This window comes from Kogia breviceps, chromosome 3, assembly GCF_026419965.1.
Source record: "Kogia breviceps isolate mKogBre1 chromosome 3, mKogBre1 haplotype 1, whole genome shotgun sequence".
In the NCBI taxonomy this organism is placed as follows: Eukaryota; Metazoa; Chordata; class Mammalia; order Artiodactyla; family Physeteridae; genus Kogia; species Kogia breviceps.
The window spans coordinates 68,220,480-68,508,837 of NC_081312.1; the positions used below are offsets into that span (position 1 = coordinate 68,220,480).

The 288,358-nt window shown below is 36.1% G+C and overlaps 2 protein-coding genes, 1 non-coding gene and 1 pseudogene across 18 annotated transcripts; 2 read left to right on the top strand and 2 right to left on the bottom strand.

Annotated features, from left to right (window-relative positions):
* Positions 1–8,178: 8,178 nt before the first annotated feature.
* On the bottom strand, positions 8,179–138,539 carry SCFD1 (sec1 family domain containing 1). The gene is made up of 25 exons (XM_059057225.2): positions 138,426–138,539; positions 135,343–135,413; positions 125,846–125,934; positions 122,865–122,955; positions 112,197–112,319; positions 110,842–110,929; positions 105,467–105,556; positions 103,302–103,357; positions 102,070–102,155; positions 99,416–99,515; positions 88,543–88,682; positions 84,612–84,702; positions 83,368–83,441; positions 82,600–82,681; positions 63,870–63,966; positions 52,964–53,034; positions 49,906–49,985; positions 40,716–40,778; positions 38,375–38,450; positions 30,663–30,716; positions 26,820–26,872; positions 24,354–24,387; positions 23,783–23,848; positions 15,570–15,638; positions 8,179–9,798 (listed from the first exon to the last, which is right to left on the bottom strand). Exons 1-25 carry the CDS (start codon positions 138,514–138,516, stop codon positions 9,775–9,777), a joined length of 1,959 nt encoding a protein of 652 aa, XP_058913208.2. The 5' UTR covers positions 138,517–138,539; the 3' UTR covers positions 8,179–9,774.
* Positions 138,540–140,866: 2,327 nt separating this feature from the next.
* On the bottom strand, positions 140,867–200,927 carry G2E3 (G2/M-phase specific E3 ubiquitin protein ligase). 16 transcript variants are annotated; one of them, XM_067028620.1, is made up of 16 exons: positions 200,799–200,910; positions 186,135–186,243; positions 181,768–181,808; positions 176,587–176,684; positions 173,795–173,896; positions 171,043–171,167; positions 169,843–170,008; positions 165,849–165,955; positions 165,053–165,169; positions 161,804–161,928; positions 161,568–161,697; positions 160,329–160,636; positions 157,843–158,024; positions 154,146–154,318; positions 145,345–145,535; positions 142,451–144,470 (listed from the first exon to the last, which is right to left on the bottom strand). In XM_067028620.1, exons 3-16 carry the CDS (start codon positions 181,802–181,804, stop codon positions 144,214–144,216), a joined length of 2,118 nt encoding a protein of 705 aa, XP_066884721.1. In that variant the 5' UTR covers positions 181,805–181,808; positions 186,135–186,243; positions 200,799–200,910; the 3' UTR covers positions 142,451–144,213. The 16 variants fall into 16 exon arrangements, with proteins under 16 accessions (XP_058913200.1, XP_066884730.1, XP_066884721.1 ...); XM_067028626.1 differs by lacking the exons at positions 176,587–176,684; positions 186,135–186,243 and adding exons at positions 175,716–175,772; positions 176,408–176,558 and having other exon boundaries at positions 200,799–200,909; XM_059057219.2 differs by lacking the exon at positions 186,135–186,243 and adding an exon at positions 162,596–162,691 and having other exon boundaries at positions 142,961–144,470; positions 169,843–169,897; positions 200,799–200,927.
* A 12,279-nt stretch (positions 200,928–213,206) lies between these two features.
* On the top strand, positions 213,207–213,279 carry TRNAR-UCU (transfer RNA arginine (anticodon UCU)). The gene has a single exon. It is a non-coding gene; the product is annotated as a tRNA-Arg (tRNA).
* A 27,027-nt stretch (positions 213,280–240,306) lies between these two features.
* Positions 240,307–241,155, top strand: LOC131752826 (small ribosomal subunit protein uS2 pseudogene; annotated as a pseudogene).
* Positions 241,156–288,358: the final 47,203 nt, after the last annotated feature.

Below are 288,358 nucleotides of genomic sequence, written 5' to 3' on the forward strand. Positions count from 1 at the left end.
GTCTGTGAGTCTGTTTTGTAGATAAGTTCATTTGTGTCTTATTTTAGATTCCACATATAAGTGATATCATATGGTATTTGTCTTTCTCTGTCTGACTTACTTTGCTTGGTATGATAATCTCTAGGTTCATCCATGTTGCTGCAAATGGCATTATTTCTTCTTTTTTATGGCTGCGTAGTAAGCCATTGTATATATGCACTACATCTTCTTTATTCATTCATCTGTCGATGGACATTTAGGCTGTTTCCATGTCTTGGCTATTGTAATAGTGCTGCTATGAACATTGGGGTGCATGTATCTTTTCAAGTTAGAGTGTTCTTCAGATATATACCCAGGAGTGGGATTGCTGGGTCATATGGCAGTTCTATTTTTAGTTTTTTTTTTGTGTGTGTGGTACGCGGGCCTCTCACTGTTGTGGCCTCTCCCATTGCGGAGCACAGGCTCGGGAAATGCAGGCTCAGCGGCCATGGCTCACGGGCCCAGCCGCTCCGCAGCATGTGGGATCTTCCCAGACCGGGGCACAAACCCGCGTCCCCTGCATCAGCAAGCGGACTCTCAACCACTGCGCCACCAGGGAAGCCCTATTTTTAGTTTTTTGAGGAACCTCCACACTGTTCTCCATAGTGTCTGCACCATTTTACATTCTCACCAACAGTGTAGGAGGATTCCCTTTTCTCCTCACCCTCTCCAGCATTTATTATTTATAGACTCTTTAATAATGGCCGTTCTGACAGGTGTTAGGTGATACCTCACTGTAGTTTTGATTTGCATTTCTCTAATAATTAGTGATGTTGAGCATCTTTTCATATTCCTGTTGGCCATCTGTATGTCTTCTTTGGAGAAATGTCTATTTAGGTCTTCTGCCCATTTTTTGATTGGGTTGTTTGTTTTTTGTTGTTGAGTTGTATGAGGTGTTGGTATAGTTTGGAAATTAACTCCTTATTGGTCACATCATTTGCAAATATTTTCTCCCAGTCCGTACGTTCTTTTCATTTTTTGATGCTTTCCTTTGCTGTGCAAAAGCTTATAAGTTTGATTAGGTCCCATTTGTTTATTTTTGCTTTTATTTCTATTGCTTTGGTAGACTGACCTAAGAAAACATTAGTATGATTTATTAGATGCTGTAACTTTTATCTTGTTGCTGGCTTAGATATGTTTGTATTTCTCTATTCTTGAGCTTTTTTGCACAAGGTTAAGTTACTTAGAAACAATCCTTTTGAATTTTGCTTTTAAGGTTTGTTAGATGGGACCACAATAGCATTTAGTCAGGCTAATTTTCCCCACTACTGAGGCAAAACCCTTTTGAGTACTTTGCCAATCCCTGCATGATTTATGAGGTAATTGGTTGATGGGAACAGATACTATTTCTGACCCCACATGAGCAAAGACAATTAATTGTTCCTGCTCCCTGTATAACTCTTTTACGTAGTTCTTTCCCTACCTTGGGTAGTTTCTTCACACACAGGTACTGATCAGTATTCATCTGACCCTCTGAAGATCTCTAGAACTCTCTACCTGTGTAGCTTTCTTCTTTCCATTATTCTACCCTATGACCTCAAGCTGCCTCAGCCTTCCCAGATGTCCAACTCTGTCTCCTCAGGACCAGCCCTGCCTGTGCTGCACCCTGAAAAAAATCTCTCCAGGAAGTAAGCTGATGCAATTGTAGGGCTCATCTTGTTTGTTTTCTTCTCTTAGGGATCCCTGTCCTGTGCTTCCTGACATCCATTGTTTGAAAAATCACTGTTTCTTATGTTTTGTCTGGTTTACATTTCTTTGGCTTTCAAAGGATGTTGCAATCATCCGTTGCATTTTACTGTGTCTGTCTCTGGCTCCAACACTCAGATTTGAACCCAGCGGGTTCAAATGATGTCATTAGGACATCTCTGGGCTCTGCATTGGTTTCATTCTCATGCATCTTGTGGCAATATCGACAACCTCATATTTAAGACCCTCCAGTTTAAGTCCAGCAGAAGAGAGTGGCCCTGCTTTGTCTCAGCAGGAATCTAATTGCCTCTCCGTGGCTGGATTTATTTACTTATCTATCCCTTAACCATTTACTTGTCAGGAATGGTGTCAGCTCCACCTGAGTCACATGGTGAAAGAAGAGGAAGAAAAGGTTGGGGTGACAAAAATCAGGGAAAAGCATACTGGCAGAAAAGTCAACATGTTACTACAGCCACTTAGCCATGGTCCTTCAGGAGAGTCCTGGAGCTGATGTAGCTGTCTCTGGATTCTTAGGATACCATGTCATGTTCGTACATAGAGCTTGCTTTTAGCAAAATCTGCTGTTCCTCTTGAAACTGAGCCACATTGATGGGGTTGATGATTGATAATTTAGAATCATCCTGAGGTTTCCATGATAAAAGCAGCTACAAACATTTAAAGGCTGGTACACACTCAACAACATCCAGAAACTTCTTTGGATATAAACTTTTAAAAACTTTTTAAAATTGAAGTATAGTTGATGTATAATATTATACGTTATAGGTGTACAGTATAGTGATTCACAATTTCTGAAGGTTATACTCCATTATAGTTATTATAAAATATTTGCTATATTCCCTGCATTGTATAATATATCCATGTAGCTTATTTTATGCATAATAGTTTAATAGTTTGTACCTCTTAATCCTCTACCCGTATATTGCCCCTCTCCCCTTCACTCTCCCCACTGGTAACCACTGGTTCTCTATATTTGTGAATCTGTTACTTTTTTGTTATATTCACTAGTTTGTTGTATTTTTAGATTCCACATATAAGTGATATCATACTGTATTGTTTTTCTCTGTCTGACTTATTTCACTTAGCATAATAACCTACAAGTCCATCCTTGTTGCTGCAAATGGCAAAATTTCATTCTTTTTTATGGCTGAGTAATATTCCATTGTATATATGTACCACATCTTCTTTGTCCATTCTCCTGTTGATGGACACTTGGGTTGCTTCCTTGTCTTGGCTATTGTAAATAACGCTAGATATAAACTTTTGAGATTTATGATTCTGTTGAACCCAGGGCAATTCAACAAAGCGAAGTTGAATAGTCCCTAGTTCTCTCTGCTAAGTCTATGTCTATTTTGATGTGGTCACTATAACAAATCAGAAATTCAGTTTCCAGTTTTCTTTAGTCACATGTCACCTCAGTACAGTCTCATCAGCCCCTGGAGTCAGGTTGCTCTGTGCCTTGCAATATTAAAAAATCGTGAAAAAATTTCTCCAAATGTCTATGGTGCAATGATCTGGGTCTATTTAAGTAAGTTAAAAAGTCTTCACACAACTTCTATTCACCTTCTTTTGAATATTACCTAAAAATTGTGAATTTTAAGAGCATGAGTTGAAAATTCAGTTTAGATCACACTGCGATGGGGTCTGTCTTGCAGTTTGTCACAGCACAAAAGTACCCAATGGTGAGGAAACAGGAGCTTCCGTTTCAGGGCAAACTTCCATCTTGACTTGAATTTCCTCTCAGTCCTTTTTAATTTTGCCTTTCCCTTTCATTGTAGAGCCCCATCTGACCTTTCCCATGTTTATGCCAAACTACTCAAATTCTTTCAGACAGGCGGCTGAGCCTGCCAGTTCCTGTGTGTGAGCTCATCGGTAAGGTGTTTGTTTTGTTGAACATCCTGAGCTGGCTGGTTCAGGTGAGCTGCATTGCCTGGATGGCTCCATGTTAGATGCCCCTGCTCTGTACCACTCATTATGGACAGGAGGGATAAGAGGGGTAAAGTGACTGACTCAGGTTGATCGGTGAGGAGTGGCTTGGCAAGACTCCAAGCTTCCTGCTTCCTCAGCCAGGAGATTTTCAGCAGTGGGACTTGGAGCAGACAGATGTGCAATGCTGTCTTTGGCTCCACCATGTACCAGCCATGACTTTGAGCAGGGTATTTAACCCTCCGATTTTTGTTTCCATCTATAAAATTGCAGCTGTACCACCTACTTGACAGTGCTGTTGTGAGGATTAATTGATGCATGCAACTTTTGTAAATCACCTGGCAGAGCAGTTCCCTTTTCTATTGATCTTTGCCTCTCATCTTTCTCTGGGCAGGAATCAATTCCTCTGAAGAGAATAACCCTTGTGGAGACAGATGAAACTGGTTTCTGAATCAGTCAAGCTCTGGCCTTGCTGGTTCAGACTTGCTGAGATCCCTAGCCCAAGATAGCAGCAACTGTGACCCTGGAAATATTGTGGATGACCATGCTAGGTAATGCACACCAGGACAGATGGGACTAAGCTTGGATAGTTTGAGAAAGGCCAAAGTTTCCCCAGAGATTTCTTCAAAGGGACCAAAACCTTTATAGTCCCACAAAAAGGTTTCTGTATCAGAATATTTTATATGAACTTAAGGCAAGCTTGAAAGAAATTATTGTACATTCATTGACAAGACTATGTTTCTAACTCATTTTTTTTCTTCAATTTTTAAAATTGAAGTAGAGTTGATTTACAGTGTTGTGGTAATCTCTGCTGTAGAGCAAAGTGACTCAGTTATACACATACATACATACAAACATACATACATATATATATATTTTTTCTTTATGGTATGCGGGCCTCTCACTGTTGTGGCCTCTCTCGTTGCAAAGCACAGGATCTGGACGTGCAGGCTCAGCGGCCATGGCTCACGGGCTCAGCCGCTCCGCGGCATGTGGGATCTTCCCAGACCGGGGCACGAACCCATGTCCCCTGCATCAGCAGGCGGACTCCCAACCACTGTGCCACCAAGGAAGCCCCATATATATATTTTTAATATTCTTTTCCATTATGGTTTGTCATAGGATATTGAATATAGTTCCCTGTGCTATACAGTAGGACCTTGTTGTTTATCCATTCTAAATGTAATAGTTTACATCTACTAACATCAAACTCCCAGTCCATCCCTCTCGCTTCCCCACACCCGCTTGGCAACCACAAGTCTGTTCTCTATGTCTGTGAGTCTGTTTGTTTTGTAGATAGATTCATTGTGCCATATTTTAGATTCCACATATAAGTGATATCGTATGGTATTTGTCTTTATCTTTCTGACTTACTTCACTTAGTATGATAATCCCTAGCTGCATCCATGTTGCTGCAAATAGCATTATTTCATTCTTTTTAAATGGCCATTGTGTATATGTACATCTTCTTTATCCATTCATCAGTTGATGGACATTTAGGTTGTTTCCATGTTTTGGCTATTGTGACTAGTGCTACTATGAACACAGGGGTGCATGTATCTTTTTTTTTTTTTTAATATACTGTTTTATATTTGCTTCAAACAGTGGATTTTTTTTTTGTTGTTGTTGTTTTCATCTTTATGGGAGTACAATTGCTTTACAATGTTGTGTTAGTTTCTGCCACACAACAAAGTGAATCAGCTATATGTATACATATATCCCCATATCCCCTCCCTCTTGAGCCTCCCTCCCACCCTTCCTATCCCACACATCTAGGTGGTCACAAAGCACTGAGCTGATCTCCCGGTGCTATGCAACAGCTTTCCACTGGCCATCCATATTATATTTGGTAGCATATATATGTCAATGCTACTCTCTCACTTTGTCCCAGCTTCCCCTTCCCCGTGTCCTCAAGCCCCTTCTCTACGTCTGTGTCTTTATTCCTGCCCTGCCAGTAGGTTCATCAGTACCATTTTTTTAGATTCCATATATGTGTATTAGCATATGGTATTTTTTTCTTTGACTTACTTCACTCTGTATGACAGACTCTAGGTCCATCCACCTCATTACAGATAACTCAATTTCATTCCTTTCTATGGATGGGTAATATTCCATTGTATATATGTGCGACATCTTCTTTATCCATTCATCTGTCAATGGACATCTAGGTTGCTTCCATGTCTTAGCTATTGTAAATAGTGCTGCAGTGAACATTGTGGTACATATATCTTTTTGAATTATGTTTTTCTCAGGGTATATGCCCAGTAGTAGGATTGCTGGGTCATATGGTAGTTGTATTTTTAGTATTTTTAGTTTTTGAAGGAACCTCCATACTGTTCTCCATAATGGCTGTATCATTTTACATTCCCACCAACAGTGCATGAGGGTTCCCTTTTCTCCACACCCTCTCCAGCATTTATTGTTTCTAGAGTTTTTGATGATGGCCAATCTGACTGCTGTGAGGGATCCCTCATTGTAGTTTTGATTTGCATTTCTCTAATGATTAGTGATGCTGAGCATCTTTTCATTTGTTTGTTGGCAATCTTTATGTCTTCTTTGGAGAAATGTCTATTTAGGTCTTCCACCCATTTTTAGATTGGGTTGTTTTTTTGATATTGCGCTGCATGTATATTTTGGAGATTAATCCTTTGTCAGTTGCTTCATTTGTAAATATTTTCTCCCATTCTGAGGGTTCTTTTCGTCTTGTTTATGGTTTCCTTTGCAAAAGCTTTTTTTTTTGTGTGTGTGTGGTACGCGGGTCTCTCACTGTTGTGGCCTCTCCCATTGCAGAGCACAGGCTCCGGACGCGCAGGCTCAGTGGCCATGGCTCACGGGCTCAGCTGCTCCGTGGCATGTGGGATCTTCCCGGACCAGGGCACGAACCCGTGTCCCCTGCATTGGCAGGCAGACTCTCAACCACTATGCCACCAGGAAAGTCCTGCAAAAGCTTTTAAGTTTCATTAGGTCCCATTCATTTATTTTTTATTTCCATTACTCTAGGAGGTAGGTCAAAAAAGATCTTGCTGTGATTTGTTATATAGTGTTGTGCCTCTGTTTTCCTCTAAGAGTTTTATGGTGTCTGGCCTTACATTTAGGTCTGTAATCCATTTTGAGTTTATTTTTGTGTATGCTGTTAGGAAGTGTTCTAATTTCATTCTTTTACATGTAGCTTAGAGTTTTTTCTGGGTGGGAGTGGGATTGCTGGATCATATGGTAATTGTATTCAATGTTTTTAGCTTTCTGAGGAACCTCCATAATGTTTTTCATAATGGTTTTACCAATTTACGTTCCCACCAACAGTGTAGGACGGTTCCCTTTTCTCCACACCCTCTCCAGCATTCAATTGTAGACTTTTAAATGATGGCCATTCTGACCCTAACTCATTTAAAAATGCAAAGGTAACAAGAAAAGAGCATTCTGAACATTTATTTAGAGTCTGACTTCTCCATTTCTAAGGAGACAGGGACATTGCTTTTTCTCCTCTGTAGCTTATCACCTTGATTAGCCTTGTTGTCTTTGCATAATGGTCTCCCCTGAAGCCCTGAGTGCCAGCCACTTTGACAGATGTAGTGCTATGGACTGAATGTGTCTCCCACAAGTTCAAATGCTGAAGCCTTAATCACCAATGTAATGGTATTTACCTTTATTTTGTATTGGAGTACAGTTGATTTACAATGTTATGTTAGTTTCAGGTGTACAGCAAAGTGATTCTGTTATACATATACACGTATCTATTATTTTTCAAATTCCTTTCCCATTTAGGTTGTTACAGAATATTGAGCAGAGTTCCCTGTGCTATACAGTCCTTGCTTGTTGTCTATTTTAAATGTAGTAGTGTGTATATGTCAATCCCAAACTCCCAATTTATCCGTCCCCCCACCTTTCCCCTTTGGTAACCATAAGTTTGTTGAGTCTGTTTCTGTTTTGTAAATAAGTTCATTTGTATAATTTTTTTTTTAGCTTTCCCATATAAGCGATATCATATGATATTTGTCTTTCTCTGATTTACTTCACCTGTTATGATAACCTCCAGGTCTATTCATGTTGCTGTGAATGGCAGTATGGCATTATTTCATTATTTTTAATGGCTGAATAATATTCCATTGTATGTATGTACCACATCTTCCTTATCCATTCCTCTGTTGATGGACATTTAGGTTGCACTTAGGGACATTTATGTTCCCTTTCCTCCACACCCACTCCAGCATTTATTGTCTGTAGACTTTTTGATGATGGCCATTCTGACTGGTGTGAGGTGATTTCTCAATTGTAGTTTTGGTTTGCATTTCTTTAATAATCAGCAATGTTGAGCATCTTCTCACGTGCCTGTTGGCCATCTGTATGTTTTCTTTGGAGAAATATCTATTCAGGTCTTCTGTCCACTTTCTGATTGGGTTGTTTGTTTTTTTGATATTGAGCTGCATGAGCTGTTTGTAAATTTTGGAAATGAATCCCTTCTCAGTAACATTGTTTGCGAATATTTTCTCCCATTCTGTGGGTTGTCTTTTCATTTTTTTTGTGGTTTCCTTTGTGTGCAAAAAAGCTTTTGAGTTTAATTAGGTCCCGTTTGTTTATTTTTGTCTTTATCTCCCTTGCTCTAGGAGATGGATCAAAAAAGATACTGCATCATTTATGTCAAAAATTGTTCTATGTTTTCCTCTAACAGCTTTATAGTATTAGGTCTTACATTTAGGTCTTTAAGCCATTTTGAGTTTGTTTTTGTGTATGGTGTTAAAGAATGTTCTAATTTCATTCTTTTATATGTAGCTGTCTAGTTTTCCCAGCACCATTTATTGAAGAGACTGTTTTCCCCAATGTAATGGTATTTGGAGGTAGTGTTTTTGGGAGGTAACTGGATTTGGACGAGGTCATGGGGGTGGAGTCCCCACAATGGGATTAATGCCTTTAAACAGGGATGGAGGGGCCAGAGCTTGCTCTGTACTCTCCACCATGTTAGGACACATGGCTGTCTGCAAATCAGGAAGAAGGTTCTCACCAGACAGTGGATCTGCTGGTACCTTGATCTTAGAATTCCCAGCATCCAGAATTGTGAGAAATACATGTTTGTTGTATAAGCCACCCAGCCTATGGTAATTTGTTATAGCAGTCCAAACATGCTTTAAATTTCATCCCAGGAATAAGTCAGATTAGCCAACCACTACCCACCTAGAATTAGTTTTATTGACCTGTGCTTTGGTACGACAGCGTTGACTCATGGTAGGTGGGGTTGTGGAAAGAAGCAGTTCTGTTAATTAATCTGTTGTTTTATCTATTATCAGGATGTTGTCTGTAACACTACAGATTTCTCTTGATGAGGCTCGTTAGGAGGAAAAGCTCCCTGGCCTTTATAATAGGAACAGTTTTTTTCTCTGGCCTTTATAATAGGAACAGTTTTTTTCTCTGGAGCAACTGGTTTGCTTTTACCTTATGACTGCCTTGAGATATATGACTGATCAACACTCCTTTTTAGTGCTGTGTGCCTGGCAGATAGGAAGGTTAGAATCAAATTTAACACTTACATATTATTTAGAACTTTACAGGATGAATGTTTTCTATTTGTCTGTTCCAGATGTTGTTAATGTTTGACTTGACATTATATAAAGGAGGGATTTTATGTGGTAAAATGTATGTAGGTGTGCCAGACAGAGAAAAGACATTAAAGTGGCTATAAAATCTAGAGGCAACATGGTAAACAAACCATGGGAAGGTAATTTTACAATTAAAAAGCATACAATTTAGGAGATGTAGGAGATTCATGAACCAATCAAATAACACTTGTATATTACATTCTTAAACTTTTACTAGCTTCAATCATAACATATTGGTTATTATATTATATTTTAACATTATATTCAGACAGAGCTTTCCTTCCTTCCAAAGTACTTTCTTTCTCATTTGTCAAACATAACAGGAGAGATAATATACAATGTTAAAATTTATTTCTGAAATGTTTTATTGTTTTAATCAGTACACATTATATTAAGTATAGAATTTCCTTAAAAATTAACAAATAACTCTAAGTTTCATTGTTAGGACATTGATATGAAGAAAGGAAACATCTGGCTCTTTTGACTTTTTACATTTATCCAAGTTCTAAATATATTCTCATGTTAAGGTTCTTCTGTGTTATTTTTGTCCAAGTTGTGACAGCTAAAACAAAACAAAACATAAAATCATAAATACTACTGTTTTTAATCATAAAAGAAACTTGGGCTTGAATTATATTTGTAAACACCTTAAATGCACACTTATCATGGTAAAATACAGGCTTTCTGTTTCATGCACTGCATTTCTAGAATATTTTCATTCAATATTGACCACTAACTCAAATGTTTAAAATTCGTAGCTATTTAAAAACTGTCATGGCAAAAAGATGTGTAAACATTATATAGGAGTAAATTCAAGTAATGGAAAACCTGAGAATAAAAAAATTAATATTAACTCAGTATGAAAATGTGACAAAAAACAACATCATGTGTGACTTTACTGCTGACAGTTCACTTTTCTATATATTTTATTTCAAAAAGAAATTAGAAATATATTTAATATATTTCTAAAGATCATTAAAAGGAAGGGAAAAGGCTTTCAATTCTGGAAGGCTGGGTAAACTATTGCACCAAGTCTATGAGAGAGTGATAGAAATTATAAACTTTAAACAAATACAAAAACCAACTACCTGTAGGCAATGGGAGCAACTGAAAGCAGGTGGCTTCTGGAACAGAATCAACACTTGGAAGGAGGGAATAGCACGGACTGAGTTCTCTGGTTCTGTGGTTCCTAGCCTGAAGGCAGGCCACAGTTGGTGCTATACTGGCAGCTAAAACTGACAGAAAAACCTGCAGTCTTTCTGGCCTGAAAAACCAGAGGAAAGAGTTTGGGGGCAACTAAAGCTACTGGAAAGTGAGGGGGAAATCCTGGAGAGGGCCAATGTGAGGGAGCCCTACATTCTGTATTTAGACTTTTCCTAAATCTATGGTGAAACCCTGAACCACTCATGAATGAGAGAGACTAACAAACAGGTGAGATTTGAACTGCTGCCCAAGAGACCGAGTTTGAACTTTGGGTCTGACCAACACTCTTCAGAGAAATAGAATTCAGTTTCCAAAATATAACATTCACAATGTAAGGGATACAATCTAAAATTAGTAAATATATGAAGAAACAGGAAAATGAAGCCATTCTCTAGGGGGAAAGACAATGGAAACCAACAGTGTGAGACCAGGGTTTTTTTTTTTGGCCATGCTGCATGGCATATGGGATCCTACTTCCCCAACCAAGGATCGAACCTGTGCCCCTTGAATTGGAAGTGCAGTGTCTTAACCACTGGACCCCAAGGGTGGGCCCATGGTAGACCACGTTTTAAAAGCAGCTAGGACAATATCCTCAATGAAATAATGAAAAATAGGCTCACAATGAATGAAAAAAGGAAATCTCAACATAAAAATATAAACTACATTTAAAAAAAATCCAGGGGAAAATGAAAGAACTGGTAAATACATCAAACAGCAGAATGGAGATAGCAGAAGAAAGACACTGAATCTGAAGACAGAGCAACTTATAGACATTAAAGAACAGAATCCTCAGGGATTTGTGGGACACTATAAAAAGTTAAACATAAATGTAAATGGAGTCCCAAAAAGAGAGACAAAAGTGGGCATAAAAATTCTTGAAGAACTAACAGCTGAAAATTCCCTAAATTTGGTGAAGGTATAAATTTATAGATTCAGGAAGCTCAGTGATCCCCAAGCAAGATACACAGAAGTCATGCATAGATACATTATAATTAAATTGCTGAAAACCAAAGATAATGATAAAATCTTGAAAGCACCAGAGAGAGATTACACATTACATATAAATTTACACTGATCTGACCCTGAGAAAACCATAATTCAAAAAGAGTCATGCACCAAAATGTTCATTGCAGCTCTATTTACAATAGCCAGGACATGGAAGCAACCTAAGTGTCTATCAACAGATGAATGGATAAAGAAGATGTGGCCCATATATACAATGGAATATTACTCAGCCATAAAAAGAAACGAAATTGAGTTATCTGCAGTGAGTTGGATGGACCTAGAGTCTGTCATACAGAATGAAGTAAGTCAGAAAGAGAAAAACAAATACTGTATGCTAACACATTTATGGAATCTAAAAAAAAAGTCATGAAGAACCTAGGGGCAAGATTGGAATAAAGACGCAGACCTACTAGAGAATGGACTCGAGGATACGGGAAGGGGGAAGAGTAATCTGGGACAAAGAGAGTGGCATGGACATATATACACTACCAAACGTAAAATAGCTAGCTAGTGGGAAGCAGCCTCATAGCACAGGGAGATCAGCTCGATGGTTTGTGACCACCTAGAGGGGTGGGATAGGAAGGGTGGGAGGGAAGGAGATGCAAGAGGGAAGAGATATGGGGATATATGTATATGTATAATTGATTCACTTTGTTATAAAGCAGAAACTAATACACCACTGTAAAGCAATTATACTCCAATAAAGATGTTAGAAAAAATTTACACTGATCTGAATGGCTGCTGACTTCCTATAAGAAACAATGAAGGACAGGAGACAGCAGACTGACATCTTTAAAGTGCTGAAAAACTGTCTATCAGAACTTTGTATCCAGAAAAAATATTTATATATGTGTATATATGTACAGATGTGTGTGGGTATATATATATATATATATATATATATATATATATATATATATATATATATAATTATTTAAGAATAAAGGTGAAATAAAGACATTTTCATCTAATAAAAAATTAAGAGAACTCACTGCTAGCATACCAGAGCTACAGTGAATGCTAAAAGTTTTTCAGTCAACAGATGGAAATCAAAATCTATAAGTAGGGGGACTTCCCTGGTGGCACAGTGGTTAAGAATCCGCCTGCCAATGGAGGGGACACAGGTTTGAGCCCTGGTCTGGGAAGATCCTACATGCCGCAGAGCAACTAAGCCCGTGGACCACAACTACTGAGCCTGTGCACTAGAGCCTGTGTGCCACAACTACTGAAGCCCACGCACCTAGACCCCATGCTCCGCAACAAAAGAAGCCACCGCAATGAGAATTTCCGTGCACCGCAACAATGAGTAGACCCCGCTTATGGCAACTAGAGAAAGCTCACATGTAGCAATGCAGACCCAATGCAGCCAAAAAGAACAAAAAACAAAAAAAGCTATAAGTAGGGATGAAGAGCACTGGAATTTATATCCATATAAATGCAAAGATTTATGTCTTTATTATAAACATGACTGAAGCACAAATGGTAACACTGTCCACTGTCTTGTGAGGTTAATGATGTATGTAGATGTAAAATATGACAATCACAGCATAAATGTTGAGGGTATGTATGGTTGCAAGGTTTCTACATTTAACTCAAGTGGCATAACAGAGCAACACTAAATTTGTAATGCAGAGATATAGCTAAAAAAAAATCTGTGGATGAATTAAAGTAGAATTCTAAAAAGTGTTCAAATAATACAAAGAAAGGTAGGAAAGAGGAACAGAGGAAATAGTAAAGTGCTAGACCTAAATCTAATCATATTAATTATTACATTAGGTGTTAACAGACCAATAGACTCCAATTAAAAGAGACTGTATAATGGTTTAAAAACAACAACACAAGATCCAATTATATTCTACCTACAAGATATATGATTTAAATATAAATTCATAGACAAGTTGAAAGTAAACAGATGGAAAAGTTATAAAATGCAAACTAAGTGTAAGAATGCTAGGGTGGCTATATTAATGTCAGATAAAGCAGACCACAAGACAAAGAGCATTACCAGATATGTAGAGGAATACTGCATATAAAAGAATCCATTCATCAGGAATATACAATAATCATAAGTCTGTATGTACCTAATAAAAGAACTTAAAAACACAAAAAGCAGAAATTGACAGAACTAAAGGAAGAGACAATTCCACAATCACAGTCAGAGATTTTAATACCAATCTTTCAATACCTGATAGAACTAGACCAAAAAATAAAAATAAATAAAGACACAGATGATCTAAGTAATGCTATCAACTACCTTGACCAAATTAATGTTTATAGAACCCTTCCTTCAACTTCTGCATAATGCATGTTCTTTTTTAAGTGCATATGCAGTGCTTAACAAGATAGACCATATGTTGGGCCAGAAAAGGAATTTAAATAGATTCTGAAATAATGAACTTATGTATAGAATGTTCTATGATAAACAGAGAATTAAATTAGAAATCAGTAAGATATCTAGAAACCCACAAATACTTGAAACAACAGTAGATCTCTATACATGGGCTAAAGAATAAACTACCAGGTAAATTAAAAATATTTCCAACAATGGTAATAAAAACATAACATCAACATTTGTAGAATGTGGCTAAAGCAGTGTTTGGCAATAGTTTAAATTTTATGATTTTCAATGCTTATTTTAGAAAAGAAAAACTAAAGTTAATGACTTAATGATTATCCGATATCAGAAGCTAGTAAAAGAAGAACAAAGTAAACCCAAAGGAACTAATAAAAAGTAGAAACCAATGAACAGAAAACAAATAGAGTATAAAATAGATAAGTAATAAGAACCTCCAGTGTAAAAAAAAATTAAGTAAAATTCAAAAAAAAAAATTTCAAGGGTTAAAAAAAATAGAAAACAAATAGAGAAAATTAGCATTAACACCATCTGCTTCATTAAAAGGATTAAAAAAATTGAGAATCTTCTAGTTAACCTAATGAAGAAAAATTCCATTTACATGATGTTCTAAAATAGGCAAGACTCATCTATAGTGGGAAAACATTAAGACTGTTTTGGGAGCAGGCTGTGACTAGGAGCAAGGATTGACTGGCAAAGGCCATAAAGGAACTCTGTGGTGTAATGGTTCTGTATCTTGATAGGGGTTTGGGTTATACTCAGGTGCACAAAACATCTGACAAAGTTAGGAATGTACACTTAAGATATGTGTATTTCACTATTGTAAATTTTATCTCCAAAGGTAAAACAACAACAACAAACTAAACAAATAATGAAATCTAGTTAATGATATTGGCAATGAAGTATTAAGGGGGAAGTGTACTGATAGCTACAATTTACTCTGAAATTAATACAGGTGGAGCAAGGAATAGAATGAAGACTGGAAAGATGGACAGGTATCTTATAAAGCAAGTACAATGAAATGTTAATGGGGAGGATGCACGTGTTCAATGCAAATTCGCTTCAGTTTTTCTGTATGTCTGAAATTCTCATGATACCACTGGGCCACCACATTAAGGTTAAAAATACAAGAACCATATAATGTGGGTAAGAAACTTGTGCTAGAAAAAGATGCTAGGAAGAGCTGCTAAAAACGAGCACAGGGTACAGTTATGATTTTTATGGCAGCCAAGGCAAAGGTGAATGGATATTATTGGTCAGTCTATTGAGCATCTCAGGTAGTTTAAGCTTTAAAAAGTTGAAGTTAATGTAATTACTGAGAACAGGAGTGGGAACAATAGTAAAAGAATGTAGACTCTGTACACCTCAGCTACTGCTCTCATTAACTTTCAAGGTGAATGTAATTCTGCTGTATCAACTGAGTACATACAACCCCTTAAAAAGGTTACTTAATTTCTCAGCTTGGCAAAGTCAGAAATGTGGACAGTATGTCAAGGAAATGCTGAAATGAATTTAGCCTAGGTGAGTAACACTACTCCAATTAAAAATTTTCTGAATTAAATTTACCTTTTCATAGATTTGGGATAATGGAAATAATGTTACTTATAAGAGTTTCCTTTATAGTTGTCCATGGTAAAACCTTACATTCTTTTAGCTCTATGGCTTTTAGTTTCAGCTGGTTCAGGTGAACATGATTATCTTGCTCTCTTCTGAAAAATATCAACAGCAACTTAGGGTATGTTAACAGAAACAAACTAAAAAGTACACTTTACCTGTTTTATGAACTGTGTAGCATTAAAAAGTTCACTGCAGCCATATAAGATGTGTTTGCCTTGTTTCCCCTGTAAAAAATCAGATACAGAACTCAGATACAAGTAATAAGTAATAATTTCAATATTCCCAAGAAGAGGGGTTAAACCTAATAAGACTTTTTGTTATTCTTAAAAGTTTTAATTTTTTTGGGGGGGTATTGGATTTTAGTGTACTCATGTCTATCCTAAAATTACATGGAATAAAGGAGTGAAATGGGCATAGTTTTTTTTTTACTTCATAATATAGGTGGGTAGGTACACTTCTAGTGCCATTACACTGAAAATAGAAGGAATGTGATTACTGACACATTTCATGGGAGCCATAATTATTTATAAAATCTTAGGCCAACATTCTTCCAATGTAAGATATGTAACTACGTGAAGAAAACATTCTTCAAGTTTTGTTACGCTGAAAGTAGGATATGGTGTGAGTAGCATGGACTGTCATTTCAGACTCATTTGTGATAATACAGTATTTATGTCTTAATATACCCTATTCCATTCTGTAACTCTATGAATTTCATTCTGAATTTTGACAGAATGTTGGAACCCAATTATAAGCAGTCAAAACTTTTTGACTGGAGAATTTTGGTAAGTTCTTAATGCTGAAATTCTTACATGTATTGTGAACTTGAAGGTAATTTGTAAGATTTCTTTTGTAAAGTAAAAAGTTTATTCCATAACAAAGCAAGTATGATTAATTAATCAGGAACAAAAAGAATTACAGCTTTGTAATACAAGATAAGGACATTTCTCTGTGATGTATTAGCCGAATAACATCGCTGGCTGAATAAATGTTCTAGCTGACCTTCTCTGAGGACAAGTAAAACGAAAGTCACACCTCACCCTCCTTTTCTTCAAAATGAGATGGTACGTGCAGCCATTAAATAGGGTCATATAATTGGGATTCTTGAGTCTATACTCACAAAAAGGTAGAGGTCACAGTACATGGGAAACATTAGAGGGGTCCAAAACTTCTAGGCACAGCTCCCAGGACCCTATTCTCCGTAATATGACACATTTCATTTTCAGTTGTGAACCACCAAGATACAGTGGAGATACCCTGGTCTCAGTGGAGCCCCAGTCTTGTCCAAGGAAGGGTCTTTTATACCTCTCTGATCACATAGCCAGAATCAGGCTGCGTGAATAGGCTTAACAGCAGAAACAAGAAAACATGACAGAAACCAGGTGCAAATCAATCTTTACATTGTCCATTAAAGAATGTTGACAAGCTAGTGCAAGTTGCCCCCTAGTCTATCTTGGACCCTAGCACAGGCCTATTTTAAACACTAGTTAATACATTTCATTCAGTGTTGGCCAAACATTAGCACAGGGTATGTTAACTAGCTGAGATTAATCTTGTGCTTATGTAAGTATATTCCTGCTCCACCCTTGACAAGCTTTCTTAATTCTAATTATTTTATAGCACTTATAGAATATAAAAACAAACACAAAAATTCTAATCTTTTGTATCATCCAGTAAGGTAGGTATAGCTTTAATTTTTTATTTTTATTTTTTCAGTACGTGGGCCTCCCACTGTTGTGGCCTCTCCTGTTGCGGAGCACAGGCTCCGGACGCGCAGGCTCAGTGGCCATGGCTCACAGGCCCAGCCGCTCTGCGCCATGTGGGATCTTCCCGGACTGGGGCACGAACCCGTGTCCCCTGCAACAACAGGCAGACTCCCAACCACTGCGCCACCAGGGAAGCCCAGCTTTAATTTTTAACACTGCAGTTTAGTATATTTCAGTGTAAATTTATTCTTAATTATGCACAAATTTGATATTTCTTCCTTCCATTAAAAGCTGAACTAATGTACTAATACCTTGATTCAATGTAACAATTAATTAACTAAATCTAGTTAATTCTCTAGTCAATCACCTTCCATCAAAAGAACAACTTGTGGTGGCTTTAAGTAAAATTCCCAATACATTTGGTCATTGATATCAGTATGATCAAATGTCTTGTTAAAAATCAATCCAATTAATTTTTATCAAATACATCAGTGTTATACCAAATAGCAGTTACATAGTAAGTTAGACTAACATCATTACTAAATAAATCACCTAGAATCATTATAGTATTTTCTTTGACTTCCCAACAAAAATGGCACTTGCCTGTTGTTTTGTGAACTGGTATAAATCAAGTGCCATGTTAGATAAATTCTCATTTACAAGTCTCTTGTAGGCATAAGCCATAAGTTTTGTTTCATACTACAAGATTGCACTAACATGGGTTTCCGATGTCATGAGGGAGGCTGTCATAGACCTACTAGCTCAGTTTCCCCTGAATGGGGCTGAATGATAGGAAGAAGATGAAGATGAAGATTACTCAGAACAAAGGAAACAGTAAGACCAAACGGGATTAAAAAACAAAGAATTCTCAGGATAATTAAACTACATGGCTTAGCAGCTACTAAACATTAATGGCTCTATTAAAAGCCCATAGGTAACAGCAAACTTAATGGTGAAGGATTGAATGCTTTGTCCCTAAGATCAGGAAGAAGATAAAGAGGTCTGCTCTGGACTCTTCTATTAAATATTGTACTGGAGGTTCTAGCCAGGGTGGTTAGGCAAGAAAAACATTCCAGATAGGTTAAGGAAGAAGTTAAACTAATTCTATTCAGAGATAACATGATCTTGTATATAGAAAATCCTAAAAATCCCACCCCCCCGCAAAAGAAAACTATCAGAACTAATAAATGAGTTCAATAGAGTTGCCAGACACAAGATCAATATATAACAATCAGATTTCTATACAGTTGCAAAAATGAAATGAAAACAATTCCATCCATAATAGCATAAAAAATACATAGGAGTAAACCTCAAAGAAATACAAAGCTTAAACTCTGAAAATAACAACAAACTGCAAAGGAACCAGAAAATGTTGAAAGAAAAAGATCTAAATAAACAGAAAAACATTCCACATCATGGAATAGAAGACTTAATAGTGTTAAGTTTTGGGGAGTATTTTCATCTTATCAACAGGTTCAACGCAATCCCTATCAGAATCCAACTGCCATTAACAGCTGATCCTCAAATTCATATGGAATTGCAAGGAACCCAGAAAATCCAAAACAATCTTGAAAAAGGATAAAGTAGGAGGACTCATATATCCTGATTTCAAAACTTACTACAGTCTAGTACCGGCTCAAGGATAGACCTGTGGATCAATGGGATAGAGTTGAGAGTCCAGAAATAAACCCATACATGTATGGTCAACTGATTTTCAACAAGCCTGCCAAGACTGTTACCAAAACACAAGTCCATGTGCCTGACGCACAGTGAGGCCAAACAATACTAAAACGTTGAAGTTTGGAACAGAGAAAGGTTTATTGCAGGGCCATGCAAGGAGATGGGTGGATCATGCCTTAAAAACCCCAAACTCCCCGAAAGCTTTCAGCAAAAACCTTTTTATAGGAGAAGTGAGGGAGGGCTTGGTTAGTTGTTGGAAATTTCTTGGTGTCAGATCCTTTGTTCTTGAGGTCAGGTCATGGTCAGGTAACAATGTTCCTGTAAATCTCCACCAAACAAATGTTCTCTGTTCTGACAAGAAAGGGCAAGTTCCCAAGGCACAACTTTCACCTTCCAAGGTCCAGGTCCTGGCTAAGAGGAGGCAGATCTCAGTTGGTGGCTCCCTCAGGGCCAGGTCCCTGGACCCTGCCCAGCTGTCATCGCTGAGGGAGCAAGGCACCCAGGACCCAACTGGCCCTCAGTCTCCTCAGGCCACCCAAATGGCAGGGGCCAGGTCCCGCAGACTGTGTCCCAAGCAGACTGCCGCCGCCATCAGGTCATGGAGGTAGGGCTGGGAGAGAGGTTCACCGCCACCTCAAGGCCTGTGCCTGGCCAGTGGGTGGCCTTGGCGAGGGCTCTAGAGCCCTGTAGGACACAGCCCCCAGCCTGTTCCCTGGGGCCCTCCAGCTCATCCGCTGGCCTAAGGCTGGGTGAGCTGGAGGGCCCCAGGGAGGAGGCCAGGATCCACCTCTTACCTCGCTCCGCCTGATGACCACCACTCTGCTGACCAATGACTGAACGGGACCTCCTAAGCCCGGATCTAGTGAGTGGTCTCTCAGTAATCATTGCCTGGTAATGGGTCGCCCAGTAATGGCACACCCAGCACAGGCTGCGTGCTAAGGGCTGCACACTGCCTCCCTCTATTATAAGACCACTCAGTGGGGAAAAATAGTTTTTTCAATAAATGGTACTAGGACAACCTGGATAGCCATATGTAAAAGAATGAAGCTGGACTTCATTCTATATACAAAAATTAACTCAAAATGGATCAGAGACCTAAATGTAAGAGCAAAAACTATAAAACCTATAGAAGAAAACACAGGAGTAAATTTTCATGACCTTGGCTTTGGCAAATAATTCTTAGATATGACACCAAAAGCACACACAACAAAAGAAAAAAATAAAGGTTTGTACTTTAAAGGACACCAGGTTGAAGGTGAAAAGATCAAAGAATGGGAGAAAAGATTTGCAATCATATATCAAGATAAGGGACTTGTATCTAGATTATATAAAGAACTCTTACAAGTCAGTAGTAAAAAGGCAAAATAACCCAATAAAAAAATGGACAAAGGATCTCAATAGACATTTCTCCAAAGAAGATATACAAATGGCCAATAAGCACATGAAAAGATGCTTGACATCATTTAAGTCATCATGGAAATGCAATCAAAACCAAAATGAGACACCACTTCACACCCACTACTACAGCCGAAATCAAAAAGTCAGATAAGTCCTGGCAATGATGTGGAGAAATCAGAACCCTCATACACTGCTGGTGGGAATGTAAAATGGTGCATTTTACATTGTTTTTGGAAACAATCTGGCAGTTCCTCACATGGTTAAACACAGTTATTATGACCCAGCAATTCCAAATACACGTTTACACAGAATTACACTGGCCTATTACCTATGGTTCCAGGTGGACAGCAATAGGTTTTACCCAGAATAAACACTCATTTTGGATTTGGACTTATAAACCTGGTGACTAAAGCAAATACCTTTAACACCTTTAACATCACAGCAGAAACTGTTTCAATTTGGACTTCCTTTACGTACATCACTTGACAAAGAAACCCATTTTGCTGCAGGTGCAGTTCAACAGCATGCTAAGAAGCATACACAATAGACTGACATTATATACCTTACCAAACACAAAGTAGTGGACTGACTGAAAACTGAAACTGACATTTGAAACATCTACTTTCTAAATTAGGCACATCTCTTTCTAATAAGAGACAGAAAGAGTGGCTTGCATGACAGAATGTGTGTTAAAACATAACAGGCATTTAATTAAAGGGGGGAATCAACAGCAAAGAGATTGTTGAGATACTCTAGGAAAAATGGGAAGGAGGAAGTGGGGTAGTAACACAGAAACCACTAAAAATTTCTCCTGCATTTCTAAAAATGTTTCTCTTTCTCTGCCTGATCCTGTAGTACAGGGACATGAATCACATTTACAAGGTCTGAAGAAAGGATTAACTGCAAGCAAGACATCAAGACAATACCTCTAAATCTGTCTAAGGAATGATGGAATGAGATGTTTCTTCTTTTCATCTGTGTAAACTGGGATTAATAGTTTCTGCATCTGTACTAACCAGTGGATAACACAGCTCTATAAACTCACACTTATCCAACCTGCCTCCTATGACTGGGAATGAAGAAAGGGGAAGTACTAGCCAATCTCATACTGTTGCCAGCTCTATGGATCGGGCGTCTTGCTGAATCTGATTGTCTTCTAAACCAAAGGCCAAATTCTGGATAAGAATTAATGACACATGGACGATGGAGAAGTCTTGATTCTCAGGAATGTAACCAATAAGTAAATAATACCAAAAAAAGAAAAAAAAAAGCTAATATTATCTTGGTACCTTGCAAGAGGCTGAGAGCAAGAGAATAATACTCTTACCTATATTTACAGATGCCCATAACACCTGCAGAAATAGCCTCCTTTATTTGAATCTGAAGGTCCAAGATGGGTTCTGGGAGGTTTATGAAGGATTTAATCTGAGTTTATTCACGTGCTATGTTTTGATGATGCCAATAACATCTAGGGGATAAACACCTAGAAAAATTCTAATGCTTCCTTTTGTTTTATGTATTCTCATTTTACAGGTTTTAGATATTCCAGAGGACCCCTTTTGGGAGGCAAAATTAGGATATTGTTGCTGCTCAGATGTGTAGAAAAGTATCTGTTCGACAAAAGAGCCAAAGACCATTGTGTAAATATGAACCTGAGTGATGATCTGTTAAGAAAGGTGCCTGGATACAGGGACATAAAATACTTGTTACCTGCCTGATGAGTCATAGTATCATGTGCCCTACTACCTATACACCATGTTTTTGTGGGTGGAGGGTAATATGGTAAAAAAAATATTTTGTAACCTGAAACCAAGTAAAGAATATCTTGGTGGGCTTACATATCTACCACTAATAACCCTGATGTTGTTCTGATGGAGGTGATTGATCAGAGAAAGAACTAGACTTATTTAATAAACAATTAATTGTTACACTGATTCAACTTATTAATACATTTCACAAAATTAAAATTTCTGTGGTGGAGAGAGGTGAGAGTTGTGAGGCCTATACATGATTAAAAACAAGTCTGCACTGGAATATCTGGTAAACTGCAATGTTTCTTTAAAGTTATACCTGCATTTCAGTCACTACACTATACAAATGGTTAGTATTTTGGTTTTTATCCTTCCTGTTTTTCTGTCCTATAATGTAAAAAAAAAAAAAGCGGAAAGAATGCTGACAAATGTAATTATGAAAGCTTAACCAAGGATGGGGTATAAGTACAGGATTAATTTCAGCCGGTCTATTGTAACCCTGTTTATCCTTGGGAACACACCTGGAACCAATCATGTTGTTACCCCTGGCCAAATCTGACTGAAGTAGATTAATATAGTCCTGCCCAGGGTTCACAGATACACCAAGGGACAACTTGCACTAGCTTATCAGCACTGTTTAAAAATTGTACAGGGCTTCCCTGGTGGCACAGTGGTTGAGAGTCCACCTGCCTATGCAGGGGACACGGGTTTGTGCCCCGGTCCGGGAAGATCCCACAAGCCGCGGAGCGGCTGGGCCCGTGAGCCATGGCCGCTGAGCCTGCGCGTCCGGAGCCTGTGCTCCGCAATGGGAGAGGCCACAACAGTGAGAGGCCCGCGTACTGCAAAAAAAATAAAATAAAAATTGTACAGATTGATGGTTTACACCTGGTTTCTGTTATGTTCCCTTGGTTTTTGCCTTTGAGTCTAATCATGCAGGCTGATTCTGGCTATATGAACAGAGAGGGGTATAAAAGACCTCTCCTAGTATAAGATGGATGCTCCCCTGAAACCAAGGTGTAGATCTTAGTGGTGGTTCACATTCTGAAGCATGTTATGTGCAACTGAGCTAGGATCCTTGGAGGTACCTGGTGGTTTTGAAGCTCTGTGACATCTGCCTATGTATTTTTTTCTCCTGCTGTACCAAAACCTCTACTTTTATTGAAGTCTTATGTAATACAGGACATAAGGAATAATCATTATTGAATATTAAGTGAATAAATGAAGATTACAAAATGTCATTGGAACAATCACTAGTTCTGTTGCCTCTACATTTTAAGTGGTGTTTTTGCTCTTCAAGCTACACCCTTCCCTTCATATTCTTTTGCTTAGTTGTCTGTCATTCCCTGCTGCTGTCAGTTTTGAATAGCACACCACTTCTAACATGCTACCTCTAAAGCACCTGTTTGCTGAACAAGCAGACATTCCAAGTTTGTTCGAAGTATGTTGCTAACTTAGGTCAATAAGATGAGAGAAAAGTGCTTATTATTCAGGTAAATGGGGTTCAGTAAATCATCTCACCAAGGGAGACATTTTTGGAACAGGGGCTTACTTGAGGTATCTAAACATTTAAAGTCAAAATTAGATAGCTGCAAAGTACATTACATCAATAAGATACATTATTTTCCAAATCAAGTAAAATTTTAGGCCAGAAATGAATGTGACAGGAAAACAATGAACATATGGGCATTTTTCCCTACCTGCTGGATTTTTAAACTACCTCTAGAAAACGGGTTATGTAAGAATCAGGGGAGCCACCAGAGAATGTTAGTATGTTAAAGACATGGAACAACTGTGAAACCTCAAAAGATAAAAGAATATAAAGGTTAAATGTACCTTTATGTAATCAACAAGATTTTGATATTCAATGTAGTTGCCTCCTCCCACCACAAAAACAATTGCCTAAAAATGCAAACAGAAAAAAAATAGGTAAGTTAAAAGAAATAGTTAAAACAGTATTTTAACTCTCAAACATGGGGTTTAGGCTGGAGCCCATTCCACAACTTAGGATGTGATCCCTTGCTAGCTAGCATTTTTTTTACCTAAGTGCCTGATGCTACTTCAATTATAAAGAAATTTATTTCTTAAAAACGTCTATAAATTTATAAATTTCTAATTTCTATTGAGTAGTAAAATGAAGAAGTAGAGATTTTTCAGAAATAATTCTGAGGAAAAATAACTTCATCCTTCAATTAAACAATACCAAATAAATCCAAAGGGCTTTTCCCAAAAGTTATTTTTGAATTTGTCATTTATAAAGAATCTTAGGTACATAGAATTGGATTTACCAAGACTGCCATACAGTAACCATCATAAAGCTATGTTTAGGACAAAGATAGTCTTCAAAACTGCTTGGTTACCTTTCATCCTTCCATTTCAGGGACAGAGGATTTTTATATGAACTTACCTCTTGGAATGGATTTTTGTTCCTTGGAACTGAGCTGTAAGAACAACAAAAAACACACACGAAAATTTCACCCAAAGCTTTACTTAAGGATAAAATAGGCATGAGAAACACAGACACACACACACACACACACACAATTAGCTATGTATTTACAATTCTTCTTCCTTCACCTTCTTTGAGCCAGGTAGTGAAGTGGGATTCAGAAGAACAGCTAGATGAAGTACATATCTCAGTGTCTAAAAGGGAATGGGGCAACTTGTTGACTTCAAATAAAATTCTAGGAGAAGACTGAGAGGGAAAAGGAAAGACTGAGCAACAGTTCCCACGAGGAGTGGAAATCTGGGTATAAGGTGAATTAATTAAATATATACTTTAGTGGTAAATTATGTAAAATTTTTACCATACTCAACAGATTACAGTTTGTGGGTATCTACATTTGTGAAAAAACTATGCAAACACATGTATGGGAAGGATAACAATTTAGGAAGCAAAGAGGGGATGGAAGAAGGGATGTGTATTTTGCTATAGCTTTTTAATATTTATATATTAATTATTTATATATTTGTAATATATTTCAGAAATACTTTCTTGGTGTCAAAGAGATCTTTTAATAAACACAATTTTCAAAGCTTCTGTGAGTCAAATATATATTTGTTTTGAGTGCTAAAATAGGCTTTAGAAAGATAACTTAGGTTTTCCTCACAAGCCATTTTTGAAAATCTCAACCAAGGGGAGAGAGCTCTTATAACCTCTCAATTATTCACAGGCTGATTCCACAGTTCTATCTTTTCCTCATTTCTGTGGCCTGTGTCAATATTCCATAGAAGGAGCCAGTAGCTGCCCTGACAGAAATGCCTCACAAACTTCCTTCTAGAGTGCTTTAAGTTCCTCTAAGAGTAGACATGAGATGAGAAATGAGACTTAAATAGCATAGCATTACTAGTTATTAAAAACCAAGATCTAATTGTGATGAGACAGCTCAAGAGAAGGCTGAGTCTATTAAAAAATGAAACTGTGTTTCACTGTCTTATCAATGCTAATATTCCTCCTCCTCATCATGCATAAACTATAGGGAAGATTAAAAGAATTTCTCAGAAGTTTCTAAAAAGCAAAATTTATCTACTGATGCAAATACAAGGAAGGAAAAATTGTAAGCTAGAGAACATCAAGAGTTGCAAATCCACCATTTTAAAGTGTACAATCAGTGGTTTTTAGAATATTTGCGAAGTTGTACAACCATCACCACTGTCTAATTTCAGAACATTTTAATCACCCGCCAAAGAAGCCCCATACCCATTAGTTGTCACTCCTCATTCTCTCCCTTCTATAATTTATTCTTTGTCAAATTCTTTCTTGCCAGCTGCAGTTGCTACCAGCAGCTTCTTTTGTAACTTTGGTAGTGTTTCGGATAAGTTCAGAAAAAAGAATAATCTTTTAGATTACCAAAACAATCTAATAATCAACTTTCTAGTGACTAGATTATCTGTTCTGACTACCTACAAAGATGTGAAAGCTTGGGATAGAGCAAAGACAAAGTTCTAAAGATCCCAAACACAGGGTATAGGCAAGAAGTTTCACCCAAGTTTTGGTGGTAAAGACCATCCCTCCAGGAAGGTTTTTCCCTCCTAATTCTGCCTATTCTTTTTCTGTATCTTGTAGGCTATTTTACATAACACCATGGATTAAATCTTAAAAAATAATATCCAGAATAAAGTTAACAAATACCTTACCATACCATGTTTGTCATAAAGTATATAAATTATTTGCAGAATGTTTCATTGCTATAAAGAAGTATTCACAGCAGTGATTCCCAGGGGTTTAGATTTTATGGACCAGTTAAATAAAAAGCCAACAACTGGTATCCAACATAAAGCTCCCATCTTTTCATTTGGTCCAATAAGAATATTCATTTAAAAACACACAGATTGGGCTTCCCTGGTGGCGCAGTGGTTGAGAATCTGCCTGCCGATGCAGGGGACACGGGTTCGTGCCCCGGTCTGGGAAGATCCCACATGCCGCGAAGCGGCTGGGCCCGTGAGCCATGGCCGCTGAGCCTGCGAGTCAGGAGCCTGTGGTCCGCAACGGGAGAGGCCACAACAGTGAGAGGCCCGCGTACCACAAAAAAACCCAAAAACCCCAAAAAAACAAAACACAGATTATCCAAATTGTCTTCACCCACACAGTTTGTAATACCCTCATCATTTCATTAAAAACAACAAATATCTAAATGTAGTTTTTTGCATGTATACACTTGGAAGGAAAAGCATCAAAGTGTTAAGTATAATATCAGTGATTACTTCTGGGTAAAGAGATTATACATACTGTTTACTTACCAGTTTTCTATATAGTTTGAATTTTTAATAATAATCAGTTACTGATTTATAACAAAAAATCAGTAAAGTTATTTCCATTCTTGGTGGGGGTGGGGAAACCTACAACAAATTACACAAGACAAGAGCTGCTTACCTGTCATTGCCCCGCAGCATTTTGGGATCAAAGTATCTATAGTCATCAGTTTCCTATTAAAAAAAAAAAGAGAACTTTACCAAGACTATGGAATTTTTCTTTAGAAAGTTCAAGTTTGGCTTATTTTAAGAATATTTGATGAATCTACTAATGAATCTATTAATTTGGTAGAGTGGGTAACCACCATCAACATTTACCGAGCACTTACTATGTGTTAAACATTGTTCTAAGTAAAATTACATAATCCTGTATCACCTGTGAGGTAGTTATTATTATCCTTATTTTTCAGATGGGCAAGTTGGGGTACAGAGAAGTTATTTTAACTTTCCTAAAGTCACATGACAAGTAAGTGTGGGAACTCCAGGATTTGAACCCAGGTAGTCTAGTTTCAATGCCCCAGCTCTTAACCACTATGCATATTGCTTCTCAAAAATATACCTGTTTTGACACAGAAAGCAAATTTATGGTTACCAAGGAGGGGAAGGGGCGGAGGGATAAATTAGGAGTTTAGGATTAACATAAGAATACTACTATATATAAAATAGATAATCAACAAGGACCTACTCTATAGCACAGGGAACTATATTCAATATTCTGTAATAATCTATAAGGGAAAAGAATCTGAAAAAGAATATATATATATAACTGAATCACTTTGCCATATACCTGAAACTAACACACTATAAAATCAACTATACTTCAAAAAAAAGTAACTAAGAAAAATAAATATACCTGTTTTATAACCTAATGTACTTAAATATTTTTGCTTTTAGAATTTATTATATTATTATATGTCTATGATTTTACTGAATGTCCAGAATACCTAATACAGGTTCACAATCTCTCATAATTGAAACCTCTGCAGTTAGATGTATTTTGGAATTCTGAATTTAAAAAATTACACATAGATAATATCATGCATAAACTATATATAATATAATATTCCTAGCGGGTAACACGTTAATATTTCTGGAGCTAAATAGATGAATATTAACATAAAGTAGGATAAATCAAAAGTACAAAGAACCTCAACTTGAGTTAAGGTTAGGTTTTGCCACCAAATGAGTTATATAAAATCTCTTAGTTTTCAGAACTCTTTGGACTTCAGAAGTTGTGGATAAGGGGTTGCTGACCTCCATACTACATTGGAAACTAGCTTCTTGATATTAAAGGAGCTGGAAAGTACTGCTTTACTGTTTATAATGTAGTCACTTCCTAATCTCTGCCTCCTTTGGCCTCCATGGTACAATCAATCAGCCAAAGGAACTCATTCTTTTCTGAGATGTTTTCTGGTTCTTTTCTGGATGAACCTACCCAAACGTGATCAATGACAAACCATACATTGTTGCCACTACCTAGTCCTGCATTCAATGGTGGGCGATGCTAATCAATCACAGAACTCTCCCTGAACCCAAAGGCAGCGCCATAATCCTTCACCACTTGCTCCAGGAAACCAATACTAGCCAGATGTACAAGGGAAGATGAAACTTACCTGATATCTTGCCTAATCCCTTTCTTTCATTATATTCAATCAAGACAAATCAAAGAACACTTAATAAACGTTAGTGATAAGAATTCATCTAGAATTAGGTTATAGCATTTTAAAGCCTTTGAGATACGATATATTCAAGATGACTAGTCAGGTCTAACTTAGTACACTTTGTTAATCTCTTCAAAGCCTCCAAATCAATTTGTCAATATGGGAACAAGACAGGGATAAGAGAGGGAGCAGGCATCTGTCTCATCTAGCAGATGGATGAAAAAATGCTTTCAAAGCTGAAAAATTTTACTTTTTCTAATTAATTAAAAAATATCTGTCTGTAGTAATGTGCCTTCTGTTATAAAGTCAAAGTCAATAGAACTGATAAATGAACTTACAGAACTTGGAGAAACATCTGAATAAGACCCATAATTTAGCCATCTGTATGTCTATGACAGAAATGTGGAAAGTGTGTATATGTTGGAATGAGTAGTAGGCAGGAATTCAGAAGTAGTGGGTTTTTGATTCCAATTCTGTTATTAAAAATAGTGTGCCTTGGGAAAAGTCACTTAATATCTCTTGGTTTCCTCTCCTTCACAGTTAAGATTCTACAGTTTCATTAAACTCTAAAGTTCTATGATTCTATGAAGGGCATGGCTCTTGCCCTAATCAATATAGCACAATGGTGAAAAAATGTGGCCTGTCCAGCTCTGCCATTTATTAGCTGTGTGTCCTTGGGCAAGTTAATTGTGCCAACAGTTTCTTCATCTATAAAATGAGAATAATTTAAAAAAATAGTATTTTTCTTAGAAGGTTCGAATGAGCTATATGAAAAATGTTTTGACTGGTTCCTGGCTAAAGAAATGCACAATAAATGTTAGCTATTATCATTATTATTGTCCTTATCCATCATCTCAACTTCCAGATTAGGGACAGCAACAAAATATCCTGAACTTGCCTAAACCCTTGTGGATATGGTGTCTAAAATTTTGCATTTGTTTATATTTTAAATCTTTATTATTGTTTGCGATAATATCTTCCAGAAATTTACTGCCTATTATGAAGTAGTAGTCTATAAGACAATTAATCATAAATCATACTTCTTTCAGGATTTCCAAGAAGCATTCCTTCTTCATATATTCTAGGATGTAGTAATAAATCTATTTTTACTACATTGTCTACCACTTTCTCTATATTGATTCCCAGATAGAAGAATCCAATCCTTTTTAGCTTCTCATTATAGACAATTCTCTCATTCCTTTCATAACTGTAATTGCCCCTTTTTGGGCTTTTTTATAACACTATATCTTTTTTAAAAAATTTATTTTATTTATTTATTTTTTGCAGTACGCGGGCCTCTCACTGTTGTGGCCTCTCCCGTTGCGAAGCACAGGCTCCGGACGCGCAGGCTCAGCGGCCATGGCTCACGGGCCTAGCCACTCTGTGGCACGTGGGATCCTCCCGGACCGGGGCACGAACCCGTATCCCCTGCATCGGCAGGCGGACTCCCAACCACTGCGCCACCAGGGAAGCCCATAACACTATATCTTTGTTTTCACATGGACAGATTTTAAAATTTGTTTTTGCTAATTTCCTTTAATGTTATAATAATGTTTTAACAATTACAAAATAATGACATATTTAACTGAAGATTCTGTTCTCACTCTCTCTCTCATCCTGGTATCCTAAGTCTTGATGCCAAGTCTATAGTGATTCAGATCAACCCAAACGAGGGTTTTGATCATGTGGCTTTTCTCTATTCCAGATAACCACTCTCTTTCTAGTTGCCACAGTAACAGGATGGGCTCTTTTATGAAACAGATTGTGATGATTTTTACATTCCTTCTTGAATTATAAACAGATAGCTTGAAAACCCATGCTTTAAGTAAATGCTCATATTTATTTACCCATTTATCTCTTCATCAAACAATTTATCTCTCTCAATTTACTTTTCAGCCCCAAAGAACTTAGTGCCACCTGAATACATGCACTTAAAATTTTTACTATGCACTCCTCTCCTAATTTAATTTCATATAATTAAACTGATCTGGTACTCTTTATAGTACACCAACTGATGCTCACTAGTTCTTTTTTATTTATAGAAACTTGCTCCTTAGGACATATATAGGATATAATCTACATTTACTTTGGATGAAAGCTGGCCAGAGTGATGTAGCAGCCGAGAAACCAATTCCCATTATCTGTGATAATGGCTAAAAAAGGCTGTTTGAGAACATGGACTCTTTCCTTTCCATCATGTAGTCTGCTGTGATTAACCCCACAACAGACTCTGAGTTTATCACTTTTTGTATATAGTCTGGCATGTTCAAGAATTTACAAGTACAGTGTTATATGCTACTCACAGGGTTTGACTTCATCTCCATGAGATTGTCTAAAATACGAGTAACAGGTAGATTCTGTGGAAGAGATCAGTGAGTATTTCGTTAAATATTAGAAGAAATAACAAACCAAAATTCTTCTCTAGTAGCAAAACCACCTAATCATTCGATAGTTCAGTATGCTTACCTTTCAATTAAACACATTCTAAGATTAAGTATTCTGGGAATGGTGTCACAGTTGTAAATACCCTTGGCATTACTCAAGGTTCCATAGAAAAAGCGTAATTTTTAAAAAAGCGTAGGTGTATCCAGGTTTTAGTACAAATACATATTTGGGCTTTTTACTTTGTTGGATGTCTGCTTTTTAACGCCAGTAATTGTAAGCTTTTGTTTTAATTGAGTAAGAATCCCCACACCCTTTTTTTCATTTCCTTTCTGCAGATTTGTTTATTTAAAAAATAGTACTTTAAGTTTGCAGAAATATATGAGATTAAATGACCTAACAGAGTTTTTTCATTTCTAATGTATATTCTTCTAGCCAAAAAGATACTTGTGTTCTTTGAAAAAATGGGGAAATGGATGCATGCACAACTTTACTGACCACTTTAATTTTGCCTGGGATAAATTCCAAATTTTCAATGACATACTACATTATCTTCTTATAAAACACACTCCACTTTGAACATAAAATGTATAACACTGGTGTTGACAGAAGATTGCCCCTTGACATGCTCACATGCATGGGGATATGAAATACCATTGCTATGTTTCAATCTGACCATTTTAACCATTATTTTGAACGTAACAACACATTAGGTACAGAAAATTTACTAAGTGACTATTATGCCTATTCAATGTACCTTCCTACTGGGATGGTATTCTGCCCACTTTGAACTGATATTTCCTTTGTGAACTGTACAGAATATTCTGGAAAGAATAGTTTTGTATCTTAGAGATTTCATACAACAGAGGCAACATTAAATCTCATTATTCAAGTAACTGTAGATAACACATTACTATTTTACAAGTTTTACTTTCTTTAGGTCATAAAACATTTTATTGTTACTAAAATGGATCATCACTAAGGAAAATGCTGCTTTGCCCAGACAGAAAATATGCATTTCTTTTTCCTTTTTCTTTCTCTAGGTCGGCAAGTAAAAATCTTTCAAGATAATCTTAGGCAAGTAAAATTAAAGCTATTTCATTATTCTCTGATATTTTTGTTGGCCAGGAACTTCTTAATATAAACACAAGCACCAAATGTTCAAGCTGACTGAATGTACTTCCTGAATTCTATTTAGAATTTGAAAAACAGAGCTCAAAATTTTACCTTTTAAGTTTTGTTTCAAATAAACTTGAGTTTGTTAACTTAAGAATGTAAGTCTAAACCATAACTTTCTCTAAAGAATAACTGGGTACAGATGTAAATCTATAAAAATGCTTTATTCAAAAGAAAAAACTACAGTTACAAATTTCTTCTAAGTAACACCAACAAAAGATGAAGTACTTTGCAACATAACAGGAACAATAAAAAGAATTCTGGAGCAAGGCAACATTGTAAATTATAACATTTTACTAAAATTAATTTTATATACATTTCTCTATTTACTTTTAATTCTCCGTTTAGCTCTCTGAATTGTACTATGGTATTAGATATGTGCAATGGAGGACAGTTCAGAAAAGATTTTATATAATTGATAAAGCCATATGAGTCATATTACTTTTATTGTATTTGTGAAAATAACTGGAAATTTGAATATTTCATTTACTATAAAAATAAGATTTTTCTAAAAGGTACAGTTAAATTTTACTTTGCATTTCATATCTCTGCTATATCTGAAGATAAACGTGCTAGTGAATAGGTCATTAAATAACACAAGAAAAATTTCTTTCTAGCAGTACAGTTCAGCAGTTTAAGAGCCCAGAGACAATTCTTTATGTTTTTGTTTGGTCTTTACAACCAGATAACACCAAAAGAGTCATCTACCACTGCCACACCACACAATAATTCACACATTGTCACACATTAAGGAAAACTTGCATGTAGAGAACAATAAAGGAAATACATAATGTCTTTAAAGGCCTAAGAAAGAGTACTTCAGGAAACAACTTCTGAGAGCTCTGTCATCAACTAATGCTCTATCTGGCCTACATGAAGACTTAAGTTAATCATTTTAAAATGAATTTTATATTGATGATAATTTACAAGATAACTAAGTTCTACTAATTGAAAAAACTGAACTGTGGCAGCTAACAGAGAAAACAGCAGAACAAAACCATACAATTTTCTTCACTCAATAAATGGACTGTTCACTCATCTTTAAAGACACAAAAAAATTGTATGTAAAATTGTGTACCTCAATAAGCCCATTATTTAAAAAATTCCCGAGCATATTTTTCATTGTTTTTAGAAACTGTTTCAGAAATAAAATGAAAAATGTTATTGTCTAGGTTACTAACTAAATTTTTATTAGTAGAAAGCCTCTATATCTATTTAGATTTGAGAGACAGAGTCCCATACATGTGAATATTCTAAATTAAGGATCCCTATTTCCAAGATGTTCAAATTTCAAATACATGAACTAGAAATATTACAGTGAGAAATTAATTTCTAAAAATCCTTAATAGTTTTATGACCATAGTCACATTTTATGATTTTAGTCACTGGAAAAGTTAAAATAAAAACAATGGTAATTTCGTCTCTGATGGCATAATTGCTTAAAAACAAAATAAAAATAAAATATGTAAAGAAATTTAAAAAACAGACAATCTAAAAAACGTAATACAGCCCTATATCCGAAACAGTTAAAAACATTTTTCCCCTCTAACTCTCCTAAGATTAGCCACTTGTTGCCCTGTATTGCCATCTGGTCTATGGTGACTATTTCCAACTCCCCCCCCACCCCGCCCCCCATCCCGGGTAGCCTTGGATTTGGGATGATATTCTGATGATGAACTAGGCAGTGAAGTTGGGACAAGAGTTGCTGCTGTCTTGATTATCAAAGTCCTGAAGAATGAAAAGCAGTATGTATACCTTCTTGAAGAGAATACTTATCTGAAAGACTGTATTAGCCAAGTAAAGAATAAGATGGAGTATGAGGATATTGGAAAGTTGTCAGTGAAGTAGGTAGGAGGAAGGGGAATAGGATGGATCATCTATTTCCAAAACTGAAAAATTATAAATCAGAAGGGATCTACAAAGTGAATCCAACATCCACATCTTACAGATGAGGAAAGAATAAAATATATAAAGTGGTATTTTTTCCAAAACCATAGCATATTAATGGCAATGAAATCAAGAAACAGGATTACCTGGATCCAATAAAACACATCAATTTCCATCATTCCGGTTCAACAATTATCAACTCATGGCAAATTCGTATTTTATCTATACTCTCACTCCCCACTCCCTAGGCTGTTTTAAAACAAGTCCCCAGTATCAAATCATTTTAGCAATAAATATTTCAGTATATATATCTTCACAACATAAGAACTCCTAAAAGAAAAAAAAACCCTATAACACTACTATCGCACCTAAAATAATCAGCAAATATTTCTTAATACAGCTCAATATCTAGTCAGTATCAAAATTTTCCTGCTCCATAAATTTATTTCTTACAGTTTCACTGTTCAAATTATAATGTTAATAAGGGCTATACATTGCAATTAGGTGATATATCCTTTAAGTCTTTTTTAATCTACTGAATTCCATTGCTTGCAATATATTTGTTGTTAATTCATTTTTAAAAGAGGGATTATTTAAGCAAATAAGCCAAAGAAAGTGAAATAGAAGACTTTTAAATTATGCAACTTAGCACTACATTATTCATCATCATGTTCTTGTACAATTATCCTCACATAAGTATATTTCAAATCTGCAAATATCATTCAAATGGTTTTATGTGATAGCTAATACTTGTGATACATAAAACTTATGCTGCCCAAGAAACAAAAAAGTATAAAAGGCTCTTATAAGTGACCTAGAAAACTGGACACGACAAGACATCCTATTCTATATACTTTTTTTATAGTTTAAAATGTTTATTCAGATAAAAAATCGAAAAAAATACTTAGAGACTTAAGAGGCATAAATTAAACAGAATTTTACAAGTGTGAAACAAAGAATTCATCTCTTCCAATCTCTTCTCTGACATTTTTCTCAGTTCCCAACCTGCCCTATATCTACCTATAGCAGTTCCTCTAAATTTTAGAACGTTAGGACAGTGTAACTTTAAAAATGGCTTTCTATGAATTTAAATATTTCTAGAACAAGAGACTTTTTTAAAGTATTAAATTTACAAAGATTACACACATACATATACACACAGGTCCAAGTTTGGGCGGCATACAGAGAAACAGGTGCTGTAATTCACTGCAAATTGGTACAACTTTTCTGGACAGCAATTTGGTAACATTTACTAAGAACAATTAGAAATGTTCACTCTTGATTCCATAATTCAAGTCTGGTAATTTATCATATGGAGGTAATCAGAGGTGAATACTCTCACCTAGAAAAACTAACATTTAAAACCTAGTTATATATCCTTGAGTATCTTCTATTTTTTTCTTTTTTTAAACAAAAACAAAAAGATCATATTGAATTTACTGTTTTATAATGACTTTTATTTTTACTTCATAATATATAATGAACCACTATCCCCCAATCAATAACCAGTGTCCCCCAAATCAATAAATATTTCCTAAAAAGTCTTATTAACATCTATGTAAAAAACCGGCCTGGCTCTCTTAGCAGTGGTGATAGAAATGTGATGTAGAAAGAGGTAACCACCAGTCATTTCAAATTTTACTTCTGTAAGTGAGAAACTGCCTATATCAAAGCAGTATGTTATTTGCAATGTTAAGAAAAGCAAAAGGATTTGAGGTCACAGAGGATAATCTGTTTTTATATTTTATAAACTTAACTTTAAATAAAACACACTGTTGTGTTGGCACAATAAAATATTTAAGTTAATCACTTTAGACCCTTCTTACAGGCATCATTTGGGGATGTATATCATGTGACTCTAAGGTAATAAGTTCAAAAAGTAAATTTGATCATTTAAAAGATTAAAAGGACTTCCCTGGTGGTGCAGTGGTTAAGAATCTGCCTGCTAATGCAGGGTACACGGGTTCAAGCCCTGGTCCGGGAAGATCCCACATGCCAGGGAGCAACTAAGCTCATGCGCCACAACTACTGGGCCTGTGCTCTAGAGCCTGTGAGCCACAACTGCTGAACCCACGTGCCACAACTACTGAAGCCCGTGTGCCTAGAGCCCGTGCTCTGCAACAAAGAAAAGTTACTGCAATGAGGAGCCCGTGCACTGCAACGTAGAGTAGCCCCTGCTCGCCACAACTAGAGAAAGCCCGTGCGCAGCAATGAAGACCAAACACAGTCATAAATAAATAAATATTTTTTAAAAAGATTAAAGCCTGTAATTTCTCAATGCTATCAGTTATTTGTGATAAGGATTCCTTTGTTTAGGGAATCTTACTACTGGGATTTCCTTCTAACAGTGACATGTTAAGTAAAATATGTACTTTTCCTTAAAACTAAATTTAACTATATGTAGTTATACAATAGCCAGTCTAGCTAGCAAAAGGCAGACGTAGTCTTAGAAACTGGTGGTTCCCCCTTTGTCTCATATATGAAATCATCTTGTCCATAGTTGATAAATAAATAGAGTGCTATGACAAAGATTCTCTCCTAGACGAGATTCTACTCGGGCTCTTTGAACTTTTTCAACTGGGCCTCGACCTGTGGACTTCTGTGTCCATCTCTGCATTGTCCAATTTTAGAAAGAATCCTGCTAGAGTCAGTTTATAGCCAGCACCTCCATCCTCAGTATCTAACCACCCTCGGTATCTCATCGGGTTCCCTACCTTCTACCACCTCCCAGGTGATGTCCAATCACACTAGTCTGCCTTCAGCAAGAATTCTGTTAGGTTGGTTTAGCCAGGATCCCCCTTTATCCCTGATATTTCCTCTTAGTAACTTTCCAACCACTGATTCCCTACACCCTGATCCTTGGCTATAAATTCCCACTTTTCCTTGTTGTATTTGTACTTAAGCCCAATCTCTCTCCCAGACTTCAAAACTCCACTGTGATGGTCCCAACATCTTTCTCAATGGTCCCCCTGAATAAAGTCTGCCTTACTATACTTTAATGAGTGTATGAGTAATTTTTTCTTTAACAGGTGCTAGGTTAAACTCTAAGTACAGTATGTTGGTCACTAATGTGCCCAACATCCTATTTTTATTTCTCTTCACCTTCAGTAGTCTAAGAGAGTAAAGGTTAACTGACTCAGGGAAGTACTGTGAACCAGTAAAAAAAAGTGGATTAAGTATTTAGTAGTAGCTTTTTACCAGAAGAGAGACAGAATGGGAAGGATTGAAAATAATTCCTAAGAGTGATAATGAAGCTAAAAAGTCTTCCCAAGTACTTAGGAAATAAAGCAATCTGGAATGTCTCTGAAGGACAGTTAGGAAGTAATCAGCCTTTTAGTTTAAGACAGCAAATTAGGATTTTTCACTGTTCTTTATTAACACCACATTTTTTTTTTACAATAAAATCGTATTCACTTATTCAAACAAAAATTGAATACCTACTTTCTGCAAACTGCTATGGAAAATTCAAAGATGGGGAAAAAATTCTTTGCCATCAATAAGTAAAACAATATGTATCAATTTTATCTCAATAAAACTGGAAAAAAAGAAGTAAAATATAAATAATGTTAATACAAAATACCATAGGTAAACATCATAAGAAAGATAAAAAGTGTGGAAGAAGTTCAGAGAAACAAAAGATCTAGTTTATTATGAAAACAAGTAAGTAAACACTTAATATTCAGATCTGAATAACTGATAATTAACTGTTTCTTTTCTTAATTTGGCCTTTAAAATCCTTCTCATTACAAACTGTAGTATTTATGTGTGAAATATTATATCTCAGATTTGCCTTAAAATATCCCAGTTAAAAATAAATCAAATAAAAAAATATAAGTGGGAAAGATGAAACAAGAATGGCACGATGTTGAGCATTGAAGCTTGGTGAAGGGCTCAGGAGTATTTGACATTCTAACGTGTATTTGAAAATTTCCATAACAAAAATTTAAAAACAAGTCCAGTTTGAAAAGAAACCAAATCAGTTAATGATGACTCTGAAGCAGAAATATCTATATATGAGAATAACAGGAAAACAACAAAAATACAAAAGTCATTAAAAAAAAGTCTTATGTTTAAAACTAAGACTGTTATTCCAAAATGAAGTATGAAATCAAGCTATAGTTACATTATTTCAAAACATATATTCTACTTAAAATATTTTTATTTTAATGTACACAGGCTTTTAGACTATTAAGGCTATTAGCTCATTAATATTCACCTAATATACGTTAAAACTTAAATGATATGCATTTATGTAACAGTTCATTATTCTAAGGTTAAGTTCATTTTTTTCAATTAATATACTTTCACAAACCTGATAACAGTTAAAGGAAATCAAAATATCAGTAAAGTCCAATTAGCAAATTAAAAAAAAGCATAAAATTACAGACTTGTGAACTATATCTGTAAAACACCCTCACACCTTTAAATATACCAGTAAAGGACCCCTTGATTTTATTTTATTCCTAATATTTGTACCTGAATATATGTAGAAGTTGCTCTATCTCAGCAATCAACCTGTCAACATTTATATTCAAAAGTTACCAGTGTGTTTTCTAACAATTGTACTTACTTGCTGTTTCAATACCAGGTTCTTCACTCCTTCCATCACAAATTGTGATCCTGTATTCATGACTCGTGATAAGAGACTAGGTACAAAAGAAGAGGACTGCACTAAGTACAAATTATCTCTCCAATTACAGACAGAATACTTGTCTGATTACACAATACATTCTAATGCTCTCTGTGCCTACCACCTTTGTTTTCACTAAACAGAAGTGACCTGAGAATTTCTGCTTCCATGGACATCACTGCCTCAATTTTATTTAACAATAAAATAATAATAAAACTTTCTGACTAGTCGATATTAATAAAATATAAAAATTGAGAGCTGCCCTCAATATAAACATTTTAATTGCTAAGCCTTAGCTATAGTATTTAAGCAAATTATTAACTGAAGAGAATTCCTTGCTTTCCTGATTGTCTTTTTTTTTTTTTTTTTTTTTTTTCTTTTTTTTTTGTGATATGCGGGCCTCTCACTGTTGTGGCCTCTCCCGTTGCGGAGCACAGGCTCCAGACGCTCAGGCTCAGCGGCCATGGCTCACGGGCCCAGCCACTCTGCGGCATGTGGGATCCTCCCAGATCGGGGCACGAACCCGTGTCCCCTGCATCGGCAGGCCGACTCTCAACCACTGCGCCACCAGGGAAGCCCTCCTGATTGTCTTAATGTTAAAACAATAAATTAAAGATAGTAATCTAGAATATTAAAGAATGTATATGTATGTATAACTGAATCACTTTGCTGTACGGCAAAAATTAACACAGCATTGTAAATCAACGATACTTCAATTAAAAAAAAGATAGTAATTCAGATGACTCACTTTAGGAGTTCAAAACACACTGACATATTCAAAACATATATGTCTATAAGTATTACGAATAGGTCAAAAGTTACTGTGTCCTCTATGTCATAGCTGCTGGACCTAATACTGCATTGTATACTTTCTCCCCTCATACACAAAATCTATCATATAAAAATGTGAAGCACAACATACTTGATGAATTCTACCTCAACTCAGAAGACTGTTTAGTGTCTGAATTTTTAACAACAAAAATAACACAAATGACTTGCCATATTGGTTTTATATTTGTGGTTCAAAAAGTCTCTCACATGGAATCAAAGGATGCTTTGTGGGACAGAATGGTAATCTTGCATTTTGATATTAGAAGGCTAGGGAGATAACTAATGAGAACCTACTGTTTAGCACAGGGAACTCTACTCAATGCTCTGTGGTGATCTAAATAGGAAGGAAATCCAAAAGAGAGGATATATGTTTATGTATAGTTGATTCACTTTGCTGCACAGCAGAAACTAAAACATTGTAAAGCACTATATTCCAATAAAAATTAATTTAAAAAAAAGAAGGCTAGGGAAAGCCTTCAAATCATCCAAGGTTTTCTTATAACATATTTAATTAAAATCCTCAACTACAAAATCCATAAGAAATCTAATAGGCTTTTAAGATTCAGTAAGATTTTAAGACAAAGAACTGGAAAGTCTGTTTTGTTAAATGCATGAGAATAATTTTCCAAATATATTTTCATTTTTCCTATCTTGTCCTACTCCCCTCTGAAATGAAGAGATGGACAGGATGGAAATCATTTCTTTAACAAAAACAAGAGAAAGTAATCTCTGTTGGAGTGGACAGTTCTGAGGCAATTCCCAGGTGCCAGGTAACTCTCAGGGAGTTAGTGGGGTCACCTGCACAGCACTGTCTGAAGGTGAGGCCAGATGGATTCATTTTGCCAAGCGCTTACAAGGCCCTGCCTTAGGCCAAGTACTTTTACTTTTTGGAAACGGTTTCATTAAAACTGGCAGCTCGGGGTAGGTAAACCGGTTTTCCTCCAGTTTCATGCTTTTGTTCTAAGCTCCAAAATATAAGCTAGGAATTTGAAGCTAGTATGGTATGGAAAAGAGCAGTTAGAATCACTTTGTTCAGCTCCTCTGAAAACCACACATACTGTACAGGATTTTCTGAAGTCAGAAGTCATACCCAGCCCTGAGGATTTCCTCTCTATCATTTAGCAGTATGCCTAGTTCCATCTTGAAGCTAGGTCTTGAGTGTCTAGCTTCATGTCTATATTATCAACATTGATATAAAAAGTTTTAAAACTTCATATATCTTCTAAAAATGAAAAACAATGTTTTAAGAACAAGGAAGCAGACAAAGCCATACCATGTACAATATAGAATTTAAACTACCTACAGAAGCTAAAGGCATGTTGACATTTGTTCTGTATCACAATGAAAACTTTCTGCATTCAAAGTGTCACACTGTGTTTTTAAGGCACGAAAGTCTAATTATAGTCTGGAGTACCAGACTTATTCAATCAGAATTATTAAAAATACTTACCCCATTGGTTTAGTGGTAGTGTTGCCATAGCTGGTAGGAGCTGAAGCCATCTTGGCAAAAGCCCTATGACATAAGAAAGTTATATTTAAACGCTGATTATTTGAGCTGACATTTAGTATCATGGCATTAAAATATCTACTGACTAACCATAAGTTTTACTATGCAGTTTCTGAAAAGAAATTTTTCAACTAATACAGTGTTTCAGTACAATTAACACTGAAACAATTATACAAACATTGATTATATAATTTGTAACCACGAAAAATAATGTTCAAGTAGAGAGCAACTGGTACTAAAACAGTGAAATTCTTTAAAAAACACAAATGCATTAGTTCCCCAAACTTCAGGATTTCTCTTTTCTTTTTTAAATATCTGATCTTTAACATGAAATAGAGACTTTCTGTTTTAAAAGAACAATCACATCCTGATTAAGTTTAGTCTCTTTACTATTCTCCACATTCTATACTCTCTCATTCCCAGACACATGCCTTTGGGATGCTGTCCTTTGGGGGTATAAACTCACTGTCTTCTCCAATAAAAAACTGTACATTTCCTTTTAAGATTCAGCTCAAAACCACCACTTTCTTCATTAACACTATTCTAATTCTACTACTCAATGATATTTCCTTTTAGTTACATATACACTTTTATACTGAATTGCATATAGTCATTTATTTTCAAACCTTTCTAAATGAATGTCTAGAATGTCTTTAAACTATAGAATTCTTGACGGCTCTGCAAAAATATGGCACTTAGCTATGTTTTAAAAAATATTTTCCTTCTGGGAATATGTTCACTGTAGAGAATCCAGAAAACAGAATGCTCCCAGAAGAACCCTACCACTAAGAAGTAAGCACTGTTAGGATTTCGGCATATATTCTTCTAATCTCTGAACATAATGCATATACAACATATATACTTTTAAAACAAAACTAGTATCATATTGTACATACTGTTCTATAACATTTTAATAATAGCATGCCATAAACATTTTTATGTGAATCACTATTCTTTTATAATTCCTAATCATTTCAAATGCTTCTGTAAATGGAAAAAAAAACCCTACCTAAATACAAGAAAACATTATGAGAGTAAAAAAAGAATGGGAATCACTAAGATGTGGAAGATGAAACGCTTAAAATATTCTATTTCAATCTGGACAGAATTTGCTGATACCATTAGAGAAATCCCAAACACAAAAATCACAATTTTGTTCTGAAAGGAGGATTTGAATCAGCTGTTAGTAGGTTGGAATTTCTGTCTTTAACAAAACTTTATTTTTCACCAGAAATAGCAATATCTAAATATAAATAATACATATCTAACTATCTCTAAGTAATAATGGGTTAAATAAAGAATATTACGTTTATATGGCTGAATATCATGCAAACACTAAATACTACCATTGGAGACTACAGCTGGAACCTTGAGCAACATGGGTTTGAACTATGCAGGTCCACTTATACTCATATTTTTATCAATAAATACTACAGTACTACACGATCTGTGGTTGGTTGAATCCATGGATGTGGAACCAGGGATACAGAGGGCCAGCCCACTGTAAAGTAATACTTGGATTTGTAACTGTGCAGAGGGTTGGCGTCCCTAACCCCCAAGTTGTTCTAGGGTCAGTTGTATTTAAGATGATGAAAAACTGGCATAATGAAAGTTATTGGAAAACTAGAATACAAACTGCATCTATAACAATGATTTCCTGATTAAAAATATAAATATGTAATATGCATATAGAAGGATAAACACTACGGTTTATGGTAGACTCTGAATGGTGAGACTACAGGTAAATTTTTACTTTCTTTATACCTTTCTGAGTTTGCTAAAATTTTCTTCAATAAACTGATATAACCCTTATAATTAGAAAGAAGAATGTAACAAATTAGAAATTATATATTGAATATTTTGTAACCATGTAAAATGATGCCCAAGACTGCCTTTCCTCTTTTAACACCAAATATTTGATTAGGGAGTTCCACATAAGTCATAATGTAAAACACAATGACATATATGACACAGCCAAATATTTAAGTGTATATGTTATAAAAATTAGAAAAGACAGTTTTCAGTTTCTTTTGTTAAACTAAGATTTGTTGTCTACTTTTTTCTTATCATAAGAACACAGTGAAGAGTGCAGACAGCAGAAGCAAGAAGAACTACAATTCTGCAGCCTGTGGAAGGAAAACCACATTCACAGAAAGATAGACAAAATGAAAACGCAGAGGACTATGTACCAGATGAAAGAAAAGATAAAACCCCAGAAAAACAACTAAATGAAGTGGAGATAGGCAACCTTCCAGAAAAAAAAATTCAGAATAATGATAGTGAAGATGATCCAGGACCTCAGAAAAAGAATGGAGGCAAAGATCGAGAAGATACAAGAAATATTTAACAAAGACCTAGAAGAATTAAAGAACAAAGACCTAGAAGAATTAAAAAACAAACAGAGATGAACAACACAATAACTGAAATGAAATATACACTAGAAGGAATCAATAGCAGAATAACTGAGGCAGAACGGATAAGTGACCTGGAAGACAGAATGGTGGAATTCACTGCTGTGGAACAGAATAAAGAAAAAAGAATGAAAAGAAATGAAGACAGCCTAAGAGACCTCTGGGACAACATTAAACGCAACAACGTTCGCATTATAGGGGTCCCAGAAGGAGAAGAAGAGAGAAAGGACCCGAGAAAATATTTGAAGAGATTATAGTCGAAAACTTCCCTAACATGGGAAAGGAAATAGCCACCCAAGTCTAGGAAGCACAGAGAGTCCCATACAGGATAAACCCAAGGAGAAACATGTCAAGACACACAGTAATCAAACTGACAAAAATCAAAGACAAAGAAAAATTATTGAAAGCAACAAGGGAAAAATGACAAATAACATACAAGGGAACTCCCATAAGGTTAACAGCTGATTTCTCAGGAGAAACTCTACAAGCCAGAAGGGAGTGGCATGATATATTTAAAGTGATGAAAGGGAAGAACCTACAACCAAGATTATTCTACCCAGCAAGGATCTCATTCAGATTCAACGGAGAAATCAAAAGGTTTACAGACAAGCAAAAGCTAAGAGAATTCTGCACCACCAAACCAGCTCTATAACAAATGCTGAAGGAACTTCTCTAAGTGGGAAACACAAGAGAAGAAAAGGACCTACGAAAACAAACGCATAACAATTAAGAAAATGGTAATAGGAACATACATATTGATAATTACCTTAAACATGAATGGATTAAATGCTCCAACCAAAAGACACAGGCTTGCTGAATGGATACAAAAACAAGACCCATATATATGCTATCTACAAGAGACCCACTTCAGACCTAGGGACACATATAGACTGAAAGTGAGGGGATAGAAAAAGATATTCCATGCAAATGGAAATCAAAAGAAAGCTGGAGTAGCAATTCTCATATCAGATAAAATAGACTTTAAAATAAAGACTATTACAAGAAGCAAAGAAGGACACTACATAGTGATCAAGGGATCAATCCAAGATATAAGAATTATAAATATATAAGCACCCAACATAGGAGCACCTCAATACATAAGACAACTGCTGACAGCTATAAAATAGGAAATTGATAGTAACACAATAATAGTGGGGGACTTTAACAGCTCACTTACACCAATGGACAGATCATCCAGACAGAAAATTAATGAGGAAACACAAGCTTTAAATGACACAATAGACCAGATAGATTTAATTGATATTTAAAGGGCATTCCATCCAAAAACAGCAGATTACACTTTCTTCTCAAGTACAAATGGAACATTCGACAAGATAGATACTATCTTGGGTTACAAATCAAGCCTCAGTAAATATAAGAAAATTGAAATCATATCAAGCATCTTTTCTGACACAACGCTATGAGATTAGAAATCAATTACAGAGAAAAAACTGTAAAAAACACAAACACATGGAGGCTAAACAGTATGCTATTAAATAACCAGGAGATCACTGAATACATCAAAAAGGAAATAAAAAAATACCTAGAGACAAATTACAATGAAAACACAATGATGAAAAACCTATGGGATGCAACAAAAGCAGTTCTAAGAGGGAAGTTTATAGCAATACAAGCCTTCCTCAAAATACAAGAAAAATCTCAAATAAACAATCTAACCTTATAATTAAAGGAACTAGAAGAAGAACAAACAAAACCCAAAGTTAGTAGAAGGAATGAAATCATAAAGATCAGAGCAGAAATAAATGAAATAGAAACAAAGAAAACAAGAGCAAAAATAAATAAAACTAAAAGCTGGTTCTTTGAGAAGATAAACAAAATTGATGAACCTTTAGCCACTCATCAAGAAAAAGAGGGAGATGACTCAAATCAATAAAATTAGAAATGAAAAGAAGAAGTTACAACGGACACTGCAGAAATACAAAGCATCATAAAACACTACTACAAGGAACTCTATTACAATAAAATGGACAACCTGGAAGAAATGGACAAATTCTTAGAAAGGTATAACCTTCCAAGACTGAACCAGGAAGAAACAGAAAATATGAACAGACCAATCACAAGTAATGAAATTGAAACTGTGATTAAAAATCTTTCAACAAACGAAAGTCCAGGACCAGATGGCTTCACAGGGAATTCTATCAAACATTTAGAGAAGAGCTAACACCCATCCTTCTCAAACTTTACCAAAAATTGCAGAGGAGAGAATACTCCCAAACTCATTCTATGAGGTAACCATCAACCTGATACAAAAACCAGACAGATACTACAAAAAATGAAAATTACAGACCTATATCACTGATGAATATAGATGCAAAAATCCTCAACAAAATACTAGCAAACAGAATCCAACAACATATGAAAAGGATCATACACCATGGTCAAGTGGGATTTATGCCAGGAATGCAAGGATTCTTCAATATACGCAAATCAATCAATGTGATACAACATATTAACAAATTGAAGGAGGAAAAACCATATGATCTCAATAGATGCAGAAAAGCTTTTGACAAAATTCAACACCCATTTATGATAAAAACTCTCCAGAAAGTGGGCATAGAGGGAACCTGCCTCAACATAATAAAAGCCATATATGACAAACCCACAGCCAACATCATTCTCAATGGTGAAAAACTGAAAGCATTTCCTCTAAGATCAGGAACAAGACAAGGATGTCCACTCTCACCACTATTATTCAATATAATCTAGGAAGTTTTAGCCATGGCAATCAAAGAAGAAAAAGAAATAAAAGGAATATAAATTGGAAAAGAAGAAGTAAAACTGTCACTCTTTGCAGATGACATGATACTATACATAGAGAATCCTAAAGATGCCACCGGAAAAGTACAGGAGCTAATCAACGAATTTGGTAAAGTTGCAGGATACAAAATTAATGCACAGAAATGTCTTGCATTCCTATGCACTAACAACAAAAGATCAAAAAGAGAAATAAGGAAACAATCCCATTCACCATTGCAACAAAAAGAATAAAATACCTAGGAATAAACCTACCTAAGGAGGTAACAGACCTATACTCAGAAGACCATAAGACACTGATAAAAGAAATGAAAGATGATACAAACAGATGGAGATATACCATGTTCTTGGATTGGAATAATCAATACTGTGAAAATGACTATACTACCCAAAGCAATCTACAGATTCAATGCAGTCCCTATCAAATTACCAGCGGCATTTTTTACAGAACTGGAACAAAAAATCTTAAAATTTGTGTGGAGACACAAAAGACCCCAAATAGCCAAAGCAGTCTTGAGGGAAAAAAATGGAGCTGGAGAAATCAGACTCCCTGACTTCAGACTATACTACAAAGCTACAGTAATCAAGACAATATGGTACTGGCACAAAATCAGAAATATAGATCAATGGAATAGGATAGAAAGCCCAGAGATAAACCCATGCACCTATGGTCAACTAATCTATGACAAAGGAGGCAAGGATATACAATGTAGAAAAGACAGTCTCTTCAATAAGTGGTGCTGGGAAAAATGGACAGCTACATGTAAAAGAATGAAATTAGAACATTCCCTAACACCATACACAAAAATAAACTCAAAATGATTAGATCCCTAAAGGTAAGTCCAGACACTATAAAACTCTTAGAGGGAAACATAGGAAGAAGAAGAACACTCTTTGACATAAATCACAGCAAGATCTTTTTGGATCCACCTCCTTGAGTAATGGAAATAAAAACAAAAATTAAAAAATGGGACCTAATGAAACTTAAAAGCTTTTGCAAAGCAAAGGAAACTACAAACAAGATGAAAAGACAACCCTCAGAATGGGAGAAAATATTTGCAAAAGAATCAATGGACAGTAGATTAATCTCTAAAACATATAAACAGCTCATGCAGCTCAGTATTAAAAAAACAAACAACCCAATCAAAAAATGGGCAGAAGACCTAAATAGACATTTCTCTAGAGAAGACACAGAGATGGCCAGAAGCACAGGAAAAGCTGCTCAACATCACTAGTAGAGAAATGCAAATCAAAACTACAATGAGGTATCACCTCACACCAGTTAGAATGGGCATCATCTGAAAATCTACAAACAACAAATGCTGGAGAGGGTGTGGAGAAAAGGGAACCCTCTTGCACTGTTGGTGGCAATGTAAATTGATACAGCCACTATGGAGAACAGTATGGAGATTCCTTAAAAAACTAAAAATAGAATTACCGTATGACCCAGCAATCCCATTACTGGGCATATACCCAGAGAAAACCATAATTCAAAAAGATACATGCACCCCAATGTTCATTGCAGCTCTATTTACAACAGCCAGGTCATGGAAGCAACCTACATGTCCACTGACAGATGAATGGATAAAGAAGATGTGGTACATATATACAATGGAATATTACTCAGCCACAAAAAGGAACGAAATTGAGTTATTTGCAGAGACGTGGATGGATCTAGAGACTGTCATACAGAGTGAAGTCAGAAAGAGAAAAACAAATATCGTATATTAATGCATATGTGGAACCTAGAAAAATGGTACAGATGAACTGGTTTGCAGGGTAGAAACAGAGACACAGATGTAGAGAACAAACGTATGGACACCAAAGGGGGAAAGTGGTGGGGGGTTGTGGTGGTGGTGGGATGAATTGGGAGATTGGGATTGACATATATATACTCATATGTAAAAAACAGATAACTAATAAGAACCTGCTGTATAAAAAATAAATAAAATAAAATTCCCCCAAAAAAGAAAACAGTGAAATAAAAGCAAATTGGAAGAAAAACAAACAGAAATATAGATAATAGAATGCAATCATAAACTCACAACTCAGAGATATCCCCTGTTAACAATTTGGTGTATTTCTCTTCTATGCATATGTTTTTGATACATGTGAGATCAGAAGCATATTCCATCCTCTAGTCTTAAAAAAAAATTATTTTAAGAAATAATCTGAAGATACTGTTGTAGTAAATTTGGAAATAAAGAAAAGAACCCAAAAGGAAAAAAATTCTACTACTTGGAGTTACCCACTATTAGCATTTAAGTGAACAGAATTTTAGCTATGCAGTTATATGTCTATATGTGTATGTCCATACACACACACACACACAAATGGATGGATAAATGAATAGATAATAGGGATCATAATGTAAAAAATGTCATCTAAGTTTTGGCTCAAGTGTTACCTACCCAGAGGCTTACCCTGATCTCCTCAACAAATTTAGCTAATACTCCAACAAATTAAGATCTTATCACTTAGTTTTATTTTCTTTATATCACTTAATATGGTGAATGTGGTTTAACAGAACTCTGATCATTTGTTTGCTTATTTGTTGACTTATTGTTCCCTCAACACAAATGCAAATTCAGTGAAAGTAGGAGCCTTCCATAGCATGTTTACTATTGTATTCTTTTTAAAATACATTTTATTTATTTTTAAATTTATTTATTTTGTGGTACGCGGGCCTCTCACTGCTGTGGCCTCTCCCATTGTGGAGCACAGGCTCCAGCCGCGCAGGCTCAGCAGCCATGGCTCACGGGCCCAGCCACTCCGCGGCATGTGGGATCCTCCCAGACCGGGGCACGAACACGCGTCCCCCACGTTGGCAGGCGGACTCTCAACCACTGCGCCACCAGGGAAGCCCTAATTTATTTATATTTTTGGCTGCGTTGGGTCTTTGTTGCTGTGCATGGGCTTTCTCTGGTCGTGGTGAGCAGGGGCTACTCTTTGCTGTGGTGCATGGGCTTCTCATTGCAGTGGCTTCTCTTTTTGCAGAGCACGGGCTCTAGGCGCATGGGCTTCAGCAGTTGTGGCATGTGGCCTCAGTAGTTGTGGCACATTGGCTTAGTTGCTCCGCAGCATGTGGGATCTTCCCAGGCCAGGGCTCGAACCCATGTCCCATGCATTGGCAGGCAGATTCTTAACCACTGCGACACCAGGGAAGCCCCACTATTGTATTCTTAATGTCTAGAAGAGACCCTAGTCACTGAGACAAAGGAAGTTATTTATCAAACAAATCATTGAATATTAAACTATATTTCACTTTGTAACATAACATGGCCATTTCTTAATGGTCATTAAAATAAGCCTTCCACCACATGATTTTTGATGACTCAGTTGCATTCCTGTGGAAATGACATAATTTCAATCCTTGACATTCAGGTAGATTTTCAAAATTTGATTATTACAATCACTTCTAAGATTTTACAACTCCAATTTCTTCTTCGGGATTAATTCTTAAGAGAAGTGCTTGGTCAAAGCTATTCTTTTAAAAATCTTTTTATATCAGCCAGCAAAATTTTGACAATTTATATTTCTAATAGTAGAGTATAAATGCATCAGTTAATTTTCCTGGATCCTTGACACAGTATTTTCTAAATCTTTGCATTATATTAATCTGCATTTCTCTGATTATTAGTGAAATTAAAACATTTAAAAAATGTTTTTGAGACATCTGATCCACAACATTTCAGTCTTTGACTTTCTCATCTCACATCTTTGAAGAAAATATAGGAAAAAATATGTCTAGGAAAGAAAGCCATCACTATTTTATATAAAGTTGTGGAAAGGGTGGGGGAGATAAGGAAATATTTATGCCATTGAATAAAAAAAAATACTAAGAACTGTTCAGTTTTCTTAGTAACATTCCCATTTTCTTGGGAACTCAACTTCCATTGTACTCTCTTAAATAGTAAGAAAGAAATGAAGAATAAAATAAAACTTACTTCCACTGTTTGATATATTGTAAGGGATTAAGGTTGCATCCAGCATCAGTTAAAGCTTTTTTGTATTGCTCCAAATCAGCCTGAAATAAGAAAAGAATCATATGACAAAAAATTTTACTTTCATGAAAGAGATCATTTTGTTTGTTGTCATTGGATTAATCAGAAAGTTAGACTAAAGGCATGAGCACCTAAGTAGAGTGGAGTGGTATCTTAAGGGAGTACCCAAATGAGCTTCTGAGATAAAAGTCACATATAATGAAAATTACCTTTGACAGGCTCCCAAATCACCTATAAAGTACAGTATTTTTTCATCCCTCAGTAAGCCCAACAGAGTCAGTTTTTCCTCCACTGTTGACATAGATTGCGTGTCCTTGGGATAAGCATTAAATGAAAGATCTGGCTTGATCAAGAATATTCCAAAATTGGAAACATGAGGGGAATGACGTTGACTTAGGGGACCTGCAGATTCAGTTCATCCCATCTCATATTCACTGCAGAGGTCCAAATTTATTAACTGAACAGCAGGTGTCCTACACTTTTTAAATAGTTTTCTTTCTTACTCTTTTTAAATTTCCTAATGAGGAAAGTCTAGTTGAATTTGTATATGTCACGGGAGCCTATCATCACAGTACTCCATTATAAAAATTTAAAAGAAAGAAACTTTTAAGCTCACCATCAAATCAGAGATGTTCACTACTTTGCATTTTGGGGGCTATTACATCAGTAGTCAAAATTTGCATCAAACCACTTAATGACCACTTAAACTTATGAAAAGACATAATTCTTACCAAAAATAAATGAAATAAAATAATGTGGTCAAATTAAGGGAAACTGCATTAAGTTTTAAAATCATATATTCCTAAGAAAATATAAATAGGCTATTAGAATCCCTTAAAGGAACACTCCCATTAATGACAGAGATGTTTCTAGAAAGAAAACTATAGAGTAATCCCCTCCCTTCAGTTTTACTTTCCATGGTTTCAGTTACTGTGATCAACTGAGGTCTGAAAATACTAAATGGAAATTCCCAGAAATAAACAATTCATATTGTGTGCCGTTTTGAGTAATGTGATGAAAACTTGTGCTTTCCTGATCAGTCCTGCCCCAACCATTGACATGATCTGCTCCTGACATCTAACAATCGACACCATCATGGCTTGATGACACAGGATCATCTGAAGCAGATGATTCTCCTTCAGTCAGAAGGTCAATAGTAGCCTAATGCTACATCACCATGCCTGTGTCATTCACCTCACTTCATCTCATCATGCAGGCATTTTATCAGCTCACATCATCATCATAGGAAGGATGACTACAGTACAATATATTTTGAGAGAAAGAGTCCACATTCACATAACTTTTATTGTAGCATATTGTTATAATTATTCTATTTTATTATTAGTTATTGTTGTTAATCTCTTACTGTGCCTAATTTATAAATTAAACTTTATCATAGGTATGTATGTATAGAAAAAAACAGTATATATGGTAATGGGAGGGGCGTTTGGTACTCTCTATGGTTTCAGGCATCCACTGGGGGTCCTGGAACATATCTCCCTTGGATAAGGGGGGACTACTGAACTTTCTTACTGAATTAAAAGTCAAGAAATGTATTCTTAGGAAAAAGCAGAATTGACCTAAAGCAAATACTGGGTTTACTTTGCTGTTTTAACATGACAAACAAAAAGAAGCCTTACAATCTACCGACATTAGAAAAATAATTGCTACCAGCAAAGGAAAGGCATTTACAACAGCCATATCATTCTAGGTGTCATTCCCAAGTTCCTTATGCTAGTTGCTCATCCAGTAAAATTATACGAAGTTAACATTAGAAAGAGTTAACAGGTCCCTAACCCAGCAACAAGACTGATAGCAAAATCACTGCTTTCCTTCACAGTATTACCTCTACATACTTAAATTTTTTTTTTTCCTCAAAAGCAATTGATGGCTTATTACAGAAAAAAGAAAACAACAAAATATCCCACAATCTACTCTTCCAGTGAGAAAAAAATCCAGAAAGGAAGATAGATTATTTTCCAATCATTCTTAGAAATTTATTCTGATATAAAAAGTAGCTTTTTTACTGCAATACAGTCTCTCAACCTTATTTTTATATGGATCAAATGATACATGTGAATCTGAAGTTTAATCTTAGGAAATTATTGATACAATATTTATATAACTTTTGGAAATTTAGATATTTTCCTCCAAGTGACTTCTCTATATTCTATAATGGACATTAGTCTTTGGTTTTTTGTTTGTTTGTTTGTTTATTTTTGGCTGCATTGGGTCTTCGTTGCTGCACGTGGGCTTTCTCTAGTTGCGGTGAGGGGGGCTACTCTTCGTTGTGGTGCGGGCACTTCTCATTGTGGTGGCTTCTCTTGTTGCGGAGCATGGGCTCTAGGCACACGGGCTTCAGTAGTTGAGGGCTCAGTAGTTGTGGCTTGCGGGCTCTAGAGCGTAGGCTCAGTAGTGGTGGTGCACGGGCTTAGTTGCTCCACGGCACGTGGGATCATCCTGGGCCAAGGATCAAACCCCATATCCCCCTGCACTGGCAGGCGGATTCTTAACCACTACGCCACCAGGGAAGTCCCTGGACATTAGTTTTAAAACAACTGCAAAATATTACCAAACTTTTACTTTAGGTTAAAGCTAAATTCCTTGTAAGGAAAATAAGTATTAGTGGCTATAGCTTAAAGAAATGGAACTTCTAGGATCATCACATCATGAGAAATAATAAGATCAATCTTTCAAAAGGCAGAGCAAACTTGGTTAACTTAGTTTAGAATAGTTATTTTCCAGAAATAAGAATTTTGGTCACGAATTCAGTTCATATTCTAACAACTTAAAAGTGGTGAGATATTTCATGAGTAAATAGTTCTCTTGGTGACAATAAATACTGCTATAATATTCAGCAGTAAATAGAACTAGCCTTAAGAAATTGTTTTTCTTTTAAAGGAAGGAATGAAGTATTTGGTTACAGTGATTTTTTACTTCTATTTTCTGAAACAAGCAAGTATTCTCCCTTCCTCCCAATAACTGAAAACAGAGGACATACCTCAGAAGGTGCTTGCTGTGCACTTATGTAATAGATAAGAAACAGCCTCATTTTATCTTCTGGAGTTCCTGCTACAAAGGGGAAAATAGATAAGGAAAAAAAGACTTTCATAATTCTGGTTGTTATGTATTATAGTCAACACTATAAACTCAAGGCATACATAAATGTGACAAGACAAACTAAGGTTCTTGATTCAAATGATTTAACGTTATAGGCACTAAATTACAACCATGTAAAACACAGATATGGAAAAAGATTAAATACTATAGGATTACAGGGATGAGCTATGGAAGCATCTCTATTCTATTTTCCAAACTGTCTATAGTGTTGTGATTTATGTTTCATATCTAAACTCAAAAAAGGGTAGGCAGGATAATCATACAATTCTAAAATAGTACACTTTTGAGATGAAAAGGGGGAGGCTAGTAATAAGTATGTAAGGACAACTGGTATATAAATGGGACTATCCTGGGAAACCAGCTGCATGGTCCCCTTAGGTACTGGGTTATGAAAACCTGCTGGCTAAAATAATCTAACTGAGCCTAAGGTCATACTTTTGAAATTGGAGCCACTAAATATACATTTCTCCCCTTTCTGAAGGGTCTATGAAGATTTGGAAAAACCATATGTCTACAGTATAATAAACACCATTGTATTATGCAGATTATTATCTGCCTGAAATTTTAAGACAAAACAAAAGATTTCAGAGAAATTTCTTGCTTGCAGTGCATCCTTTGAGCTGCTACTCCTATTATCCAAAGCCCGAGACTGTCCAGAGAATCCTTTTATTTCCCCCTCAGTTACTGGGTGTACTTCAATGCAAAGTGATAAGGCACTGGTCATGGGTAACTCAGTTTCACTATTCAACAAATACCCATATGCACTCTCACTTCAAAGTGTGTCCCAATACGTAAGAACTCAGAATTGTTATACTTTATTATAGAATAAAAACAAGAATAATCTTTTTGAAACATATTGACTGATGACCCACTGATTTTCTATCTTCAAATTAATCTCACTCCCTAAATATGACAAAGACTGGTAATAAAGATCAATGACAGGTTCTCCAACATTCTCATGCTTACAAATAAATACTGTATTTTAGATATACTGGATTCAGGGTTTTGTTTAAATCCTAGGAGAAAGCTGATATTTTTGTTTTAGCAGGTAATTAGCCTCGATGGGTTCAGACCAAAGCTCCTACCAGCCTCTGTGAGCCGTTTCCATCATGGATTCTATTTTTAAAATGTTTGCAGTGCTACTGGGAACTGTCCCACTGCCTAGCAGCCAATATGGGAACTTGGAGGTCATCTAGTCCTTCACCTCTCAGTCTTTGGAATGCTGTTTAGGATCAGATTCATGCATGCACAACTCAGAGGTGAGCCCAGGAATTCATAAACAACTTTATGGGGTTGCTTTCCTGAGCTCCTTCCTTCTGCAATCTCCCTGGTACTTTGTAGTTTCTTTGGCCTTCCCTTTTTAGTGCTCCAGCCAGAAAGCTTTGGCTTTAGGTACCCTGCTCCACTGTGTATTTCCTGAAACTATGATAAAACAGTTAGAGGACAAAAAGAAAAAGAGGAGCGGGGCTTGCTGTAGGCTCTTGGGACAATGGCTCCTAAGATACAAGAGAAAGGTTCCCGTCCCTCAGAGTTTTAGGGGCCTGTGGGTTCCTGCTGGTGCTTTTAATATCCACAGCACAGAGCATAGCCTCTTCAAGCTGACGTCTGGGTCCTTTGGACATGTTCCATCATGTTTTAAGTACTTTTCTTGCTTTCTGACACAAGAAAATGTTTCAGGCTCATTTTGTACTTTCTCTCCCTGGAATCAACCATACTCCAATGAGTCCTAGTAGAAAGTGGAATATATAGGGCTAAAATTTTTACTACTGGGGAACTGTTGCTTCTAGCCCTGCTCAGTTGGCAGAGTTAGGTAATACATATATATGTGTACACACACACACACTTATCTATGTTTATTTCTCTATTTGGCAAGTATTTAACAAAAACACCAAGTCTACATCAGCACCTCCAATTCCAATCCAATATTACTAGGGTTCATTCTAGTTTTCTTCTTTTCCATAGTTATAACTTCTATTTCTGATAGTGGGAAACCTGGCTCCCTTTTTATTACCCGATATATTTACTTACTTATCCAGTCCCCTGTATGTAACAAATATCTTATCTCTGCCACTGTCCCCTTGCCTACATGGACGATGTCTCCTCCACTTGGGCTCTGATTCTCTTCAATTGACCCACCCACGTGCCTGGCTATAATTCTCACCCCACCTGAGCCAATGTTTGGTTTGTCCTATGCAGGGTCACCCTCCTTAATCTGATAGAACTCTTATACCCTGTGCGGAACTGCTCCCACATGTGGACACTCCACTCACTTCACTTGGACTTTGACACTTCATGCTGGATTACCAACTCTCCCTCTACTGGATATGTGGATGCCCTTCTCATCCTGCTCAGGTTCTGACATCTTGTTCTAGGCTAAAGTGGTACTACACTGCTACTTTGCATGAATGCTTACCTTGCTCTGCTCTACTTAATGTCTATAATAATAAATGGTTTGAGAAAGTAAGGGAAAGGAAAAAGAAAGATTCTGATTGCTTTTTAAAATCAACACACTTAATTGTTTCAACTTTACTCAAAACTTATTGTAAATAACAAGGAATAGCTCTGAAGTGATGGACTTAGATGTATTTTTCATATTTTTAATTGTAAAGTACACATATCTTCAAAATGGTATGTTCTCCCCACATCTAACTTTTTAAAAGCGTGAGAAATACTATGGCTTCTCAGTTTTTATGACTACAACCCTTTAATTACAAACAAGTCAAAAAAATTTTAACCTTACTTTCCAACATGATATAAAATCTAAGGTCATATCAAAACTATAACTCAAAAAACACTATTATTTACTTGAAGAGCTTGTATGTAAAATATAAGCTAAATAGTTTATATGCTTTTTATTCATTTTTCAAAAGAGCTGAGATTCGAATTGAAAACTCTTCTGAAATTATCAAGCCTGTAAAGTTTAGAGAATTTTAGTGGCTAAAACCCTATGAAGATCTTATGATCATTATGATTGAAAACAATGATTAGATTATATTTTCTAAGTACAAATAGTTATATCTTGTTTTAAGAAAATCTAACAAACATATATTTAGATAAATATAAATATAAAGGTACTGTCTACAGAGTTTCTCTAAAAGTGAATTCCCAGGGGCCTCAGACATGAATCTGGGGTGCAGACGCCTGTCAAGCCCAGGCGGAGTCCCTGGTGCACGGGGCAGCACGGGTGGTGCAGATGGCCCGACTCTGACCCCAAGGACACCAGATCACCCTGTGCACCTCAGGCCACTGCCCTGTCCCTCCGGCAGCTCCAGGTCCCCACGGCCACACACCAGCCAGGCGGTTCCAGGGATTTGGATGTCCGTGTCTTTGGGGGACCATTACTTCGCCTGCCACATGCCGTGCGGCTGACAGGGTCTTGGTGCTCTGGTGGGGTGTCAGGCCTGGTCCTCTGAGGTGGGAGAGCTGAGTTTAGGACACTGGCCCACCAGAGGCCTCTGAGCTCCATGTAATATCAAACAGCGAAAGCTCTCCCAGAGATCTCCATCTCAACACGAAGACACAGCTCCACTCAACGACCAGCAAGCTACAGTGCTGGACACCCTATGCCAAACAACTAGCAAGATAGGAACACAACCCCACCCATTAGCAGAGAGGCTGCCTAAAATCATAATAAGGTCAAAGACAACCCAAAACACATCACCGGACGTGGTCCTGCTGACTAGAAAGACAAGATCCAGCTTCATCCACCAGAACACAGGCACTAGTCCTCTCCACCAGGAAGCCTACACAACCCACTGAACCAACCTTAGCCACTAGGGGCAGAGACCAAAAATAACAGTAACTACGAACCGGCAGCCTGCGAAAAGGAGACCCCAAACACAGTAAGTTAAGCAAAATGAGAAGACAGAGAAACACACAGCAGATGAAAGAGCAATGCAAAAACCCACCACAACTAACAAACGAAGAGGAAATAGGCAGTCTACCTGAAAAAGAATTCAGAATAATGACTGTAAAGATGATCTAAAATCTTGGAAATAGAATGGAGAAGTTACAAGAAACATTTAACAATGACCTGTAAAAACTAAAGTGCAAACAAACAATGGTGAACAACACAACAAATACAATTAAAATTTCTCTAGAAGGAATCAATAGCAGAATAACTGAGGCAGAAGAACGGATAAGTGACCTGGAAGATAAAATAGTGGAAATAACTACTACAAAGCAGAGTAAAGAAAATAAGAATGAAAAGAATTGAGGACAATATCAGAGACCTCTGGGACAACATTAAACACACCAATATTTGAATTATAGGGGTTCCAGAAGAAGAAGTGAAAAACAAAGGGAATGAGACAATATTTGAAGAGATTATAGCTGAAAACTTCCCTAATATGGGAAAGTAAATAGTCAATCAAGTCCAGGAAGCACAGAGAGTCCGATACAGGATAAATCCAAGGAGAAACACGCTAAGACACATATTAGTGAAACTATCAAAAATTAAGTACCAAAAAAATATTAAAAGCAGCAAGGGAAAAGCAACAAATAACATACAAGGGAATCCCCATAAGGTTAACAGCTGAACTTGCAGCAGAAACTCTGCAAGCCAGAAGGGAGTGGCAGGACATATTTAAAGTGAAGAATGGGAAAAACCTACAACCAAGATTACTCTATCAAACAAGGATCTCATTCAGATTCGACAGAGAAATTAAAACCTTTACAGACAAGCAAAAGATAAGAGAATTCTGCACCACCAAACCAGCTGTACAACAAATGCTAAAGGAACTTCTCTAGGCAGGAAACACAAGAGAAGGAAAAGACCTACAATAACAAACCAAAAACTATTAAGAAAATGGTAATAGGAACATAAATATCGATAACTACCTTATATTTAACTAGATTAAATGCTCCAACCAAAAGATACAGACTGGCTGAATGTATACAAAAACAAGACTCGTACATATACTGTCTACAAGACACCCACTTCAGACCTAGGGACACCTACAGACTGAAAGTGAGGGGATGGAAAAAGATATTCTATGCAAATGGAAATCAAAAGAAAGCTGGAGTAGCAATTCTCATATCAGACAAAATAGACTTTAAAGACGATTACAAGAGACAAAGGACACTATATAATGATCAATCCAAGAAGAAGATATAAGAAATGGAAATATTTATGCACCCAACATAAGAGCACCTCAATACATAAGGCAAATGCTAATAGCCATAAAAGGGGAAATCGACAGTAACACAATCATAGTATGGGATTTTAACACCCCACTTTCTCCAATGGACAGATCATCCAAAGTGAAAATAAATAAGGAAACAAAAGCTTTAAATGATACATTAAACAAAATGGACTTCATTGATATTTATAGGACATTCCATCCAAAAACAACACTTTCTTCTCAAGTGCTCATGGAACATTCTCCAGGATAGATCATATCTTGGGTCACAAATCAAGGCTTGGTAAATTTGAGAAAAATGAAATTGTCTCAAGTATCTTTTCTGACCACAATGCTATGAGACTAGATATCAATTATAGGAAAAAAACTGTAAACTATACAAACACATCAGGCTAAACAATACACTAGTAAATAACCAAGAGATCACTGAAGAAATCAAAGAGGAAATCAAAAAATACCTAGAAACAAATGACAATGAAAACACGATGACCCAAAATCTATGGGATGCAGCTGCAGCAAAAGCAGTTCTAAGAGGGAAGTTTATAGCAATACAATCCTACCTAGAGAAACAAGAAACATCTCAAATAAACAACCTAACCTTACACCGAAAGCAATTAGAGAAAGAACAAAAAATCCCCAAAGTTAGCAGAAGGAAACAAATCATAAAGATCAGATCAGAAATAAATGAAAAAGAAATGAAGGAAACCATAGCAAAGATGAATAAAACTAAAAGCTGGTTCTTTGAGAAGATAAAGTTGACAAACCATTAGCCAGACTCATCAAGAAAAAAAAGGAGAGGACTCAAATCAATACAATTAGAAATGAAAAAGGAGAGGTAACAATTGACATTGCAGAAATACAAAGGATCACGAGATTATTACAAGCAACTCTATGCCAATAAAATGAACAACGTGGAAAAATGGACAAATTCTTAGAAAAGCACAGCCTTCCGAGACTGAACCAAGAAGAAATAGAAAATATGAACAGACCAATCACAAGCACTGGAATTGAGACTGTGATTAAAAATCTTCCAAAAAACAAAAGCCCAGGACCTGATGGATTCACAGGCGAATTCTATCAAACATTTAGAGAAGAGCTAACTCCTATCCTTCTCAAATTCTTCTAAAATATAGCAGAGGGAGGAACACTCCCAAACTCACTCTACAAGGCCACCATAATGCTGATACTAAAACCAGACAAAGATGTCACAAAGAAAGAAAACTACAGGCCAGTTATCACTGATGAACACAGATGCAAAAATTCTCAACAAAATACTAGCAAACAGAATCCAACAACACATTAAAAGGATCATACACCATGATCAAGTGGGGTTTATCCCAGGAATACAAGGATTCTTCAATATACGCAAATCAATCAATGTGATATACCATAACAAATTGAAGAATAAAAACCATATGATCATCTCAATAGATGCAGAAAAAGCTTTCAACAAAATTCAACACCCATTTATGATAAAAACCCTCCAGGTAGTAGGCACAGAGGGAACTTACCTCAACATAATAAAGGCCATATGTGAGAAACGCACAGCCAACATTGTTTGCAATGATGAAAAATTGAAACCATTTCCTCTAAGATCAGGAACAAGACAAGGTTGTCCACTCTCACCACTATTATTCAACATAGTTTTGGAAGTTTTAGCCACAGCAATCAGAGAAGAAAAAGAAATAAAATGAATCCAAATTGGAAAAGAAGAAGTAAAGCTGTCACTGTTTACAGATGACATGATACGATACATAAGAGTATTCTAAAGATGGTACCAGAAAACTGCTAGAGCTAACCAATGAATCCGGTAAAGTAGCAGGATACAAAATTAATGCACAGAAATCTCTTTCATTCCTACACACTAATGATGAAAAATCTGAAAGAGAAATTAAGGGAACAGTCTCATTTACCATAGCAACAAAAAGAATAAAACACCTAGGAATAAACCTACCTGAGGAGACAAAAGACTTGTATGCAGAAAACTATGAGACACTGATGAAAGAAGTTAAAGATGACACAAACAGAGAGAAAGATATACCATGTTCTTGGATTGGAAGAATCAACATTGTGAAAATGAGTGTACTACCCAAAGCAATCTACAGATTCAATGCAATCCCTATCAAACTATCAATGGCATTTTTCACAGAACTACAACAGAAAATTGCACAATTTGTTTGGAAACACAAAAGACCTGAATAGCCAAAGCAATCTTGAGAAAGAAAAACAGAGCTGGAGGTATCAGGCTCCCAGACTTCAGATTATACTACAAAGCTATAGTAATCAAGACAATATGGTACTGGCACAAAAACAGAAATATAGATCAATGGAATAGGATAGAAAGCACAGAGATAAACCCACACACCTATGGTCACTTTATTTTTGATAAAGGAGGCAAGAATATACAGTGCAGAAAAGACAGCCTCTTCAATAAGTGGTGCTGGGAAAACTGGTCTGTTACATGTAAAAGACTAAAATTAGAACACTCCCTAACACCATACACAAAAATAAACTTAAAATGCATTAAAAACCTAAATGTAAGACCAGATACTATAAAACTCCTAGAGAAAAAAACATAGGCAGAACACTCTATGAGATAAATCACAGCAAGATCTTTTTTGACCCACCTCCTAGAGAAATGGAAATAAAAACAAAAATAAACAAATGGGACCTAATGAAACTTAAAACCTTTTGCACAGCAAAGGAAACCATAAACAAGATGAAAAGACAACACTCAGAATGGGAGAAAATATTTGCAATTGAAGCAACTGACAAAGGATTAATCTCCAAAATTTACAAGCAGCTCATGCAGCTCAATATCAAAAACACAAACAACCCAATCCAAAAATGAGCAGAGGAGCTAAATAGACATTTCACCAAAGAAGATATACAGATTGCCAACAAACATATGAAAGGCTGCTCAACATCACTAATCGTTAGAGAAATGCAAGTCAAAACTACAATGAGGTATCACCTCACACCAGTCAGAATGGCCATCATCAAAAAATCTACAAACAATAAATGCTGGAGAGGGTGTGGAAAAAAGGGAACCCTCTTGCACTGTTGGTGGGAATGTAAATTGATACAGCCACTATGGAGAACAGTATGGAGGTTCCTTAAAAAACTAAAAACAGGGCTTCCCTGGTGGTGCAGTGGTTGAGAATCTGCCTGCTAATGCAGGGGACACAGGTTCGAGCCCTGGTCTGGGAAGATCCCACATGCCGCGGGGCAACTGGGCCCGTGAGCCACAACTATTGAGCCTGCGTGTCTGGAGCCTGCGCTCCGCAACAAGAGAGGCCGCGGTAGTGAGAGGCCCGCGCATCGCGATGAAGAGTGGCCCCGCTTGCCACAACTAGAGAAAGCCCTCACACAGAAACGAAGACACAACACAGCAAAAATAAATAAATTAACTAATAAAGTCCTACCCCCAACATAAAAAAAAAATTAAAAAAACTAAAAACAGAACTACTATATGACCCAGCAATCCCACTACTGGACATATACCTTGGGAAAACCATAATTCAAAAAGAGTCATGGGGCTTCCCTGGTGGCACAGTGGTTGAGAGTCTGCCTGCTGATGCAGGGAACACAGGCTCGTGCCCTGGTCTGGGAAGATCCCACATGCCGCAGAGCTGTTAGGCCCGTGAACCATGGCTGCTGAGCCTGCGCCTCTGGAGCCTGTGCTCCGCAAAGGGAGAGGCCACAACAGTGAGAGGCCCGCATACCGCAAAAAAAAAAAAAAAAAGAGTCATGGAGAAGCCTCTTATTTATCCTCATCCACCAGAGGGCAGACAGCAGAAGCAAGAACTACAATCCTGCAGCCTGTGTAACAAAAACCAAATTCACAGAAAGACAGACAAGATGAAAAGGCAGAGGGCTATGTACCAGATGAAGGAACAAGACAAAACCCCAGAAAAACAACTGAATGAAATGGAGATAGGCAATCTTCCAGAAAAAGAATTCAGAATAATGACAGTGAAGATGATCCAGGACCTCAGAAAAAGAATGGAGGCAAAATGGAGAAGATGCAAGAAATCTTCCAAGAAACAAAAGTCCAGGACCAGATGGCTTCACAGGTGAATTCTATCAAACATTTAGAGAAGAGTTAACATCAATCCTTCTCAAACTCTTCCAAAATATTGCAGAAGGAACACTCCCAAACGCATTCTACAAGGCCACCATCACCCTGATACCAAAACCAGACAAAGATACTACGAAAAAAGAAAATTACAGACCAATATCACTGATGAATATAGATGCAAAAATCCTCAACAAAATACTAGCAAACAGAATCCAACAACACATTAAAAGGATTATACATCATGATCAAGTAGGATTTATCCCAGAGATGCAAGGTTTCTTCAATATATGCAAATCATCAATGTGATACACCATATTAACAAATTGAGGAAGAAAAAACATATGATCATTTCAATAGATGCAGAAAAAGCCTTTGACAAAATTCAACACATATTTATGATAAAAATTCTCCAGAAAGTGGGCATAGAGGGAAATTACCTCAACATAATAAAGGCATATATGAAAAAAAAAAAAAAAAAAAGAAAAGTAATGTACCACAATGTTCATTGCAGCTCTATTTACAATAGCCAGGACATGGAAGCAACCTAAGTGTCCATCGACCGATGAATGGATAAAGAAGATGTGGCACATATACACAATGGAATATTAGCCATAAAAAGAAACGAAACTGAGTTATCTGTAGTGAGGTGGAGGGACCTAGAGACTATCATACAGAGTGAAGTAAGAAAGAGAAAAAGAAATACTGTATGCTAACACATATATATGGAATCTTAAAAAAAAAAAAAAAGAAAGAAAAAAGAAAGGTTCTGAAGAACCTAGAGGCAGGACAGGAATAAAGACGCAGACGTAGAGAATGGACTTGAGGACACGGGGAGGCGGAAGGGTAAGCTGGGACAGAGAGAGTGGCATGGACTTATGTATACTAACCAATGTAAAGTAGATAGTTATTGGGAAGCAGCCGCATAGCACAGGGAGATCAGCTCGGTGCTTTGTGACCACCTAGAGGGGTGGGGTAGGGAGGGTGGGAGGGAGACGCAAGGGGGAGGAGATATGGGGATATATGTATATGTATAGCTGATTCACTTTGTTATAAAGCAGAAACTAACACACCAGTGTAAAGCAATTATACTCCAATAAAGGTGTTTAAAAAAAGTGAATTCCCTAAATATTTAAAACAAAATTCAGTTTTAGATACATCTTTTTAGGAAACTCTTTAGGGTGAAACCAAAGTAATTAGAAACAGCATCACTTAGAGATGCTTGCTTTGAATATTTTACCTTCAAATCTTCCTGGAGTCAGCAGAAATTGAGCTTTAAATGTATCACTTTAAACAAATGAATATAAAAAGTGCTTAAATACCCCCCCCCCCAAAAAAAGCACTTACATCCATCAAAGAAAAGTTCAATAAAATAAAATGTAAATCATTTTTCTACTTTAGTAACTGCTGTGCTACAAACTTCTCAACAGGAAATAGCTCATTTAATTATCTCATTAATAGCAAAGATTGTGAGAAAAACAATGATTTTATTCAGATTTTACTCAAACTGAAAATGCTGGATTCATCAGAAGTAAAACTTACATTAACCTCAAATTCATGGTACATACCATCAGGGTCTGATATTATATCTAGAAGAGATTTATCCAGAGTAGTTTTGCTCATTATTTTTTCTTCATATTCAAAATATACATCCAATTTTCTTGCCTGTTTCAAAATAAGTGTCAGATTAGAATACATCAAGTAATAAAAACACACTAAAGGACTCTCAGCTTACAAGTTTCTGTTTTCTATGATCAATTTGAAAAACAAATTGTTCATTTCCTAGTAGAATTAAAGTTTCTTACTTTTGATCATATAGTTAATGTAAAAACAATGATAGATTGACTATTATATTTATATTTTACTTCTAAATTCAGAATTAACTCTGCATGTCATATATTAGCAAAGACAAAAAAATCACACAAATCTCAATTATTGTATTAATTAGTAACTAGCATACAAATAACACTGTATTCCATGCAAATTAATGTCAAGTGGTCGTGTTATGTTTACTTTTTTAGTGAGTAAATTCAGATATTTTCATCCTGACTGGAAAGTTACCCTAATTATTTTCAATGGTTTTTAAATAAACTATTTTCCTACTTAATACTTTGAAGTTTAGATAATGGAAAAGTAGTCAAACTTAGCTTTTCTGTAAGGCAGCTTTTCTAATTTAAAATTCGTTGATTAAAATTATCCAAATGAAATTAACATGTTAGGATAATCCAAGGTAAATAAAAATTATCGAATATCTATTAAATTATGCTTCAAATAAGACAAAAGAGAGAAAAGAACATGCTTTACTACTGAAGGTATTACCAATCTAAGTAGAAACCATTCATGAAATAAATGAGAATACTTATGAGATACCAACAAAGAACTAAAATATAAATATAGAATATAAAAAATAGATTAAGCTCAGATGATAGAATGAAATAAATAACTAACCAACTGTGGAGAAGGAAGTGATGAGTTTTTGAATTGTTTTGAAAGTGATTTGGAGACATGGATAGACAGAGTTCATTTCAGTTAAAGGGATCATACCAAGGCATAATCAGAGTGGATAGATCTGAATGGCAGACTCAGGAGTGATTTCATATATGAGGCAACAGGCAATCAACGAGTCCCTCAATCCCACTCCCCTGCGGTGGCACACAAGGCCAGAGCTTTAAACAGATGAAATATTCCGTTTGAAAATCCAAACAACATGAAAAGGTAAATACATTGAGACCTGTCTTCACTCCTGTCCTTTTCCACCCAATTTCCACCTGCTTCTTTGGATATTCTTTATTTCTCCTATAGTTTTTCACTTTCTCTATGCAAATAGTATCTATACCCTAAGATCCCTCTGCTTTCTGCCACAAGAGGTAATATACTATACTCTTCTGTCCCTTGTTTTCACTCAATATAACCAGTACATGGAGAATTTCCTTATTAGTGAAGTCTAGATAAGAGTTAATAAACTCTGTCAGAGTTTTCCTTTTTATAAATGGCTCTTCATATTCTTCAGATTCCCTGATACAGGAACCATTTTAACTACTGTATAAAGCTACTTTGAATAACAAAGTAGATGAGAGGTAAAGTCCTAGGAATGTTAAAATGTAATATCAAAAATGAACAAAAGAAATAGAAAGGAGATCCTAGGAAAGAGAACATGGTGGTGACTGTGAATGGAAAGGAAGAGACAGAGATACTTAATAATTAACATGAGAATGTATATGGGAAGGAAGCTAGTGAAAAAAAGTCAAAGATAACTCCTGGGGAACTAGGATAATAGTAGTAGGAACTATGTTAACATAAATATTAGATTGGGAAAGGCTAATTATCTGTAAAGTTAGGAATGGAAGGGGGAAGGTGATAAAATAAGGTGTTAGGCTGACTTTCGGGCCCTCACAATCTGCTCCAGCCAAATTTTCTGTTTTATCACTATTCACTAGGTTCAGTTCCCTCTAGTCACATCAATTAACTCACTGACTTTCATTAAATGTAGTGTATGCTTTTAATCCTCAAGGCTTAGGCTTGGGTTATACTCTTAGCTTTTTTAGAATGTATTTCTTGCCCATCACCTGCCCAGTGAATTCTACTCATTTTTCAAGGTCCAGCCTCTTTGCAGCATCTCTGTAACTCTTCAGTCTCTGTTCTTCCCCTTTCCTGCCCCTCCCCCAATCTTCGTCACTGGGAGAATTTATTAATCCCTTAAGTGTGTACTGACAGCACTTTGTACACTTCATAAAAATGATCACACCACATTACTGTCTTTGGTTTACCTGTTACCCTCCTAAAACTGTAGACTCCTTAAAGGGTGTCTAATTAATTGTTTAACCCTAGGAGTCTAACACAGCACCTGGCTCATAACAAGTACTTGATAAAATATTTGTTGAACGTCTAAGGTAAGAGCAGGACATATACAGATCAAGTAGTCATCTTTAAAAGTTATGAAGGTAGATAAATGAACCTCTATAAGTGAAAAATGTAAAGAATCAAGTCTTTAGTGATTTAATATATAAAACTAAGTAGGCTAAATGCCATAATGGAATCTAATGTCTGTACCTATATAAATCAATGAAGAAACATGGTTCACTGATTTATGGAGGTACAGACATTAGATTCATTTTGCTCTTCTTGATGTGTTGATGTGTTAGCTTACCCCTAGTTTAACTTCTAATTAACAATGGAAACAATTCAAAAACAAGTTAATTTGACTGCTAATGGGTAGAGTTTCTTTTGAAGGTGATGATAATGTTCTAAAATTGCATTGTGATTATGGTTGCATAACTGTGAATATACTAAAAACCAGTAAATTGTACACTTTAAATAGGTGAATTGTATGGTATGTGAATTATATCTCAATAAAGGAGTTAAAGAAAAATAACAGCATTTCAATATACTGATTGGAAGGGAGCCTCATGTGGGAAAGAAAGGAGTGGAGATTTTCTAACCTGCATGAAAGGACTAGTATCTGTTCAGTATCTATTATGTGCAAGGCACTTTACTTACAGCTATGGCTTTCAAATGTTTTTAAACAGAGAACCTCAGGACCCTCTTTCTCAAACCAAATCTTCTGCAGAACCCTAAACATAAAGATACAAGTGACCCATTAAATGTCTCTATTGAGCTCTAGGGTACCAGAGAACAGTGTTTAAGAACTACAAACTTAGATTATCTCATTTAATTCTCCAGATAACACTATGAGCTAGGAATTATTAGTCCCATTTTAAAGATGAAGAAATAGACACAAAGAAACAAATTTATCCAAGGTTACCAGAGTAGAAGTAGTAGAGAGTTGAGATTCAAATCCAGGTCATACTCCAATGTACACCCACAGATAAAGAGTAGGGAAAATTACATTTTCCTCAAGAACAACTTATTGCTTCCTTTGTATATGCTTTATGAAAGAAAGTATATGTGTCAATTAGTATATATTTGGGGTTTTTTTGTAATACACATAATTTACATATATGTGGTAAAAGGTTACTTTGTCCAGAGACATAATATCTATAGGTTGGTCCTTTTTCACTTTCTTGAAATAAGGGAAAATACTAAGAGAAACAACTTCTGTCCCAAAGATTGATTATTCTTCTACATATGGATTCAAAGAAGGACAAAAATTGGATAACAAGAGTTATGTGGAAAATAGACAAATTAAAAATATAAAAATAACAAGGTCAAGATAATAAACAGATTTTTGGTAGCTTCAATAAATATCAAGAATAAATGACCAAGAAGGGAATATTACAGAAAAATAAAGGACTATATATGGAATACAAATTATATCTAGTGAATATAAACTCTGAGAGCCATGAATTTCCTAAAAATCCCTTTAGAAGAGCTAAGAGAAGAATTTGATTAAAAAAAAAAAATTCTAGTGTTTTTCCTCCCAATTTCAGAGTTATCAGTGGACAATCAGACTGATGTTTTTCATTTCTCAGTGCACTGTGTCAACATTCATATCAAATTAACCACATATATATGTATTTTATATATATTATCCAACTAAATGTACTGAATTGTCATTTACTTGTAACTGTGTTTATAGTTTTGTTAATTTGAAATAAAGTGTAAAGTGTTATGTATATGTCTGTGTGTATGGCATTTTTTGACTGGTGACAGCCAATAGTCTACTGGGCTTAAAAAGAACAAAAGAAGGGACACTTCTAAAAACCCTCAAGTCATTCGGGATGTATAACTAGTATGCATTTCTTGCCTTTTGAGAACCCATTACCTAGGAAGATTTATTGATGACCCATACAGGACATGAAAGGAATTCCTTTTTCCTTCCTACGACTGTGGGGGATTTTTTTCCTTCTCTTTTACCATTCCTCTGTTTATCCTAGCTACAGACACCACCATTCTGGGACTCCCTATTCACTGCTAGCTACAACCTCAGTCATAGACTGAGGTGATGACAAAGACTAGAGTGGTATTTCTTGGCCTTCCTTCTTCTCCAAGCCCCAATTCTATTCCCTAGTCAGCAGTAAAAGTAAAGACAAGAAGGGATTAGACAGTTATTACTTCCTTTCACTACTAAGAATTCCAATAATCTTCTACCAGTACTTCTTACAGGAGAGAGAAGGGATGATAAACCCTTCTTTGCTGCAACACAACATTTGAAACATTCCAGATTATGAATTAAATAGGGTTTGTAGGACAGGGACCTATCTGCCATGTTAATGTCTATAGGAAAGTATATCCTTAAGCTAAAATGAACTTAGAACTATACTTTTAGGATATAACCTAATCTTAAGTTGAAGATCCTTTACACTCTAGCCTTTTCTTGTTTTTCCTTTCTTTTTTAAATGTGCAGTTCCTATCATCATTCAAGGCTGTTTTGGATAATTCTTCCTCCAGGTGAGTGGCCTCTGTATGCTGTGTTATAATAGTCTGTGGTCTGTATATGTCACTAGAGTATAAAGTCTAGATTATACTAAGCTATTTGTTCATTATTTTATGCCTTGTGCCCCGCAAGATGACTGGAATTCTCTAAAACTCAATTGCCTTTCATAATATAACACAATAGCATGTTAATATATTTTTAGTTATTTAGGTGTATTTTTTGCTGCATTTCATGCCAGTGGGTTTATATGGGTTTGCTAACATGAAAAATTATGTTGCACTAAAACTGGATGTTCCATGAAAATATTTAAGGTGTTCTATAGCACAGCTGGCTGAGAATATTTATTCTGGAGCATTTGCTCATATGCCACAGTGACTTAGAAATCTTGAATAAAATTCATCATTATACTTCTACCTCACTTCTGTGCAGAGATGGGACAGTATACTGTCAAGGTGAGTAACCTGATTAGGATCTTCAATTTCTACAACAGGCTATCAACCTTACTAGTTAGTTAACTCATTTCCAAATATATGCATTTTTCTCTCAATCAACAACACTGACTTTCTAGCATTCCAGGCCCAAATCGGAAGGCGTAACCTCAACTTCTCTGCTATCTAAATCCAGCCAATTTAAAAAAGTGATAATTATTATATTATTTAAAGAATGCAAAATATTTCCACTTTAGTTACTAAAAATTCTATTCTTAGTGTAAGGAAAAAAACACTAGAATGTTATAAACTTAGACTTTATGACATTGGTCACTCATAAAACTGCCCTCAATGAATTATATTTTAATATTATGCCCTTAATGTTCATTAAGTTGCTGTGTAAAATCCATGACAGTAGCTGATATTAAAATATTGCATTGTTATACATCACTAAATTTACTCTAGATAATGCCCAATATGAACAATGTCTGTTGTAACATAATACTAAGGAACACTTTGCTTAGAATAAAAAACAAATTCTTTCTGAGAAATTTTTCAAGAATTTAATTGTATCTCTTTACTGTGGTTGCCAGAAAATTCAAAGCCAAATTTGAGAATTACAATTATAACTATATAGAAACTATTGTGAGTTTCTATTTCATGATTTTTGCTGTATGTGCTATTCGTGGAAGCTGAGTTTTAGAATAAGAAAACAAGTTTATTTAATCTATAAATTTATCTTATATATTGACTCCTACTAAAAATATTTAAATTCTAACAAAAATGATCTATGTAATAAGAAATTTTAAATGTATATGAAATGATCTTTATAGATGACAAATATTAAAATACTAATATTAGCAACCTTATTATAATGAAATACAAAAAAATTGCTTTATCTATATTTCTGGAGAAATATGGCACCTGTAAACTATTATGTCTTATTTTACCATACCTCTCAGAAGCATTTAGTTTTACTTCACTAATGTGTTGAACTCTCAAAAGATATACCCAGGAAAAGAACAGCAAATTAAATCCAAGTAAACAGAAGAAAAGAAATGATAAAAATCAGAGCAGAAATCAATGAAATTAAAAACAAGAAATCACTAGAGAAAAATCACTGGAACCAAAAGCTGGTTCTTTGAAATGATCAATCAAATTGGTAAAACTTCTAGCCAGGTTAACTAAGAATAAAGAAGAGAAGACATAAATAGTATCAGAAATGAAAGAGGGGCCATAATTACTGATCCCATGACATTAAAAGGATAATAAAAATATTTTAAACAACTTTGTGCCTATAAATTTGATAACCTAGGTGAAATGAACCAATTCCCTGAAAGACACAATCTATCAAAACTCACTTATGGAATGAATAGGCCTATATTATTAAAGAAATTGATCAATAATGAATAGCTTTCCAAAACAGAAAGCATAAGGTCTAGGTGAGTTACTAGTGAATTCTACCAAATATTTAAGGAAGAAATCATTCCAAATCTCTACAATCTCTTCCAGAAAATAGAATGCAAATGAACTAGATGTTTTCTTGCTAAGATCAGGAACAAGGTAAAGATGTTCCTTCTCACACTCCTACTCAACCGTGTACTAGAAGTCCTAGCTAATGCAATAAACAAGAAAAGGAAATAAAAAGCATACAGATTGGGAAGGAAGAAGAAAGCTGTCTTTGTTTGCAGATGACACTACTGTCTATGTAGAAAATCCCAAAGAAACACCAAAAAATCTCCTGGAACTAATAAGTGATTATAGCAAGATTGTAGGACACAAGGTTAATATACAAAAGTCAACCGGTTTCCAATATACTAGCAATGGACAATTGAACTTTGAAATTAAAGGAAATACCATTTTTATTAGTACTCAAAAAATAAATGAAGAGATATTTCTTATTTATGAATAGGTAGACTCATTATTGTCAAGATGTCAGTTCTTCCCACTTGATCTATAGATTCAACACAATTCCAGTCAAAATCTCAGCAGGTTATTTGGTGGATATTGACAAACTCATTCTAAGGTTTATATGGAGACAGGAAAGACCCAGAATAGTCAACACATTATTGAAGGAGGAAAAAAAAAGGATGGAGGACTGACAACACCTGATTTTAATACTTAACTTAAAAGCTGCAATAATTAAGACAGTGTGGTGTTTGTGGAAAAAAAAAACAGACAAATATATCAATGATAGTACAGAAACAGACTCACGCAAATATAGCTGACTAATCTTTGACAGAAGCGCAAATGCAATTCAGTGGAGGAGGAAAGTCTTTTCAACAAATGGTGAAGGAACAACTGGACATCCACATGCAAAAAAAAATGACACACCCAACACCTTTCACAAAAATTGACTCAAAATGGATCACAGACCTAAATGTAAATGCAAAAATAAAACTCCTACAAGATACCAGGAGAAAATTTAGATGACCTGGGTATAGTGGTGACTTTTTAGATAGAACACCAAAGGCACGATCCATGAAAGAAATAATTAAAAAGATGGACTTGATTAAAATTAGAGGCCTCTGTTCTGTGAAAGATACTACCAAGAGAATGAGAAGACAAGCCATAGACTGGGAGAAGATAATTGTAAAGACACATCCATTAAGGGATTCTAACACCCCCTCACCAAATACAAAGAACTCTTAAAATTCAGCAATAAGAAAACAAAATACAATTTAAAAATGGGCCGAAGACCTGAACAGACGTTTCATGAAAGAAGATAAGCAGATGGCAAGTAAGTGTATGAAAAGATGCTTCACATCGTATGACATCAGAAAAATGCAAATTAAAATAAGACACACTTGGGATTTCCCTGGCAGTCCAGGGGTTAAGACCCCACCCTTCCAATGCTGGGGGCGTGGGTTCGATCCCTGGTTGGGGAACTAAGATCCTGCATGCTGCTGCAGAGAAGCCAAAAGTAAATAAATAAATAAATTAAATTAAATAAATAATAAAAGTATGTACATGTAATAACCTATAAGGGGAAACAATCTGAAAAAAAGTATGTATAAAACTGAATCACTGTGCTGTACACATGAAACTAACACGACATTGTATATAAATCAACTATACTTCAATAAAAATAAAGTATGTACAAAACATAGGACATCATATATAAAAAAAGACACACTACATACCTATCAGAATGATTAAAATCCAACACTGGCAACACCAGATGCTGGTGAAGATATGAAGCAACAGGAACTCTCATTCACTGCTGATGCGAATGCAAAATGGTACAGCCACCTTGGAAGACAGTTTGGCAGTTGGCAGTTTTTTACAATTCTAAACATACTCTGGCCATATGATCCAGCAATCATCCTCTTAGATATTTACTGGAAGGAGTTGAAAACTTATGCCCACCCCAAAACCATCACATGGATGTTTATAGCAGCTTTATTCATAAATGCCAAGAGTTGGGAGCACCCAAGATGTCCTTCAATAACTGAATGAATAAATAAACTATGGTAAATCCAGACAATGGAATATTATTAGCAATAAAAAGAAATGAGCTATTAAGTCATGAAAAGACACAGAAGGGTCTTAAATGCATTTTACTAAATAAAAGACACTACTCTGAAAAAGTTACATACTGTATGATTCCAACTATCTGATATTCTGGAAAACAATACTGTGGAGACAATAAAAAATCAGTGGTTGTCAGGGATCTGGGGGGAGGGAAGAAGGGATATATAGGTGGAGCACAGGGGATTTTAGAGCAGTTGAACAGTATGATATTGTAATGATGGATACATGTCATTATACATTTGTCAAAACCCACAGAATGTACAACACAAAGAGTGAACCCTAATGTAACTACAGATTTTAGTTGGTATTAATAATGTATTAATATTGGCTTATCAATTGTAACAAATGTACCACATTAATGCAAGAGATTAATAACAGGGGAAACTGGGGACAGGTGGGTAAGAAGATACATGGAAATCCTCTGTACTTTTCACTCATTTTCCTGCAAACATTAAACTGCTCTAAAAAAATAGTCTATTAATTTAAAAAAACCTAAAGCCAAAAAAGACATGCATCTAATGTAAAACAAAAGAAAGGGCCACATTTAATAAAGAGTGTTTGCAATATCTTGGGAAGATTTGTGTAGCTTTGAATAATAACACCTTTCACTTTTACTTCTCCATAGATATTATATAAAATAACTCAAACCAAAGGAAAACAACATAGATATGATTTTGCATGTGCTTCAAAAAAAAGATAGCTTTAGGAGTGTAGTCTTACATTGACAATAAATACACAAAGTATATAATACATACATATATTTGTATGTATTCATGTTTGCTACTACAGTCAATAAGTAACCCTAGTATGGAATTTTTCTTGAGGTATTTATTGGTATTTCAACATAACTGACCTTTAAAACAAACCCATTATTTTAAAAAGTATACTTGTTTTACGAAACAATTTAAAAGTTCACTAAATTTTCATTTCCTATTTAAGCATTCATGGACATAAAGGACTAGGCCAACTGAGTATTTTTTAAATTAATGAATAAACACATTGAATGGTCAAATATTTTAATAAGACAACAGGGGTTCCCTACTTCTACTTTTTGCTTGTTTACATTACTTTTGAACCCATGGTTACTCTAAAGGGATTATAAAAGAGCAAAACCATTCTCATTACATTTTTGGTGATTATGTTTTAAGGAACTACAGCACAGTAGACAGAGTATGGGATTTAAAAGTCAAAAGCCAAAGTTCAAGTTCAGTCTCTGGCAGTTGGTCTCAAGTCATGTACTCAGTATCTCTGAGATTTGTTTTCCTCTGTAGAATGAGAGAACATGTCTATTATGTTAAATTATCTGATATACAAGTGCACAAAAGAAGTTTGTTCTCTTTAAAAGGAAAAAAATACATCACATGTTCACATTTTTCAGCCAACAATCATGATCTGAGGATGCTACGTTTGATAATAAAATATTTGTGAAGTGTAAAGCACTCTATAAGGCACTGTAGTAAAAACACGTTCATTTACATAGTATCTTAAAATACATGTTTTTTTAAAGGTACTCTAGTACTCACATAATCAGGGTGTAAATATTTTCGCTCGATTAAAATAAGAACCATCTACAGAACTGTACATTGTAGGTGATCAGTAAGTATAGAGAAAAGAAAGCAAAAATGGCAGTATCAAAAGGAGTCAGGTAAAAGAATGCAAAATCCTTTAAGGCATTTCTTTAAATGAAACATTTCTTGACTTTACTTGATAAACTGAACTGGACTGAAACTGAATAACAATGAAAAATGGTATGGTAAAGAGATAACAAGACAAAATACAAAAAGGTCCAGGTTTGAGTTCCAACTCTGCCATTAACTAGGGGAACATTTAACCTTTTCTGGAGATATGAGAAGTGTATCTTATTTCCTTCACTGATTAAATGAAGAATATTTCACAAAACATGTTCTACAGAATGCTAGTTCTCAGAGTTGATTATAAGAAATAATCCCTAGAGGTGTTCCAAAGTCAACGGAGTTTGAGAAATATGGGCTAAATAAGTTTTAAAAATGCATATATTGGGCTTCCCTGGTGGCGCAGTGGTTAAGAATCCACCTGCCAATGCAGGGGACACGGGATTGAGCCCTGGTCTGGGAAGATCCCACGTGCTGTGGAGCAGCTAAGCCCGTGTGCCATAACTACTGAGCCTGTGCTCTAGAGCCCGTGAGCCACAACTACTGAAGTCTGCGCATCTAGAGCCCATGCCGCGCAACAGAGAAGCCACCACAATAAGAAGCAAGCCCATGTTATGCAACAAAGAGTAGCCCCCGCTCGCCGCAACTAGAGAAAGCTCGTGTGCAGCAATGAAGACCCAATGCAGCCAAAAATAAATAACTAAATAAATAAAAATAAAATGTGTATATTATACTGCATTATGAATCTCCAGGAGGGGGATACAGTAAATTTTATTTTTAACATTATTTCACCAAGGAAGAAACCTCACTAATTTGTGGAATCTACTAAAAACTCTGTCCCACGGTTCCTCTAGCTTGAAAATCCTAGTTCCACAGGAGGTTTGTGAAGGACTTTGGAAAGTGGGTGCTACAGGACTGAGAAATTATAAGGGCTATGTTTGATTTTTTACTTTCTACTTTGATTTGTATATCCCTGGTGCTCATGAATTATTCTCTATTCTGCTATTCTATGTGTTGTCATTGTAAGTGACCTCAAATTCTGTAGAACAAGTCAAGGTATAAATAAATAAATAAAATGTGAGAAATCTATTTAAAAAAGTAAGGAATGCATCTGTCCTCTCCTTTTATTTTAAACATTTGACTGTTCATCTCAATTCTGCTTCTACTCTCTGCATTTAACCTATTGCATATTCCTGTAAGGGAAAAGTCTGTAAAAAACTCCCGGGTTTACCCACTCACAAATTACGTAGCATATTCTGTTTCTTAATATTCTATGTCACTTGAAACACAATGCCAAAAATTCACATTACCAAAATTAGTCTCTGGCTTTCTCAATGACTTAATTAAAATCTGTTTTCTTACCTGTAAAAGACCTGAAATAGATGAACACTAAGCCTTGTTTGAATTTTTCACTTTTATTGATGTATAATGACATACAATACACAGAATCTGTTAAGCTTTAACATATGTATATACCCATGAAACCATGAACACAATCCAAACACTGAACATATCATTCATCACCTGAGGAAATTTTCTCAATGTACTTCTTTCCTTTTGGCTCTCCAACACCCTTCTCTATGTCCTGCTTTCTGTCACTATAGATTAGCTTGCATTTTTATGAATTTTACGTAAATGCAATTATAGATTATGTACTTTTTGTGTGTGTGTGTGTGTGGCTTCTTTCACTCAGTGTAATTACTCTGAGATTCATCCAACAATACATACTGTATGTACTAATAGTACATTCCTTTTAATTGTAGAATATCCCATTGTATAGATGTACCATAATTTGTTCATTCAATTCACCTGTTGATAGACATTTGGGTTGTTTCCAGTTTTGGCTATGACAAAGAGCTGTTATAAATATTCATGTACAATGAACGTATATGCTTTCATTTATCTTGAGTAAACACCTAGGAGTAGAATGGCTGGAGCATATAATGGGTTTGTGTTTAACATTTTAAGGAACAGAGATACTGTCTTCCAAAGTGGGTGTACCATTTTACATTCCTACCAGCAATATATGAGAGTTCTACTTCTGCATCCTTGCCAAAGGTTGGCATGATCAATATTTTAAATTTTAGACATTTTAATAGATGTATAGAGGTATCTCACTATGGTTTTAGTTGTATTTTTCTAATGATTGTTGACACTGAACTTATTTGTCACCCGTGTAACTTTTTTAGTCAAATCTTTTACCCCTTTAAAAATTGGGTTGTTGGGCTTCCCTGGTGGCGCAGTGGTTGAGAATCCGCCTGCCGATGCAGGGGACACGGGTTCGTGCCCTGGTCCGGGAAGATCCCACATGCCGCGGAGCAACTAAGCCCGTGAGCCATGGCCGCTAGGCCTGCGCGTCCGGAGCCTGTGTTCCGCAATGGGAGAGGCCACAACAGTGAGAGGCCCGCATACCGCAAAAAAAATAAATAAAAAAATAAATTAAAAAAAATAAATAAAAATTGGGTTGTTCATTTTCCCTTTATTGAGTTTTGAGAAGTCTTTATTTCTATGAATTTAACGTTTATGAATCTATTAAACTGAGTCTTGCTAAATGACAATGCTTCATCTTCATGAAAGCAGATGGCAGAAAAGTGAGAGCAAAAAGCTATGAAAAGGTAATTTCACACTTTGTTTTTTGAGGATGTGGAAGTAGCCTCCAGAAATTCATAGTGAGTAAGAAACTGAAGGATATTTCACTCATTCAAGAGCTGTCTTTGGTCATACCTGGAGTAAAGAAAACTTTAAGTTCTGATAGTGACTAATCATAATTGGGATGAAAAGAGGTAGAAGATAGTGACAGTGTGTCCATTGGGGACTTCCTGCTACAAGATATATTTTTCCCTGCCTTGAAGAAAAGACACCAAGGTCATATGAACATTCACTTGATATGTGTACTGGACAAGAGATCATTTAAAAGAGATCAGTCAAAATCCAGCCAGAGAAATGTTCTGATTTATAGTACAGTAAAATTTCTTCCCTACTGTGATCAGGAGTAGTGATCAGTTAATCAAAGTCAGTTAATGTAAAGAATAAAAAAGGACCTGTGTTGTATATAAACATTTTAAACACTACTTTTTAACTTAAGGTCTAAAATGTATAATTGTCTGTCAATCTTGACATAGATCCAAGATCTTTCCCTTGAGTACCGAGGTTCACTGACTGAAATTTGTTTCTTTCTTGCATACTTCATACCTATAAGGGATCACCTATAACTTCTAGCTTGTTTAAGTGAAATAAAAAAATTTATAAACATTTACAAAGCAATTTTAGTGTTTTTCAAGATTTTCTAATGTCTTACAGTTCTTCTGTGTTTTTTTTTTTTTTACCTGCTACTAAATTAAGCAATAATTAAATCACCATCTTCATTGAGTCTAAGGCAGGTAACTTAGTTTTATAGAAACAATCCTCTTTTGCTACTCATATCATTGACATAAACAGATTGGAATCAAATACAAATAACTCTTTGGTAAGCAAAAAATTCAACTTGCAAACATACTAGCTGTGAAATGTCAGCATGTCAATAATGTGGCTAGCAACCACTGTTTTACCAAGGGAATATAGGGCATCAGCTAATTTGATATGTTGACTCGTGAAGATCAGTTCAGTTTCTACTTTATTTTGAAAGCTTATTTTCCCTTAAGAAAGATAGTGAAGTTGAACCAAAGAAAAATTAGTTCCCTGAAGGAGGGGCTCCAGTTAAAAGCTAGCATCGCTAGCAAGGGCTAAACCTTGTTCAGATGTAGACCTAAGGCAGTACATGTTTGCTTGACCAGATGATGTCTTTAGATCTAATTCGGTACCTCTTAACTTTCTCCATAAGAAGAACAAAAATTAAGATTCAGCACCAATGAAGCCTTGATCCACAACAGCTTATTAACAGCTAATTCTTTGCCGGCTACCTCGGGAAGGAGCATTCAGATGTAAGAGCATTAGGGGAAAGAGCATATAATGCCATTTCTCTCTCTCATCTACTATGACTTACAGCTAGGTAACTTTTCCTTTTCTTAGGTTTCTGACGCTAGAGAGTAATTAATTCAGTGCGATTATGTAGGTGAGACAACAATAATTAAAATAAATTAAAATTTGTCTACAAATTATTTAAGTAATCTCAGAATCCATTCTGTAACAACCAGCAAGTGGGGGAAAATCTTATTTGTATTAGAAATGAAAATATTGCTAAAGAGGTTTTAAAAGATAAGGTTTGCTTTAAACAAATGAGGATTCAACAATTTAATCTATTAGACCAACAATAACTACCCAAGCCACTAAAATCCTTAGAATATCAATATATTTACATGATAATATTTGCCAAACTTGTTGCAAACTGCTGTGCTCCTTCTATCTTTCCACTGAAACATCAACTACTGGATAACTGCCAGGACTTCTCTTCTAGTATTCTGCTTCAGAAAACCATCTAAAGAAATGTAAGAAGCAGCTATAATCTAAACACCCCAAAAGAATATGCAAAATTGCAATAAAGACAAATACCAAGAGAAGTGTTCTGAGATCTCTGCATTAAAAGTCATAATATTATTGCTAATAATAAGTATTTACTACTCAGGTGAATAAATGTTTACAAAGAAATAAATAAAGCTCAGGTGGTCAACAAATTCTAATGAAAAGAGTAAGAGATGATGGGGGGTGGGATGAATTGGGAGATTGGGATTGACATATATACACTATTGATACTATGTACAAAACAGATAACTAATGAGAACATACTGTATAGCACAGGAAACTACTCAATGCTCTGTAGTGACTTAAATGGGAAGGAAAACCAAAAGAGGGGATATATGTATACATATGACTGATTCACTTTGCTGTACAGCAAGAAACTAACACAACATTGTTAAGCAACTATACTCCAATAAAAATTAAAAATAAAAAAAAGATAATGGAGAAAAATACTTCTTTAATTATTATTAACATTATATAGCCAGGGGCAAATGGTGTAACATAATAATGGCACAAATAAACATGCCACTTAAAAGTAAATATTTTAAAACTGGAAATTCAATAATTATGAAAAAGTGTAAGGAAAAATTTTTTAACTAGAAGTAATGAGAAAAAATGGAAACAATAGCATTTACGTGCTAGTTTTGACAAGGGAGAATAACTTAAGAAAGATGGTTAACACTAAAACAGGACTCTTCACAGAAGACATCCCAATTTTTCTATACTAATAGAATTTCTTTTTAATTAAGTATTTATTTATTTAATTTTTGGCTGCATTGGGTCTTTTGTTGCTGCCCGCGGGCTCTTCTCCAGTTGCAGTGAGCAGGGGCTACTCTTCGTTGTGGTGTGCAGGCTTCTCATTGGGTGGCTTCTCTTGTTGCAGAGCATGGGATCTAGGTGCGTGGGCTCAGTAGTTGTGGCTCGCAGACTCTAGAGAACAGGGTCAGTAGCTGTGGTATAAGGGTTTAGTTGCTCCGCGGCATGTGGGATCTTCCCGGACCAGGGCTCGAACCTGTGTCCCTGCATTGGCAGGCGGATTCCTAACCACTGCACCACCAGGGAAGCCCTAATAGAACTTCTTATATCAGAATAACTCAGAGTATGTGGCTTATTAAATACAACTATAATTTATATGTAAATATTTAAATAAATATGCTTCTTTATCTATGATTTTTTAAAAAATTTCTACTATTAATTGGGTTTCCTAGAATGATCCAATGAGGAATACTGTGTTCTATACATGACATTATTTTCCCTCTGCAAGTGAATGACCTTATATATAATGTCCTTTATAGTTTCTTTATATCAGATCCTATTAGGAATATGGTGTCTTCCTTGAGTTTCAGCACAAAAATTATTCCAAAATATGTAGATTTTATATATAAGTATTTAACACCCTGAATGACAAATTAATTTCTTAGCATAAGATGCTCTGCCAGACAATTAGCAGCCCTGGAAGAAACAAGTTCCTTTATAAAGAGAGCCAAGCAACCAGGTCTTAAAGCAGAATTTTGGGGTCAGGCATGGTGGCTTATTAAAGTATCTCAGACAGATGGCATCTATTAGGACAAAGTGATTATCAAAAACTCATATACAATCATAAATAAGCATCATAAAGAACTTTGTAGGCAAATTTTGCCTTAAAAAACACCATTTTTCACCTAGTCAGGTATAATAGCCATCTTCCAGGTCTCCACTTAATTCCAGAAATCACCCATCCCTCACACAGCTCAGACCATTCTCTTGTTAAAACATAAATCAGATCATGGCATTAACCTCATCATACTTAAATCCCTATTTCTCTTGACCCCACAGTCTATCACTCTTTCTCTCCTCACTATAAGTACATTAGTCTTCTTCTAGGTCCTCCAAAACAATTTGTTCCTGCCTTAAGGCCTTTGCAGCACATATTAGTCCCTCTGCCTGGAATATGTGGCCCTGAAATTTTCACTAACTGGCTCCTTCAGGTGATTCGGGTCTCAATTAAAACATCACCTTATCAAAGGTGATTTCCTTTGATGGTGATTTCACCTACTCTAGAGCAGCCCTCTGAGCTAGTGTCTATCATATCACATCACCCTCATTTGGTGTTTTTATAACACCTAAATGCCTGACATTATCCTGTTTTCTAATTTGCTTACTTTGTTTGTTGTCACTACTATATTATTAGCTCCAAGAGAACAAAGAACTGTCTGTCCTGTTTATTACAGAATCTCTAGGGCCCAGCACAACATCTACAGAGCCACTTAACATAACTGAGTAAGTAAATTACTTTAACCAGAATTTTCTCAAACCATAAGCTCTAGTCTCTGACCTACAGTATGTTCATATAAATTTGTGGCAGGATAATGTTTGTAAAGTTTTATGAGTAAGATGAAACCGTGCACTTTCCACTGGTATGATAATTAGTTACTTTGGGTTACACAATTCAGTCTGGAAGTAGAAGCTAATCTTGGCACTTTCTTGGTTTTACAACTGTGAGAACTGAAGTCAGAAAGTAAAATATAAGAATTAATAAACATTTAATAATGAAAAAAATTAATGAAAAAACTAGTCAAAAAAATCCACTGAACAGTTTAAATCTCAAGGTACATACAGGACTTTTAACAACTGTCATAAACAGCATGTAATCAAGAAACATTTGTTTAATGGCTCATAAGATCTTGATTACATAATTATAGTTCAGTAGATGTAAAACAGAACCTATATTTTGTTTTAATGCAATAAATTTTTGTTTAACTTTTTATATTAGATTCATAGACTTCATATTTAGCCTTGTAAGCAAAGCCTTTACTTTCCTAGTGAAGTAAATTCTCAATACAGCTCTCTGTTGCATTTTACCAGTTATATATATTATCTCCACAGGAGACAATGATCTCAGATAAAAAAATTTGATCAGTGTTTTCCCACTTTACAGAGATACAACATATGGAAGTGAAAATATCAGCAGCAGAAATAATCTATAGACTGCTCAATTATGTTTCTATTCCTGTAAGTACATGAAAATACCAAGCATCACTACCAAGATGTGGGGAAAAAAAAAATCGGGTTGTCAGCTTAATAGAAAATATGCAGGTTTAAATTCTATGCTGTACAATGTCCACTATGTATCTATATTAGCTCCTTTCTAATGCTCTAAGGTTTTAAAATTATTAGAAAAGAAAAATGTTTAATCCCCCTTTCCATAAATCCAAGTTGTTATCAATACTTTGGACAGGAAGCAAGCATATTTAGCTTTTTTACATTGCTTTTTCAAATGTATCATCTCAAATGGAAAGTAGGGGTCAATAATAGCCACATTCTAGTATACCATCAATCTGTTACTGGAATTCAGTTCCATCTCCAGAGAATAAATAACAGTAGAATACTGAAGAATGGATTCAGTCCAGCTGATAGAGAGTTACCATGAATGAAGTAATGAGAAAAAAGAACTATGATAATGACATATAGAATATCCAATACATTTGTTTCAAAATCACAGTACAGCAGTAACAGTAAGAAGAAATAATGCTAACAGACTAATCTAAAACTAAAAAGTTCAGAACCACGTTACATAATGAAGTGATGTTATTAATAGATATTTTAGATAGTACTATAGTAAAAGGGATGTCTAAATCTGTATTACTGATGTTTAGATACAGGTCTACTATTAATGAAGTAATACGATAAAACATAATAAAAATATCACAGATGCTAACTTCTCTTTACTGAACATGTGACCTTGGGCAAATCACTAATCTTCCTGGATTGGTTTCCTCATTTGCAAAAATGAAGGTAATAATGCTGCCTTCAATAATTATATCTCTTAACATTACAGTGAGGGCTCAATGAGATAATGAATATGAACGAATCTTACAAAGTCTAAAACCCTACAAAAATAGTAGCTATATTGTGGGGAAGGAAAAGCTAAATTTACCTTTATATGTTCTAAAACAGCAGTGGCAACATTTGTATGGAGATCAATAAGTCTTTTTTTTTCAAGGAGTTCTGGCAAAGAACTACAAGTATCAAAAAATTGAAAATTAACCATTAAATTCTCTAAGGAAATGACATAAATTTTAATAAAACACACACCTGGTTGCTTCCTCTGAGGATACTTGGAACAGTTAAAACAGGGACAAAATTACATGTTAAACTATCAACTGAACTTAATCTCCAGGCTTGAACACATATAGTATTTACCACTTTAATACAGTTGAAATGCTTATTTTAAAATAACCTGCCTCCCAAATATCATTATTCTACCATTTAACTTTCTCATTCCAAAATTTGGAGGTTTAGAATAAAATCAGATTAATGTGAAGTTTCTAAAACACGAAACTCTCTCTCCTTGACTGCATTTAAAGTATGAAAAAGATACTGCTTAAACTTTAGGTAATAAAGTAATAGCAGTAATGATAAAATTAACAATAACTCACCTTACTTTATCAGCAATACTATCTCGGTGGCAAAATTACCCCCATTATACAATTCTAACTAGTAAAAGGAACAAATGATCTGCTATATAAAAAGGAGGGAACTTAAATCAGCTTGAACATATTAAAAACACAATTTAGTTCTTTAGTCTTAAAGGTATATGCTATTACTATTATTTCTTATCATGAAAAATATTAATCAATTTTTTAATCTCCAAAATAAATCTTATCAACAGGAAGATTTCAAAGAGGATAAACTGCCTACTTACCTAACGGCTGATGTTAACTTAGCAGTATTGTCAGACAGCATACTTATGGCTCCTTCATCTTCCCCTTCTAGTCCCTGGAAGGAAAAAAAGGTCCCATAACTACTCAGAAATCCCAAGCCCAAGCATGAAAATCAATATATTCCTAAGATCACTGATAAACAGTAAGATTCTGGTCACCCAGGATAATAATTCTTCCCTTCTAAGGAGCAAGCATCTGCATTTTTGACAGTTATAGAAAAGTTCTAGTCAACACCAATCTAATGAATGGTTAGATGACTAAAAAAAGGACCAGCTGGCATTTTCAGATAAAGAAATAGGACCAGAGACTTCCCTGGTGGCACAGTGGTTAAGAATCCACCTGCCTATGCAGAGGACACAGGTTCGAGCTCTGGCCCAGGAAGATCCCACATGCCGTGGAGCAACTAAGCCCATGCGCCACAACTACTGAGCCTGCGCTCTAGAGTCCGCGAGCCACAACTATTGAGACCATGTGCGACGACTACTGAAGCCCGTGCGCCTAAAGCCTGTGCTCCATAACAAGAGAAGTCACTGCAATAAGAAGCCCATGCACCGCAACAAAGAGTAGTCCCCACTCGCCATAACTAGAGAAAGCCCAAGCGCAGCCAAAAATAAATAAATAAATTTATTTAGAAAAAGAAAAAAGAAAAAGAAGTAGGCCCAGAGACTTGCCACAGTCACATAGTAATAAATAGCACAGCTGAAATTTGAAGTTAGATCAAAAATACAGTAAAATGAGCAGCACTGGAACATATATCTCTAAAATATACTCACATTATATATTTTTTCAAATCATAAATTAATATTATTTTTTAAAAGAGTTCACTCTTCTTAGAACTTAGATTTCTTTTTAAAAAAGATCTTTTATGTAAGTTGAGAATATTTTTTTGTTGTTAGTAAAGCAATGAATGGCCTTGATTTTTTTTTTTTTTTCTTTCGGTACACGAGCCTCTCACTGCTGTGGCCTCTCCCATTGCGGAGCACAGGCTCCGGACACACAGGCTCAGCGGCCATGGCTCACGGGTCCAGCTGCTCCGTGGCATGTGGGATCTTCCCGGACTGCGGCACGAACCCGTGTCCCCTGCATCGGCAGGCAGACTCTCAACCACTGCACCACCAGGGAAGCCCCGGCCTTGAATTTTTGTAAGGAAAAAAAGTTAACCTCTTTCTCCCTCCAGATGTCCTTCTGCTTCCCTATATTTCCAAGAAAGTAAACAGAATCTTACCATAATGCTTTTAAGTCGTTTAACCTCATCTTCCTGTGCTCTGTAAGACTCTAGTTCTTGCTGAACTGATTCTGCAACTTCTGGGAATGGACTGAAACAGTATTGCACAAGAGGAACTATAAGTATGAGATTAGAAGATTGATTTTTGTGTGAATTTTGAAATATATACAATGAGGATGTATTATTATTTCAAATGTATTCATTTAGATTTGAATGTATATTATATATAACACAGGCAGAAAACATTTAGGATAAATACTACTATATATCCTTGTGATATCTATTTACATTGTAAATACTATTTCTTTAAAATGCATATCGTATGACAAAGGTTTAATCTCCAAAATTTATAAGCAACTCATGCAGCTCAATAACAGAAAAACAAACAACCCAATCCAAAAATGGGCAGAAGACCTAAATAGACATTTCTCCAAAGAAGATATACAGATGGCCAGCAAACACATGAAAGAATGCTCAACATCATTAATCATTAAAGAAATGCAAATCAAAACTACAATGAGATATCATCTCACACCGGTCAGAATGGCCATCATCAAAAAATCTAGAAACAATAAATGCTGGAGAGGGTGTGGAGAAAATGGAACCCTCTTGCTCTGTTGGTGGGAATGTAAATTGATACAGCCACTATGGAGAACAGTTGGAGGTTCCTTAAAAAACTAAAAATAGAACTACCCTACGACCCAGCAATCCCACTACTGGGCATATACCCTGAGAAAACCATAATTCAGAAAGAGTCATGTACCAAAATGTTCATTGCAGCTCTATTACAATAGCCAGGACAAAGAAGCAGCCTAAGTGTCCATCAACAGATGAATGGGTAAAGAAGATGTGACACATATACACAATGGAATATTACTTAGCCATAAAAAGAAACGAAATTGAGTTATTTGTAGTGAGGTGGATGGACATGGAGTCTGTCATACAGAGTGAAGTAAGCCAGAAGGAGAAAAAGAAATACCATATGCTAACACATATATATGGAATCTAAGAAAAAAAAAAAAAGTCATGAAGAGCCTAGGGTTAGAACAGGAATAAAACACAGACCTACTAGAGCATGGATTTGAGGATATGGGGAGGGGGAAGCATAAGATGTGACGAAGTGAGTGTGGCATGGACATATATATACACTACCAAACGTAGGGTGGATAGCTAGTGGGAAGCAGCCGCATGGCACAGGTAGATCAGCTGGGTGCTTTGTGACCACCTAGAGGGGTGGGATAGGGAGGGTGGGAGGGAGGGAGTCGCAAGAGGGAAGAGATATGGGAACATATGTATTTGTATAACTGATTCACTTTGTTGTAAAGCAGAAACGAACACACCATTTTAAAGCAATTATACTCTAATAAAGATGTTAAAAAATGCATATCATAATACTTATATATATAAACAAATTTAAATTTTATTTCTATTCTTTTCATTAACTGTATCAATTTTCTTTTCACCTATACACTATTAGAAAAAATAAAAAGATATTTAAATGACTGAAAAACAAAGCAAGAGAAACCACAGTATACCAAACATCAATTAAATATTACCAGCCAAATTAACATACAGTGTCAAAGGGTCCATGTAACTACAAAGATGTACTAAAAAATATTACATGCTGTGAAAAAAACTGTAACTGTGAAAAAAATCTTTTAATTCTGTAAATTCAATATCTAGAACACCACTGGTAAAAATAGAACATGGGCCCAGTTTTTGTTTGTTTGTTTTGTTTTTATTAATTTTTACTGGAGTATAGTTGCTTTACAATGTTGTGTTAGTTTCTGCTGCATAACAAAGTGAATCAGCTATATGTATACATATATCCCCATATCCCTTCCCTCTTGCATCTCCCTCCCACCCTCCCTGTCCCACCCCTCTAGGTGGTCACAAAGCACCGAGCTGATCTCCCTGTGCTATAACATGAGTATTTTTCATCTACAGCCTTAGGGGAGGCCAGAAGCTTTTTCTCCTTTAAGAAAGAAACGGTCACGTCCCCCTTCCTCCATGCTGACACTGGATAACACTTCACTAATGATCAGCACAGAAATGACAAAAGCTCCTGAAAGAATTCTGAGAAACACAGTCCAGTTTCACATGACAACTGCAGGCCCTAAAGGAGGTCCAGCAGAGTCTATGTTGTCAAAAAACAGCAGTGAGCAGGTAAAATGTGCTGGTTGAACTAAATGATCCTTAAAATCTCTAGTGTCTTTAGGTTTCAGGGCTAACAGACGATAATAACTGCTTGTATTTATTGAGTGCTGACTGTATGACAAACACTATGCTAAGAGTCTGTCTCTATTGCCTCATTTAATTCTGACCACAGTCTTGGTGAGGTACATATACACTACTGACAGCTAAGACCAGGGACTTTAGAATCTGCCAGAACCGGTTTTTATACCTGGTTTTACCAATGAAAGCTGGATGATCTGGGGCAAGTTACTTCTTTATATCATGTCAATCTTCACAACAACCTTCTGAAATAGGACAATAGGTAGAAGTATCATCCCACATTTTACTGATGAGGAAAATGAAGCTCAGAGAGATTTAAGTAGCTTGTTTAACTCCATGCTGTCTCCCAGCGTCTGTGCCCATATTGCTATTGTAGCATGACATTCAGGGTGAGGGCTATTCCTACCTAACAAACAAAAAATTAAAGTTCTTACTATTCAACTGACCTCTTAAGTTGTTCCTAAACATATGGTCTAAAGAAGATATTCAAAATTTCCATATATGAATAAAGAAATTGTTTTCTTAAGCTTTTGTTTTTCTATTAGGGAATGTGAACTTTAAAATTAACTTTAAAATATCCTGCGTCCTCTATAAATAATGTAAATTCTTATACTTTACCATTCTAAAAGGAAATGTAGACCATATATAGGATTCCAAAGAGAAAAAAATAATTTAAAATAAATTTAACAGTACCCAAAATTGCATTAGTCAGAGAGAGAAAGCCAGTGACTTTTCATTGCAGAGAAACTAAAATTCTTTGTTAAAGCAATGTGATTTTCCAGTGTTTAAAAAAAAAGTTATAAATAAAAAAAGATAAAACATACAAAAAAACAATTGTATTGAACCAAGTCTTTATCCTACTTCTCTTTAAACATAAATGAGACCAAAAAGAACAGCCATATCAGGGATATAGATAGATAGATAGATAGATAGATAGATAGATAGATAGATAGATACAGTAACAGTTGAAATAGTCCAGATTATAATAAATAACATTGTATTTCCATAATTGTTGATGAGCAACATTCTTTTTCTCTCAGAGGAATGATTTTGTTTGTTTTTTAGAATGATTTCTCTAGCCATAATGACCACTAGACAACTTTTATAGCAGTTACTGAGTTCATGAAGTACCTCAACTTTAAGGGGTCATAGCAACACATGGGATCTGCATATCTACCTATAATAAATCACATGGCAAATTGTTACAGTTTTTTCACCTATTATTTCTAATGTACTTTGAATAAATCTTGTTTTCAGGCTTAGGTATTTTCTCCACAGATATCTAAAATTGGGTTTGTATGAAGGCAAACATGGAACAAAAAAGGAAAATCACACCTTGGTGTTTCCCTATCACAAAAACCGATTTTAATGAAAGGTAGAAATGGTCAGAGGGTCAATGGGGATAGAAATGAAATTCAGAAAGACTATCTGTAAAATCTATAAAATCATATGGTGTGAACTTATTGAAAAGGGAAGTGGCCCTCCCCAAAACAACTAACAAAAACAACATAAGAACTAGGAAATTAAGCAATAAAGACAGAGCTCCAAAGCCTATTTAATTATAGTTCTTATTCATGGTGTAGATGAACCACTGTGACCTGTTTTGATTTTTTTTTTTAATAAACCCATTAAGTCATATGACATCTGCGTATCTTTTTAGGGGGTGAAACTTTTACTTATTGTTTTTCTTGTTTACCTTCCTTTATGCTTCTGCCAAAATTTATCAACTGGAGTTAAATCATAAGACTTCTTGTTTTTTCTCTTTGGTCTAGCACCAGCTGGGGAATTCTCCACTCCTGAAGACTCTTCCAAATTAACTCTGTTCAAGTGGAAATCCTAGGGAAAAATAATTCTGTTTTAAATAACAGTTTTCTGAATTTAAGAACATTGCCTACAATAAGAAAAATAACACAGATTCTTACTGCCTTTTCTACTATTTCCAAGGACAAAATACAGATCTGAAATTAAAAGACCTCCTTCCAATGTTTTGTTACATAAAAGTACCTTTAATTGTTTATGTATTTTAATTTAGTAGTAGATGCATATGATTACAATTTCAAAAAACACATAAAATCGTGTTAAGGTTCTTGTGTATCCTTCTAGAAAAATATTTTTGTATATGTCAGCAAACAGATCCTTTAAATTTTAAAGAATAGGATTACATTATACATACATTGTACTTTACTTTTCTCATTTAATAATGTATCAATACTTTGAGCTCTTCCTGTATTTGAATATGCACATCTACCTCATTTTTATCATGTATATATAGTAGACAAATATTTGGCTACATTTATTTGACCACGTCTCTTGATGCTTAATTGTTTCCAGTAACAAACATAACCTTAAATGTAATTTTTAAACTCTTAGAGAGTCTTAACAGTCTGACTTGTTACTTGATGGATTGCATTAAAAAAAAAATTACAACAGAAGCTACAATAGTAATAGCACTCCCTTTCACATAAATGCTAAGAGCCAGTCATACCAATAGTTGCTAAGCTTTTCTGCGTAGACATAATTTTACTCACGTGAGGCTTGATTTTTTTTGCCCTTTCTCAAAAATCAAACATACAAAAAAAAACAAAACAAAAGTGAGCTATCTTTTCTATTCTTTCTCCCTCCTTGCATTAGACTTGTGGGTTCCTTTATGTAATAGCAGTATTTTATGGTTCAACTCTACTCTGAAGAATAGTGAGCTAGAGATAAAATATGGATATCAATAAGCAAATGAATGATGAGCAAAAGAAATTATATGGAGAAATTATCTAGCATGACTGTGATACAATCATCTTCGTTCTAAGATATAAGTTCTTTTTTTTTTTTTTCGGTACGCGGGCCTCTCACTGTTGTGGCCTCTCCCGTTGCGGAGCGCAGGCTCAGCGGCCATGGCTCACACGCCCAGCCGCTCCGCAGCATGTGGGACCTTCCCGGACCGGGGCACGAACCCGTGTCCCCTGCATCGGCAGGCGGACTCTCAGCCACTGCGCCACCAGGGAAGCCCTAAGATATAAGTTCTTAATGATTAAACTTCTAGGTCTTAGCAAATTAAATGTACTGAATATAATTTAATTTCCTCTTGACAGGAAAAGGTCATTAATACTGAGATTGGATCCTTAGACCATACCTTGTGACTTTCTCAAATAAATCCTTTACAATAGCTTACTTCCTTGTCATTTTCCCCTATGATATAAAAAAAAAAGAATGCAAAATATAGATGTCTAACTGCCAGTAGAGTAACAAGCCTCTTGACAAAGAAGAGTATACTATATTGTATTTCAACCTGTTAGTATTATGTCTTTCCTATGGGCTCCTTATATTATCATAGGATAAACATAACATAATATAACCCTATTTAATCCCTTTTCCCTTCCCATACCTTAACCTTACCTTGGCACAGCAAATCATCCATATAGGAAGAAAGTACAATAAACAGGTGTAAACAGCTACATCTGAGAAGAACCTTTGTTTTTAAAAGTTATCTAACAAAACAAAGATACTGAAGAAAAGAAACATTTTAAAATAGTTAAGCTTTATTAATTAGAATTTCTAGTGAAGTACTATTTCCGTGGTGATGACACACAGCTCATTCAAAACACAAGTAACTTGTTAGCAAAATTACTGCTCTAAAAATAGGACAGCATATTATTACTAAAGTATTGATGGAATACTTAAAACACAAAATGATAAAGGAATCAAAGATGTTAAGAGTTTTGAGAAATAACATAATAGCGGCAAGAAACATTCCCCTTGTTTGCACTAATAGCCAGGCAAATTAGGAAAAGCAATTTCAGTCTAGAAAATTGGGAAATCAGAACATTCTGTGCTGTACTCAATCATGTTAAAGGAACTAAAGACACGGGTATAGAAGACAACAGAATTAGTTTTCACACGGTAAAGTCTAATCTATTTCCACTGATATTCACACTTTCCTGACTTAGAAAACTGGACAACGGTGTGCCAAATCACCAGATATAAGTTAATCCCACTGGGAAAACATGGGTAAATCGTCAGCAGTCTTGTTTTCTTTTCATGAGTTAATGCAGACCAGGAGAGGCAGACAGAGCTAATATTAACAAAATTACATTTGGGTAATATAGGTTAACACCTATTTACACAGAGCTAAGATTTATACTCACATGAGAAAAAAAGCCAAGCAAAGTAAAAGTAACTTTTATTTTGGCAAGGAATTGCGCCAAATCTAATTAAGTCTCTAGATCTATCAGTTAACAGGAAATACTGGAAAAGAGAAATAATGTCAAATTGTGCCCCACAAAGATACAATCAACCAAATGCAGAAATGTCATATATCTTTAAGAAAATGAGTGCTTCTAAAATGTTTTTCTAATAACCTTTTAAAAGTATATATTAACTTGGAAATGACTTCCTTTTCTCTTCTTGAGTGGCAAAAACAAAATAAACTTTACTAAAGTCCTTATGTAATTAGTACAAATTCTGATTTAATATTTTAAATAATGAGAGTCAGTAGCAGAGGGCCAAAGGCACAAACAAGGGCACCTAAGATTCAAAAAAACAGGCCAACTAAAGGACAAGACACAGCAATGAAATAATGTCCATCCTTTGCCTAAACTACTCATTGCAGTTGAACAATCAAATCCACAGCCCCTGCAACCAAGACACGACAAAAAGGAATCATGACTTTCTAATTACTAATTTTGCTTCTTATATCCTGAGAAAAGGAAAGGGACACTGCAAAGTTTTTCATCAGAAGAGTGTATCTCCCCAGGAGACAACAATCACCTTTCTGACACACAGAGAGGCTGTGTGAATTTTCACAGCAGTTTCCAGGGCCTGATATATAAATATTATCAATGTTCTGGATTTTCAGGCAAAGATATTTAACATAAAAAGCAAGCTCCAATTTCAAGTTAAACTTGAAACTCCCATCTACAACTTTTACTCCATCTTGTGGAGGTGGAGGGTATAACTATTAAGAATTTTGAAAGCTCGGAAGAAACCTCAAAAGCTGCAATTTTAACAATCAACAAAAAATGGCTTGCTTACAATTGGTTATGATATCTCAGCTGTAGTTTTTTCACATCTATAAAGTGTATTAAAATTAATGAACAGGATTAACTCAATGTAAGTTGTATAGGTTATTATAACCAATTTTCTCAGAGACTATTTTCATAAGACCTAAATATTTTAATAATAAGTTTACTGAGAAAAGACAGCTTAAAGGGTAATATGGAATCTGAGAACCTCGCCTAAGAAAGAAAGTTAACTAGAGATGTGCATTGCTCTATTATTTATAACAAAAAATAAAAACAACAATAACCCAAATGTCCACAGGAATCCACTATTGTAACCTCCACGCAAGCAGGGATCATGTCTCCTTTGTTTACCTTATATCCCAGTGACCAGCAGTGTCTGGTACAGAGGAGGCACTTAATAAATATTTGTTGAATTGAATTCCTTGGAAACACATGGTTTCCAACTTTTTATTCTGTGAAGTGAAGAAGATTAGAACAAAGCCCCCCAAACCCCTACCATATACTTTTACTGTCTTGTATTTTTAAAATAATATTTTAACTTCAAATAGTAGAAAATAAAAATTAGTTTATCTCACAAGGATACAAGGTCAGTTGTAAAAGCTCATTTCATATTCCTTATTATTCTCATTTCACTCTGCAATAGTAAAAACCTCAAAATCAGTATTAGCCTTGTCTAGTTTTGGGGAATGTCTGCCATAACTTGTGTTTCCCAATTTCTCTTCTGACAATGGGGACTCGGCATATTCCTTTACATTGCAATTACCTGTACACACATCTTATCTCCTGCACTCAAAGCATCATGTACTTTAATTTCCTCCAGGAACTCTTCAAGTTTAGGAATTAGAAAGGATCCCGGTATCTCGATGCGCTATATGGCCTCCACACACCACTGGCAGGAGTGAAGCAGTGACCCCTGAGCTGTATGCTCGTACTAAGACCCTTGCTCCCACCCAACAGTCAGGGCCCCACCAACCAAATCTAATTAGAGGCTATCAAAATGATCTCATCATGCCACCCCTTTTCAGATTCCATCTCTCATTCTTACTGGATTCCTGAAACCATTCTGTCTACCCTCTGGAACTTGTACTCAGTCATCAGCAGAATCTCCTATTCTGAACATCTACTCTCAACTTCCACTGAACACTTTCTGGCTCTAGTTGAACACCAACTGGCTATCCCCTGTAGCCTCAGACCACAACCTTCTTTTTTTTTTTTTTTTTTTTTTTTTACCTTGTCACACATCTCAAACCACTGGACCCAGGATTGGGCTAAGTGTCTTCCTTGTTACTCCCAGACTCTTCACTTGTCCTCTTCCCTAAAACAACTCCAGCTTTGAAACTCCCATCATCAGCCTATAACCGTAATTCTTAATCAGAGACAATTTTACCCCTCTCCACCCCATGGGAATATGTGACAATGAAGACACTGTGGTTGTCCAGAACTAAGGGTTGCTACTGGTGTCTAGAGGGTAGAGGTCAGGGATGCTGCTAAACAACCTATAATACACAAGACAGCCACCTACAGCAAAGTATCATCAGGCCCAAAATGTCAATAATGCCAAGGTTGAGAAATCCTGGTCTGTAGTCATCCTGGTCACTAATGCCTCATATAGACCTGCAGGACACTCTTATCTCCACAACCAACTCTTCTCTTTCGCTCATTCCCCAACAGGGAATACACAAACGTGCTGTACTTTCTCTCACTTAAAAATCTTTTTTTTGACTTCACGTCCCCTTCCAGCAGTCACCCCTTTTCTCAGCTCTCCTATACGGCAAAACTCTTTCAAGGTTTGTCTATATTCTCACCTATGCCTCTTCTTCCAGTCTCTCTTATACCCACTTCAGTGTTTAACCCTACACTACAGAAGCCACTTTTATTTTTTTTAACATCTTTATTAGAGTACAATTGCTTTACAATGGTGTGTCAGTTTCTGCTTTATAACAAAGTGAATCAATTATACATATACATATGTCCCCATATCTCTTCCCTCTTGCATCTCCCTCCCTCCCACTCTCCCTATCCCACCGCTCTAGGTGGCCACAAAGTACAGAGGTGAACTCCCTGTGCTATGCAGCTGCTTCTCACTAGCTATCTATTTTACGTTTGGTAGTGTATATATGTCCATGCCACTGTCTCACTTTGTCCCAGCTTACCCTTCCCCCTCCGCATATCCTCAAGTCCATTCTCTAGTAGGTCTGCATCTTTATTCCCGTCTTGCCCCTAGGTTCTTCTGACCATTTTCTTTTTTTTTTCTTTAGATTCCATATACATGTGCTAGTATATAGTATTTGATTTTCTCTTTCTGACTTACTTCACTCTGTATGACAGTCTCTAGGTCCATCCACCTCACTACAAATAACTCAGTTTCGTTCCTCTTTATGGCTGAGTAATATTCCATTGTATATATGTGCCACATCTTCTTTATCCATTCATCTGTTGATATACACTTAGGCTGCTTCAATGTCCTAGCTATGGTAAACAGCTGCAATGAACATTTTGGTACATGACTCTTTTACTTATTTATTTATTTATTAACATCTTTATTAGAGTAAAATTGCTTTACAATGGTGTGTCAGTTTCTGCTTTATAACAAAGTGAGTCAGTTATACATATACATATGTCCCCATATCTCTTCCCTCTTGCATCTCCCTCCCTCCCACCCTCCCTATCCCACCCCTCTAGGTGGTCACAAAGCACCCAGCTGATCTCCCTGTGCTATGAGGCTGCTTCCCACTAGCTATCTATTTTACATTTCGTAGTGTATATATGTCCATGCCACTCTCTCACTTTGTCACAGCTTACAGTTCCCCCTCCCCGTACCCTCAAAACCATTCTCTAGTAGGTCTGCACCTTTATTCCCGTCTTGCCCCTAGGTTCTTCTGACCCCCACCCCTTTTTTTAGATTCCATATATATGTGTTAGCATACGGTATTTGATTATCTCTTTCTGACTTACTTCACTCTCTATGACAGTCTCTAGGTCCATCCACCTCACTACAAATAACTCAGTTTTGTTCCTTTTTATGGCTGAGTAATATTCCATTGTATATATGTGCCACATCTTCTTTATCCATTCATCTGTTGATGGACACTTAGGCTGCTTCTATGTCCTGACTATTGTAATAAGAGCTGCAATGAACATTTTGGTACATGACTCTTTCTGAATTATGGTTTTCTCAGGGTATATGCCCAGTAGTGGGATTGCTGGGTTGTATGGTAGTTCTATTTTTACTTTTTTAAGGAACCTCCAACTGTTCTCCATAGTGGCTGTATCAATTTACATTCCCACCAACAGTGCAAGAAGGTTCCCTTTTCTCCAGCATTTATTGTTTGTAGATTTTTTGATGATGGCCATTCTGACTGGTGAGATGATATCTCATTGTAGTTTTGATTTGCATTTTTCTAATGATTAATGATGTTGAGCATTCTTTCACGTTTGCTGGCAATCTATATCTTCTTTGGAGAAATGTCTATTTAGGTCTCTACCCAATTTGGATTGGGTTGTTTGTTTTTTTGATATTGAGCTGCATGAGTTGCTTATATGTTTTGGAGATTAATCCTTTGTCAGTTGCTTCATTTGCAAACATTTTCTCCCATTCTGAGGGCTGTCTTTTCGTCTTGTTTATGGTTTCCTTTGCTGTGCAAAAGCTCTTAAGTTTCATTAGGTCCCATTCGTTTATTTTTGGTTTTATTTCCATTTCTCTAGAAGGTGGGTCAAAAAGGATCTTGCTGTGATTTATGTATTAGAGTGTTCTGCCTATGTTTTCCTCTAACAGTTTGATGGTGCCTGGCCTTACATTTAGGCCTTTAACCCATTTTGAGTTTGTTTTTGTGTATGGTGTTAGGGAGTGTTCTAATTTCATTCTTTTACATGTACCTGTCCAGTTTTCCCAGGACCACTTATTGATGAGGCTGTCTTTTCTCCACTGTATATTCTTGCCTCCTTTATCAAAGATAAGGTGACCATATGTGCGTGGGTTTATCTCTGGGCTTTCTATTCTGTTCCATTGATCTATATTTCTGTTTTTGTGCCAGTACCCTACTGTCTTGATTACTGTAGCTTTGTAGTGTAATCTGAAGTCAGGGAGCCTGATTCCTCCAGCTCCATATTTTGTTCTCAAGATTGCTTTGGCTATTCGGGGTCTTTTGTGTTTCCATACAAATTGTGACATTTTTTGTTCTAGTTCTGTGAAAAATGCCAGTGGTAGTTTGACAGGGATTGCATTGAATCTGGATTTCTTTGGGGAGTAGAGTCATTTTCACAATGTTGATTCTTCCAACCCAAGAATATGGTATATCTCTCCATCTATTTGTATCATCTTTAATTTCTTTCATCACTGTCTTATAATTTTCTGCATACAGGTCTTTTGTCTCCTTAGGTGGGTTTATTCCTAGATATTTTATTCTTTTTGTTGCAATGGTAAATGGGAGTGTTTTCTTAATTTCACTTTCAGATTTTTCATCATTAGTGTGTAGGAATGCAAGAGATTTCTGTGCATTAATTTTGTATCTTGCTACTTTACCAAATTCATTGATTAGCTCTAGCAGTTTTCTGGTGGCATCTTTAGGATTCTCTATGTATGGTATCATGTCATCTGCAAACAGTGACAGCTTTACTTCTTCTTTTCCAATTTGGATTCCTTTTATTTCTTTTTCTTCTCTGATTACTGTGGCTAAAAATTCCAAAACTATGTTGAATAATAGTGGTGAGAGTCGGCAATCTTGGCTTTTTCCTCATCTTAGTGGAAATGGTTTCAGTTTTTCACCATTGAGGACAATGTTCGCTGTGGGTTTGGCATATATGGCCTTTATTATGTTGAGGAAAGTTCCCTCTATGCCTACTTTCTGGAGGGTTTTTATCATAAATGAGTGTTGAATTTTGTCAAAAGTTTTCTCTGCATTTATTGAGATGATCATATGGTTTTTCTCCTTTGATTTGTTAATATGGTGTATCACGTTGATTGATTTGTGTATATTGAAGAATCTTTGCATTCCTGGGATAAACCCCACTTGATCATAGTGTAAGATCCTTATAATGTGCAGTTGGATTCCGTTTGCTAGTATTTTGTTGAGGATTTTTTCATCTATGTTCATCAGTGATATTGTTCTGTAGTTTTCTTTCTTTGTGACATCTTTGTCTGGTTTTGGTATCAGAGTGATCAGAAGCCACTCTTACCAAATTCACTAATAACCCTGACACTGCCACATGCAATGGTGACTTCTTAGTTCTCAGCATTTGTACAAGTTAATTCCTGCCTCCTATTTGAAACATTTAATTCACTGGCTTCCAAAACAACACAGACCTAGTTCTCATACCTCACTGGCTGCTACTTCCTATATTATATTGTTCATTCCTACTCACCACCCTAATATCTAAATGGTGAAATGCCTCAGAGATCAGTTCTCAGACCTCTCTCTCTTCTATCTATACTCATTCCCTTGGTGATCTCATCTTATCTCCTGGCTTTAAATACCATCTATATATGAACTACTTCTAAATTTATTTCTCTAGACTAGATGTTTCTCCTTAACTCCAGGCTCATATATCTAACTATGTAATGACACTTACACTTGACTATCTTAATGGGCATCTCACATTTAACATGTCCAAAACTCAACCTCTGATCTTCCCCCGAAAACTGCTTCTGTCACGTCTTTCCCATCTCGATAAAGAACATCTGTCCATTTGCAAAGACCAAAACTTTGGAGTCATCTTTGGCTCTTCTCTCTTACATCCCACATCCAATTCATCAGTCAATCCTATACCCTACACTCAATAGATTATCACAACCCTCACAATTTCCATCCTGGTGTAAAACACCATCATCTCTTGCTAAGATAAATGCAACTCCTAACTGGTCTCCTTGACTCTTCCTATGCCGCCAAAGAGTCGTTTTCAATATAGTAGCTAGGATGATACTCTTAAAATGTGTATCAGATGTCATCCCTTTACTCAAAACTATGTGAAGCTCTCTGCTTCCCTCAAATTAAAAAGCAATATCCTTACAGTGGCCTTTAATGTCCTATGCTACATTGCATCCCGTGTTCTATTTAACTTCATCTCCTGCTACTTTTCCCTGCCTTACTTGCTCTGGCCACTTTGACTGCCTTGCCATCTTTTAAACATATCAGGCATCCTTCTGCCTGGAATGCTATTCTCTGAAATAGCTACATAATTCACTATCTTCTCTCCATTAGATCTTTCCTCAAATGTCTCTTTTTCAGTGAGTTCTTCCCTATTTTAAAACTGCAATCCTGTTCACCATTACTTACTTTACTTTTCTCCAGAGTATTTTTCACCTTATGAAATATTACGTATTTTATTTTATTTATTGCCTGTCTCTCCTACTAGAATGTAAGATACAGGAAGAAAGGAATATTTTCATTTGCTTTATTTATTGCTAAAATCAGGGTCTAGAATGTTCTGTTAAAGAGTAGGCACTCCAATAGTGGGTCTTCAGCCTCTTATTGACCTATGAAAACTACTTTCCATGTTCTGTTACTCAGGGTTGGATCCAGTGTCCCTTTGATTCTTCTCATTCTCTGTACTGAATGAGAGTTGACTACTATCATTAACACTTATCCTCGAGTCCAGAATCACAGAGGACTCTAGGATAGAGAAGTGTGCAGACTGCCAATTTCCATCAGTAATCCTAAAATCTGATTTATTAAAAGAAATACTTTACAGTTAGAGTCTGTGTTTTAAAGAAATAAACCATTAAACCAAAACCATCTATTGCATGTCTTTCATTTCCTTTCTGTATGACATTTCAGGCAATCTTTGCAATAATGATGCTATTATATACTATAATCCCTAGAAGCTTGGGCTAGGATTTAGTAAATTAGAGTGCTGGTCTTGGCAAAGCCACTAATTTAGGTTCATATCCTTTAACTTCTGTGTCTCAATTTTTCTATCTTATAAATGGGGACTATTCTGGCCCTTTTACATAGTGTCTTATACAGAAATTATTTGTATACATCTTTTCTTTCCATTGCCTTTGAAGATTGGGGCTGTTTTTATTTATCTGTGTACATCACATGCTATTTACAATGTTTAGTAGATAAATATATGCATGGATAAAACAGATTTTAGTTTTAAGCATGAAATTACCTATGTGGAATTACTTCAAAAAACATATGATGTAATATAAAAAATACTATTTATTTTTACCATGAAATGAGGCTTAACAGATTCCCAGGAAAAAACGGAGAAATTACATCTTTTCTCCCCAAGGAGAACAAATTTATTTACTTAGTATGAAAAATTTAAAAAAAACCCAGCCATTCATTTTCCTCCATTCTTTTGTTCCCCATCATTCCAACAATACCACTGATTTATCCTGTAATTTAAAGACCATAAATTTGGAACTTTAAACCTAAAGGCTTCACTATTCTCCAGCATCCACATCTAGTGATACCAAATTCCATCACCTTTTTTGTTTCTGTTTCTCAGCTCCATCCTTCTCATCTGTATTTCTGTAGCCATGATGTTAATTTTAAATTAAGACCATTGAATGTTACTACATTTTAGCAAAAAGGGGTATATTTAGCCTCTTACCAGTACATCATGCACCAAGGCTTGATATGTCCATGTATGGTGTAAAGGAGTTGCCAAATCTATGTTTCTGTCAACAAGAACTAATAAAGGCCTTTGGAAGCTGTAAATATATTAAAAAAAAATTATGTAACTCTTAATACCTGTGTATACATCTACATTCTTCTACTACTTTCAGTATATGTCATTTTCATATGAACAATAAGTATACTAATACTGACATTCCATAATACTTTGCTTTCTAAAAAGTTTTCTAGTACAATCAAGTAAAGCAATGCTTTGTACTACCTAGAGCCTCTGTATGATGCTAGATTATAAGTCTTATTTAGTGAACTTTCTTAAAGGAAAAAATCTACACAAATACTTCTACAGAATAATTTTTATAGTTATCAAAGTAAGAATAAGTTGCTTTTGCTCAGATTTATATTTTACATTTTTGAATAAAAGGAAAAAAAGAAAACCCATTGTCAGGTTCAGGGAAAACAATTACAGAGAGTAGGATCTTACAAATTTATACAAATGTTCAACAGTTTCATAAATTATAAATTCCAATTTTTTTCCTGAAAACACAAGTTCAGAAAAGCAGACTCAAGAGGCTCACAAAACCCTATCCCATTATAATATATGAAACTAAAACATTATACTACAATAGTAACTAATTATATAATTACTCACCAGACATGTCATATATTGTTTAACTCCATCATTATCATTTAGGTATGAAATAAACTACATTTAAAGCAAATTGAGGCACAAAGTCATCTGGTTACCATGTGTCTCCAAAAGGCATAGAGATTTCACTTTAGAGGCACTACTGTATCAAGAGTACATGTCAATTTTCAATAGGCATTGCTACCTGATTTTATTTACTATATGTATTTTCTCCTGAAAGACCTCTGACAATTTCAGTAACTCATTACATCCTACTGGGTGTACAGTGAACTCCCAACTGCATTAATTATAAGACTTGGTGATAAAAAGGTAGTGATAAAAAGGTAGGAGTAGCACCTTTACCACCACCTACTATCGTTTATTATTCCAGAGCTAGGTGGAGGGCAGGGAGGATAGCCTATGGCAGGGTTTCTTAACTCAGCACTACTGACATTTGTGGCTGGATAATTTCTTATTATGGGGAGTTGTCCTGTGCAGTGTAGGATGTGTAGCAGCATCCCATAATGCACCCCACTAGATTCCAGTAGCAACTACCCAGTTGTGACGACTGACATGTCTCTAGACATTACCAAATTCTCATTGAGAATCATTAGCCTACAACTGGATTCAAATACATTTAATAATAAATAGTCTGACAAGGCTGCTGACCCCTAATTCAAATAATTTAGAAATGCATACAACAAACTAAAAGAAGACAACTATATTATGATTATGTGAATACACTAAAAAAAATTTATCTAAATAAAACAGTGCCTTTATATTGGTTTCTAAGGCCTATACAAGAGCACAATAAAAAAGGAACTGTTCAGTAAGGTATGACATAGTGGTTGCTTCTGTTGAAAAAAAAAAATCAGATGAGAATTTGATGTCTCTGCTCTACTTAATAAGAAATATCATTATTTAGAAGAATATTTAGACCAGCAATGAAATTGCAAAACAGTTTAAAGTAATATGGGAGGTGAAACAGTTGAACAAACAATTGAAACACAATGTTAGTATCAACTGCAAATTATAGGAATAGTATATAAAACTGTAAGAGCCATCAAATTGACTTAAAATGAAGTCTATGAAAGGTAACCATAAGAGTGTAATTCCTGGAAGGCAGTTATACTGCGTATCAGCTTATTTTCACAGGCTTTATTTATTAATTCACCTAAAACTAGGGATAATAATTAACTTTCCAAAATACTGTCTATTCCCTTTGAAATAATTTTCAGCCATTGGTGTGGGTTTCTTTACTTCCTCACCCCAATACTGTCCATTATTTTTAATAAACAAAAGTTAAATATACTATAATGGACAGTTTTTCTAAAAATTTCTATTCAATAATAATTGAGCAGTCAGTAACTTTGGCATTATCTACTTATACTAGACATGGTAACAAAGAGAAAAATACTTTGCCGGTATTTTAATGTAAAAATGGAAACCAGTTAATAGGTAGAAATAGACATAGGCATCACAAATTATTCAACTTACTTTTTCTCATTACCAAGAGTCTTAATGATAATTAAAAGGAAGTGGCTTTTTATTGCAAAAGCCATATAAACAGAAAAATTTATCCTACAGATGATAAAAATGAAAAACAGATAATTCTAACAAAAGAATGTAAATTAAATATTCCATTTGTATTTTTAAGAACGATTTGAGGGCTTCCCTGGTGGCCCAGTGGTTGGGAGTCCGCCTGCCGATGCAGGGGATACGGGTTCGTGCCCCGGTCCGGGAGGATCCCACGTGCCACGGAGCGGCTGGGCCAGTGAGCCATGGCCGCTGAGCCTGTGCGTCCGGAGCCTGTGCTCCGCTATGGGAGAGGCCACAACAGTGAGAGGCCCGCGTACCGAAAAAAAAAAAAAAAGAACGATTTGAATCAAAACCCTGATTTAGATTTTCCAGTATAAGGGTATTCTATCAAGCAAGGAAAAACAACCCAAAAAACTCTACAAATGTTTCATTTTCAAGCATATAAGGTGTACTAACTAACATAATACCTGAACTGGCCAGCTCCAAGTGTGTCACCTGTAAAAAGACTGTTTCTTGCATCTCTCAGATTTTCCCGAAGTTTCTTATCTAGTTTCTGAAAAATGAAATTTTACATTAACTCTTTTAAAAAAAATATTTAATTTTATTGGAGCATAGTTGATTTATAATGTGTTAGTTTCAGGTGTACAGAAAAGTGATTCAATTATACATATACATATATTCATCTTTTTTGATTCTTTTCTTATATAGGTTATCACAGAATATTGAGTAGAGTTCCGTGTGCTACATTAACTCTTGAAGAACAGTTTCAGACAACTTTGCATAGGGTAATACACAATGTATTCTTAATTTTGGAACTAAGAAATTTAGAATTCCTTTACAAAACAGCAATTCTCACATTTTAGCTTCTTTACTATTCAATATTATCCTAACTTGGACTTGAAAAGACCAATGCTTTTTCTATTGTGACTCAGACCTGATTTCACTAATAATCACTTTTTGTTGACTATTTTTACTTTAGGTATGGGAAACGTTTTGCAGTAATAACCCACACTCTCTCCCAAAGCATGCTGCACCGAGGAAGCTATCTCAATAGTGGTGGTTGCAAGAGGCTCCAGAATAGAAATGGAATATGTGAAAGAAACTAGCCCTCCATCTGTCAATGACTCATTTAGGCTACTAAAACTCAAAAAATGTTAGTGTATCTTCCTCCATCTTTCCATACCATTTACCTTCTTTTCAGTAACTCTGTAATTTCTCTAATATCTTATTTTTTAATCTTTAAACCAAGTTCTCCAATGCTCCTTTTACACAGAATGTTCTACTCCAGTATTATGGGAAAGCAAAATACACCTTATCATGTTAAAAATGATTATAATTGTTAATAAATGTTTGCTAAATGAAGTTAAATATTAAATGATTTGGGGAATCAAATAAGTGTGAAATACTACTTAGAGAGACAAAGCTAAATGAGGAATATTTATTTGAGTAAAAAAGAAACAGGGCTAGAATAGCACATTCACATTGGAATAAATCATTTTACTCCATCACATGATCACAATGATTACTTTTTATTTTTGGTGGAATCCCAATGTTATAAAATAAAAATATTTGCCTTTGGCACTTAATATATAACCCATAACAACTGTATACATACTTAATATTAACAAAAATACTTGAGGTATTTAGGGAAAACAACTGACATATTATTTATCCCCAATGGATATTTGCGTGAACTCACCACTGCTACCATTTCTGCTGCTGTTCCTCTTGAACATCTGATTATAGGGACTGCACCTATTTTAACAACAGATGTTAGCAATGATTTCAGCTCTTAATAATTAAAATGGATACTTATAAAATACATCAGTATCAAATAATAACATATAATGGATATATATAATTTCAGGCTACAAACAAAAGGATTTATTTATAATCTTGAGAATAAAAGCAAGGTTTCAGAAATAGACCTTACCATTTATAAAGACAACATGAAGGGAGTCAGAAAAACATGATTTTTATATTGTGTGGGTCAATCAGTATGACCGTATTTTTTCAATGGACTGACTAAATCAGCACTTTGACTAATTTAAAAGATAATATCAATAGAAAACACATTCTTTGCATAATGTAAAATGCTCCTAAAAGTTGGCCTCAATTTATTATCAAATCAACTCATTTTAGACTTCTTAATTTCTCTCTATTACTCCAAGTTTTATTGAAGGCTGAAATCCTAAAATGAGAAAAAAAATCAAACTGCACTGAAAATCTCATAAAACAAAGAACACTGTAATATTTAAATGCTGAAATTCTTACATATTAGATTCTATACAAAGCTGTAAAAGTAAAAACGTGAAATATTAAGTACATTTTTTAAAACTTTGTTTTCTTCTGATGGCAAGCTATACATGTCTGTCCTAAGAAAATCCAAAGAATATTAGAAATATATAAAGTTAATCCTCTTGATTCAAGCACCCCAAAATAATACCCATTAAGAATTAGATATGAATGTTTCCAGGTTATATTCTACATATAGTCTAAATAAGTGTGTGTGTGGAGTGCATAAAAAACAAAAATAGGATATTTTGCATATCATCCTTAAATTTGCTTTTTTTCCACTTAATTTATTGTTGTTATCTTTCTATGTCAGGTTGGCAGTAATTTCAACTTTCCTTTGAGAAAAATCATTTCCTGATACTCTACATAATAAAAGTGGCTCTAACACTTCAGTGGTCTGTACACTTCTTTTTCAATCTACCTTAACCTTGAAAATATAGTTATCATCAAGCAAAAATAACCTTAATGTCCACAATAACCCTAGCATTCAGCAACATCCTGGAGACTGTGCGCAAAAATAGAAAGATTAATTATGTCTGTTTAATGACTAAAAGTGGTATACATGTGCGTTCTTTAACAAACAAACAAAAAAAGACCCAACAACAACTCCATTTGAAGGTACTGATGAGCAATCGAAAGCAAGCAGAAAGTGGAGGAGGGTAAAACTCTTGAAAGAAGAGAAATACATGAACAGTGAGAGATACTTTTAACCAGCTTTCCTCTTGAGGGTACTTTCCAGTTTGCATGGCACAAAGGAGAAAGAGCTCAAGCAGAAAACAGAAGACTCACTGAGCTGGAAAATCAAAGCCTGGAGTTCAGGGCTGGAAATTAAAGGGAAAAATCCCTGAAAGGAGGGACCCGCAAAATCTGTATGCAAATTCTCCTCAAGCTTTTGTCTATATCCTAAACTATGAATGTATCTCTCAATTTTCTCATTTGTGAAAGAGAGAGAAATTTTATTAATGTAGTGTGAGGATCATTTTAACCGAAAAGTTTTCAGTGTCTGCAAAATTAAAATTGCAATTAGAGGATTTCTAAACATATGTTTAGAAATGAATAAAAATCATACATTAGACACTAAACACAATGTAGCTGGAAGTAATTTTAGATACTCCAAAGAAATGTTTAAAATTTTGAGAATATGTTGGATAAGTGTTTTACGTAAATTTACTGTTTTCTGGAGCCTTGGGAGTTTGCCTTAATACTTACCAGGCATATATCTCTCTAATTAGAAGTGCATTTGAAATTTTTCAAAATGAAATATTAAAAGAAAATTAGCAGGCACATAGGTGAAGCCACCAGCAAACATTCAAACAATATATTAGGAAGTTACAATTACCAAAGACATCTAAGGTGACAACTCAAGAGAGCTGCTAAATGCTAACTTCATCAAATTATTAGAAGAATTGTGGTTTTATATAGTACAGAATGTATATTTTATCTCAACTCTGGAGAGAGGGACTGTAGAGATGCAGATAAATAATAAGGGATCATATTGCAGTGTAACAGGTTAAAATGAGCTGTTAAATAATTTACTTTCAAGAAATAAACAAAGGTTTGAAAACTTACCCAGTGTAACAAAAAAGCAAAAGAGGCTGTCAACAATAGTGTCCATAACAGTTTCCATTTCTGTGTCTGTGATATCTGGTCTGTTAATGGCTAAAATGACATAGATAAAGGAGAAGAAAGTGACCAAAATTTATCCCTTATTTTTATTCAAATTATTACTCAACACCTATCAATATTGTTTGATAATACTTATAATAGTTAAAGAAGTAAAACATTTTATGCTTTAAATTTTAAGTGAACAAGTATTCACAAAAATTATAATACTTTAAAAAAAATATCACCTCAATATCAGTAGTAGTAAGGAGTAGTATCAATATTAGAGCAGTAATAATAAGAGAAAACCCACCACATAAATTATACAAAATTTTTGCCAGAGCAAATAGGAAAATAAATATCATCTTCCATAATTTTATTCACAAACATTAAATGGCCTCAAGAAACTACTGATCTTACTATCCAAATACTGCCAGAAAAGGACAATGTATCAATATATCAATTACGGCAAAACCAACATCACATACATTTTCTTTGTAGTATAACAAATTATATAAATTTCTCTTCTGATCTACTAGACTGTACTTAAGTGGTTCTCAAACTTCAGTGGATAGAAGAATCATTCTAAGAATACGAGAGAAGAGAAAGAAGTTTCTCTGGAAGCTATTAAAAATGAAAGATTATTAGCCCTTTCCCTCAGGGATTCAATTCAATAGATTTGGGATAATTCTAGGTAATCTGCAATTCTGACAAACACGTCAGGTGATACTTGGGGTTACACGTTTTTTCCTTTTCTGTCCCATTTCTTTCTTGGAACTTTAAGAACCAACATGTCAAATGTTTTTAAAAGGTAAGAGTAATAATGGTCCCTAGCCAGGAGGGAAGAATAAATGGAGAGGTGGCAAGCCTACTCACTAGGTTGACAACCAGTGACTTTGCTATACTGGCTGCTCTACTACGTGTTGGCTTCCACATTTGAAAAACAGGTTGTTGGGGCTACACTTTAAGAAACATTGCTGTTGGGCTTCCCCGGTGGCGCAGTGGTTGAGAATCCGCCTGCCGATGCAGGGGACACGGGTTTGTGCCCCGGTCCGGGAAGATCCCACATGCCGCGGAGCGGCTGGGCCCGTGAGCCATGGCCACGGAGCCTGCGCGTCCAGAGCCTGTGCTCCGCAACGGGAGAGGCCACAACAGTGAGAGGCCCGCCTAGCACAAAAAAAAGAAAAAAAAAAAGAAACATTGCTGTGAAGACTTTTCTTGACAGTCAAAGACCTTGCCTTATTCATCTTCCTATCTCTAAGAGTACCTAGGCTCAGTGTCTGACAAGTAGATGCTCAGTAACTATTTGTTAAAAGACTGACTGGATTAAAATATTATCTATATAATATGTTTAATTTCCCAGCATCTTGAATGTGAAAACAAATATAAAATTCAATACAACTTGTGATCAGCATAAGAGGAAATCAGAATCCAATTGGATACAACAGTGTTCAAAGAAAGTACGGTACATGCAGAGAACATAAAAATAACAAAGACTTTAACCATAATCTGGATGAGGAAACGTGCTGCTATTCAGTATTGCCAACTGCCATCTATCCAAATCAGATGACAGAAATGGCATAAAGATACAATGTGAATTATGTAAATTCAGGGGATACCAATCCAGTGAAATACTCAGCTCATTCTGCCAATCACTGGTTCAGGTAAAATCTATATGAAGCCTCGATCCTTCAGGTCCATACCCTTCAGTACCACACCTCTGAAACAACTACCCTCAACAGTCAAAACACTGCCCATCACTAACTTCAACTCATTTTCAACAACAACTTGGTTTGTCTGAGACATTAGCCTAAGTCTAACTAAGGTGACAAGTCTGCGTCCTTTATTGGATAAATTCCCAATCCGTGTAAAACAGGTGATAAAAATTGAATCCATGGTATCAATATGGTTGATTTATGTTTTTAATAATCTGTTTAAGATTATTAATTAAAGCACTTGTAATGTTTGAGAGGATTTGCCACATAATTACATAATAATTAAGAGCACTAACTCTGGAGTGAGTGCCTGGATTTAGTAACCCGGTTTTGCCATTTCCTTATCAAGTTACTTAGTATCTGTGTCTCAGTTTTTTCATCTAGAAAACAGAAACAATATATATATATATTTTTTTGCGGGCCTCTCACTGTTGTGGCCTCTCCCATTGCGGAGCACAGGCTCCGGACGCCCAGGCTCAGCGGCCATGGCTCACGGGCCCAGCCGCTCAGCGGCATGTGGGATCTTCCCGGACCGGGGCACGAACCCGCGTCCCCCGCATCGGCAGGCGGACTCTCAACCACTGCGCCACCAGGGAAGCCCCAGAAATAATATTAATTCCTACTTCATTAAGTTAATCTGAGGAGTAAATGAGCTTATATTGTGAAATGTGTATAGGGCAATCTACTACTATTATTATATTATAATTATACTATTGAGAATCTGGGCGATTAAGATGTGATTACACTTTAAAATTAATAAACTAAATTTATACTTTTAATTCAATAATTATTAATTTCAGACTTGTGATTTTTAAGTTGAGAGATATAAGAAAACAAATTTATAAACACTTGAATGTTTAATGAATTTAGACTCCCTATAAAGTTAATTATTTTTAATAATTATTTAAATATTTGGGCAGATTTTATTTGTTAGATTTATAAAGTTGCCTGGTCTGGTATCTGAAGTACTTAAAACTACTCAGCCATAAAAAATCATGGGGCTTCCCTGGTGGCGCAGTGGTTGAGAGTCCGCCTGCTGATGCAGGGGACACCGGTTCGTGCCCCGGTCTGGGAGGATCGCACATGCCACGGAGCGGCTGGGCCCGTGAGCCATGGCCGCTGAGCCTGCACGTCCGGAGCCTGTGCTCTGCAAGGGGAGGGGCCACAACAGTGAGAAGCTCGCATACCGCAAAAAAAAAAAAAAAAAAATCATGAAATTTTGCTGTTTGCAGCAACATGGATGGACTTGGAGAGTATTATGTTAAGTGAAATAAGTCAGACAGAAAGACAAATACTGTATGGTATCACTTATAAGTGGAATCTAAAAAATACAACAAACTAGTGAATGTAACAGAAAAGAAGATGACTCACAGCTATAGATAACAAATAAGTGGTTACCAGTGGGGAGAGGGAAGAGGGGACAACCTAGGGGTAGGGATTAAGAGATGCAAATTATTATGTATAAAATAAGCTACAAGAATACATTGTACAAAAAAAAAAAAAAAAAAAAAAAGAATACATTGTACAGCATAGGGAATACAGCCAATATTTTATAATAACTATAAATGGAATATAACCTTTAAAAATTGTGAATCACTGTATTATACACCTGTAACTTACGTAATATTGTACATTGACTATACATCAATTAAAAAACAAATAATTAAAAAATGAATAGGCTGAATTTATAAACGTAACTTAAACTGTTTAAGGAAATGTAACAAACTAAGTTTGCTGACTAAGTTTGTTAAATGAGACTGATTATAATTTAGTCAGTTCAATCTGAGTTAATCAAAGGAAAAGTAAAGGTGCTTGTTTTCAAATAAACAGATTTATAAACAAAATTTACAAGTTTAGCTTAAAGGCTTAAGGGAAACTAGGTTTTAAACGTAACTTAAGTAGCTAATTAAGTTAAAGGTCAATTAAATGTAAACAGACTTCTGTAAATAACTAGAGTACTGTCAAAAATCTCTTACATGGGCAATTCAGCAAATACTTACACCCATTTAGAGATGTTGCTTAATTTCAGCAAGAAGGCATACTATGGAGCTCAGTGAAACCAAAAGATTCATGCTCTCTTCTCTTGGGAGCTTACCACCTGGTCCAGTGTGTTATGATAGGATACCACTAGTATCTTGAGCAGAACAATTTTCTGTGTGAGTATGGTTTGCACACTGCAGAAGATTTAGCATCCTTAGTCCCTGCTCATTAAATGCTAGTGCTAACTGTGACAATCAAAAATGTCCTTACACGGGCTTCCCTGGTGGCGCAGTGGTTGGGAGTCTGCCTGCCGATGCAGGGGACGCAGGTTCATGCCCCGGTCCAGGAGGATCCCGTGTGCCACGGAGCGGCTGGGCCATGGCTGCTGGGCCTGCACGTCCAGAGCCTGTGCTCCGCAATGGGAGAGGCCACAGCAGTGAGAGGCCTGCGTACCACCAAAAAAAAAAAAAAAAAAAAAAAAAAAGTCCTTATACATTTTCAAATGCCCCCATGGGAGGCCCCTACTTTAGAACCTCTGAAACTCTAGTCATCCCCAAACATCTCAATCCTTAGATATCAAATTAATAATTATTTCTATGAATTGACTAATCACATATTCTGTAGTCTGCAATTTTCTTTAAAATATTTGATATAACTAATCAATGGGCACAAAGTTTCAGTTAGGTAAGATGAATAAGTTCTAGAGATCTGCCATACAGCATTGTACCTAAATCAACAATACTGTATCTGTATTATATACTTAAAAATGTTAAGAGGGTAGATCTCATGTTAAGTGTTTTTACAAAGAAAAAGAATCAGCATAGACAATAAAACATGGTGTGGGTGTCCATGTGCGTGTGTGCATGTGTGTGTGTGTATACGTGTGTGTCTGTTAACTGTGTGTATTCGTGTGCATCTGTTAAGTTTAATCTACATCCAAGGAATGGTCAGTTTATCAAAGCTGGGAATACAAACTTCAGAGGTGGTTAGATAGCATTTGATCAAATACCAATACTCAATCCTACCACTGCATGAACAGGGTGTAAGAATCAAGGGTGTCTAACAACCTATATTTGAGAATGGTACTTATATCAATACTTCATTCCATAATAAGACATTAGCAGCTGCTGACTCTGTTGTTCTCTGATCTTGACAAATAGCAACATTAACCAACATTTTCTGAGTGCTTACGATATGCCAGTAACTTTTCCAAGCATTTTACATACACTAATGCATTTAGCTCCCATAAAAACTCTGAGATAGATAGTATTATTATTCCCATTTTACAGATTTGGAAAATAAAGCACAGAGAAGCAAAGTAAACTTGTTCTTGTCCAAGGATCAAAGTACTAAAAGATTAACTGAATCTTACTACTAAAATACTGTCTTACTCACCATGAGTGAACCATTCGTGCAAGTTGCTGTGGGGTAACTACAAGGTCAGATAATTGGTCCTTCACTGAGCTTACAAGACAGATTTAGTAAGTGTTGTCTACATGTGACAGAACTCAAGTCTGAGACTTGTTTTCTTTATGGGCTGTAAACAAAGCTGGTTTTGGAGTGCACTAAACATGTTTACTATTGTTTTTTTACAGTACACTGTTCATTTTGTTAACAATGAATTATAAAATTCCTATTTTTACATACCACGATATGAAACAAGCTCCTTATTTTGATTACATAATACAAACATATCATCTTCCAAAGTAATAAAATTGAGATACTGATCGAAAACCTAGAAACAAAAGAAAAGGTTTTCAAATCAATTTTACAATATTGAATGCACATTTAGTTTGATTTAATCTACTAATGATAAAATGAAAAAAATTATAATTATATTCAATAACTAAAAATTATACCATATAGCATGTAGATTGCCTAATTGGGCAAGAATGAGAAATTAACATTAAAAAGCAATTTAAAAAAAGACTGGGCAATAAATTATCAAGGAGAATAACAGTTTCAGAAAACAAAATTTAAGAAGATAAAAAATTTTAAAACAAATTGTGGTTGGGATGGAAATGGATATCAAATATGAAGAAAAACCACAATTTTAATTTTTATATTCATTTTAATCATACTTCTCTAAGAAAGTCATAGTAACTGTTTTTACACTGTGAACTATATTTATAGGTGGGGAAAAGTTACACTAGTTCTTTAGAAGTGTAAATCAGGAGAAAAATGAAGAAAACTATCTGAGATATGTTAAATGTAGTTAAATCGAAAACTGTTCCTATTATTTCATGTAAAACTAATGATAAATTTTGGAAGAGAAAGAATAATAAGACATAAGCCTTAAAAACTAATCAGAAGTAGTAGTGGACTATCTAAATCTAAGAATGAAAAATCTATTAGTATGAAAGAATGGGAATTAAATGCATGGTTGTTTAGTCTTTTATTCACCCTATATCATTCTGTAGAATTTTCAATTATATCTTGTCCAAATTCAAGAAACAAAGGGCAAAACAGGGCTACAACCAAGAATATATTTTATAGATTTATTTATAATTAAGCCAAACATGACTAAAAGTGACTATGATATAGAATTGCTGGCCTTCTTTCTTATAATATGCAATATAGCCCCCTTGGATCCTCTCCTAACTAAAAAAATATCTGAAAATAGTATGGTGACTATAGTGATCACTGATAAAACAATGTCAAAATATTCTGGGTATAATTTATGACAACACAACTGTCAAACTATTTCTAAGCTGAGCTAAAAAAATTATACAAATCCCAGCCCAAAACAAAAATTGATTCAGCTTTTTATTTTTGTCTTTCAAATTAATTGAGTAATAAGTTCCTTTAGTTTGGTTTATTTTGCCTAGTTCAAGTTGAATATAATTTACACTATCAGAACTCTTTCTAGAAGTACCGGGTCTAAATATTTCTTAGGTTGTTCCAGTCCTTTGTAAATTAGACACCAATGTCGATTTATAGGTTTCAGAATATTACTAAATTTTACATTAACAAAATGTTATTAGCCAACCAAAACCTCTTACCTTGGCTACTTGTGTTACTGCACTAGCTGCTAATGCTGCATTTGCAATATCTTCCAGTTTACTTCTTGAAATAGCAGAAATAAAATTTAAATAATATGATTCATAGAGTTGACTTCGAAGATCCTATGAATACAATGAATAACTTCATTGTTATAGGATAGTATAAAGGAAAATGACCAATGCAAATCTTTTAGATACAATAAGAACAAGGTTTTAGAGGATAATATGCATATTTAAAAGACAGGTTATAGGGCTTCCCTGGTGGCGCAGTTGTTGAGAGTCCGCCTGCCGATGCAGAGGACACAGGTTTGTGCCCCAGTCCAGGAAGATCCCATATGCCGTGGAGCGGCTAGGCCTGTAAGCCACTGCTGCTGAATCTGTGTGTCCGGGGCCTATGCTCCGCAATGGGAGAGACCACAACAGTGAGAGGCCCGTGTACCGCCAAAAAAAAAAAAGACGCTATACAAATGATAAAAAAAAAAGTATCTCAGGAGAATAAAGTTATGGAGAGGTACTGGTTACTTGGTTACCAGATATAACTGACATGTATTTTAATAATTAAAGTTATGATACTATAATTATATTATCAATAAAATCCTATTCATTTCAGTAGTGTACAAAACTGCTTTGAATGAGCATACTTGTATTCTTCTTAAAAAAATCCAGAAGTGGCTCTCTTACATAGCTTAAATGCTTATTATATTTGGCAGACACTACCTTCTACTGTTTCTAGTTATGTGATGATACAACAAATATTTCCTTCACTGTACACAGACATGTTACAATTCTAATGACCAATTCTAGAATTATTCCTTCTCGATCACCCAAAAAACAGTGTCATTTAAACTTATGTTAATTCTTAAATAAAATGTACTTAGTTTCTTAGACTTTAGGCAAATAGATATCTAAATAAGCATATTTCTTCAAACCTAAGATAATGTCATTATAACAGGCACTGCTGTTTTACGTAGCACTAAGGAAGAATGAATGCTGCCAATAAAATTCTATAACACACCATCACTTTTAAGATACATATGATTTCAAAGATGCTGAAATGTGAAAAACTGAGGGTCTGGAGCCTGTGTGAGGAAGGTGGCTGAGCAGAGCAGTGGTTCAACAAAGACTGGGAGATTGGTTAAGGAATTGAGAATTGATAAATAAGTAATTATGTTGAGGATGTTGGGAGTGATGTTTCTCACTGTCAGCAAAAGAAATTATAAATTTGTAAAGGGAGAAGGAAAAGCTAGAATGAATCCTGTATTTCTGAATTGAAACAACTTCAGAGGTTATCTATCTCTGTCTAAATAGAGAGATAAGAAAGAAGATTTATAGCATTAAATATTGGTATAAATATTGATATACATGTATTTCTAAGCTCTGTCCATTGAGAGGACCCAAGAACTGTGACATCTTAGCAGCAATGAGTAGCTAATGCTCAGACACTGATTTCTAAACACCATTCTCCACAAAAAGCAACCAGGGCTCCTTAGACAAATGGCTGAACCTTGGGCTCAGACAGAGAAAGTACAAGTTGAGACTGGAATATCTTATTATGGAAAAAAGTAAGGAAGTGATAAAAGAATGAGGGAGACATTTCTAAAGAAGTTGAGCAATGTTGCAGTATGTAAGATCAATACATAAAAGTCAACTGGGTATCTACACACTTGCAATGAGTAACCCTAAAAATGAAATTAAGAAAACGATTCCATTCACAATAGCATTAAAAAGATAGAAAGGCATAAATTTAGCAAAAGAAGTGTAAAACTTACATTCTGCACATTACAAAATATTATTAAAAGATTGAAATAAATAGAAAGATATCCCATGCTCATGGATCAGAAAATTTAATATTGTTAAGATGGCTGACAATCATCAACAGGAAGACACTGGAACTCACCAAAAAAGATACCCCACATCCAAAGACAAAGGAGAATCCACAGTGGAACAGAAGGAGGGGCACAATCACAGTAAAATCAAATCCCATACCTGCTGGGTGGTTGACTCATAGACTGGAGAACACTTATACCACAGAAGTCCACCCACTGGAGTGAAGGTTCTGAACCCCATGTCAGGTTCCCAACCTGGGGGTGTGGCAACGGGAGGAGGAATTCCTAGAGAATCAGACTTTGAAGGCTAGTGGGATTTGATTGCAGGACTTCGACCGGACTGGGGGAAACAGAGACTCAACTCTTGGAGGGCACACACAAAGTAGTGTGTGCATTGGGACCCAGGGGAAGCAGTGACCACAGAGGAGACTGAACCAGACCTACCTGCTAGTGTAGGAGGGTCTCCTGCAGAGGCAGGCAGTGGCTGTGGCTCACCATGGGCACAAGGACACTGGCAGCAGAAGTTCTGGGAAGTACTTCTTGGCATGAGCCCTCCCAGAGTCCACCATTAGCCCCACCAAAGAGCCCAGGTAGGCTCCAGTGTTGGGCTGCCTCAGGCCAAAAAACCAACAGGGAGGGAACCCAGCCCCAACCATCTGCAGTCAAGCGGATTAAAGTTTTACTGAGCTCTGCCCACCAGAACAAAAGTCAGCTCTACCCACCACCAGTCCCTCCCATCAGGAAACTTGCACAAGCCTCTTAGATAGCGATGTCCACCAGAGGGCAGACAGCAGAAGCAAGAACTAGAATCCTGCAGCCTACGGAACAAAAACCACTTTCACAGAATGACAGACAAGATGAAAAGGCAGAGCGGTATGTACCAGATGAAGGGACAAGAGAAAACCCCAGAAGAACAACTAAATGAAGTGGAGATAGGCAACCTGCCAATAAAAGAATTCACAATAATAATATTGAAGATGACCCAGGACCTCAGAAAAAGAATGGAGGCAAAGATCGAGAAGATGCAAGAGATGTTTAACAAAGACCTAGAAGAATTAAAGAACAAACAGAGATGAACAATACAATAACTGAAATGAAAACTACACTATAAGGAATCAATAGCAGAATACTGAGGCAGAAGAACGGATAAGTGACCTGGAGGACAGAATGGTGGAATTTACTGCCATGGAATACAATTAAGAAAAAAGAATGAAAAGGAATGAAGACAGCCTAAGAGACCTCTGGAACAATATTAAACACAACAACATTCGCATTATAGGGGTCCCAGAAGGAAAAGAGAGAGAGAAAGGACCTGAGAAAATATTTGAAGAGATTATAGTCGAAAACTTCCCTAACATGGGAAAGGAAATAGCCACCCAAGTCGAGGAAGCACAGAGAATCCCAGGCAGTATAAACCCAAGGAGAAACATGCCGAGACACGTATTAATGAAATTGACAAAAATTAAAGACAAAGAAAAATTAATGAAAGCAACAAGGGAAAAACAACAAATAACATACAAGGGAACTCCCATAAGGTTAACAGCTGATTTCTCAGCAGAAACTCCAGAAGCCAGAAGGGAGTGGCACAATATATTTAAAGTGATGAAAGGGAAGAATCTACAACAAAGATTACTCTACCTGGCAAGGATCGCATTCAGATTCGAAGGAGAAATCAAAAGTTTTACAGACAAGCAAAAGCTAAGAGAATTCAGCACCACCAAACCAGCTCTACAACAAATGCTAAAGGAGCTTCTCTGAGTGGGAAACACAAGAGAAGAAAAGGACCTACAAAAACAAACCTAAAACAATTAAGAAAATGGTAATAGGAACATACATAGTGATAATTACCTTAAATGTGAATAGGTTAAATGCGCCAACCAAAAGACACAGGCTCACTGAATGGAATCAAAAACAAGACCCATATATATGCTATGTACAAGAGACCCACTTCAGACCTAGGGACACATACAGACTGAAAGTGAGGGGATTGAAAAAGATATTCCATGCAAATGGAAATCAAAAGAAAGCTGGAGTAGCAATACCCATATCAGATAAAATAGACTTTAAAATAGAGAATGTTACAAGAGACAAGGAATGATACTACATAATGATCAAGGAATCAAAGGAAGAAATAACAATTAGAAATACATATGCACCCAATGTAGGAGCACCTCAATACACAAGGCACATGCTATCAACTATAAAAGAGGAAATCAACAGTAACACAATAATAGTGGGGGATTTTAACACCTCACTTACACCAATGAAAAGATCAATCAGACAGAAAATTAATAAGGAAAAGCAAGTTTTAAATAACACAATAGACCACATAGATTTAATTGATATTTGTAGGACATTCCACCCGAAAACAGCAGATTACACTTTCTTCTCAAGTGCACACGGAACATTCTCCAGAATAGATCACATCTTGGATCACAAATCAAGCTTCGGTAAATTTAAGAAAATTGAAATCATACCAAGCATCTTTTCCGACCACCACACTATGCGATTAGAAATAAATTACAGGGATAAAAAACACATAAAAATCAGAAACACATGTAGGCTAAACAATACGTTACTAAAAAACCAAGAGATCACTGAAGAAATCAAAGAGGAAATCAAAAAATACCTAGAGACAAATGACAATGAAAATATGATGATCCAAAACCTATGGGATGTAGCAAGAGCAGTTCTAAGAGGGAAATTTATAGCAATACAATCCTACTTCAAGAAACAAGAAAAATCTCAAGTAAACAATCTAACCTTACACCTAAAGGAAACAGAGAAAGAAAAGCAAACAAAACCCAAAGTTAGTAGAAGGAAAGAAATCATAAAGATTAAAGCAGAAATAAATGGAATAGAAACAAAGAAAACAATAGGAAAGATCAATAAAACTAAAAGCTGGTTCTTTGAGAAGATAAACAAAGTTGATAACCTTTAGCCAATTATCAAGAAAAAGAGAGAGAGGCCTCAAATCAATAAAATTAGAAATGAAAAGGGAGAAGTTACAATGGACATCGCAGGAATACAAAGCATCATAAGAGACTACTACAAGGAACTCTATGCCAATAAAATGGACAACCTGGAAGAAATGGACAAATTTGTAGGTATAACCTTGCAAGGAAGAAATAGAAAACATGAACAGTCCAATCTCAAGTAATGAAATTGGAACTATGATTAAAAATCTTCCAACAAACAAAAGCCCAGGACCAGATGGCTTCACAGGTGAATTCTATCAAACATTTAGAGAAGAGTTAACACCTATCCTTCTCAAACTCTTCCAAAAAATTGCAGAGGAAGGAACACTCCCAAACTCATTCTACAAGGCCATCAACACCTTGATATCAAAACCAGACAAAGATACCACAAAAAAAGAAAATTACAGACCAATATCACTGATGAATATTGACACAAAAACCTTCAACAAAATACTAGTGAACAGAATCCAACAACACATTAAAAGGATCATACACCATGATCAAGTGGGATTTAGCCCAGGGATGCAAGGATTCAACATACGCAAATCAATCAATGTGATACACCATATTAACAAACTGAAGAATAAAAACCATGTGATGCTCTTAACAGATGCAGAAAAAGCTTTTGACAAAAATCAACACCCATTTCTGATAAAAACTCTCCAGAAAGTGGACACAGAGGGAACCCACCTCAACATAATAGAAGCCATATGTGACAAACCCACAGCAAACATCATTCTCAATGGTGAAAAACTGAAAGCATTTCCTCTAAGATCAGGAAATAGACAAGAATGTCTACTCTTGCCACCATTATTCAACATAGTTTTGCAAGTCCTAGCCAAGGCAATCAGAGAAGAAAAAGAAATAAAAGGAATACAAATTGGAAAAGAAGAGGTAAAACTGTCACTGTTTGCAGATGACATGACACTACACATAGATAATCCTAAAGATGCCATCAGAAAACTAATAGAGCTAATCAATGAATTTGATAAAGTTGCAGGATACAAAATTAATGCACAGAAATCTCTTGCATTGCTATACACAAACAACAAAAGATCAGAAAGAGAAATTAAGGAAACAATTCCATTCACCACTGCAACAAAAAGAATAAAATACCTAGGAATAAACCTACCTAAAAGACCTGTACTCAGAAAACTATAAGACACTGATGAAAGAAATCAAAGATGACATAAACAGATGGACAGAAATACCATGTTCTTGGAATGGAAGAATCAACATTGTGAAAATGATTATACTACCCAAAGCAATCTAAAGATTCAATGCAATACCTATCAAATTACCAATGGCATTTTTTACAGAACTATAAGAAAAAATGTTAAAATTTGTATGGAGACACAAAGACCCTGAATAGCCAACACAATTTTGAGGGGGGGAAAAAAAAATAGCTGGAGGAATCAGGCTCCCTGACTTCAGACTATACCACATAGCTACAATCATCAAGACAGTAGGGTACTGGCACAAAAACAAAAATATATATCAATGGAACAGGATAGAAAGCCCAGAGATAAATCCACGCACCTGTGGTCAACTAAGCTGTGATAAAAGAGGCAAGAATATACAGTGGAGAAAAGACAGTCTCTTCAGTAAGTAGTGCTGGGAAAACTGGACAGCTTCATGTAAAAGAATGAAATTAGAACACTCCCTAACACGATACACACAAAAAAACCTCAAAATGGATTAAAGACCTAAATTAAGACTGGACTCAAACTCTCAGAGGAAAACATATGAAGAACACTCTCTGACATAAATCAGAGCAAGATCTTTTTTGACCCACATCCTAGAGTAATGGAAATAAAAACAAAAATAAACAAATGGGACCTAATGAAACTTCAAAGCTTTTGCACAGCAAAGGAAACTATAAATAAGACAAAAAGACATCCCTCAGAATAGGAGAAAATATTTGCAAACAAATCAATGGACAAAGGATTATCTTTAAAATATATATACAGCTCATGCAGCTCAATATGAAAAAAACAAACAACTCAATCAAAAAATGGGCAGAAGACCTAAATAGACAATTCTCTAGAGAAGACACAGAGATGGCCACAGGCACATAAAAAGCTGTGCAATATCACTAATTATTAGAGAAGTGCAAATCAAAACTACAATGAGGTATCACCTCACACCAGTTAGAATGGGCATCACCAGAAAATCTACAAACAACAAATGCTGGAGAGGGTGTGAGAAAAGGGAACCCTCTTGCACTGCTGGTGGGAATGTAAACTGATACAGCCCCTACGGAGGACAGCCTTAAAAAACTAAAAGCAGAATTACCATATGACCCAGCAATCCCACTACTGGGCATATACCCAGAGAAAACCATAATTCAAAAAGACACATGCACCCCAATGTTCACTGCAGTACTATTTACAATACCCAGGTCATGGAAGCAACCTAGATGCCCACTGACAGACAAATGGATAAATCAGATGTGGTACATATATACAATGGAATATTACTCAGCCATAAAAAGGAACGAAATTGGGTCATTTGTAGAGACTTGGATGGACCTATAGACCATCATATAGAGTGAAGTAAGCCAGAAAGAGAAAAACAAATATCATACATTAACGCATATATGTGGAATCTAGAAAAATGGTACAGATGATTTAGTTTGTAAGGCAGAGATAAGAGACACAGATATAGAGAACTTTTGGACACCAAGTGGGGGGCAAGTGGGGGTGGGGTGGGGGTTGGTGCAGGTGGGATGAATTGGGAGACTGGGATTGACATATATACACTAATATGTATAAAATACATAACTAATAACCTGCTGTATAAAAAATAAATTAAATTAAATTTTAAAAAAGGAAAATGTAATAAGTTAATAAACAAAAATCTCAATTAAATAGAGTTGGGAGACCAGAAGGGGGAGCACTCACACCCTGTGATGATAGAACCTAATAGGAAGAAGAAAGACTTCTTTCCTGGCAAGGACTCAGCCAATGCAAAGCCATGAGCTCTTTGTTTTAGTTATGGTCTGTATATTTTCACACTGGACTGATGACTTTCCTTGAAGACAGACTACCTCTTTTGTGGTTAAAGTCTTTTTAGAAAAGGTTATCCTTACCTGGGGAAGTCCTCTAGAACTCTGAGGTACCCATCTTACTGGCCAGGTTCTTTGACAAGTCCTTTTCCTCTCTATGTAAGTGTTCTCCTTCCTTTGCCATGCTGGGACTTGCATGTGGTTTGGCATGGTTGCAGACCCCAAATTGCAATTCTCTGCTAATACTGAATAAACCCATCTTTGCTGGAGAAATATTTGGCAGTGTATTTGTCTCAGGTAAACAGCAGTCTATGTGCTAGCATGTGCACTGCTAATGGGTTTGTCACTGTTTCTACGCTTTTTCAGTGGGCAGAGTAAGGAAATCCTTTTTTTCTTTTTTTAAGGAGATGATATATCATGAGTTCATACTGATATTTCCAATTCAAGTTTAAGAGTATAGGGTTATTTCTTAACCTCTGATTTTCTATTTCCATATGCTTTCTCTCACAGTAAAAAAAATAAAAAACTTGCCACAAAGCAAGACTAATTAAGACAGGGTGGTACTGGCATAAGGACAGACACAGAAATCAATGATAAAGAACTGACAGTCCAGAAATAAACCAATTTAACTATTGTTAATTAATTTCTGACAAGGCTGCCAAGACTGTTCATTGGGGAAAGAACAGTCTCTTCAAAAAAGGATGCTGGGAGAACTGGATAGCCACATGCAAAATAATGAAGTTGGATACCTACCTTATAGCACATAAAAAAATTAACTAAAAAAGTATCAGATACCTAAGTACAAGCCCCCAAACTATAAAAATCTTCAAAAAAACCAGAGATTTAGCAATGGTTTCTTTTTCTTTTTCTAAGAAATACACATTGATTTGTATTTTCAATACCACAAGTTCAGTAGCAATTATGAGCTAGCAATGGTTTCTTAAACATGACAGCGAAAGCACAGACAACTAAAGAAAAAAATGAAATTAAGTTTAAAACCAAAATTATAAATTTTTGTGCTCCATAGGATACTATTAAGAAAGTGAAAAGATAACCCACAGGATGGGAGAAAACATCTGCAAATAATAAACTTGATAAAGGTCCAGTTTCAAAATATATAAAGTACTCTAACAACAATAAAAAGACAACCCAATTTAAAACTGGACAAGGGATCTGAATTGACATTTCTCCAAAGATACAAACTGCCAATAAACACATGAAAAGATGCTTAATATCATTAGTCATCAGGGAAATGCAAATCAAAACCACAGCGAGATACCATTTTATGCCCAGTAGGATGACTACAATCAAAATGTCAGATAATAAGTACTGGCAAGGATCTGGAGGAACTGGAACACTCAAACACTGCTGGAGGGAATACAAAATGATGCAACCATCTCGGAAAATAGTCTGGCAATTCCTCAAAAGGTTAACCAAGGTGTTATCATTTGACATAGCAATTCCATTCCTAGGTGTTCATGGACACAGGAGAAATGAAAACATATGCCTACACAGAAACTTGTACACAAATGTTTATAGTAGCATTACTTACAACAGCCAAAAGGTGGAAACAACCCAAATGATAAATGGATAAATGAAATTTGGTATATCCATACAATGGAATATTATTCAGCAATAAAAAGGAAAGAAGTACTGAAAACATCTACAGTATGGATGAATTTTGAAAACTTTATGCTAAGAAAAAGAAGCCAGATACAACAGACCATGTATATGATTCCATTCATATGCAATATGCTGAACAGGCAAATACAGAGAAACAAATAGTACCTTAGGGATGGGGGTTCAGGGGTTGGGGATGTAATAGTTAAGGTGATGAAAATGTTCTTTAATTCATTATGGTGATGGTTGCACACCTGTGCAAATATACTAAAAACCAATGAATTGCATACTTTGTACACTTTGGGTAAATTGTATGGTATGTAAATTATATGTCAATAAAGATGTTTTAAAACAAGCAAAGAAGGGATTGGTAAATCGTACTTCTTTTAAAAATGGCATAGTTGGGTTTATGCAGGGTAAAAGAGAAAGCTGGGCATTATTAGCTCTATAGGACACAAAATATGTGACCTTCACTAACAAACAAAGTAATTTGATTCAACCGTCAATAACAAGTAAAGATGCTTGTGATTTAACAGCAGACACCGTTAGCTACCTATCCAATATCTATTTTCCCCTTCTTCCTTGCTAAAAGAATACAGATTTCATTTGGGGGTGACAATACACTCATCTAAATATTAACTTTTGTGGCCTCCCTTGATGCTAATTCTAGCCAGTGAGACATAAATGAAAGTCTTCTGGGAGCTTCTGGGAAAGCTTAGCTTTCCTGACCAAAATCAACAGTCAGGGCGGGCAGTTAATTTCTCCCTTCTTCTTGCCTTGAACATATATTGTGATGTCTAAAGTTGCAGCTGCCATCTTGCATTCGTGAAGCAAGGAGCAAGACAGTGAAAAACAACAAACTAAAGATGACAGCTCAAAAAGACAGAAGGGGCCTGGATCTTTGATTACTTTAAAGAGCTGCTATACCAAGCTGGACTTCCTATTCAGACTTTCTATTATCTTAGAAGAATAAAACCTTATTTTTAAAAGCTCATATAGTTAGGTTTTCTGTTTTTTAAAGCCAGACTCAGTCTCAATCAAAATAATGCTTCCTCAGCCAAAAAATTTTAAATCTTTCAGTCTATTTAAAATTCAAAGATAGTCTCAAAAATCAAGGTGGGAAATTGGGTTAAGGAAATTTCTGATTTTTCACACTGGACATCTAAGAATTTTTTTTTTTGAAAAAAAAAAATGTGTTTCCACCTTCAAGAATAAGGAAAATAAGAACTCGTATTACCTGACACATTCTGTCAATATTTTCTTCAGTTGGCATTACGAAGTACACCGCAGGAACATCTGGAATAGGATCTCGATCAGAGTGCAAAAGCCTAGGACACATAAAGAATATAAAACTCACTTTTTTCTTAGTCACTTATCTAAAAAGATAGCTAAAAATTTTACAGTATTTCTCAAACTAGTTCACCAGTTCAAGGACAGTGACCAGTACTCTAACAGCTCTTGATGCAATTAATTATTTAACCCAGCTTTCTCCTTATATCAATGTTAATATTATTTATTAGTAAGATCCTAATCTCAGTCTTCATTTCTTCTACTCCAATCACCTTATTTCTAATACCTCTTATGGTCAGTCTCTTCTACCAATATTCTTCTTGAATGAGAACTAAAGCATATTCAAAATCAATTTTATTCCCATTTTTCATAGAAATATGGTGGGGGGAGGTAAGTGGGAGGAAAGTACAGTTCTCTGAGAGGGAAAACAGAAAGCTGGAACTATCTTTAGAAGCAATGAAAAAATTTAACCATAAATAAAATCAAATATATTTTTTAAATGAAAGGTATATGAATGTTTCCTTAAAACTTTAAGACAATCTATATTGTTCTACTTGTTGCATCATAAGAGAATGCATAAGAGATCGGCTAAACATTTATAGATTGTACCACTTGATAGTTTTCTCTTTTACAGTTCAGAAAGTATATTCATTCAAATATCCCAATATCAACTGAGAAGCTATCTTTATTCTCCATTGTAAGATTTCACCATGCTTATATCAGGAAATATGAGAAATGTTCTATTTCTACAATATTCTAGTCATCCTTCTATATGCAAAATTCCATACACAATCTACATACATCCTTCTATATATACAATTATTTCAGTCATCCTTATAAAGGAGAGAGTTAAAGAGGCACATGCTGCCAGTGAGTCTGCATTTGATAACTTTTTCCCCTCTGTTTGGCTGCTGCTAACACCAGAAGGATTATAATGTGCTGGCAGCCATTGTTTGTTGTCTTCTTACACTGGCTGTCCAACTACCTAAGGGGCTACAACCACCATTTCATGTTCTGGAAACCTGTAATTATTGTTTCCTACAAATCAGCCTAAACCAGCTTGCAGAATATAAAGTAACTGATGAAGTATTCTCCAGCAAAAAAGGAAGAATAGTCAGAGGCAAGGTGCACAGGAATTTACCAGAGTAGCTGTGTAATCCTTTCATGCTCTGATGGCAACAGCAACACGTGGGCAGCAAGAATGCACAACTCTCAAACTGAAAGAATATCTTGTAACTCCTTAAGGAAGTACTGAGGCCTCATTTTTATTAGTCACTGTTTCTGAGCCACTATGGTTCTGTAGACAAACAGCCCAGCAACAGTGGTCAAGCAATCTGGCCACGACTCTGCTATTAATTACCTGTACAGTCATGGGACAATCACTCGAACTCTACAAACTTTAGTCTTTTTATTAGTAAAATAAAATAAAGGAGTTAAATAGTAAGGTAGCAATAGTAACCAATGCTTATAATAAACCATCATTTTCAAGGATGGCATCAAGCTTAACTCCAGTTTAGGTCATAAGCATTAACATGTCACCACCAACAAATGTGTTGATTAAGTCTGACATAAAAACGAGAGGAAGAACCTGCCAAATACCACGTTTCATCAAACCTAAGGTGCTATCAATTTTAAAACATATCATTAAAACAGGCAGAAAATGCCGCCAATTAAACTACATCATGGCATTATTAAGAAGATAGACCTTAATTTCAGAAATATTAAATTAAAAAGTATATTTTGGAATTAATGCAATATTCTATTAATTTAAAACAAATATTCAATATAAAATTGAAGAATTTAAGAATTTAACAAGATTCTGATATGCTACTCACTGGAAATCTAAAACCATATTCCCAATAAAGAGCACACTATAATTCAATATATTAAAATATCACAGAATGAAAACTGATTATAACGTCATAAAAAGAACAAAATGTAACTAAGAACACCGTAAAACTGGACTCCTTCAGTACATAAAAGTATTAGTAGCTATTCATGTATACAGCCCCTCTTTAAATGTTCTATTGTTCTATCAGGTCAAGTCTACAAAGTAATGCAATTTGTTTTATTTATCAGACATATCATAAGGAATATAATCAAATAAATTTAGTAATTTAGAAGATAACATAGATAGCTCCCTATGGTGATTAAGTCATTACTTCCTAGTTACTTAAATTTTTCATATTAATGATATACTAATTTAGATATTCCTCTTTTTAAAAAGTGTATTTGAATTAAAGAAATAAAAAATTTTCAGAGCTGAAAGAGAGCTTGAAACAACCGGTTCTTTTCCTTTACATAAGAGAGTAAACCAGTCTGTAGGAAAAGACACAAGAGAGAAAATTTAAATTATGAAATGTTAAATTCTCAGGCTGAGGATTACTTCTAACTTCAGAAATAAAGGGTTGAATAAAACAAGATAACGGAAAAAATGTTCTCTATATGCAAGTACTATAACCTAATACTATTTTCTTGATAAATGTCCCTTAGTAATTTGACTTCAGGGTGGCTAAAGACATTTTTTAAAATGTATTTGAGAGACTTCCCTGGTGGCATAATACTTAAGAGTCTGCCTGCCAATGCAGGGGACATGGGTTCGAGCCTTGGTCCGGGAAGATCCCACATGCCTCAGAACAACTAAGCCTGTGCGTCACAACTACTGAGCCTGCACTCTAGAGCCCAGGCACCACAACTACTGAAGGCCATGCACCTAGAGCCTGCGCTTTGCAACAAGAGAAGCCAATGCAGTGAGAAGGCCGTGCACTGCAACAAAGAATAGCCCCTGCTCGCCCCAACCAGATAAAGCCCATGCACAGCAACGAAGACCCAATGCAGCCAAAAATAAATAAGATACAAATAAATTTATTAAAACAAAACAATGTATTTGAAAACAAATGCCATTACTAGAAACACGTTAAAACTCACAGATGCAGAGTGATTCCCATATCTCTCAGCTCCTTCACAGATAGCAGAGGAGAGATGATATCTTGGCCAAATCTGTCATAAATGAGCACCTAGTAGAAACAAAACAAAAGTCATGTGTTTTTTTAAACATTATTATCAGTGAACAGTCAACAGAGAACCCAATATTAAGGTAATGTTCAAGTATATTTTATTTTAATATACTGAATTCTTATACTTACCTCAATTTAATATCTTCCATAATTATTCACCAAAATGTCCATTCATCTAGTAATCCATTCGTAAAAGCATTATTACTTGGGCTAAAATAAATTATTATATAAATTTTTTCTTATAAAATACTTTTTCTAAGTTAAAAAACATACCAGAGACTACAAAATTTTCATCTTGGGTTATAATAAAGGACTTGGAACTTACAGCAGACTCACATACACTCCCCTATCCCAGGTTATAATAAAGGACTTGGAACATACAGCAGACTCACTTACTCTCCCCTATCCCATTCACATATATCCTTTCTAAAAAGAGAAGTAAAAATTAGTCACTTTCAAAACTAATGCTTAACAAGTTCCAAGACTGTAAAGAAAATTTAGTAATTTAAGTATCTCACGCATTTCCTCACATTCTGAAAGTGTTAAAACTGACACCTCTGATGAGTAGTATTCCAACTGGGTCTTCTAACTCAGAATTAGTTTTAGAGTTAAGGCAAATAAAAGAGACACTTCAACTAATAGGTGTTTTCCACTACTACATCAATAATTCTTAATGGAGTAAGAAATTGCTAATGAGAGGATGAAACATGCTGTCATACAAAAACATGGTTTGTTTGAATGCCAGCATTTCCTTTAGAAAAGCTAAAAATCTTCCTGCTCCAGTTACAAAAGGCTGGATGTTATATCCTTCAAAAATCTTCCTTCTTTACACCTCAATATATCTGTATTATTAATCTTGTGATAGAGAAGTGATGGATAGGGAAAGGTTCTGACACAAATCTATACCCCAGAAATTCTCAAGTTATTTAATTCAAATGCTGAATACAGGCACTAGAAAGAACAAACAAGTATAGTTTATGCAAAGGGCAATAAGAAGATGACTACAAATAAACAGGAAGGATGATGAAAATGAGGGGACACTCTAAGCTTAAATTATAAATAATTTTTCAGATGACTTTAATCACCTTTAGAGTTAACCCAAAGGACTTACCAGGACTCATGAGTTTTCAAAACACCCCAAACTGTAACCAAGTTGATCTGTTCTTGATTCTTACAGAGAGAGAAGTATAAACTGACTATAATCTAACAAGTTTAGACCTAATCAACTGTATTATAATCTCTTAGAAGAAAAAGAAACAGTGAGCATGAAGTTTAGAATGAAGGAGCTCAAAGAATAGGAATTTTAAAAGATTCTCCAGCATTTCTCAAAGGAAAAAGATCATAGATTGCTTTCTGGTCCAATTAACATTTTTACTGACAGTTTTATATATCATAAATTAATGAAATGGCATTCTGGTTTACAGATCACTCTCTCATTAGCTGGTTAAAATGGACCAGTATCTCTAAGTCTGAGTAACCTTAAGAAAGCTTGCAAGATCAAAATCCTGGATTTGTAAAGCTAAGGAACAAAACTTCAACTGGAGTAAAGACCTATCAGTGAGGCCCCACCTAAGAAATTAGCTGGATTCTCTAGATGAATATTATCATTGCCTGTGTCATTCCATAAAATATTTATCAAAAAGGATTCACATTTTCTCCCATTCTGCAGGTTGTCTTTTCATTTAGTTGATGGTTTCCTTTGCTGTGCAAAAGCTTTTAAGTTTGATTAGGTCCCATTTGTTTATTTTTGCTTTCATTTCCTTTGCCTTGGGAGAGTGATAAGAAAATACTGCTATGATTTATGTCAGAGAATGTTTTGCCTATATTCTCTTCTAGGAGTTTTATGGTGTCATGTCTTACATTTAGGTCTTTAAACCATTTTGAACTTATTTTTGTATATGGTATGAGGAAATGTTCTAATTTCGCTGATTTACATGTACATTTCCATCACTTGTTGAAGACACTGTCTTTTCTTAATTGTAAGTTCTTGCCTCCTCTGTCATAGATTAATTGACCGTAGGTGTCTGGGTGTCTTTCTGGGCTCTCTATTCTGATCCATTGATCTATTTGTCTGTTTTTGTGCCAATACCATGCTGTTGGATTATTGTAACTTTGTAGTATTGTCTGAAGTCTGGGAGTTATGCCTCCAGCTTTGTTCTTTTTTCTCAGGATTGCTTTGGCAATTCTGGGTCTTTTGTGGCTCCATATAGATTTTAGGATTATTTGTTCTAGTTCTGTGAAAAATGTTATGAGAGAAAATATTTGCAAATAATGTGACCAACAATGGGTTAATATCCAAAATATACTAACAGCTCATACAACTCAATATCAAAAAAACCAACACGGGCTTCCCTGGTGGCTCAGTGGTTGAGAGTCCGCGTGCCGATGCAGGGGATGTGGGTTCGTGCCCTGGTCCGGGAAGATCCCACATGCTGCTGAACGGCTGGGCCCGTGAGCCACGGCCTCTGAGCCTGCGCATCCGGAGCCTGTGCTCCGCAACGGGAGAGACCACAACAGTGAGAGGTCCGCGTACCACACACACACACAAAAACCCACCAACAACTCAATCAAAAACTGGGCATAAGATCTAAACAGACATCTCTCCAAAGAAGACATACAGATGGCAAATAGGCATATGAAAAGATGTTCAACACCACTAATCATTAGAGAAATGCAAATCAAAACCACAATGAGGTATCGCCTCACATTGGTCAGAATGGCTACCAACATAAAGTCGACAAATAAATACTGGAGAGAGTGTGGAGAAAAGGGAACCCTCATACACTGCTGGTGGTAATGTAAACTGGTACAGCCACTATGGAAAACAGTACAGAGGTTCCTTAAAGCACTTAAAATAGGGCTACAATATGATCCAGGATTCCCACTCCTGGGTATATATCTGGAAAAGAAGAAAACCCTAATTTGAAAAGATATATGTACCCCAATGTTCATAGCAGCTCTATTTACAATAGCCAAGATGTGGAAACAACCCAAGTGCCCACAAACATATAACTGGTTTAAGAGAATGTGGTATGAGGAGAAACAAGAACTACAATCCTGTAGCCTGTGGAACAAAAACCACATTCACAGAAAGACAGACAAAATGAAAAGGCAGAAGGCTATGTACCAGATGAAGGAACAAGATAAAACCCCAGAAAAACAATAAATGAAGTGGAGATAAGCAACCTGCCAGAAAAAGAATTCAGAATAATGATAGTGAAGATGATCCAGGACCTCGGAAAAAGAATGGAGGCAAAGATCGAGAAGATGCAAGAAATGTTTAACAAAGACCTAGAAGTATTAAAGAACAAACAAACAGAGATGAGCAATATGATAACCAAAATGAAAAATACACTAGAAGGAATCAAAGGCAGAATAACTGAGGCAGAAGAACGGATAAGTGACCTGAAAGAATGGTGGAATTCACAGCCGCAGAACATAATTAAGAAAAAGAATGAAAAGAAATGAAGACAGCATAAGAGACCTCTGGGACAACATTAAACACAACAACATTTACATTATAGGGGTGCCAGAAGGAGAAGAGAGAGAGAAAGGACCCAAGAAAATATTTGAAGAGATTATAGTAAAAAAATTCCCTAACATGGGAAAGGAAATAGCCACCCCAGGAAGCACAGAGAGTCCCAGGCAGGATAAACCCAAGGAGAAACATGTTGAGACACATAGTAATCAAACTGGCAAAAATTAAAGGCAAAGAAAAATTACTAAAAGCAACAAGGGAAAAATGACAAATCACATACAAGGGAACTCCCATAAGATTAACAGCTGCTTTCTCAGCAGAAACTCTACAAGCCAGAAGGGAGTGGCATGATATATTTAAAGTGATGAAAGGGAAGAACCTACAACCAAGATTACTCTACCCAGCAAAGATCTCATTCAGATTCGATGGAGAAATCAAAAGTTTTACAGACAAGCAAAAGCTAAGAGAATTCAGCACCACAAAACCAGCTCTACAACAAATGCTAAAGGAACTTCTCTGAGTGGGAAACACAAGAGAAGAAAAGGACCTACAAAAACAACCCAAAACAGTTAAGAAAATGGTCATAGGAACATACATATCGATAATTACCTTAAATGTGAATGGATTAAATGCTCCAACCAAAAGACGCAGGCTTGCTGAATGGATACAAAAACAAGACCCATCTATATGCTGTCTACAAGAGACCCACTTCAGACCTAGGGACACATACAGACTGAAAGTGAGGGGATGGAAAATGATACTCCATGAAAATGGAGATCAAAAGAAAGCTAGAGTAGCAATACTCATATCAGACAAAATAGACTTTAAAATAGAGAATGTTACAAGAGACAAGGAAGGATAATACATAATGATCAAGGGATCAAGAGGAAATAACAATTAGAAATACATATGCACCCAACATAGGAGCACCTCAATAAATAAGGCAAATGTTAACAGTTATAAAAGAGGAAATCAACAGTAACACAATAATAGTGGGGGACGTTAACACCTCACTTACACCAATGAACAGATCATCCAGACACAAAATTAATAAGGAAACACAGCTTTAAATAACACAATAGACCACACAGACTTAATTGATATTTGTAGGACATTCCATCTGAAAACAGCAGATTACACTTTCTTCTCAAGGGCACACAGAACATTCTCCATGATAGATCACATCTTGGGTCACAAATCAAGCTTTGGTAAATTTAAGAAAATTGAAATCATATCAAGCATCTTTTCTGACCATAATGCTATGAAATTAGAAATAAATTACAGGGAAAAAAACCCGTAAAAATCACAAACACATGGAGGCTAAACAATACATTACTAAATAACCAAGACATCACTGAAGAAATCAAAAAATACCTAGAGACAAATGACAACAAAAACATGACGATCCAACACCTATGGGATGGGGCTTCCCTGGTGGCACAGTGGTTGAGAGTCCGCCTGCCGATACAGGGCACATGGGTTCATGTCCCGGTCTGGGAAGATCCCACATGCGGTGGAGTGGCTGGGCCTGTGAGCCATGGCCGCTGAGCCTGCGTGTCTGGAGCCTGTGCTCCTCAATGGGAGAGGCCATAACAGTGAGAGGCCTGTGTACCGCAAAAAACAAAAACAAAACAAAACAAAAACGTATGGGATGCAGCAAAAGCAGTTCTAAGAGGGAAATTTATAGCAATACAATCCTACCTCAAGAAACAACAAAAATCTCAAATAAACAATCTAACCTTACACCTAAAGGAACTAGAGAAAGAAAAACAAAAAAAACCCAAAGTTAGTAGAAGGAAAGAAATCATAAAGATCAAAGCAGAAATAAATGGAATAGAAACAAAGAAAACAATATCAAAGATCAATAAAACTAAATAAAACCTGGTTCTTTGAGAAGATACACAAAATTGATAAACCTTTAGCCACACTAATCAAGAAAAAGAGGGAGAGGACTCAAATCAATAAAATGAGAAATGAAAAAGCAGAAATTACAATGGACAATGCAGAAATACAAAGCATTGTAAGAGACTACTACAAGGAACTCTATACCAGTAAAATGGACAACATGAAAGAAATGGACAAATTCTTAGAAAGGTATAACCTTCCAAGACCAAAGTAGGAAGAAATAGAAAATATGAACAGACCAATCACATGTAATGAAATTGAAACTGTGATTAAAAATCTTCCAACAAAGTAAAGTCCAGGACCAGATGGGTTCACAGGGGTATTCTATCAAACATTTAGAGAAGAGCTAACACCTATCCTTCTCAAACTCTTCCAAAAAACTGCAGAGGAAGGAACACTACGAAACTCATTCTACAAGGTCATCATCACCCTGATATCAAAACCAGACAAAGATACCACAAAAAAAGGAAATTACAGACCAATATCACTGATGAATATAGACGTAAAAATCCTCAACAAAATACTAGCAAACAGAATCCAACAAAACATTAAAAGGATCATACACCATGATCAAGTGGGATTTAGCCCAGGGATGCAAGGATTCTTCAACATACGTAAATCAATGTGATACACCATATTAACAAATTGAAGAATAAAAACCATGTGATCTCCTCAATAGATGCAGAAAAAGCTTTTGACAAAAATCAACACTCATTTCTGATAAAAACTCTCCAGAAAGTGGGCATAGAGGGAACCTACCTCAACATAATAGAAGCCATATGTGACAAACCCACAGCAAACATCATTCTCGGGCTTCCCTGGTGGCACAGTGTTTGAGAGTCCACCTGCTGATGCAGGGGACGTGGGTTCGTGCCCCAGTCCGGGAGGATCCCACGCGCTGCGGAGCAGCTGGACCCGTGAGCGATGGCCGCTGAGCCTGCGCATCCAGAGCCTGTGCTCCGCAATGGGAGAGGCCACAACAGTGAGAGGCCCGCATACCACAAAAACAAAAAACATCATTCTCAATGATGAAAAACTGAAAGCATGTCTCTAAGATCAGGAAATAGACAAGGATGCCCACTCTTGCCATCATTATTCAACATAGTTTTGCAAGTCCTAGCAATGGCAATCAGAGAAGAAAAAGAAATAAAAGGAATACAAATTGGAAAAGAAAAAGCAAAACTGTCACTGTTTGCAGATGACATGATACTACACATAGATAATCCTAAAGATACCATCAGAAAACTAATACAGCTAATCCATGAATCTGGTAAAGTTTCAGGATACAAAATTAATGCACAGAAATCTCTTGCATTGCTATAAACTAACAACAAAAGATCAGAAAGAGAAATTAAGGAAACAATTCCATTCACCACTGCAACAAGAAGAATAAAATACCTAGGAATAAACCTACCTAAGGAGGTAAAAGACCTGTATTCAGAAAACTATCAGACACTGATGAAAGAAAGCAAAGATGACACAAACAGATTGACAGATATACTATGTTCTTGGATTGGAAGAAAGAACATTGTGAAAATGACTATACTACCCAAAGCAACCTACAGATTCAATATAATCCCTATCAAATTACCAATGGCATTTTTTACAGAACTAGAACAAAAAATGTTAAAATTTATATGGAGACACAAAAGACCCTGAGTAGTCAATGCAGACTTGAGGGAAAAAAACAGAGCTGAAGGAATCCGGCTCCCTGACTTCAGACTATACCACAAAGCTACAGTCATCAAGACAGTATGGTATGGACACTAAAACAGAAATATAGATCTATGGAACAGGATAGAAAGCCCAGAGATAAACCCACGCACCTATGGTCAACTAAGCTGTGATAAAGGAGGCAAGAATATACAGTAGAGAAAAGACAGTCTCTTCAATAAGTGGTGCTGGGAAAACTGGACAGCTACATGTAAAATGAAATTAGAATACTCTGTAACACCATATACAAAAATAAACTCAAAATGTATTAAAGACCTAAATGTAAGACTGGACACCATAAAACTCTGAGAGGAAAACATACGAAGAACACTCTCTGACATAAATCACAGCAAGATCTTTTTGACCCACCTCCTAGAGTAATGGAAATAAAAACAAAAATAAACAAATGGGACCTAATGAAACTTCAAAGCTTTTGCACAGCAAAGGAAACTATAAGACAAAAAGACAGCCCTCAGAATGGGTGAAAATGTTTGCCATCGAATCGATGGACAAAGGATTAATCTCCAAACTATATAAACAGCTCATGCAGCTCAATATGAAAAAAAAAAAAAAAAATCAAAAAATGGGCAGAAGACCTAAATAGATATTTCTCTAAAGAAGATATACAGATGGCCACAGGCACAAGAAAAGCTGTACAACATCACTAATTATTAGAGAAATGCAAATCAAAACTACAATGAGTTATCACCTCACACTGGTTAGAAAGGGCATCATCAGAAAATCTACAAACAACAAATGCTGGAGAGGGTGTGGAGAAAAGGGAACCCTCTTGCACTGCTGGTGGGAATGTAAACTGATACAGCCCTTATGGAGGACAGCCTTAAAAAATTAAAAGCAGAATTACCATGTGACCCAGCAATTCCACTACTGGGCATATACCCAGAGATAACCATAATTCAAAAACACACATGCACCCCAATGTTCACTGCAGCACTATTTACAATACTCAGGTCATGGAAGCAACCTAAATGCCCATCAACAGACGAATGGATAAAGCAGATGTGGTAGGTATACACAATGGAATATTACTCAGCCATAAGAAGGAACGAAATTGGGTCATTTGTAGAGACATGGATGGACCTAGAGAGTGTCATAGAGAGTGAAGCAAGACAGAAAGGGAAAAACAAATACCGTATATTAATGCATATATATAGAATGTAGAAAAATGGCACTGATGAACTGGTTTGCAAAGCAGAAATAGAGACACAGATGTAGAGAACCAACATATGGACACCAAGAGGGGAAAGCGGGGTGCACAGGTGGGTGGTGGTGGTGGTGGCGGGATGAATTGGGAGATTGGGATTGACATACATACACTAATATGTAAAAAATAGAGAACTAATAAGAACCTGCTGTATAAAAAACAAATAAATAAAATTAAATTCAAAAATAAAATAAAATTTTTCCCAATACTGGGGAAAAAAAGAGGATGTGGTATATATATACAGTGGAATATTAGTCAGTCATAAAAAAGAATGAAATATTGCTATTTGCAGCAAGATGGATGGACCTAGAGAATATCACACTAAGTGAAGAAAATAAGAGAAAGACAAATATTATATGATATCACTTATATGTGGAATCTAAAAAATAATAGAAATGAATCTATATAAAAAATAGAAACAGACTCACAGACATAGAAAACAAGCTTATGGTTACCAAATGGGAAATGGAAGGGGGGGAGGGATAAATCAGGAGTACAGATTAACAGATACAAACTACCTGTATGTAAAATAGATACACAACAAGCATTTACTGTATAACATAGGGAAATACATTCAATATCTTGTAATAACCTATAATGGAAAATAATCTGAAAAAATTCTATATGTATAACTGAATCACTTTGCTGTACACCTGAAATGAACACAATATTGTACATCAACTATACTTCAGTTTTAAAAAAAAAAGATTCACATTAATAAGCCGTGCTGGGGCTTCCCTGGTGGCGCAGTGGTTGAGAGTCCGCCTGCCTATGCAGGGGACACGGGTTCGTGCCCCGGTCCGGGAAGATCCCACATGCCGCGGAGCAGCTAGGCCCATGAGCCATGGCCGCTGAGCTTGTGCGTCCGGAGCCTGTGCTCCGCAACGGGAGAGGCCACTACAGTGAGAGGCCCATGTACCGCAAAAATAAATAAATAAATAAATAAGCCATGCTAAGTAAAAGTAAAGTATTCAGGCATTACAACTAAAATGTGCTATTGTTCAGTATTAACAAGAAATTCCCTCCAATCACCACCAATAAGGGCTGAGAGAAAGAAAATAATCCCCATTAACATAAAGTCTCTTACCTTCCATACTGGTTCTCCAGTGCTGTTTTTAATATGAGGCACATTAAAATTCAACATACGCTTCAAAGCCACTGGAAATGAAAACAGTCTTATTAAATATTACCAGTGTTTTTAGGATTTCACTTTTCTACCACACTTATTACTTATTACCTCAAAACAAAATGCACAAATCACTCTAGTAAAACTGATTAATCAATATTAATGCATATGTAGAAGTAGGGCCAGACTCTGTAAGACGGTTTCATCAACAACTGAAGGGATGTTGTCTGGGAGATTTTCTAATTTAAGCATCTTTGCCCAGATTAAAATGTGAAAAATGTTCAGGAAGAAGCCTTTTCCATGTCTCCTGATGATACCACACTACATTTTATATAAATGCAAAAAGGAATTGTCAATCACGACCTTGCAGTGGCCTCGATAGATAACTGGTGCTGTTGTCTATTTACTGTGTGGCAGAAAGCATAGATTAAGTTTTTCTAAAAAAAAAAAAATCCTCTATGATATATTTAATTGGCTCATATTTAAATGGTTTAAAACCTAAATACAGCAGATCTATTTTTTAGTTATCCTGGAATGCATTCTACAGCCAATTTATCCTGTCAGATTCACTAGTGAGACTTTCCTATAGATGTGGTAGGTAACTGATAACTCCTGCTTAAAAAATATACAATTCTATAATCATAGAAGTTATGCTCTATGTCTTATAGTATTTTCTGGTTTTTACTGCTCATCTGTTCATGTGTTACAGCAGACTCAGAAATATTTTCTAAGGGAAATAAAAATCTTGATACACTTTTATGTGAAGTTGAGACAGCCAAATATTCAAGGGAGGGTAGTAGTTATCTGATTAAATGTTTAAATGATTGGTAACCTTAAAATCTACTCCGTTGATTTTTAAAAAGCATTTGGATTAGGTTTTATTAAGCAATACAGAATAATCTACCAGCTAAACACCTACCAGAGAAGATTATAATACTCAAATCACCTGTGCATCAATTTACAACATTCACTCAGCAGAAAAACTTCTATTAAATGCTTATGTCTTGAAGCAGGTTAAAATAATAAGAGATTGCACTTCAGTGATATATTTATATATGTATAGAGATACAGAGGTGATTTGTTGGTAAAATGTTAGTACCTAATATCCAGCCAATAATAATATACATAATATATCGCCCATAATTTAGACCTACTTCAGAAGCTCACAGATACTACAATAGTTCACAGAGGACACCTAGGAAGAATCACAACCTGTGGTGCATATGAGTTCCAAGTACATGGTGTTCTCCAGAGCTTCGCTAACTGAAAGAAGCCCATATCAGCAGATATTCCCACGTTTGCCTTCTCAGCTCCATCTTGGTGAATTTCCCCATTTCTGAGCCTTGGCTAACTTGTTAACAGGGATTCTGACACAATGGATTTGTTAATAAAGTACATGGCCTAAGACTCAATTGTGATTTATTTCCCAAAACATTCTCAATAGGCATCAGGGAAATGTTTACTTGTCCTACTATAGCACATAGTTTACCTTTCTCTCAAAGTAAGACAGAACTCAACTGGAGTACTAATTTGATAAACCTGGCATAACCTATGTAGTAATGATGTGAAATCTTGCTGCAATGAAGTTTATTTCTGCAGAAATCCATATTATACTACTAGACTTTAACATTCTACAAAGTTTCTGCATATAAAAATTACTACCATCCAAATTTCATTTTTCACAAAGCTCCTTTGTATTGGTACAGTCCCCCTTAACATGTTATTTTTTATTTTACTACTTATATGTAGTAAAATACGTATCATACTACTAATATGTAGTATGACCTAATTCATTAAGGTTCATTAAGTTGTCAGAACCATACTGCAAAGACAAGTGGGGCTTCTATTTGCTTACACAGATAAAATGAATGGCAGTTATTTCCCAAATTTTATTTGGACTTTCATATATTTAAGTTACACCTGACTTCATCTGATAGCTTACACTACATTATCTATTGGGGAAATGCAGAACACAACTCATTATGCACTGTGTCGTTAGTAAATTGAAGTCTATCATTAATTTTTCTTTGAATTGCAAAGGAAGGAATCAAGTACAGCCAAAATCCTTTCTGTAGGTCATATTAATTGTAACCAGTTATATTCCTATTCCGATTTATATGCAAAAGAACATAATTAAAAGAGACAGAACTCCCAAATATGCAAATTCTTAATGGCTTATCTCTATTAGCTTCTCAGAATTTACAGTTTGCCAACTTTCAAGACAATTAGCTAACAGGTATAAACCAAGTTGCCATCAGAAGTTTCCAAAAAATAAGGCAAAACTAAAAGTATCTAAGGTGGAAAAAATATCAAAGCTCAAGGGAAAGAATATGTATTTTTTAAAACCATACTTCACGGTATAAATGGAAGCTATATAACTATGCTCTGTTAAACATGAAACTAATAATGCGTAGTTTAAAAACACTAATTTGCCAAGTAATGAAAATGGGAAAGGTATTAATTCATTCGTTTTGCCATTCTTATATCCCATTCCAGCATGCTGAAGACGGAAATCTTTATCACAAGGCGTTTCTCTTCAGGTACCCCCAAAGACTGGTCCACAGGAGAGAAATGGCAGCATGTAATCTGCTCTGAAAAGAGCATCTAAATTTGTAACTGTGGTGTAAGTGCCGGAAAATGAAACTTTCAACATTAAAATGGGAGAGAACTTAACCACGCGCAGAAACAAACCCTAAGGCCTCATAGGTGGCAACACAGGGCTGGAAATGCCAGGTGCCAGATCTGGTCGCCATGGCCTTTTGAGGCCCAGTAGGAAAGAGACAAGAGCAGGACCGCAGCAACCCGCTCACCCCTGAAGCCCCTTCTCCGGCACCACATCTGAGAGCCGAGTTCTCAAGCTAATGGCATCTCTTCCCTAAAAACTCAAAAGGGGAAGGGCTCCCGATGGTCTGAGAACGGGATTAAACTATTGGAGGTCCGTCTCCGAACTGCACGCAACGCTACCGAGTGAGGGCGACAAGAAGAGAAATATGTCCTCACAGCAAGCACAAAACCGCAGGGAAGAGAAGGGAATAAGTCGGTACCTGTTTGTCTCTCTCGAATACTGGCTGCTGCAGCCGCCGCCATCTTGGCTCCCACCATACACTGCCCAGCTGGAGAGCGGAGCCCGATCATGACGTGGCCGCCCCTACCGCCCCGGAAGCAAAGATCGCAGAGGCGGGACCATAGAAGGCCGAACCTCGCATCCTCCAGGGTGACCCTCCCATACTCTCAGCTTTCTCCACAAAACTTGAGACCCAACGTGGGAATAATACACGAACACCTGGCAGTGTTTACTCTCCAGCGGCGGAATAGTAGGAATTTTTACCCTAATCAAGCCACAGCTTCTCAAAGGGTAGCTGCTTTAAAGTGAGCTCTTAGGGCAGGAGCGTGTTGTAGTGCTAAGAACCTAAATACCGAACTGTTACTTTGGTCGTCTACAGATCTCTTGTGATGATAATAATCTAGGAGCTTAAGGATCACAGGACTAAAGTAAATGAAGCTCCTGGAACAAAACTGGCACTTAAATGCTAGCTCCCTTTTCTGTTTCCCCAGTGCAGCAGGAAGGGTCTCCCGTTTGCTCCTTTTCTGGGAAACAGGCGGCTTCGGAGCATTGCTCTAATCAGGCAGATTTCTTAATCTCATCTGTTAGGGAAAATGGTCTAGCTGCATGGGGTTGCTTTGCCTACATGGGCACAGAAGCCAGGAAAGCGCAAAATGGCAGTTCGTATTTTCCTCCTTTTAGTAACTGTAAAATCACAAAACATTACTTTGGCAGGGGGTGTAAGTGGATAGTGCAGGTGTCTTAATGTACACTTAAAGCCATGTGATGACAAAATGTATCCAATATTAATTATTTCTAATTTAATCCATAGATTATTTTACTGGATGTCAAAAATGGACACAACTCATTTCCCATATGATCAACAGAGTTCACTTAGGATATTAAATTAGTTATTGAATATGTTCATTCTGAAGCTTCACCAAATTCTGAAATGAAATTATAGACCCTGTGCCTCAAAAACTGGTTTGAACACTTAACTTTTCGAATTTATGAGAAATTAAGTTACCCCAACGATTACATAAAGAGCAAATTTTTTTTTTTTTTTTTTTTTTTTTTTTTTTGTGGTACGCGGGCCTCTCACTGCCGTGGCCTCTCCCGCTGCGAAGCACAGGCTCCGGACGCGCAGGCCCAGCGGCCATGGCTCACGGGCCCAGCCGCTCCGCGGCACGTGGGATCCTCCCGGACCGGGGCACGAACCCGTGACCCCCGCATCGGTAGGCGGACTCCCAACCACTGCGCCACCAGGGAAGCCCAAGAGCAAATTTTTTAAACAAAACACAAAAGTTTTTTATGAAACTTAAGACAGGTGATCTCATTCTTAATGCCATTAGGGAACACCCTAGATCTGGACCTACATTCTTTTTTTCTCCTTGTGTAAATTTTTTTCACCTTTTTTGCGGGTATAATTGATAAATTTGGCAACATATCTGAAACGTACATTGCGATATGATATATATGTATACATTGTGAAAGAATTCCCCCCACTTATTTACCACATCTATCATCTCACATATATATTTTTTTATTTTTTGGTGAAAACTTTTGAGTTCTACTCTCTTAGCATATTTCAATTATACAGTAAACTACAGTCACATTATATATTAGATCCTCAGACCATACTCATAGCTGATTTTTTACTGCTTCCTATATATGGAATTAAAAAAAAGAAAAGTGGAATCACCAATGAACTAGGTGTGTTGCAATTAAACAGAAATGACATTTCCTGCCCTACGGGAAAGTTCTACTTAATTTTTTGTCTTCATGGAATATAAAATAAACAGGCTTTCCCACTGTCAACATCTGAGAGCCCAATCTTGTTCATTTGGTTACTTCTACCTTCAAATGCAAATCTATCTAACCATTTCAGAGCTCCAGCATAGACCTCCCAAAATATATGACTAATATGACATAGAACACTAAGGCATGTTTAACATTTGTGTACAGTATATACATTTGAAATGATAAAAACTGTCCTGACCAAGGAGTGCACATAGTGTGGGCAAACAAATGTATAGGAAATGTATGTCCCACAGAACAGTGGCAGTAAACAGTCCCTGTAATGCTAAGAGTAAGGTATTTGTAATGTGTTATTAGAATAAGGAAAGAATTAAACTATGGCTGTTAAGAGTGTTAGTTAACCTAATTTTTTTAGCTGTTTAACTGACTACCTACCCAAATTTTTGGCTAAAATAATATAATTATTCTGGCAAACTATTATTTTACATTAGGGGACAGATAGTTTTAACAGAGAATATCTAAGAACAACTCATTCAAGAGAGGTTCCTATGTGTCAGCCAATAACTGCTTGCAGGATCTCTCAAATGCGGAAAGGATCTATTATCTACACAGTATTGTCAGAATCTTAACCTTGTTAAATCCGAACAAGTTACTTGATTTAGTTTATATAAGCACTTCACATTTAGTAGCAGAAACACATTTATTTAGAAAAATTCATTATAAGTGTCATGTTTCTTTGTTGTACCTGAAGTCTTTTAAAAAAAGGGAAACTAGGCTGACATAAACTATCACCTAACATAATACCTGGCATACAGTAGATATTGGAATATGTTTGGCAATTTGAAAAGATAACAGTCAAAATGAGAACTTGAATATAGGATTTCTTCAAAGCAATCCAAATTTTCCTAAACTATACGTAATATACATTCAAGTGATCCATCAATGTGTTTTTATGCTTTATATAGCATTACTTAGAGCATAAACCTAGTTTAATAGCTTATTGTAAAATTAGCAACAAAGCTGTGATAAGCACTATATATAAGAATTACACATTTATAAATAGAATCTTGTTCTAATCATTTTCTTATAATGACTGAAGGTAAAAGGCAAAGTCACTGAGAAAAATTACCTATTATATTACACTCTCCTTTACTGCACATTTAGCATTGAGTACAAAAGTTCCAAGAGCTTCCATATAATTAGGGGAAAAAATTATAAGAAGTTTGGAATAAAGCAGAAGCCAAAGTAAATTCTCTAGTAATCAAATGAAAGCTTTTTACTTGACCCAAACAAATAATGACTAATTTATAATATGGAAATTAAATATTACAAAGTATAAAGTCATGAGCTAGTTTCTGATGAGATGTTTTAAAGAATCTTTACCTTAAATACTAAAATAGTAAAATGACTAAGTACAAGAATAGTAGAGAGTTGTATAAAATGCCTTCAGATGAAGTTCTCACACCAAAAAATTTAAAATTGTTTAAAAAAAATGAATATAAAACTAACCTAAGACCATTAACAGTAGATGCATATAAGGCGAATTTATGCTTTTTCTTGATAATGAGAGTAACAGAAAACAAGCTTGAAATATATGGCATTTAGATGATTGAAATATTTAAGAAATACATATACACATTTATAAAGGTTTACAGCATAATTCCTTTTTAAAATCAATGCAGTAGGAATTATGCATTGGCTATAACAATGAACTGAAAAAGAACAAACATAATACCAACGATTTGACATAGTAACAATGCAGAAAATAACCTACAGGTTTCTCTGACATATCTTGACTGTAAAGATTAATCTAAAATCATACTGATGGAACATCCTTAAAGCCAGGAAATATTTTGCAATATGAATATTTATACGTCACTTTAAAACGTGAATATACTAAGTTATTTACATCACTTTATCCCTAAGGCCCTGTCTACACATAAAAGAATTGAAACACTTTTTAATTGTAGCCAACCCAAGCACACTGCCTTCCCACCAGCCCTCCCCACCCAAAAAGCATGTGAGCTTTAACAGCTTTAATTACTACTGTAATTAAATGAATTCAAACTACAAATAACCAGAAAATAGCTTTAATTAGGTTTTCTGGTTTGTATTGGTTTAATGGTTTTTAAAATTTTATAAAAACTAGGTAGGTTAAGAAATGAAATATCCAGTTTATCAACACATTTGGAATAAAAGCTGTATGGTGAAGTTAAACCTCTTTTTTGATAATTGATCCTTTAATTACTTTTTTTTTTTTTTTTTTTGCGGTACGCAGGCCTCTCACTAATGTGGCCTTTCCCGTTGCGGAGCACAGGTTCCGGAGGCGTAGACTCAGCGGCCGTGGCTCACGCACGGGCCTAGCCACTCCGCGGCATGTGGGATCTTCCCGGACCGGGGCACGAACCCGTGTTCCCTGCATCAGCAGGCGGACTCTCAACCACTGCACCACCAGGGAAGCCCCTTTTAATTACTTTTGATAATTTAACAGAATTCAACACAAGACAAAGAAATGCCTTGTTTAATGTTTTAAAACCTTCAAGTTAAAGTTAAACTTTAATTTGCTGGGTCTGTTAGAAAATGTAACAAAATTACACTAGGATTATGTTTTAATTTTCCTTTGGTATTAATAAGAGATTTATTGCCAGTATCAAACCAATCCTGTCATTTGTCTTTAAAAATATCAATAATTTAAGGATGCTTCTTGGAGAGGATGAGAATATGATGGCTGATACCTCCTTTATGCAGCAAGAAAAATGTGCTGAAAACCAAGCATTTTACCTCTCATACAATTTATTCTGGTGAAAAACCCATTTATATTTGATAACAGATTAGGGACATTAGACTTTTCCAGTTTCTTCTTTTTCAAGAGTACAAATATGGTGACACAACTATGGGATTAGGTATCTTCAAATTGTTATTACATAATCTCGTTACTTCTAGGTATTCTTTGACTTTTAGTAGCATTAATAAAGTTAAAAAAGAAAGGAAACAGAAGAGTTTATAGAAGGATAACAGTTAATTCTGCATGGTTGAGATTTGAGTGGGTTTTTCATTCTATTTGTAATTCTTTCTTACACATTTCTACATTGTTTATATAACAGGTATCTTTCAAAAGCAAAGATGATAACTATATAATGCAATGGTGCCAGTTTACCTTTCATACAACCATCTTGATAATAAATAACTGTCAAATAGCCAAACCTACCAAATGGCAATCCACAGAGATGATTCTATTTAAATAACCTAAAATGTGGATCAGACATAATGTGGTCTAATACCAGACATGGGATACGGGAATAACAAAACATCCTATGATTAAAGCCAAAGGCTTTAAAGAAGACACTTACTTAGGGATTTTCAACTGTATTTTAATCCACCTCAGAAGTGTTTTAAGACTATGGAATGTCCATAGATTCTAGAATATGTGTGCAATTCTGCTTTTTAATATAATACTTCCCTTTAGGCATAATCTAATTGCAGTGTGGATCTATTTTAACATAACTTAATAATCTAAAAACATTTTTAACAACGAATTTAGTGCCATCCCAGAAAAGGATACATACAACACATATCCCAAAATATATGCCTTTGATTTATATAACAAGATTTATCATTTAGCTTTCCTATTTAATGCTTTAAAATAAAATAAGTAATAATTTGAAAACTGCATAAAAGTAGAAAAATCACTGTGGCATCCTATAGCTAATCCCAATTTACAAAAACAGTGAGTACAAGTTTTCTTCTTATATATAGCATGCTACTATACTTGAAGAAAGTCTGTACAGCCATTCTAAAAGTATTTATATTGAGGTTTATGAAGCATGTATATTAAGAAAATAGAAAAGTATCAACTTTGACTGGTACACCTTAACAAAAAAACTTTTTAGCTTAAGTGGCCAAAATATTCCTATATGTTCATATCATATATTTTATTGGGCCAAGTTTGCTCAAAAGTGATGATGGACAGATTTCTGAAATAAAAAGTATGAACAGCAGCTTTTAAAGAAGCATCTCTTTGTTCAAAACAGTTAATGTCCAATGAAGTGAGAATTTTCTTCCTTTTCTAATCTTAGAGTATTTTTAATAGCAAAGTCCATATTTTCTTGAAATTCTTTATATGTACTGGTGATAGGAAGAGCTAAGCAGTTATTACACTTGTTTCCAACAGGAAAATCCATATGAAGGCACTCAATTGATGGAGTGGGTTTAAATCCAGCAGGTGGAATGGAACTGCAACCAGTAGCAAAAATAAGAATGTCTTCCATTGTTACTGTAGATTTACCATCTGAAAAGAATACCAAAAAAGGAAAAAAAGAAAAAATCCATGTTATATACTGCTACCATCATAGACTCTTCCCCAACTAGACTAGACATGTTGAAAAGCAGACACCCACATTAACAGAGATGCATAAGAGGCAAACTAAATCACTAAGTATAGTAATAGGAAAATGGTATATTGAATGAATACATGTTTATTTGAATTTCAAAGTAGGACTCATACAATCATTTGGTTGACCTACTCACTGTATATTTAAATGTCTTCCTTAATATAAAATTATCATATAGTCCAAGAGGTTCAGTAGGTTTTGAAACTCCATCTTTCGGGGATATGATCCTACAAACAATTTTAAACCACTTCTAGACCATTGCTATTTGATAAACTATTTCAACAAAGGAAAAACTAAGATGGTATAAAACATCCAAACAACCTAGCTAAAAAATTTTCAACTAAAAGTTAAATTGTTTTACACCATATTAAACAGAATGAATTTACACTGCTAAGGCTCAATGATAAATATCATTACCATGCTCTGACCAATGGATAAGGAATAATTCAATTTAACTTAAAATTTAAAAAGGTGAAGTAAATGACTAGCTTTGAGACTATCCTGTGCTGTAGCAACCACCTGTATATTTAAAGTTTTCTAGGAAGAATGCCTTTTACTTCAAATTACCTAGAGGAAAACAACCGAAAAATATAACTTTACTATGTAACCTTTCCTATCACTTTCAACTCAGTCATATAAGCTTGTTTTGAAACAAGTTTTGTAAATAAGTAGTTACATTAAAGTCTTACTATAAAAAGCAAAACTCAAAGAAATAAATATCCCAAAACAAAATTTCTAAGACAGTTAAATAAAAATAAAACATCTACATACCCTCAACAGCCTGTAAGTAACTGTTCCAAAACCCCAAAGCCTGTACGTCAGATAATGTGTGTACTGTAAAAAGATCACTAAGAATTTTTGTGGAAAGATTCTCAGGTTTATGACAGAAGATGTTACAAAATGCTTCTGGATAAGTCTGAATTTTCTCCAAAACACCAAGAGTTTTCAGACCCTGTTTAAAACTTAAAAGAAGAAAAATAATGAGCCAACATTCATACACATGTGTTTGGAATGAACATTTCTAGCTAATTTACTATCACATATATGTGTGGAAAAGACAGAAAAAAAAAAGATGTGGGGAAAAAAAGTGAGGAAAAACACAGAAAAATATGGATACACTTTATGTGATATATTTTCAAATCAATAACAAGCAAATGTATTAATATAAAATGAATATTTTCCATGCCTACATTGTTTGGCTTTATGGAATAGTTTTAAAATTAAGCTAACAATTTTTTATTAAGAGGAAAAAAGTAGATATCTAAAATTTTACACTTCAAAGCTAGTTAGTATAAAATGAAAGACTGCAAAGAAAAAGAATCATAAACTTGAGCCACATAAAAATTTAAAACTTATGTATTGCTAAAAAGAAATTAACAAAGACAAAACAAAGTGGGAAAATACTGATACATGATAGAACACTAATTTCTCTAATATAACAAAAATACAAATCATTTTCTAAAAGAACTCAATAGGAAATACAAAATATGAATGCATTATTAAGAAAATACAAGTAACAAATGAATTTTTAAAAATGCACATTCTCACTAATAAGCAAAGAATGAAGAAGATACCACTGTTGCCTACCAGACTGACTAACCCTAACTGTGGCTCTGGATTCCCTATCCACCTCCTCAGGTACCCTGCTACACTGACTCATCTTCCCTTCTATCTATTAGCTCTTCCTCAAGAGCACAAAAATATGCTTATCTTTCCCATTTTTGAATAAGGGAAAGAATTCACTAAATTCCATCTGCTTTCCTTTGAGACAACCTATGTGAAAGACTTACCTACATTTACTGTCTCCTTTTCTTAATTTCCTATTCACTTTCCCTCTACTCCTTTCTACATCTCAGGAATAACTGCCGTAAGTGCATGAATGATGTATGGGATCAGTCTCCTGGTTTCCCCTTATATCTCTGGCCAGACCTTCTGAGTCTCTTACAAAGCTTCTTCTATCTTTGCTTTGCCTTAAATGTTACTGTTTGTCCCTCATGGATCTGTAACAAGGCAAATTTCTTTTTTCTTACCATATCCCATGGCTTTATTTAAGCAGGTTTATGTTCATTAACTATAAAATCTATTATTTCCAGTCCAGACTATATACCCAACAGACTGCTGGGTACCACATATTCCAAGCACCCAAACTTATTAAGTCCAAAAGAAAGCTAATTAACTTACTACCAAAATCAGAACCGTTAAGTGACAACAAATGCCTCCATCATTCATCCTATTAATGTAGCTAAATCTGAAAGTCATTCTTAACTTTTCCCTCTGCCACTCCTAATTACAAATGCTATGAATTTCCTTTTTTGAAATCCCTTTTATCTGCTCATTTCTCCATATACCAGTGGAACTGTTGTACCAGGTGTGTAAGCTTCCAAGTTGCTTTTCCATGTAAACCCCCGTACTGTCATTCATCCTTAGGTATGTTGGATGGAGGCCCCCAAAAGATATGTCCACATCCTATTCCCTGGAACCTGTGAATGTGATCTTAGTTGGAAAAAGGGTCCAGGCAGATGTAATTAAGTTAACAATCTTGAAATCATTCTACCTAGGTTATCTGGGCTTACCCTAAGTCCAATGACAACTGTCTTTATAAAAGATACACAGAGAGGAAAAGGCCATGTGATATAGATTCAGAGACTGGAGTTATGCAACCACAAGCCACCAGAAGCTAAAAGAAGCAAAGAATGGATTCTCTTCCTAAATTCCCAGGAAGAATGAGGCCCTGCCAACACCAAGACTTTGGACTTCTAGCCTCCAAAACTAAGGGAGAATAAATTTCTGTTGTTTTAAGCCACTCAGTTTGTGATAATTTTTTACAACTGCCATACGAAACTAATAATACACTCTGCACAAGAAATAAAGTCCGAACTCCTTAACATGGCTTTTAGGGTCCTCCAGAATACAATTGCTGCCTTTCTTGCTTGCTTTTTTTTTTTTTTTTTTGTGGTATGCGGGCCTCTCACTGCTGTGGCCTCTCCCGTTGCGGAGCACAGGCTCCGGACGCGCAGGCCCAGCGGCCATGGCTCACGGGCTTAGTTGCTCCGCGGCACGTGGGATCCTCCCGGACCAGGGCACGAACCCGTGACCCCTGCATCGGCAGGCGGACTCTCAACCACTGCGCCACCAGGGAAGCCCTCTTGCTTGCTTTTAACTTTCACCTTACACCTACGTTTGAAGCAAATTTCAGCCAAACTTAAGTACACCTTTGTAATTTTACTTTTAATTAAAATGAAATATTTCAAGCTTATATAAAATTCCAGGAAATAACAGAAAACCACGACTGTAACTTGATTTTGAAAGACATTAACATTTTATGTTTGCTCAGATTATTTTAAAGAAAATATTATATTCACTCAACCAAATCTGCCCATTCATCAGTTTCCCTTCTCTCCTTTTACAAAGAAAACTATCTGAAACTGCTATTTACCTATTCTGAAATTTTTACTATAGCCTGCATTTCATTTTAGTTTCACTATATATGTATCCTTAAAAAATAGTATTGGTTTGCTTGTTTTGAAACTTTCCAATAATGGTACCATACTGTATACTTATTTTTCTGCAATTTGCTTTTTTGAGAGTAATTTTTTCTAATTGTTATATAGTAATAGTTATTACTACATTTAGGAAACTAGTTCTGTCACTTTATTTTGGGCAACTGTACTGAATTACAAAAAATTTTTTTATTCCTTCCTGCCGATTTTTGTATTTTTTTAAAAAAATTCCAATTTACCTTCTATTTAAAAAGTTATACTAATTCTTATTTTTTAAATGGTTACCTCAAAATTTTAATCGGCATATTTGAAATCTAAAGTGAATCAGGTATTTACCCTCTTCCTGAATAATACAAAGACCTTAGAACACTTGCAACTCTGGTAGCTCTCTCTTCCTGTGCTACTTAAACATTTTGTTCCACCTTGTATCATAAATACCCAAAGGTAAACATTAATTTTTTGTACAATCAGTGTTTACTCTAAAATTAACAAATTTCTTTCGTTACCACTCCTTCTCACTTGCACACCTCCCTGTTAGTGTCCTTTACCTCTTGTAACCTTGCTACACTCTTTACAGAAGCAGTTCTAAGATTATTTTAGTTGGACAGTCATGTAGACTACCAACGATAATTTTAATTCTTCCAATCCTTAATAACATTCACTTATTCATTTAGTCTTGTTGCTCTACTAGGACCTCCAGCATATTGTAGAAATGAAGCGGGTAATTATGTATCCCAGGCTTGTCATGGCCTTAAGAGGAATGTCTATCACACTTCATTAAGGATAATGTTTGCTGAACCTTTACTAGATAATCTTTATAAGGATATTTCAAATTGTTAGTTTAAAATTTAGTATAAATGTTTAAATGTAGCAACTGCTTTTTTCGCATGTATAACTGTATGAAGATTGTTTGATTTTTCTCTTTTAATCTATTAGTGGAGTGCTCTAAAGCAAGATTTTTTTTTTTTTTGATGTTCTACCTGCCTTGCTTCCTTTTATAAACAGTCCTCAGAATTGTTAGTAAATTTTGAGGCCATGTTGCTAGGTACAAATATATTCAAGACTGCTGAATCCTAAAGAATTTGTTCTTTTTAACACTATTAGGGTCATTTAAGGACAAGGCTTTTTAAAAAGATTATTAGAATTTCTTTCTCTCTTTTTTGCTTTAAAGTCATTTATTTGCAATGCAATTTAAGATCTTGTTTTTTAAATATGAATCTAAGCTATTTACATGTAATATAATTACCTATATGTTTTCTATCTTATGTTTTCTTTGAACATGTGTTTTTCCTTGCTTGTTTTCATCCCTCTTTTTCTGTTCACTATATGATTAAATATGTTTTCTTTATTTCTACCCCCACCCCCATCAAACTGGTTTGGAAGTTACACACTCTGTTCCTGTTATTTTAGAGTTTTCCCTTAAAATATATATACTTGGCTTAACAATCTAAAGGTAATTAATGCTTCCCCACTACTACCTCAAGAATACAAGTTCCTTCAAACAATAAATACAGTGTCCATTCTCTTCTTACAGATGAACCTTTAGCTAGTATTTTAATTATTTTAACCATTTCTTACCAAAATTTAGTTGTCTTTTAAATGGCCAATGCTTGTTTTTATTTATTCAGGTTTTTTCATTTCTTTGCTTACTCCTGGTGCATGCATCTTACTTTTTCCTTCTGGGTTCAATTTTTTTCTTCCTTAAGTAGGTATTTTATTAATCTCTCCAGGAAAGAAGTAAACCTGTCTCAAAATGTCTTTATTTCCTCCTCTCTCTTGAATGATAACGTAACTAGCTCTGTGAAGTTACTATCTTGGCTGTCTGTTTTCAACGTTGATGTCACTGAAAAAAAGGCGTCCAGTATAATTGATGCTCATTTTTACAATAATGTCTTTTTGCTCAGAACACAATTTCATCACAAAGTACACTACGCTTCAGCATGTTAAGCCCTGTGAACGTCAAGAACTTCTCAAGCAGCATTTTCTATAATATTGCCCAGCCTCCATCTCTTTTGTCAAATATATGTGTGGGTGCTCTTATTCTAACTTTCATGACATTTCTTGTTTCAGTCCTTTTCTCTCTTTTCTCTCTTTTTCTCTTCAATGGCCTAGCATTGAACAACCACCAAGTTTCATCTCCATGATCATTTTTGTTTCTGTTTCGTTTTCCTTGTTTACCTGTTGGTTGCTTGAATATTTTTTTGGATTCCATTTTTATCTATAGTGTTTTGAGGTAGATTTTTTTAAAAATGTAATAATTTACTGCTGCCAACATTTTATCAGTTCAAGTATAGAAAAACATTACTTCCCTTCATGTTTCTTTGCCTTTTGCTGTTTATAATTTCCTAAGTATTTCTTTTATATATATTGTGAACCACATTAGAGAATGTTATAATTTTTGCCTCAGCCATCAAACATAATTTAGTAGACACAAGAGGAGACATGCTTTTATTCTTTTCATTATTCTTTCTTCCTTCCTGATGTTCCAAGATTCCACCTTTAATAATTTGCTTTATATTTCAAAAAATTCCCATGGGCATTCTTTTAGGGTAGATCTGCTGGTGACAAATCGTTTCGTTTTCTTTCAAATAAGAATGTCTAGACTTCTCTCTGCTGTGTCCTTGCTGAGATCCCCAGCTGGTCTGCTTTCATCTCTCTACCTTTCAAAAGTCTTAAGTTTGTTTTATAAACATCATTCAGGGTTTTTAACTGTACTTATCAGGAAGAATAGAGAGAAGAGTGTCTGTTCCACGTTATCCACAACTGGAAGTCTACGATCATTTTTCAACTTAGAAGCACTATTTGATTCATTTCACATTTTATGTTTGGGTTTTTATTTTTCCTTTTATCACTGTAATAACTTTTTATGTCTCAGTTTGTCCTGTTATTTAAATCCTTGATGTGCTATTCCCAATACTTGCTGTTTAGGATGGTTGTGTTTTGTCTTTTATTGGAACCTCCTCTTCTTTAGCAATGTAACTTTAGCATTCCCATCAGGCTCAGGCTGTGGAAATTTCCCTAAACACTGTTACGTATTTGCTTTTACCTGGCACTCTATAAGTACTACGAATCCTAAAACCAATTACTTTGTTAGTGTCTTTGGTTCAGATTGGGGTCCATTCAGAATGCCAAACTCAAGTTTGGGGCAAACTGAGGGTTCTGATTTCATATGACATTTAGGGTATCATGGCTTTTTTAAAAAAAATAGATCTTTATTGGAGTATAATTACTTCACAATACTGTGTTAGTTTCTGTTGCAAAACAAAGCGATTCAGCCATACACATACAAATGTCCCGATATCCCCTCCCTCTGGAGCCTCCCTCCCATCCCCCCATCCCACCCCTCTAGGTCATCGCAAAGCACTGAGCCAATCTTCCTGTACTATGCTGCAGCTTCCCACCAGCCAACTATTTTACATTCGGTAGTGTATATATGTCGATGCTACTCTCACTTCCCCCCAACTTCGCCCTCCTACCCCATGATGAACCTAGTTGCAGAGCAGGAATAAAGAGGTTCTATGGCTTTTGATTTCCTTGTTATTTCTGACATCTACAGGACTCTTGAGCTCAGATATATTTAAAATATTGTTTTTTGCTATACGATTTATCTTTCACATAAAAGGAGGGATCAGTCTTCAGCTTCTTTTCTCTTGCCCTCTTCATCTTGATCTGCCTAACTCCTATTTATAAATCAGGGTTTAATTTAAACACCACTTATACAGATAGGGAAGCCTTTCCTGACAACTAGACTACTCATACCTATAAACACACACACACACACACAAAATAAACAAACAGCAATGAATTATCTAACTTAGCAATGAGAAAAAATCCATCTGTAGACATATAAATTCCTTGGGAAAAAAATACTTTGTACATCTATGTCATTAAGAGATACATCTCAAATAAGTTTTAAAATAACTATCAAAATTTATAGTATATTTGGATTATTCTGTGTATTAATAATTATGAATGGTAATTCTAACTGTAAGAAAATTTTGCTATGTAAGAGTCTTATAGTCAGAAGACACTTGGATACATTTTAAACAGTTATGTAACAGTGTTATTTTAATTACAGTATTAAAAATACATTGGAGGGCTTCCCTGGTGGCTCAGTGGTTAAGAGTCCACCTGCCAATGCAGGGGACATGGGTTCGAGCCCTGGTCTGGGGAGATCCCACATTGCTGTGGAGTAGCTGGGCCTGTGTGCTACAACTGCTGAGCCTGTGTTCTAGAGCCCACGAGCCACAACTGCTGAGCCCGTGCACCGCAACTGCTGAGGCCTGTGCGCCTAAAGCCCATGCTCCACAACAAGAGAAGCCACCGTGATGACAGGCCCACACACTGCAACTAAGAGTAGCCCCCACTTGCCACAGCTAGAGAAAGCCCATGCACAGCACTGAGGACCCAATGCAGCCAAAAATAAATAAATAAATAAACACATTTATTTAAAAAATATATATATATTGGAAATTATATCCTTTACAACTATTTAAGCTTATGATGTCATATTAAATTTTAATTTGGAAGAGTGCTAAAGTTCTGTAGAGCTCTAAAAAAAAGAATGAGGACTATTATTATGAAGTAAAAAATGAGAAGGAAAAAGGGTGGACGGTATGTTACTATTTATCTAATAAAAGAAATGAATATACACACACACACATATACTCATATATTTATCTGCTATCATTTAAAAAAAATAATGGAAGGATAAACAGTAAAAGCCACTAAACTAATTACTTCATATGGGATGGAAGATAGATGTGATAAGGATGAAAGTTATACTTATCTTAATATAATTTGTATGACAGAGCTGAGTTCTTTCAATGTACTTTCATTATAGATTTGACTTTGGAATCATGCAAACATTTTATATAATTTTAAAATAAAATCAAAGTTTAATAAAAGTCAGTAAAAAGAAAAAATAAGAAAATAAAATGTATACCCAGTTAGTAATATAACAACAAAGAAAAAAACTATGCCAAATGACTTTAAAACACAGTAATTTGACTGCATAGCCCTAGAACAAAAAGAAATAGAAAAACAAGTTTAACCTATTTTCAATAATGTTATGTTACTGATGATAATGTTGGCATTATTATTCTGTGACTATTATTTATGAAATGTGGAATAAATCAAGGAATTACTTCATACTCTAATTCACCAATGTCTTTGAGAACTGGAATTATGACCATGGGACAAAGAAAAAGTCAAAAATCTTGTAGTAGTGAATCTGAAGTATCAGTAGAAACCTATGATGTATTTTATCTTAAAAAAAAAAAAAAAAACCCAACAAAAAACCCCTATATTTCTTTTAGTCCACTGAAAAGGCCTAGAAACTATGACCAACATGGCAAAAACAAGCATCCCTAGCATCCAGATTGTAGATTTGAAATACCATTTCCCATTCAAAGAAACACAGCTCATTAGGCCAGAATGTACAAAAGGAGCATGAAACACCTTGTCATACCATATAGCAAGAAGGCTATCAAAGACCATTAAGGGTCAACATCAAAAGAACTCAAAAGAAACAACATAAAGAGGTTAATACTGGTTAAAGATGAGACAACCTGAACTTCAGTAAGGATAGCAACTATAACAGTTTTGAATACATTAAATACACAGATTAATGATACTGAAATTTTAAAATTTGCTTGAAAATAAAACTGGAGTCAATAACAAGGGAAGGCTAGCTAAACGAGACTAGCCACCGGTTGGTTGATAACTGTTAGATCTGGGTAGTGATTACATGGTGTATCACTCTGCCTACTTTCATATATATTTTAGATTTCCCACTATTAAAAGAATAGCAGCATGTGAGTACATAAAAATAATTTCTATTTAGAAAAATTAATTATAAATTCAGATAACGATTACTTTTCCTACCTAAGCAGTATACGTTTAAGCAATTCTGTGTAGAATGGTAAGAACAGTATTCATCCTTAAGAGGTTAGTTTTAAAGCATTAGTTTAAAATAGCATTTACATTTTGTCAAATATATCTCACATTGTAAGACAATTAACCACTTTAAACATGTAATTTGAGAGATTCCTTAACATATGAACAGCTTACCTTTCAAAAGGTGCTTGGACTCTCTTAATTACATGATAAACAAGTATGTCTTTTGCCAACATATATTTATCACTTAATGATGTTATAAGTCTTAGGCATCCAATAAGCTCTAGGTAGTTATAATATTCATTTATTAAAGAGTTTAAGTCAGCTACAGTTGCTGCAGTATTTATCTGTAATGAAGAAGAAAATACACCCAGTTTACTCATTTACTTGTGAAAGATATTTACATTTCAAATGACACATTACTTTATACTCAATTCTTGAGTACACCTGGGTGAAATGAAAGTATACTAAGAATTATTTTCCTAGAATAAATGTCTGATAATCCAGTTTAATAAATACTGTATATTTCTGCCAAAACCTAGGTTTCAAGAAATCTAGACTATAATGCCACTTTAATATAGGAAATTACTTCCATAAAAGGCGGTAACTGACATAGAACAGTTACGTAGCCACTAGGGAGGCAAGAAAGAGGACCTGCAGAGATTTCATGAAAGAAAGAATAGCTGAGATTTTTTAAAATGGATACACTCAAGAGTATTTGAGGGAACAGCATAAACAAAGATATACTTAACCATTAATGTGCCAGACACTTTCACATAGGTTAGCTCTTGAACAAAGTTACAGAGGGAGAAAGATAAAATTAGGAGGCAAAGTCCATTTGAATGGAAAATCTCCTTGGTATTTCTTTCTTCCAAAAAACTCTTCTTCCAGGTATTTACATGATTCCCTCATTTATTTCAGATCTCTCCTGTGATTTCAGAAGTTTTTCCTGACTACTCTGTTCAAACTACCTTCACAATCTAATAGTTGGGCATATGTTCTCATCCTCCCAAACCCATCACCCTAAGTTTTAGCTGGGCATATAGCCAAACTTTCCTTAAAGCTAGTGTGGCCTTATGTGCCTAAGAGCTGTCCAATGGGACATGAGTGAAAATGTGTCAAATTTCCCTGCACTCTACTTCCACTTTCTCCCTGTACAGCAAGTTTCAGCTATGAAGACAATATCCTAAATGATTACGCAACAAGAGGAAGGAATCCAATTCTATGGGTAACTTGGTGTATCACAATTGTACCTCTAAAACAGGAGCCATTTCTGTAAAGGCCAGATAGCATTTTATGCTTTGTGGGCCATGTGGTGCTTGTCACAACTACTAAACTCCATCACTGTAGTGTAAAAGCAGTCACAGACACATAACAAATGGGTGTGTTTGTGTTCCAATAAAACTTTTAAAAGGCAGCAGGCAAGACTTGGCCTACAGCTATAGTTTGCCAATCCCTACTCTAAAATCTAGATTTTAGAAAAAAATAAATATCTGCCTTTTTTGAGCCATTGTCTTTTGTGTCTCTTTGTTACAGAAGCTTAGCCTACGCTTTAACTTACTATATCCCAAGCATTATCTTGGAAAAGATATCCTTCCTTTTATTCTGTTCTATTTTTATAATATATTTTACTACATGACAGTATATTATATATTTATTTATCTCGTCGTTCCTCTAATATGTAAATTCCAAGAAGGCAGGGGCTTTGTTTGGTTCACGACTTTATCTTCAGTGATAAAACAGTACGGGATACAGGGACTTCCCTGGTGGCACAGTAGTTAAGATTCCGCATTCCCAGTGCAGGGGGCCCAGGTTCGATCCCTGGTCAGGGAACTAGATCCCACATGCGTGTTGCAACTAAGAGTTCGCATGCCACAACTAAGGAGCCCACCGGCTGCAACTAAGGAGCCCGCCAGCCACAACTAAGATCTGGAAGAACCAAATAAATAATAAAAACAAACAAAAAAACGTATGGGGCACATAGCACCTTGTAGATATATCTGTTGACTAAATCAGTGAAGGAATACTGGCTAGGAGTACAAAAACTGGAGTTAGTAAAGCCATGAAGCGAGCTCCAAGTGCCCTAATGAAGAACTCGAACTCCATTCAATGGGCAATGAGAATCCATTAGGATTCCTGAGGAAGAAAGAAATGTGGTCAAACCTGTACTTGTGAAAGAATCATCCTGAAGAAGATGATTAGAATAATATCTTAATTGTTTAAACTTAGATATAACCTGAGTTTGGTATAGTAAGCATACTAGAAATAAGAAGGAAAGGCCACTGTTAGAGACAGATGACTTGATACAAACTGTTAAATGGAGTATGGAAGAATGAAAACAACCCTGTCTCCAGAATAACTTGGAAATAAGAAATCTCTTGAAAAGAAAAGGAAAATCAGGCAAAAAACCAAATTCTGGGAAAAAAACTAGTTCTGTCCTAAACATGTTGTGCTCAATTTGGTAGGAAGACCCAGATCTTATCTGTATATAAACATCTATGGGCTCAAAAATACAGGTCTGGAAGTCATCAGAAAGGTTATAGATGAGGAGACTCTTTCCAAATAGTATAGAAGGAGGACTGTTAAGACAACACTGAAAATTACCTAAGTTTTAGGGGTAGGAAGAAGAAGCATTAAAAAAGACAGCAGCAGTCAAAAGTAGGAGGGAGTAGATATTAAAGAAAACAATAGAGACGAATTCAAATACAGTGGTGATTGCAGAATTTAGAGGAGATGAGGAATTAGGAAAGAAAGGCCTTTGCAAGTGGAGATTTAGATCCCTGCATATCAGCAATGTACTAGCTAACTCAGAAGAGTAGTGGTGGGAAAAGAAGTCTGACTGAAAGTTAAATGAGTAGGAAAGAAGGAGTGGAGACAATGAAGTTAAAGTACATTTTTTCTGGTAAAGAGGAGAAAAGAAAAAATAAATTGAAGGGTTAAAGGGTAAGTTTAAAATAGCATTTTAGAATGAGGAGTCTTGGTCAAAATACATAGAATTATTAAAATAACACATTTCCAGATTTCTTACTTTCTGGTTTAGAAACTTGAGGCTTAACAAGATTAACCCAACATACCCAAGGTCACATAGCTTATATCAGTTATTTCAAACTAAAATCTGACTTCTGAGCATTTGTTTTTAACCATTAAACTATACTGCCTTTAACTGAGGCAATGGATAGAGTAGGCTTAAGTATGGGACAAGTTAAGGGAAGAAAAGTTGAATTGGATTTCATTGTCTCAACTGTTTCATTACTTTCTAAGTCAGTAACACATGGGCAATGTTACTTATAGGGTATTATGATAAGTAAACTGAGTTTGTACAGATAACGTGTAGTACAGGGCTTAATAAATGGTAAGTAACTACTTTGAGGGGAGGAACACTGAGTCTCCCCAACTGTTTCCACAGAGAAGAAATTCAGCCTGCTCTTTCTCTCCACCCATCACTCATATCTCCCTGTAGGAGGAAGGATAAATTTTCTGCTGGTAACCATCCTTTCTTCAGCTCCACCTGACGACAGGAAAGCGCACTTTCATCTGCTCTTGAGCATGCAACAAGGAACCTGCCTTATGTTGTCCCTGGCAGGGCAGATAAATCCATCTAGTTCTGAGGAGTGTTAGCAAGCCATTCTGACCACAGATCTAAGTCATATCCAACTGGTTTTATCAACATTAAACATGGCACTTTGATCTCTAGCTGCCTGCCCTTTACATCTGTCTCTTAAATGGCTGTTAACTTTGTTGGTAAACAAAAATAGTGACACCCCTTAACTACTCCACAAAGAGTATTATTCGATTGCAGATCCATCATTTATATTCAAATACACCTAGAACATAGTCTACATCTGAACAAACAGGTACATTTCTTACTTACCCTGATTATAATCTGTGCCACATCAAAGTCTGAGACATCATCTAAAATTGGTTGGGTACTTTCTGGTCCATAAACAAGGCAGTTAAATAAGGTTTTAGAAAAGAAACCAGGTGAAGGACCACCATGAACCAAAGAAATGGCAAGCATTTTGCCAGCTTCATAGTAAAGATTCTCTTTCAGAGCTGTAAATACAGATAAAATATATCAAATAAACTTCTTTTATTATTATATAACCATCATATATAATTAATACATATATAATAAATTAAAAATTAAAAAATCCAAGCTTTAGACAAATGTAAAGTAACCTAATTCATAGAAGGTATAATAATGTATAAAATATAAATTTCAACTAAAATATACAATTTTACAAATGTTTTTTCTGAATTCAAAGAAATCTATTGTAGAAAAATATGTAAATACAGAAAATCTTTTTATAAAATCACCTATAATCCTACCATCATAATAACCAGTGTACACACTTTGGTGTATTTATATCTCATGTGCATATAAATATATACATAAATAGTTTGATTTCTGTCTTTTCTTCCACTTACTGTATTATAAATTTTTAAAATACTACTTGAAATTATTCAAATATACAGTTAATGAATGCATTCAAACTAATTTACATATGTGCTGCAATGTAAACCACCCTCTTATTACTGGTTAGCGCAGTTTCAACTACATGAGACACAATGTTACAGTCAACATCTATTTACACATTCTTGTTTATATATCTTTGATTATTAGGATAGATTCCTACATACATTATTAGTGGTTCAAAGGATATGAACAATTTTAAGGTTGTTGATATACAAAATGGTACAAATTAACTCTCAACACTATATGCTATCTTATCATATCATCACAATATTTTTCAATGTGTCATTTAAAATGTTTTAGCTACTTTGATAAGTCAAAAAGATATGTAAATTTTCTTTTTTTTCTAAAAATTAAAAGTAATTTATTAACAAATAACATTAACAATACCTGAAATAATAATAAAATCTCCTCATCAATAACCTTATATACTACATATTAGTAGTCACATCTTACAGATGAAGAAAATGAGATCCAGAGGGGCTGTGCAATTAATCTAGGGAAATAAAGCTACTGAAGTAGATGTGTACAAACTGAACTCAGATTTTGTGACTTAAATTCCATGTACTCTTTCCACTGTACCAAAACTGCCATGAGTTAACATACTGATTACTTGGAGTGTTTTTGTTTTTTTTTAAAGGGAGTGTAGAATTAAACTGTGTGTACTATACATAGTACTAATGATCCTTGGTAGTTTCTCAATTATTTCAATGATACTTCAGGCAATAGTGAGGAAGTTCTAAAGAAAACATAGAAGGAAGTCAAATGGGATGATATGTCTTCTCACTCTCTCTCAAATTCCTATTACAGCAAAAGCGGTTATAAAAGCTCCTAAAAAAAGAATGCTAGAATTAACCAGTGTTTTTTAATCTTTTTTTTTTTTTTTTTTTTTTTTTTTTTTTTTTTTTTCGGTATGCGGGCCTCTCACTGTTGTGGCCTCTCCCATTGCGGAGCACAGGCTCCGGACACACAGGCCTGGCGGCCATGGCTCACGGGCTTAGTTGCTCCGCGGCATGTGGGATCTTCCCGGACCAGGGCACGAACCCGTGTCTCCTGCATTGGCAGGCGGATTCTCAACCACTGCGCCACCAGGGAAGCCCCTTAACCAGTGTTTTGAGATGCCTGTTTTTAATCACATTAATTCCTTACCAGAAGTAAAGACAGAAAAGTATCATATACATAATTCTGTTAAATAAAAAAAAAAAAAACCTCTTGAAAGCAAAAGTATGCTAAAAATCTGTTATATGTGAACCAAAAAATTATGCTATAAAAATCCTAGGTTGGGCTTCCCTGGTGGCGCAGTGGTTGAGAATCCGCCTGCCGATGCAGGAGACACGGGTTCGTGCCCTGGTCCGGGAAGATCCCACATGCCGCGGAGCAACTAAGCCCGTGAGCCATGGCCGCTGAGCCTGTGCGTCCGGAGCCTGTGCTCCGCAACGGGAGAGGCCACAACAGTGAGAGGCCCGCATACCGCAAAAAAAAAAAAAAAAAAAAAAATCCTAGGTTGTGAAGAAACATGCCAACTGCAAATTTCAAGTATATGAACAAGAAGAGCTCAAAAACTCATTCATCCCATTTGGCCACTCTATTCAAATGAATTAAAATTAAAATAAAGTATACTTTTAAGAAGTTATACTTAATTATGGAATCACTTTAAGGAGGATATTGCTATGTAGAAATTAAGGATATTCTAAAATAAAAAATGTTTCACTACAAAATTTATTTTAAAAAACATCACTTCCCCCCTTCTCTGTGATTCTATCATTATTTTAGTAACAAAGTGATTATACATTTTGACAGGTATTGAGTATCAATTCTAACCTGCTATCTCTTTCTTAACACATGGTATATTCAGTATGTACAATAATAAAGAAAACAGTTACCTTGAGAATTGAGAGACAAGTTCTTTGACAAGGACCCTTCAAACAATGGTGAGTTCTCAAGTTGCTGCATTAAGAGACTTAGGAATTCTTGCTTTGATCCAGGCTGCTCTTTTCCAAAATGATCATTTTCATTAACATATGCTATTTCAATTGTATATGAAGGATTAAAGTTTTGATTTCTGAATCCATCTAAGGCACTACTCCAGATATTGGCTTTGTTGATAAATAATCTTTTAGTTTTTTTTTTAATTTGGAATCCTAGCTCTATTATTAGAGTCGAAATATCTCTTCTAAATTTGCTGCCTTGCCTATAAAACATGAATTTAAACATAGAGGTAAGTACTCTAAAGTACTTTATGTGTCACAGCAGTTACACAGCCAAATAAAAAAAGAATAGAAAGAAGTTCTTCCCCAACTCCCACCCAAAAGCAAACAATGGCCGCCAGTGGAACCAAAAAGTTATTTGATAACCTTAGGTCTAAATTCTTGATCCCCTCTACCCAATCTTCTACCAAATTAAAATCACCTAATGTTATATAATTCACTGGATTTTGGTATAAGAGTCAAAAGCTCAAACTCTTACCTCCCTGGACATACTTGCTTAACTGCATCTTTTTTTTTTCTAAAATTTTTATTGGAGTATAATTACTTTACAATGGTGTGTTAGTTTCTGCTTTTAAATGCACTTATTTCATGTTCACTAGATCCTTTAAAGATAGAGCAAATGTAATCTCTGCTCACTGTATGAGAGAACTATATTTTTAAGAGAGATTACATATTTTAAGCAGAATTCACACTCCTTTAAATAGTACTTTTCAGTTTACACTATTAATTCCCAAAGTGTGGCCCCAGACCAGCAACAGCAGCAGCTGCCGCGCCTGGAAACTTGTTAGAAATGCAGCTTCTTAAGCCCCGCAGCAGATAAACAGAATCAGAACCTCTGAGCATGAGGCCAGGCAACCAGTGTCCTAACAAGACCTCCAGACAATTATCTGGACTAACTTAATTGTTCCCTGCCTCAGTTTCTCCATCTGTAATTGGAATTAATGTACTCAAAATAATCCTGTTAGTGGCAATGTCCAAGGATCATCTTTCTACATCAAATTAGGGACTGCAGTTTGAAAAATACCCTTCCAAACTACTCTGAGAACAGCTAATACTCTAAATGTATATAGCTACTTCCCATTATAATTTTCTCAAAACAGAGTTTTATATTTTTCTCCAATTCAAAATACACACCTCAGCAGATCTTTACGCTGGGCTCCAGGAGACTGTCTGGGTAATTTAGGTGAGGATTCCTCCAACAAACAATCAGTTATTCCCACATTAGTGTTGGGTAATGTGTGTTTTTTTGCTTTTTGGAAATCGCCTATAGATTTAAAACCCAATGTTAGTATAATAGAAATATAGGTAAAAACTTTTTAATAATATGCATTTAAATAAAAACATCTTTATTCAAAATTACAAAATATTACCTGAATTGTAAAGAATACCTCTACATTCCAAACATTCCCAATTTTGTTCCCATGATTGTAGTGAGGAACAGGCTAAATGCGTTCCGCGAGAACCACAACACTGACAGCGCTTTATTTCCCATTTGCTGAGGACATAAAGAGAAGCAGATTATTTCCATGTGGTATTAACTTAGTCTAATTCCGACCATCAGCACCACTGCACACCTCACTGTCCACCTCACACACACACAACCAACCGTTTTGCCCAAGGAAGGAAAATAAATTATCTGCTTTGATACTGCATTACTTTTTCCTGAAGTAGTTTTTTCCCCCATTTCATTTATTATGTTTGTAACTTCCTTCTTTAAATATTCTCTATCTAAAAATACTGAACTAAATATCAGCATGTACATGCACATATACCCAAAGTATGTCTGATATGGAAGAAACATTCAGTAAATACATTATCTTACCTAAAATACTATCTTTCCCATTCAAGGTGAGGAATTATTTCCTATAATAAGCTTGCTCAGACACCCCAAGTACTGTGCAGTTCAACAGGATCCAGACTTACTACCTGACCCGCATTCATATTCTCTCTCATCTTTTCCCCTCAATCCCCCACTCCCAATGTTTCCCCACTGTGTTGTGTGACATGTGCCAGTCAGCATTCACATTCTCTGTACAGGTGTGGGTTATAGCGTGCAGCCTCCTCCTTGTTTGGTTATGAATACATCCGTCTGTACAGAAGTGGATATACTCCCTGATTATGTGGCTATGCGGATGATAAGAGACTTAGCTGCGTAACTTCACCTCTGGTAGGTGTGGGCGAATCTCCCTCTGTGTGGATATGGGTGTGTAGGGGTATGTCCTCTCTGTCTCCCTCTCTTCCCCAGATAGTTCTGCCAACTGATGATGAAGAGAAAGAAAGATGACAGCTAACGAGTGCTTATACACCAGACCCAGTTCTCACTCTTTACATGTAAAGTTTCAGAAGGTTGGAAAAATTTCAGAAGGTTGGAAAAACCAGTTACCTCCATTTTGAAGAAGAGGAAACCAAAGCATAGAGGGGTAAATTGCTTGCCCAAACAAGTTCACACTGCTAGTAAGTCTCAGAGTGAGGCTTCCAATCCAGTTTACCTGGCTTCAGACCCATGCTCCTAACCACTCCACCATGCTGCCTTTCAGCAAAATTACCTTCCTATCACTAGGATAAGAGGGAGTGAGACTGCAAAGAAAGCATTCAGATAGCAGGACTCTGTGTCCTAGGAGAAAAGGCAAAGTAGCTGCCAGAAAGAAAAGGGAGTTTGGTAGCAAATGATAAGGTGACCAGAGGTATACAAGAAATATGTATATTAGTTAATCAAAATAGCCTAAAATGAATTTAGAAAATATCATTATTAATGAATATATTGCTTCTTAGAACTCTAAAGTGCTTTACTGTCTACAAAGCACATTTATATATATTAATATCATCTCTATCTCAGCACAACCCTTGAGCAGGGTATTATTCGTGTTTACAGATGAATAATCAGGGTCACCAGATCAAGTAACTTAGGCAAGAACACACATTACTTGACATCTTCAATGAGACCTCCACCCTTAATGAATCTTTAGTCTAATGGCAAAGACAAATTTAAATAATGTCAACTCTATTGTAACAAGCACAATGAACGGAAAATCCAGCCCAGAACAGGGAATCAGGAATAGTAAGAGCTTCTTAGGGGAAACTTTCCAAAGCTTGGAAGACTTCAGCTGAGTTTTCCAAAATAAGTAGTAGCTCACCTAGCCAAATCACTTTCCATAAGAGATAAGGCTCCCAATATTCTGCTCTGCACTTTAAGTTTCAGTTTGTCATATTAATTAAGACTATATAACAGGGATAAAAATTTATCAAAATTTCCTATAAAAATTTCAACAAAATTAGATGTTACTTTTTATCCTGCATCTTAAAAAATAAAGATACTCTTGATTTCTAATACCCCACACAGTACAGTGTACAGAGAAGGCAAAAAACAATTGTTAACATTATAGCCAATGTCTACAGATACTACAAAAGAGCAATCAATAAATTTCAAATGCCAAATCCTTTTTATAGTGATCCAAAACAAACACTGGTAGATTAATCTAGTTTCTTAACCTCTAGAACAGTGTCATCCAATAGAAATATAATGTAAATCATATATGTAATTTAAACTTTCCTAGTAACCAGATTTTAAAAGGTAAAAGAAACAATGAAATAAATTTGAGTATTTCCAAAATATAGTCATTTTGTTTGGTAGGTAATCAATTTAAAAAATTATTAACAAGATATTTTAAGGTCTTTTTTTCTTACTGTTATGGGTTGAATTCTGTCACGCCCAGAATTCATATGTTGAAGACCTAACACCCAGTACTTCACAATGTGACTGTAGTTGGAGACAGGGCCTTTAAAGCAATAATTAAGATAAAATGAGGCCATATGCGTGGGTCCTAATCCAATATGACTGGTATACTAATAAGAAAAAAAGATTAAGGCACAGACAGAAGGACACAGCTGGAAGGGAGCCATGTGCAAGCCAAGGAGAGAGGCTTCAAAAGAAATCAAACCTGCCCATGCCTTTATCTTGGACGTCTAGCCTCTAGGATTCTAAGAAAAATTTCTGTTGTTTAAGCCACCTGGTTTGTGGTATTTTGTTATGGCAGTCCTAGTAAACTAAGACACATATAAGTCTTCGGTGTGTTTTTTTTTTTTTTTTTTTTTTGGTGGTACGCGGGCCTCTCACTGTTGTGGCCTCTCCCGTTGCGGAGCACAGGCTCCGGACGCGCAGGCTCAGCGGCCATGGCTCACGGGCCCAGCCGCTCCGCGGCATGTGGGATCTTCCCGGACCAGGGCACGAACCCGTGTCCCCTGCATCGGCAGGCGGATTCTCAACCACTGCGCCACCAGGGAAGCCCCTTCGGTGTGTATTTTACACTTATGACTCTTCTCAATTTGGAATAGCCACATTTCAAATGCTCAATAGCCACCTGTGGTTACTGGCTACCACAGTAGAGCTCTAGAAAACAGAGCCTGCCTCATGAAAACATACCACAAAATTTACAATTATGCCAACTGCAATAATTTCTCTGTTAACAGATGTAAATATATATTTAATAAATATACCTCACCTCAAGTTAAAATTTCAAACATCCTAAGAGCAAAAGTACATTTCACTAACTAGAAAACCTACTTTCTCAAGCTGAAGGTTTAAAAAAGGACACTAAGCACAACTGAACTTCCCCATATACCTGTCAGGCACATTATAGTCTCGCCCTTCTTTGCTACGACATCTTCGGACATCACAATGCTCATAGTGCTGCAGAAGCTCTTGATAAGCATTTTCCTCTAATTCCCAAGATGCATCTCTGTAAATGAAGCAAGATATAAACTATACTTTGGTTTAAAATGTTACATAAAAGGACTGATAATAAATCTAAAAATAAAAACTTCACAAGCTTAGGAACCAGGATGAAACTTGTTCTTTTTAGGATTAATCATTCACTTCAAGATATAAATCCCTTAGTGTCATTTTATCCTACAGTTAATTAGTCTCACAGTGAATTTCAAATGCTAAATGAAAAATTAAGTAGATATTTTCTGAAACTTACATTTTTCCTAATATTTCACTTCCAATTTTTTGAATTTCAAGCTTAGTACCATATTTCTGGATTCCTCACCTTTAAGTATTAAGAAAATTCTTCTTATACATTTTAAACCACATCTTGATTCTCTCAAATAATTTATACATACCATTTTGAAGCCTATTATACTTGTGTATCAATCAATCAATATTGTACACAAGTGAGGTGTACAATTATTAGGAGACTATAAACAACTAATGAGACATTTAAGTCACAGTACCTGGTTCTCAAGAACTAGCAATCTGGGGAGGAGGAGGAAAGGTGGCGGGGACGGTTTTACATTTCTCTATTTGAAATGGCTGCTTGGTCCATGAGTAATTAATCAGACATCAATGATAATTTCCATTGTTATTAAATCTTATATTTAAAACCTCTTTTCATCAAAAGGCTAAATGTTACTCACTTTTCAGGAATATGAATTCCCATTCTCAACATCTCTTTCTGAAATATATCACTATTATTGCATATTGTACACCTAAAGAAAAACATTCCTGCATTTATTGCTTGAACCTATAGTGGAAAATAGAAAATATGATTAATAATTTAACAGGTTATCAGGTTATGAATTATATAGCTAATAGAACGTGTGTGCTACTTTTCACATATATATTATGGAAACTTATTTTTTATGTTTGTGGTTCATAAACTTTGATAAACTAAGTTACCCCACTGCTAAAATTTGGGGATATTTCTCCCAATGGGAAAAAAAATTAAGCTAATGAAGTGACTGTTCTTTACATCTATCACCCATATGTGTTTCTCAACCCTTTGTATCTAATGTCATTTCTGTTCCCAAATACTGTGTTGTCCATCACTCTCTGTGAATAAAACAGTAAACGTCTTCAGTTACTTCATCTAGGAAGGATGTTTAAATAAATATTACATATAAAGCATCATTGGTTCTGTTTTTAACTCAATCTCTGTAAGTTTTCTTCCTAAGGGGGGAGAAGCATAAAACCTATTCTCACTGCTTCAGCAAACAAAAATACAGAAGCAGCAGAAAGAGAAAGAGTAACCAATCACCACTTTAAAAAGCTAGTAGCACACACTCATTTAATAAATATTTAATCCCTACTATATAGGTGCCAAACACTATGTTAGTACCAAAAACAGAAACATAAAATGACTTAGATCCTGTTTCAAGGAATTCTTGTGAGTAGGCATATACTATAAAAGTATTATTATTTTTAACACATTTATTTATTTATTTATGGCTGTTGGGTCTTTGCTGCTGCACGCAGCCTTTCTCTAGTTGCAGCGAGTGGGGGCTACTCTTTGTTGCGGTGCATGGACTTCTCATTGTGGTGTCTTCTCTTGTTGCGGAGCATGGGCTCTAGGCGTGCGGTCTTGAGTAGTTGTGGCACATGGGCTTAGTTGTTCCGTGGCATGTGGGATCTTCCCAGACCAGGGCTCAAACCCATGTCCCCTGCGTTGGCAGGCGTATTCTTAACCACTGCACCACCAAGGAAGTCCTAAAAGTATTTTTTGAAAAGTATCTATGGAAGAGAGGGCTTCCCTGGTGGCGCAGTGGTTAATAATCCGCCTGCCAACGCAGAGGACACGGGTTCGAGACCTGGTCCGGGAAGGTCCCACATGCCACGGAACAACTAAGCCCGTGCACCACAACTACTGAGGCTGCACTCTAGAGCCCACGAGTCACAACTACTGAGCCCGTGTGCCACAATTACTGAAGCCTGTGTGCCTAGAGTCCATGCTCTGCAACAAGAGAAGCCACTGCAATGAGAAGCCTGTGCACTGCAACAAAGAGTAGCCCCTGCTCACTGCAACCAGAGAAAGCCCGCGTGCCGCAACGAAGACCCAACACAGCCAAAAATAAATAAATAAATTTATTTTAAAATAACTAAACAAATAAATAAAAAGTATACATGGAAGAGAAAGGAAGTACTGAAGTTTATGTAAGAGCCTGACAAAAATGTCACAGGGATGGTACAGTCAAAGTTAAGTTTGAAAGAGGTAGGGGTTTCCCAGGAAAATAGGACAGAAGACAATACAAGGAGAGGGAATAGCATATATCAAGTCTCAGTGGCAAAACAGTACACGTGATTGGGGAAATAATAATAATATACTTAGAAATTACATGCTGATCATACTGAACTAAGTAATTAAAATAGACAGGTAAATCAAAGTCAGTAGTATGAAGAATTGACAGAGAATAAGGCATGCAGGAGTTAGTGGCCTCCGGAAAAAGTCTAGTTAAAAAAAAAAAGTGTCTGAAGTGAAATCACAAAGGGTTTAAGGTAGAGGGTAGCAACAAAAAAGGATACACCAAAAATATTAAGCAGACCTGACAGACTTGGAGAGTGATTTGTGGATGGTGAAGAAAGAAGTGGACAAAGAGGAATCCAGGTTCAAACAACTAGCAGGTAGCACACACACAACATGTGAGAGGGAAGCAACAAGTTAATGAAATCTCTGCTGAACCTAAAGGATCTTTTGAGCCATTGTACACAGATACCAAGATCTTACTAAGTATAGGATATGATACAAGGAAGTGTCTAGCATGGAGAAAAGAAAAACAGCATAGGACATATGAAAGATACCAACAAGACCACAGCAATGATGAAGAAATCCAAACTGAACAAGAATAGTGAAAATTCTCTGCATAGAGTGAAAAGTCAATTTCTTTGATATTAATCTATAGTCTCTCCTCACAAAATCCCAATGTATATAGCATTTGTAGTGGTCACAAATGAAATTTGCTTAACCACATACAATTATCATCCTACTGCATAGGTTTGTTCTTCCTTCAACTCTTTTATATTAATGGAGTTCAGAGATTAAAAAAAAATTTATTTGGGTATTATTATAGCTACCTAAACAGGGTAGACTCCATTTACTATTTCAGTTAAGACTTGTATCAGAGTAGAAAAGCCACTGGAGTTCCTTTAAGGAACATGACTCAAGAATGAGCTCTGTCCTGGTGTGCTCTAACCAAGTAATTGCTTGCTTGTTAATGTTTATATCACAGATAGGTGTCCATGGGGCCATGACCTTATATCTGCATAAAGTAGACCTACATTTTTCTTAGTAGTACTATTTCTAGTTTTTAATGACAGAATTAGAAACTTGGTATTTTTGGAGTTTACAAAAAGCCCTATGAATACTAGGTCAAATTTGAGAACCTCTCTGTGTTTCATTATTAATGCATAATGAGGCAAATATTATTTGTCCTGAAAAATAACATACTATTATTACAAAGTTAACAAGATGATACATTTGGCAGCAATTACATTCAATTCATCCAAATACAAACCCTGAATTAAGATAAATTACCTTTTAAAGATTCTCACATAATGTGAACTTCTTCCTCAATAGGCAAAGATAGCACTTAATGATGTTTATGAATGGCACTATCTAGATCCCTTTACAAACACTTCTTTGTAAGAATGAAAAGGATTTCTAATATTTACCCAACAAAATAGGCTCCATCCTGCCACTTTTAACTGATAACTAATAATAACTAATACTAAGAATAAGAGTTCAAGGCTCATACAAAAAAAAAGGAAAGTAATCAAGCTTTACTAGTTTGACTACTGTTAGTACTTTTAAGATTTTGTTGAAATATAAGAGGATTTACATCTCCTAACTTAAAAAAAAGAACTTTTGTAGTTAATTTTTAATCAATAATAACATTTCATTTTACTAAACAATAATAAAAGCCAAGCTTTAAAAAACAGTATAAACTTAAGTGAACCCTTTGTCACTGGGCATTCTATCAACCATAAGTGTCTATCAATTGGCACTTTCACACATTTATACTATATATTGGACATTATTAATAACTGGGATCTTTTTAAAATTTTAAATTATCTTCTGAATTGAAGAAATTAAATTGTTTAATGTGTGTTTTATGATATTTCATTTACTTGAAAACTTGTTGTCAGGTTTGACATACAAGGTGGCTCTCAAAGAACTAATAATAATATCAATTCATTAGATAGTAATCAGTTTACTGTCAAAAAGTTATGATAAAGTGTTTACTACAACTAAAAAAATAGATCTCTTAACATTAAATTATCTTAGCTTACAGTTAATTATTTCACATATCTTGGTTTTCTAAGCTTAAATATATAAATGAACTTGGGAATTAAAATCTGTGTATTATTCATTGTGAAATACAAACAAAATCCTTGGGTAAAAACAACAAAATTTAAAAAGTGTAAATATACATCCTAAAAGGAAGTATCTAAAGTATTTATTAAAACATTAATTGTACACTTCAATAGGGTGAATTTTATATGTAAATTGATTCAATAAAGCTGTTTTAAAAAGTTACAAGTAGTAAGAGCTAAAATACACATCAATTTTTTCTAATTTAAAATTCAAATCAGCAAGCAACAAATTTTATACCAGAAAAAGCTGACAAAACATCTTACCTGTAAACAGTCTCTATGGAACCAAGCATTCTTACAACAAGGACTTCGTAATATGCTGTAAGTTGGAATAGGCTCAATAAATTCCAAGCAAATGGTGCATGGTAAGGAGTCTCTATAATTATTAGATGTAATTATCTGAACAGGTCGATGGTTCCAACAAAATGACCTAAAAACGTATATTATTTAAAAACATCTAATAAATCATACAGCACAACTAGACTAGCTTTACAATTCATATTTATAAGAGAAAATTCATTTGTCTCTCTCGTAATTAACCTACAACAGACTGGAACAACCACACTATAAATCAGTCTCATAATCTATAACTAAGGAGAGCTGTATTTTCAAAATGTGAACCTTTTGCTGATGAGATTTACTTCACAGAATTTCAGTAACTAATACTATGTTGAGAATCCTATGTAATACTGTTAGCAACAGAGTATACACACCATTGTACTCAACCTCGCACAAAATCAAAGGAAGGAACTTAAACTTAAAAATAATATATTAATAATATAACAAATAAAATGCAAATAATTACTTATTCTTAACCTACTAAATGTATTTCCATTTGTATTTTCTAAACTGCAATTTTCATAGATAACAATCCATTAAATAGGTCAAGAGCACAAAGACTAAATGAAATAGAACATTCATGATACCAAAAATCCAAAATTCATAAAATCTTGATATTTAGAGCTGAAGTCAAGAAGCAAATATATTTAGGGGCATCCCAGGGCATAATATTTATTTTTTGGACTCCACCAAATTTACATGCCTTCACTTTACTCAATGAGAAACACATATGTCCCTGTGAAAGAAAAGTAAACTATTAAATCTAAAGAATGACATAAAATCTAGAATTATGTAAGATGGAAATTTTCACTGAATATGAGTATATTAACAGTTCCATATTATATTCTAGAGCTGAAAGCTAGAGGTGAATATTAATCATTAAGTCCATTACAGATATTGCCATTCTCTAGACTTTGCAAATAGAAACGATCATAAAGGAAGGGGAGAGAAACTATATATATATGTATATGTACATACACCCACACACACATCTAAAGTATACATATAACCTCAATGCAGCTTTGAAAAGAAATCTGACAAAGGAATTATATAATTGGGAGATCCATATCCATTTTCCATTTTTCTTTTACATTTTCTTTCATATTCAACAGTTAATTAACTCACGCAAAATTGCCAGTGAACTGGAAAATACATTCTCTCTGAAGTCCGCATGGGAAATGGTAACTTCGTTTACATCGGGATGCGACACATCCAATTGAAGCACCAGTTTTCTTGCAAACACAGCATTTCTAAAAGAAAGTATGAAAATAGGAGTTATAACATGTACAAAACTTGAGTACTATAGGTAAGACTGAGGTATAAATGAATATTCTTTGTGGAGAGTCTGAAAATTATTTTCATCATACAACAGCTGTGAAGATAGTATATTAAAGAAATTTCCTGAAGAAAACTGTTCTACCCAGAAACAATCTAAAGGGACTAAAGATTCACTCCCATAACAATTTCTGGTAAAGGAAACACCTCTAAACCAAGAAGCTTCGTTTCCTTCCTATCTGCTAAAATATTTTAAACTGAAGGGTTTGTAAACATGATGGTTATATATGAAAGTATCATTCAAATTTCAATAGAAAACACATAGTTAGGAAATATTTATTAAGGACAACAGCAAAACAATACTAAAAACCAATCTGTAAAATATTAGCTAGGATCACTCTATCCTAACCAAATGAAAAAGTGTTTGATACCCACAGTAGGTTAAGTAGTGATTCCCTCAAAAGATATGTTCAAGTCCTAATTCCTGGTACCTTTGAATGTGACCTTATTTGGAAACAAGGTCTTTGTAGATACTTGATTTACAAGTATCTACAAAGCTATCTTTAGCTTACAAGTATCTTGAAAGCTAAAGATTTCAAGATGAGTTCATCTTGGATTTAGAATGGTCCCTCAATCAAAAGGCTGGTGTCCTTATAAGTAAAAGGAGAAGGAGATTTAAGACGCACACACAGGGGGAGGCCACATGAAGATGGAAGCAGAGATTGGAGTTATGCTGCCAGAAACCAAGGAATGCCAAAGGTTGCCAAGCAGGCATCAGAAGTTCGAAGAGAAGCATGGAACAGATTATCCCTCAGAGCTTCCAGAAAGAATCAATCCCTTTAACAGCTTGATTTGAACTTTCACTCTCCAGAATTGTGAGAGAATAAATTTCTGTTTCAAGCAACCCAGTTTGTGGTAATCTATTACAGTAGCCCTAGCAAACAAATACAATACCACTGCCACTAACTTAAATATAAAAGTGGTATATAAACAGAAAGACTATTAGATGAATCAATCATTAGTAAAATACAGAACAGTACCTAATATATCTTGGAACTCTTGAGATAACAATTATAATGGCCACTGACGGAGGGATTATACTGCTGACCAGTCAAACAACACCAGGTTGTATACTTTGCCAACCTGAGGCTCTCCCTGTAAACTGATGTATGGTACTGTAAGGTCACAAATAAAGACACCTCTTCAGTATCAATATATTCTCAAAGGTTCACAATATACTCAGAGAGGTTACAGATGTCTTAAGAAAACATTTCCAAACTGCAAGGGGACCTTTACAGGCCATGTTTCATGACAAGTTCACTATCACCAGAAGACTGAGAAATTTTGATACTAATACTCCCACATGGCCCTTAGATAAATGCCACTGTTAACCTTTTTCCCAAGGTTTTCCCTTGTGCCTTAGAACCTCTATTTTACCGTTAACTCCTCTGCATCTTCAACATCTTTAAAAATAATTGCTTCCATTTCTTTGTCTCAACTAAAATAAAGGTCTCTCTGCATGCTTCCCTTATAGAATCTCTTGAATGAAGCTACTTATTTTTCCAGCCTCCTTAATTTCCAGACTTGGCAAGGAGTGGGAGTGGGATATGGATAGAGGCAGGAAGGAGGACAAGCAGAACATTATTTTAGTTCTGTGTTGCAGACTGTAGGCCACTACTCTATCAGACTTAAAAAGATATGGTCCTTTGAACCTAATGACATCTACTGTCTGCCATCTAATAATTTCCTGGTCAGTTCTCCACCTCCAGACTTTGGCACCTTTCTCTGTATTTTAATTCTTGCTGTCATTCTAAATGACTTCTGCACTGATGGGACAACCTTTCCTTGACTTCCTCAACTGAAATGTATCAATGCACTTCATCACCACTCCAGTGTAATGAAGAATCCTCTCATCACCCAAAACTGCTCCACCAAGGAAATCATTAATTCCATTATTACATTCTCTGAACAGAAGCCCCTGTACTTCCAATCTTCTCATTCTCCTAACTCTCATTATTTTTACTCAGGCCACATGGAGACCTACAGTCTGTTCCTTGCACATAATACAGTAAGCTATCACACAGAAGATTCACAAATTATAACTGAATGAACAAGGAGTTAAGGTTTAGAATATCTATCTTGGAGAACAGAAGGCATGGAACACAAGAACACCATGTCACAGAAGAGCCATAAGAGATGTGGTGATCATAAATCATAAGTCTGTATAGTTGTATAATTTCCATGTCAATCTTTCATTCCAACCCAACAAATAAGAATGAAAAGTGAATAGTTGGGTTGCCTCAGGATTGAAGGTCTGAAGAACAGCTGAGTGGAAGTATGGTCATAATTCTGATGGTAAGAGTGGATGAAATGATAGGTAGGTCGGAAGAAGATGAGGAAGTAAAATCAGTATCATCACATATCTTATCCAGGGTTGGTTTAGCAAAATGTTCTTCTAAAATTTACTGTATTTGACAAAAATAAGCATTGGAACATAAAAAATATATCTTACAGATTTCTAGTAGAGAAAGTGATAGAATAGACTTCCTAGTATTGATAATATTTATGGTATTAGGTGTAATGAGTAAAATAATTTACTTACCAGTTTCGAAGCCCTAGTCACTTCTTTCCTGATATCTTCTATTAGAAAACCATAAACTCCTTCTTCTTCTTTACCCCTCTGCCAAATTCCACTTGACATCAACTATGAATATATTCTCAATTAGAAAATAAACTCTAAGAAACTAGTTTGGAATAAAAAATATATACCTATAATATTCCAATAAAAAGTGGGCATAAAACAACTCAAATTTTAAGTATCTCTTACCTACAATAGTTATTTTTCATGGTCAAAGTAAGAGGCTACTCACATTCTTTGATTTGGAAGACACTGTATATTAACAGTTCATGTAACCAAACTGGTTTCTAAAAAGTATTACAGAAAATAACAGAAAAAGAAAAGAAGAAAAATAACAAAAAAACACTTATAATCAAGCTTTAGGGGAAAAAAAAGTGGCAAATACTTAAAGGTGTATATGTAATAATAATGAATACTATGGAGATAATTAGCAGTGATATTTCAGGTTAACTTTAAATCTCACTGGATTCTGAATCATAAAAGGCATATTTATAGGGAATCTACTGAACTGTAGTTAATGCAAATGAATTTTGAAAAATCTGTTTTAACTTCAATTTAAATATGTTAAAGGAACATGAATCAAGAAAAAGCATGAGACTGTGAATAAGAAATCCTGACTTGGCAAACCAGGCTCTGTGTCCAACTTTCTGAAAGCCTAGGCAAGTAATTTAATGTTTCGATATTAAACACAAAAATAAAAACAAAAGACTAGGTTGTTTCCAAGTCTCTTTCAGCTCTAACATTCCATTACCATTTATAACATTAGTATACTTTCGTGTTCACAATGAAATAGAATCTTAAAAGTGTTGAGCCTAGGGTCAGTATGTTTCAGGATTACTATACTCATTAATAAAATAAGAAAGAATATAAGGGAAATTTTGATATGACCAACTTAAGCATATTAAATAACTCCAACATATTTCAGATTTGTGATCAGTTTTATTTTAATCAGTACAATATATCCTAAAAAAACACCCCAAAGTGTTATGTTACTTAAGAATTATGAAAAAATAACCCACTAATAAAATAGTTCTCCTAACTCTACAACATAAAAAGTAAAATACACTCTTTAGAAAAATGAAAAGGTTTTCTTTTGTGATGCAAACTCTAAAGCTCTAACTTACAAATACGTTTGGAATGTCAACTTCATGGTCCCTTAAATCTTGGTACAAAGTAGGTAGGTTCCTAGACCAGTCTACAAATTTTAGAGAACCACCAAGAATTTATGTTAGATGATTTCTCAAGGAAGTATCTAAAGAGTTTTAACATGGATGCTGTTGCGGGTATAAAAATATGTCCATAAATTTGTTGATACTCCTTCCTTAAAGTGGTGGGAACTAATTCCTTCCACTTAAGTGTGGGCTAGAATTAACAACTCACCTCTAACAGAATAAAGCAAAAGTAACAGTGGTATGCGACTGTAAAAACTAGGTCATATGGTTCCATCTTGGTGTATATCTATCCCTCTGTCTCTCTCTTTTATCACTTCCTCTGGGAGAAGGCAGATGTCATGCTGTGAGCAGCCCTATAGCCCAGGAAGTACAGAACTGAGACCTTCTGCCAAAAGTTAGGAGGAACTGAGGCCAAAAGCCACGTGAGTGAGCCACTGGAGATGGATACTCCAGACCAGTCAAACTTTCAGATGACTGAACTATGGCTGACATCTCAATTGCATCCTTATGAGAGACCCTGAGCCAGAACCACCCAGCTCAGCCAATACTAGATTCCCGTCCTTCAGAAACCATTTGAGAACAGAAATAGTCACAGATGTAGAAAACAAACTTATGGTTACCAAGGGGGAAGTGGGGGGGAGGAAGGGATAAATTCGGAGATTGGGACTGACACATACACATTACTATATATAAAATAGATAATAAGAACCTACCACATAGCACAGAGAACTCTACTCAATACTCTATAATGACCTATATGGGAAAAGAATCTAAAAAAGAGTGAATATATGCATATGTATAACTCATTCACTTTGCTGTACAGCAGAAACTAACATAACATTGTAAATCAACTATACTCCAATAAAAATTAATTTTAAAAAAGAAACCATTTGAGATAATACATGTTGCTTAAGCTGCTAAATTTCAGGATAATTAGTTAGGCAGCAATATATAACTAATACAAGTGCCAAGAAATGCTGCATGTACTCATGCAACCTTAGCATGCTAAGGCAGTGATGGTGCCACTAATACCTTAAGGCAGATTCAGTGAGGTGAGATGTTGGTGGAGGGAATGCGGAACAAATGAGAGACTAATTCTCAATATGACATCATTTTTTCTTTCTTCTGAGTGACACATAAATTAACCTATTTCCTTTTACACAAATATTTATTACCTTTAGTCAGAACTTTTCTTTCCAGGTTCTCTGTGAAATAAAATACTTTTCTTTTACTTCTTAAGCCTTCAAACAAGTCTTTTCTGAGATTTATCACTAACAACAATGAAAACAAAGTAGTAAAATGAACAACTCCCTTAGAGACCTAACCATTTTCTCCTTTCTTCCACTGAGGCCCTAAAGGGTTAGACAAAAATAAGCAGGTAATGATGACAGGTATTTCTACGTACCAAGTAATTTCAGAATCTTAGAATTTCATAAATGAAAAATCTTATTTTTACATATAAGCAAAAGGAGATCCAGAAAAGTTAAATGACTTATCCATTTCTCAGAAATCAGCCATCAGGATCGAATTCTCTTCTTTAGAAGAATATCAGATTGCTAGGATTTAATTAAAAATTATACTCACCAAACAATAGTAATGTACAGTGAGATTCCATTTCTCATTAGTTTTCTTTTCTCCATATTTAATAGGACAGTCATCATTTTTTCGACAGAAAACACAAGCTAACAGTGAAAAAAGTAATAGATATAAAAAAATTTTGAACAAAACCCAAAAAAACCCCTATGGAATTGGTGCTTCTCTCAATTGATGTGTTCAATTCTTTTTGAGAGAGCAAATCACTTTATATTGTTATCAGTAAATTAAAACTTCCAATACGTACTTCTAAAACAATAATGTGACTTTACATTTTTTTCATTAATCTTTAATGATGAATCCCAGCGTGTTGTTAAAATGGCAACTCATTGAAAACAACAGTTTAGGAAACTCTGAAACTCCATCTCTCTAAAGCAATAAAACCTGCCAAATGCTGGCTGTGCATTTGGTTATGCTGCCAAAACCATCAGAATAAACTTTTCAGAAAATCTGAAATCTGATTTAAAAACTTAAAATAATCTGAAGAATGCTTAATAAAGAAACAAGCTGCCAAAATTTGATGAGAGATTTGTGGCATTTTAACTTACCTGCCAACCATCCCCCACTCTCCAGCTGGGCAAAGGCCTTAGGCCCATGTTCAATGTGTATTGATTGTTCCTTAGGCCCATGTTCCTGGTGTGGATTGTCTAAGAGGAGGTAATATGGACCTTGTCAAAGAAATGTGATTGTGTGTTCTGACCTGTATGGTGGCTCCCCAAGGGACCGGCTCAGATGCCTGCCCTTGTTTCACCTGCCTCAGAACTTTCTCAGGGCTGGAGTCTGACTGTCAAAAACATTTAAGACAAATATACTAGAGGCAGCAGCTTGAAGCAAAGGATAACAGACAGGGTAAGCAGGTCACAGACCAAAAAGGCTAGGAAAGAAGAGTCTGGAAAAGGAATACATGGGAAAATAAGGGCTCTGAAAAGCTCCCAAATATACCAGGGAATCTAGAAGGACACCACATGCCCAGGACTGGATGCATGCTCAGAAATGACCCTAGAAACTCCAAGCTTTCACCTCTGGCTGATCTTTAGGCTTGTAGACTCATATAACAAGCCTATATGAAAAAGGAAAGATCCCAAATCAATGACTTTATTTTAACCTTAAAGAACCAGAAAAAGAACAAACTAAACCCAAAACTAGCAGAAGAAAGGAAATAATAGAGATTAGAACAGAGATAAATGACATAGAGAATAGGAAAACAATAGAATAAATATAAACAAAGTTGGTTCTTTGAAAAGGTCAACAAAACTGGCAAACCTTTAGTTAGACAAAGAGAAGACTCAAAATTTATAACAAAGCTACAGAAATCAAAAGTGTGGTAATGACATACAGCTAGACATATAGATCAATGGAAAAGAATCCAGAATGACCATACATCTATGGTCAATTAATTTTGAACAAGTATTCCAAGATCATTCCATGGGGAAAGAATAGTCTCTTTAACAAATGGGGCTGGGACAATTGGATAGCCACATGCAAGATAATAAATTAAATCCCTAACTCATACCTTATATAAAAATTAATTCAAAATAGATCAAAGACTTAAACATAAGAGCCGAAACTATAAAACTCTTTCTTAGAAGAAAATGCAGGGGTAAATCTTCAAAATCCTGGTTTGGGAATGGTTTTTCAGATAACACATGACACCAAAAGCAAAAGTAATAATAGATAAATTGGACTTCATCAAAGTTTAAAATTTTTGTGCATCAAAGAACACTATCAACAAAGTGAAAAGATAATCTACAGAATGGTTAAATATACTTGGAAATCATATACCTTTTAAGGGTCTAGTGTCCAGAATATATAAGTATTACAACCCAACAATAAACATACAACTCTATTTTAAAATGGAACAAAGGATCTGAATAAACATTTCTCCAAAGAAGATATAAAATAGCCAATAAGCACATTAAAAGATGCTTAATATCATCAGTCATCAGGGAAATGCAAATCCCACAATGAGATACCACTTCACACCCACTAAGATGGCTACAATAAAAATGTCAGATAATAACAAATGCTGGCAAGGAGCTGGTGAAATCAGAACCTTCATATACTGCTAGCTGAAATGTAAAATGGTACAGCCACTTTGGAAAACAGTCAGCAGCTCCTCAAAAAGTTAAACACAGTTACCATGTGATATAACAATTCCATTCCTAAGTAAATATAATACCAAAGAATTAAAAACAGATGTTCAAATACTTGTACACTAATGTTCACAGTAGCACTGTTCACAATAGCCAAAAAGGAAAACAAATCAAATTTCCATCAATGGATGGATAAATGGGTAAACAAAATATACCATATCCATACGATGGAGTATCTTTCAGCTATAAAAAGCAAAGAAATACTGATACATGCTACAACATGGATAAGCCTAGAAACATTATGCTAAATCAAAGAATACAAGCACAAAAGGTCACATATTATATAATTCCATTTATACAATAGATTACATTATCCAAAATAGGTAAATCCACAGAGACAGACAAAAAGCAGGCTGGTAGTCTCCACGGGTTGAGGACAGGGGAAATGAGAAGTGACTGCCTAATGGATAGAGTTTTCTTTTGGGGCGATGATAATGTTTTAGAACTAGATAGTGGTAATGGTTGCACAACACTGTGAATGTATGAAGTGCCATCAAATCATACCCTTCAAAATAGTTAAGATGATGAATTCTATTGATATGTTATATGTATTTTACCACAATAATTAAAAAAAATTTTTAATGGCAAATTGTAGAGTCAGGGAGATCTGAGTTAAGACTCAGCTCCACACTCTTGCTGTGTAACCTCGAACAAGTCACAAAAACACGTCATCGTTCCAGTTCCTCATCTTAAAAATAAGGACAACAATAGCACCCACCTCAAACTATGCCTTAATGAGGACTAAATGAGAGTATACAGCAATATAATTAAAAGAGTATGGCACACAGATAGAACTGAATGTTAGTACTATAATTACCAATCCTTTCTATCTTATGATATTTACCTGTTCAGCAAATTTCTAATACCATACTAATAAAACAATAAGAAAATCACTAGCTGCAAAGACTCTGAGCATCTAAAGGCGGCAAACCAATACAAGATGAAATGAACGTGAATCTAAATGACTGCATGGAGCAGAAACTCATCTGTCCAATCTCCCCTAACCAATCCACGTTGAACTGTAACATGACCAAGTAATAAACGTTTACTGTATTAACCATTAAAACTTCAGGGTTTACCTATTACAGCAGCTAATCATATTTACCTTAACTAATACATATAATCAAGAATGGATGTTATGTGTTGAAAATATACTGTATCTGTTAATAGGCTACTGAGAAAATAGATTGCATGGGCTTCCCTGGTGGCACAGTGGTTGAGAATCTGCCTGCTAATGCAGGGGACACGGGTTCGAGCCCTGGTCGGGGAGGATCCCACATGCCGCGGAGCAACCAGGCCTGTGAGCCACAACTACTGAGCCTGCACGTCTGGAGCCTGTGCTCTGCAACAAGAGAGGCCACGACAGTGAGACGCCCATGCACCGCGATGAAGAGTGGCCCCCACTTGCCACAACTAAAGAAAGCCCTCGCACAGAAATGAAGACCCAACACAGCAAAAATAAATAAATAAATAAATAAATAAACTCCTACCCCCAACATCTTTAAAAAAAAAAAAAGAAAGAAAACAGATTGCAGGACTGGAAAGAAGCAGCATGAGCTAATACTTAATATTGTGAAACATCCCCCCTATATGTGTCCTCCGTCACTCCAGCTTAATAAGCAATAACTGAAAGGCCCTTCCCTCAATCTTTTAAAAGGTTTCAGCTCCCCTTCCTCCCCCATACAGAGTACCTGACCACATTAATTGCAGCAAATTGCCATTTGTTTATTGGACATCTTACACCAGCAGCTCCCACCTTAACTTCTTCATCCCCAGTGCCTATACTTCCAGCTGTAAATGTGCATGCAGCTATCAAGAGGAAGAGGAATACAAGGAATTAGCTGAGATTACATAAGAGGAGTCCTTAAGGTGAATGCTGGATGGAGCTGCATCTGCTATATGCTGTGGACCTGTGCTTTCCATCTGTTCTCCTCCTCCCTTTGCCCAGTACCAAGACCCTTGGACACAGAACAGACTAGGTTTCAGGCATGCATTTTTATAAGTAGGTTACCTTTCTTTTATTTGTACTTTGCTGTTGTTTAATTTTAACGTTTAAAATTCAGTAAAATTGTTCTGACTTCATTATATTTATCAAGACCATCTTCTACTATACTCCAGCAAATGATACTGGTTATGTTACAATAATAAAATGAACACATTCATGTAAGTAAAAAACTAAGTCAATCTTAAGAAAAATATTAAGTAAATAACAGTAATAGGTAATATTTCCATTTGGCAAATATGTGAAGGTAGTCCGTGAATTACTAAGTTTCAGAACTATTAGCACAGTTGATAGAAGTCTGTAGGTAAAAGCAGGAGAGCAAAGTAGAGGAGGTTTAAGAGCACAAATTTTCATATCCAACATGATATGGAGTTAACAGATACTCTATAAGTGAGAGTCAAGATACAGAGTTTTAAGTGTAATACTTTGAGAAGGAATCAAAAAATAAATTTTATAAAGGGTAGATCAGGGAGAAGTAGTGGTAAAGGAGTATAAAGTAACAATTTAAAATTTTCCCCTTCCATAGTAGCTAATCAATATGTACTGTTTATAACTAATAAATGAAAACAACTAAAAGCAAACGTCTACATCTGTTTGAGAAGACTGTTTTGAGCGCTAATAGGCAAGTTTTCCTTTTCATGTTAAACTTTCATACGTTGTTTAAATTGTTCTCATCTGCATTTTATCTTTTGTAAGAAGAAAAATCACACAAAAAGGTAAAAAAATCATATTTATTAAATAAGTAATACTGTTTTATTCAGATACAAACCATACTTGATAAATACACATAGAGAATACAAATAATATTTAGCAAATTATCTTCTAGCAGATTTTTGTTGAAATGAATACACACAACATTATATTTTAGTATACAGAAACATGAACTAAGAATATCAGGAAATTCATTCCTATTGTTTGAGTACCAGTCTAAAAAGATTTATTGTAATAAAAAAGCAAAAGTAAAATATCTTAACATTTTAAATTAAATTTGAAAATATTTTAAGTATGGTTACTTACTGGGATTCTGTGAGCCTCCAGGTTTACTTTCATTCATTTTACTAGGAAAAATATGAGAATATACAATCAGCCATTTTAATTTTAAAATTCTCAAATTATCCATTTTAATTAGATTTAGGCAGTGTATGATTACAAATACATTGCATCATTTCTTACTCTAGTACTTAATTTCCTCACCTTTCCAAATCTAAGACCAGTAATTCTCAACAAGGGTGGTAAATTCTGGGGACAGTGTTGAAATTGGAGGGAATGTTTTTTAGTTATCAAAAAGATTAAGATGACTACTGGCATTTAGTGGAAAGGAGCCAGGACTGCAAGACATACCAGGAACAAAGAGACCTACACTTTCTACTTTCTAGCAGTTTCACAAATCTATTGCAGAAAATTCCATAAACACACGATAACAGTCCTTCACCTAGGGTAAACATAAACATTTTAACTTATAAATAATATTTAGTTAGTATCCCAACAACACAGATTTATATTTGAGATCCAATCTCTCCAGCTTCTAATTTCTTACCCCTCTACCCTGTGCAGATGAATTGCAACTACTGCTTACTTTTAAGTTTACTGTAATTCAGAATAATGATTGAGGTCCAAAATATAGGTAACTTACATGGTTATAGACTAACTTTGCTTTATAAGAAAATCACAATTTCTATGTGGCTCTGTCTTCTCCTCCTATTTCCCTTCAAACTATCAATACAAGGACCTAAGGCATCTCTCTTGGTTGGACAGTGCAATGAAGTTCTGTCTAGATCTTTATAATATATGTATAGACAACTATGCTACTTAAAAAAGGTACCTGAAGTTTCTTACTTACTAGCCTCAGAACTCTGTACTACACAAGTGCTTTCTCATCTTTACAACAGAAGAGAACAAAAGTGAACATCAATCTCGCACATCACAAAAAAAGTAGCATAGGAATATATAGAGTACCATGCTGAAAAGCCTCCAAATATCACTGGCTACAGGATGATCATACGAAAGCTCTCCAGTGCTATCAAAACATGACGGGAAAGGTTTTTCCTATTTTTACCAATCTAATAAGTATTCTATATAGTTTTTCAAAGTGTATTAATATACAGTATTCCACATAGACCAATGGAACAAAAATAAAGAGCCTAGAAACAGACCCAGACTTTTCCAGTCACTTGATTTTTAACAAAGGTACCAAAGCAATTCAGTGAGAAAAAGAAAAGTCTTTTCAACAAATGGTGCTGGAAAAAATGGATCTCCACATGGAAAACAAATGAACCTTGAGATTCACACTTTACACCATAAATAAAAATTAATTTCAAGTGGATCACAGACCTTACTGTAAAAGCTAAAACTATAAAAGTTTTAAAAGAAAAAGTAATGCATTATACTTCATCAAAACTAAAAGCTTCCACTCATCAAAAGATACCATTAAGAAAGTGAATTATGTATGCCACACACTGGGAGAAAATATTTGTAAAAGATGTATTGACTTATACCCAGAATACATAAAGAACTCCTACAATAATATAAAGCAAACATTTAAAGAAATGGGTAAAAGACATGAACAGACACTTCATGAAGGAAGATATACAATGGCCAATAAACAAATGAAAATATGCTCAACATCACTAGTAATTAGGATGATAAAAATTAAAACCACTATGAAAGACTACTTTATACCTGTAATAATGGCTAAGATTAAAAAGACTATCAACACCAAACATGGGACAGGATATGAAGCAACTGGGGAACTCTCATAAACTGTTGATGTGAATAATCAACAATAATCAAGGAATAATCATTTTGAAAAGTTTTAGTAGTTTCATAGAAGTTAAACATATATGCCCATGAACCCAGCCTTTGATGTAGGAATTTCACACCCAGGTATACATCCAAGAGAAGTAAAAAAATATACAGACAAAAAACTTCATACAAAAAAGTTCCTAGTAGCCACCCTCATGATACTCCAAAACTGGAAGCCTAGAAGTCCATCAACAGGAAAGTGGATTGAAGTATATTAATAAAATGCAATACTACTTAGCAATGAAAAGGTAACAAATGCTGCAAGGTGCAACAAAACAGATGAATCTTATAAATATTATGCTAAGTGAAAGAAACTGTACACTATACTTATCCACATCATTCCATTCATATGAAGTTCTAGGATAGGCAAAAACTAATCTATCATGAAAAATATTAGAACAGTGCTTATCTCTCAAGTGGGAAGGTGACTGGAAGGGACTTAGGTAAACTTTCTGAAATATCCTACTTTTGCTCAGAGGATCTAAGTAAAGCAACTTTGATAGAAGAAATCTCGGTTTCTAACGGAGGTACAGTACTACAGATAAGTGTCCATCAACAGATGAATGGATAAAGAAGATGTGGCACATATATACAATGGAATATTACTCAGCCATAAAAAGAAATGAAACTGAGTTATTTGTAATGAGGTGGATAGACCTGGAGTCTGTCATACAGAGTGAAGTAAGTCAGAAGGAGAAAGACAAATACCATATGCTAACACATATATATGGAATCTAAGAAAAAAAAATGTCATGAAGAGACTAGGGGAAGGATGAGAATAAAACACAGACCTACTAGAGCATGGACTTGAAGATATGGGGAGGGGGAAGGGTAAGCTGTGACAGTGAGAGAGTGGCAGGGACATATATACACTACCAAATGTAAATTAGATAGCTAGTGGGAAGCTGCTGTATAGCACAGGGAGATCACCTCTGTGCTTTGTGACCATCTAGACGGGTGGGATAGGGAGGGTGGGAGGGAGGGTGACACAAGAGGGAAGAGATATGGGAACATATGTATATGTATAACTGATTCACTTTGTTGTAAAGGAGAAACTAACACACTATTGAAAAACAGTTATACTCCAATAAAGATGTTAAAAAAAAAAAAAAAGAACTACAGATAAGAGCTTTCTGAACACAATATTCCTCCTCTTACTTTTCTAGTTTCAAGGAAACACTCTAGGCCCACTTCATACCTCAGATCTGATGTTGACTCTTTTACACACAGCCTTGGCTTCGCTTTGACCCCATTAAAACACTACTTCATTTAAATTTCACGTCAGTGCCACCCTTCTCCAACATGTTATAAGAAATCTATTTTACCCTTTGTTTGGTGCGAAGCCTTGTGGTTCCTCAGGTCTGCGACCTCTCTCATTGCAATAAGTCAACAAACCTAACTTTATCAGACTACAGATTTATCCCCGGTGGCTTTAGGCTGACTAGGCTAGGAGAGATGAAAGAATAAGGCAAACATCACAAAACATAAATAATCGGTGAACCTGTTTAAAGGGTATAAGGAGTTCCTTTCACTATTCATGTAACTTTTTTCTAAGTTTAAGATTATATCAAATTAGGGACTTCCCCAGTGGCGCAGTGGATGGGTGTCCCCTTGCCAGTGCAGGGGACTCGGGTTCAGGCCCTGGTCCAGGAGGATCCCACGTGCCGCGGAGTGGCTGGACTCATGTACCACAGCTGCTCAGCCTGCTGCAACTGCTGAAGCCCATGCGCCTGGAGACTGTGCTCCGCAGTGGAGGCCACCACGGTGAGAAGCCCACACACCACAACGAAGACCCAACGTGGCCAAATATATAAATTAATTAATTAATTTAAAAAAGATTACATCAAATTAAAAGTTACTCCTGAGGGCTTCCCTGGTAGTGTAGCGGTTAGGAGTTTGCTTGCCAATGCAGGGGACGCGGGCTCAAGCCCTGGTGTGGGAAGATCCCACATACCCTGGAACTAAGCCCGTGCACCACAACTACTGAGCCCGCGCACCTAGAGCCCATGCTCCGCAACAAGAGAAGCCACCACAATGAGAAGCCCGCACACCACGATGAAGAGTAGCCCCCGCTCTCCACAACCAGAGAAACCCCGCACACAGCAACAAAGACCCACAGCAGTCAAAAATAAATAAATTAAAAGAAAAAAAGTTATCCCCAAATCGGATAATGTTCTAAAGATATTACAAAATTCGTATTTTTGACTGGTTCACATCAGCTTTCTTACAAATCCACAGCATCTGAAATAAAACTTCTGTTGCTAAATCCTGGTGATGAATTTCTTTATTTCAATCAACAGTCTCCAAAACAAAACTTCAGAAAAAAAAATTCACATATTTTTAGTTGGATTTTATCATTTGTTTTCTTTCCAGTACATGAATTTTAGGACTTCCTAAGTGGAAGGAGGAAAACAATGCTAGGTAAGTATATATCTCAATAACAGCCCAAGTCTTAACAACAGTCTTGGTCTTAGAAATAATATCAAAGCATTCCCCTCTTCCTTGAGAAATCATTAACAATTTAATGAAGAGCTCCAAGAAGCCACTATCAAGAGGTATTCTGAGTCTCTTGCACTGCTTACCTCCACTTGGTCAGTGACACTCAGTTTGATACTCCTCCCCCTTCAAAAGGTAGAGCCTGATTTCCTTCTCCTTGACTGTGGCTGTGCTTAGTAACTTCCACCAAAAAGCCTGGCAGAAATGACAAAGTGTAACTAGGTCATAAAAGACATTATAATTTCCTCCTTGCTCTCTGTCATGGATCACCTGCACTGATGGAAGCTGGCTGCCACGTCATAAAGCCTTTCTTTTAAGGTGCTCCTTGGAGAGGTCTACTTGGCAAAGAACTAGGCATTACCCATGTCATACCAGTGAGCCATTTTAGAAGTAAATTGTCCAGCCCCCTCAGGCCTTCATAAAACTGCAGCCTGGCTGACAGCCTGAGAGCAACTTCATAGGAGACCCTAAGGCAGAACCACACAGCTCAGCTGCTCCCAAATTTCTGACCCACAGAAACTGTCAGATAATAAATGTCTGTTGTTTTAAGGCACCAAGTTTTGGAGTGATTTGTTACACAGCAATAGATAACTAACACAATAAAGTAAGCCAAACTCCCTCTCATTCTCGCTGGGTGGCTGTTCTAACAGTTTTTTTTGGTGGGATCCTTAGGATTTTCAATAAATAAGATCATGTCATCTGCAAACAGACATTTTTACTTCCTCTTTTCCAACATGGATGACTTTTTCTTGCCTGACTGCCCTGGCTAGGACTTCCAGTACTATACTGAATAGGAGTGGAGAGAGTGGGTACCCTATCTTGTTCCTGATCTTACAGGAAAAGTTTCCAACCTTTTACCGTTGAGTATGATGTTAGCTGTGGGCTTGTCATGTACGGCCCATATAATGTTGAGGTACATCCCCTTCTATACTCAATTTGTTGAGAATTTTTATCATGAAGCGATGTTAAATTTTGTTAAACGTTTTACCTGCACCTTTTGAGATGACTTTGATTTTTATTTCTCCTTCCATTAGTCTGCACACAGGGATAAATCCTGGTTGATCATGATGTATGATCCTTCTAATGTGCTGCTGAATTTAGTTTGCTAGTGTTTTGCTAAGAATTTCTGCATCTATACTCATCAGGGATATTGGCCTATAGTTTTCTTTTCTTGTAGTGTCTTTAGCTGGCTTTGGTATCAGGGTAATGTTGGCCTCAAAAAATGAGCTTGGGAGTTGAACATACACTTCAGAAAAGAAATAGGACATGGTCAACAAGCAAATGAAAGAGGGAACACTGAACAATTTTCAAAAATGTAGGGATTAAACAACACAATCTTAAACAAGCAAAAGAGGGAAGAAGAAACCACAGGGAAATTAGAAAATACTTAGACCCAATGAAAATGAGAACATAACATACTAAAAATCTACAGTATACAGCAAAAAGTGATCAGAGGGAAATTTATATCTGTAATGCAGACACTGAAAAAGAAGATCCCAAAACAATAACAACTTTATACCTCAAGGAGCTAGAAAAAGAAGAGCAAACTAAAACCAAACCTAGTAGAAGAAAGGAATTCATAAAGATTAGAGATAAAGATTGGAGATAAATGTAAAGAAAAGAAAAACAAGAGAGTAAAATCAAAAGTTGGTTCCTTAAAAAGATCAACTAAATTGACAAACCTTTAGCTAGACTAGTCATTTGACAAAATCCAACACTCTTTCATGATAAAAAATACTCATCAATCTAGGAATAGAAGGCAACTTCCCAGCATGATAAAGAGCATCTTTGAAAAACCCAGCTAACATCAAACTCAATGGTGAAAAACTGAAAACTTTCCACGTAAGATCCAGAGCAAAACAATGATGTTCACTCTCACCATATCTATTCAACATTGTACTTGAAGTTCTAGCCAGAACAATTAGGCAAGAAAAGAAATAAAAGGCATCCAAACTGAAAGCAAGAAGTAGCTCTTCTTGCAGAAGCCATGATCTTATATGCAGGAAATCCTAATGAATTCATGAAACACTGTGAGTTAATAAACAAATTCAGCAAAGTGGCAGGATGCAAGGTCAACACAAAAAAAATCAGACAAATTTCTACACAATAGCAAAGAACAATCCATAAAGAAAATCAAGAAATCCATTTCGTTTACAATACCATCAAAATGAATGAACTACTTAGGAATAGATGTAACAAAGAGGTGCAAGATTTGTACACTGAAAGCCATTAAATATTGCAAAAAGAAATTAAAGAACCAATAAATGGAAAGAACTCTGTTCATGGTTGAAAGACTTAATATTGTTAAGATGGTCATACTCCCCAAAGCAATCTACAGAGTCAATGTAATCCTTATCAAAATCCAATGGCCACTTTTGTAGAAATGGAAAACCTGATCCTAAAGTTCATTAGAAATTACAAGGGACCTTGAATAGTCCAAACAATGCAAAAAGAAAAAGTTGAAGGAATCATACTTCCCAATTTGAAAACTTACTACAAAACTATAGTAATTTTAAAAAGGTGGGATGGGACTGGCATAAGGAAAAACATAGAGAAAAAGTTAAGAGTCAAGAAATAAACACATACATATACGATCAATTAATTTTCAACAAGGATGTCAAAACGGAGAAAGAATACTCCTCAACAAATGGTGCTGTGACAACTGGGCAGCCTCATGTAAAGGAATAAAGTTGGACTTCTACCTCACACTAGATACAAAAATTAACTCAAAATGGATCCAAGATTTAGTATGTAAGAGCCAAAACTATAAAAATCTTAAAAGAAAACATAGTATTATGTAAATTTTCATGACTTTGGATTTGGCAACGGTTCCTTATGTATGACACCAAAATCACAGCAGTAAATAAATAAATAAATAAACTGGACTACATAATCAAGACAGTGAAAACACAATCCACAAAATGGAAGAAAATATTTGAAAATCATATACTTGATAAGGATCTAATATACAGAATATGTAAGAAACTCTTAGAACTCAACAATAAAAAGACAAATAACAGAACTTAAAAATAGGGAAAGGATCTGAATAGACATTTCTCCAAAGAAAATATTTAAATGGTCAACAAGCACATGAAAAATGCTCAACATCATTACTCCTTAGGGATATGCAAATGAAAACAACGAGAATACCACTTGATGCCTGCTAAGGTGATGATAATTTTTTTAAAAAAGGAAAATAAGCACTGCAAAGGATATGGAGAAATTGGAACCCTCATACATTGCTAATGGGAATGTAAAATGGTACAGCTACTATGGACCAACAGTTTGGCAGTTGCTCAACACATCAGAGAGTTGCCACATCACCCAACAATCACACTAGGTACAGGTATTCCCCACTTGTCGAAAGTTCCCTTTATGCCACTTCACTTTTACAAAAGACCTATATTAAATACCTGTTTTTGCTAACCAAAGAAATAAAAAAAAAAAAGATTTTCACCTTTATAAAAAAAGATAATTACTTCTTCACTCTATGCCATTTCAGCCTACAAAAGGTTCCACAGGAATGTTCTACTTTCAGATGGCTGGGGAAACCTGTACTTACTGAAAAGATTTGAAAACAGGTATTCAAACAAAAACTTGTACAAAGATGTTCATAACAGCACTATTCACAATAGCTAAAAAACAGAAACAACTCATCTGTCTGTCAACTGATTAACAGGTATACAAAATGTGGTATATCCATACAATAGGGTATTATTCCACTATTAAAAAATATGTAGGGGGCTCCCCTGGTGGCGCAGTGGTTGAGAATCTGCCTGCTGATGCAGGGGACACGGGTTTGTGCCCCGGTCTGGGAAGATCCCACATGCCACGGAGCGGCTGGGCCCATGAGCCATGGCCGCTGAGCCTGCGCATCCGGAGCCTGTGCTCCGCATTGGGAGAGGTCACAACAGTGAGAGGCCCACATACTGAAAAAAAAAAAAAAATTTGTAGTACTGATTTTATGTGACAACATGGATGAACCTCAAAAACAAACTAAGTAAAAGAAGCCAGAAACAAAAGGTCAGATATTGTATAATCCCATTTATATGAAATATCTAGAATAGGTAAATCCATAGAGACATAAAGCAGATTTGTGGTTTCTAGGGATGGTGAAATAGGAATTGCGAAGTGACTACCTAATGGGTATGAGTTTTCCTTTTGGGGTGATGAAAATGTTTTGGAACTAGATAGAGGTGATGGTTACACAACACTGTGAATGTACTAAATGGCACTGAATTGTATATTTCAAAATGGTTAATTTTATGAATGTGAATTTTATTACAACAAAAAAAGTTAAATGGACACCTACCATATGATGCAACCAAGAGAAATAAAGGCATATGTTCACTGTACACAAATATTTGTCCATAGCTGCTTTACCTGTAATAGCCAAAAACTATAAACAACCTAAATGCCCATCAACAGACAACTGATAAAACAAATTGTGGAATATTCATATAATGAAATACAATTACTAAAACTCACTGAACTATATGCTCTTAAAATGGGTTAATTTTTTTCTATACTATTATATTACCAGACAGATGTTTAAAAGTTAACCACCATTAAAAAATAAAGATATTTATTTAAATTAAAAGGAAAAGCACCAGGTAAGAAGCTTGTAAGTCACCCCTCCATCCTAACAGCAAGAGCTGAAAAGACTGAAAAACCAACAACACTTCTTGAATCTGTAAGAAGGGAGGAAACAGCAAGCCACTGCCTCCAAGACTGGAGAGAAAAGTGAATACAGGGAGTCACAGCTTACCTGAGCAGAGTTACCAGCTGAAACTGCTGTAGGATCCAGAATTGCAGTGGGAAAACCTGAATTATAATTGACTAATTGATTGCTGGAGGCTCAGTGTGGACAACTTTGAGAGTTAAAAACTCAAGAGGCATCCAATCATGGGGCCTCTCACAATACTGTGAGATTTATCACCAGGAACTCAACTAAGGTCCACAGTAAATATCAGAGAAAAATCCCCTTGTGATTTTGGCAAGGGGAGGGGAAATGGTGCCATTTTGAAATACACCAAAGCACTCTGTTCTTCTTAATAAGGCCTGCCCTCAAGAGAATCTAGTTAACCAGAGCCTAAGCTGCTGGGGTATTATCAGAGCCTAAATGACCCAGGGAAAGGAAACACGCAACTCCAGCATAATGCAGCCATTCCACGTAAGAGGGGAGAAGAAAGCTGAGATACTTGTGAACTTCAAAGTCCAGAGGCATAGGCTCACAAAAAGACTGAGACTTAAATCACAGGGCTATAAAACACTTCCCCTTCTTCCACACCTTACCACCATGGTACTGATGGCTTATTTACAACAATTCCTTTTACACAGTACCTCATGTCTGGCTATCAAGAAAAAACTTACAAGACATATCAAAGAGCAAAAAGCACAATCTGAAAAGGCAGAGCAAACATCCAAACCAAACATGGAAGGGATGTTGGATTTATAAGAACAGGAATTTGAAATTATGATTAATATGCTAAGGGCACTAATGGATAAAGTAGACAATACACAAGATCAGACAGGCAATGTAAGCAGAGAAATGGAAATTCTAAGAAAGAATCAGAAAGAAATGCTAGAGATCAAAAATACTAATGGAAATGAAGAATTGTTTGATAGGATTACTAGTAGATGGGACAAGGCTGAGGAGAGACCTCTGAGCTTAAAGATAACTCGACAGAAACTTTGAAAACTAAAAAGCAAAGAGGACAAAAACTGAAAAAAAACAACAGAATATCCAAGGACTGTGAGACAACCACAGACATGTAACAAAAGTATCTAGGAATACCAGAAGAAAGAAAGGAACAGGAGAAATATTTGAAACAATAACAAATTAATGTCAGACACCAAACCACAGATCCAGAAAGTTCCAGAAAACCAAGCAGGATAACTGCCAAAAAACTATACCTAGGTCTATCATTTCAAACTACAGAAAATCAACGGTAAAGAAAAAAATCCTAAAAAAAGCTACAGGGGAAAAAAAAATTTTACCTATAGAGGAACAAAGGCAGGAATTATATCCAACTTCTCAGAAACAATGCAAGCAAAAAGAGAGTGGAGTGAAATATTTAAAGCATTGGGGGGTGGAAGGGAGGAGAAAAACCAACCTAGAATTCTGTATCCTGTGAAATTACGTTTCAGAAATGTAAGAGAAATAAAGACTTCCTCAAACAAAAACTGATGGAATATTTTGCCAGTAGACCTGCCTTGAGAGAAATGTTAAAAGTTCTTGAGAGAGAAAGAAAATGATATAGATCAGAAATTCAGATCTACATAAAGTATGAGGCAAAGAATAAGTAAAGGTAAAATAAACTGTTTTATTTTTCTTATTCTTAATAATGAGTTAACAGTCTATTCAAAATAACAATAGCTCCAATGTATTTGATTATGTATTAGTTGTGTACTGCAAACTCTAGGGCAACCACTAAAAAAAGTTAAAAGAGTATAACTGATATCTTAAGAAAGGAGAGAAAATCATATAAAATGCTCAGTTAAAATCACAAAAAGCAGCGACTTCCCTGGTGGTCCAGTGGTAAAGAATCTGCCTTCAAATGCAAGGGACGCAGGTTCGATTCCTTGTCGGGCAACTAAGATCCCACATGCTGCAGGGCAACTAAGCCCATGCACACCACAACTACTGAGCATGCGCACCTCAACTAGAGAGCCCACGTGCCGCAACCTACAGAACCGACACGCTCTGGAGCCCGTGCACCACAACTAGAGAGAGAAAACCCACAGGCCACAAGTAGATAGAAGCCCACACACTGCAACAAAGATCCCACACACAACAACAAAGACCCAACGCAGCCAAAATAAATAAACAAATAAAAATAAATAAATGAAAAGACAGATCCTTGTTTAAAAAAAAAAATCATGAAAGACAGAAAAAGAGTAGAAACAAATATAGGAACAAAGAACAAGGGTAACAAATAGAAAACAGTAACAAATATGGTAGCTATTAATCTAACTATATCAATAATCACTTTGAATGTCAATGGTCTAAAGGCACCAATTAAAAGACAGATTTAAAGACAAAGACCTACTAGAGAATGGACTTGAGGATGCAGGGAGGGGGAACGGTAAGCTGGGACAAAGTGAGAGAGTGGCATGGACATATATACATTATCAAATGTAAAACCAATAGCTAGTGGGAAGCAGCCGCATAGCACAGAGAGATCAGCTCGGTGCTTTGTGACCACCTAGAGGGGTGGGATAGGGAGGGTGGGATAGGGAGGGAGACACAAGAGGGAAGAGATATAGGGATATATGTATATGTATAATTGATTCACTGTTATAATGCAGAAACTAACACACCATTGTAAAGCGATTATACTCCAATAAAGATGTTAAAAAAAAAAAAGATTTGTTAGAGTGGATCAAAAAATAAGACCTAACTATATGTTGTCTCAAGATGTCCACTTTATACATAGATTAAAAGTAAACAGATGGAGAAAATATACCATGCTAACATTAATCAAAAGAAAGCAGGAGGGCTTCCCTGGTGGCGCAGTGGTTGAGAATCCGTCTGCCGATGCAGGGAACGTGGGTTTGTGCCCTGGTCCGGGAAGATCCCACATGCCGCGGCGTGGCTGGGCCCGTTAGCCATGGCTGCTGAGTCTGCACATCCAGAGCCTGTGCTCCGCAATGGGAGAGGCCACAACAGTGAGAGGCCCGCCTAGCACGCGCGCACACACACACACACACACACACACACACACACACACACACACACACACACACAAAAAAAAAAAAGAAAGCAGGGGTAGCTATATTAATTTCAGAAACAGCAGACTTCAAAGTAAGGAAATTTATCAGGAATAAAGAAGGACATTACATAATGATAAAGGGGTCAATTTCCCAAGAAGGTATAAAATACTTAACATGTATGTACCTAACAACAGAATGTTAAAATATGAGAGGCAAAAACTAATAGAACTGCAAAGAGAAGCAGATGAATACATAACCATAGTTGGAGCCCTCAACATTCCCTCTATCAGAAATGGATAGGTCCAGCACAAAGAAAATCAGTAAGGACACTGCTGAACTCAACATCATCAATCAACTAGATATAATGGCCTACTGCATCCAACAACAACAGAATACATTCTTCTCAAGCTTACATGGAACATTCGCCATGAGAGACCACATTCTAGGCCATAAGACAGACCTTAACAAATTTAAAAGAATAGAAATCATACATTGTCTGCCTCCAGACCACAACAGAATTAAAGTAGAAATCAATAACAGAAGGATAACTGGAAAATCCCAAAATATACGGAGATTAAATAACACAAGGGTCAAAGAAATCTTAGGAGAAAACACAAAATATCTTGAACTAAATGAAGATGAAAATACACTTATCAAAATTTTGGGGGATCCTGTGGAAGTAATGCTTAGAGGCAAATTTATAGCATTAAATGCATATATTAGAAAGAAGATATAAAATCAATCAGCTAAGTTTCTACCTTAGGACACTAGAAAACGAAGAGCAAATTAAATCCAAATTAAGAAGAAAAGAAGTAAAAAGAATTAGAGCAGAAATCAATGAAAATAAGAAATCAGTAGAGAAAAATCAACAAGACCAAACGCTGGTTCTATAGAAAGATCAGTAAACCTCCAGCCAGGCTAAGAAAAAATGAGGACACAACTTCTGAATATCAGAAACAAAAAATATGATATCACTCGCTTACATATGGAATCTTAAATAATGGTACAAATGAACCTATTTACAAAACAGAAATAGAATCACAAATGTAGAAAACAAACATGGTTACCAAGGGGGAAGGGGGGAAGGGATAAATTGGGAGATTGGGATTGACATATACCCACTTCTACATATAAAATAGAAAACTAATAAGAACCTACTGTATAGCACAGGGAACTCTACTCAGTACTCTGTAATGACCTACATGGGAATAGAATCTAAAAAAGAGTGGATATATGTATATGTATAACTTATTCACTTTGCTGTACAGCAGAAACTAACACAACATTGTAAATCAACTATACTCCAAAAGAAATTAATTTGAAAAAAGTGATTATCACTACAGATCCTATGGATATTAAAAAGCAAATTCCCTGGCGGTCCAGTAGTTAGAACTCAGTGCTTCCACTGCAGGGGGCACGGGTTCCATCCCTGGTTGGGGAACTAAGATCCCACAAACCGTGCAGTATGGCCAAAAAAAAACAACAAAAAGTATAATAAAGGAATACTGTGAACAACTCCACGCCCACAAATTTGATACTCTAGATAAAACGGACCAATTCCTTGAAAGACACATTTTTTGCCAAAATTCACACAATGAAAATAACCAATCTGAATATATCTGCATCAAAGAAACTGAATCAATAATTAATAATCTTTCAAAACAGAGAGCACTAGGCCCAGATGAGTTCACTGGAAAATTCTACCAAACATTTAAGGAAGAAATTACACCAATTCTCTATGATCTCTTTAAAAGACAGGAGAGGGACTACTTCCTAACTCATTCCATTAGGCCAGCATTCCTCTAATACCAAAACCGGACAAAAACATCACAAGAAAAAAAAACAAAAACCACAGACCATACCTCTCAGGAACATAGATGCTACAATAAAATATTAGCAAATTAAATTCAACAATGTATAAAAAGAATTATATACCACGACCAAGCAGGATTTACCTCAGTTACGCAATCAGGCACCTTGGTGTTTACCCAAAGGCGGTAAAAACTTATGTCCACATCAAAACCTTCACACGGATGTTTATAGCATCTTTATTCATAATTGCCAAAACCTGGAAGCACCTAAGATGTCCTTCAGTAGATGAACAGATAAACAAACTATGGTACACCCAGACAATGAAATATTATTCAGTGCTAAGAAAAACAACAACAACAACAACTATCAAGCCATGAAAAGACATGGAAGAAACCTAAATGCATATTACTAAGTTAAAGAAGCCAATCTGAAAAGGCTACATACTGTATGATTCCACCTATATGAAACTTTGGAAGAGGTAAAACTATGGAGACAGTAAAAAGATCAGTGGTTACAAAGGGCAAAGGAGGGATGAGTAGGTGAAGCACATACGATTTTTAGAACAGTGAAAATACTGTGTATGATGTCATAATAATAGATACATGTCATCATTCATTTGTCCAAACCCACAGAATGTATAACACCCAGAGTGAACTATAATTTAAACTATAGACTTTGAGTGATTAACTTGTGTCAATGTAAGCTCATCAGTTATAACAAATGTACCACCCTAGTGGGGGATGTTGATAATGGGAGAGGTTATGAATGTATGGGGGTAGGGTACACGGGAAATCTCTACCATCTTCCCCTCAATTTTGCTATGAACCTAAAACTGCTCCTATAAAAATATACTCTTTCTTATTAGCAAAGGAGAAATGGAGACAAAGATGTAGAGGACAAACATATGGACACTAAGAGGGGAAAGAAGGGGGGTGGGATGAATTGGGACATTGGGATTGAGATAAATACACTACTGATACTATGTATAAAATAGTAACTAATGAGAACTCACTGTACAGCTCAGGGAACTCTACTCAATGCTCTGTGGAGACCTAAATGGAAGGAACTCCAAAAAAGGGGAATATACGTATACATATAGTTGATTCACTTTGCTGTACGGCAGAAACTAGCACAACATTATAAAGCAGCTATACTCCAATAAATATTAATTAGAAAAAAAAACAGTTGAAAACCCTAATAAGTTAATACAGTAATGAATAAACTTTTTTGCTTCATGTAAAATGTGTTTATAAAAAATATTCAAAAGTTATATGTTTTGTCTTAAAAAATAAAAATATAGTCTTAAAAACAAGGAAAAGCAATAAAGTTATGTTTATATTGACTTACTTTATAGCTAGTCTTCCAGAAATAGGTTTTCCCTCCCTCCCTCTCTACATATTGGCTCCCTATGCCCACTGTTCATGTTTCTTCATCATTCCATTGTCATCTCAGCACATAAAAACCTTTCCAGCTTGGTTACCAATAGTTTCTTGGTATCCCAATTCCAAATTCAAGAACAAACAATGTGAATGGTTTAGCCTGCATCAGATATTCAGCTCTGACTCAAATACATGGTGCTACTTTGGCTGGAGAAGGTATGTGGGATGAGAGCATATCAGGATCAAATGCTCCTTAGTCCAACCCCTTACCCACTGCCCACTGGTCCTTAGAATGATGTGCCTACAACGTTGGCAGGTTTTTAAAGAAAAGGTTGTGGGCAAGGAGGTCAGGTAACCATCTTAACTGTTCAAACTGAAAAGGAAAGGCAAACTTTTCTGGTTTTAATTTCCCAATATTTCCTTAATTTAGAATTGAATTAATGTTGGGACTTCCCTGGAAGTCCAGTGGTTAAGACTCTGTACTTCCACTGCAGGGGGTGCAGGTTCGACCCTTGGTCAGGGAACTAAGATCCCGCATGCTGTGTGGTGTGGCCAGGGAAAAACAACAACAACAACAAAATATACAGAGAGAATTGAATTACTGTAGAAGTGAACATTCATGGACAAATGAGGCTAATTCTCTGTTATAAAGTTAATTCTTAAATTACACTTAACATATATCATTCTTATAATAAAAAAAAAAATCCTGGACAGGAAATTAAATGCAAAAAACCCCCCAAAACAGGGCTTCCCTGGTGGCGCAGTGGTTGAGAGTCCACCTGCCGACACAGGGGACACGGGTTTGTGCCCCGGTCCGGGAAGATCTCACCTGCCGCGGAGCGGCTGGGCCCATCAGCCATGGCCACTGGGCCTGCGCGTCCGGAGCCTTGCTCTGCAACGGGAGAGGCCACAGAAGTGAGAGGCCCCCGTACCGCAAAAAAAAAAAAAAAAAAAAAAAAATCCAAAAAACAACCAGACCAAAAAAAAAAAAGCTTTTTTTTTTTTAAAGTTACTAAATCTTTCAGTGCTTCAGTTTCTTCACCTTAATATAGGGATAATAATAAAATGGCTGTAAAGGCGAAGTGAGAAATATGTATTAAGCATTTGGAGTTCTGTGAATATTAGCAAATACTGCTCTAAATTTTTTCCCACATGACGTGTCTTCTGAGCCTACAATTTCAATACTTATTTTTCCATAGTTGTGAAATTTACAAACTATATGCTAACACTAAAACCCCTCTACTAACCTACACAGAATTATATTGTCATCTTTTAATTTTTAACTTTTTCATCTTAATAAGCTACAATGTGTTAATACTGTTACACTCCCTGAACATACACAGTTTCAGACTGTAAGGATACTTACTCACTGTTCTGCACCTAGAATTGCAGATACAGAGACAAAGAAGATGGGAGGTCTCAGTCTATTTTGTTTACAACTAAACTGCACTGAGGAAGAAGCACTCTACTGGGGGAAGTCTAGGAAAGTATGTGAAACCCACTGGATAAAATTTTAAGGAGAAATAAAAAAGGTCAATGTCTAAGTATGCATAAACATGATAGAGAACAGATCTGGAGAATTGTGGTGGTATGACAGAACATCACAGGTTGGAAAAAAAATGGTGGAATATTACGAAGATGATTCTTAAAAACAAGAGGTTGGGACCAGATTGAGAAGGGCTTTGTAAAAAAAAAGAAAAAGCTAAGAAATTTGAAATATATATGGTAGACAATGGGAAGCCATCAGAGATTTTTATAGAGTAATATTTGGAAGGAGAGATTGCAGACAGAGGCAGGAAGCATTACAATCAATCAATCAATAAGTTATAAATTTTCTAACTAAATCTAGTTTTTGACCCCAGTTCAAACATTTTACTAGTTGTGTGAGAACAAATTACAGAACCCCTCTTAGCCTCAGTTTTCTTATGTGAAAATTCCAGTACATATCTCAGTGTTATTTGTGATTAATGAGATAATGTATGTAAATACTGCACAATGCTTAGTTACTCAATATAATAGGATACATGTATCATTTACTATGTGCCACACACTATTCTAAGATTTTAATACGTACTGATTCATTTGATTCTCCCAACAGCCCTACAAGATAGGTATTGTTATTATCTCCACTATAGTTGAGGGAATCCGAAGCACTGAAAGGTTAAGCAGCTTCCTTAGGGTCAGGCAACTACCAAGTCGTGAAGATGAAATTCAAATGCAAGCTATCTGGGTCCAGTTTCATGCCCTTAACCAACATACTACAATGCCTCTCTAGGAAAGATCAAGTCCGTGTTTTAAAAATTCTGGTCAAGTTTTCTAACCTTCAAGTTAAATTTACAGAACCCCATCCTACAGACCTATAGGATCAGAATCTCTGAGATCGGAAATGCAGAATCAGTACTTGACAAACCCTTCAAGGTAACGTGTACACAATAAAAGTTGAAACTCACTAATTTAGGTAGATAGAGCAAAAATCCAAAGAAAAGAGTCCAGGTAAGGAAAAGGAACAGATTAAAATGTAGAGACTAACTTTTTTTGGAAATTACCATTTGCTGGTAGCTTATATGAAATAAACAGAATCTTAAGGTTTGAATAAGCAAAGCTTAACAAAGTATAGCTTATATCTTTGCTGCAGTCCTACACAAAATGTTTAAATTTTAACGATAACTACTGAATATTTAAATTTATTTTTTCTGGCTAATAACGAAACAAAAGTTCATTACCAGGGATGGGAGAGTAGGAGTAGCCAGCATGGATGAAGGAACGTTTATTCTGAATATTATTAAGTCCTACTTTTAAAAAGAAATTTATACATTTATATGGTAAGATAACCTGGTGTTAAAATCTTAAAAGAAGCATAAAATAGCTGATCCTATAAAGCAACAAAATTACTCTGACAGTTTTCAATAAAGCAAGATATAAAATTTCTACACATTTAAATGCTCACTTATAGTTTACATGTAGGGTACACATTTAAATTATTCCAGAAAGCATGACTTTGTTAGAAGGTTAGAGTTTGATATCTGAGGTAGTTAGTCATTAAAAATAAATAAAACAAAAAACCGAAACAGAGAAAATCTGATGCTGGAAACATTAGTAGAGTACTTTCAAAATGACTCCCCAATAACCCAGTTGGCCAATGAATGAAGGGGGTGAAAAGGCAGGTCTGTGAAACTAAACCTCATCCCTATTGTTAGCAAACTAAGACCCCTGTGAATCACCGCTGTTACAACATAGCCAGTTTAAATGAGCAAGAGTCTCGGATTTTTGCGTTACCTCAAAAATGTCAACCGTGAAAGAAAAATATCCGGGTTTTGAACACAAAGGATACTCAGATTTCAGTTTAAATCCCCACCAGGCATTTCAAAGACTGTCAATTCCCTGCGGTCCAGAGTAATAAATACTCCTCCTCTTAGGAGGAACTGGGATCCCCACAGAGCATCTCTTCATTCTAAGTCTGCCCCCAACCTTCCATCTTTAATAAAGAAAGATTCTTTTGCTTACGGGAAAGCTTTCGCAATAACTACTGTTGAAGCTTCAGCGTTCGAAACGAATTAGCGGAAATACTGAACGGCGATTACCAGAAAGTCAGAGATTAAATAAGGTTTAATCTCGGGGGCGGTCTGGCTTCTGAATCCTCAGTACTCTACAGAGTTGGCGTGTGTGCGCCAACCGTCTGCCCCGACTTCCCAAAGTCCCCACGTCCGGCCCCACCACCCGACACCCCCAAAGGCACTCAGAGGCCCCCGCTATACTGTCCCGCCTCCCGACCCCCTGTGCCATCCGACAGTTCCGCTTCTCCCCCTGGGATACTCAGTTCCTTCCCGTTCGCCATCCACTCACCTAAGCGCGCTGGGCAGAAGTTCCAGAGCGGCCGTGTCACTTTTCCCTTCTCGCGCTGCGCCACACGCCATCCGGGAGCTGCCCCATCCAACGGCCCACACAATTCAAATTCGTCCACTTCCGCCTGCAACCCGGAAGGAGGGCTCAGCTCCGCCCCCTGAAAGGCGGGGCCCGCGGCGACGCGGGAGTAGTGGAAGGGCGAGGCGACCCCCCGCTTTTATTCCGCGGGGTGCCCTCTCTGCTCGGAGGTCCTTTTCTGTTCATTTTTTGTCTCTCTCCCTACTTAGGCCCAGAGAGAAGTGCGGGAGCGGGGTTGGTGTTGCTGCCGGGTGGCTCGTGAGAGGATCCTCTTGTTTCTGAAATGGATCGAGATGCTGAATTTTCTTCACTTCCAGGAAAGGAGAGAATAAAAGCACTAACCGAGCCCGGATGTTTTTACCCCTCCGTCGTCGCCTAAACACGAGCTACAGCCGGAAGGAAGAAACGAACCCTCCGCATACTTAGTACGGTGTTTCTTTGGGTCTCCTGAGACCTGTCGCGGCACAGTCAGGACTTTTAACCTCTTTCCCTCCCGTTTGAGGGAGACAAAAAGCCAAGTGCGCCAATCACCTTATTCCAGCAACAGATTGAAAATGGAGTGGTCGGAAAAGTTCCTGGTAACAAATAACTTTTTTGAGGATAAGTGTTAGAAAGCGACAATTTTTTTTTTCCCCTCTGACAGACCATTTTACAGACCGTTTTACAATTTTACAACTATGTGGTTGTCCTGTGAGATTCTTGGGACAACAGTGTCATTTTCCTTTGCCAAGGACCACACAATGTATCCTTGATCCGAAAAGTCTACAGAAAGGAAAGGAAGGACAACATGTTGTTAGGCAAAAACAAACAAACAAAAACTAACTCAGATCTTGAGTTACCACCAGATCATCCTCACATCTAAGAGCATTGATTGACCTAAACTGATCAGTTCAAACCAAGCCATAACAGAACAGACTCTATCAAACTGAAATTTGAAAGATTCAATAGATTTCTGGGAATTTATTTTATAGATAATCTGACATAAGGGTGTGTAAAGCTATTAAGTGATGAACTGTTTTTAACAGTGCAAAGTAGAAAATAACCTACGTGTTTACCAATAAGGAAATGATTAAATACTGTAAGTTATGATAATTTAGTAGCTGATATACTGACACTGTGCAGGCACTAAAAATAATGATGTAGATCAGTAGGTACTCAATTGAAAATCAGCTTCAGAAAGACTATATATATATATATATATATATATATATATATGTAGCATCCTTTTAAAGTATGTGTATGTGTATGGCATACAAAATTTGGATACATAAACTGTAAAATGTTACCTGTGGGAGTCAGATTGGTGAATGGGGATGGGAAGAAACTTTTGCTTTATAACCAGCTGAATTTTTTAAATAAGCATGTTTTACTCTTGCAATTTTAATTGCTTTTAAAAGAAGATTGCTAGAAATTGAGTATATTCTAGATGAAGAATCAGGTTTAATAAATGTGGAAATGTATAATGTTTGAATAATCTGTGTCCATTCATTCATTCATCAATTCATTCAGCAGTTATATAGTAATGGTTTGACCACACATTTTGTCATTCATGATATGCTGTATTATTTAATGCCCCACATTTTTAATACTGCCCCATTAAATATATTGATGTTTCAAGTTCCTTGAAGGCAGAAACTATGTCATATATTTTCCTATATTTTTCATAATTCTTGGCACCTTCCCACCATTAAGTCCCATCCTTCACAGGAATTAAATTCTCAAGTTAATCTGCAAACAAAAGTTAAAGGTACTCAGGCAATTCCCTGGTGGTCCAGTAGGTAAGACTGGGTGCTTTCACTGCCATGGCCAGGGTTCAATCCCGGGTCGGGGAACTAACATCCTTCAAGCTGCACAGTGCAGCCAAAAAAAAAAAGAAAAAAGTTAAATGTACTCAAATTGCCCCTGAAAAACTCCCCAAACAATCATAAAAATATGTATAGTATATATAGATAGAATAGATACATGATTTTTTTAAAAAATTTTATTTTTGGCTGTGTTCGGTGTTTTGTTGCTGTGCACGGGCTTTCCTCTGGTTGCGGTGAGCAGGGGCTACTCTTCATTGCAGTGTGCGGGCTTCTCATGCGGTGGCTTCTCTTGTTGTGCAACACGGGCTCTAGGTGCGCTGGCTTCAGTAGTTGTGGCTCGCGGGCTCTAGAGCACAGGCTCAGTAGTTGTGGCGCATGGGCTTCCTTGCTCCACGGCATGTGGGATCTTCCCGGCCCAGGGCTCGAACCGGTGGGATTCTTAACCACTGTGCCACCAGGGAAGCCCTAGATATATGATTTTTAAAATACGACTATATAAGCAAGTTTTGTTTGTTTTTTTTTGTCCTCTGAGGTGTTTTTTAGTCAGTCCTTCTTTAGGACCTTTAATGAATTCTTCAGTTTCTTCCACCAAAATGTTGACAAAGTTATCATCACCCAGAAGCCCTGCCATCAGTCAGTCCGATGAGATTAATTTCTCCTCAGCAATAGAGAGCGCCTTAAAGTCACTGACATATTTTTCTGGTAGGACTGGTCAGGCTTAATGTATAAATTGCCTAGGGCTAGTGTTTATTGAATGGAATATCAAGTTATTTGCATATTTAAACTATTATTCCCTTTTTTACCGAGAGTGAGTGCATGTGAATTTGAATACAATCAGTATTCAAGTAATGTTACAGTACTTCATGAACAAAGAAGATCTGCAATAAATACCCACTGACTATTTCAAGGAGCCTGAGTAATTCCAGACTTAAGAACTTTTTAAAGAAAATATTCACTACAGGACATATTTAAATCTAACAAATATGGTCATTGGACTGGACATTCTGATAGCTAATAATTTTTTAAAATTAACTGAAATATATTGATGTGAATATTGCACTTAATAAAAGCTGCAAAAACTGAAAAAAAAAAAGGACAAAATTTTATTTAGTTTCTGATAACCACTCAGGAGTCTGAGCTAGCTGAGAACTGAATTCATACATAATTTGAATCATAGCTAATGCAACTTTCTCTCTTCCCTGCCTTCCTCCTTCTATTCACTCCTTAGGCAGAAGAAAATGAAACAAAAGCACTCCTGGGACCAGTGGTCATCAGCTCACACACAAGAGCCAATACAAAATGCTTTGGCAGAAGCACTCCTAGACCCTGCTTTGAAAGGTTCTTACCACAACCAACATGAGTTACAATAACAATGAAATGGCTAGAAATATATTTCAAAGAAAAGTATAGGACCTGATGTTTTAAAAAATGTAATTGGTGAACATAAGTAATTTCAATATTTGTAAATGGAGAATGAGTATTTAAGAATCGTTAAGACATTTAAAAAAGATTAGCCAAAGCTGGGAGTAGACAATTTATATTACTAAATAGATAAACTTACCACAAAGCTACTATAATCAAAGAGTGATAGTGGAAAAAAATTCAAATGCAGAGAGAATCAGAAAAATTCATTTGTACGCTGATACAAAGGTGGCATTTCAGTTTAGTGGGAAAAGGATGTTTTCGTTCATAAATTAACAACAAATGGCAATAACCGGCTATACGGAACATACAGAGTTAGGCCTCCAGCTTGCGCCATAGGCCAAAATAAATTCTAGAAGGATTATAGATTGAAATATAAAATATATAATTAAAATGAAATGGGAAAAAAATTAGAAGAATAACTGTGACTTTAGGTTAGAAGGGACTTCTTACATAAGGAAGGAAACTTAGAAGCCATAAAAGAAAAGATGTATATGCCACCCCCAAAATATGCCACTTTGGCATAAAGATTATTTTGAGCTGAAGACAATTGAGAAAAAGCAGACACAGGAAGAACTCTCTGCCCCCATGTCTAACTAAAAGCAGGGCATAAATTTCCCTTTGTGAAGGTGTCCCCCTCCTCCACACCCCTTATCACTGAGATGGAGATGATACTCAGATGGGTCTGCATAAAAAAGCCCTACTAAATAACCCTTGTCTACCATTAGTTTCCCCCACATATTTACTTTCCCACAATTTACCACTCCCAGAAGCCCAAATACTTCCTCTTTTGTCTAGTCACTCCACAATTTATTACCCTTTGTTAAAATGGTATATAAGCACTTAAGCCCAACCACTTCTTTGGGTTTTCACTTTTCTGTGGACCCCCTGTGTCTGTAAAATTACAAAGAAAAATTTTATATCTTTTCTCCTGTTAATTTTTTTGTCAGTTTAATTTGCAGAACTCCAAGTAATGAACATGAGGGTAAAGGTAAAAAATTTTCTTCCCCTATAAAGACATAGGACTATGTTAAAGTTTAAAATATTTATTTGTCAAGACTCACCATAAAACATCAAAAGGTAAATGAGAGATCGTGAGAAAATATTTATAGTACATACAATACAAGGTTAACAACTCTAATGTGAACAGTTTTTATTGATTTTTTCAAAAAGTAATAAAAATAATCAAAAGAAACAAACAAGTAATCATTGAAGAGGAAATGAGAAAGGACAATAAACAAAAAAATACTCAACCTCACTACCGCACAACCTAAAAACTAATTTTCCTTTCTTGGATTGGCAAAAATTTTTTTAATTTACAACATCCAATACCAGGAGGGTGTAGTAGTAAAATATACATACTCATGTACTGGGATCATGCACTGCTACAACTCTTTTGGAAAATAACTCTTTGACCAAATCTTCTCAGCTTTGGGGTTCTCCTATGGAAATAAACATACTAGTGCTTTTGAAGCACTTCTAATTAAAAACAACTGTCTATCAGGAGGGAGGTGACTGAATAAGTTAGGGTACATCCCTACTATTAAGGAGACTTCACAAAGCTCTGTGGCTTTGCCCACTAAACTGCTGCCTCCAAAGTTAGGGCTGTTGAACCCTCAAAGACATACAAATGAAAATGAAGAATGGTACTATTTAATTAGAAAAGTAACAATATTCTGCTATACAATAATGCTGATAGACCTGGCCCTGCATCATGGCACTAATTTTTACATTACCATTCACCTAGAATCCATTCACATTGTTGGACTCAACTGTCCTTTACAGCAACCCATTCCTCCCCTGGTTAACCCTACTGAAGTTCTGCTAACCCTTTTTGTCTTTCACATGGGGCAGATTTACTTGATCCTCATCTCCTACCCACACTTGAAACAAATAATTGACCCATATTTTTGGCAGATCCTAGTCTCACCTGCTTACCTGCTTACCAAGATAGGTCCCTGAATGTCTGTCCACCTTGAGGATACATTTCTAGCTTTTTGCCCTTAAAGCACTCCTTATCAATTCCAGTCAACATTGTCTACCACCCAAGGTCACCTCATCTATCTGCTCCCCTAACTAGTGATCATCCCTGAGATCTTGGAACAAAACTTTTATTAAGTTTCTTGCTACTCAGAACCCTAGCAGAGGCACACAATGAGAAATACACTTTTAAAAGGGAGCATTCAAAAAGTCTAATTAGCGGCCTAGTCAGGTTCTTATGATACTTGACCTAGAAATGGAGCATGGGTGTGTGTTGGGATGGGGGAGGGGGCCAGGGAGGGGGCTGTTGGTAGATGTTGAGGAAGTGAGCAAACATTTAAAAACACTTTTATGTTTCCCACTTTTGCTTTCACACATCTTTCTTCAATATCTTTTATTATATCACTATAGACTTAAGTTTAATGTCAACATACTGCCTTACAAAAAAGTACTTCTTTTAGAGGCTATGCCAGGGGAGCAACAAATAGCTTCCCTCCTCCCTCCTACTCCTGTCCTTTACATGCCAGTTTTTCTCTGTTCCACTTACTAGTCTACCATGTGCAATGGTGCTAAAACAACTAAAAGACAGGGGTAAAAACAATAGGTAGGCAAGGTGACTATTTCTCCTTTCAGGAACTCTAGAATAGAGTCCATCTAGTCTCTCAGCAATTCTGCCCAATACGAGTGTTAGCCACATATATAGTTTGCAATTTTCTGGTAGTCATATTTTTAAAAATCGAAAGAAATAGGTGAAGTTATTTGAAGTAATATATTTTATTTAACCCAATATGTCCATAATGTTATCATTTTAACATGCAATCAGTGAAACAGATTACTGAGACATTTTTCATTTTTTTGTACTAAGTCTTGAAATTGGTATATATTTTACATTTACAGCCCATCTCAATTTGTACTAGCCACATTTCAAGTGTTTATTAGCCACACATGGGTAATGGCTACCATACTGGCCAGTACAGTTTAAAATATGTCACAATTTTTCCCTTCTAAGAATACAGGCTACCATGGGACTCTGTTCCCAAAATTCTATTTCACCAACTTCTAACAAACATTTGAAAGCATGAAATAGAAGTAATTATCTTTCCCCCAACTTTAATTATTCCTACTCTACCATGATCTTGTCACTGCTTCCATATTTACCTCAGATTTGTTTTTTTCACTTCCTCCTTTAATGAACTTTTTTCTTACCCTCTCTATTCTAACTCTCCTTGTCTATTCCTTAAGCTTTCTTCTCTATTTCTCAGCAAAGTATTTGAATACTTTGGAATATATTTAACATCTATAATTATGGCATTAGTGTTACAGAGTTTTCATCCCATGGCTGCAAAACAAATTAGTCGATTTAACTGATCACCTCGTGTACAGGTCATAATGAGAATACTGTACAAAATAAGCATATGACCATTATTAGTGTATGGCTCCATGATCAAGAAGCATTTGTCAAGCATATTCTATGCTATCAGCAGTGTTAATAAATTTCTGAATGGAGTTTTCACAGTGTATACTAAAATGTTCCTTATATTAGTTTGCCTGACCAGTCTTTTTACATCAATTTTGAACTTGAATCAAAATAGATTTTAGGAAACGTGGGTTGTTGTTTGCTACCAAACAGAATTCTTTTTCTCAATGTCCCATTCACATGAATGTTTTGATCTAAATTTTTAATCTAACCCTGGTTCAGTGTCTTTTAAATCAAACACACCACCTCCTGGCAGCAGGAAGCACCACCCAAAACATCAATTTCAGGTCTCTTGTTTCAGGGTTGTTTGGATAATAAGTAGGTTTATTAACAGCAGTGTTTGTAATGATACTGTTCCTGCTGGGTAACTACATGATTTTTAGCAAAAAGGGCTCAAAGATTGCCTGTAGCCAATATGAAACATGGTGTTCCAATATAGGTCTAAGGTATGATATGTTTATGTTAACTTTCCTCCTCTCCACGTTGGTGTTTCAAACAAATGATTGTCCGGATTGCTTTTCTTAATTGCTGTCGTTTGGACTGAAGTGTTTACACAGAAATCAGAGCCTCTTTCCAGTTAAGAGTAACTCCAAATGTAGGCATACACATTGGTAATACCACCCAGAAAAAAAATCAAGTCATGAACAACATATTTGAAGTGAATCTTAAAAATTCTTGGATACAATTGCTGGCAATCAAAACTGTTTTCAGTTTATTTTGTGTACTTTGATTTTTTAATCCCTGCCGGAATACTCCAGGAAAATGACTTCTCAAGTGTGTCGATAAAGTGATTCAGTTATAATGAGCCTGATTCTCACCAGCATACCTTGATGAAGGTGGAAAAAGACCAAATTCTCACAAAAGTCCAGGACATAGAATTACCATTTAGGAAGCAGGCAATTGCTTAAAGTTTGGCTTAGACCTTTATTGCTGTTCTTTAGGGAAAATTCTTCAAGGACACCAGAGTACAATGTTAAGAGCCTGGACTTTAGATCTAAACAGGCTGGAATTTAAATGCTAGCACTATTACCTGCAAGCTAAGTATGAAGAAACCAAACCGACCCTCTGAGCATCACTATTGGTTAAAAAACATGTAAATCATAATAACTACCTCACAGGTTTGTTGTGAACTTTATTTTTAAATTTTTATTGAAATACTGTTGGTTTACAATATTGTGTTACTTTCAGGTGTACAGCACAGTGATTCAGTTATACGTACATATACACACACACATATATATATTCCTTTTCAGATTCTTTTCCCTTACAGGTTATTACAAAACACTGAGTATAGTTCCCTGTGCTATACAGTAGGTCCTTACTGGTTATCAATTCTATATATAGTAGTGTGTATAGTTTAATCCCAAACTTCTAATTTATCCCTCCCCCCCTTTCCCCTTTGGTAACTGTAAATTTGTATTCTATGTCTGTCAGGCTGTTTCAGTTTTGTAAATAAGTTTATTTGTATCGTATTTTAGATTCCACATATAAGCTATATCATATGATATTTGTCTTTGTCTGACTTACTTCACTTGGTGTGATAATCTCTAGTTCCATCCATGTTGCTGCAAATGGCATTATTTCATTCTTTTTTATGAGTAATATTGTGAACTTTAAATGAGAGAATATTTTTAATGATAACTATGATTAGGCAAAACATACAGTCAACATCCCCTTCTTTCTCCTCTTGGTGGCATGTGGTATTCCACATCCAGTTCCTTTTGGCTAGTGGTCCACTTTATAGTCACCCAGGACTCTCCTCCCAAGTGGATCTTACCCTCACTCCTTTCTTCTTCCCTTCAGTGCCTACAACAAATTCCTCAGTGACTCACTCTCTACTTTCCACCTTTGCAGCTAACTTGAAAATGTTAACCACGTTCATATACAGAGTTAATAATAGATTAGCTTTAACAAGCTATATCTGCAGCTCAAGTAGATAGTGAGAATTTGGGGGAGTCAGATGTTATGTTCGCTACGTTCTCCTCTTTTCACTAATTTCAGTTTGCAACTCTAGTATCTCAGAAGTGGCTTGTGTCTTCTTTGATATTTGTACAGTAACATAGTAAATTTCAGTATGTGGACAGTGGTCATAAATGGCAATCAGATTTCTTGTAAATGTAAACTAACAAAAGGAAATTGGAAAAGAGAAAGGGAACTAACATTTTTCAATACTTTCTGTATTCCAAACACTGTCCTAAAACTATCCAAAAGTTGACTTACTTAATCCTGGCTAACATAATAGGTGATGAAACCAGGATTTAATTTGACTAAGTAATTTGCCCAAGGCCACAGTAGACAGAACTGATATTTAAATTCCAGCTTGTTTGTATATAAAGCCTGCTCTTTTTCCTTCACAATATTTTGATTCATACATCCTGAGTAGTTCTGTTTTAGTTTCTTGAGGAACCTTCATATGGTTTCCATAAGGGCTGAAACAGTTTACATTCCACCAACAGTGTAAGAGGTTTCCCTTTTCTACATATCCTCGCCAACATTTATTATTTGTGGTCTTTTTGATGATAGCCATTCTGACAGACATGAGGTGATAGCTCTTTGTGGTTCTGATTGCACTTCTCTGATGATAGAGATGTTGTGTATCATTGTGTGTGCCTATTGGCCATTTGTATGTCCTCTTTGTCTATTCAGGTCTTCTGCCCATTTTAAAATCAGGTTGTTTAATTTTTTTATATTGAGTTGTATGAGCTGTTTATATATTTTGGATATTAACCCTTTTTTGGTCATATCATTTGCAAATATTTTCTCCCATTCAGTAGGTTGTCTTTTCATTTGTTTCCTTTGTTGAACAAAAGCTTTTATGTTTAATTAGGTCCTATTTGTTTATTTTTGTTTTTGTTTCCTTTGCCTTAGGAGACAGACCCAAAAATATTGCTACGATTTATGTCAAAGTGTTCTGCCTATATTTTCTTCCAGGAATTTTATCGTTTCCAGTCTTACATTTAGGTCTTTAATCCATTTTGAGTTTATATTTGCAAATGGTGTGAGAAAATGTTCTAATCTCATTCTTTTACATGTAGCTGTCCAGTTTTCCCAATGCCACTTATTGAAGGGACTATATTTCCCCACTCTATATTCTTGCTTTCTTTGTTGCTGATTAACTGACCATAAGCATGTAGGTTTATTTCTGGGCTCTCTGTTCTGTTCCACTGGTCTATGTGTCTGTTTTGGTGTCAGTACCATACTGTTTTGATTACTGTAGCTTTGTAGTCTAGTTTGAAGTCAGGAAGCAAGATGCCTCCAGTTCTGTTCTTCTTTCTCAAGATTGTTTTGGCTATTCAGGGTTTTTTGTTTCCATACAAATTTTAGAATTATTTGTTCTACTTCTGTGAAAAATGCCATTGGTATTTTGATAAGGATTACACTGAATCTGTAGATTGCCTTGGATGTTAAAGTCCCCTAATATTATTGTGTTACTGTCAATTTCTCCCTTTATGTCTGTTAATATTTGCTTTGTGCATTTAGGTGGTCCTATGTTGGGTGCATATATATTTACAATTGTTATATCTTCTTCTTGTATTGATCCCTTGATCATTATGTAATGCCCTTCTTTGTTTCTTGTTACAGTCTTTGTTTTAAAGTCTGTTTTGTCTGTATAAGTATTGCTACTGTGGCTTTCTTTTTGTTTCCATTTTCATGGAAAACCTTATTCCATACCCTCACTTTCAGTCTGTGTGTGTCTTTAGATCTGAAGTGAGTTTCCTGTAGGCAGCATGTATATAGATCTTGTTTTTGTATCCATTCAGCCACTCTGTGCTTTTGATTGGAGCATTAATCCATTTACAATTAAAGTAATTATTGATAGGTATAAACTAATTGCCATTTTGTTAATTGTTTTTGTAGTCCTTTTTTGTTCCTTTCTTCTTCTTTTGTTCTCTTCCCTCGTGATTTCATGACTATCTTTAGTGTTATGTTTGGATTCCTTTCTCTTTTTTGTGCTTGTATCTGTTGCAGATTTTTGGTTTGTGGTTACCATGAGGTATATAAATAGCAATCTATATATAGGTAAAAGCATTATTAATATTAGTACAGGGAAGATTTCAGTACCAGGTTAGAGCAATTCTTAAAATGTGGTCCATGAGATCAAACCATTTACATAATAATGCTAAGATGTTTTGCTTTTTTTCACTTGAATTCTGTCATAAATGTACAGTTGAGTTTTCTGGAGGCGACCTGTGGTGTAATATTGTGACAGATTGAATGCAATAACTGATATAAGGATCTAATTATTTGTATTAAGTCATACATTAATGCATAAATATAAAACAATGCCATGCTTCTCACTAAATTATTTTTGTTCTGGAAGATAGAAATATTTATATTAACATGTAATGGGTTTACTACTCTTATTAAATGAATTAAATATCCATTTTAAAATTTCTAATATGGCAAATGTCATTAGATGTAAACCACATAAACAAAAATCTTTTGGGGCCCCCAGTTTTCAAAAGCAAAAAGAAATACAAAAAGTTTGAGAGCTGAAGAATTACATAATATCTAAAGCATAATTTCTAGGCTTTCAATTTTTAGGGCCAGTAAACACAAGCTAAAAAGAAGCAATAAGTCTTTCCCAAATTTTGAGAGCCAACACTTCTTATTTTTCCAAGTGTTATGAGTTTCCTAGGGCTGCGGTTCACAAAGTACCATACGCTAAGTGGCTCAGATGACAGAAATTAATTGTCTTACAGTTCTGGTAGCTAGAAATCTGAAATCAAGGTGTTGCCAGAGTTGGTTTCTTCTGAGGGCTGTGAGGAAGAAACTTTTCTATGACTATACCTTTTTTTCTGGTGATTTGCTGGCTCTCTTTGCATTCCTTGGTTTGTGGAAGCACCTCTGCTTTCATCTTCAAATGGCATTCTCCCTGTGTGCTTGTTTGTGTCCAAATTTCCCCTTTTTATAAGGACACTTGGTATGTTGGATCTGGCCCCACACAAATGATCTCATTTTAATTTGATTACCTCTGTAAAGATCCTGGCTCCAAATGAAGTCACATTCTGAGGTATGGGGAGTTAGGACTCCAACACATCATTCTGGGGGGCATATGATTCCACCCATAACACCAAGTAAGAACATTAAGAAACTTCTTCCATCATTATCAGGAGCATCTTTTTTACAAAATTTAGGGTATTTTACCATCAAAAAAGTTGTAAAGAATTAAGAAGACCACACTTCAATATGCTTATCATTTAGCAAAAACTCAATTTGGTGAACTCATATTTTATAAGAGAATTAAGTTTTAAATTTAGCACAGGTTAAGATTAAGCATAGTAAACATTATTCTAAAAAATTCCCATTAATTCCCGAGTACAGTAATATGAGTATATAAATGAATAATGTATACAGTAGTCAGCTCCCCTATTTGCTGGGCCTATTCTAGGCATTGTAGATTCAGAATGAACAAGTAAGGCAAGGCCTCTACTGTCATGAATACATAATAGTGAAAGAGAAAGACTATGCTCAAACTGTTGAAAGGCTCTCCTCAAATATTGTGAAACAACTTGTTGATAGGACAAAACCGGATTTATTTTTACCATAGTAAGGGAGAGCACAACCTTGACTGAGTCTTCATTCCATCTCCACAGGAAGAGAGCAAGAGGTTTTAGAGATGTGTTAAAGGAGGTCTTTCAGACTTCCCTGGTGGTCCAGCAGTTAAGACTCTGTGCTTCTAACGCAGGGGCCCCAGGTTTGATACCTGGTCAGGGAACTAGATTCCACATGCCACAACTAAAAGATCCCGCATGCCACAAGGAAGATCCCGCATGCTGCAACTGAGACCCGGCACAACCAAATAAATAAATAAATAAATAAATAAATAAATATTAAAACAACAAAAAAGGAAGTCTTTTAATGGAGGTGAGGAGACATGGTTAAGATTCGGTAAGGATCATAATGTAACAGTTTAAGACTGGTGGATAAAGCAAGGCGACGATGTTGATGCAAGGGTTTCAAATAGATTTGGTGGGTTAGTAGTTATTTGATGCTATCTATTGAAAATTTGAAGAGTTTGATTTCATTTAGATGTATTTTTCTGGCAAGTTTCTGAAACAAAATTAAAGTCATTTGTAATATTTGTCTTCCTGGTCAAGAGATTCCTGAAATTGTAAAATCAAGTTGAAGAAGACAGTGGAAAAGTTAAGTTATATTAGTGAAGTCATATTAATATAGACAGTAAGCTGGGTAGATGGTTCCTGTTCTCAATACCCCCCCCCCCCATTGTGGTCATTTTCAGTCTAAGCTGAAGTGTAGAGCATTCACATTTGGGGACGTATCAGTCCACACTTTCCACTCTATTTGAGGTGTCATGCATGCAAATTAGGTTTCTGGTGTGGTTTTGGTTTTTCAATCTCCATAAATACCTGGGTTCCCTGTTGTTTTTGTTTTATTTTAGCATGATTATTTATTGAATCATTTGATGACACATTGGCTATGCAGCATCATTTAACACACTGCAGACAACACATATGAACTCTACATCACGGATAAACACATGATCAGTGCTTGAAGTCCACTTCTCATCAGGAAACAAAAGTGCCACAATTAACCCAAGAGAGTAGATCTCATCCCTAATGTGAAGATATCACAGATTTGTTTGTTTACTTTCTTGATCATTTTTGTAATATTAAAGATTCAAGAGATATCTGTAAGCATGTAAGCACAACATTCTTCCCTTAAAACAGCACTTGTTTCCCCTTGAGAGGCCAATATCATATCTGTGTGGCTCTATTCTGAAGTACTGCCTGTCCAATTTTATGAACTTCTCAAGTGAGGAGTTCAATAGTCCAGATGGCATTGTCTAACAGTTTCACTATTCTCCAACTCATAGCATGTAAAATCCTCCCAACTTTCTGGCCTTTTTTAAAGCACATATTCAAGAGAATTGAGATGAAAAGAAAGCAGTCCAGAATTCCTCTTGATTAGATAGGGTTTGGATCTCAAATTAAGTCCCAGTTTTTCTCTTCATTTAATTGTTATCTAAAGATTTCCTTTTCCAAGAGGCAGTATTGATGTCTAAAATGAACCCCATGATATCTGACATCATTTTACCAAGGTACAATGCCTTCCCATTTATGAGGTAAAAGCCTGAAGGCTTCTGTACCACAAACCCTATACCAGTCATTGAGGGCCACTTGATGATCTGTTTTCTGGCAAAACACCCAGAGGAGCTGTCAAATACTGTAACATTTTGGCATCACTCATGGTCTGGTACCAAGCATGCTATTTGTAGTGCTAAGATGCTGAGATAGATCTAAAGCAAAAAAGAGGTAGTTTGCTCCTTGCTCCTTAGAGCTCTTTGAAGTTCTATTTCTGTAAACAATTGACTACAAAAGCTACCTCCTATGAAAGCACCCCAATTATTGTTTCAGCAAAGATACAAAACTCCATTCCTATCATAGGGACAGTATGATGGGGGATTTTAGATTTATGGCTGTCTGGCCTATTATGTTGTTTACCATGTAAATATTCACATAATGATTGAGTCCAGTTGCCCAGGAAACCAACTGATTCATTACAATAAACTGGTGCCAAGGAAAGCTGAGTGTCTCCCAAAGGAAAATGTTTACAAACCGAAGAGTCAGGAAGATTGTATACTTTAGTCAATTCACGAGTAAATTGCAGCCAGGTGTTAGATTCATACCAAGTGACTAAAAGCACAAAAATGAATATCAAGAAGAAGGGCTTTAAAGAAAAATAAAAGGCATTTAGATAGAAAAGAAAGAAGTAAAACTTTGTTTGCAGATGACATGATTGACATGATTGCTAAAGTTCTGAAGGCATCTATAAACAAGCAACTAGAGGTAATACATGCATTTAACAAGATATTTGCATATAAGATCAGTACACAAAAATGAATTGTATTTTTATATACTAGCAATGAATAATTAGAAATTAAAACTTATAAAATTACCTAGGTTAGGCAATGATTTCTTAGATTCAACATCAAAGCACAAATGATAAAAGAAAAATTTGATAAACTGAACTTCATCATTATTAAAAACATTTGCACTTCAAAGAACACCATAAGAAAGGTAAAAGACAAGGTCACAAACTAGAAGAAAATATTTATAAATCATATAATTTGATAAGGGACTTGTATCCAGAATATATTAAGAACTTATAACTCAACAATAAAAAGACAAAAAACCCAACTAAAAGACAGACAAGGGCTTCCCTGGTGGTGCAGTGGTTGAGAATCTGCCTACATATGCAGGGGACGTGGGTTTGTGTCCCGGTCCAGGAAGATCCCATATGCCGCGGAGCGGCTGGGCCCGTGAGCCATGGCTGCTGAGCCTGTGCGTCCGGAGCCTGTGTTCTGCAACAGGAGAGGCCACAACAGTGAGAGGCCCGTGTACCACACACACACAAAAAAGACAGACAAAACATTTGAACAAACAGTTCTCCAAAGAAGATACACAAATGGCCAATAAGCTCATGAAAGAATGCTGAATATCATCAGGCAGTAGGGAAATGTTGATTAAAACCACAAAAGATACCACAAGAAATATAGCCGATAGAACAGTGATAATCAAACAAACAAACAAACAAATAGAAAATAACAAGTGTTGGCAAATATGTGGAGAAATGAGAACTCTCATGCATTGTTGGTGGGAATGTAAAATGGTGCAGCTTTTTGGAAAAGAGTTTGGCAGTTTCCTACAGTGTTAAACAGAGTTACTGACAATTCTACTCCTAGGAATTTCTGTAAGAGAAGTGAGATTATATACTCACATAGAAACTTTTACACAAATGTTCATAGCAATATTAGCTAATATTAGCTAATATTTAGCATAATAGCTAAAAGGTAAAAACAATACAAATGTCCATCAGCTGGTGAATGGATAAACAAAATTTAGTATATCCACACAAAGAATACTATTTAGCAATTAATAGGAATGAAGCACTGATACATGCTGCAACATGGATGAGCCTCAAAGATATTATCTTTAATGAAAGAAGGTAGATACAAAAGATCACATACTATATGAATCCATTTATATGAAATGTCCAGAATCGGCCAATCTATAGAGACAGAAAGTGATTAGTGGTTGCCTAAGGCTGTCACGAGGAGAGGGAGATTGAGTGGGCACAAGGTTTCTTTCTGGAGTGACCAAAATATCCTAAAATTAGATTGTGGTGATTTTTGTACAAGTCTATAAATATAACTGCTACTGCATTATAGATCTAGCAAGCGTGAATTTTATGGTATGTAAATTATATCTCAATAAAGCTATGACCATTTTCTTAACTGTTTTGGGTTGTTTTTGTAGGTCCTTTTCTTCTCTTGTGTTTCCCACTCAGAGAAGTTCCTTTAGCATTTGTTGTAGAGCTGGTTTGGTGGTGCTGAATTCTCTTAGCTTTTGCTTGTCTGTAAAGCTTTTGATTTCTCCACTGAATCTGAATGAGATACTTGCGGGGTAGAACAATCTTGGTTGTAGGTCCTTCCCTTTTATCACTTTAAGTATATCATGCCACCCCCTTCTGTCTTGTAGAGTTTCTGCTAAGAAATCAGCTGTTAACCTTATGGGAGTTCCCTTGTATGTTATTTGTCGTTTTTCCCTTGCTGCTTTCAATAATTTGTCTTTGTCTTTAATTTTTGCCAATTTGATTACTATGTGTCTTGGTGTGTTTTTCCTTGGGTTTATCCTGTATGGGACTCTCTGCACTTCGTGGACTTGGGTGGCTATTTCCTTTCCCATGTTAGGCAAGTTTTCGACTATAATCTCTTCAAATATTTTCTCTGGTCCTTCTTCTCTCTCTTCTCCTTCTAGGACCCCTATGAGGGGAATGTTGTTCTGTTTAATGTTGTCCCAGCGGTCTTTAGGCTCTCTTCATTTCTTTTCATTCTTATTTCTTTATTCTGTTCCACAGCAGTGAATTCCACCATTCTGTCTTCCAGATCACTTATCTGTTCTTCTGCCTCAGTTATTCTGCTATTGATTCCTTCTAGTGTAGTTTTCATTTCAGTTATTGTATTATTCATCTGTTTGTTTGTTCCTTAATTCTTCTAGGTCTTGGTTAAACATTTCTTGCATCTTCTCAATCTTTGCCTCCATTCTTTTTCCGAGGTCCTGGATCATCTTCACTATCATTTTTCTGAATTATTTTTCCGAAAGGTTGCCTATCTCCACTTCATTTAGTTGTTTTTCTGGGGTTTTATCTTGGTCCTTCATCTGGTACATAGCCCCCTCCTTTTTCATCTTGTCTATTTTTCTGTGAATGTGATTTTCCTTTCACAGGCTGCAGGATTTTACGGCTCCTGATTTTAAATGAAAATTTTAAAGCTGATTTTTCTTCACTGTTAATACATTATATTATCCATAGGAATTTAGTGAAATATATGCCAGAAAAGTATTTCTTTACTTTTCCCCTACTGTACTATACATACTCATTTTTTTCAACACAGTTATTAACCAGCTCATTCAGTTGAACATTGGAGGGTTATGAAGATGTGTAAAATTTGGGCATAGCCTAGAGAGAATTCCAGGCTCCTCTCCTTTTCCTCATCTTCATTTCTTACTTCACCTAAGTTTTTCCTGAGCTGTAGTTTCTCTGAGATTTTTCTCTCTCCATCATGTGGCAGGTGAGATAAGAACTGTGGAGAATGTGCCTTAAAATTACCTTCTGGAGAGATAGAAGAGGAGGGTATTTATTCTCAAACTCCTGTCCTCCCATTATCAAGGGTTCTTTCAGGTGTGCCAGAATGGCTGAGAGGGTTTCCAAAGGCATCCTACATGGTGACAGAAGAAAATTCTCATAGAAAGAAAGAGACCCTTGCTGCAGCCCAGACAAGGAGCTGCCAGGCTACGCCTTCCTACAGTTTGTTGTGGCAACAGTTCTGGAACCAAGAAGTGAGCCAGGAGGATGTAAAATGAGACATAAAGGATGTCCAAAGGGGTCTAAAGGTTCTGGACCCAATTCCAATGTGCGTGTGTATGTGGTGGTTGTGGTTTTCGACACTACCAAGCAACTCTCAGACCCAGGTGGGTGTCCTGCAATTCAACTCAATTGTGACACTATCTACATGAAGAGAGCATCGGTTTCCACAGATTAAGGGCTCAGTTCCTTGATACTGTCCCCGTCCACCAACTTCAGACACTAGTTCCAAGTCCAGGTTATCACCTGTGCTTCTGCCCAGCTGGTTATAAATCAGAGGTTCCTGTGGCTCACAGAACTCAGGGCACCTGTTTACTCACTAGATTATTGTTTTATATAAAAGGTTGTAACTCAGGAACAGCCAGATTGAAGACATGCATAAGGCAAGGTATGGGGAAAAGGGCTCAGAACTTCCATGCTTCCCCAGGTGCCACTCTCTGGGAATCTCTATGTGTTCACCAACTGGAAAGCTGTCCAAACCTCATAATTTTGGGTTTTTATGGATGCTTTTATTACATAGGCATCAATCCATTCAATCTCCAGCCCCTCTCCCCTTTCCTCTAATCATATAATTGGATCTCCTGGCGGTCAGTCTTCAACCTTAGGTGGGGGTCCAAAAGTCACCTCTTTAAGATAGCAAAAGATACCTTTTAGCTTTCATCACTTTGAGAACTCTAAGGATTTTAGGAGCTCTGTGCAAGAAACAGGAGGAACACCAAATATATATATATATATTACTAAAAATCACAATGTCAAACAGTCTGCTTCTAGCCTAGGCAAAGGAAGACATCAGTGGGTCATGCCCATCTCAGCTGAGGACTTTGAGTTTGTAGCAAAAGGCTCATGGGAGCAAAAAGTATATATTTGCCTGGTATCATCCTCTCTGGATATTCATCCCTGGGGAGTTTGGCAAGGAAGTGTAGCTGTGACATAATGGGAGTAGGATGTTTGAGGGCCTGGACTCTTGCCGCTTCTCAATCTCATTCTACCTAATAGGTGTAACTGAAATAGGCCATAGCCCTTGACCTCACATAGCACAAGTGTTTCTGGCACATTGTCAACTGAAATGTTTTATGAGTGAGAGATAATTGCTAAAGAAAATATATTATAACCTCCTTGAAAAATATTGCTCATTATAACAAACATTTTTAAATGTATAAAGTTATTATTTTGGCATGACTGAAAGGAAGATATCAAAGATAAAATTTTAATTATTAATGTTCATGATATTCTGTTAGTGGGCTGGCAATATAATAAAAAGAAATAAATCATAAAATTTAAAATAAACAAATAATAAAATACAATAAACATTTATATCTATACAAATATTTATATAATATTTATATTTATATAATAAACATATTTATAACTATTATTTTGTCAAACACATTTTAATTACCTTAATTGCAGAAATTCCATGTTCAATCCCTTTAAAATCCTTTCAAAGAATATTTCTTTAAAATAAAAGTATCGAAATTGGAAGGGAAGAGATAAAATTGTCATATGCAGTTGACATGATACTACATATAGAAAACCCTAAAGACTCCACACAAAAACTATTAGAACTGATAAACAAATTCAGCAAAGTTGCAGGATACAAGATTAACGTATAGAAATCAGTTGCATTTCTTTACACTAACAATGAAATATCAGAAAGGGAATCTAAAACAAAAATCCCTTTTAAAATCACATCAAAAAAATACATAGGAATAAACCTGACAAAGGCAGTAAAGGACTTATATGCTGAGAACTAGAAAATGTTAATAAAAGAAATTGATGATGATTCAAAGAAATGGAAAGATATCCTATGACCTTGGATTGGAAGAATTAATATTGTTAAAATGGACATACTACCCAAAGCAATCTACAGATTTAATGTGATCCCTATCAAATTACCTATGAAATTTTTCACAGAACTAGAACAAATAATCTTAAAATTTATATGGAACCATAAAATACCCAGAATTGCTTAGCAAAACCTGAGGAAAAAGAACGAAGCAAGAGGCATAACCTTCCCAGACTTCAGACCATAATACAAAGCTACAGTAACCAAAACAGTGTGATACTGGCACAAAAACAGACATATGGATCAGTGGAACAGAATAGAGAACCCAGAAGTAAACCCACACATGTATAGTCAATTAATCTCCAACAAAGGAGGCAGGAATATACAATGGAGAAAAGACAGTCTCTTCAGCAAGTGATGTTGGGAAATTTGGACAGCCACATATAAATCAATGACTTTAGAATGCACTCTCACACCATGCACAAAAATAAACTCAGAATGGCTTAAAGACTTCAATATAAGACATGTCACCATAAAACTCTTAGAAGTGAACATAGGCAAAACATTCTCTGACATAAATTGTATCAATATTTTCTTAGGCCAGTCTCCCAAAGCAATAGAAGTAAAAGCAAAAATAAACAAATGGGACCTAATCAAACTTACAAGCTTTTGTACAGCAAAGAAAACTATAAAAAATGAAAAGGCAATCTACAAACTGGGAGAAAATATTTGCAAATGATGTGATTGACAAGGGCTTAATTTCCAAAATATACAAACAGCTTATACAACTCAATAACAAAAAAACAAACAACCCAATGGAAAAATGGGCAGAAGACCTAAATAGACATATATCTAAAGAAAACACACAGATGACTAAAAGGCACATGAAAAGATGCTTAACATCACTAATTATTAGAGAAATGCAAATCAAAACTACAATGAGACACCACCTCACACTGGTCAGAATGGCCATCATTAAAAAGTTTACAAATAACAAATGCTGGAGAGGGTGTGGAGAAAAGGAAACCCTCCTACACTACTGGTGGGAATGTAACTTGGTGCAGCCACTATGGAGAACAGTATGGAGATTCCTCAAAAAACTAAAAACAGAGTTGCCATATGATTCTGCAATTCCACTCCTGGGCATATATCCAGAGAAAACTACTTTGAAAAGATACATGCACCCTAATGTTCATAACAACACTATTTACAATAGCCAAGACATGGAAACAACCTAAATGTATATCAACAAATGAATGGATAAAGAAGATGTGGTATATATATACAATGGGATACTACTCAATCATAAAAAAGAATGAAATAATGCCATTTGCAGCAACATGGATGGACCTAGAGATTATCATACTAAGTGAAGTTAAGTCAGAAAGAGGAAGACAAATACCATATGATATCACTTATATGTGGAATCTAAAATATGACACAAATGAACTTACCATGAAACCGAAACAGACTCACAGACATAGAGAACAGACTTGCGGTTGCCAAGGGGGAACGTACATGGAGGAGGGATGGAGTGGGAGTCTGGGGTTAGCAGAGGCACACTATTATATAAGGATGGATAAACAACAAGGTCTTACTGTATAGCACAGGGAAATATATTCAATATCCTGTGATAAATCATAATGGAAAACAATATGAAAAAATATATATGTATATCTGAATAACTTTGCTGTACAGTAGAAATTAACACAACATTGTAAATCAACTATATGTCAATAAAATACATTTTAAAAAAGAATATTTCTTTAAATAACATGCAAGCATTTTCTGTCAGTTATATTTCAGTAAATCTGGAAAATTTTTAAAAAGTCCAAGCTATTATTTGTCTTGTTAAATCCATTTTTAACAGCTTTATTGAGGTATAATTGACATACAATAAACTGTACATATTATGTGTACACTTGTGAAACCATCACCACAATCAAGATATTAACACAGCAGGGGCATATCCACCATCCCCAAAGTTTCCTCTTATACCCTTTTGTAATCCCTCCCTTCTGTTCCTTCCTGTTCTACTGTCCTACCCTGTCTCAAGGCACTGAAGATCTGCTTCCTGTCACTACAGATTTATCTATGTTTTCTAGAATTTTATAAGAATGGAGTCATAGAGTATGCACTCTTTTTTGGTATGGTTTCTTTCACTCAGCATAATTATTTGGAGATGCATCCACGGTTCTTTGGTGGTTTTTTTTTTTGCATATTCTGCTGTATATACAATTTACCCTACTGACAGGCATTTATGTTTTTCCAGTTTTTGGCTATTAGAAATATAGTTGCTATAACATTTATGTGCAAGTCACAAGTATGGACATAAGATTTCATTCTGTAAGATAAATACCTAGGATATTATAGGTGTATGTTTAACTTTTTAAATTTTCAAAAATGGCAGTACTTTTTTACATTTCATCAGCAATGTATGAGAGTTTCAGTTCTTCCATATTTTTGTCAACACTTAGTATGATCAAGCTTTAAAATATTACCTATTATAGTAGGTATATAGATTGAAAGCTCCAATTACTCCAGTCTTTTAAAAGTTTAGTCATTCTAATAGGTGTGTAATGGCATCTCATTGTGGTATTGAACTTCACTTCTAATAACTAATAATGTGGATCATCTTTCCCTATATGTTCTTCCTTTGATTAAGCATATGCTCAAATCTTTCACCCATTTTTATCAAGTTGCTTATTTTCTTATTGCTGAGTTTTGAGAGCTCTTTATATATTCTGAACTTATATTTATCAGATGTATAATTTTCAAATATTTTCTCCCAGGATATAGCTTGCCTTTTAATTCACTTAGCAATGTCTTTTGTTTTATTTTTGTTTTTCTGTTTTTATTTTTTCACTGTGCTACGTGGCATGTGGGATCTTAGTTTCCTGACCAGGGATCAAACCCACGCCCCCTGCACTGGAAGTGTGGAGTCTTAACCACTGGACCACCAGGGAAGTCCCTTAGCAGTGCCCTTTTTTTTTTTTAAATGCTATGCTCCTAAGCTTCATTTCTTTTTTTCTAATTTTATTATTATTTATTTATTCGGGGGGGCTGTGTTGGGTATTTGTTGCTGCGTGTGGGCTTTCTCTAGTTGCAGCGAGCGGGGCTACTTTTCCTGCGGTGTGCAGGCTTCTCATTGCCGTGGTCTCTCCTGTTGCAGAGCATGGCCACGTGGGCTTCAGTAGTTGTGGCACTCGGGCTTCAGCAGTTGTGGCTTGTGGGCTCTAGAGCACAGGCTCAGTAGTTCTGGCACACGGGCTTAGTTACTCTGTGACAGGTGTGATCTTCCTGGACCAGGGCTCCAACCCATGTCTCTTGCATTGGCAGGCAGATTCTTAAACACTGCACCACCAGGGAAGTCCCAGCAGTGTCTTTTGAAAAGCAGAATTCTATAATTTGATCTTGTCCACTTCATCAATATTTTTTTTTGTAGATTGTGATTTTGGTGTTATATCAAAGTAATCTTTGTCTAACCCAAGGTCACTAACTTCTTTTCAATGTTTTGTCCTAGAAATGTTATAGTTTTAGGTTTTACATTTTTTCTGTAATCCATTTTTTAGCTAGCTTTTATATATGGTGAGAAATATGAACTGAATTTCATTTTTTTATATATGGATATTCAATTGTTCCAGTAAAATTCTCCACAGAATTGCCTTTGTAGCTTCATCAAAAATCAGTTTTCAATACATATATGATTCTAATTCTGGACTCTGTATTCATTCCATTGATCTATTTGTCTATTTTGATGTCAGTACCATACTCTCTTTATTACTGCAGCTTTGGTTCTCCAACTTTGTTCTTTTTTCACAAAGTTGTTTTGGCTATTCTTGCTTGATCTTTTCATTTCCACATTAATTTAATTTAATTTAATTTAATTAATTTTCTTTATTTTTTTGGCTGCATCAGGTCTTAGTTGTGACATGCGGGGTCTTCACTGAGGCGTGTGGGATCTTTCGTTGCAGCATGGGCTCTTTGTTGTGGTGCTCAGGTTTCTTTCTAGTTGTGGTGTGCGAGTTTTCTCTCTTTAGTTGTGGCACGCAGGCTCCAGGGCACATGGGCTCTGTAGTTGTGGCGTGCGGGGTGCAGAGGCCATGGGCTCTGTAGTCTTGCGGCATGTGGACTCTCTCATTGAGGCACCCGAGCTCAGCAGTTGTGGCATGCGGGCTTAGTTGCCCCGTGCCATGTGGGATCTTAGTTCCCAGACCAGGGATTTAACCCCCGTTCCCTGCATTGGAAGGAGGACTCTATCACTGGACCACCAGGGAAGTCCCTCCACATGAATTTTATAATAAGCTTGCTAGTAGCTACAAAAAAAGTCTGTTGGAATTTTGGTTGAGATTGCATTAAATTTATAGATCAAATTGAGAAGAGTAGACATATTAACAATATGGAGTCTTCTGACTATGAACACAGAACACTGTAGATATCTCTACGTATTTGGGTGTTAGATACTAAATACATCTCACAACGTTTTATAGTTTGCAGTGTACGAGTTTTGCACATCTTCTTTTCAGATTTTCCCCTTAGTAGTTCATATTTTTTGGTGTTACTGTAAATGATATTGTTTTTATTTTAATTTCCAATTGTTTATTTTTAGTGTTTAGAGATATATTTTTTTGTATCAATTTTGTATCCTGCAAAAAGCATTCAGTCTCTCACCATTAAATATGATGTTAGATGACCTTTTCTTGGTAGATGCCTTTTATGAGATTATGGAAGTTCTCCTTTATTCCTAATTCACGGATAGTTTTGATCAGGAATGGATGTTTGATTTTGTTAAATGCCTTCTCATGATCGCTTTAGATGACAGAATGGTTTTCTTCTTAAATTTATTAATATACTGAATTAGACTGATGTTTGAATGTTAAAACAACCTGCATTCCTAGGAAAAACCTTACTTGTATAATTCTTTTATATATTGTTTAATTTAATTTGCTAAAATTTTATTTAGAATTTTTACATCTATGGTCATGAGGCATATTGGCCTTTTCAGTTTCCTTTTCTTGTAATGTCTTTGTTAGATTTGGTGTCAGGGTAATGTTGGCCTCTGATAGAATGATTCTGGAATACTCCCTTCTTTTCAATTTTATTAAAGTTTTTATAGAATTGGTATTAATTTTTCTAAAATATTTGATAGAATTTACCAGTGATGGGCTTTAAAGTTTTCTTTCTGGGAAGATTTTCAACCTCAAATTCAGTTTCTTTAATAAATATGGGACAAGTTAGGGCTATTTATCTCTTCTTGAATGAGTTTTGGTAATTTGTATTTTTCAAGGAATTTGTCCATTTTGTCTAAATTGTCAAATTTATTTCATAGTGTTGTTCATAATATTTCTTTACATATATGTAGTATCTTTAGTGATGTAATGTAAAGATAATCCTGATACTGGTAAAATGTATGTTCTTTCTTCTATTTGTCAGTCTTGCTAGAGGTTTGTTAATTTTATTGATCTTCTTAAATAATCATTTTTTGTTTCATTCTCCTTTGTTTTTTCTGTTATTATTTCATTAATTTCAGCTCTTTTCTTTATTATTTCCTTTCTTCTGCTTACTTTGTGTTTCTTTGATCTCCCTTTTTAGCTTCTTAAGGTAGATATTGAGGCCATTTGAGACATTTCTTCTTCTTTAACATGGTTGTTTAGTTTTATAAACATCTCCCTATGTACTGTTTTAATGGCTTCCCACAAAATTTGATATGTATGTTTTCATTTTCATTCAATTTAAAATATTTTCTAATTTCTTTTTTGATTTATCCTTTGACCATGGGTTATTTAGAATTATGCTATTTAATTTCCAATATTTGGGGGGTTTCCAGAAATCTTATTCTGTTATTAATTTCTTTTTAAAGAAATATTTATTTATTTATTTATTTGGCTGTGCTGGGTCTTAGTTGTGGCATGTGATATCTTTGTTGCTGCACGCAGAATCTTTGTTGTGGCACGCAGGATCCTTTTTAGTTGCAGCATGTGGGCTCTTTAGTTGTGGCCTGTGGGATCTTTTAGTTGGAGCCTGCGGGCTCTTAGTTGTGGTATGCAGGATCTAGTTCCTTGACCAGGGATTGAACCCAGGCCCCTTGCACTGGGAACAGAGTTTGAACCACTGGACTACCAGGGAAGTACCATCTGTTATTAATTTCTAATTAAATTCCACTGTGGTCAGAGAATATACTTCGTATGACTTGAATCATTTAAAATTCATTGAGATTTTTATCATGCCCCAGAATTTGGTCTGTCTTAATAAATGTTCCATGTGTACTTGTAAAGAATATGTACTCTGCAGTTCTTTGGTAGTGTTTTTATAAAATCAATTAGGTCAAGTCAGTTGATTATATTGTTCAAGTCTTCCATATCCTTACTTATTTTCTGTGTACACTTTCAATTGAGACTAGGGTACTGAAACTTCTGTTATTGTGAATTTATCTATTTCTCCTTGCTGGTCTATCAGTTTTTCCTTCATTTATTTTGAAACTCTGTTACTAGGTGTAGCATACATGTTTAGGGTTGTTATATCATCTTTATGATTGACCCTTTTCTCTTTAAGAAATAATCTTCTATATGTCTGGTAATTTTTTTTTTTTTTTCTGCGGTACGCGGGCCTCTCACTGTTGTGGCCTCTCCCGTTGTGGAGCATAGGCTCCGGACGTGCAGGCTCAGCGGCCATGGCTCACGGGCCCAGCCGCTCCGTGGCACGTGGGATCCTCTAGGACCGGGGCACGAACCTTTGTCCCCTACATCGGCAGGTGGACTCTCAACCACTGCACCACCAGGGAAGACCTCTCTGGTAATATTTGTTTTGAAGTTTGCTCTGCATGCTATTAATATATTAATATAGCCACTATAGCTTTTTTGTTTGTTTGCTTACTGTAAGCATGATACATCTATTTCTGTCTTTTACCTCTCCACAGAAACTACACATGCCAGAGGTCAATGGAGCAAGATCTTTTAAGTACTGAAAGAAAAACAAAAACAAAAACAGTCAACCCAGAGTTCTATACCCCATGAAAGTCTTTTTCGAAAGTGAAAAAGAAATAAAGATATTTCAAAACTTTTTCAGACTTTAACTATAACAAACGTTAAAGGAACTTCTCCCAGACAGAAAGAACATGAACATGATACCAGATGGAAATTTGGATCTATGCACAGAGATGAAGAGTTCTGGAAATGGGTAAAACAAAGTCAACAATGATCACAGCATTATAAGTTGTTTCCATGAACTGTCCATTACTTGTGTCTCTTCAGGCTTTAACTATAGTATAGTTAAAGCATCTTTGAACAAATTTATGATAGATAAAATAAATGAAAAAACATTTCCTATTATATCCTCTGAAATAGTGCCAATTAATTTTTCTACACCTCAGCTTTTTCAAGCTGTGTCTTTTAAGTATGTGATATTTTTCATCTCATATATGTAATTCATAGTCAATGTTTCCTAGTAAAATCATTTTACAAGTCCTTTATAAACAGAAATATAAGTCATATGACTAACATCATTTACTAATGATCTGGTGACAATCAGAATGAGCATAAATGGAATCTTGCCTGAGCAAAATCTAATAATTCATGATTTAAAGCCATTTATGTCTTGGCTCTCCTCTTTAAAAATATTCATTCATTCATACAATCAACAATGATTATTAAGTGCCAGGTATTGTTCTAAGCCCTGAGGACAGAGTAGTAAACAAAGTCCCTATTCTCCTGGAGCTCACATTCTGGTGGAAGGAGACACAAAATAAACAAGTACACATATATAGGTAATATGTCAGATGATGGTAAGTGCAGTGACGAAAAATATAACAGAGCAAATTAATAGAAAGGAGGGAGTTTTATTTTAAATTGAGAGATCATTGACGTCCTAATAAAGTGACATTTAAACAGATACGAATAAAGTGAGGGAATGAGACCCTGAGACAGAAATGTGGTTGGTGTGTTGCAGGGATAGGAAGGGTGTCAACTGGCTGAAATAGAGTGAATGAGACAGAGTTGGAGGAGATGAAGTAGCTGGAGGGTCAGATTATGTAGACTTTTTGGCTATAATAATGATATGAATTTTATTTTGTGTGAGATGGAAAGCTACTGAAGCATTTGGAGCAGGAAAGGGACAGTTTATGACTAATGTTTTAAACATAAAACTTTGGCTGCTGTGTTGAGAATAGAGTGCATGGGGGTCAAGAGAAGAAGCAGGGAGACTTGTTACAAAGATAAATAACATACATTGAAAAGCTTTAGATCAACTCTATGTATCTTGTGCTCTGCTGGTAATATAGGTCAAGTGCATATTTAAAACGTAACTGGGCTTTCCTGGTGGCGCAGTGGTTGAGAGTCCGCCTGCCGATGCAGGGGACACGGGTTCGTGCCCTGGTCCGGTAAGATCCCACATGCCGCGGAGCGGCTGGGCCCTGAGCCATGGCCGCTGAGCCTGCGCGTCCAGAGCCTGTGCTCCGCAACGGGAGAGGCCACAACAGTGAGAGGCCCGCATACCGCAAAAAAAAAAAAAAAAGTAATAATAATAAAATAAAATAAAATAAAAAGTAACTGAAGCCATGAAACTTTGGAGCTTTCTGGGTTTGCAGCTCTGCAAAGTGGCCTTTGTATCCATTTGGCAGCTTCTCTGAGGAGCTTCTCTTAGCATTTGGGTTGCAATTTATTTCATTGTCATTACAGTTATCCACTGCTACCCTAATAAATATCGCCTTTAAAATAATGACATTTGTTTTTGCTCACAAACCTGTCATTTTGGCAGGGCTCATCAGAACTCCTCTGCTTCCCTTGGCATCGGCTAAGAGGGCTGGAATCATCTAAGGCTGGGTCACTCACATCTGGCATTTGATGCTGTGTCTGTCAGCAAGGGTTCTTGGCTGCAGTTGCAGTCAGAATGCTTACATGTGATCTTTCCATGTAGCTACCTGGCTTCCTCACAGAGTGGTGGCTTAGTTCTAAGAGCCAGCAACCCAATGGTGGCTGGGTTCCAAGAATGAGCCAGGTGGAAACAATATCACCTTTTCTAACCTAGCCTCAGAAGTCAGGCAGCATCCCTCTGCTGCCTTCTACTCATTAGAAGCAAGTTTGTAAGGCCAGCCCATACTCAAGAGGTGGAGAATTAGTTGCCACTTTTTGATAGGAAGAATGTCAAATCACACTTTGAGGCAAACTGAGTTGGCAGACTGGATGTCCTAAGTAATATCTCTAAGACTTGAAAGGACAAAGTTTCTTTGCCTGGCTTTAAAAGAACATAGTTTTGGAACAAAAGCATGTGAAATATAAGCTTAAAAAAAAAGCAACAGAACCAAACCTGATAATTTGTTTCCCCAACAAATGGCTTAATCCTTGTCGTATTTCAGGAACCAAGAAGTGTAAGTCCTCATGGAGCTCATTGTCAAATGTAGAAAAAACAGACAAACAGATCCTGAGGTCTTCAATAGAAGGGCCCATGTCTCACTCACATATTCTCAGTGTTTAGCACTGTTCCTGCAACATAGTTGACACTTAATAAATGTTGGGTAGTTGAATATTCTATTGTAATAAGTGTTGTATTAAGTTATATACAAATATATAAGGAAGCACAGAAGAGGAAGTAACATACCATAACGGAATCATGGAAAGCTTCACAGAGGATGTGGCATTTAAGTTAGGTCCTGAATGATTGAGAGTGTGAAGTCAGGGGCATCAGAAACATCACGTGCAATGACATAGAAGCGTGAAAGACCATGACTAAGAGAATGGCAAATTCAGATGACTCTGTGGCTAACATACATTCTTGGTACGGAGTAGGCACTTAAGAAATATTTGCTGAATAAATGAATAAAGGATGAGTGTTGGATGGTCAATGTAGAAAAGTGAGGTTTATGTTGGGTTGTGAATCTTTATACCATATAAAGAATGTTGAAGTGTGTCCTACATGCATTATGGAGCTATATGAGGTTTTTACACAGGAAAATGTTGTAATTAGAGGTGTAAGAGGAAGAGAGAGCAGACAAAAGAGTTTTTAATGGCAGAATTAATAAGATTTGATAACTTAATTAAATTATGCAAAGTAAAAGTGAAAGAGAGAACGATACTTCTTAGTTTTCTAGCTGGGTGACTAAATAATGATTACACCATTGAATGAGATAGGAGATACAGTGGTCAGGATACGTTTTGTGTGGGTTTGTGATGTAATCTCTTCAGTTCTATGTATTATATACTAGGTCCTTGAGTGGGACATTGAAGGGGAAATGACAGGTTTCCATTTAGAACTATGTGTAGCCCAAGTTTTCCTAGTCCACAGCCTGGTTTATAAAATAATATTCAAACAAGAGACTTAAAATTGGAGCTTATCGCTGGAAATCTAGCTTCACATTGTTCCTTCCTGGTTCAACAATAATTCCTAGCTGTTTCGTGTGTCCTAGCATGAGGTGGTAATCGCCTACATCTGCCCTATAGCATTGTCTCTGTCTTCCCCTGCTTTCACCAATATCATGAACTGGCCTACGGGTTGAGCACTGACTTTTCAAGACAGCTCCTGTTTCTGTTTCATTTCTTGATTTTTCACATCCATTATGGGGACCTCATAGGGCTCCCATGATAATGCTGAGATGACAACTCTAAAATTTCTGAAGGTGGCATAGATGCTCTTCCATTCAAATTAAGGAGACACCATCATGATGAAATAAGAAAAAATACTCTCTCCAGCACTTGTGAAGTGCCCATGGAGGTGCACCTCTCAGATCTCCCTTCAAGAGAATCTGTTGTTTAGGTGCTTAGTTGACTGATAGCCTCCACCTGCTGCACCTTTGGATCCACTGTGGCGTATATGATGAGGTCACACTCCCGAAGAGGTGCTTTTAGTCAATGACTGAGCTTGGCAGAGGTACTAGAGCTGAGCTATTTCTGCAGAACATGGGACTCCTCTAAGGTCAACTGTTGCTCAGGGACACACCATTGTTTTGGCCAAGGCTTTCTCAGAATGACACTATAATCTGAAATCTTCTGATAATATGTTCTGAAGGCTCTCCCCATTTACCCCTGTTCTCATCCCCCAGGTGTTTTTGTTTATTTTTCCCATAAATTTCTTATGTGTCTAATCCTGTTTGGGCATTTGACTTTTGGAAGACCTGAACTGACACAAGAGATCTTGAGAGTGGGGTTGTGGAGCAGGAATTCCTACTATCTATGTGCCCTCCCCCACAAAATCCAAGGTGAGAATTTTTTTTAAAAGTACTTCTAGGTTATAGTCCCCACAGATATTTTTTAGAGGAAAACCCAAATCTTTTGAAATAATCTTACCTTAAATTCAGTCTCAAATAAATTTCATACATAAAGTTCAATTTCATTCTTGAAAGTCATACCCTTAAATGGGAACAAATGAAGGCAATATTGTCCTATACAAAGATTCATCCCAATCAATAGTTTGACAATATATTTGAATGGAAGAGAAGCAAGAATTACAGATAATTTTATCAGAACATAAAGGAAAATTTCTTGGATATTTTAGTTCATAACAACTGAACACAAAGATAAGATCCTTGTATACTGATTTTGTCAAAAGAAATTACAGGGATGATAATGAGAAACAATAAATAATAAAATTAGTAAATTCCTCAATGCCTAGAAATGTTCAGAAAATATACCCCCTGGGAGTACTTATATTCTCCAAATGGTATTTTTAAAATCACTTAATAAAACTTCTCTTCTTTTAAAAATGAGTTATTATTTTATATTTGCAGAAGTTTTAACACTGGTGCCTTTAGAAAAATCGAATACCATTGAGACTAGTGTAACTAATTAATAAAATGTTCTTTACAAACAAAATAAATTCAGAATTCACGCCACAATTATAATATTGAGATAAACATTTGCATCAAAGCAATCTGATTTCAGATGTTGCATCAAATAACAAGCTGAACACTTCACACTGTATTTATAGACCTTCCAAGAGACTACATTATGCATAATTTATTGTAACTTTGAGCTTGCTACTCATTATGCAGTGTTAGCAGCAAATACTGTAGGACACATATAAGTATCAAAATAAATTATGGAAGGTGGGAGACCATGTCTTTTAAAGCTGAGAACCTCATCAGCTCTTTTTGTATTTCCTACAAAATAAGAATCAAAGCACTGTTCATTAGTTGCCAAATAATGGTAAATAAAAATACTCTCATGATAAATTCCTTCTAGAGTTTCTCGCCACAAAGATGTTTGTTTCTCCAGGCAACCTGACAAATATTTTCGTAAGCTTGAAAGCGTGAAGTTCTTCTTAGGCTTCTCTCTTTCATTTTTGGGGGATCTATCTGCTTTCTCCAGATGACTTCTGTTATGGACTTCAGGTGAAAACAGCGATTCAGGTCTAGGTTGTATTATGAGAACATGGATATTATATATCAGTAGACCCTTTAAGCTGCATCATCACCAGCAGGTCCAGTTCAGAAAACTGTTGAGCGATTCTTTTCAGGTGGGGCAAATGTGGGGAAAAAAAGGGCTTCCTCTGCTAAGAAGATGGAAGGACTGGCCTGAGGAATTTAAGAGGAGAAGGCAGCGGCAGCAGCCTCTTGGCAGCCCTAGGCCATCACATTGTGGTATCTCACTGAGGAGAAGAAACACAGGAGGAAGTACAGGAGATTAGGACTGTGTGAACTGCATGATATAAATGTGGTGCTCTTTGCTCGTAAGAAAGCACAGAAGCTGTTTCCTAGAGGGAGACCACTGTCAATTCAGACTCGGGTGCTAGGAATGCAGGGACCAAAGAGAGGTAGAAAGAGAAAATTTGAGGTTTTAGATAGACAGGATAGATGGTAGGTGGAGAATGGGGCTTCAGAGAAGACTTTATGAGTGGTAGTGCCCAAAATGCAATTTCTAAAATTTGAAAGAAAACAGGAGTGCTTCAAGTACTCTCTGAGAGTGGCAGTGCAGCAGTGTGCATAAATGATAGATTTCCCATCTGTTCCCCTCTCTCCTCAGGATATGGAACTCTAGGGTCACAGTTAACCTCATGGGCTCTTTCTCCCAAGTAAAATTTAAGTTCACAGATGGGAGACTTGAGACAAATGACATGGATTGACTGGCATCCTAGTGAAGCTGAAACCAAGAAGCTTTTCTTTTCCTCTCTTCTGTTTTCTTTGTTATAGTTTATGGCTGGTTAAGAATCACAGGGTTCTAGATTTCAGTATTTCTTGATTTGATTTCATTGGTTTTTTTGGGGGAATGCTATTGAAAAGTAATTGATTCTTTTTTTTTTTTTTTTTTTTTTCGGTACGTGGGCCTCTCACTGCTGTGGCCTCTCCTGTTGCGGAGCACAGGCTCTGGACGCGCAGGCTCAGCGGCCATGGTTCACGGGCCCAGCCGCTCCGCGGCACGTGGGATCCTCTAGGACCGGGGCACGAACCCGTGTCCCCTGCATCGGCAGGCGGACTCTCAACCACTGCGCCACCAGGGAAGCCCAAGTAATTGATTATTACACTGTAGATTGCTGAAGCAGTGGTCAAATTTACCCTGGAAGTGTGTTTTGTAATTTTTTTGTGAGTGTGAGGCTTGCAGTCATATTCTTTATGCACCATGCTGCATCACTGGCATTTACGAAAAATGAGCACATGAAATGTTTGGGTCAGAGAAACTCAATTTTCTAGGTGCTGAAGGAGCTACATTAATTCCAGTGGAAGATTGGAGGGAATTTATTTTTAGCATATTTTTAGCTTGCTTAAGTCTGTCATTGTGATAGCTGGGACATGGGACACTGTTCTGCAGTGAATTATTAGTTTTATGGTAAGAGAATTTTTGGTCAAACAAATTTGACAAAAACTGTCTTAAGCATACTTACCTAATCTTTCTTTTCCTGTGGGACTTCTCAGTTCTTAATCTGTTAATGTGCATTTTTAAACACCAAGAGGAAAATATACAATTCAGTAATTCCATGATATTTTTGGTCACAGGATACTTTAATATGGCAAATGAAGTAACATCTTTTAAACTGTTTCTTAGGAAGAGAGTTTGAGAAACACCACGCTATGAAAAGGGACTTGGCTACTGGTTCCTGCTTAGTTCATACTCTGAGGCTTTGAATAAAAGTTTTATAGTAATAAGGAAGTCACATTTACCTGGCTTTGGGCTCTGTGTCTATAACCCTTGCAAGGGGGCTAGGGTAGTTTGGATGGAGGGAAGAGGAGGGAAAAGAAAGGTATTGCTATGAAAGAATGAGATACAGGCATTCAGAAATCTTGCATCCTGGCCAAATACTTCTTCAGTTCCACCTTTGACACATCTTACTGAATCAGAGAGATCTGGGTTGAAATCAAAGATATACTAGCTATCAACTATGGGAATGATACTTAACCCCTTTAATCTTTAGTTTTCTCATCTGTAAAATTGGAAGAATATAACTAACTCATTAGATTACCCTAAGAATTACTAACAACCCACCTGGCACATAATAAGCACTCAGGAAGTAGTCACTGAACAAATGCACCTAACTTAGTGCCTGGAATATTATCCTCAACAAACGGAAATTTTAATGATTACTACTATCATTGTGAGGTCTGAATCCCAAATATAAATGCAGTTGGAATGGACATCAGTGTTGAGGAAGATATACTTACTAAACCTACATTTTAGACATGCTTATGAATATTTTTTGAAGGGATCACTTATATGAGTCTAAATTATCATAGAGCTAATTCTAGACTTATAACATCCTATAAGGAAGTATTATGTGCGCAGAGAGGTGAGGAACAAAGTACCATGTAACCAGGGCAACAGATGTTTTAGTAATGCTTGTGCTGGGGGAAAATATGGGTTCAAATATATATAATAAGTTCTCTGCCCACATCAAACTATCCTACACACCAATGCCAGAGGATCTTCCCAAAGCTCAGTATGTCAGTTTTCTGTTCAAAACCCTTAAAATTTGCCTATTAATTGGTTATGTAATTCCTACCATCTCTTTAAAGGCCATTTCAGTTCCATGTATTCCATCATCCCATGATGAAAAGCCTTTTCCAATCAATGGTGACCATCAAAAACCACACCTTCCTCAGAGTTCTTGTACAATAGTATCTACCTTTATCACCCATTTGATAATTAGTAAGTGCTCTCTTTTATCCATCCCCCCCCTTTTATCCATATATGTCAGGTCTCCCTGACTAGATTGTAAACAGGGACTATGCTTTACTTATTTTGGCTTAAGAGTGGAATATTGCAGATAGTAATGCCATATCTCTTCAGACAGTAGTAAAGTCTTTCAGAAAACTAACAAAATTTAGCTTAATTTTCCGCATAAGTACAATGATCCGACACAAGCATGGGTATAAGAACAAAATGACATTTTTAAGAAGCTGAAATGTATTTTAGAATTTGGGAGAAATTGCAATCAGTTACCACTAGATGGAGGAAGTGATTTTCTTAGTCTGAGTGAATTTAAAGTTTTTCATTTGAAGAATTACAAATGCTTGCTTAGACCTCAGATGGTTATCGTTGGCAATTCATCAGATTATCAATATCTTTAAGAAGACCAGCTTTCTTCATAATTTTATTAAAAGTATTTTCTATCTTCCTTTCTCAAACCTCCACCCATAACAAAGGAAAAACAAAAATAAAGCAAACAGATATAACTATTAGGGTGAAACGAGATTGCCTAAACAAGTGATTTAAAATATACCTTTCGATTCTGGGAGAAATTTCATATGATTTCATTGCACATTAGCATAATTAATGTCTTTTTATAATAAGATAACTGTACTGATGTTTCTAGACCTTTGTAGACCTCAATGTCTTTCAGGGTAACATGCTCTTTGACTGTATTTATTGCTATTGTAGCGTGTTTGTAATATGACTGCATTTTAGACATCAAACACGACAACTTGCTCAATTGACTTCTGTTTTGAAAAGCCTTTTTTCTTCCTTCAAGAGGGTAAACGTACAACTTAGAAAAAAATGAAATTTATATAACTGTGAAAATCACTTTTCACTAAGGGCAAAATTGATATCATTGCAATTGGTTAGAAGTGAAACCATTCACCTTTCTTTCTTTCTTCCTTTTTTTTTTTTTTTTTTGGTAAATGTTGTTACTTTTATATAACTCAAGCAGAAATGTTAGAATTATCATAAATGAGCTTTTACGCATGCTGTTATTTCATCTTCTGTAAAAAATTTCAATCATATTCTTAATGTTTCCGTTTCCAAGCCAACTGTTTAATGCGCAAGGCTTTATTTCAGACTGCAGCTCAGACTATTCATTTATGCTAACGGTAGAGCTTGAACAATACTGTAAATTAAAGAAAATGTAATTTGGGGATTTGTCTTATAATTTACCATTTTCAAAAAGCACTCTCTGGAGAAATTAATAGCTTAAATATTACTGGAATAATGAGGATCAAGTTTGAGGAAAATATAGCTTGAAAGTCTATTACTGAAAATGATGGAAATAGGCATTTTTGTATTGCTATCTGAGCAAATATAATACCATACCATTTATCTCTAATTCTCCCTAGGAAAAAGAACAAGAAGCACTGAAAAAACAAAGAGTAAGGATTTAATTGGATCTATTATTCTCCTGCTTTCCCTTGCCTACTATTTCTCTTATGATAAATATTAACAAAAATCAGCAAATAGAACTACAGAGTGAAAACAGAAGGCTGATATAGTTTTTGGGTCAACAGAGAGTTTCCACTCAGCATATCGAAAAATCTTGGGCCTATTATTCTGGGAAAAATATCCTCACATATAATCCAAATGTTCATTTTCAAATCTATTCATGTTCAATGAAGTGTGTGATTTTTCTATTCAAGTTAGAGAAAGCCAGATTGAGAATTTATCTAAATTCAGCTAATTACATTTGGTCAAGCATTGTCCCTGGCACAATTATTCTCCAGATCTAAATTTTTGTACTTTTAATCAGCTATGGCTACAGGGGTCATTGGCTGCAAAAATAGAAATTTTAATTACCTCAGGATACAGTGCTATCACTAGACCTTTACATTTTGTGTTGCTTTTTCCTGTCCAAATAAATGGTTGGGTTTATGCAACAAATGTGTCCTAAAGAGGTAAAACAGGGACAAACAACATGGAACGGTTCAGTGAGATTAATTTGTCTCTTAATTCCACTCTGTAAAGTTTAGAACTTCATTTCTGAATGGTAGGTAGCTTTTGACAGCCATTTGAATTGTATCTCTTATGGCACAGTCATCATTTGGGCTGCGTAGTTTCACCACCACCCAATTAATTTTTAAATTATACCACAAGAAATTGACACATTGTCTTGATGCATTTATATCTGTGATCTTGGAGCTTTGATGCCTCACTTACCACCACCTTCCCTCACTTGTGAGAAAGACTTCTCTCCTTTGTAAAGACAGGGATATGAAACAGAAAAGAAGCAGGCAGAATTTTAACACCTCCTCTTGTCAGTTTGGATGACTCACTAAGCTTGGTAGGCTGTATGCCCTGTATCAATACAATTACATAATCATTACCTGTAAGTTAAATCACTTCACACACCCACTGGCAAAAATATAACAATAAAGCTATTCTTATGATTTTTCCTCTTCAAAGTAATTATATATAAAGGAATTAACTAAATTCAAACTAACGTACTTTCAAACATTACCTTTCCCCTTATAAAACTTTTTGCTCCTCTTTTCCTGCACTGTACTAAATTAAAAACAAAAACAAACAAAACAAACAAAAAAACTAGTCATAGTGAAGAGATAAAATGAATTTCTCAGCTATTCAGTAGATATATTCAGGAACAAAAAGGGAAACTGGTAGCATTTTCACACTGCCTAACAGGTAGTAGGTGCTCAAAAAGCACTCACTAAAACAATGTTAAACATATACATTTCTTGCAAAATGACTTGAAAAATGCCAAGATTTTCAAGAATAAAAATTTGCTTAGGAGATCATTTTTCTACAATAAATGCAAGCACCAGTAAAATTTCCATGAATTAAGGGAAATGAGGATGACTTTGATTTTATAGTTAGTTAGCTTTGAAAATTAGTGTGCCTAAGTTCTGGGCATTTAAAGGATTGAGAGATAGGAGAGGAAGCCACATAACCTCCAAGGGCATGGGTCTGAATCCAACACAGGTTGTCACAGAAAGTTGCTATCATTTGACAACTGCTTTGTGAAATGAGCTGGTCTCAGTCCAGTGGACAGATGTCCATATCACAAGATGCTCTAATTGGCAGTCTGAGCAGAGGAGCCAAAAATTGAACGGGTCTGGAATCTGAACCCTTTTCTCACTCTCTAAAGGGGCAGACAGAGGTTCACGCATAAAGGAAGCTTAGAATTGCTGGTGGCAATCATATAGCTGCTTTATGGATAAACAGAGGACTCTGTGTTTCAAAGCTGTCAGTCTACTTTTTCAACATACTCTAGCACTTTTAATAAGGCCTTCCCAAGTTAATGCAAGTGTTCTTTACTTTTTGCTGCAAATTAATGATTACAATCTTGCATATTGTCAAGGAAAAACCAGAGATGGAGAGTACTTAAGGCAGTAGAAACAGATTTTATTCAGGAACTATTGCAATATGGGAAAGGAGACCACAATAGAGAACTGGGCTCAATTCTAAAAACAATATGGGGAAGTAGAGATTTATAACCAAGGAGCAGGGTGGGGGTCACTAGATGGAAAATTACTTAGAGGAAACATCAACGGTAAGGGAGAATTTTGGCTAAACCGACTTGATAGGATTCTTGCTGAAGGTAGGCCAGGGTGATCAGATATCCCCTGGGGGAAGATGGAGGAATAAGGAATTTGATCAGATATTGAGGGTGGAGATTCCTGCAAAACTGACCAAACAGGGTTTTTGCTAAAATTGGGTTATATAAAGATAGGGAAGTCCAAAGGTCTAGACCTACATAAGAAGAGAGTTCTGGGGAGCCTGACTAAAGTTTGGTCAAGGAGAGAGTCTTTGTCAATATACTAGCGCATTTCTCATATAAAATGTGTAATATTGTTGGATTGAATGACTATCACTAGTCAGCTAAAAATATCACACATGCCATGAAAACTGGCAAGTAAAATTCAATAAATGCTTGAACTTAGAAAATTTTGCCTGTGGCTCAAAATATGCCCAATCTGCTATAGCTTTTCTGTGTACCACATTGAAGCAGATATTTACAAGGCCTGGGAAATCAGATGGACTGAATTACTGGACATATCCTTTTACAATTACTGACATAGTAATAGCCTTGATCAGGGTCTTTATATTGAATAATGACAAATGACTGCCTACTGATACAATTTTAGGAGCTATAAAATGCCTACTGTCTCCATTCACCTAAAATTCTAGGCTTGAAGTCTCATTCTTTTTTTTTGCGGTATGCGGGTCTCTCACTGTTGTGGCCTCTCCCGTTGCGGAGCACAGGCTCCGGATGCGCAGGCTCAGTGGCCATGGCTCACGGGCCCAGCCACTCCACGGCATGTGGGATCTTCCTGGAACGGGGCACGAACCTGTGTCCCCTGCATCGGCAGGCGGACTCTCAACCACTGTGCCACCAGGTAAGCCCTGAAGTCTTATTCTTTTAGCTCTGGTTTTGATTTCTTTGGGAGAGGTCATTTTCCAAACTACAGAATACTCTTTTAGCTATTTCACTAACTGCCCCCCGAACCCCACAAGTAAGTGTGTGTGTGTGTGTGTGTGTGTGTGTGTGATTCCAGTCATACACATTTGGGAAAAACTTCATTAAACAATGTTAAATAGGTTTATCTATGCAAAATTCACTGAGTCTTTAACATACAAATGTGTCTTTTGACACTCAAAAAAGAGAGAGCATGTAGCATTTCATATAACACAACTAACATTGATGGAAACTAGTGTTCCAAGGAACACAGACTGAGAAATGCTCTTCTCAGTTATTTAGAGTTCGGTGTGCACTAATTGATAATTGTTACCTGTCAGCAGGATTTTCAAAGGAAAGGGGGGAAATAGGCAAAGTTTGTTAACCTGGAATTACTGGAGACTGTTTCCCCAAATCTTGCTGATATCAGAACACCACTAAAAACAAAACGTTGTTCCTTTCCCCGCTACCCAGACAGGGGTCCATACCGCATTGTTCTGGATTCCCATCGTAACTTAAATGGAAACGTTCACAATGTTTGGAGCCCTTGATGTCCTGCAAATGAAGGAGGAGGATGTCCTCGTATTCCTTGCAGCAGGAACCCACTTAGGTAGCACCAATCTTGACTTCCAAATGGAACAGTACATCTACAAAAGGAAAAGTGATGGCATCTACATCATAAATCTGAAGAGAACCTGGGAGAAGCTTCTGTTGGCCGCTCATGCCATTGTTGCCATTGAAAACCCAGCTGATGTCAGTGTCATATCCTCCAGGAATACTGGCGAGTGAGCTGCGCTGAAGTTTGCTGCTGCCATTGGAGCCACTCCTATTGCTGGCCGCTTCACTCCTGGAACCTTCACGAACCAGATCCAGGCAGCCTTCCGGGAGCCAAGACTTCTGGGGGTTACTGATCCCAGGGCTGACCACCAGCCTCTCACAGAGGCCTCTTATGTTAACCTGCCTACCACTGCTCTGTGTAACACAGACTCTCCTCTGTGTTATGTGGACATTGCCATCCCATGTAACAAAAAGGGAGTTCACTCAGTGGGCTTGATGTGGTGGATGCTTGCCCGGGAAGTTCTGCGCATGCGTGGGACCATCTCCTGTGAACAACCATGGGAGGTCATGCCTGATCTCTACTTCTACAGAGATCCTGAAGAGATTGAAAAGGAAGAGCAGGTGGCAGCTGAGAAGGCTGTGACCAAGGAGGAATTTCAGGGTGAATGGATCGCCCTAGCTCCTGAGTTCACTGCTGTTCAACCTGAAGTGGCAGACCGGTCCGAAGGTGTGCAGGTGCCCTCTGTGCCTACTCAGCAGTTCCCCACTGAAGGCTGGTCTGCAGCTCTCACTGCTGTCAGTGAGAGCTGGCTTTATAGTTACTGACAACTGACTTCTATAAATTACAGTCACTATAAGTAGGATACATAGGGTAATGATTTATTTTCCAGAGCTTTATTTTTTTCTGAGTTTTATCTGTTTTTATTTATTTTTTAAAAACATTATTATTACTTTATTTTCATATCCCTCTTAATACCAAGTGTACTATTTTCTTTTCAATTTTTTTTTTTTTTTGCGGTACGCGGGCCTCTCACTGCTGTGGCCTCTCCTGTTGTGGAGCGCAGACTCCAGACGTGCAGGCTCAGCGGCCATGGCTCACGGGCTCAGCTGCTCCGCAGCATGTGGGATCTTCACAGACTGGGGCACAAACCCATGTGGCCTGCATCGGCAGGCGGACTCTAAACCACTGCGCCACCAGGGAAGCCCTCTTTTCAATTTTAAAAAAAAGTTTTATTTATTTTTTTGGCTGCATTGGGTCTTCATTGCTGCACGTGGGCTTCTCTAGTTGCGGTGAGCCGAGGCTACTCTTTGTTGCGGTGCGTGAGCTTCTCATTACGGTGGCTTCTCTTGTTGCAGAGCATGGGTTCTAGGTACGTGGGCTTCAGTAGCTGCAGCGTGTGGGCTCTAGGGTGTGTGGGCTTCAGTAGTTGTGGCACACAGGCTCAAGAGCGCAGGCTCAGTAGTTGTGACACACAGGCTTAGTTGCTCTGCGGCATGTGGGATCTTCCCAGACCAGGGATCAAACCCATGTTCCCTGCATTGGCAGGAGGATGCTTACCCACTGTGCCACCAGGGAAGACCCTGTCCTCTGAGTTTTTACACCACACATATTCTCCTCTCACATGATCTGATACTCATTCATACTAAAGCAATAGAGATCAAGTGTGTTATATAGGAACTTGGGAACTGCCATACTGGGTGAGATTTATGGTCCATCAACTCAGCATTTTGTGTAAACACGGCCTCCAAGGTGTAGGAGAAAGTGTTTTCACACGTTTTTAGTAGATTTGAAACTGCTAGAAGTATTCTTTATCTCAAACAGTATGAAAAGAAAAAGTTAGGCCAAGAGAGTCTAAAGTTTTCTGTTAATCAAGGGAACCTAAGTAATACAGGACTGGTGAGAGAGTTCATTTACAGCTTAAGTGAGCAGACTTAATTTCCTAGAACAAAATAGTCTACAGATTAAGTGGAAAAAATATAATTTTATATTAAACATGTTTATTATATATTTTGTGATTAAAAATACTTATTGTATTGCAACAATTTAAAAAAAGTATAACTCATGACCTGGTGAAATCTTTGCATCACTGAATCTCCTGACCTTTTATTTTTTCCATTTTTATTGGTGGCAACATGATCTTTCCAATCATATAAAACTATAAACTCTGGAGTCCTCCCTGACTTCTGCCCCCTCAGCCACAACATCCAATTAGTTATCAAGTCCTGACATTTCTACCTTCTTAATGTTTCTGGAATCATGTCCTTCTCTGCAATTTCATGTCCACTGCTTCAGTTCAAGTTCTCACTATCACTCTTTGGATTACTGCAATCACTTCCTAACTGATCTTGTTGCTTTGGGACAAATCATCTAATTCAGGGATTGGCAAACTATATAGCTCATGGGACAAATCCAGTCTGTTACCCATTTAAAAAAATATTTTATTGGAACACAGCCATGCTTATTTATTTACCTGTTGTTTACAGTTGTTTTTATGCCACAGCAGCACAGCTGAGTAGTTGTGACAGAGACTGCATGGTCCACAAAGCCCAAAATATTTATGATCTGGCCCTCTATAGATAGTTTGCCAACCTCTGATATAATCCTTCTCCTCTCTGCAGGCAGAATGATATTTCAAAAACTCAGATATGATCAATACTCCTGTTTAAAATCTTGCACTGACTTCCCATAATCCAAAGAATAAAATTCAGGTATAATACTTGTATACCAAGTATAATTCACAAGGGCATTATTATTATTTTTTGGCCCCATCTACTGTTCTAGTCTCATTTGCTGCTGTTCGCACTTTCTTACTGTGTTCCGTTATGATAAAGTACTTGCAGTGCCCTGGATCTGTGATGTTTTTTTCCTTGAGTTCTTGCTTCTGGCAAGCACAGTCATCTTTCAAACTCATGTACAATTGTTGATCCTTAAGTAGACTTTCTAGATCACTCTAAGCCTAATTAAATCCTTCATGTGAATTTATAATTTCTTCTTATATTTATCACCAGTAGCACTCATTTTAATTTGTTGCTATTTTAAATTACTTCTCTGTCTTTCCTAATAGACTATGAGTCTTTGGAGGATCTGGATGGTGTCTTATTTATTGTAGTATCCCTTGTGCCTCACACAGTGCCTTAAATATAATAAACATTTGATGAATAACTGAATGAAGAAACTTGAGCTAAATCTTCCTTGAAAAAACTTCAGTGTGACCTGTTGAAAGGTGAACTTTTTCCCACAAAAACTGTAAAACACTACTGAATGTTTTTAAGCCAAAATTTGCTGAGGACTATAAAAGTAAAGCAGGAAAAACACTACTCCATAAATTTATGGAGTAGAAGAACAAAAACCAATTTTTTGAAATCAGAGGAATGAAAAAAAATTTTAATGAGAAAAACAAGGAATGATTTTGTTACTGATTGTGACTATAAACATACTATTATTTAATGAATTAAATAATTAAATTATATTACTTTGTATGGAAACATTTGAGACCCCAAATAGCCAAAACAATTTTGAGAAAAAAAAAAAAAACAAACAGAGCTGGAGGTATCATGCACCCTGACTTCAGACTATATTACAAAGCTAGAGTCATCAAAACGGTATGGTAATGGCAAAAAAACCAGACACATAGATCAGTGGAACAGAAGAGAGAGCCCAGTCCAGAAATAAACTCATGCACTTATGGTTAATTAATCTACAACAAAGGAGGCAAGAACATACAATGGAGAAAAGACAGTCTCTTCAGCAAGAGGTGCTGGAAAAACTGGATGGCTACATGTAAAATAATGAGATTAGAACATTATCTCAAACCTTAGAAAAATAAACTCAAAATGGATTAAAGACCTAAATGTAAGACCTGAAACCATAAAAACTCCTAGAAAAAAACATAGGCAGAAAACTCTATCACATAAATCTTAGCAATATTATTTTGGATCTATCTCCTAAGGCAAAGGAAACAGAAACAAAAATAAACAAATGGGATCTAATTAAACTTCAAAGCATTGCACAGCAAAGGAAACCATCAGCAAAATGAAAAGACAACCTACCAAATGGGGGAAAACATTTGCAAATGATACAACTCATAAGGGGTTAATATTCAAAAGACATAAACAGCTCATATAATTCAATATCAAAAAAACAAACAACCTGATTAAAAAATGGAAAGAAGACCTGAATAGACAAACAAGACACACAAATGCCCAACAGGGGACTTCCCTGGTGGTCCAGTGGTTAAGAATCCACCTTCCGATGTAAGGGAAGCAGGTTCAATTCCTGGTCAGACAACTAAGATCCCACATGCCGTGGGGCAACTAAGCACCACAGCTAGAGAGAGGCCTGCATGCCGCAATGAAGAACCTGCACGTTGCAATTAAAGATCCCGTGTGCCACAATGAAGATCCTATGTGCCGCAACTAAGACCTGACACTGCCAAATAAATAATAAAAAATAAATTAATTAATTAGAACAAAACAAAAAATCCCAAATGTCCATCAGGCACATGAAAAGTTGCTCAACATTGATAATCATCAGAGAAATGCAAATCAAAACCACAAAGATATCACCTCATACCTGTCAGAATGTTTATCATCCAAAAGACCACAAATAACAAGAGATGGTGAGGATGTGGAGAAAAGGGAACCCTCATACACTGATGGTGGGAATGTAAATTGGTGCAGTCCCTGCAGAAAACAGTGTGGAGATTCCTCAAGAAACCAAAAACAGAACTAACAAATGACCCAGAAATTCCACTCCTGGGTATATATCTGATGAAAATGAAAACACTAATTTGAAAATATACATGCACCCCAATGTTCATAGCAGCATTATTTACAATAGCCAAGATATGGAAGCAACCCAAGTGTCCATATCAACAGACGAATGGATAAAGAAGGTGTAGTTTATACATACAATGGAATACTACTCAGCTATAAAAAAAAATGAAATTGCACCATTTGCAAGAACATGGATGAACTTACAGGGGATTATGCTTAGTGAACTAAGTCAGACAGAGAAAGACAAAAACTGTAGGTTATCACTTATGTGTGGAATCTAAAAAATAAAACAAAAGAATATATATAACAAAACAGAAACAGACTAATAGAAAAGAGAACTAGTGGTTACCATTGGGGAGAGAGAATGGGGGAGGGGCAAGGTAGGGGTACGTGATTAGCAGATACAAAGTAATATGTATAAAATAAATAAGCAACAAGGATATATTGTACAGCATATGGAATATAGCCAATATTTTATAATAAGTTTAAATGGAGTATAACCTATAAAAATTTTGAATCACAATGTTGTACATCTAATATAACATTGTAAATCAACTATACCTTAATAAATTTTTTTAAATCAAAAAAGTATATTGCTAAAAGTTGAATTCATTGAAAGACTCAATTTGGATTTATAACATAAAATGAGTGATATTTTTACCTTCTAATAATGCTTTACCAAGTTTTACAGACTGAGCTGACTTCAGAGAAAAATGTTATAACTTGAGAGGCTTCCCATTTCTTATGTGAAGATCACATTAAAGGCTCTGAATTCAAATAACCAACAGATATGATGAATATATCTATCAGAGCATATAAAGCACATCATACAGTAAAAGCCTTGCAAAATGACAAATTATACATTAACTGAAAAAAACAGAATGTAAGAAAATATATTAGATATAGGCTTTTAGAAATGGCAGAGTAACTCAGCCAGCATAACCTTCTTGCAGATAACAATTACAATATATACATAATATAATAAACCCCCCTAACTGTTTGAAAGCACTGGGGAACAACAAAGCACTCAGATACTAGAGGGCATCTATCCTTGAAAGATAGAACTACAATCAGTGAGATTTGTGAGTATGCACCTTTTTTTGCCTGAGAGTACATCCCAATCTGCACCAGGTTCTGGGTAACAGAAAGCTGCAATTTTACTGGCTTGGGATAAAAAAGAACAGAGTTCTATGCTGGAAAATTCAGGGGGAAAATCCTGGAAGACAGGGAGCTACAGAGAAAATGAATCTCATAATCTGTGTATAAATTTCACCCAAACTCTTGTTTGACCACTAAACTGTACCTGCCTCAGAGAGACCCTGGTAAGCCTGGTGAAAAAGCAGCAACTGGAAGATAAAAGACTTGGGAAGAGATTCTAGTTGCTGTCCATGTAAGGGAAATACAGTTTGGATTTTAAGTCTAGCCAAGTTAACTACTTGTCAGAACAAAATTAATACTCTTCAGAGGAATATAACTGAATCCAGAGTCTTTACAACATGGCTGTCATAATATCCAGTATACAATAAAAAACACAATATATGCAAAGATATAGGAAAATGTGATCCATGGTTAGGACAAAAAGTGGTTATTAAAATCTAGTCCCAAAATGATTCAGATACTTAAAAAATAAAGATTTAAAAATTGCTATTATAAAAAATAAAGATTTTAAAATTGCTATTATAAATAAATACAAATTTAAAGGAAAATATAATGACTTAACAATGGAAAATTTTAGCAGAGAGCTAGAAACCAAAAAAAAAAAAAAAACTAAATTAAAAATTATAGAACTGAAAAATACATTAACTAAAATAAAAAATTCACTGGATAAGATTGACAGCATATTAGAGATAGCAGAAAAAAACAGTAAGTAAACTTGAAGATAGAGCAATAGAAGTTATTAATTTGGAAACAATTAGGGGAAAACAAAATATTAAAGGAAAATGAATAGAGTCTTAGAGAGAGTGGGACAGGATCAAGAGATCTAGTATACATGGAATTGAAGTCCCAGAAGGTGAGAAATGAAAATGAATCAGAAAAAACAATAACAAAAAAATACTTTGGAGACATAATGGTTGAAACTTATAAAATTAAAAAAAAAAAATGAACATGCAGATCCAAGAGACAACAAGCCCCATAAAGAATTATTATAAAGAAAACCATACCAAGGCACATTATAGTTAAACTGATGAACTCCAAAGATAAAGAGAAAATCTTGAAAGTAGCCAGAGAAAAACAATATATTATATTCAGGAAACAACATTAAGCATTTTTTTTATAACAATAATCATTCTTATTTCATTACCTTCTTATCTGTAACAACTGAGGTCAGCTGACAATAGAACAACATCTTAAAAGCATTGAAATAAGAAAAAAAAAAAACTCAGCCAAGAATTCTAAATCTGGAGAAACTATCCACCAAAAATGAAGGTGAAATAAAGACATTTGAAGATAAACAAAAACAGAGAGAATTTGCTACCATAAGACTGCATTATAAGAACTGCTAGGGCTTCCCTGGTGGCACAGTGGTTGAGAGTCCACCTGCCAATGCAGGGGATACAGGTTCGTGCCCCGGTCCGGGAAGATCCCACATGCCGTGGAGCGGCTGGGCCCGTGAGCCGTGGCCGCTGAGCCTGCGTGTCCAGAGCTCCACAACGGGAGAGGCCACAACAGTGAGAGGCCTGCATAACGCAAAAAAAAAAAAAAAAGAACTGCTAAAGGAAGTTCTTTAGGTTGAAGGGAAATGACACAATTGTAACTTGTATGTTCAGGAACAGATAAAGAGCATTAGAAATGATAAATATTTGACTATATATAAAAGGCTATATGTATTTTCTTTTTACAAAAAGACATTAAAAGCAAAACTTATAATATTGCTTTCTGTATTATTGCCATTTATAACAACTATAGCACAAAGGATAAGGGGGCAAATGGAAATATACTGTTGCAAGATTCCCATATTTTACATGAAATAGTATAATACTGACTCTAAATAGAATGTGGTGAGTTAAAGATGCATATTCCTAGAAATAAAGAGTTATATCTGGAAAACAAATAGCAGAATGATACATCTAAGTTCAAGCATATGAATAATTATACTAAATATCATTGGATTCGGGTCTAGCATTAAATATCATTATTGGGCTAAATACTCCAATTAAAAAGCTAAGATTGTCAGACTGGTTAAAAAAAGCAACATCCTATTATATACTGTCTATAAGAGATAAGCCTTTAGACAGAAATAAATTGCAAGGAAAGGATGGAAAAAATACCTATCAGGCAACCTATAAGCATAAAGCATATGTTGGGTAAAAACAGTGATAGAAATAGTATTCAATGGAATACAACACAGCAATTAAAATGAAAAATTTCTATGTACAACAGTATGGATGTCCCTCACAAAAAATACTGAATGAAAAGCCAGTCACATGAAAAAATGATGTCTGTTGTCAGTGTGGTGATTATTTTTGGGAAGAGGGTGGGAACAGGGCTGGATGAGGACACAAGAGGACTTCTGAAATGCTGAATAAACTTCTCATTTCTTGATCTGGATGCTGTTCATACGGATGTTTACTTTGTGATAAATCATGGAGCTGACACTTGTGATTTGTATACTCTTCTCTATGCATGTTATACTTCAATAATAATGTTTATTTATAAAAATGGGCCAGGATCAACCTATATAAATCTAGAGAGATACTATATAATCAATGAATCATTTCACTAATAAAAGCATATGAGTAAAGAAAGAGTATATTTTAAGGCAAATATGTAAAAGCAATGTTCAACTATAAAAATTAAGGTTTTGAAAATCTCCATAGTGAAACTTAATTATAGGTTATGCCATAGAATCATTTGTAAATGTTTCTGAATTTCATTTTTAAAAATATTTTTTTAAAGTACCATAAATAAGGAAATCAATTTCATTTTACATATCTTGAATTTGTAATAATGTTTTTATTACCACCCTTGCTCTTCGAGATCACCTTCCTTCTATGTTCTTTTACAAAATACGTGTAAATTAGTACTATGTTGCAGATAATATGCATAATAAGAAGTATTACATTTTTCTGTGCTTAATGCCTTTGTGATATTATGACTCAGAACTGTCAACTCCCACTTCTAGGGTCATGTTTTTGGTTGACACCAAAAGAGATCCATAGTTATTTGGATGTTTGAGATGGAAAAATCTTTGGGCAATTATTATTTAATTAATTCAGCTTAGCTGGTTATTTTTTAAACCTCTTCCTCAATATACAAGGTTATCTAATGGTTGGCTTAATGATATCTTGCCAAAGCACATGCCTTCAGTTCTTCCTTCATCCTCAGTTCCCTTGAGCTAGCAGATGCAGGAATACAGTTCTAATTTCTGAGTTTATTTTCTTCCATCTTTAGCTAGCTAAGAATTCATTGCTAAATCATGTACTAATTCTTAGCCAATTTATTTAATTTTCCTTTTGAGTTCCAAATCCTTCTTTTTCTGATGTTCCCATTAGGAATGACTCCAGTTTGAACATATACTGAAATTTCTGTGGTTTCCAGAAAGGTATACTGAAATAAACCCAGATATTCTAGAATTCCACATATGGGTTACTTGTAGTAGGCACTGGTACCATATACCATACTAATTAGTATCTCTGGCTTTTAGAATTCTAGGCTATTTCCTCCATTTCTTTTTACTATTAATAATTTCCAATTTAGCATGCCAATTATCTTTATTTTTTTAATTTTTAAATTATTTTTTTCATTATCTGAATTGTTTAAATTTCTGAGATTAAATAGCAAGTTTGAACAGTGAGAGACACTGTGTTATACAAATCTGTTTGACTCCTGATTTTCTAACAGTACCAGTCGCAAGAGTTTGGAGAGGAGGCGGTTTATCTGAAAATATATTTGTAGCTATTTGATCCCGAGTTTGAATGACGAATGATGTCTGTATTTGAAAAGAATAGCAAACAAAGGCCTCACTTTTTTCTCTCTGGAAATTTCTGTAAGCAAATAGGCCTTTCCAACAGCTTCTGTTTGCTTTTTTATTTTTTTTTTTAAATCAGAGTATAATTGCTTTACAATGTTGTGTGTCAATTATCTTTATAATCAGACCAAAAAAATCCCTAAAACATACTCAGCAACCAGTTGTAATGTGCTGGAACTGCTTTTCCTGGATCAGAGGAGCAGATTATGTGCATCTCTTCTCAACTTCCTGTTCAGTGATCTCATGCTGGTAGCTTGAAATCTGCTGTAGTGGGCACATTTACATCATGAAAATTGGCAACATTAAAAATCAGGGCCTGGGACTTCCCTAGCCGTCCAGTGATTGAGACTCCGCACTTCCACTGCAGGGGATGCGGGTTTGATCCCTGGTTGAGGAAATGAGATCCCAGCATGCCGAGCAGCTTGGCCAAAATATTAAAAAAAAAAAAAAAAAAATCAGGGCTTTAGCTTTTAGAGAGTCTACTTACCAGTACAGGCAACCAGCATCTCCATATGAGCTGAAAGGGTAGTCAGTTGGTTCTATAAACAACAACTAGAAAGTCCATAGAGACTCAAGAGTTGGGGCAGGGCTGCCTTTATACAACACTCATTTTGGTAAAACTCAGTCTCAAGTGACATTGGTGAATGGCTCACTGGAAATGAAAACATTAAAATGCTGGCTAATTCGGTAGCAAATTCTGGCATGAGAAGAGCAATTGCAGCTCTCAATTCTTTGGCTCACTATAAACAAAGCCACAAAGAGACCTGAGAATTATTTTGTTCCTTACCCAAGAAATCTTACTAGTTTTAGTGAGGGTTAAACCAGGAAAGGTAAGTTTATGTTTTAGCTTTATTTGCAATTTGAGTTACATATTAGTGTTTCAAATCACTAGAATGTGTGATGAAATTAATTACCTATAGCCTCCTTCTTTGATGACTTTTCAGATAATAGAATGCTGGGTTTTTGGTTTTGGTTTTATTTTTCCTGAAGGCAGAAGGTAAATTACATGGTATGTTCATAGTTTCTTTCAGGCTCTGTGCCTATAAAAACTTTTTCTGGTGGACATATTTTTGTAAGAATTACATTCACTTAAAAATAGTGAGAGAAATGGTATTTTCTTCTCACTCAGAGTTACTGGGTCTTACCATGCAGTGCTTTTCTCACCATGGTAGTGTCAGGGAAAGAGAGACTATTGCTGAGGATGCATTATTACTATTCATAGTAATATTTAAAGACACAAAAATAGAAATGTTGATACTCAGCTTTAATGCACTAATCAAAGCGATTGGAAATTGCTTAAGTGGACCAATTTTAATTCCAAATGCAGACTTCTAACTCAATACCAAGCAAGAAATGTGCCAGAACCTAATGATTAGAATGTTGTGCTTCAAAATGATTTTACTTGGAATTTAATTTGGTTAGATTAAACAGACATTTGTGATGTATTTTTTCACATGGTGGACACTGTTTTGAATTTAGACACATAGTGCTGACTCTCAAGGAGTCAAAGACCAGTTGAAGGTGATGTCATGTAGACAAAAAAGCCACCATTGTTAGAGACCTACCCAAATCCCAACAATACTAGATTCATGATATTTTATAAAGTGTGCCTATATGTTTAAGCTCTCAGAACCCTGAAAAAACAGGTGGCTTAGTTGTCTGCCATTATCATATAATAATTACTACACTTGAAAGTATTTTTATATGACAAAATCATCAGTCAATTCAGGAAAAACAATCCAGTTACACTGTAAAACAAGAAAGATTACAGAACTTGGTTGTTTTGTAAAATTCAAAGAAAACAATGAATTGATTTATTTTAATAAAATGGTTGTTAGAGTTTGTTAGAGTATTTGCATAACTGCTTTTGTGATTCTGCACTGGCTGTTTGAGATAATGAGTAGAGTGAGCCTTCAGGATACTGAAGATACTGCCGTTGTGGTAGAAAAGACAGCAAAATAGACATGTCATCCTGTGTAGGTAAAGGCATAATGAGTGGCTCATGGACATGATGAGCACAACCTATTTGAAATTATCTAGACAGGAGGAGTCATGGTTAGACTTTGCTTCCACATCATTTTAGTTTAGAGAAGCTGAGACTATAATATCTTTTAAAGTGTTTTCTTTAGATAGGGGTTATTATATTCAAAATATTTTTTCCGCATATACTAAGAGTTTTATATGATCTGTGCAGTAATTAACAGCACCTTAGTCTGCTAAGTAAGCAAGAGAGTAAAGAAACCATTTAAAAAAGGAAACAGAGACATGAAAGGAGAAATAATTTTCCTAAGAAAGCAGAGCATCATCTAAAAAGTAAATTGTGATCTATCTTGGTCAGAACTTTCAATGGCCTGCACATTGTGAGTATCAGTTTCTCTGATTTCAAAGATGTTTCCCTTCTGATGATCCTCTGATCTTTGCAGAAGCCTCCTTAGAAGGCTACTTTTTTAAAAAAAGTAAGGTTGTATGCAGTAAACCAGTTCTGTTTCTGTTGAAAAATGATATGTGGATAAACCAAATCAACAGAGACACTCGAATCTCATTTTTTTTTTTTTTTTTTTTTTTGCGGTATGCGGGCCTCTCACTGTTGTGGCCTCTCCCGTTGCGGAGCACAGGCTCTGGACGCACAGGCTCAGCGGCCATGGCTCACGGGCCCAGCCGTTCCGTGGCATGTGGGATCTTCCAGGACTGGGGCACGAACCCGTGTCCCCTGCATCGGCAGGCGGACTCTCAACCACTGCACCACCAGGGAAGCCCTCGAATCTCATTTTAGATACTACTTTATCTTTCACCCTGACACCTTTAAATAATGTGGGCAGAGGAAATCACCCCTTGAAAATTTCAGGTTTTCTCTTCCACTTCTTCCTGATCTATTCTTGATTGTAAAAAACTAATAGGGAGCAAAGTGAACAAAAACTGTACCCTAAAGGAGACATCAAGAACCAAAACAATTAAAAAAAAAACAAAACCAGAGCAATCAACAAACCTGTCAGTCTCATCCTAAAATTTAAAGAGTTGTCTTTAACAATTGAGAGAATAAACAGAAAATCCTAAGTCTGTAGAAGCATATTTCTCCCCATTCTAGAACATCAGCAACAGCTAGATCTAAAGTGAAATTACCTACTCACGACAAGAAAGTATTACTGATACAACACCCAAGAGGGTTCTGGGGGTAGTGTCTCTTTAGCATTTCACATCGAAGAAGGTATCAGTTTCAACATCTATTTCAGATAATCTTTTGGTGGCTTATTGTGTGGGTGTGCTATAGATGTAAAGATATAAATTAAGTACTTTCTCAGTTCAATTAATTAGTTTTATAGGGAGAACTCAGACTTATTTAAAAGGAAGCGGGTTTTTTTTGGTGTTTATGCAGGTGATATTTATTAACAAGTAGACTGTGTGCATAAAAAATATGTTTGTATGCATGCAAAGTGGTATTTTATTGAAGAACGCAAGGTAGGTTGTCATGGAGATTAAAAGCCTTGAAGTGTTATTCACTGGTGCTAGTTATGGTTGCTGGGCACTAGGATATTAGGTTCTGGCACCCTGAATCTTACATTGTTGTAAAAATAATTACACTTTTATCTTCACCATAAGGGCTATTCAAGTAGGATAAATAAATACAGACACATGAACAAACGTAACTTAAAGGTAAATATAGCAACCCTATAACCCATCCCAGTGTAAAATTATGTAGCTGTAGTTACTATACCATCAAAATGCTTGATTTTCATTGCAGGGTCATTGAAGCTGTGTATAAGATGAAATTACAAAATGCACAAAATCTGCACTTACTTTAAAAGGTAAAAGAAGAATGAAAGCTATTGACCGTTAGTATGGTCACTGGTAAATATAAAGGTTTCCTTTAGAAGCAGAGGAAACAAATGAAAAGCTTGTAATATGTTTTGCTAGCATTTTCTTGAAATACTGTATTTATATGAGATTTCCCACCTCACTCTGAGCACTATGTAAAGCACAAAGTGATTTTTCTGGTGTTCTTTTCTCTTCAACAATTAGATGAAATGAGCCTGACAAGTTTACCTCGGTGAGAAACTATGTATTTTCTGTATAAAAAGAACACTTATGCCTGGCAGAATCAGTATGGACATTTTCTTAACCAATAAATCAATAGAGAGAGTTGCAATATAGCAAACTGCACAACATACACAATATAGCATTGAAATTTGCAGCAGTAAGTAATGTGGTTTTCAAAACTGCCTTAAGTGATGATTAACTAGAATTATATATATTTATATTTAAACTGACACCACCGAATTCTTTTAAGTCTTGACAGATATGTGGAATATTTAAATGTAGTAATTGCAGTTGCTACACCTCCTGGGATTAACCTGCTAGAGAGATAGTGACATCTTAGGCAGAGAAAAATGATTTATACTGTGGGGGGAAAAACTAAAGATGGAGTAATTCCATGTGTGTTTTATATAACTCTTTGGAAAAGAAGTTTATTGTAAACAAATAATGAATTGGTAATATTCTGTAATAACCCACTGTATAAACAATTACATAATTTATATAAATAGGCATATAATAATTTATATAATGTAGGCATATAATTTAGTTTTTCAACATTGATTTTTAGGTTTCACAATATAGTACACTTCACAAAAAGTAAAACAGAACGAGAAGTAGATCAGCACTGTATTACTGTTAAGGGTAGGAATCTTGGATTTTTGTTTAAAGGTGGGCTCCGTATTACTTTATCTCCCATTAATGGGGAATGATGTAACACAGTACTTCTCAGTTCATTTTAGGAAATACTTGTTAAGTGCCTGTATGCTTCAAGCACGTTTCAGTGAATTTCATTGAAGTCAAGGAGCAGAATCATTAATAAAGGGAGATAATGTTGGTATGTTTTCATCAAATTAAATAAAGTAAAAATAAGGTCGGGACTTCCCTAGTGGCACAGTGGTTGGGAGTCTGCCTGCCAATGCAGGGGACACGGGTTCGAGCCCTGGTCCGGGAGGGTCCCACATGCTGCAGAGCAACTGAGCCCCTGCGCCACAGCTGCTGAGCCCATGTGCCACAACTACTGAGCCCTCGAGCCACAACTACTGAAGCCCGCACGCCTGGAGCCTGTGTTCCGCAATGAGAGGCCACTGCAATGAGAAGCCCATGTGCTGCGACGAGGGGTGGCCCCCTCCCACCGCAGCTGGAGAGTGCCACGTGCAGCAATGAATACCCAATGCAGCCAAAAATAAACACATTAATTAATTTTTTTTTAAAGTTGGTAAAAAAAAAAAATAAGGTCACAGTGTTACCATATTATCTGTAAATAGCAGACGTATTAATCATAAAGACTGTTTGTTGCCCCCTGCAGAAGTTCTGGGGAAGTTCTTTGAGCTGTATCCATATAACACAATCAAATAGTCTGCAACTCGAATTTCAGAACCAATTTTAATGACCTTGACAAGATATAAATCTTTTTATGTAAGAAATGGAAGGAGAAGATCTCAGCAGACCTCTATTTGGGTGAATACTTTCAAAGTCTAAGCCTTCTAGGATTCTGCACATCAGATTGTATCTCAAAGCTTTAAAGCACTTTCAAAAGTGGCAAATTTACATCCATAACATACCTGAGATAGTGGGATAATCTGTTTCATATTAGAGTAGATTGAGGTAGATATTTAGTAGAAGTGTATGTTGTAGTTGTATAACAGAGAGAGAAGCTACTGGAATGAGAACCACAAATTTTAATGACAACTGTCTACAAGCCAACTAAGTGCTTTAAAATAATTTGTTCATTGCTTTGGTGGAACAATGCTGGGCCACTGTGAAACAGAAATTTTTCTAGTGCGGTTGCCATAACTGTCATTGGAGAAAAGGGGCATTTCTCCATTCAACAACTTGAGGTCTGCCTTTCCCGATTACTCTGTTCCCAGAGTCCCTACACTGTTGGAAGTCTAGTGGGTCTTTCCTAAGAAAAGAGCAATATTGTCTTTATGGAACTTATAGCTGAGTGGGGGAAGACCAGCACTGAACAAGCTACTGCAAGTGTGAGAAGATATACAAAAGTTAAGTCCAGGATGCACTGAGAGTATATATCTGCTCAAAAGAACTGTAGATGGAGTATTTGATGCCATTAAGATGACACCAAAATGGATTTATCTCTAATCTCAGACTCTTTTCAGAGTTAGAGACCTATATTGCTAATTACATGCTTACAGTTTCAACCTAGATGAAATTAGCTCCTCTAACTCAACATGTCTAAATTCACTATCTCCTTATCCAAACAACACCTCTTTCTAATTTTCCTACTTATTTCAGTGGCCCTGTCCTTTCCCCAGCCCACTTATATCTGAGTCATCAGAAGACCTAAGATCATTATTTCATTCTTCTTTTGTTTTTCATATCCATTCCGTTGCCATGCAGCAAAGATTCTATTTTGATAATGTCTCTCCTGCTTAATGATTTTTTTCCATTCCTGTACTCACCAGGCACTGGGCTTTCAAGTAAATTACAAATAATCAATTCATTCAATGAACAGTCACTTGTTTATTCAACAAACGTTTGAGAGCCTATTATAGACTATGCTCTGAGCTGGGAATACAATAACAAGCAAAACACCCATAGTCCTACTTTCATGGAGTTTGCAGAGTCATAGATGAGGTAGATATTAAATAAATAATCTTACAGTATACATATTAGCTACAAAAGATAAATGCTATAAAGGGAAAGTATGGGGTGCGGTGCAAAAGGATAATAGGTGTACCTGATATACTCTGGTGGGGCAAGTCCTCTCTGAGACTTAAGGGATGAGTAGCAGTTAGCCAGAGGAGGAGTAGGAGGGAAAGCATTCTGAGTAGAGGGAAGAAGTCTTGCAAAGTTTCTGTTTCCAGAGAGAGTGTAGGGTCGTTGAAGCTGAAAAGGAAGGCAGAAACCAGATTGTGCAGGGTATCATCAGGCTTTTTAAGAAGTTCGGGTTTTATTCTAAGTGAGATGGGAGCCACTGAAGTATTTTCGGTAAGGGACTGGAGATAGAGAGATGTATTTGAGATACATATAGAAAGTAGCATGAGCAGAATTTGTTGAAAGATTATATATGAAGAAGTAGATGAGAGGCTAGGTTTCTGACAAGGGTAATGGGGTAGGTGGAAGTGTCACTTGGTGAGAGAGGGAACTTGGGTTTGGAAGGCAGAATAATGAGTTCAGTTTTGGACATGTTAAGTTTGAGGAAAACTGGGCTATCAAAGTTACTGTTTAGGAGGTGATGATATAAGGACAGGTTCCTGCACTCATCCGAGAAGTGTTGAAACAGAATAACTACATAGCAAGGTAGATTATAGTTAATGTCACATAAAATTGATGGCTCAGGGAAAACCACATGGAGAAAGAGAAAAAAACATTTGAGAGGGCCTTGAAAGAGTCACAGAATTTTGACAAACGCTCCTTGGTTGTCCACATGAGAAGGATGCACTCTAATGTTGACAGGATGTTCTAAATTTTGAGATTGGTGTTTGCTGACTGGAGTAAGATAGTAGGGCGTGCATTGACCCTTTCTTTGAGGGGCTCTTAAGAGACAGTTTCTATAGGGCTGGTCACTTTCTTCCAATATCTCTTCGTGGAGGCTATAAAGTTTGCTGCCAATGTTCTGGGAGTCAAGTGGGGGAGGGGAGTTATGGGTTTTATAATTTTGTGTGTGGACTTTTAGTTAATTTCTCTGATTTAATTATGGCACCTCTGCCCTTAGCAGTTTCTGATGACCCAAGACTGGAGTTCTTTAGCTTTAAATTCCCCAGAGAATAATTTCTGCCAGGGTGGGAGAGAGGAACTCATCTTGCTCCTTGGGGAGGGGATCTGGGAATCTCATTGCTACTTATCCTTCAACAAATTCTCCAGTCCTTAGCCTTATACTTGCAAAGTACCACTTGCAAAGTTCCAGGTGCTTCTAATTCCCAAGCCTATCAGGGGTTCTGAGGGAGAGTCAGAACCAACTTGCTGCTTATGGGCTTCCTCCTCCAAGCTTAAGTTTATACTGTCTTTGGCCTGCTAAATCAGTATCATCATCCATTTTCTTTCTAGCTTCTGAACTCTTGTCTATCTCATCTTTTCTCTTTGTCTTTGCATGCTGTTTTCCTTCACTGTCTGCTATGTTCTCAACATTTGTGTCCCTCTCCCTGTTCATATGTTGAAATCTTAATGCACAGTGTGATGGTATTAGGAGGTGAGAACTCTGGGAGATGCTTAGGTCATTAGGGTAGAGCCCTCATAGGGCTCCCTTGCCCCTTCAGTCATGCAAGGAAACAAGAAGTCTGCAACCCAGAATAGGACCCTCACTTGACCATGCTAGCAACCTGTTCTCAGACTTCCATTCTCCAGAACTGAGAAATAAATTTCTGTTGTTTATAAGCTACCTAGCATGGTATTTTGTTATAGCAGCCCAAATGGACTAAGACTGTCATTTAGGAAGGAGTTGGCATAAGCTTCAGTTTAATTTCTCATGTGTAACAGTAATGCAGTTTCTAAAATGTGACAAACTATAATGATAGTAAGTACTGGAAGATGACAGCTTAATAAAGTATATACTTTAATTTCCTCCTGTTACAACACAGTTCTGGTTGTAAAGAACTACTCCATAAACTCGAACAGTATTTTGAACTTCAATTATTTTACAATTGTTTTAGTGTTATTAGTGCTTTATAAACCTTCAGGCATCCTTTTTCTCTCTTAAGTCCATTTGCAGCAGATAATCACTACATTAATGAAAGCATATTTACATAAAACGTTTTTTAAAGAATGGGCTTGCTTTGGTTTAAAAAAAAAAACACAAAAAACTAGGGACTTCCCTGGTGGCGCAGTGGTTGAGAATCTGTCTGCAGGTGCAGGGGACATGGGTTCAAACCCTGGTCTGGGAAGATCTCACATGCCACGGAGCAACTAAGCCTGTGCACCACAACTACTGAGCCTGTGCTCTTAGCCCGTGAGCTGCAACTGCTGAGCCTGTGTGCCATACTACTGAAGCCCGTGCACCTGGAGCCCGTGTTCCACGACAACACAAGCCACCGCTATGAGAAGCCTGCACTCCGCAACCGAGTAGCCCCCGCTCGCTGCAACTAGAGAAAGCCCGTGCACAGCAACAAAGACCCAATGCAGCCAAAAATAAATAAATAAATAAATTTTAAAAGCTAAAGCTTTTAGAAACAAAAGGCACAAGGACAAAAACAGCTACATTTAATTAACACTAAAGTTGTGAAGTCAACTGATGAAAAATAACGCAATTGGGAATTTAGGCTGGTACTTAGACTTAAGTCTATACTTAGACTTAAATATAACCACCCTGCACTTGGGAACTGGACTTGGAAAGATGACATCAGGTAATGTAGGTGCTGGAATAGTCTAAGAACGACTTCTCAAGATCCCAAGTTAATGGCGGCTTTAGGAAAATAATTGAAGGGATGCAGCCAAGATGGCAGAGTAGGAAGACCCTGAGCTCACCTCCTCCCATAGGCACACCAAAATTACAACTATTTACAGAGCAACTAATTGATGAGAAAGACTGGAATCTAGCAGAAAAGATCATCTACAACTAAAGATATAAAGAAGGAACCACAATGAGATGGATAGGAGGGGCAGAGACACAGTATAGTCAAGACCCATACCCTGAGGCAGGTGATCCACAAACGGGAGGATAATTACAATTGCAGATGTTCTTCCCAAGGAACAAGAGGTCCAAACCCCACATCGGGCTCCCCAGCTCAGGGGTCCTGCACTGAAAAGATGATCCTCCAGAACACTTGGCGTTTACTTTCAGGAGAGCCAGAGGGCTATGGGAAATAGAGACTCCACTCTTTTTTTTTTTCTTTTTAAAAATATTTGTTTATTTACTTATTTGGCTGCATCGGGTCTTAGCTGAGGCACGTGGGATCTTTGTTGCAGCGTGTTGGATCTTTTGTTGTGGAGTGCAGGCTCTTCGTTGTGGCACGCAATCTTCTCTCTTGTTGTGGCGCACAGGCTCCAGAGCATGCAGGCTCTCTAGTTGTGGCGCGTGGGCTCTAGAGCGTGCAGGCTTAGTTGCCCCGTGGCATGTGGGATCTTAGTTCCGTGACCAGGGATTGAACCCACATTCCCTGCATTGGAAGGTGGATTCTTAACCACTGGACCACCAAGGAAGTCCCTAGAGTCTCCACTCTTAAAGAGCATACACAAAATCTCACATGCTTCAGGACCCAGGGAAGAAGTAGTAATTTGAAAAGAGCCTGGGTCAGACTCATTTGCTGATCTTGGAGAGCCTCCTGGAGAGGCAGGAGGTAACTGGAACTCACGCTGGGGACACAGACACTGGTGGCAGCTGTTTTGGGGAGTTTGTTCTACAATGAGGACACTGGTGCTGGCAAGCACCATTTTGGAATCATCCCTCTAGCTTATTAGTGCCAGCACCTGGCCCTGCTCACCAGCCTGTTGCACCAGTACTAGGATGCCTCAGGCCAATCCAAGCAACTAGCTGGGTGGGGACACACCACCTGAGCCCACAGCACCCTGGGACACAGTCCTGCCCACTAAAGGGACCATGACCCACCTGTACACACCAGTGTGCTGGCATTAGCCCCAGGACTCCCAGGGCCTTGCAGCCAGAGATGGCAGGACCCAGATCCATCCACCAGTGGGTGGGCAGTAGCCCAGGCATCAACCAGCCTTACTCACCAGTGGGCAGGCACTAGCCTCAAGAACCCTTGGGCCCACCAGTAGGCTGATACCAGCTCTGAGACACTTTGGACCCCTCAGCCAGCCACCCCAAGATCCAGCCCCACTGATCAGCGGACTGACACCAGCTTTGGGACATCCCAGGTCCCACAGCCAGCCATGTCAGGAGCAAGCCCTGCCCATCAGCAGGCTGACACAAGATCCAGGACCCTTGCCCCGACAACCACCCACCCTAGAACCTGGCCCCACTTACTAGTGGGCCAACGCTAGTCCTGGGACCCCTCTGGGCTCTACAGCTAGCCACCCCATGACCTGGACCCACCCACCAGCAGCCATAAGCTGTCTCACAAGTCAAGGCCTGGTTAGCAACCAGACCAGGGGCCAGCCATGCATACCAGACCGCTCACAGTATTCAGCCTGCCACAACAGAAGGACCCATGCAGCTCACATAGGGGGCATCCCTAGAGCATACAGCTTTGATGATCAGAGGATATTGTGCTGCTAGGAAAACAGCACATAGGAAATCTTCTACAACAAGCCACTTCTCCAAGGATGGGAAATATAACTAAATTACTAAATACATAGGAATAAAAGCAGCAAGTTAGGAGACAGAGAAATATGTTTAAAATGAAGGAAAAAGATAAAACCTCAGAAAAAGAACTAAGTGAAGTGGAAATAAGCAATCTACACAATAAAGAGTTCAAGGTAATGATCATAAAGATGTTCAAATAACTTGGCACAATATTGGATGAACAGAGTGAGAAGTTAGAAGATTTAAAAAAGAGTTAGAAAATATAAAGAAGAGCCAAACAGAGATGAAGAATACAATAAATGAAATTTTAAAAATACACCAAAAGGAATCAACAGTAGATTAGATGATACAAAGGAATGGATCACCAAGCTAGAATGCAGAGCAATGAAAATCACTTAAGTTGAACAGAAAAAAGAAAAAAGAATTTAAAAAAATGAGGACAGTTTAAGAGACCTCTGGGACAGCATCAAGAATACTAACATTTGCATTACAGGGGCACCAGAAGAAGAAGAGAGAGAGAAAGAAGCAGAGAACATATTTAAAGACAAAGGAAATGCAAATGGAAACAAGAAGAAAGCCAGAGTAGCAATACTTATATCAGACAAAATAGACTTTAAAACAAAGACAGTAACAAGAGACAAAGAAGGACACTACATAATGATCATGTGATCAATCCAAGAAGAAGATATGACAGTTGTGTATATATATATATGTGTGTGTGTGTGTGTGTGTGTGTGTGTGTGTGTGTGCACCCAACGTAGGAGAACCTAAATACATAAAGCAAATATTAACAGATATAAAGAGAGAAATTGACAGCAGCACGATAATAGCAGGGGACTTTAACACCCCACTTACATCAATGGACAGGTCATCTAGAGAGAAAATCAATAAGGAAACACAATCCCTAATGACACATTAGAATAGAAGGACTTAATAGATATATATTTATAGAACATTCCATCTAAAAGCAGAAGAATACACATTCAAGTGCACGTGAAACATTCTCCAGGATAGACCACATTCTAGATCACAAAATAAGTACCAATAAATTTAAGAAAAGTGAAATCATATTGAGTGCCTTTTCTGACCATAATGCTATAATGTTACAGATCAACCACAAGGACAAAAACTACAGAAACCACAAACATGCAGAGGCTAAACAATATGCTACCAAACAATGGATCACTGAAGAAATCAAAGAATAAATCAAAAAATACCTGGAGACAAATGAAAATGAAAACATGATAATCCAAAATCTATGGGACACAGGAAAAGCAGTTCTAAGAGGGAAGTTTATAATGATATGTGCTTACCTAAGGAAACAAGAAAAATCTCAAATAAACAACATAACTTTACACCTAAAAGAATTAGAAAAAAAAAAAAAAAGAACAAACAAAACCCACAGTTAGTAGAAGAAACGAAATTATAAAGATCAGAACAGAAATAAGTGATACAGCCAAAGAAAAAAAAGAAAAAAATCAATGAAACTAAGAGATGGCTCTTTAAAAAGATAAACAAAATTGATAAACCTTTAGCCAGATTCATTGAAAAAAAAAAAGAAAAAAAAAAAAGAGAGAGAGAGAGAGCCCAAATCAACAAAATCAGAAATGAAAAAGGAGATGTACAATCTCCCAAAACTAAGCCAGGAAGAAACAGGAACAATTACCAGTCATGAAATAGAATCAAAATAAAAAAGCTCCCAACAAACAAAAGTTCAGGACCAGATGACTTCAGAGGTGAATTCTACCAAACATTTAGAGAAGAGCTAACAACTATCCTTCTCAAACTATGCCAAAAAATTGTAGAGCAAGGAACACTTCCAAACTCATTCCATGAGGCCAGCATTACCTTGATACCAAAACCAGACAAAGATATCATAAAAAAGAAAATTATAGGCCAGTATCACTGATGAACACATATGCAAAAATCCTCAACAAAATATTAGCAAACCAAATCTAACAATACATTAAAATGATCATACACCATGATCAGATGGGATTTACCCCAGGGATACAAGGATGGTTCAATATTTGCAGATCAATCAATGTGATACACCACATTGGGTATACACCAAAGTGGGTATAGAGGGAATATACCTCACCATAATAAAGTCCACATATAACAAGCTCAGAGCTAACATCATACACAAGGGTGAAAAGCTAAAAGATTTTCCTCTAAGATCAGGAACAAGTAAAGGGATCAGGAACAAGACGAACCCAAATTGGACAGAAAGAAGTAAAACTGTCACTGCAGACGACATGATACTACAAATAGAAAATCCTAAGGACATCACCAAAAAACTACTAGAGCTCATCAATTAATTTCATACAGTTTCAGGAAACAAAATTAATATACAGAAGTCTGTTACATTTTTATACACTAAAACCAAACCATCAGAAAGGGAAATTAAGAAAACAGGAAATTAAGAAAACAATCTCAGTTACAGTCACATCAAAAAAAAAAAAATTCCTAGGAGTAAATCTAATTAAGGAGGTAAAAGACCTCCTTATACTCAGAAAACTATAAGACACTGATGAAAGAAACTAAAGGGGACACAAACAGATGGAAAAATATACCGTATTCATGGATTGAAAGAATTAATACTGTTAAAATGACCATACTACCCAAGGCAATCTACAAATTCAATGCAAAAACTATCAAAATACCAATGGTAGTCTTCACAGAATTAGAAGAAATAAATCTAAAATTTATATGGAAACATAAAAGACCCCAAATAGCCAAAATCGTCTTGAGAAAGAAGAACAAAATCTGGAGGAATCATGCTCCCTGATTTCAAACTATATCACAAAACTACAGTAATCAAAACAGTACAGTAGTGGCACAAAGACAGACACATAGATCAACAGAACAGAATGGAGAGCCCAGAAATGAACCCACACTTATGGTCAGTTAATCTACAACAACAGAAGCAAAAATATACAATGAGGAAATGACAGCCTCTTCAATAAATGGTTGTGGGAAAAACTGGACAGCTACATGCAAAAGAATCAAACTGGACTATGCTCTCACACATGCATAAAAATAAATTCAAAAATGGAATAAAGACTTAAATTTTAATCCACTATATATATATATACCACATCTTCTTTATCCATTCATCTGCTGATGGACATTTAGGTTGCTTTCATGTCTTGGCTATTGTAAACAGAGCACTAAATTTTTAAGCACCAATTCTGTCTGGTATATTGAAGATACTGGTGGATACAATGGTGAGCAAAAGGAAATACAGTCTATGATGTCAGGTAACTTTTAGTCAAGGAGAGGAGACAGACATTAATGAACTAAACCTATGAATCAAATCAACTGAGATAAATGTCCTGAAGAAAAAAAAAACAAGTTTTGTTGGCAGGTGTGTAATGAAAGAGTCTCACCTGCACCGGAGGGCCAGGGAACACTTCCGGAAGAAAATGACAGTTCAGCGGAGATCTTAAGATCTCAAGATCTTAAGAATGCCAAATTAATTAAGTTAAAAGGGTATTGGGATGGTGGGAACAGTATTTACCAGCACAGAAAGAGGAAGCACAAGGTATTTGAGAAACAGAGGAGACAAGGCCAGTGTGGTCAGGGCTTAAAGAGGACCATGATTAGGCTGGAGAAGTAAAAAGGATCAGATTATAGAATAATGGGAAGACTGAAATATTGGGAGTGGGAATGAAGGAGTAATATAAAAAGAAATTTTTCCTCAAATAGCAATACTTTCATGAGAGATATTAAAACTGACTGTTTCATCATAGCTGTTCTAACTGGGTGAAGCTGAAAAGGCCATGAACTTGAGTGACCTCCCCTAGGGTATCAGACCCTTTCTGGACTTAACCGAAGACTCTTCCCTGATTAATAAACAATGAATGGAACTCATTTGTTTTAACCAACTACCTAAAGACCTATAGACTCATTTTATTCAATCCAGAGAGCTAGTTTTCAATGCTTAATTAGTATGAACATCATGAGTTCTTTATGGTGCTTCTGATTCCATTCCACCTCCCAGTGGATTTCTTAACTTGAAGGTGTTTCTTTGCCTGGAAAGGAAATACTTAGCTTTTAATTTCTTAGCCTAAATGTTTATTTTAAAGACAATTTTTGACAGCAAGATTAGGGGAGGTGGGTTATATCAGACTTGAATCAGAAACAAATCCTCTTTGATTGCAATTTGGAGAATAGGTTGAAGAATAAACCAGTGGATCCCAGGAGACAATTTACATTACTGCAGTAGTCCAAGCCAGAGATGGTAACAGCTTGCTCTAGAAGGGGGGCAGTGGAGAGAGGCAGTAATGGAAGATTTGAGAGAGATCCCAGAGGCAAACCCACAGGACTTGAGGATGGATTGGATATGGGGCTGAAAGAGGGAGTCACAGATGATTTCCATCCTTGAAGAGATGATGTCAGTCACTAAGATGGGGAACCCTCAAAGAGGCCCAGATTGGAATGTGGAAAGAGAAGGTTAGGAGTTCAGTGTTGCTTTATCATCATCCAAATTATTTGTATGGGAATCAGAAGCTCTTTAAAGAAAGATTCCTGAACAGAATTACATTTTTATTTGTATCATATTTCAGAGTCATTACACGTACAGTTTTTCCTACTTAACGCTCTTGATTAGTTACATGTCTTTCTGGATTTTCCTTATGCAATCCTACTGGCATTTTCCACTGATAAAAATTATAGTCATTTTGAATCATGTTTTAAAGGAAATTATGTATAAAAGTGTTGTGTGGTTTTCTTATGGATCATTTATGCAGAGTGGAGCACAAATTGAGAGTTCAATTCAAAAAATAAAACAAAAAAGCAAAGACTTCCTTACATTGGTGCATTGAAGTGTGTGAATATTGGTTTAGATGAATGTAATCGTAGAAATCAAATATGGGCATGGGGAAACATTACCTATTGCTCACTTAGCATTGATTTGTAGTGGCAGCAGGTTTAGTTAAAATGTGTGATCAATGGACTGTTACAACTAAATGGTCCCTCTCATTTCCAAGGAAGAAGAAACCCTGATTCTTTTCTAAAAATAAAGTTTCCTTCTCTTATAAAAGCAATATGCTTTCAATATAGAAAATACAGAAAACATATTTTGATTCTTGGGTCTTTTTTTCAGATAGATGTCAGCAAGACATTTTTTTCCCTCCCTCCCTTCCTTCTGTTGACTGAAAAAAAAAAGCACAACCTAAAAGTTGAGAATTATGTGTTATTCAGCAAACTTACTGAGAATATAAGCCTGCGATACAGCCTCTCAGATAGCTCTGAGGGACTGTTCCAAAGAGGTAAGGGAGGAACAAGGATATATAGGAGTTTTTGCAAAAAACCCCCACAAAAAACGGGTAGTCAAACATCAAAAGATTACTGCTAATTAAAGAAAATCAGACATCTCAAGATAATGAATTTAAGCTTTTTCTATGTATGGGAAGATGCAAGAGTCTGGACTTATTGAAAGTATTCCTTTGATATGCACCTTAACTACCTAGGGCCAGTATCCTGTTTTTCTCCGTCCTGAGTTCCCCTCAGGGTGCACCTTCAGGGGTGGCTGCAGTGATTGATGGCTATATGACCACAACATACTTTGTTTACTGAAATGGCAGGTGACATTCTTTGTCTTTCCTTCCTCCCTCCCTCCTTTCCTGCCCTTTTCTTCCTCCCTCCCTTCCTTCCTCCCTCCCTTCCTTCCTCTCTTCCTCCCACCCTCCACCTCCCTCTCTTCCTTTCTTCCTTCCTTCCTTCCTCCCTCCCTCCCCTCACTCCAAGATATAGAGGGAGTGGGAAGCAAAAATAATCTAAACAGAATTTCTCAATCCTGTCTGTGACCCACAATTGTAGTAGTTTTAAAATTTTATCTCCCAAATAAATTATCCATAACACCACAGTGTGACTAGATAAAAAGTAAAATAACATGCTATGTCTGTATTCCCTAAAATGGAATTGATCTTTAAGGAGCTAATGTCGGTCAAATTTTTGGCAAACCTCTAGTGTTCACATTTTTTTTTTTTCGGTGGTATGCGGGCCTCTCACTGTTATGGCCTCTCCCGTTGTGGAGCACAGTCTCTGGACGCGCAGGCTCGGCGGCCATGGCTCACGGGTCCAGCCACTCCATGGCATGTGGGATCTTCCTGGACCGGGGCACGAACCCGTGTCCCCTGCATCGGCAGGCAGACACTCAACCACCGTGCCACTAGGGAAGCCCTAGTGTTCACTTTTAAGGCACTGGTGCAGCTTTAAAAAAACAAACAAACTTCTTCTTTCTGTATTTATAACCTTATCTTTTTATATTATTTTATAACCCTTATCTTTTTAAGTCTATTTATTATCTTTATTTTATATTCTTGTTATGTCTGTTCCAATAACTCTGCTTTGTTGACTTTTATTATAGTGGTTGATCTCCTTAGGTGTCTACATATTCTGGCCTTTGACCTGAAGGGGAGTAGAATATGACACTCCAAAATATGCCTCTTCGGCATAAGAATTATTCTGAGCTGATTATTTTGAGAAATTGAAGACACAGGAGAATCTCTGAAAACAGAGTTAAGTTACTCTTTTGTAAGGGAAATTTATATTAGAAGGGGGTCTGTGCAGGGAAGAGAGCAGAGGTCACTCTTCATTTGAGAGATTCATCTGCAAGGCAGGGCAAACTTTTTTATCAAACATTTCCTCTTCTCATCTTCCCGTGAACTCCCTTCCTCCCCTTTGAAGCCCTAAACCCCTATCCCTTTTCTTAGCTCAGGATGGTGTGCACTCCATTGCCTGGCTGACTTTTGGGATCTCATATCTTTGGGAGCATCCCATACGTAATTTAAATTGTTTTTCTCCTGTTAATATGACTGTTGTGTTTCTTTATGATTGGTTCTAACCAGCTGAAGCTGATTAAGGACCATGAACACTGAGTGTCACTCTCCTCCCCCCATGACTAGGTCTGACTGAAGACACTTTCCTAATAAACAGTGGGGCTTATTTAATCAATTGTATTGAAGAGGAACAGTATATGCCACCCCAAAATATGCTTCTTTGGCATAAGGATTATTTTAAGCTGATTATTTTTAAGAAACAGCAGACATAGGAAAGTTCTGAAAACAGAGTAGAAGTTGCCCTTTTGTGAGGGAAATTTATATTTATAAGGAAATCCCTATTTGTAAGAATATCTTCCAACCAGGAAGAAGAGGATGACTACATTTCCAGACACTCTTATCAATGCGGAAGGCAGAGACTTAAATATGCATACCAACCACTCCCTTGTTTACTGTGCTTTTCTTGATAACCTCCCATAACTAGACTCCCTCCCCCTCCACCCCCACCCCCAACATCTTCTTTTGTCTTTAGTTGAAGAAGGTATTTAAGGTGGTGGTTTGGGCCATTTCAGGGAGCTATTCAGTTTTCCTGGGTGTCTACATACAGAGGTATACATGGCATTAAACTTCTGTGGGCTTTTCTCCTGTTAATCTCTCTTTTATTTTGGGGGGATGTCTCAGCCAAGAAATTAGAAGGGTAGAGGAAAAGTTGTTTTTCCTCCCCTACAGTTTACAGACTCAGAGATTCTTTTCAATCCTTAATTAGCTTAACAGCCATAAACTGTCTTCCCTCTCCCCTTTCTAGCATTTAATACCCCTGACTTTTCTCCCTCATTAACACTCAGTGAGTTTCCTCTAGGATACATGTTCCTCCTCCTGGCTGAGTTTGTTTGATACTTAATTCTACCCTTTCCTTTCAGGGCCTCCTTGCCACTTTCTGCCACAGGCTCTCATCACCTTTCCTTACTCTGTTGACAACTACCTTCAGTCTATCCTAGGATTTCTCATGGCTTCATTTTCTTCCTCTTATTTTTACTAGTTTTCCTACTTTTCTGGCTTCCTTAGTTTTTCCAGGGCTGACTGGTGACTAGCTCACTTCTCAAGAGGAACTGGAAGCTCTTGGTCCAAATATCAAAGAAAATATTTCCTCCTTACTTTCCAAGAAAATTTTTGTGAATAAGCATCTTCTGAAGAAAAGTGGGCAACATAAAAGGAAATGCCTATTTTCACATACTGTCTACCAGGATCTTGAAGCACTATTGTTATGCTACTTGTAGTGTTTAGTTCATTGTGGCTGTTTATGTATTCATCCATTTACTTTCCTGTAATAATCACATGAGCTGACTCATGAGTGAGAAGCCTTTACATCACATTTAAAAATAATTTTGCTCAGCATCTAAAATTACTACTTCTAGAATACAATATCCATATTACCTGGGGGACAATTGGTGAACATGTTGATTTAATTCTACTGGATACTCATTTTTTAAATGAGGTATTTTCAATTCTAGCTTTAAATTGAATTATATCTATCTTGTTTATGCATGAACATTAGCAATCTAATGTTTAGGCGTGGCTCAGGACCTTCATCTGCTGTGTCATCGTACTTCTATTTTACTAAAACAAACTACAAAGCTTTAAGGTACTTGAATGTTAGCTCCCCTCAAATACAACCAAAATAGCCTATTAATAAAACACAGCTGAGTTTATTGGAGGAAGGGTGATCACTCCCTTGACAGAGTCTTAGTAGTGTGTTGAAAGACAGGGAGAAAAGGTGAGATGTTGTCCCTAGTCACACTTTTAATAAGTAGCATACATGGAAGTCAGACCTCCATCTGGCTGATTCTTAGCCCCCATCATTAACTGCTGAATTACACAGTAAATTTTGTCCTAACTGTGGTGGATAATTTCATGAAAAAATTTTGTAAGGTTCAAATTGAGAACATCTGGTGCCACCAAGGGACCTTCTTGAGAGTTATACCAGCACTCTTCAATGGACTCACCCTTACTTTGCTTACCGGACTGAATTAGAGCCCAATCTATTTTTACATGTAATGCTTTTGAGAGTCTCCAAAAAGTCTTCTCTAACATCTACAGATTTTCTAAACTTCTTGGGTTACCTATGAAGTTGAGAAGTTTAGAGTCCTTAAATTACCCTCAGGGTCTTCCCATTCTACCTTTTCCATCCTGTGCATCTGAGGTTTTCACAAATATATGAACCACTTGTTATAGATCTAGGAGCTAGGAAGTATATTTTCCCCAAACTATACTAAATTCCTCTGTATATTTCTCTCCATCTAGACTAGGCTTTGGGAAGTCTTTGACAATGGCTCTCCATTTAAAATTTTAGCAGAATATATAATCAACCCTGAGGGATTTTCCTGTTCTGAGGGAGGTTTAGTTTTAAGAGGTAATTGAGATTTGGGTGTTACCGGCTGACCAGACAGGAAGGGAAGTAGGTCAGAAAGAGAGATAGGGACAGAACGATATATGCAGGAGCACAGGATGAAGGAAGACCAGTAGGATAAAAGTCATCACTTCAAGTTGAGATTTGGAATGTCTTGAGGACAGGAAGTTTTATTTTTTTCAAATTTTTCTTTTGCCTTGGCCAAGGAATCTCTTAATAAATTCCGGAAATAAATTCTGGAATCTAAATTCCTTCAGAATCCTTCCTTATACCAATAAAAACATGGAGACCTTTGGCACTTTGGTATTTTGTTGCTTTTTGGTTCTATGAGGCCCTTCAAATGAACAATTTTATTCATATCTAAAGGTCACCAAGTGGTCACTGTAAACTCTATACTGGTGAAACTATATTACTTAGAAACATAAGTAGAAGAATTTGAGATGTAGCACAAATACATGTGAGAAGGAGGAGTCAAGCTCAGAGCAGGTGAGAACATAGATTAAGACTGAGACTAATCCATCAGAGTTTGGGAACAGTAAAAATTGCTGCTCATGTACTATGTGAATTAGATTCCCAGGCTAATGGCCAGGCCGTCTCCAACTGTGAGATAATAGAAAATATATATTGGTCTCTGCCTCTGCTTCCTCATACAGAACTCCTGAAATCCTTCTAATTTCCTAAATGATAAAAACACTAAGAGCAGCTCTTGTTCTAATATTATTCTTTGACCTCTGTTCCTGACACAGAGCTCCTGAAACCCTTGTAATTTCCTGGGTGATAGGAGTGCCTTTTGTTCTAATGACATGACTCAGGGTGGGCTCCTGGATGGCTCCTGGTTGAGGTATGGTCACTGAAAAGACCAAGCCATGATTAGAAGCTTAGAATTTTCAGCCCTGCACCCATTCTCTTGAGACAGGATAAGGGCTGAAAATGGAGCTAGGGATTGATCATGTCTATGTGATGAAACAGCCATAAATACCAAAAGTATGGGGTTTGGAGAGCTTCCAGGTTGGTGAACACATCCACACAGGGAGGGTGACACCCCCACCCACTCAGGGACAGATGCTCTTGCACTTGGACCCTCCCACACCTTGCCCTATGTATCTCTTCATCTGGCTGTTCATCTGTATCTATTATCAAATCCCTTAATAAAATAATAAACATAAGTAAGTGTTTCCCTGAGTTCTGTGAGCCACTCCAGCAAATTAATCCAACCCAAGGAGGGGGTCTTTGAAACCTCTGATCTATAGCCAGTTGGTCAGAAGCACAGATGACAACCTGGGCTTGTGACTGGTATCTGAAGTGTATATGTGAGTGTATGGGGCGGGGGCAGTCTTACAGGACTGAGCCCTTACTTAACCTGTGGGATCTGACACTATCCAAGTAGACAGTGTCAGAATTGAGTTAAATTGTAGGATACCCAGCTGGCGTCACAGAGAATTGCTTGGTGTGGAGAAAAACCTTCACATATTTGTTGACCAGAAGTGTCAGAAGTGAGTGTTCTGTGTGAGTAGTAAAGGAAACACGCAGGAAAGAAAGCCACAGTAGAGAAGAACTGGATTTTTTCCCTACACAGGAAGGCAGAAAAAGTGGAATTTTTCCTTTACCTCAACTGAAAACTCAACTTATATATAGCTCCTGGTGGCTGGAAAGGTTTGGAGAGGAAATCTCTCCCAGAACCAGAATCTCAGGGACAACTCAAGACTCAGGAAAGTTTCCATGATGTCTTGATAATTGACTGAGGGAAGAGTTTGTCCAAAGGACTTCAGTCTGAGAAGAAATCTTCTGAAATTCTCCATTCCCAGTGTAGCTCAATGAATCGTCTTATCATGGACCTATGCCCTTCCACTTCTCTATGAACTTCCTCTCACAGATGTACAATGTAAAAATGCTAAAGACAGATAAAGATAAATAGTAATTATTGTTAGTAATTAGGTTTCCACTAAAGACAAAAATTTTGCAAATCCTATCAGATAATCAAAGAATTCCTTAAAAGAGTTTCATATTCCAAGGGGTCAGAATAAACTCATCATTTGGGGAAATTAAAAAGAAAAAGAAAAGAGAAACTGAAACTTAAATCCAATGTGGACTTAACCTCAACACTATTGTCCTGGAGACTTCTGAGGAAGAGGCTCAAAGGGGCTTTGAGACTCTATTTACTCGTGGAGGGTTGCAGATCTTTATCTTAATGAAACTTCCAAGATTGTTAAATACTGGTTCCCTCAAATACCATCAAAATAGTCTGTTGATGAAGCAAAGCCAGTATGCGAGATCCGTATCTTGACAGTCTTAGGACCATCTCTGAGTGGGAGAGTAACAATGGCATATTTATGAAGTTTTATGGATGTGATTTAAGATAGATTTTAATGCGTGATTAGGAATGGCAAAATTCATGATATAATAGTTTCAAATTAGTAAATACAGCAAGGTAGGGATTTCAAAACAAATGTTGAAAAGTCTATTGTCTTGAGAGGGGTTATTTATTCTAATGACAGTAAGCTGAGCAGTCTAGGGGTCAGATAAATGGAATTTTGGTAAGTTCCTAAAACTTACTTAAATAGTTAGAGCAATTTTCATCTTCTTGTGCAAGAACTTCCTACAATGGTAAATTTACGTTAATGCACACAGTGAAATAGTAACATCATTCTGTAAACAGTAAGTTGTTTCATTTGTCAATACTTGCCCCCCAACATACATGCACATTTTTTTTTTCCTGTTGAAACTTTGGAAATTTAGGTTCAGGAGCCATATGAAATGTTGCTTCAGTTTGCAAAGTTCTTTCTGTTTGCAGTGACACTTTTTTGCTTAGTTGACTTAGAATTTGCTTTATTCTGTTGTCAGTTGGGATTTATTTTGTAAAATGAAATTAAAATGCCAACAGAGAATTTAAAGTGCATAATGGCCTATAAAAATGAGAACATTTAGCCACAATCAACATAACTTTTTCCATTTTAAATCATGGTCAAAATTGGAAAGGAAATTTAAAAGTATGATTTCTTTTTTTCTCCCAGCAGGCATTATTAAATATAGAAAGCTTAAAATTTCAGAAACAGTCTATGTTAACATGATTTAAATAAAATATTCTGTTAAGATCATTTAAAAAATAGAAATCTGGGGTAATCTTGGTGCTATATTTTCATTGTACACTTTAAAAAATGTACTTTTGCCAAATTCAAAATCAGTTAAAAAATTACAGAGCACACTTATTTTTTGCTTCCAGATGATTTGTTCAAAATAACATCTTTTGATTTTAAAAGCAATGAAATTCTTATTATAACATTTTAGAAAATTTAGCAAAGTACAAATAAGAAAGGCAAATATGTAAAAAAAAAAAATCTACTTTCTAGAGACAGCCACTGTATTAGTTTTCTGTGCTGCATAATAAATTATCACAAATGTAGCAGTTTAAAACAACAACACACATTTGTTTTCTCACAGTTTCTGTAGGTCAGAAGTCCTGGCACAGCATAGCTGGGTTTTCTGCTTCAGGGGCTCACTAGGCAGTCAAAGTGTGGCTGGGTTGTGTTCACATCCGGAGGCTCATATAGGGAAAAAATCTGGTTCCAGACTCATTCAGGTTGTTAGCAGAATTCACTTCTTTGCAGTTGTATGACTGAGGGCCCTGGCTTCTTACTGACTGTTGGCTGGAGGCTCTGTTCAGGCCCCAGAAACTGCCTGTAGTTCCGAAAGGCTGCCCACAGTTCCTTGCCACATGGCAGCTTGAATTTTCAAAGCCAGCAGGATAATCTTTCTTTCCAGTCTGCTAAAATAGAATCTTATACAATGTAGCATCATCATGAAAGTGACATCACATCCATCACCTTTGCCATATTCTATTGGTTAAAAGCAAGTCATCAGTTCTGCCTGCACTCAAGGATAGGGGATATACAAGGGCAGCACTCATTCGGGGTCAGTTTATGGTGTCCATCACAGCCACTTTATTTTTGGGTGGATAGATCCTTCTGTGCTTTTTTCTATGATTGCATACATACAGTACATTACAAATACAGTATAAATTAATTTTTTCATTTTGCCAATATTGTTTAAAAGCCTGTTTTTAATTTACTACATGTATATATAGTACATACATATTCATATGTACTTTAATTTATTATAGTGCCATAATTTATAATAAAAATATATCATAACTTATAGCAGTAAAATTTGTAATAGAAAAACATTACATCAAAGCTAAATGCCCAGGACTTCCCTGGTGGTTCAGTGGTTAAGACTCTGTGCTTCCAATGCAGGGGGTGAGGGTTCAATTCCTGATTGGGAATTAAGATCCCACATGCTGTGCGGCACAGCCAAACACACACACACACAAAAAAAAACCCCTAAATGCCCAATAAGAGGAGAACGCTTACATAATTTTTAATTTCAAATCTCTTCTTGTTGCATATTAAGAGTATTTCTATTTTTAACTATTATAAATAATTCTTCTTCAGAAACGTCTGCATATTTAGAAAAACAAGTCTTTAGGATAGATTTATAGCAGTGAAATTTAGGTCAAATGGCAAGAACATCTTAAATCCTTTGAATTTATAATCCCAAATTACCCACCAGAATGGCAGTACCAATTTAAACTTCTCCCTTCCTCCAATCTGGTAAGTGGAAAAACAGTACCTAGTTTTAATTTTCCTTCCTTTCCCTGTAGCTGAGCAGGACATTTGCCATATGACTTATTCTCTATTTACACTTACTCTTTTAAAATTATCTGTTAATTTGCTTGTTTTTCTACTACTTTGTAATTATTATTTTTTATGAAGAAAAGATATTAAGGGATGTGGGAAGCATTAAAAGTTTGTTTTTTGCAAATGACGCATTAAAATAGGCTTCAAATTATTTAGATATTATCAAACAATACTGGCACCTTTTAACACTGGCCACTGAAACACTAAAAAGTACAAAAGTTCACAACATATTGTAAGGAAAATCCATCAAGAATCTGCTCTGTTATCTTGGAGGTACCAGACATACCATATGCTGTGTCTAGGTGTTGCTATGGCAACTACTTAAAAAATTTAAGAACAGGGTAAATTGTTGCCTAAAATCTTCATAACTTACTGAGTCAATTAAGATCTTGTCAGAGTACTACATTCCTTTTACTACCTGGTAATGCTTTATTTCTTGTAGTTCTCTAGCATTGAAAGTCTCTGGGTCAGAGCAGAACATGTTTTATTTCTGGCTAGTTAAAATTCTGGAAAAGAAGCTGTTCATTTAGGACTTTTTTCTCATCAGCCAGTGAATGATTATAAAGGAGACACTAGACATTGCCTCACTGAATAAGGGCAGATTTGACCACGTAAGCATCAAATTGAGAGAACATTTTAAAGCCCTGGCTTCCAATAAGGAAACGGAAATGAAGAGACTTAGCCACAGTCTTTGGAGTTGGCTGGACTGGGATTAGACCTAAGTTTCTTGCCTCCCACTGTACCATCACACTAGTTTTTCCATTGCTCAGTCACTTTTTAGAAAATTAAATTATGTTTTTGTTAAGGTAATATATTAACCCACTCACCAATGCCCCCAAAGGGGACTCAAAGCTTTATCAAAAAATTATCAGTTTCTGACCCTTCCCCACCTTCTGCCAACCTCAATTTTTCAAAATTTGATATTGTCTACTGATGTCTTATCATGGTAATGGAGGTTTTAACTCTTTAATACTCTCCTCTGCCCCTTTTCTTCTCTCTCATACTCTCCAACTAATTGTTTAATGCTATTTAGTTAATTCAGTAATCACATTTATGAAATCATGATTTTTCTTATAAAATTACTGCTGACAGAAACAAGTCAGCAATATTTTCCTGGAATTAATAATTGTCCCCTTTAAAATTTTCTAATTTTCTATGTATTCATCACTATCTTTTTTGGTCATATACTTATCAATTAAAAACCAATATATTGAAACACAATTCTAAACACTAGAACTGTTCAAGCTCCTGCCCTGAGACATCCCTCCTGAAGCCATCTTTCCTCTTGTTTCCACCTGGACTAGTTGCTTTCTAGGCTGCTGCATAGCTGTCAATCTGGACTTGCCTTCATTGCTCTCATGTGTTGTGGAGTCTCTGCTTTCTGAAATCTATGTCTTCCTCTTTCTTTCTCATGTTGCTGAAGGATATCCTCCAGTGGCTTCCTGGAAAACAGTGTATAGGAGGCAAAAATTTAAAATTCTTGCATGTTTGAATTGTTTTTAATTCAATCTTACATTTGATTACCAGATTGGGTATACAATTTTTAGTTGAAAATAATTTTCTTTCAGAATTTTGAAAGCATTGCTACACTACTGTCTCGCATTCATATTGTTACTGAACAACGTTTTTTATATCCTGGTGTTTTGAAATTTTACAATAATAAACATTGGTGAGAGTCTTTCTTCTTTCATTATATGGGCACTTTTTCTCTAGAGATTCATGTCCTTCAGTTCCAGGAAAGCTTCTTGTGTTACCTCTTTGAGAATTTCCTCCCTTTGGTTTTCTCTGTTCCCTCTGGAATAACTTCTGGGAGATTCACTCAATTTTATTTTCCTATCCTATTATTAAAAATTTGGCTTAATTCCTAAAAAATTCCTTAATTATTCTCTTCCTTTTCATGGATTCCTACTCCCATTTCTTGGATGTACAATCTTCTCTTGTTTTCTTAAATATATTGATTATACTTTTTTAAAGCTTTTCTTTCTCTTCTTTGTGTGCATTGTCCCTGTTTGCTTCAAATTCCTGTGGTATCATTATAAACTCCAAATATGCTTTTTGAAAATAAAAATATAGAATTATGAGATTTGAGTTCATATATTCTTATTTAATATTATGACAGAAAAATGCTTAACTACTGAAATATGTTCAAGAAACTTCTTCATAAAGAAAGTTAAGTGATTATGCATTTTATGTTTTTAATTTCCTACAATACATAGATGTAAATAAACCTTTTCATGTGCTAATAAGATTCTATACACTTTGGTAGGAGTCTTATAGAAGTAGGGAAACTATTGCATCAGAAATTGGTTAGCCAGTTTTCTAGTAACTTGCCAATGGTACTCACTGCCCACTATCCAGTTTTTAAAAAATCTTCATTTCTTAGATCTCTTTCTAAAGTGTCCTTTTCAAAGCCTGTGCTGAGAATTTTTACTGTTTCTTCCCCTACTTATTTCCAAAGGTAATTCCCTGGCCAACCTCTCTTTCTAACATATTATATAATACCTTATGAAAAGGTCAAGCCAAACCAATTATATAAATTTTCATATAATTGAATATGAAAAGAAATATTTCTTATAGGAATCACTATAATAAAACATTATTAAGGTACTATTAAATATAAAAATGCCTGTCTTCAGTAAGTCTGGGGAATGAACAGATTGTGTCATATTACACAAAACGGGGGGAAAATATACTCTATACTACAAATTTTATTCTTTTTGTTTCAATGAAATTCTGGGGAAAAAGTATTTTAAAATAGTTATGTACTATAATAGTAATCAAAGAAAGAATAGATTTAGAGTAGGGGCAATCACCTGCAATTTTTTTTTTCTAGTACTTGGAGTTAACAGTGTGAGTCCCACCTTTAACAGGATTAAATATAACAACAAATATTTTGAAACTGACTATATAGTCCTTTGATCTTCATTTTTAAACTTTTTGGAAAGTAGACACCAATTTCCTTTTTCTTTCATTAGTTGTTTTGGTAGGGCTACAATTGGTTCCACTATAAATATGTGATGTTAAGGTGTGATTATTGTGATACAATAAGAAATATACATTTTGGTCTTCATTCATAGATCCTGGCCAGAGCTCTTAAAGCTTTTGTAATTTCCTAAGCAATAAAGGTGTTTGCTCTGATATTTTGTTTTTTGACAGAGGTTCCTGACACAGTGCTCCTAAATCCCTTGGAATTTCCTGGATGATAGGAACGTCTTTTGTTCTAATGAGGTGACACTTGGTGGGCTCCTGGATAGCTCCTGGATGGCGGCTCGTCACTAGAAAGACCAGTCATGATTAGAACCTCTATCTGCCATCTTCTAGGGAGGGAAAGGGGCTAGAGATTGAGTTAATAATTGATCACATGTATTAGATGAAGCCTCCATAAAAGTCCTAAAGTGTGGGGTTTGGAGAGCTTCTGGGTTGGTGGACACATGGAGGTGCTGAGGGTGGTGTTCCTGGAGAGGGCATGGAAGCTCTGTGTACCTTCCCACAAACCTTGCCCAATGTGTTGCTTCTTTCTGGCTATTCCCGAGTCGTATTTTTATAACAAACTGGTAATCTAGTAAGTAAACTATTTTCCTGAGTTCTGTGAGCCATTTTAGCAAATTATCAAACCAAAGGAGAGTGTTATGGAAGCCCAATTTATAACCAACCAGTCAGTAAGAAGTACAGGTAACAACCTGAGACTTGCAATTGGCATCTGAAGTGGGGCAGTCTTGTGGGACTGAGACGTTATCTTGTGGAATCTGATGCTAACTCCAGGTTGATTGTGTCAGAACTGAATTGAATTGTAGGACACCCAGTTGGTGTCCACGGAGAAATGGAGAATTGCTTGGTGTGGGAAACCAAACAGTGTGTGGAGTAATAGAGGAAAACAGTGCATTTTCCTTTCATGAGGGTTTTATTAAAAAACAAAATTCAACTGAGTACATTTTAAAGACTTTATTGGCTTTACTCAATCATTCATCAACCTGGCAGCATCCAATCTAGCAGGGAGAAAGGAGCTCTGAGGAACTGTACAAAATGAAGACGTTTAGGCAGAAGGGAGAAGGAATAAGGAAGTTATACTGGGTAAAAGAGCAGGTGGTTTTTGCAAGATTATTTTCTTTTGGGGGCTGGCAGGGGTCTATCAGGCAGATTACCTAACTGATCAGGCAATTCCTGATTGACTGGTTTAAGAATCTATTTCTGGGAGAGCTGAAACTGTAATTAAGTCTTGGTTTTTGGTGATGGGGGGCTTAGCATAAGTGACTCCATTTTGGACCTGTTGTTTGTTTTTAACAGTTTGCTCTTATTTTGAACTCTATTAAAAAACTGAATCAAGTACTGCAGCAAGTTAAAATTGTTCTGCAAAGGCAAGGCATTTCACATATTCTTTAAGGGCTCTGTGCTAGTCTAATGGGTGGGAGGGAAGTCTTCTTGGGCATCCTATGGGGCCAAGATCAGTGGCAATTTCCCACAGAGATGACTGGGTGTGGTTGGCCAGGTAATGTGAAATTGCACATGCCTCAACCTGGGCCCGGGACCCCTAAGGTTATAGGCAAGTTTATTATTTCTTTGTTTTGTTTTTTCTTGATTTCAGAGCATCTGTTAATATAGTTCTTATTCTTGAAAAAAGTGTGGAAAAAAGGATGCCATATGATTAAGTAGAAAGTCATCCTTCATCCTGAACCACCTCTTCCTATGCTTCTTCCATGCCTCTTCCCTTTTACCACCTTCTTCTGAAATGATACTTTTTCCATATAGTCAAACCTATAAAAATGATCATAGTCTAGGATGGAATACTCTGGTTCAATGATCACAGAAAAGCACTGTAAGATATAGCAGGAAGTTACAAAAACCAAATCAAACCAAACCAAAACCAAAACAACAACAAAACCCAACCAGACAAAAGCAAAAAACCCTGACTCAAAACCGGTTATTGTATGATTAGCACCTCACAAACGTCATTAAGGACCCAAGTCCCTTTTACCTCCCTGCTCTGCCCTCACCACTGGCTTCCTGAGGAGGCTGGTGTCCTGGAAAACTAGAACTGGGTAGTAGTTAAAGCAGTAAAAGCAGATTTTAATCAGGAGCTATTGCCATAGGGGGAAAGAGACCTCAGTAAAGAATTGGGCTCAAACCTTGAATTGATAAGAGTGGAAATTCATAGCCAAGGAGCAATGCTTTCATTACTTGATTTTATTGTTTTGTATGATATCTCAATGTATTTATTATGGTATATGTTCTTTTTGTGATATGTATACTTATGAATATTTTAGATTTACTTTTATGTTTGTGTCTGTGTAACCCTTTTCAAAAGAATTCCATGAAGCAATAATATTTTGTATTATGGTGAAAAGTTTTTACAATAAATATGTTGATAGAGTGATTTTTTAAATTAGAGTATAACTGCTTTACAATGTTGTGCTAGTTTCTGCTGTACAATGAAGGGAATCAGCTATATGTATACATATATCCCCTCCCTCTTGGATCTCCCTCCCACCCACCCCCATCCCACCCATCTAGGTGATCACAGAGCACGAAGCTGAGCTCCCTGTGCTCCCACCCTCCCCTTCCCCCACTGTGTCCACATGTCTGTTCTCTCCATCTGCATCTCCATTCCTGCCCTGCAAATAGGTTTATCTGTAATATTTTTCTAGATTCCACATACATGCATTAATATACAATATTTGTTTCTTGAGACTCTTTCTTAGGTATGAGGAACGCTTTTCCAGAAACTTCCAACCTACTTCTCTCATATCTCAATAGCTGGATTGGATCAGGTGCTCATCCCCAATCAATAACTGAAATGAGAAATGGGTTACCAAAATAGCCTTAGACCCCACAATGACCACCACTAGAAGCAAGTTTTCTGTCTAACTTTGAATTAGAAATCCTGTAACTTTTTATACTGAATTCAAAATTCTCTTTCGGTTGTTAGATTTAGTAAAATTCCACAATTACATACTTGATAATAATGTGAATTTAGATATAACACAATTGACAATTGGCTCCTGTCCTCTCCATAGCCCCCTTCTCAAGTTGAGTGGCCCAAATTCTTACCTTCTGAGGAGGGAGGAGGGATGTAAGGTGTAGGGAAGGGCAACATTGGGTGGAGATATCCAGGCAGTACTTCTTGGGAAGTGGAGACAAAACCACTAAATGTTCAGTATTCTTTCTGACAGAATACAGCAAGAACCAGGGTGGATTTGGAATACACAGTCATGTTTCTAGGAACTTCTGGTTGGCCGTGTAGGCAGTAAGCACTCCTGGTCATTTCATTTATCTCATAATAATGCAAGATGCATTTTACACGTTTAAATTTCTAGATTTCACTTATTACGAATTTTACTGCAATGGTCTCTAGTCTTCATATTCGTAGTGTGGTACAGTGGAAAGAAAATTGCTGAAGCATAGTTGTTTCCTCTAACTTGGGAACATTACCAGTTCTTTCTATATGTCTCAGAAATTCTGAACCGAGGGAAAAGGAAGTAAGAGGACAGAAGAAAGAGAACAAAGAGCAAGGCACAAAGGTACAGAGGCTATGGGACATTGCTCCAGGGAGGTTATCACAGAGAAAAGAGACTTTCTTTTAGACATTCTTAATTGACCATGGCTAAAATATTTATAGCAAGAAAATTTTCTACCAAGTGATGAAAAGTTGTTTAGGTATGGGCATGATATAACTGCTTGTATAAGCAGTTAAACAGAAAAGTAACTGGATAACAATGGCATCAACTGGAGTGACATCATTGGTTGATTTATAACCAAATGTTCTTAATTTTCTCCATATTTATTTTCAATCTTGATGAAATATGTGATTTTTACACTGTTGCAGAATAAATAGAACAGAACTTATGATACATAATTTATGTAGCTGATTTCAAGTGTGTGTGTGTTTTACGGTTTTAAAAATAATTCTTTTAAAAATAGCTCCACTGAGATATAATTTATATGCCATAAAATTTTACCCATTGTAAATATACAACTCAATTTTTTTTAGCAAATATGTAGAATTCAGGGTAAATTTTACTATGACTCAGTTCTAGAACATTTTTCGTACACCCCAAAAGTTTCCTCAATATCACTTATGGTCAATCCTTCCCAGCCTCAGGTAGCTGTTCATCTGCTCTCTATATATTTGCCTTTTCTGGAAATTTCATATGAATAGGATGATATAATAGCCTTTTGTGTTTGGCTTATTTCATTTAGCATACTGTTTTAGGTGTTCATCCAGGTTGTAGTACGTATCAGAAGTTCATTTCTTTTTATTGCTCAATAGTATTTAATCGTATGACTATACCTACCACATTTGGTTTTATCATTCACCAGCTAACAGGCATTTGTATTTGCTTCCAGATTTTGGTTATTATGAATAATGATGCTGTGAACATTTGTGTAAAAGTTTTTGTGTAGTCATATGCTTTCATTTCTTTGGGGTATATATCTAGGAGTGGCATTTCTAGGTCATTTGGTAATTCTAGGCTTGACCTTTTAAGAAACTGCCAAACTGTTTTCCAAATGGCTATACCATTTTACACTCTTACCAGCAATGTATGAGGGTTCCAGTTTTTCAATATCCTTGCCAACATCTAGTATTGTCACCCTTTTTGATGAGTCATTTTAATGTGTGGACATGGTATTTCACTGTGGTTTTAATTGTATTTCCCTAATGATTAATAATATTGAGAATGTTTTTATTGGCTTATTAATTAGCCATTTGTATATTTTCTTTGGTAAAATGTTTACTAGAATCTTTTGACTATTTTTAATGGTTAATTTACTTTATTTTTTTTTCTTTTATGTATCATGCTTTTGATATCATATCTAGGGAATCCTTCCCTAATCCAAGGTTTTCTTCTATGGTTTCTTCTAGAAGTTTGATAACTTTAGCTCTTACAATTGTGTCTGTGATCTGTTTTTAGTTACTTTTTGTATACAGTATAAAGTAAGGGTCTAAATTCATTTTGTTACAGATGTATATCCAATTGTCCCAGCAACATGTGTTGAAAAAAATCATAGCGTTCCTACTAAATCAACTGACCATAAATATAAGGGTTTATTTCTGGACTCTGAATTCTTTTCCATTGATTTACATATCTGTCTTTACACTTACCACAGTGTCTTCGTTATTCTAGGTTTATGGTAAGTTTTGAAATTGGGTGGTATAAGTTCCACAAATTTGTTGTTTTTAAAAATTGTTTTAACTATTTTAGGTCCTTCGCATTTTCATGTAAATTTTAGGATCAGCTTAGTTCCACAAAAATGACTCCTGGGATCTTGTTTGGGATTGCATTGAATCTACAGATCAATTTGGGAAAAACTGCCATCTTAGCAATATTTATTGAGGCTTCCAGTCCATGAACATGAAATATGATTCCAATTCTTTAGATCTTTAATTTCTCTGTGTTTTGTGGTTTTCAGAGCCCAGTTCTCCCAGTTCTCTTGTTAATTTTTTTCCCAAGTATGTTATTTTCATTAATTTTATTGAGAATGGAATTGTTTCTTAATTTCCTTCCAGATTTTTTTTTTTTTTGCTAAGAAAACAATCAGCAGTAAAATAATTTTTGTATATTGATCTTCTATCTTGTGATCTTGTTTAGTTTATTAGTTCTAATAGTTTTTTAATTCTTGTTTTAATTGTTTGTTTTGGTGGATTCCTTAGGATCATGCCATCTGTGAATAAAAACAGTTTTACTTCTTTCTTTTCAATCTGTATTCTTTCAATTGCTTTCTCTTGCCTGACTGTACTACATAGAACCTACTGTAGGATGTTGAATAATAGTGGTGAGAGTGAATATCTTGCCTAGTTCTTGATTTGGGGGAAAAGCATTCAGTCTTTTACCATTGAATATGAGGTTAGCTGTAAGTTTCTCATAGATGCTCCTTGTCAAGATGAGGAAGTTCCTTTTTATTCCTCACTTGTTGAGAGTTTTTACTGTAAATGGGTGTTGTGTTGTCAAATACTCTTCTGGTGTCTATGAGGTAATCATGTGTTTTTTGTCATTAATATTGTATATCTATCAACTGATTTTTGGATATTAAACCAACTTTGCATTCCTGGGATAAATTCCACTTGGTCATGGTGTATAATCCTTTTTATCTGTTCTTAGATTTGGTTTACTAATATATTGGTAAGAATTTTTGCATCATTATTCATGAGGGATATTAGTATGTAGTTTTCTTTTCTTGGATGTCATTGTTTGGCTTTAGTATGCTTGATGTTGTCCACAGGTCTCTGATACTTTGACTATTTTTCTTTTTAAAAAATTCTTCAGAATGGATATATTGATCTATCTTCAAGTTCACTGATTATTACTTCCATTATCTCATAACTGTTGTTCAGTCAACTAGGGAATTTTCATTTTGTTTATTGCATTTTTTAATTTTCAGAATTTCTGTTTGGTTCTTTCTAATAGATTCTATTTCTTTATTGATAATCCCTTTTTGTTGAATAATTGCCATCATACTTTCCTTGAGATCTTTTAACATAGTTTGCATCAGTTTTTTGAACATATTTAAAATAGCTTCATTGAAGTCTTTATCTGCTAACTCTAACATCTAAGTCCAATCAAGGACAGTTTCCATTAGCTGCCTCCCCCCTCCCCCAACCTCAAACACAGGTCAAATTTTCTGCTTTTTGGATGGTTTGGTTTCTTTTTTCAAACTGGATATTTTAAATAATATACTGTAGCAACGCTGAAGTTTGATTTTATTTTTTTTCTGAGAGTTATATTATTGTTGATTTTATTTTGTTTTGTTTTTATAAGTAACTTGTCTGGACTTTATCTGCAGAATCTGTCACTCCTGTGGTACGTGGTATGTAGCTACTGATATTTACTCAGTTAAAAAAGTCTTATTTTTATTTTTTAGCCTCTGTGCCTAAATAATTTACTTGGCAGCTAATGTTTGGTCAGAGGTTGTGCTCAAACACCTTGAGCCTTTATGGCTTACCCTCTGCTTGTGAATCTGTGTTTGGTTTGGGTAGTACATTGACAGTCCAAGCAGTTATTAAGTCTGCTCCAGATTTTACTTTTTATTGAGTCCTCTCAGGTTTCCACTGCCATTGCATGCAGCCTTCCAGACAGCAACCTGGGGCTAGAAGAGTTGAAGGCTTTTGTCACTGCCATAGGGCATGGATTTTCCATCTTCAGTTCCAAATTAAACCAGCCTTCTTTCCTCACTTCCCCCACACCAGCAGCAAAGCTGCTTTTTAACCAACAGCCCTGCCCAGGTGTAGGGCCTTAACTATACTTACACCCCTACTTCCCTATCGATACTTTTGAGCTTTGAGCTTTTTCGGCTGGCAATAAGATACTGGAATGTCCCCCCTGGGCAGAAACCCTTCCGAGCAAACAACAAAGGCCTGGAAAACAGGACATGTCTGAGACATGCCCTAACAGCGAGCAAACAAGTATGGCGGGGGATAAGAATGATTAAGCCAAAGAGTTTAAAGGTCGCCCCAGCCAACCATAACTCATGTGACTCAACCCTCCACCACAAAAACACGAAAATGTAAAGTAGGCATCCGACAGCTAACCAATCAAGGAACTAGAGCCAAGACCCCACTCCGGTAAATGTAAAGTAGGCATCCGACAGCCAACCAATCAAGGAACTAGAGCCAAGTCCCCACTCCGGTCCGGAACAAACAAACCAATGAGAAAAAAACCCTTGATATATCCACACTTTGCATAATGAAAAATGAAAGCTATAAAATGTATGTGATTCCGCTTGGGTGGGGGTTCCTCTTCGGCCTTCTGCGTGAGGAGCAAGGAACCCCGGTGCACCAGCTCCTAATAAACCTCTTGCGTGTTGCAACGACTCTCGACTCTTGGCGGTTCTTGGGCGATCCCTCGGAGACCGTTCAGGTCTAACACAGGCAGAACTACCGAACTGGCTGAGCTGGCGATGGTGGAGATAAAAGCAGCCTCAGTCAAGAACAGCACTGTCTCCCACAGTTCTTACATAGTTTTTTTTTGTTTTTTTTCTGAATATATACTTCTCTTTTGTTTGTGTTTGGTCAATTTCTAGAGCCCTGAAATGCTTGTTTCTGACAATGTTGTCCAGTTTAATAGTTGCCCTGGAGGAAAGGATTTGTTGGCCTCTTTACTCCTCTGTGGCTGGAGCTTCCATTATGTGTTTTTGATAGGTTTGGCATGTTTTGAACAATGATTAATGACAGTGGAATAAGGAGTCAATAGGCACATGTCTCTGATTCTCCGACTTGTATTATTGAGGGATGCATACAAAGAGCAACTCCTCTTTTCCACGTCTCTACTGCATTGGATAAGAGGGTTTTTATGTCTCATTCTTTTTAAAAAAGTTTGCTTCAGTTTTTAAAACATTTTTTGAACATATTCCTGGTAACTTAAGATAGATATAAAACCTTTCTCATGAGCACTAAAATGTTTTCACAAGTGAAAAATCATTCTCAAGACTTTGGCTCCAAGATTAGCTAGCCTTAGGGCTCCTAAGGATCCACCCCCTTCCATGCCCCCGACCAAAATCAATGGATGAGAATGAATAATCCCCTGGGAGGAAAACTTTTCCTCTATCAATTTAGGTCCTAGTGTTTCGGGCCTATGAATTAATTAACAGACAGATTAACCAAAGAAAAATTTATTACACATGCAGGAGTACTCTATATAGAGAGTACCTCCCTGAAGAGTTAGGATTAAAGGTTTATATACCAGCTCAATAAGGTGGAGGGTGGAGGAGGGAGCTAGGACTTCAGATGATGGAAGGTTCTGATGATGCTTGTTTACACATTTTTTTAGGGGACTGTCCTGCTGCCCAAGGTCAGGTACCCTCCAGAGTGGAGACCTCTCAGGGGTGGGGAGGCAGTTTGTGGTAGCTGACACTTGTAAGCTCTATGAAGCTTTTTTAGTCAGAAAAGCGAGGTTCAGATAAGATATCCTTTTGCATCTGCTGTAGCTCAGATGTTTTCACTTTGATACCATGTTGGTGGGTTTTTGGTCCCTTCAATCCACTTACTGGTCTTATTCAGTTGTTCTTTTTTAATAAATAAGACATTGCAGGTGGTAGGAGGATCCTAACAGTGGCTAATATGGAAAAAAGAGTAGAGAAACATAGATTTGACTTTAGAACCTACTTAAGATGGTATTTGATATGGCTCACTTCATTTGTTTGATTATAACTCCTTTAAATCCCCTGGAAGTGTTCAGATGTCATAATGAGGAGTTTGGCTTTTATTTGATGATACTACAGAGTCAAATGTTTTTATCAAGACAGTGGCATGATCAGAGTTATTCTTCAGAAAGGTAATTCTTAGAGTAATAATGTGTGGAGGGTATGAAAATAAAGGCTGGAGATTAGGAAGGCCAATAAAAGTCATCTGCAATAATACAGGACAGATAGTTCACAAATTTTAGTGCACATCAAAATCACCTGGAGGTCTTGTTAAAACAGATTGCTGGCCTCACTACCAGAGTTTCAGATTAAATAGGTCTGGGAAGGGGGTGCTTGAGAATTTTTATTTCTAACACATTTCCAGGTGACCCTGATGCTGTTGGTTCACTTTGAGGACCATTGGTCCAGGCAAAGGAAATAAACAATTGAACCAGAATGGTGGCAACAGGATGGAAAGCTATCAGAATGGAAGGCTTCACATGTCCCAGTAATTTATAGGATATGGAGAATGAAGCTGATAGTCCAAAATGACAGAATTCAGATTCAGACGTGGATGTTTGGTAGTCTTATTAATAGAGGTAGTTTGTAGAAGTTTATTTGGAGAGGTAGGTTGATGAGTTTATTTTGAACATAACTGAATTTGAAATGCTAGAAAGACACTTTGCTGAGGATTATCAGCAAACATTTGGAAATGTGGCTTCTTATCTGTGAGAGGCTGGGGTCAGAAATGGAAGTTTTGAAGCTGTCACAATAGAAGTGAGTTTGAGGCTGTGGAAATGGTTGAAGCTACAGTGGGACTTTAAGGCCCAAGTCAAGAACAGAATTGTGGATTCTTACCTTCCGGAAGTGGGAGAAATAGGAAACAGGAGGGGCCAGGAGAGTGCAGTGTTATATTGTGGAAAGGAAGAGAAAGGGTAAACAAAGAGCCATTTCTCCAAAGAAGATATACAGATTGCCAACAAATACATGAAAGAATACTCAACATCATTAATCGTTAGAGAAATGCAAATCAAAACTACAATGAGATATCATCTCACACCGGTCAGAATGGCCATCATCAAAAAATCTAGA

Excerpts from the sequence above, each read along its gene's own strand:
- G2E3 (XM_059057215.2), bottom strand. The coding sequence starts at position 200,869 with ATGGCGTGTGGCGCAGCGCGAGAAGGGAAAAGTGACACGGCCGCTCTG. Across the intron at positions 171,168-173,794 it reads TGACTAGGGCTTCGAAACTG|AAATGCTGTGTTTGCAAGAA; the intron begins GTAAGTAAATTA and ends ACTTTCTTTTAG. Across the intron at positions 162,692-165,052 it reads GACTATAATGTGCCTGACAG|TTGGCAGAACTATCTGGGGA; the intron begins GTATATGGGGAA and ends CTTCATCATCAG.
- SCFD1 (XM_059057225.2), bottom strand. The coding sequence starts at position 138,516 with ATGATCGGGCTCCGCTCTCCAGCTGGGCAGTGTATGGTGGGAGCCAAG. Across the intron at positions 102,156-103,301 it reads CAGCAGAAATGGTAGCAGTG|AAACTAGATAAGAAACTTCG; the intron begins GTGAGTTCACGC and ends TTCATTTTTCAG. Across the intron at positions 84,703-88,542 it reads TGGCAGAAGCATAAAGGAAG|TCCATTCCCAGAAGTTGCAG; the intron begins GTAAACAAGAAA and ends ATACTGTTTCAG.